The 288,358-nt window shown below is 40.0% G+C and overlaps 1 protein-coding gene across 1 annotated transcript; it reads right to left on the minus strand.

Annotated features, from left to right (window-relative positions):
* Positions 1-44,542: 44,542 nt before the first annotated feature.
* On the minus strand, positions 44,543-199,463 carry LOC126284210 (odorant-binding protein 59a). Its single transcript, XM_049982977.1, has 7 exons — positions 199,385-199,463; positions 156,228-156,453; positions 123,883-124,058; positions 91,374-91,409; positions 82,101-82,227; positions 53,727-53,794; positions 44,543-44,785 (listed from the first exon to the last, which is right to left on the minus strand). The coding sequence occupies exons 1-7, from the start codon at positions 199,445-199,447 to the stop codon at positions 44,663-44,665; spliced, it is 819 nt and encodes a 272-aa protein (XP_049838934.1). The 5' UTR covers positions 199,448-199,463; the 3' UTR covers positions 44,543-44,662.
* Positions 199,464-288,358: the final 88,895 nt, after the last annotated feature.

A 288,358-nucleotide genomic window follows, 5' to 3' on the forward strand; every position in this document is an offset into this window, starting at 1 on the left:
CCACTACAGTGTTCTCGCGCCCAGGTGCATTTGTGACCGTGTGCCACATAAACTGTACAGTGTCCGCGCTCCCGCCAGCTCTAACTTTGTTAATACGAGCGCACATTCATCCCTCTCCTCACTTGGGCAGCTAGCTTCCAAGGCGCAGGCTAATGTTTTTGATTTACTGCCATCAGCTGTTCATTCGCGCCCGCTACCGCCACCAAGCTCGACAGCGGCACCTTCGGTTACTAATAAACAGTGTACAATCTTGTTTCACGTAGCTCACTTGTTTGGCACTCCCAGCCACCCACGAGTTGGCACTTATGCAAACTTTCGCCGTCCGCGCCACAAGCCAGCCTAGCGGCCGCCACGCACGCTATATCACAGACAGTCGCCTCGTGTACCACGTCACGCGTTTCAGTGGGTACAGACGGCACCGCCCACAAACTTCGCTTGCGAGACGGACCGCCTATCTCTTGCTGACCAAGCTGTCTTAAGCCAGAACTCATGAGAGTGGCTTGCGAACAAATAGACAATCTCTTAACAGCCAGCACCATTGAACCAGCTGTCGGATGCTGGGCCTCGCCTATCCACTCGTCACAAAAAGCGACGGCACCTGGTGTATGGTTGGCGACTATACTAAGTTGAACTCTCGTATTATCATAGACAAGTACCCGGTTCCTAACGTCGCAGATTTTAACCGTGCTCTTGCAGGCGCCAAATATTTCTCGGTAGTGGACTGTAAGAGGGCCTATCATCAAATTCCGATGGCACCAGAGGATATCGAAAAGACAGCTGTTACAACACTTTTCGGCCTTTTCTAGTACGGGTTCATGCCCTTTGGCCTCCGAAATTCTGCACAAACTTGGCAGAGATTCATAAACAAGGTGTTGTTTCATCTGATCTTTTGTTTCGTTTTCTTGGACGACATTCTTATTTTCAGTCCTACTTTGCAAAACAACAAGGAACATTTGCAGATTGTTAAATACACTCTTACCGCTGCCAGTGTTGAACTGACTAATAAGAAGCTCCAGTTGCACCAGACTTTGGTAAGATTCTTAGGCTACATCGTGTCAGCTAAGGGCCTCACTCCTCCCGAGGATAAAATCAAACCTGTTTTGGATTTGCCAAGCCCTCACTCGTGTAAGGAGCTGCGCAGGTTCGTCGGAACAGTCAACTATTATAGGAAGCACTTGCCTGCTGCAGCCGAGGTTCAGGCTCCCCTAACAGACGCCCTTCCTGGCAAAATACGACCGGTATCCGCCTGATCCCCTGGACCCGTCCCATGGAACAAGATTTTGACAAACTGAAGCACCTACTAGCAAACGTATTGACTGTTGCCCACCCACATCTGGACGCTACATTTTTTATTACCGCGGATGCCAGTGGTACTGCAGTAGGTGCTCTCCTCAGCCAAACTGTCAGAGATACTACCTCTCCTTTGCATTTCTTTTCTAAGAAGCTCAATGGCGCTCAAAATAAGTACTCAACCTTTGGTAGGGAGCTCTTGGCAGTTTACGAGGCTGTGAAACACTTTCGTGCCAAGGTTGAGGGTAGGGACTTCTACATTTTAACCGACCATAAACCTTCGGTTCTTTAGAACCCCCCCCCCCCCCCCCTGACTGACATTCCACCTAGACGCTTCTGTCATTTGGACTTTATATTGAAATTTACCTCTGACATACGATACATCAAGGGTGCAGATAATATGGTCGCAGACTTTTTGTCTCGTGTTGGCAGTCTCGCAACTCTGACAGACCTCTCTAACTTGCCTCAGCTGCAGTCTGCCGACACGGACACTATGGACCTTATTTCAGATCACAGCTCGTCACTCAAACCTGTGCAATCCACCTTTCCCGGTGTCACAGGCGAGGTTTGGTTTGACGAATCAACTGCTACTCTGCGTCCCTTCACACCCAAACCTCTACACAGACAGGTGTTTGACAAATTACACAACCTAGCTCATCCAGGTGTGAGAGCCTCTACCAGACTTATTTCAGAGTGTTTCGGCTGGCCCAACATGCGTTGTGACTGCCAAGCCTGGGCCTGTGCCTGCATTCCGTGCCAACAAAATAAGGTTTGGCGGCACACATCGCCCCCACTAGGCAGCTTCACCGCTCCTCCCAGTCGCTTCCAGCACGTTCACATCGACTTGGTGGGCCACCTCACTCCCTCCGAGGGTTACAGATACATGCTATCTGTTATAGGCAGAACCTCTTGTTGGGTGGAAGCTGCCGCGCTACCCAATATTACATCCGAATCAGTGGCACGACCCTTCATAGACACTTGGATTTTACGCTTTGGCTGCCCTGTTTACTTGACGACCGACCAAGACCGTCAATTTAACTCTGCCTTGTTTTCTGAACTCTGTAGGCTGTGCAGCATCAAGAAAATTCATTCAACAGCATACCACCTCCAAAGTAATGGCCTCGTGGAATGTTGGCATAGGACGCTTAAGAGGGCCCTATCTTGCCATGGCCTCCTTTGGATGGAAGCCCTGCCATTCGTCTTACTCGGTATGTGTACCACTTTCAAGGAAAACCATAAAGGCTCAGTGGCCGAGTTCATCTACAGCCAGGTCTTACACTGCCAGGCGAACTTGTTGCTCCTACTCCAGTTGCCAAACCAACAAAACTGCCATCCTTGGTAGAACGGGTGAGGTTACACTGTAACAAGCTTCAACCCCCGGCCCCTTCCAGCCACACTCTGCTGCACACATATGTTCCAAAGGCACTCAACACTTGGGTAATTTGTGACGACACTGAAAAAGCCCAGTTACAGCCCTCTTACACAGGCCCGTACAGACTTGTCAAACGAACCAGTAACACAATGCACATCGTAATTAAGGGCTCAGTAACTACTGTCTCCCTCAACAGGGTTAAACCTGCTAGCATTGAGTTTTCCCCTACCGCATCCACCGTTGAAGAGACCACACTTTTGGCCACCCTCAGCCTTTTTCCTCTGCTCATGATTAGAGTAAACTCATGCCTACACTGGCCCTGTCAATGAGCCCACACTCATTACGGGGTTTTCCGCCTCCCATAGCAGAGGCCCCAGCTCCCAGGGCTCCAATATAACAGTTCCATCTTCATACGACAGCACACCGCACTTCTCTTCTAACCAGTGCAGCTTGCAGGTTCCTGCCACGCCCACTCAGACCTCACTGTCTGACACTCACCCCTCTACTCGCAGTACACTGCCCTCACTGTGCTACTGTTTCCCCACCCCAAGAGCTCAGCATGCCTCTCTGTTAGCAGGCACCACTTACAAGCTCATCCTAATGACATTTGTGGTTTATCTGTCATCGTTAGTGGTGATACCGCATTAGTGCTGCTTGCGTGTGATCATTCATGTGACTTGTTAGGTGGTGTGTCACAAGGTGTAGTGAAGCATTTCAAAATCTCTCGAAGTGCTACGTGTGGCAACCTACGTGCTTACGTTAGGCCAAGTGGAAAGGTGATCATTAGGTTCCCTGCCAATGACATCCTTCCACACCAGCACTCCCACACTGGCCAATGACTATGACAGCCGACATCACTTCAAGACTTCAGCATCAGCATTCCAGGGTTTTCTCCACGCTCTCCTCCCACATGGCCCGTGCTGTTAGACACGTAGGAACTTACTGTAACCCACTTAAACTCTCGTCAACCCCCCCCCCCCCACCTTCGGGTACGTATACCATACTGCAGGGGGGGGGGGGGGGGGCTGTGTGGCTTCAACCGATGGATCAATAGTACAGAACATCATGTGTGTATGATGTCTTAGAGTTGATCTTTGTTTTGTATAATTCTGGAACCTCAGTTCTGGCGTAGCCTTTGACCTGTATGTTTGTCGTGTAATAAAACTAATGATGATTAGAAGAGAGAACCGTGGTCATTACCTTACCACCTTGATATCTCCTTCAACTGTTTAAACTTATAATTCGATTTCACATTAGTGATGTGGTATATATATATATATATATATATATATATATATATATATATATATGTGTGTGTGTGTGTGTGTGTGTGAGCATTGTACAGTTGTATATATGATACTGGACAGGTTAAGAGACCATATTTAGAAGTAATTTTTACAAATTGATTTTTATATTAATTTGTGGTGAGGAAATTATCTATCTTAAACAAAACAGTCAATGCAAATCATAGAATTTTACGGTTGTACTTATGCTATTGGACAGGTCAAGAGGACATATTTGCAAGTAATTTTTAATTAATTGATTTTACATTATTTTGCAATGAGGAAATTATTTATCTTTAACAAAACATAAATAAAAATGTTGTATAGTAAAATACAAACAACCAATACAAATGTATTAGTAAAATAATCCAGTATATTTCATATACATGCACAGCATATAATTTTCAGACCTAACTGAACATTTATTATAAAATTGTTTACAATTTTAACCTCTTTCAAAAAATGATCGATCAACTGCATAAAAGCATTGGTCCAAGATATATTTTTTTTTACTTACGTGTGAAGGCTCTTGGGTTCTTGATTTCATTTGGTAAATTAGTATACATTTGTATCCCAACATTTAAAACACTTTTTTTGTAGCAGGTAGCTCTGGACTGAGTCATATGTAGGTCAGATTGCTGCCTTGTTGCATAGTTATGAATATCTCCATTGAATTTTAATGTGCAGTCATTGTTTAACAGGTATAAGTTGACAAATGAGATGCTATTATAAATGTAAGCAGAGGGCAGTGTCATTACGCCATTTGTTTCGAAATGTTGTCTACATGATTCATTATGTCTTAGATTACATATCATGCGTATTGCCTATTTTTGCATTTTGAAAATATATCTACCCCAAGGTGAGATCCCCCAAAATACGATTCCATGTTGTAATGTAGAGTGGAGGTAAGCATAATATACATGTATGAGAACAGATTTTATGACTGATTTCTTGAGTATCCTTAAAATGTAACACACAGTTGATAGCTTTTTTGAGGTATAATTTGTGTGAATCTCCCACTTAAGATTTTGTTCAAGCCATATGCCAACAAACTTGACAGCGTCCACACATGCAAGCTCTTGGTTATTTTGAATCACATTGGGCATTTCTTGTTTTTGGGATGAGAGTCTGTAGTTGATGTACGTTGTTTTCTGTATACTTAAATCAGTTTGTTCTCGTAGAACCATTTGCTGAGTGACGGAATAAGTGGTTTAATTTTTTGGTTGTGATCCTCTGTATCAGTACCTGTTATTAATATACTCACGTCATCGGCAAATAGTGTGGTATGTCCTATCGCAAGCTTCGTGCTTATGTCATCAATGTATAGCAGAAACAGGATGGGTCCCAGAATTCAGCCTTGTGGCCCACCATATCTAATAGGCATTGTGTCAGAGGAGTGGACAGTACATTTATGGGTGGTTGTATTCTTTTCTCAAAATTAATTTCAACTTTTTGTAATCTGTTTGGCAGGTAAGATTCTAACCATTTGTTTGCAATTCCTCTTATACCTTTATTTGCTAGCTTCTTAAGGAGTATGGTATGGTGAAGTACATCAAAGGCTTTGGATAAATCTAAAAAGATACCAGTAGTGATTTCCTTACTATCCAGTGCTTTTACAGTGTTGTTAAGATAATTATAAATAGCTGTGGTAGTCATATTATGTTTTCTAAAAGCATGCTGGTTAATAAGGATAGTTTGTTAGTAAAGTCTTCCAATTTGGTGTAAAATAATTTTTCAAATATTTTTGAGAATGAGATGAGTTGTGCTATGGGCCTGTAATTGGCTACATCATTCTTAGGGCTCTTTTTGTGAAGTGGGGTAGTTTTAGAAGTCTTTAGTAGGTCAAGGATAACTCTATTTGTAAAGGATGCATTTATTATGTGGGTTAGGGGTTATACAACGGATTCTCCACATTTCTTTACAATTAAAACAGGAATGTTTTCACTACCACTGGAGTACTTATTCTTTAGTCCTTTTATAGCTGTATGTACTTCAGTATTAGAGACTTTGTGAAGAAACATTGATGCCTGTACTGGTATGGTTTCAATTAGTGTTTGGTGTTGAGTATTTGGTCTGTGGCAGTTTTTCTTTATCAGGTTTGCTGCTATTGTGCTAAAATAGTCATCAAAAACATTTACTATTTTGCGTGGATCTGATGTGACTACATCATTTAGGTTTAGTTTTAATGTTTTGTTTATAACATGCTGTTTACTGTTTGTTTCATTTTTTACAACTGTCCACAAGCCTTTCATTTTATTGTTAGATTCCTTTATAAATTTATCATTGTATAATTTTTTTGCTTGTTCTACATCTATATTTATATTCCGCAAGCCACCCAACGCTGTGTGGCGGAGGGCACTTTACGTGCCACTGTCATTACCGCCCTTTCCTGTTCCAGTCGCATATGGTTCGCGGGAAGAACGCCTCCGTGCATGCTCGAAACTCTCTAATTTTACATTTGTGATCTCTTTGGGAGGTATAAGTAGGGAGAAGCAATATAGACGATACCTCATCCAGAAATGCATGCTCGAAACCTGGTGAACAAGCTACACCACGATGCAGAGCGCCTCTCTTGCAGAGTCTGCCATTTGAGTTTGCTAAACATCTCCGTAACGCTATCACGGTTACCAAATAACCCTGTGACAAAACTTGCCGCTCTTCTTTGGATCTTCTCTGTCTCCTCCGTCAAACCGATTTGGTATGGATCCCACACTGATGAGCAATACTCAAATATAGGTTGAACGAGTGTTTTGTAAGCCACCTCCTTTGTTGATGGACTACATTTTCTAAGAACTCTCCCAATGAATTTCAACCTGGTACCCGCCTTACCAACAATTAATTTTGTATGATCATTCCACTTCAAATCGTTCCGCATGCATACTCCCAGATATTTTACAGAAGTAACTGCTACCAGTGATTGTTCCGCTATAATATAGTCATACAATAAAGGATCCTTCTTTCTATGTATTCGCAATACATTACATTTGTCTATGTTAAGGGTCAGTTGCCACTCCCTGCACCAAGTGCCTATCCGCTGCAGATCTTCCTGCATTTCGCTACAATTTTCTAATGCTGCAACTTCTCTGTATACTACAGCATAATCTGCGAAAAGCCGTATGGAATGTCCGACACTATCTACTAGGTCATTTATATATATTGTGAAAAGCAATGGTCCCATAATCCTCCCATGTGGCTCGCCAGAGGTGACCTTAACGTCTGTAGACGTCTCTCCATTGATAACAACATGCTGTGTTCTGTTTGCTAAAAACTCTTCAATCCAGCCACACAGCTGGTCTGATATTCTGTAGGCTCTTACTTTGTTTAGCAGGCGACAGTGCAGAACTGTATCGAATGCCTTGGAGAAGTCAATGAATATAGCATCTACCTGGGAGCCTGTATCTAATATTTTCTGGGTGTCATGAACAAATAAAGCGAGTTGGGTCTCACACGGCCGCTGTTTCCGGAATCCATGCTGATTCCTACAGAGTAGATTCTGGGTTTCCAAAAACAACATGATACGCGAGCAAAAAACATGTTCTAAAATTCTACAACAGATCTACGTCAGAGTAGTAGGTCTATAGTTTTGCGCATCTGCTCGACGACCCTTCTGGAAGACTGGGACTACCTGTGCTCTTTTCCAATCATTTGGAACCTTCCGTCCCTCTAGAGATTTGGGGTACCCAGCTGTTAGAAAGGGGGCAAGTTCTTTCGCGTACTCTGTGTAGAATCGAATTGGTATTCCGTCAGGTCCAGTGGACTTTCCTCTGTTGAGTGATTTCAGTTGCTTTTCTATTCCTTGGACACTTATTTCGATGTCAGCCATTTTTTTCTTTTATGCGAGGATTTAGAGAAGGAACTGCAGTGCGGTCTTCCTCTGGAAACAGCTTTGGAAAAAGGTGTTCAGTATTTCAGCTTTATGTGTGTCATCCTCTGTTTCAATGATCACTTTTCTGTAGATTGCAAAATAGGTCTTACAATATGACCTAAACTGATCATTGACTTCATGGTGTTTCATGTGATTTTTTCAGTCACACTTTTTTTGGCTGGAGATCCTTATCCCTTTTGTTACCCATGAGTTTGTGTGTTTCCGATTTTCCTGGATTTCAGTGGAAATGCAGTATTGAAGTGGTGGAGAAATGTTTCATGGAATGAATTAAATATGTAAATTACATTATTTTCTTCATAGACCTCTGCCCAGTTTTCAGCCCTTAACAGATAGTTAAAAAGCCTTGTATTATCATCATTGAATTGCCTTTGCATTTTAGTTTTTGTGGGATATTGTCTTATGCAATTTAAATTCGCCTTTAGTATTTGGACTTCATGGTCCTTGTGCTGATGACTTTGAGTGGTGTAGTTTGTCTGCGTTTATGAAAATCTGATCTAGAGCTGTTTTTGAATTTTTTGTGGTCCTGGTTGGTGTGTTTACAGTTGGGGATAGGTTTAATGAATTTGTAATATTCAACAATTCACCTTTGTTTTTTCCAGGTGTGAGTAAGTCAATATTAAATTCTCCACTTATTAATAGATTTTTGTTTAGTGAGTGAATTTTTGTGAGTATTGCTTTGAGGGAGTGATTGGAGGTTTGGATGTTCCCATCAGGGGCTCTATATACATTCAGTATCAATAGGTTATAGGCTGTTAAGATAGTTAAGGAGAATTAAAAGTCTGTTTCTATTTGCATATTATTGTACTTTGCTAGGCTTATTTAGCTTAAATTTTTTTTGACATAGATTGCTGTACCACCTCGCATACTCTTGTTCTGACAAGAATAACCAGGTAGAGTAAATTCGCCATGTGGCATTTTTCAAATTTTGTCTTCTGTTAACCAGTGTTCAGTAATACAGAGAACATCTAAGTGTAGCTTTGTTTTTTGGAAGAGGTCTATTTCCAGTAACTTATTACACATTGACTGCACATTATGGTGTAATACTTTAAAGGATAATAGTGACTGATTTCCAGTGGAATGATTTTTGACACCACTCACTGGGTTTTATTGCTTATATTGGAAATATGATGTTTCCAACTTAAACAACTGTCAACAGTGATCCCTAAAAATTTAGCACTTTCAACTACTCTTACATCTAGCTCTTGCAAATTTGTAGTTAACTTATTTTTCTTTTGTTGTTCGTAAATAGGATTCCATTACTTTTCTCATAATTGAGAAATTAACCTATTCACTTCAAGCCAGTGGGTGATCATTTCAACTGTTTTATTACTTTTAATGATGGCCTCCTATAAGCTCAGTCTCACAGTTATGCTTTTTGTGTCATCTGCAAAGAGTATCAATTCACTGTCTATGTTGCAAGTTAAATCATCTACGTATATAAGGAAAAGGAGAGGTCCAAGAATACTACCCTGTGGCACTCTATGTTTTGTATCTTGCAGTTCTGACAGCTGCTTCCTTTGATTGTGTAGCACTTCCTCAGCTTGTTTCATGTTCTACATAAATGACTATGATATCAAGAGCAGTTCCTCTAATTCCATAGTGGTGTAGTTTCATTATTAATATCTGGTGATTGATAAGATCAAAAGCTTTAGATAAGTCACAGAAGACACTAACCGGGATTTGGCCTTTGATCTAGGCCTGCAGAGATTGTATTAATAAGTTCAAATGCAGCTGACGCTGTAGATTTTTCCTTCTGGAACCCAAACTGCCTACCATTTATGATAGAGTTTTTATTAAAAAATCCCATTAACCTAACAAATACTATTCCTTCTAGGATCTTTCACAAAATGGGAGGGAGGCAAACTGGTCTGTAATTATCTGGGCACATATGGTCATCTATTTTGGATAGTGGTAGTACTCTGGCAATCTTAATCCTGTCTGGGAAGATTCCTTTTTCAATACATGAGTTGACTAACTGACAGAGGGGTTTAGCAATTTCCCTAGTAGCTAGCTTCAAAATTTTATTTGACAGGCCATTTACGTCTGTGGATGCTTTAATTTTTAGTTTCTCTATTATTTTTCTTATCTCTTGTTCAGTTGCCAGATACAGCTAACATGAGTTACTAGTTGACTTATGTTGATTCTCATTTAGTTTTTGGGCTTTCAGAGAATCACTATTGTTACCCTGTGTAAGTTGTTGCAGATGCTGGTAAAATATTGGTTGAAAGTGTTGCTAATGATCATTGGATCTTCTGTTACAACATTATTGATTTTTAGGCTTAAGCTTTTATTTTTATTTCCTGATATCTTTCCTGTTTCTTTGTTTATTATCATCCAAGTGATTCTGACTTTGTTGGGAGCTTGTGTAGTAACATTTCCATTATACAGTTTTTTTGCAGCTATTAAAGATTTCTTGTAAATTTTTTATAAGCTCTATAATATTCAACAAAATGAACAGGCCTGCCTGGAGCTTTCCAAATTGCATGAAGAAGTTTCAACTTTTTATAGGATACTAATAGACCTTCTGATAACCATAGAGATTTCCTCACTTTTTATTTATTGGTTTAGTTTTGGCTGGCGAACTCTCTTCAATGATTTTTAAATAGATATCTAGGAAACTGTTATATTTATCATTAACACTATTAGATAAGTTCATTTCTGGCCACTTTTAATTTTGTAATTTTATCATTAGGTCTGTTATGTCAGAACTTCTCATATCTCTGTAAGGGCTAAAGCTGAGTGAATCTAATTTCCCTATTTCTTTTATTATTACTGTCTGTGAGCTGTGATCTAATAATTTCACATCTTTTATAAGGCAATTATATCTGCCAAACTGAATATTTGTAACTATGTAACCAACGGCAGTTTGAGTGTACGTACCTATTCTCGTATAGTTTTGAAATGTGTTATGCAAACTATACATTATAAGTAAGCTCTCTAGATCTGTTTTATATTTTGATTCAGATAGGGAGTCAATATTCAAGTCTCCGCATAAAATTAACTTGTTATTCCAAAATTGTGGTAGCAGCCTATCAAGGTTTTTTATGAACACACTTAAATCACCCCTGGGAGCTCTGTATAAAGACATTGTTACATAGGTTACATTTTGCAGTTCAATTCTTATACCACTACACTCAAAATATTTTCAGTTGCATACCTTTCCAATGGAATTGCAGTTACAGTGCATGAGATGCCATCTCTAACAAATATGCAGCTACCACCATTTTTTAAAATTCTTTCTGCAAAAGTATGATACTAACTTATAATTGTCCCAGTTTATACAAGTTATTTCATTGTTTTTTAGCCAATGTTTAGTTACACAGAGAACAGGAGGTCTTATACCACTGATTTCTATAGCTACTTGTAACTTTAAGAGTTTGTTTTTGATTGATTGAATGTTTTGATGTGTAGTTATTAATGTATTGACTGAGGTATTTACTCCTCCTGTACTTAACTTTTTGTCTTTTTTATGGCACCCATTAGAAAAAAATCACTTAAGTGAGCTGGAGTTACTGCGTTCCTCTTCTGTAGCAGAACCATTGTGGGCTCTTTTGATGCTGAGCACTTCACTTCTAGTGAGGCTGTAATCTTCCCTCTCGGCACTAGAACTGTTGTCGTATTCCTCTTCTGTTGCTCATCATTAGATGGTGGTTTTGATGTCTTCTTTTTCTGCTGCAGAGGATTATTTGATGTTTTTGATGTCAGATTCACTTCTTCAGTGGCATTGGATTGGTTTATATTTTTTGTATTGTTTTTCATTTCTTTTGTTTCCTCCAATGGAGAATGACTTTGTACTTTTGATTTAGAGTCCATTGAATTTTTCTGTGTACTTGAATTGAGAGGGTAATGCCAACAAAGAATCAGCTTTTTATCACAGGATTTTTTTCAGTCTTTCTGACACAATATTGGCTATTTGTTTGGCTATCACCTGTTTCCCCAAAACGTTAAGATGTAGGGCATGCACAGTATGAAATCTTCGAACAATATTGGTAATGTCTATAGTCACCATGTGTCTTAAATGCTTACATACTCCTCTGCAATTTCTTTGTTCACACAGGACCATTTTGGTAACTCATATCTATGTGAAATATTGCATTCTACCATTAGTCTTTAACATTAATGAGGAGTAAATGTATAGAAAAGAGAAAGAAACTTTGTGATATCTATAGTAGGAAGATGGTGGCTTCCAAGAAACAGTGTAAAGATAAAGTCAAATTGTCCAGGAAATTTTGTGCTGAAAATAGGGTTAAACTTCAGAACCAAATTGATCAGATTAAAAATGATTTAGAAACTATGTGTGCAGTAGTGGCAGAGGAAAAACTGGTAAAAGTAAATAAAAATGTAGAGTCAAACTTAGATGAAATGGAGAAAAAGGTGACAGAGGTAAAAAATGTAAAGCATAGAGCATGTAGTGCCCCAAACAGTCCTTCATTTGTTAGTTGAAAGAAATTTAATAATTATTTTGAACCATATGTGGAAGTGCATCCACTCGATTTCATTAGGGAATGTAATGATTTGCCTAAAACGTGGATTGAAAAAGAGAAAATGTCATTTCTGAGAGGTGTTTTGAAAGGGGATACTTATGGATGGGCAGCTCAGGTAGCTGATAGATGTACTTCATAGCATAGCTTTAACAAAGCATTCTTAGATGAAACTTGGTCCAAAGCAAAGCAGCAGAGAATTTAGAGTGAATTTTGGGGAGTAGAGAGATTTAACTCTAAGAAGGGTACTGTGAAAGGTTTCTGTCAGTTTTACATAAGCAGACTGAAATATCTGGGAAAGAGCTAGGTAGTGAATCAATAATTATGGTTTTAGAATCTAAGTTGCCTCAGAAAGTTAAAGATTTTCTTGTTGCTACCCCTAGAGGTAATATTAGTGATTTTTTTAATTATGTTGAAAAAGTGGAGAGGGTGAAGCCCTCAGTGGAAGATTGTAGTAGAACTTTGATGATAATAATCAATCAGGGAGAGAGTTTGAGGTAAATAGGATGAATAGAACGAATTCTAGTAGAAATTCAATGAAGCCACCTAAGATGGCGGCAAGTGATGTTGTTCAGTCATGTGAAGTGTGCAAAAAAGTTATTAAAACGACAGATATAGTGCTAGTTTGTGGATTATGGTGTAATAAATCCTTTCACAACGAGTGTGTAGGCGTTAGTTACAGTGAAGCTCGTACAGTAGCGTGTTCTAAAGACCAAATTAAGTTTCACTGTGTATCCTGCGAAAAGATGTTAAGTAGCGAAAATTTACATGAACCTGAAGTGTAGAAACACAAAAGTGATGTTGAAGTGAACGGTGACGTAAAATTATTAGAATATTCTCAAGTTAACAAATAAAATGTCGGAAGATAACCTATTAATTAATAAAAAGCTGGATACAATTATCAGTGCTGATTCTAAGACAATAGAATTGCGGTCTCCAAAATATAACGTAAACATATGTGAAAAACCACTGTAAACGGTGCTGACTCATTTGAAAGTGGTTATAGCAAAGTAAGTGAATTTGTGCAGGAAAACATTGGTACTGCAAACGATAAACAAACAGATTTGGCGGCAGTAAACATAAACACCATGATGCGGGGACGTGTGGCTTCACCGCTTCCGGTCATTAACGTGCGGTGAACCGGCTTTATTGTCGTGCTCACGCACTGTGTTCAAGGGAGAGTCTTGGTGACGGAATGACTACAGCAGTTTTTTATTCCTTGGAAGGCTTACACTACGTTACAAGCGCTTAACGTTCGTCCGTACAGGCGTGTTGCCCTAGCGGTACGGCTCGATCACGGATCCCGGAGGGTGTACACTCCAGTGATGAGCCGTGGCGCGACCGCGTGGACCGAGCGAGTAAAGGCCGTGTCGCCGAATGTCCAGCTCCTGGCGCGAACGGAAGCGCCGCGATGTCCGCGGAAGGGAGGAAGGCACCGCCGAACGGAAGGTGGCACTCAGCGAAATGAGCGGCTGCGTTTCAAACAGCGCGTACGCGTTTGCGGGGGAGACGCGTTGACTCGACGCACGTGGTCCGCGACGGCGAAGGCGGTGGAGCGGAGACGTTTGTCGCGTTTCGTTGACCGGCTCCCACTGTCCACTTGCTTTGTGGTGCGCGACACACCGTTGCCAAAATTCGGCGTAGCGGTATCTCGCGAATGCCGGGCGTTGCTTACTTGTGTCAGCCGTGGCGTAGTTCAGCCCTTCGCGCGTTTGAACGGTGCGGCCGCCACAAGCATATTGTGGTTAATGTGCTGTGCAATTCGACTCACACATCCAAAACAACTGTCGGTGATCGAGAAAACGGCGCTGATGAATGCTGCATTAATGTAAGTAGTGGCAGAAACTGTTCAAATCCCTTTCTACAACAAGGAAAACAGATCATTCCAGACGTAAAACTCCAACCGTAAACTGTAATCAAACTGATATCGTGGAATCAAACGAGTGATTTGATGTAAACAATGTATCGGTCAACAAAACAGGATCTGGCTTTAATAAAGACGAAAACAGTCTCTACAACTCTGCAGATTCCTCATAAAATAATCTCTCACCCAACACAGAGTGGCGTGTAGTAAGTTCTAGGAAAAGAAGTGTTCGCCATAGGGACAAGAAAACCCCAACAACTTCTGCAGAACAACAAACAAATAACACACCGCTAAATACAGCTATACCATGCAAACTGCCACGACAGTGACTATCAGATCAACGCCTTCAACAAATTCCATCTCAGTAGTTGGAAATTCAAGTGTTAGTGACAGGAAAAATAAAATAATAGGCACTGGTGATGACCAAGGAATGCTGTATGGGGAAAAGAGAGCATGGTTTCATTTAGGAAAGGTGAAAAGTGGAACGACAGCAGAAAACATAATTAACTTTTTGAAGAAAATCCTACTAGGTCATAGCAACTTTCACGTAGAAAAATTGGAATCTAAGGGTGTAAATAGTAGTTTTAAGATTGGTGTAGACTTTAATCTAAATGACAAGCTAATGGACACTGCTGTATGGCCCAAAAATGTTGTAATTAAGCGTTTTTTGTTCCGGAGACCAACCATTATGCCAATAAAATAGATTATGAAGTTAAAAACAAGGATCACTGTACAAAAATGTTGCTAGTACTGAAAACCATACGCCTGTAATCATTGCATGTGTTGGCGTCAGTTGCGGAAGTTTTGAATGTAAAAGTTGTCGAAAATAATGTTATACAGTGTCAATCTTGCAAAAAGTGCGTGAAACCTGTTAAAAGTGGCTTCGTGTGTGTCCAGTGTAACTATAAATTTCATTTTCGTTGCGGAAAGGTTGATCCTTCCCTGAGAAGCGACGATAACTGTGCGACTATGTGGAACTGTGCGGATTGTAAACAAAAGGCTGCATCTCTTAATGATCAAGAAACGTGTACTTGTGATGTAGCAAGGAAGACCGACAGTATAAAAAAGGAAAACCTATCATATCTTAAAATCATTGGACTCTTGCAGGATGAATTAAAAAAACTGTACGAGAAATATGAAGTAAATCCACACAAGTCAGAGCAATGGCGTGGTAAAACAACGACCAAAGATGTGAAAATCGGTGCTTCATCTTCCGAAAATGATCTGTTGTTAATTATTGCTGAGCTACGAGAGGAAACAAAAATTCTGAGTGATGAAAACAGAAGACTCAAGCTTAAATTGGAAGAGAGTGATCATCGGCTATGTCTTAATATCTCCAAACCCATGGAAGGATTGCCAGAAAGTGAAGCTACGACTAAAACGGCTCTCAACAGGCCTAGCAGTAAATGGGTTACTGTAAAATCGAAGAGGAGCTCTTACAAACATATTAACAATAAACATAGGCAGGACATTCTGTTACCATTAAATAACAAATATAATTCGTTTCAAAACACAGATGACATAGAAACTGTATCAGCATACTCATCTGATAATGTGGTGCAGGACACTCAAAACTTAGCGAACAGCGAAGTAAGGTACAAGAAAAAACGTAAAATTAAGATTTACGCCAGAGGATTAGCAGCTATGTTAACGGAACGTGGACCTCGTGTGATTAACGAGTTTGAAATACAAGGTGCTGTTAAGTCAGGAGCTGGTCTACGAGACGTTGCAACATCCATCAAGAAAGAAAGCACAGCCCTCACGGACAGAGACTTTGTAGTGGTAATGGCCGGAGCAAACGACGTCAGCAGAAATGAAAGGAAGATAGCTACTTCGACACTGAAGAAGACTCTCGAAGTGTTAACCCACACCAACGTGATTGTTGTTAATGTTCCTCATCGACACGATTTGCCCCAGTGGTCGTGCGTGAATAAGGAAGTGGAGCAGACCAACAAGGAGTACAAAGCTATCTGTAAGCACTTTAAGAATGTTTCCTTAATTAACACCATTAGTTGTAGCAGAGAATGGCATACCAAGCATGGGCAACATTTCAATAAGCTAGGTAAATGTGTTTTAAGTGATACAATTCTCGGAATAGTATTGGATAAGCTAGAGAAGGAAAAAAGACCAGTAATGTGTTTGGATTATGTTTTAACTGAGATGACAAAAAACTTGTATGCATAGACCAGGCTGGGTGTTCTAGTAATGGAAGGACACAACCTCGTCAACTTTCATGCGGTAACACTAGGTCATGTCAACTAAGAGAATATACAGAAGAAGAAATGCCTAAAGTTGGGTTCAAAATATGCTACCTCAATATTCAGGGTATGACAGATAAAAACGTAATAGTCAACGAATTTTCAAATGAAAACGTGGTAGATGTTCTCTGTTTAAGTGAACATTGGTGTAAAGAGGATGAGCTTGGGTACAAAGTATTGGAGGATTACACACTACTAAGTTACTATTGTAGAAAACAGCACTTACGTGGTGGGGTAGCAATATATACAAAAACACCTCTTGCACCAAACTGTGGCAGGATGGATCTCAATGGCCTTTGTGATGAAATGCATTTTGAAATATCAGGTCTAGTAATTGAGAGCCTTAAGCTAATGGTAGTAGTAGTGTACAGGCCACCTAGTGGTGACCCACATATCTTTCTGGAGAAACCAAAATGGAAAAAATACAATATTGTCATTGGAGGGGATATCAACTCAAGTTTTGATGTCCTGCGGGACAGAAAAACTGTGACAGAGCTCCAAAATGTGCTTCGACAATTTAACCTGTACTATGTTAACTGCAAACCCACCAGAGGCTCATCCTGTCTTGACAATATATTTACAAATATTAAGAGAACTTGTATGTCCACTGATGTAATTGGTTTCCCTTTCTCAGACCATGATGCAGTATATCTTAGTCTTAATAATGTAACTTCAGACTGCACTAAACGAGAATCCAAAATTGTGATTACTAGACCAGTGAGCAAAGAGAGGGTGGATAGGTTTAGACATGCCCTCACTTATTTCAGTTGGGACACACGTTTTAATAGGTTTCAACACTGTTCAGGTGATATTGTTTTCACCAAGTTTTTCTCCGTATTCTTAAATATATTTGAAAATAACATCCCTCTGAAAAAATGTACACTGAATATTAGTAGTGATTACAAGAAAAGGAAAACGAAGGAATGGTATACTCCACAGTTAGGGCAACTGAAAAATACTGTCATGCTGTATTCTAGTCTGTACAAATCCAGTAAATCAGAACTGCATAAAGAACTCTATGCTAAAGCTAAATACAAGTATAGGAAGGCAATAAATGAAGCAAAGAAACTGCATAACATAGTAAACATTGAAAAATCTAACAATAAATGCAAAAAGGCGTGGAGTGTAATAAACTCCATTGCACACACTAAATACAAAGAGGAAATCGCCATTACCCCAGAAGAATTTAATAAATATTGCATCCAGTCCATTGAAGAAATTAGTAGTTCAATAAACAAACCCCCTGAAAATGCACTTAGCATTATGGACAGCTGTTTTGAAAAGCTTCCCCCGAGCACCTTCACTTTCACAGAAGTGAGCCCAAATAATATCCTAAAAATTGTAAAAAATTTCAAACCTTCAGTTAGTGTTGATTACTATGATATGTCAGTTAATTTGTTGAAAGATGTTATTGATTGTGTGATTTATCCTTTAACCTTTTGTGTTAACAAATGCCTAGTTGAAAGTAAGTTCCCTGACATACTAAAAATTTCTAGAGTTTTGCCCATATATAAAAAAGGGGAAAAGAACTGTCCCGCTAGTTACAGACCTATATCCATAACCCCAGTTTTTTTCAAAAATTTTAGAAACAATTATGTATGAGCAAGTTAGTGTCTACTTGGGTAAACTAAATATAATTAGTGATAAACAGTTTGGATTTAGAAAAGGTAAATCCACAACGGATGCAATGGACTCCCTCGTAAAATTAGTCCTGGATGTGTTCGAGGCTAGGGACTATGCCCAGGCTACATTTTGTGACCTGAGCAGAGCCTTTGACTGTGTAGACCATGACACTGTGCTGAAAAAGCTAGTTTACTATGGTTTTGATGACAACAGTATAAATATGTAATAATAATAATAATAATAATAATAATAATAATAATATTTATTCAACATCGAATAATCAAATACAATCCCTAGAAATAATACAGTTTCAGGACATCATATAGATTATTCTTCTGAATACGTCAGTTTATAAATTTAAAAACTAATGGTTTGTTTGTATTAATAAATTTTACATTTGATGCATTTTACATTTGGTAGTATACAATCACAATATTACAAATATTGTTGTTATCAACATCGTATTAGTTGCAAGTTACTTTAAACTATGAGCTTGACATACTTATGAAGCACTTTTCATATAGATATAGTACTCGTCTAAGGAATAAAAAGGGTTTTCAATTAGAATTTTTTTTAGCTGATCTTTTAATTTGTTACTAGGAAGGGTTGTGAAACTTTTTGGTAGGGCATTAGCTAGCTTCAGCCCAGCATAAAGTGCATTTTTTTCATATAAAGCTGTTCTGTGGCTATTTACATGGTATCTGAACTTTTGCCTTGTATCGTACTGGTGCAGGTCACAGTTGAAATTTGGATTTATTGTTTTAACGAGCAATATGACTTTCAATATGTATAAACCTATAATGGTAAGCACTCCTAATTTTGGGAACAGATTTCGACATGATTCTCTGGGTTTGGCACCACAAATAATTCTGATAACTTTTTTCTGTAGTATTAATAATGTGCTTAGGTTGGCTTGAGTTGTTGCACCCCATATTTCTACAGCATAGTTTAAATTTGATGAGAATAGTGCATGATAAGCAGTTTTTAGTACACCCATATCCTTACAATATTTGCTCATCATATTTATAGCAAATACATTCTTCGACAGCTTACAGGCTAAGGAATCGATATGCATGTCCCATTTGAGGCTGTCCTGGATTGTAATTCCCAAGAACTTTGTCCATTTTTCATTTTTCACAATGTCATTTCCTATGGATAATTTCATACCAAATTCTATTTGTTTCCTTGTGTTAAATTCCATCATTGCAGTCTTTGAAGCACTTACATTTAGTTGGCTTTCATTAAAATACTTGACTATTTCATTAGTTACACTGTTGCACAGCACCTCCAGACTGTCATAGTCTTCGTGTCTACACACAATTGATGTATCATCTGCATACAATATTTTTTTACAGTTAGGGGAACAATACTGTATGTCATTAACATAAATTAAGAAAAGAAGGGGTCCCAAGACAGAACCTTGAGGCACTCCATATTCGATATCAGTAATTTTAGATTTGAAAGACCCACTTTTTGTTTTGAGCAAGACAAATTGTTTTCTATTGCACATATAGGATTTTATTAGATCATAGCCAGTTCCTCTAATACCCAGGTTCCATAGCTTGTCAAGTAATATGGTGATGTTGACACAATCAAAAGCTTTTTCTAGATCAAGGAACACTCCAGTTACATACTCCTTATTCTCTATGGCAGTTATTATTTTGTCTATTAATTGTGCTGCGGCTACTGAAGTTGACTTGCTTTTCATAAAGCCATTCTGATTTTCAAATATTAAATTGTGTTGACTCAGGAATGTCATTAATCTAGTATAAATAACTTTCTCAACTACCTTAGAAAATGCAGGTAAGATTGAGATGGGACGGTAGTTCTCAATTTTTGATTTATCACCTTTCTTGTAAATCGGGGTTACTTGTGCTATCTTTAGACTATCTGGGAAACAACCTGATGCAATTACATCATTTACTGCTGTGGCCATGGCATCAGATATGTTATCTATGCATCTTTTCAGTGTACTGATAGACAATCCATCATAGCCTGCTGATTTTGTATTTTTTAATGACCTTACTATGGTTTGGATTTCCTTGCTATTGGTTGGGGCCAAGTATATGCTTTGTTTGATTGGAATGCCCTTATATCTATACTGAAGATTCTTAAAATGGTCATTGACAGATTTTCCAACAGAAGAAAAGTACTCATTAAAAACATTTGCAATCTGACATTGAAGTTTCATGATACGCCCTTTATGGTTTATAGTAAAATCACTAGTAGATCTGTCCTTACAATCCCTAAAGCTATTTATTACTTTCCAAACAGCTAGTCCAGTGTTAGTAGAGTTCCTTAACATTGTGGCTACATATTTACTTTTAGTTTCTAGCAGCAGATCTTTATAATAATCATGATAGTTCTTAAATTCTACCTTTAGTCTATTATTATTGTTATTATTTACCATTGCATATTGGAAAAGTCTAAGTTTCTCTCTTGCTGTTTTTACTTCATGATTTATCCAGTTTTTTTTTTGTCTCTTTTTGCAGTCATTTACTGTAAAGGTAATTTCTGGGCATGAAATACTGAAGCAATAATAAAAATCTGATGCAAATTCACTGAAAGTAATGCTGTTTTTTTCACCCCATTGTAAGCTTTTCAGCAAACTGTTGAGATCTTTAACATTGTCATCATTGGTGATTCTTTTTGTTACATATTGTTTCTCTTTTCTATTGACATGAGGATTTTCAGCTTCTATCAATACCTGTATTGCGTGGTGTTCAGAAATGGCAAGCTTCAGAACTGATGCACTGCATGTAAAGTGGGACATGTTAGTTATAATGTTGTCAATGCATGATTTGATACTATTGACCTCTCTAGTGGGCTCATTTATCAGAAATGTTAAGTTAAACTGTGCTAGTATTAGCATTAGTTTTTTAGAGATAGAGTCATTGGACAACAAGTCAATGTTTATATCTCCAGTTAGTATTATGTTAACCCAGCCATTTTTACTGCAGTGTTTGCTGTCAATGTCAACAAGCAGGTCGTTAAGAACATCAAAGAAAATATCTAGGCTACCAGATGGAGGTCTATATAGGCCTATAATAATTAAGTTCTCTTTCCCCCACTTATAATTAATTGCTGCTAGTTCTATTATTCCCTCAATGCTGAAAGCACTTACATCTATTACACTATAATTACTACTGCTGGTAGCAAAGATAGCTACCCCACCACCACGTTTCTCTTTTCTACTGAAGGCAGAGCAAAAGATCATGGAGAGTGGCTTACATACACTGATTAGCTCATCTGTGTACCAGTGTTCACTTATAACTAAAACATCTGGGTTATCAATTGCTGCAATGGTATCCAACTCATTGTGCTTATTGCTAAGACTTTGAAAGTTCTGCTGAATTAATTTGAATGTGAGTTTGGATTGTTGAACACTTGATGGGGGTGTCACCCTACCAGGCTGATTGTTTTTAAGACTACAAGGGTTCCGCTGTATGATATTAGGGCTGAGTTTCTCCTGCTGGACCATACAGGGAGATTTAGAGCTACCAGGCTGTCCAGCAGGGCTTACAAGTTTCCCTGGCTTGTCAGCAGTAGCTGTTTGTGTGGTAGGTCCTGTTTGGGTGGGTTGTGCCATTCCATAGCAATGCACTTATTTACACTGCTTTGTGTATTGTTTCGTCTGATTTCATTAATAATTAATTTACTCACAAACTTTTTACCTCTCTTATTCATGTGCATACCATGAGTTGTGTGCAGGTTTCTTTCTAGTTTACTGATGTTTACCAAAGACACATTGCGAAATTTATTACATATTGTATTAAGCCTAACATTTGTCTTTTGCACTTCCAAGTTCACAATAGATTGGTCCATTAGATCATGTCTATGTGGAACGTTAACAACAATTACTTTCGTGCCAGTCAACTTACCGAGTGTTATTTTCATGTGCCTGATAGCGTCATTTGCTTGGTTTTTAGCCACATCATTTGTACCACCGATGATAACGACATAATCATTTGCTGAGAAAGATTCACTATCTTGCACACACGGCTTCACCACAGCAGAAAGAGGTGCACCAGGTTGAATGTGAGCCACAGTTGTAAAATCGTCTTGGATATTCACGATGTTTTGAGCTATTTCGCGACCATGACTGTCCCCATATATAAGAATTCGGCCCTTCTTGTACTTCTGGTTCTTCTCGCTTCTACTGCCGTTTTGGAATAGTTTCTTGCATACATTTTCATGGATTACACTGTCATTTCTTTCACGGACTTCACTGTCGTTACATTGAACTATTTGCTTATGTTCACTCACTAGGTTAGCATTAATACATGAGTTTGGGACTTGGCGTTTTTTGAAATTATCACTGGCAATTTTTTTACAGTTTGAACGGTTGTTTTTAGTTTGCACGGATTTTAATGCTGCAACTTCCGCCATCGGTATTTCGTCAAGAATCTGATACCTGTTTTGAGTTACAATAGTCAGAAAGCATTCCTTTGTTTTTGATTTAGGCCTACTACCGTTCAACAGGCACTTCCGATCAATTTCGTTCACCTTTTTATTTAGTGATGTAACCTCAGCTTTTAAACACTGAATTTCACGTATTAAATCTTCAACTAATGCTGAGAATTCGCACTTACAGTCACAACTTTTTGCATTTGTAATTTTACCTGAGTTTTTAAGGCAGCACTGAATGCAGTTCCAGCTTGTCGTAAATTCGTTGTTTTCTTTCACTGATGAGTCAATTTTAGCACATCGAAAATGAAACGAATTGTTGCATTCCCTGCATGTGATTCCAGTTTTCAACATTTTTGCGCACTTTCTACACTTTTTATCGTCTAAAGAAGTGTTTTTACACGAGCTAAGAACCGTTTCACTACTACTTGCCGGTCTTTTCTAGAGAATCGTCAACAAGTTGTGTGCATTGGTAGGGAGAAATCAAATTTGGTTAATGTTAGGTACGGAGTGCCTCAAGGGTCGGTGCTTGGACCTTTACTGTTTATACTAATGATTAATGACCTGCCCTTATTCATAAATTCTCACTCAATATTGTATGCTGATGACACAACTTTTCTACATAAAAGCTCTGATCTAGGTACACTAAAAACACTGACTGAAAATACCCTTGCTCAGTCCTCATTATGGTTCAAAGCTAACGGCTTCCTACTAAATGAAAACAAAACCCAGACACTTTACTTTAGCCTCAAAGAGATTCCCAATTACCAAGAATTAGAAACTGTTAAATTTTTAGGTGATACTATTGACAATAAATTAACATGGGAACCACACATTAAAAATATATTGGCTAAGCTTTCAAGAGTCATTTATCTAATTAGAAATTTAAAAAGACATGTCCCCAATGACTATGTGAGATCAGCACATTTTGCCTTCTTCCAAAGCATCATCTCTTATGGAATCTTACTGTGGGGAAGTAGCTGTCATGTAAATGACATTTTACTTTTACAGAAGAAAGTGATCAGAATAATAACGGATTCTGATAAAACAGAACATTGTAAACCTCTGTTTATTAAATAGCAGTGTCTTACAGTAATAAACTTATTCATCTACAATGTTTTATTGTGCATTAGAAACAATGTCTCTAATTTTGTGTTGAAAAATGATATTCATAGCCATAATACTAGAAAAAGAACATCTGTAGACGTACCATATCGTAGATTATCAAAATCGCAGAACTCCTACCTAGTTCTCGGACTAAGGATGTTTAATAGACTAAGTGCTGACTTTAAAGAACTGCCTGTAAATATTTTTAAAGCTAAGTTATACAAGTTACTAGTGAACAATCCGTTTTACACCATTGATGAATTTTTTAAAGATGAAAATACTGTATTCTAATGTGTACCTATTTTATGTTTAAACCAATTTACATCGATATAGTAGTTTATGTAGAAATATAAGCTCTTGACTTTGTCTATTGCTGTAACCAGCTGAATGACAATAAAATTATTATTATTATTATTATTATTATGTGCAGTGCATAAGAACCAATATGGATCTCCTATCATTTTTTATAGAAGAAATTAAACCAGATGTTTTATGTATTTGTGAACACTGGCTAGCTGAAGCAGAAAGTGATTTCTATAAATCTGTTGAATATTTAGACATGGCCAGTGCTTGGTTTCGAAGAACTGCAACCCACGGTTTTGTCTCTGTGTATGCCAACAGAGATCATAGCATCAAGGAAATTGATTTAAGCAGTTTTTGTGTGGATTTTGATCTTGAATTAGGTGCACTGTTATTAACAAATATTGATTTTGTTGTTGTTGCTGTGTACCATTCACCAGATGGTAACTTTGAGAATTTTATTGGACATATGGAGAACTGTTTGTGTTACCTAACACGCCTGAAGTCAAAAATCGCACTGTGTGGAGATTTTAACATACACATATTGGTGATGGAGATGCCAGAGAGATAGGGTCTTTGAGATTAATTACCAGTTGAGGGTTGTTTATTGCAAATAAGCTCCCAACAATGGGTGGTGCATGCCTGGACACCATAATCACCAACCTCAACATCTGGGATTATAAACTCAGTGTAGTTGAACCTATGATAGCAGATCACTGTGTGCTAGTAATGGAAACCAGTATGAGCAAACTGCAGATAAGCACATGACATTGAAACTACACATTCAAAAGATGATTTGTTAAAGAAGAGAGACTAAATGATCTCAAAGGAGCTCTGTCTTGTGTAAACTGGCAGTAGAAAATTGCAGAGTTAGTAGGCAGCGATTCTTTCCTATGTCTGTTCCAAACCTTAAAAGCAATATTTGATGACATGTTTTCGGAAACACCAGTGAAGAATCCTGTGGTCAAATCACAAGGCACGCAGAAAGTTATCAATGTGAAACAATGGTACACTCCCGAGCTCAATAAATTGAAGTGTATTGTAACAACGTGCAAGGACTGACTGAAATCAGCTTTAGACATTCCAGCTAAAGAATTACATCACCACAGCTACCAAAAAGCCAAAAAAGCTTATAGGATGGCAGTAGAGGAAGCAAAAAAGAAATATAATGATACATACATTAAAGAGGCCGAAAATCCTTGTAAAGCTGCCTGGAACCTTGTAAATGAGAACAGAAAGAAGACTACCTCCTGCTTAAATTCATGTAGCCCTGATGACTTCAATGAATATTTTGTCAGAATAGTGGTAAAGACAGTGAGTGAAATTCCACACTCTGACCTAGATCCGACTGCAAACATAAGAAATGCAGACAGTTGTAGTGTTGAAAACTGGAAGGAAGTACACCCTGAAGACATGATAAAAATTGTGAACTACAAACACTCAGAAAGTGTAGACATCTATGGCATGGTCTGCACACTGCTAAAGAAAATTATTGCAGAATTAGCTCAGCCACTAGCCATAGCAATAAACGAATGTCTATCTTCTGGTGTCTTCCCAGACTTTCGTAAACTGGCGCGCAGAGTACCAATATATACAAAGGGGGATCCATGAGAGGGGTCCAGCTTCAGACCAATCTCAGTGGTACCAATAGTAGCCAAAGTTACTGAGTCTGTGATGCACTGCAAGGTTCTGAATTACTTTGAAGAAAACAACTTATTCCAAAACACACAGCACAGATTCCACAGAGGGAGATCAACAGTGTCAGACACAGTGGACTTACTAAAAACGATTTGACAGAGTTTCAAAGAGAGAGAGGGAGAGAGAGTGTGACACTGACACTCTATGATCTCAGCAAAGCCTTTGACTGCATCTCACACACAACACTAATAGCCAAGTTAAGATTGTATGGTGTTGGAGGTGTTGTTCTATCGACACTCCAATCTTATTTGGAAAACTGAAAGCAGGTAGTATCAGTACACGGAGCAACTTCTCTTGAACAAAAAGTGGAACATGGAGTGCCCCAAGGATCAGTCTTAGGACCTCTCCTATTCCTCATATATGTCAATTATATGAGCTGTAATAGTCAAATGTTGCAGTTTGCAGATGACACTAACCTTATTGCCAAAGGACATACAGTCTCAGAAGCTCTTGGTGCATCAAATTTGATGTTTGAATAAATGAAAGAATGGTTCATCATAAACAAAATGAAGATCAACGAAGAAAAAATCCAACATTTGATATGCAGTCCAACCAACATTGAAGACCAAGAAAACATGGAGACTGTCAGGCTACTGGGCTTCGAGATTGACAGCAAACTCTCCATGAATGATCACACTGCATTTGTATGCACCAAACTTTCTCGTATGCTATACCTCATGAGGAAGCTGAAGAGGGTAATAACTGACCAGTTTCTCACAATAGTCTACCATGCACTCTTCCACAGCCACATTAGCTATGGACTGTTGTTGTGGGGACACTCCTCAGGCAGCAAAGATGTGTTGCTATTACAAAAAAAAAAAAAAAAAAAAAGCCATCAGGATCATATCCTCTAGCAAAAGACTGGACCACTGTAAGCCTATTTTCACCAAGCTAGGCATAATGACTGTTTTTAGCCAGTATGTGTTTTTCTGCCTCACTTATATAAAATAAAATCAAAGGAATTTTAGCATAAGACAAGAAATACATAATCATGACGTTCGCTGTAAGAGGAACATTGAAGTGCCAAGGTGTCGCCTATCAAGTACACAAAACATCTTTCCAACAGTTGCTCTATAAATGTACGATCAACTGCCTCCAGCAGTGAAATCCGTGCCACCTGAATTATCTCGGAAAAAAATTGATCAGGATTTGAAACAACATGTACTATATTCCTTGGAATGGACAAAATAATAAATATTGTTATGTTTTATATATAATTTTGGCTAAATTTAATCTTCTTTTTATGTTCTCAGTTAACTACACATTTAATTTTGTGTTTTACGGAAAGTACATATTTTGCCAAAATGAAACTTTATGTGTGTGATTTACATGGTCTTGTAAACATTTTGCTTTATGGTATTTTCATTTGCTGCTGTCAAGTTTTACTTTCCTGTTCAGTTATATTTCATTTTCTCTATGTTCTATGTGTTTTTGTGCACTGCATAAATATTTTCTTTTATTTGTAATATAAATTTTGTATATGGTGTTGTATAAATGTCAGTTGATAAACATTGTATTTGTGATGCAGTCTGTCCAGCCATGGCTGGTAAACGACGAGGATATGGTAATATAGTAATAATATAGTAATATGGTAATGATTGGGTGGAATGGGAGCAGAAATGGTAGGAGAAATTAAAGGAACAGAAATGGAGGAGGAGATACTAATTCTGGATCAAACCATTTAAACTAGATAAGCAGGTAGGGGAATCAACATTCTGTGTTGGATTCAATTATTTGGAGATAATACTTACCTCAGCTATCGGTCTCATTTTTCATGTTTCCTGAGGCAGTCAAAATCTTCTCCTATCCTATTTTTAATTTATAAGTGAATCAGAAAATTCTGTCTTTGACTTTAATGTGATGTTGTACATCAGGATACTTTAGTATAAGAATATTTAGAAAGGGTTTCTCCATTGTTATCTATATATACTATGTTGTGTTAGTGATAAGTAATGGAATCATAAGGGGATGGAAAAAAAACCAGCAGTGGTATTTGGTAAAAATCTATGTGTTTTTGTGTTTATTCTGGTTTTATGAAATATGATGAAAGTAAATTGGTGTCTTGGTTAAATAAATTCTATTAAACAAAGACGTATGGAAAACAGAAAATGAAAGGTATCAGCACATCTGGAGGAGAAGGTGCAGATTATCTGAAAACTATAATGAACATCTGAAGTAGTGAGCTCATGCATGAAATTAGTATAATTTAGTGCAGCAGCAGAGGAAATATGCAGCAAAAACCATCTCAAACAGTAGGCTTTAATATTAATTGCAATATAATAGAAGTGTTTGTGTTCAGTGCAGTCAGTATGTGGAGATAACTATCTACTTATAGAAGTGTGTCATGGTACAGCCTCTTCTAAAATTAAGGACAAAACTTTAAACATAATTGCCTGGAGCAATGTGTGAGGAAAGAATCAGGTCAGCATGTTATGGATTTCAAAGGATCTTAATAATATAATAATAATAATAATAGCTTTATTCAACATCGAATGGTACACTGCACATGTACATAGAAACAGTAATGATTAAACTTATTTGTACAATATGCAAGACACGTTCTTCTGAATACGTCATTAATTTACAACAAAATTACAATAAGATGTTTACTGATTTCTATTCACATAATTTCACAAAGCATTTGTTGTTCTTCATATAAGTATGGTACTCTTCTAATGAGTAGAAAGAGTGTTTTGATCTTCAGTTTTGTGGACCTAATGACAAGACAATTTTGCATATTTTCATTTCCTGTTGTTATATGGAATTTCTTTCTGTGAAAATGCACATAAAATACATGAAGTCTTTACTCAGTGAAATTTAGCAGCAATAATTTTGTGTAAAGTAGATGGCCATACATCTTGGAGTTCTTACACTCACTTCTCAATACCAATGCCCCTTACTGGTTTTTGATGTGGATAGTCAGGATTGCTTCTACCACTAGGCAAGACTAGGTGGCCATCTAGGGTGCTGAAATTTTAGGGGTGACAAAGGGTGCAAAAAGTTAATTACAAATCAAAAGAACTGAGGACAACACATGAAAACTGAGGACTGTCCTCAGAAAATGAGGGCTTCTGGTCACCTTAACTTAATGTGTAAAAGCTTAATAGGAGATCTGCATTGTTGTGCCATAGGTTGTTGGTGGTGTGATGGAGAGGCACTGATGGTAGTAAAAAAAAACAGGCAGTGTCAGTTTTCAGTTCTCACATAGTGGCAAAACACCTAGCAATGACCCTGCTGAAAATAAGTCATTTTTAGATTGAAAGTGATTTACACAGTCACAATACAAGACCCAAAAATAATTTTTTCAGGCCCTTGTTTAGGACTCAGAGTGGAAATATGCACTCTGGTGGGGGAGAAATGAACAAATTCAAATCCAACATAAAGGAAGAAATCAGGAACCCCAATTAACTCAAAATAAATCAAAGAAACTTACCTTATTGCTCATTAGCCACTCTTTCCACAAACTATCTAAATATCTAGATTCAGGGATTGAAATGTTATATGCCAGGCAGCAGTGATTGTTGTAAAGCTGCTTGACAAGCAGCAATGAAGTGTAAGTAGCACTCAGTATTTACAGAAGTAGATAAATATTGTCTTCAAAACTGTCATTGTAGTAAAGTAATCTACCAACATCTAATAGTAAACAGCTCTGTAGTATGAGGGGGCAGCAGCTTTCCTTCTAAGTTATGTGGTCAAATTTAGCTGTCATAATCAAGAATAATGTTAAGCAACATAGTAATAGTTCAGTGTTAGTTGAAATGTAACAGTCCATAAAAACCCACTTAAAATGTACCTTCTCCAGTCTAACTCAGGATCACACATGTAAACAAAAAGTCATAATATGTAATATGCCTGAAAAAAATTATAGCAACAAAACTAACTATTACATTGCAATTACATTAAAGTACAGAAGCACCGTAAATGATAGAAATAGTTTCTATGATGGGAGCCTCTAGTAATTAATAAAATATGTAAGTACATTATTTTAATTACATATTTGAGAATTTATACTCCAATAAAATCATGGAGACAAACTAATACAGTACTGTACTTGCTGTACAGGTGCAATCATACATTTATATATTTATTAGCAGTTTTTAAATCCTTATTTTAATTGTTATTTAATGAAAAAAGCATTTTAAACAATGCTGAGGATTGTTTGGAATTGTTTAAAAGGTATATGTAGTGTCAACCATGTTGGCAGAGGCAGGCAGTCTCGATTTGGTGTTTGAGTAGTAAGCACGTAGCTACTTCATGTATATTGTAAGTAGGTTGTGAATTATTGTAATATTTTTCAAGATGTTAATAAATAGCTTACTGAAATCAACTTCAATTTTGACATTAATTTAACTTAAGATTTGAATTTCACAGTTTATACAGAGAAACCAAGGACAATAGCGAAGACAGATCTGCACATTTGTACGATGAGTATGCGAAACCCCATTCTATAAAAATTTATGTAATTGCAGAGTATTAGATAGATACTTTACATTTAAGTGGTTGCAGACTATTAGATAGATACTTTACATGTGGTGGTTAGGAGCTGGGATGTAACTGTAATGCTGTGAACTAATCTCGTATTTGATTTCAGAAAATATTGTGGAACTCTGGAGAATTGGAAATACAACAGAACGTGAAGAGAACTACAAGGAAAAACAAAAGGACACTAGAGCATGACAAACTAAAAAGGGGAAAAGTCTGTGAGTACAAAATTTGCTTAATATTTGACTTCTTGGAAACTTCGGAATTATATTATTAGCATGGAGGGTAACAGGGAAGGCGATGATAATGGGGAGGTTAATGTAAACATGCAAAATAGTGTAGATGTTATTGATAACAATACAATTATTAGTGGAATGATCCAGGAAATGAATAACATGGGAGACAATAGTGATTACGATAACAGTAGTTTATCCTCTCCAATTCATGGATTTGAGTCAAATAGATCCCTTTGATAGATTAGTTCAGTTAATGGAAGAACAAAAAAGATCAATGGATGAACTAAAAAGATCAATTGGTGGACAGAAAACTTTTCTTGATTCTATAGATAAAAAATTGCACAAAAGAGAGCTTAGAAAGATGATGGGAGAAAGTAGACAAGAATAGCAGAAATGTGTCAACTATAGAAGGGGAAATTGTTACCTTGAAACAGGAACACAAAAAATTTGAAGATAGGTTAAATTCCATGGATAGTTTCGAAAAATCTGCAACTGCAGAAGTGCAACAATTAAAAAGAAATTTTCAGAAACCAAGAATAGTATACAGAATTTCACCAAAATTGTGAATGACGATTTTGCAGAGTTAAAAGAAGATGTAGGTACTTCTTTAGGCCAGATTTCAAACTTCCAAGAAATCTAAGATTCCATTTTTACTAGTTCTTTCAGTAATTACAACATGTTGTGGAACAATGTCAATATTAAAACAATTTCAGGGGAAGGGAATATAAATCCAGTTGATTTCATGTTTCAAATAGAAGATAATTTTGACAGTAAAATGAGCGATAAACTGAAAATCAAATTTTTTTAAAACTTTTAGATGGGGAGACTTTGTCATGGGTGAACCAAGCAATCAAATCTGAAATGTCATTTAATGAGTTAGAATGTACTTTCATCAACAAATTTTGGTCAGAAATTGGACAATCCAGAATTAAATCAGAATTTTTGAATGAGCCAAATTACAAACAGGGTAGTGGTCATATGAAAACCTTTTGTGAACAACAGTTAAGAACTTTAGTACATCTTGATAAACCACTTGATGAAATGATCCAAATAGATGCCTTAAAACGTAGATTGTCACACAGGGTACAGTGGTGTCTTGTCCATGGACCTGATGACATTATTGAACAGTTTCTTAGATATGTAGATAAATTGGACTTAGCCTGCAAAGAAATGTCAGGTATAATGACAGACCAGATGATAGCAGGAACAACAATAACAGAGTTCTCAGTAATCATTTTAACAGTGTTCCAGAAATGATGACAGGAGAAATAGGGAGAAAATGGTAATCAGAGACCAGACAACAGGACTTTTGAACCAAGAAATAGGTAGTGGGGACAAAATCAGGGAAATAATGGTAACAATTTTGAAAATAGAAGAAGTGGTCTGGTAAATTAAGACCTGCCTCTTTTGGAGCCTGGCGGAATGGGGCAAATAGACTTGGGGATTACAATCAGGCACATTGTGATAAATTCAGAAGGGGAAGGGGTAGATCAAATAGGACATACCAAAATTTTGTACCCAGAACGCAACCTGAAGTGAATAGAACGAAGTTTGATAAAGCATTTTGAGATTTTTTTTATCTAAAAACAAAGATGAATAAAAAACTAGAAGAAAATCTGAATTTAAATTCGAAGAAAACTATTTGACAAATTTCTTTGGCAGTAGTAATGCAGTAGTAGCTACTGATAGTGTTGAAAAGAGATTTGATGAAAATGTTGAGTGATTGTGGAATGAGTGAAAAAGCTGATACTGATATTGTATGTTTGGAAGTGGATGATCACGTACTTGGCAATGAAAGTGAGAATGACAGTGTAATTCCAGATGAAATTGCAGTATACAATAGACAGAAAAATGGGGATGTGGTATAAACAGAATGGTCACAGTGTTGAGGTTGTTGAAGAAATGTGTGAAGAGGGAAATGAGTTTGGTGCTGAAAATGATACTAATTGTGATGGTGGTGTTTATGATGATGATGATATGTTGCTTACAGAATTAGATGGTTTGGTATATGTGGGAGTTACAGTTGATGATTTTATGCTGAATGATTCTGCAATTCTGATGTATGTTCGAGTGATGAATAAGAAACCAGTGGAGAAGTGCCTGATAGTTTAAAGTTGCCAGTTGATGTTATTGATGTTCTGTATGAATGAGATGCTGAAAATGGGAAAGAAGATCTGATCAGTGATAAAGTATTAAGAGTAGTTGGTGACTATAGTAGCAAATGTCACTATGGTGATCAAAAGTGTAATGTCTTAAGTTAAATTTGTCAAAATGTGCATTCAGATAATGAAGTTGCTATGAAAAATTTGGGGCAGTCTCCTGGTAGAAATATGATTAGTGAATGTGTAGAAACTGTAGTAGAAAGTAGTGATTGTGATAAAGGGGTGAATTTCTGGGACACAAAAGAGGATTTGGTATTTGAAAATGAGGTCAATGAAATGGGCAAAGAAGTTGAACATCCATATATTGTAGTACAGATTAAAGACTGGTAAGGAAACTGTCTTCTAGATACAGGTAGCCCAATTACAGGAATATCAAAAAAGCTAAGAGACAGGATCAGAAATAATAAAAATTTCACAGAATTTCCAGTAACAGGGGTAACGATAAAAAGGGCAACAGGAAAAAGTAGTAAGTTGATTATCAGACAAGTCTTACTTCAATTTAAAAGTAATGATGTGCAGTTTATACAGGGATACTTAATAATTGATGATTTGAAAAGACGATATTAGGTATGAACTGGATTGTTAAGGAGAAAGTAAATTTTATCTGGGGTGAGATGAAAATAACATTTATTGAATCAAAAAGTGGAATTCATGGGGAAACTAGTGTTGTAATGGAAGATCATGATCTAAGTAGTCTGATTAGAGGAATGCAAGAGACTAACGGTGACGTTTATTGTGAGTAAGAGGAAGAATTTGGTATTAATGATGACAGTGTGGAATATAACAGTGAGCTGGTAGCTAAGAAAATGTCTGAAACTGAAAGCCTTAATGCAGAGAACAGGAGAGGGCTTGAAGATTTTCAGTGGGATTATAATGACATATTTGATGTAAAACTTGGAAGAGTAAAAGGGTATCAATGTAGGCTAAAATTGAAAGTTCATGACCCATTCTTCATAAAACTGTATGCTATCTCCACTTATAAAAGAAAGGAGGTAGGAAGAGAAATTCAGAAAATGGAAAGGTGGAAAATAATATAAAGAAGTTATAGTTCATACAATAACCCATTAGTGGTAGTTTCAAAATGAGATGGAGGTATTTGTTTAGTGCTTGACTCTAGACATCTGAATAAATGTTTGGATCATCCTGAAAGTATAGATGAACTGCTAAATAAGTTTGAAAATGTAAAACATATGACTAGCATTGACTTAACTTCTGGATTTCATCAGATTGAACTAGAAAGAAATTCTAGAAAGTACAGTGCATTCTTGTTTAATGGGAAATGTTTTCAAAACTGTATTGTTCCATTCGGTTTAAATGTATCTGTGGCAAAATTTATTAGGGAATTGGACTTTGTTTCGGGTAAAGAACTCTTAGAAAAGTTAATTATTTATGTGGATGACATTTCGGTGTCAAGTAAGATCTGGGAGTAACATATTCGAATTTGAAAGGAAATTGGAGAGAAAATGAGATGGGGGGGGGGGGGGGGGGGTGTACGACTTTGAAATTAGAAAAATGTAAATTTGCAATGAAACAATTAAAATTTCTTGGCCATTGCATAAATGAAAAAGGGATTTTTGCCAAATGGAGAAAAGATAGAGGCCATACCAAAGTCCCTAAGACCTAGAAATAAAAAAGATTTAAAGTCTTATTTTGGATTAATAAACTTCCATTGAAAATATGTGAAAATACAGGCACTTAATGCACCTAGCTTGAACAACCTGTTAAGAAGAAATGCAGTGTGAGATTGGTCTGATGAATGCCAATTACCCTTTGACAAAATTAAGAAAGAGTTGGTAGAAAGTGAAATCCTATATAGACCTGATTTATCTTTACCATTTTGTTTGATGACAGACATTTATGATTATGGGCCGAGGGTACATTTATTCCAAGAAAAGGAAGTTAATGAGGAAATAGAACATCATTCTACAGCATTTGCAAGTAGAACCTTACAAAAACATGAGAGAAATTACATGATAACTGAAAAGGAACTTTTGGCAATTGTATGGGGATACAAAAAATTTAAAAAATATTCGTTTGGGCAAGAAGTCGAAGTTTATACTGAACATAAAGCATTAACTTACTTACAAGAGTGGGAACTATCATGGGAGAATTACCAGGTGTTCAATGTTCTTACAGCAGTTAAAATGTACAGTTCATTTTATAAAGGGAAAGGAAAATGTAATTGCTGATGCCCTGTCAAGAGTGCCAGTGGGGAACGGAAATGATAGTGAAAACAATGGTCAAGGGAGAAAATTTAAAATAATGTATTTTAAAGATGTCAAAGAGGGAAGTGAAATTAGAAAAATCTGTAATTAATTGAGAAGATATCAAATTGGCGATGATCATGGGAAGCTTGTTAAAAGTTATCTAGGGAAAAAAGGCCATGAGAAAGTACAAGTGTACTAACAGGTCTTCAAAGGTATTCTATTTCATAGACACAACCCAGACAGTGATGCTTGGAAAGTCTGCTAGCCAGATTCTCACATAAATACTTTGATGAAATACACACATGAAAGCTTTGGACACTGTGGTGCATTGAAATGTACTCAAAAGATACAAGAATGTATATATTTTCATAGCATGTCTAGGAAAGTTAGGACCTTACTTTCCTGCTGTGATAGATGTCAGAGAACAAAAGTTAGTAACAGAACCAACAAGGGACTTTTACAAAATGTGGTACCACATAAAAAGTTGGATTTGGTAGGGATATATTTGTATGATCAACTTTCAAGAGCTAAGGAGGATTTCACCATATTTTTGTTATTTTGTATTTATTTTCTAAATATGTGAAATTTTATCCTTCAAAGAAAGCAACTAGCAAGAAAATAGCTGCTAAATTTGTGAAAGATTACATTATTAGAATAGGTATACCAAAAGCAATTTTATCTGACAATGGAAGTCAGTTTACTTCAAAATTTTGGGAGGAATTTGTAGAGGAATATAACATCAGACATATCTTAATATCATCCTATTCACCTAAATGTAACCCAACTGAATGGTGTATGAGGGAAATTGGAAGACTATGTAAAACTTACTGTCAGAAAGATCATAGCAATTGGTTAAATTATATCAATCATTTTGAAACTACTACGAACAGCTTACAATATACTTCCACTGGATTCTCTCCTTACTAGATAATGTTTGAGAACAGGCCATCTTACTTAAAGAACTTGTAGAGTTTCTAACTTGTAAAAGCATAATAGCAGCTAAAAGAGAGGAAGTAGTTAAAAGGACCATGGAAGATTATTATGGAAAAAGATAGAAATGGCATGACAAACAAATAAAAAACACAGAATTCAAAGTTTGAGATCTAGTTTTGACAAAACGTTACACCAAATCTAAAGCACTAAACAGAGAAATAATGAAATTTTTTGTTATTTATATAGGACCATTTGAAATCATTGAAAACTCAGGAATGTTACACACCTGAAATTATGTAGACAAACTTGATCATTCACATAACATCACAAGAATTGTTTTTCCTCAGGAGGTTGCAAGCTCTTTTTTGCAATTTGGGGGTGACAAACCCAAGGCTCAAAGCTGGTGGGACTATTTACTATTTTCTTTTTTATGTCACATTTTCTCTTACTTTTCTGTACAAACTGATTATCTTCCACTATCCATGCCATCCAAGAAATTGATAAGTCACTGCTTTATTAATATGTGGATAATCTCATTGTGCTGGTAATTTTATACTCTCATTATGCTGATAACCTTGTAAAGTATGTTGTAAACAAGCATCTGTATTTAGATTGTGGCAATCAGTGGAGATTGTCTGCTCAGACATTAGCCAGTAACGTGATGAGGGTTTGCATGCTGGCTGCTACCTCATGTGCATATTCCTTGCTGTGAGAGCAGAGTTCTCTTTGAACTGGGAACTTGCTGTATGTTATAGTTGAAAATTATTCTCCTCTTGTTGCTTGTCTTATATTCAAGATATTCATAACAATTGAGACTCAATAAATGTTACTCTCATTTACATTCCTTTCTATGGTAACTTGGAGAGAGTACAGCAGTGATAATGAGAAAATAGTTGTAGATTACAAGTTCATTACCTGTAGACCATACATAATAAACACAAGCAAATGGTGGTCTAGTAGTCCTACAAGACTCAGCTTCAAGATGTACATAACTATATACTTAGAAAATTACCACCATATTCACATAAATATTACACTTGTAGTGGGATATAAACAAAAACTTTGTAATATAAGTGAAGAAGAGTAGCTTTTCTCCGGTTGTGCATACATGATATGTGGTGATGGTATACAGCTTTTGATAGAAGATATCTTCTCACAGCTCTAAGATGACAGTCAATGACCTGCACATCATGTCAAGACTGGCTGTGCAATTTCCATTGTTTTGCCAAACAATCCATTGCTCTGGTCTGTACGAGTAGAGACAAGTTTCTTGTGATTAGGAATAACAATGAACTCATCAAAATTTGCGCTTCTGGTCAGCCAACTTGATCACTAACTCATGGCAGAGGTGCAGGACATTATAATGACTCTGCTGGCAACAGATGCGTACTTGAAGTTGAAGTCAGAACTGGTATGCCAAGTGTCTGCCTCTAAAGAGGAGAGAGTGCAGCAAGTACTAACACAGGAAGACATAGGTGGATACAAACCATGGCAGCACCTATACCACTTACGGAGCAAGGTTGATGCACACAAGGTGCCAGACATGTTGTTACACACATTATGGAACAGCAGGCTACTGGCACAAGTTAAAGTCATAATCATGTCTCCTGAAATGCCTTTAGATGACTGGGCACCCTGGGTGATCACATTCAAGAATGCTATTGTACCCACTTCCAGTTCTGACTCAGCAGTTATGTGTAACAACATTTTGGTGGAGACAAAACCTGATTATGACAGATTGTCAAGAAAGGTGACAGCACTTGAGCAATATCTGAATGAATGATGACTTGTTAAACAAGATTGATGTCCCAAGTAAACAACTGAATGAACTTCTCACTGATCATTATGCTAAAGGTGGTACCAACAGCACTCACACAGCCATTCGACATCCATAGTTCTCATTGTGATGACTCAACCTGCCATGTGAGTAAGTGAAAGTCACGCATCAATCAGAAGTTGTGCTCATGCATGTGCCTCTACCCACCTATTTCTGACAGATCACAAGTCACGGAGGAAGTTTTTAACTGATATGGGCTCTGACTTAAGTATTCTGCCACATGACAGGATGCATAAGTACCGACCGTCCACTACCTTCAGGTTGTCAGCAGCCAATGACTCCATCACTCAAACACATGGCGCGCAACAAGTGGACCTGGATCTGGGATTGCAGCATGCAATAAAGTGGAATTTCTTTGGCAATGGTGTGGTGGAACTCATAATGCGAGCAGATCTCCTGGTCCGCTACCACCTGCTACTGGATGTCACCAACGCCCACTTACAGGATGCCATCACCAGGCTGATGATGGCCCCGTACCAATGCCATACTACCAGCTGTGACATCCAGCTTATCCAGGCAGCAGAAGACCGGTTCACCAGTCTGCTAAGCTAGTTTCTTATGCTCACAAGGACTCTGTGGGCCCCCCAGCAGGTATGTCACATACTACCTATTACACTAACACCGCTGCAGGTCCCCCAGTTTTGTGTAGGTCTCTGTGGCTGGCCCCTGACAGATACATTATAACAAAAGCTGAGTTTGATACTATATTGGCTGAGGGTGCTATAGGCCCATCTGGCAGTGCATGGTCATCAGCTCTGAACCTGGTACCCAAAAAGAATCGTATGTGGTGGCTATGCAGGACTACCTTGCTTTGAATGCTAGAACCATTCCAAATTGTTAATCGGTACCACACTTGAAGGATTACAATTGTGCCTTAAGCAGGAAACAGGAGTTAAGTGCACTTGACTGAACTAAGGCATACATGAAAATCCCTGTGGCTGAAAAAGAAATTCCAAAAACAACAATAATCACACCTATCAGATTATTTGAGAGGTTATTCATGCCTTTGTCCTCAGAAACACTGCCCTGATGTGGCAGCAATTAATAAATTCAGTGCTATGAGGTTTACCACACTGCATTGCTTATGTTGATGAAATTCTCATTATTTTGAAGGCTGTAGAAGCCCATCAACAGCCTCTCACTCAAGTTTTTGAACACTTTGCTGCTCACAGTATCGTACTGAACATGTCAAGGTTTGCATTTGGCAGACCAGAGATAACCATCTTGGAACATTGAATTTTGTCAGACGGATCACACCCCTTACCTGGGAAAGTCAAGGTAGTATTTAACATTCCATGCCCGGTTACAATTTTTAACATTGCCACCTGCCATGAGCCACTGAATTGCAAGAACTTCTAACAGCTGTGTTGGTCGGTCCCAGGGCAAAAGGCAAGGCACTGTCGCAACAGCCACATCCAACAATCTACAAGTACAAGGCAGCCAAGAAGACTCTAGCCGAAGGTGTTCTTCCCGCATATCCTGTGAAAGATGTGTGGTGGTTGATGCTAGTCAGGTCACACTTGGCACAGCACTTCAACAGTATACCCATGAGATATGGCAGCTACTCGCCTTCTTTTTGTGCAAACTAATACTGTTGTTGTTGTTGTCTTCAGTCCTGAGACTGGTTTGATGCAGCTCTCCATGCTACTCTATCCTGTGCAAGCTGCTTCATCTCCCAGTACCTACTGCAAACTACATCCTTCTGAATCTGCTTAGTGTACTCATCTCTCGGTCTCCCTCTACGATTTTTACCCTCCACGCTGGCCTCCAATGCTAAATTTGTGATCCCTTGATGCCTCAAAACATGTCCTACCAACCGATCCCTTCTTCTAGTCAAGTTGTGCCACAAACTTCTCTTCTCCCCAATCCTATTCAATACCTCCTCATTAGTTACGTGATCTATCCACCTTATCTTCAGTATTCTTCTGTAACACCACATTTCGAAAGCTTCTATTCTCTTCTTGTCCAAACTAGTTATCGTCCATGTTTCACTTCCATACATGGCTACACTCCAAACAAATACTTTCAGAAACGACTTCCTGATACATAAATCTATATTCGATGTTAACAAATTTCTCTTCTTCAGAAACGCTTTCCTTGCCATTGCCAGTCTATATTTTATATCCTCTCTACTTCGACCATCATCAGTTATTTTACTTCCTAAATAGCAAAACTCCTTTACTACTTTAAGTGTCTCATTTCCTAATCTAATTCCCTCAGCATCACCCGATTTAATTTGACTACATTCCATTATCCTCGTTTTGCTTTTGTTAATGTTATCTTATATCCTCCTTTCAAGACACTACCCTTTCTGTTCAACTGCTCTTCCAAGTCCTTTGCCGTCTCTGACAGAATTACAATGTCATCGGCGAACCTCAAAGTTTTTACTTCGTCTCCATGAATTTTAATACCTACTCCAAATTTTTCTTTTGTTTCCTTTACTGCTTGCTCAATATACAGATTGAATAACATCGGGGAGAGGCTACAACCCTGTCTCACTCATTTCCCAACCACTGCTTCCCTTTCATGCCCCTCGACTCTTATGACTGCCATCTGGTTTCTGTACAAATTATAAATAGCCTTTTGCTCCCTGTATTTTACCCCTGCCACCTTTAGAATTTGAAAAAGAGTATTCCAGTCAACATTGTCAAAAGCTTTCTCTAAGTCTACAAATGCTAGAAACGTAGGTTTGCCTTTTCTTAATCTTTCCTCTAAGATAAGTCGTAAGGTCAGTATTGCCTTACATGTTCCAACATTTCGATGGAATCCAAACTGATCCTCACTGAGATCTGCATCTACCAGTTTTTCCATTCGTCTGTAAAGAATTCGCGTTAGTATTTTGCAGCCGTGGCTTATTAAACTGATAGTTCGGTAATTTTCACATCTGTCAGCACCTGCTTTCTTTGGGATTGGAATTATTATATTCTTCTTGAAGTCTGAGGGTATTTCACCTGTCTCATACATCTTGCTCACCAGCTAGTAGAGTTTTGACAGGACTGGTTGTCCCAAGGCCGTCAGTAGTTCTAATGGAATGTTGTCTACCCCGGGGGCCTTGTTTCGACTCAGGTCTTTCAGTGCTCTGTCAAACTCTTCGCGCAGTATCATATCTCCCATTTCATCTTAATCTACATCTTCTTCCATTTCCATAATATTGTCCTCAAGTACCTCGCCCTTGTATAAATCTTCTATATACTCCTTCCACCTTTCTGCCTTCCCTTCTTTGCTTAGAACTGGGCTGCCATCTGAGCTCTTGATATTCATACACGTGGTTCTCTTCTCTCCAAAGGTCTCTCTAATTTTCCTGTAGGCAGTATGTATCTTACCCCTAGTGAGATAAGCTTCTACATCCTTACATTTGCCCTCTAGCCATCCCTGCTTAGCCGTTTTGCACTTTCTGTCGATCTCGTTTTTGAGACGTTTGTATTCCTTTTTGCCTGCTTCCTTTACTGCGTTTTTATATTTTCTCCTTTCATCAATTAAATTCAATATTTCTTCTGTTACCCAAGGATTTCTAGCAGCCCTCGTCTTTGTACCTACTTTATCCTCTGCTGCCCTCACTACTACATCCCTCAGAGCTACCCATTCTTCTTCTACTGTATTTCTTTCCCCTATTCCTGTCAATTGTTCCCTTATGCTCTCCCTGAAACTCTGTACAACCTCTGGTTCTTTCAGTTTATCCAGGTCCCATCTCCTTAATTTCCCACATTTTTGCAGTTTCTTCAGTTTTAATCTACAGGTCATAACCAATAGATTGTGGTCAGAGTCCACATCTGCACCTGGAAATGTCTTACAATTTAAAACCTGGTTCCTAAATCTCTGTCTTACCATTATATAATCTATCTGATACCTTTTAGTATCTCCAGGGTTCTTCCACGTATACAACCTTCTTTCATGATTCTTAAACCAAGTGTTAGCTATGATTAAGTTGTGCTCTGTGCAAAATTCTACTAGGCGGCTTCCTCTTTCATTTCTTAGCCCCAATCCTTATTCACCTACTATGTTTCCTTCACTCCCTTTTCCTACACTTGAATTCCAGTCACCCATTACTATTAAATTTTCGTCTCCCTTCACTATCTGAATAATTTCTTTTATTTCATCGTACATTTCTTCAATTTCTTCATCATCTGCAGAGCTAGTTGGCATATAAACTTGTACTACTGTAGTAGGTGTGGGCTTCGTATCTATCTTGGCCACAATAATGCGTTCACTATGCTGTTTGTAGTAGCTTACCCGCATTCCTATTTTCCTATTCATTATTAAACCTACTCCTGCATTACCCCTATTTGATTTTGTGTTTATAACCCTGTGTTCACCTGACCAGAAGTCTTGTTCCTCCTGCCACCGAACTTCACTAATTCCCACTATACCTAACTTTAACCTATCCATTTCCCTTTTTAAATTTTCTAACCTACCGCCCGATTAAGGGATCTGACATTCCACGCTCCGATCCGTAGAACGCCAGTTTTCTTTCTCCCGATAACGACATCCTCCTGAGTAGTCCCCGCCCGGAGATCCGAATGGGGGACTATTTTAATTCCGGAATACTTTACCCAAGAGGATGCCATCATCATTTAATCATACAGTAAAGCTGCATGTCCTCGGGAAAAATTACGGCTGTAGTTTCCCCTTGCTTTCAGCCGTTCGCAGTACCAGCACAGCAAGGCCGTTTTGGTTAATGTTGCAAGGCCAGATCAGTCAATCATCCAGACTGTTGCCCCTGCAACTACTGAAAAGGCTGCTGTCCCTCTTCAGGAACCACACGTTTGTCTGGCCTCTCAACAGATACCCCTCCATTGTGGTTGCACCTACGGTACGGCCATCTGTATTGCTGAGGCACGCAAGCCTCCCCATCAACGGCAAGGTCCATGGTTCATGGGGGGGGGGGAAATACTAGTGCAACAAAAGTGGACTGCATATGATCAAGAATGTTGGCCATTTCTACAGCAATGAAATACTTCTGCACATAGCTAGAAGCACAGGTCTTCATAATATACACTGACCCCAAGCCTCTCTCATAAGCCTTCCATCAAAACAATAAGTGCTTCCTACAACACATTAACCATCTCGAGTAGAAAGCTCAATTCACCACAGATATACAAGAAATCTCAGTGTAAATAACATTGTGGCTGACTGTTTATCTTGGATTAGTGTTGTCACAAACACCATTGATTTGTTGCACCTGTGTGACATACAGCAGTCCGATTAAGAGTTACTTAATCTTCTTCAAGAGACAGAAACTGGACAACAACTTGAACTCATGAATGTGCCTAGAGCAGATGCTCATCTATGCTGTGACACTTCAGCTGGGAAAATATGCCCATATGTCTCAACAGGTCTACACAAGAATGTCTTCCATAGCCTACGTAACCACTGCTGCCCAGGCACCAGAGCATCAACAAATAGATTTTTTGCAGTGGGCCCACGCATGCACCACTCATCAACAAAGTAAGATTGCTTACCATCTACATGCACTCATCGGAAACTTCCCACATACAATTAAGAGATTCATCCACGTTTTTGTAGATGTTCTGGGACCTCTGCTATCATCAGATGGACAAAACTATTTATTGATGGTTATAGATTCACAAGATGGCTCGAAGTGGTTCTGGTTGACAACATCTCCACTGAGACGTAGGCAGTGGCATTCATGTCACAGTGGGTCACGCAATTTGGCTGCCCATTACATATCACTACCAACAGGGGATACCAGTTAGAATCAGAGTTATTTACACATATGAGCAAATTTTACGGCACTGTCCATCCCATCACTACGAGCTACCATTCAGCTAACAATGGGATGGTGAAGCATTGACACCAGTCGCTTAAGGCAGTGCTCATGTGCTATGGCAATAACTGGACTACAGCCTTACACCTTGTTTTACTCGGCCTGCGAGTGGTTCATGAAGCAGACTTGTAAGTGACACCAACAGAACTAGGGAGAATTTACTGACTGTATTGCTTCGTCGAAGGAAACTACACCAACCAGAATTTATGGTGCAGCTTAGAAAGCATATCACACAGGTCTGACCCCAGCCAGCAGTACGGCATGGACAACGTCCCTCATTCATGCCTAAGATATTATTGAATAGTGCTCAAGTCATGCTATGTCATGATGGAATTAAATGAGCCTTTTCACCACCATATACTGGTCCCCACCATGTATTCACTGGCAATGACAGAAACTGGACATTCTAGTTAGTAGTAAACACAGCACTGTCTCACTGACCACATTAAACCTGCCTTTGTGTACCCCGTCGATAGATCCCTGCCTAGTCAACCACCTCCACCACCTTATATGGCAATCAGCCAACTCCTGCCTCACTGATGTCACAGCTGCTGTGCCATATCTGACCTGGTCAGCACATCCACTTTCCTGCAAGATTCCTCAACAGCGTCAAGTCTCACGGATACCGACAATGCTCTGCTTCTCCACGGGGGGCTGATGTGGCGACCAGTGGAGATTGCATGCTCAGTGGGCCGGAGCAGCTGATCGCCAGTAACATCGTGGAGGTTAGCATGCTGGCCACTTACAGTGCCGCCTCTCACACTTTTCCTTGATGTGAGAGCAGGGTGTTCTTTAAACTTGCTGTATTTTGTAGCTGAAAATTATTCTTCTCTTGTTGTGTGTTTTTGAGTCAAGATGTTGATTACAACTGAGACTTGATAAATGTAACTCTCTTTTCATTTATGTTTATTTCTATGGTAATTTGGAGAGAGTACAGCAGTGATAATCAGGAGATAGTTGTAGATTACAAGTTCATTAACTGTAGACACCATGTAATATACACAAGCAAGTTGCAGTCTTTTAGCCCTACAAGACTCAGCTTCAAGGTGTACATAACTATCTTCTTAGAAAATTACAATCACATTCATACAATTACTAAGCTTGTACTGGAATATAAACAGAAGCTATGTAAGATAAATGAAGAAGCAGTAGCTTTTTTCTAAGAAACACCTTTCCTGCTCATTTACTAGGTTACACTTAGCTGGCACAAATTGCATCAAGTTATTGTTTCTCTTTTGTTTAATATACCGTGAGTCACTCCACATTACTGAAAGTGCTCCTTCTTAATGGGATGTGTGTGGGGAAAAAAGCAGAGAATAACAACTTGAAAAGACAATTTAATAATATATTTTATTTTGCTTATCATAATTTTTAAAGTAAAAGTTTGAACATGTGGTCTTGTACACTGAAGATGTGTGCCATCTTTCTTTCATACATGCAAGTATTAGTACTTAATTCCACTTCTTGTTCCCATACTGGTTATTACTGTTATTGCTGTTATTTCCATTGTTGTTTCCATTTTTATTCTGGTTGCTTTGTTGGTCGTCTTCTTGCTCACCCCAATCTTCACAGTTCTGTGCAGCAGAAAAAAATATCTTGGTTCATAGAAACAAAACAAACTGAAATTGATTCTCTCTCCCTTCCTCCCCTGCCCCCTCTCCCTCTGGTGAATAATTTTATTTGAAACAAAGTAATAAGTAATACTTTTCTTGACTAGGAATGCCCATATTCCAACAACACTGAATCCAAGACAGGAAGCATTTCTGGAAGGCTTCTTTTGCAAGGACATACAGCTGCTCTGCCAGTGTCAGGAATAGTGTCAAAACATTTTTGTTTAAGCATAGTTTTAATTTTTGGGAAGAGCTGAAAGTTTCATGGTGCTAAATTTGTTAAATAAGGCAGATGTGGACGAACAAGAACACTTTCTCTGGACCAAAATGTCATCAGTCAAAAGAGAGGTGTGACATGGCATGTTCTCACAATGGAGAAGGAAGTCATTTGCTCATTTTTTTGGTCTTCCTTCGTAAATTGTTTTGCAGACACTGCAGTACACCTCTGTAAAATTTGCCATTTAAGTTGTTCCCCTGGGGACAAACACTGATGGTAATATACCCTCAATATTGAAAAAAACAGTGACCACAACTTGGACATTCAATTTTCACTAACATGCCTTTTTAGGGTGAGGGGATTCTGGTTTTTCTAAGGGAGCTCTGAATTTTACTCTCACAGTCATAGTCGCAGACACAAGTTTAATCTCTAGTCACAATTTTCAACATGAAATCCAGATCATGATGAAAATCATTCTTCAACTCCACGCAGACTGGCACATAATTTTCATTCTGTTCATTACTCAAAAGTCTGGGAACAAATTTTGCACTCACTCATCTCATTTGCAAATTATCAGTTAAAATGCTTTGCAAGGACCTGTATGAGACATTAAGTTCTTTGGTAAGCTCTTGAATAGTTATTCACCTGTTTGAACAAATAATTTGTGGCGCTTTTTGCATGTTTTCTTCTGTTTTTGAGGTTCATGGATATCCTGATTGTTGCTTGTTTCTACCCATTCTTCTCATTTATGATTTTAAATCACTCATACCACTTGCAGAAGGTCTAACAGTCTTCAGAGTTACAGCATTATTGCCATAAACCAATTTCAGAATTTCATGCATTCCTTTGCACGTTTTTGCAGCTTGAAACAAAGGCTGATGTTCACATATTGTCCAAAATCCATGACCTGTGTGATAGATGTGGTAAATACAACCTCACCATAGCATCTCCCAACACCAGCTGACACGTCAGAATGTTTTACAGCTTGATGCTGCCTGTCTTAGTGGATCAGGTGGTTGGAAAAATTACCTCAAATCATTGTAGTGTCAGCAGTTGCTGTTAAAAAATTCATTAATTTATGGTGAAAATGTATTAGGTCCTCAAGTATGATACAAGATAGAAAGTGTTGTAAAAGAGGGGGCGCAAGAAGGAGGGCAGAGAAATTATGCAGGTAGACACTGAATGGAAGGTGCACAAGACCTTAGTTCTACTGATATTATAGACCCCTAGTTTAATGCAAATCAGACACAATATGACAGAATACATTGCTGAAATGAAACCTCTGTGCTGTGTAAAAAAATATGAAAAATGTAGTTTGATGTTTTGAATTACATAGGATAAACAACAAACAATGGAAAAACCAGGATGGAATAATGACAATGAGGTATATCCTACCCACTATCCTTCCCACACCTTGAACCTACAAAATATCTATGTCCATCCCTACACCACTGTTCCTCCCAACCCCCTTGCCTTGTGGCTCATATCCCTGTGTTAGAGCTAGTTGCAAGGCATGTCCCATACATCCTCTACCACCACCTACTCCACCCTGGTCACAGGCATCAACTGTCTCGTCAAAGGCAGGGCTATCTATGAAAGCAATCATGTGATCTACAAACTAAGCTGCAACCACTGTACTGCTTTCTGTGTGAGCTTGATAACCAACAAGCTGTTGGTCCGCATAAATGGACACTGACAAACTGTGGCCAAGAGACAACTGGGCTATCCAGTTGTAGAACATGTGACCCAACACAACATGTTTCACTTCAATGCCTGCTTCACAGCCCATGTCATCTGGATCCTTCCTACCAACACCAGTTTTTCTGAATTTCGCAGGTGGGAACTTTCCTGGGAATATATTCTACAGTCCCAAAACTCCCTAGCCTCAGTCCTCACTAGTCCCTGTCCTTCTTCACCCACCCATCTCCTTCATCACTACCCTGCCTTCTGCACTAATCTCTCTCTTTTCCGCCCCTCCTCTACTTCTCTGCCTTCCTGCTCTCCTCCCCCCCCCCCTCCCCTTCCAGGCCCACCCATCCACCCTTTCTTCAAATGTCCTGACTGCACCTAGGAGCCCTATACCGTCCCTGCATGACCCCATAAGCACCACTACACCATCCCCCACCCCTACCCTGCTATTCATCTCCATCCCAGAATCTTCCTTTCCTGCACCACCCAGGATCTTCTCCCATCACATGCAGTTGCTCATAATCCAGCCTCAGTGACCAGAGACAGTGGTCATGTGTGTGTGAGTTGTGCTTGAGACAATGCGTAATGTTTTCTATGTTAGTAGGCCTTTTGGCTGAAAGCTCACATGTAAAGCAGTCTTTTGGCTGTGCCTCTCTGCAGCTCAACATTTCCTCAATAGAGTGAGTTTCATAACAGGATCAATAATGCTGCATGTAAAGTGTCATTAGCAAGACCTCCATTTCTAGAGAAAAGCAGAAAGTGAGGGCAAGATATACATTCCTATCAAGGGCTTTAAAGAAGCACAAAGCCATAGGGATTTTGAGGGTGCACATTATCAGTATGGACTGTAATAGAGAGTTAACTGCATCATATTACATCAGTGTTTCACTATGCTTATTGTGCATCCATTCCAAAGTGTACCTGCAAACACTGCTTATCCCTGGTGGAGTGAGGTATGCAGCCCCACAATCAAATGCAGACATGTGCATATGCAGATGTTCAAATGCCAACCATTTGCAGAGAGCCTCACAACCAGTGAAATAGCAGGGCTGAAATGCTGCCATGTTATAAAGGAGACAAGAAGAAATTGTGCAGTGAATTACTTAACACTGTCATTCTGCCATAGTATGGAAGGTAACCAGAGGGATTTCAGAAAAGGTTCAGAGGAGCATTTTCAATGTTGTAATGTGAATGTCTCCAGAAAATCATAATACTGTTGACAGAAAGTGGCTGAACATTTTTTTCACATCTGGTAGCCAGGATACAGTCCTACAGATGTAATTGATTTTCAAATTTATTTTGTCTATTCCTAATTAGTATCTTTCATTATAGGGTGAAATCAGTAATTGTTTAGTAACTTAAATTCTGTTGTTGACATATAAACCAATGTAAATTCTGTAATAATTGTAAACATTTCGAAAGCAAAATGCTAGTAATATTAACGTATTTATTTGACTATATTTGAAAGCATGTTAGGAAAAGCCAGCCCTTGATTAATTCCAAAGTAATTAACAGTTTTGTCAAAAGTATTGTTTGCATATATTTGTTAATTTCTTGATTTAAACAAATAATTTGGCCTAAACCTTGCAGTAGAAAAAAAAACAGCTAAAAAGAAACAATTTTTGATGTTTTCAGTTAATTTTATGAGTTAAGTTTTAATTGTAATTTCTGTAAATTTAACTTCAAACAAAGTGTAGTTTCAATAACGATAATTCTGATGATATATAAGGACCCAATTTTAGGTCGTAAGACAGTCAGCCCATGGCCAAGTTTCTGACAAGTAACCTGTGCTAATTAGAACAATAATGCTTCAAATTAACTGTGGAACAAGTGTTAAACAATTAGGCCTTGTGTAAAAACTGTGGCAGTGTCTGCTCTATATGCACCTGATTATTCTTTCAAGAACTGTGATCTTTGTGGTTAGTTTTTACTGCTCATAGATGTTCAACAGGAAACTGTTGTAGCAGTATGTGGAGCTTCACCTACTAACTAATAATGAGGCTTATCAAAGCTCACATAATAGTGCACTGGCCATATAACTGTGTATTATTGGGGGGTTGTGAACAGTGAAATTAAAATACTATGAAACACAACTGTGCACCTGTCGGCTGAATAATTTGCAGTAGTCAGAGTCGAAATGCATAACCCATTTTTTCAGCCAGTGCATCTATGCAGTATGATGACAATGAGAACAACAAACAACCAACAAATAATTAAAAGCAGGTGGGACTCTCACAAGTGCTTCCAAGCTTAGGTGCTGCAGAACACTGACAAATCATGGGATACAATGGTACTAGTTGGGTAGTGTCAAATCAAATGAACTGCATGACAGAGCACTTCTTAGCAGAGGATGGGGCAAGTGCCATCACTCAGAAGGCAAGAAGCCCCAGTCTCTTTAAAATAGATCAGTGCATAACTTTATTACCAGGAAATCTACTGATGACTCACAGGTTCGATGGCTGATGCACTCTTAAAAGTGAAAATGTTATGAGATAAAAATACAGTCTCTGTTGTGGAGGTTTTTATTGTCAAATTTCTATGATGCATTTCATCTGTGATAGTCATCTTCAGACTACCTATAATGGAAAATATGACAAAATGGGTATAAGGAAATGTCTTGATCCCTTCTTGTGCAAGAACATAGTGTATGGGAAATTTTTTTATGCACACTTAAAGAAACTGGTCTCAGTGCACTTTCTGATAGCCTAATCATATTTTGCCAATGTATTAGCAATGTGTAATTATTTTTATGTACACTGTGTGCTGCAAATATTTTCTTTAAGCTTGCATAAAAACTTTACCAGTACAGTACATTCTTGCACTAGGTGGTTGCTGTATCAGCTTATCAGCTGCATAAATGGAATAGAAGGAACTTTAGTAAAAAGTTACTTTGAACTGAAGAAATAATGCCTTACTAGAGAAAAATAGACCAAGAAATTAAATGGAACAAATGCAGTTTAACTAAATTAATCATCAATAAAATTCAGCAATATAAGGAAAAGGAAAGATTGCTACTCATGGTAAAGATGACATGTTGATTTGCACACAGGCACAACAAAGAGACTGTTACACATTTAGCTTTCAGTCAAAGCCTTCCTCAGAAAAAAAACACATACACACATTCATTAACACAAGCAATCACACACACACACATGACTAACATTACCAGCAGCTCTGGCTGGAATGACATTCCAGTCCAATATTCTGAAGATGGTGGTATGTATTTGATGGGTGTGCTTGCTTGTGTGAATGAATGTTTTCTTTTCTAAAGAAGGCTTTGGCTGAAAGTTAAATGTGTAACAGCCTTTGTTGTGCCTGTCTACAACTCAACGTGTCGTCTTCATGGTGAGTAGCACTCTTTCCTTTTCTTTATATTATTGATATTCCAACCTGAGCTTTCCATTGATCAATAAAATTCATTTTTTAAGAAAGTAAATATAACAATGAAGATGAAAGTAAATATTTATCTCCTTCCAGTGCTTTAAGTTAAGAGTTTCTGAGCTGCTGAATTCATCCCTCTGGTGTTTTGTAATGACATCATAAACCAACAAAAAAAAAAGACCATTGATTTATTTGTACTTTTCCTCAATACATTAGCAACAGTTTCTGATCTTTTCCATGATGAAATTTCTTCTGTCTTTAAATGTTCCTATCTCAGAAATCACCACTTAATTTCTGAGTAAACATTTATTAGGAAAACCATCAGAAATGAACTGCATCTACATGTACATTTTCATTCTTGGAAAGGCCCACAATACCACTTAGTTATAGTTGATCCTCAGACAGCTCAAGCAGTGAGGCTTCTGAAACATCTTTTCATTATTACATGGCACTTCCTTTGACATCACTATTTCAGATATGGGAGTTAGGTCTGTCCTACTTGACATATTTGAGCAAGAGAACCATTTGCCTCAGAGGAGTATGCTACAAGTTACCACATTCATTTTGCTATTAACAGCATAATGTCAATAATGGAAGAGCCTATACAGGCATGGAGAATTTTGTGATTTTCTTTTTTCTTCCTGTAACTCTGCTACTGCTACATGGCAATCACAGGTGGCAATTCAAGAAGTCGGAAGAAGGAATGGCGTGCAGTAGTTTCAAAGAGAAACTTGTGCATGTTGTTGTGTCTAAGAATGGTGTGTTAGTTAGGTTAGTGCACCTTGGTCAACATATTAAGTGAAATAAGAATAAGGAACTAGATTCTAAAACTGGTCTGTGTATCAATGAAAATTGTTACAAAACCATTGATAACAGATTATTGATGAGAAAATCAAATTTGACATTAAGCAAATTGGCAGCAGACTATTTGCATGCTTAAGTCCCACTTTGCAGTCATTTTTCAAGACTTACTGTGACTAATACCAAGTTCAAAAACTGTGAAAACATGAAATGACTGACCTGCCAGAACCTATAGATTTTTCAGAGCTACATTATGTGAATAATCTGAATGGCAGAATGATACAAAATATAATTGAGAGTTTCATGTAGAAGATACATAGGAGAAATTGATGTCAATGTCTAGGATGGAGGCTAAGTTGCCCAAGTGGTCCACCCAGTGGCAGCTTTTGCTGCTGAGCACAATTTCTCAGCTTCAGTGGCTACTTCACAACCTGTTCTGTGTGACCACTCCCCCCCCCCCCCCCACTCCCCCTCCCCCCACCCCCTCCCCTGGCAGACATATGTAGTTGATAATTGCTCTTACAACACATCTTTTATCTTGCAATCTTCCTTGCACAATCTCAGCTAGTGCCTGCACCACAGTCACAGCCACCACTGCCCCTATCATACTCACTTCACCCTGTCAGTCTATACTCAAGGCATTCCTCTCTGCACTAGGTCTCTTCCACTGTTGTATCTCTCCAATCACTCTTGTAATCCCCTTATCTTTTGCATCACCCACCACACAAGTCCACCTTCCTGCCTCAGGGAGGGTAATTTCAGCTGTACCTCTGGAGTAATGTGGTTGTGTTTGGGTATGTCTATCTTGTATTAATTTACCCTGGAGAAAGTTATGGTCCAAAACTTCAGCAATGCTTCCAGTCTTGTTATGTGCGTGCTGACTGCTCAACTCTTCAGCTAATCCCAAAAGTAAGGTCTCCAATTTTATTATAAGTACAGAACTCTGTTTGTGTGGCAGTTTTGTCACACTGTTATGAAGAGTGCTTCATGCGCTGTGTGTAAACATGTGCACGCCATGCTGAGGGGCTCAGTCTTGAGTCAGAGGTCATTGAGAATGAAGCTTCCATTGGATGTTACTGCCAAGTGCGAACTGCACACATTTGTTATTCAGTTTTTTAACACACAGGGTACTGCGCTGCTTGAAATAAATTGCCAATTGACGGAAGTGTATGGTGAAAATAAAACAGAAAGAAACTTCCACATGGGAAAAATATATTAAAAACAAAGATTCCAAGACTTACCAAGCGGGAAAGCGCCGGCAGACAGGCACATGAACAAAACACACAAACACACACACAGAATTACGAGCTTTCGCAACTTTCCTGACGAAGCAACTGCCAGTTGCGAAAGCTCGTAATTCTGTGTGTGTGTTTGTGTGTTTTGTTCATGTGCCTGTCTGCCGGCGCTTTCCCGCTTGGTAAGTCTTGGAATCTTTGTTTTTAATATATTTTTCCCATGATGAAGTGTATGGTGAGTTATGCATGGATGTCAAAAATGTTCGTAAGTGGTGTAGAGAGTTTGCAGCTGGTTGGACTGAAATTCACGATGAACAAAGGAGTGGGAGACACTCAATTACTGAGGAGACAGTGTTAAAGGTTGAGCAATACATGCATGAAGATTGGTGGATCACCCTGGATGATCTCTGCAAGTTGGTTCCTAAGGTTTCCTGAAGCACCACTCACAGAATTTTAATGGAAGCATTGAACTACCAGAAGGTGTGTGCAAGATGGGTGGCACGCATGCTGACTGAGGACCACATGCAGTGACGAGTTGATGCTCCCCGTGCATTTCTTCAGCCAAACAAGACAACTTTCTGGACTCAACTGTAATGGGTGACGAAACCTCAGCATACCACTTTACATCTGAGACAAAGCAACAATCACTTCAGAGGCGGCATCCTTCTTCGCAACATGGCGGCCAGCTGGTATGAGATGGGCATACAAAAATTGCCACAGCATCCACAAAAATGCATCAACAGAAATAGTGATTATGTCAAAAAATAGCTAAATGTTTAAGTTGTAAACTGATGAAAACATTGTAGAAATAAATATGTCTATGTACTTATAAAAAATAGGAGACCTTACTTTTGGGATAACCCTCATATATAGCAAGTGGTTACCTTTACTCCTTCCATTATATGTATTCCACCTAGGATGTGACCATATCGTATTATATTATTAAAGATACAAGGATTAATGGTCATTAACAGCAGCAGAAAATCAAATGCAAAGGACAACCTAAAATGTCACTGATGTGTGTACTATCCATTGACAGATGTCAGTACATCATGTTGTGGTTGACTTTCAAAGGATTATAAATTCCAAATTTATCATAATAACAACATTAAAACCCTGATAAAAGTTGCTTTCATCCTTCAACACAAACTGGTATGTGGACAAAAAGTCAATATTAATGGCAATAAACTATTAAGTTATCACAATTTTTTGGTTCAGGAACAATAGAATCAGCCCTACTTTACAAAATACCAATTGAACAATAGCAGTTTAGCCTTTTATTCCACATAACAATATCTGAAATATTAAAACGAAAAATAGGTATAGAGAGGAAAAAATCATTTTTGTTCCTTCAACATTCTTTGTTACATTGCAAAAAGAGAAGTTCAGTGCTCAATAATGAGCTTCTTTGTATAAATAAATTATTTCATGTCTATCCATAACTCTCCATATATCTCAAATGAAGAACATTTCTCTGAAATCTTCATATTTCTCTATATTTTAGTAGTTAATTGTGCTTTTGGGTAGTATAGGTAATGAATATGTAAAAATATTGTGTGGAAAATTGATATGTTGACCATACCTCTCGTCCTTTTTGCCGAAGACACAATGCTACATTCTTTGAAAGATCACATTTGCTCCCTTTTCGATCTGCAAAAGAGAAAATTGCACAGGACATGTAACACAAATTTTATTTTCATTACGAAAATCATATTCAACAAAATTTTATGTTGATTTGTTTTGAAAACCAACTTGTCATTGTTCTCAAGGCAGTTGTATACTATTGCAATAGTGTGTGAGCTGGCAATTACTGTACAAACATTATACAAAAGTGTTCCCATAACACCATGAACATGGAAAAGTGTGAAAACTTAATTTCTCTCTCATTTTGAATTTCTACTATTTGGATTTACATGAAAGGTAGAACAAGGAAAAACATAAAGACGGTCTTAGTTTAAATTGGAATAGATGCTTTTTTCATCCATTGTGAGATCAGTGATGTAGAACGCAACAGAAAATAAGAATATACAATACATATTTACAAATAAAAAAATATATGCTAATGTACCTCCCCTAGAACTCAACTGAAGTGGTCCTAATGGATATGGAATTAATCGGAAAATCCCAAGCTTATTTTCATTTGTAAGATAATAACAAACTTGCCACAAAACATGTAAATGTTCAGTAAATTAAAGTGTGTATGAGAAATCTTGGGCTATTATAGCCACACATAATGAAAGATAAAAATCAGTTTACATAATACATACACATCAGTCACAGACCTTCTAAGAAATTCATCAATGAAGTAAAAGGAGTTGGTCACCAACAAATCCTTCAGGCTCTTCCTGAACTTTTATTAGTAATTAAACTTTTTGTGGCTGATGTTAAGTTACCGAAAATTGTGTTCCTGAATAATGGACATCTTTCTGGAGCAAAGTAAGTGACTTTAAATCTCTGTGAAGATTATTCTTATTTTTAGTATTGACGTCATGAACTGAGAGTTGGTTTGAAAATCAGATATATTTTTTAATTACAAATTTTGACAAACAATAAATAAAGGTTTTGTATGTCCTTCCTTTTGACAGGAGGTCTTTGGGACAATGGTGTTTACTATTGTGAGAAAATGAAACATGTACAGCTGCCCCTATGATTTTATTTATTTTGTTGCAACCAGTTTCAGCACTTCAGTGTACCATCTTCAGGTTGTAGTTGATGTGAAAGTGGTTGACATGATCCCTATATACATTGCATTAGTGGCCCGCATAACTTTGGTGTCAGCACTCTGACCATCAACTGCCGACTGGTGCAACAAAATAAATAAAATCATAAAGATGGCTGTAGGCATTTCATTTTCTCACAAACAATAAATATGTTGGGAAGCATTAGTTAGTATCCCTAGTTCCATAAACAGGGCTCTGCAGGACAACAAATAATAATTATTAAAAGTTTTTGGACCTGGAAAAGCTTAGCCTGGCTTGATGCATTATCCCAAAAAAACAATCCTCTAGGACATTATAGAGGGAAAGAATGTGAAGATTGCTACCTTTTCTATTCTTACATCAACTATATCTGACAACATCTGCATTACAAATGAGAGTCTCTTTAGGCACTTCAGCAGTTCTGTGATATGTTCTTACCAATTGAATTTATTATCAAGCTCTACTACCAAGAATTTAACAGAGTCAACCTCTTCTATCTCCTTGTCATCATATTTCAGGCATATAAAGGCAAGTAAACCTCATATGATTTCTGAACTACAGACAGTATTATGAAAAGGATAGTTGCTACTCACCACATAGTGGAGATATTGAGTTGCAGAGATGCCTTCATAGACCATAATTATCCTCCCAAACTTGTACAAAAATAAATCTGCTGTGCCTTATCTTTCCACTCACCACCATCTCCCAAAGTCTCTCTGTCAAGCCACAGAGCAGCATTCCCCTCATAATTCAGTACCACCCAGGACTGGAGCAACTGAATTACATTCTCTGTCAGGGTTTCGACTACCTCTCATCGTGCCTTGAAATGAGATGTGTCCTGACCATTATCTTTCCCACTCCTCCCACAGAGGTATTCCAATGTCCACCGAATCTACACAATATACTCACCCATTCCTACACAAACCCAGTTCCCAGCCATTTACCTCACGGCTCATAGCCCTGTAACAGACCTAGGTGCAAGACCTGTCTCGTACATCCTCCCACCTCCTACTCCAGTCCGGTCACAAAAATCACCTATCCCATCAAAGGTAGGGCTACATGTGAAACCAGTCTTGTAATCTACAAGATAAGTTGCAACCACTGTGCTGCATTTTATGTGGGCATGGCAACCAGTAAGCTGTCTGTCGGCATAAATGGCCACCAACAAACTGTTGCCAAGAAAACAATGGACCACCCTGCTTCTGAGCACACCTCCCAACATCTCATCCTTATTTCAGTGACTGCTTTGAAGCCAGTGCCATATGGATCCTTCCGACCAACACCAGTTTTTCTGAACTGCGTGGGTGTGAAATTTTTCTGAAATATTTTCTATGTTCCCGTAGCCGTCCTGGCCTCAACCTTTGTTAGTCATTGTCCTCACCCATCTAGCCCCTTCTCTGTTCCCAATCCAGCAGTACACTGCCATCTATTCCAAAAATGCACCCAGCCATTTTACTTCTATCTTGTCCTGTGACCCTCCTCCCTCCCTCTCTCCTCCTGCCCACCCCCTAACCTCCCAACTGCACCTAGCTGCCATACCCTCCACCTCATCCCTGCATGCTCCCCACCAGCACCTCACCACCCCCACCATTATCCTACTGTTCCTCCCCCTCCCCACTACTAATAGCCTGGCTTCAGTTGTCAGAGACTGTGGTAATGTGTGTGTGAGTTGCATTTGTGTGAGTTTTTGTGTGTGTGTCTGTCATCTATTTTCAACAAAAGCCTTGCTGGCTGAAAACTTATTTTGTGACAGTCTTTTTGTTGTTCCCATATGTGACTCAGCTTCTCCACTATATGGTGAGTAGCAACTATCCTTTTTATAATATTGTCACATTCTATCCTGGGTTTTTCCATTGTTTGAACCACATACAATGTGGTTTCAAAGTTTAGAGTTTAGTGCCAAACAATTTGTTATTAACCATGTATTAACTCCCATGAAAATTTCATTAACCAACATTTCTAAAACTGTATCTGATTTGCTATTTGTTGTGAAGTTCTATCATTTGCAAATGAAACAAACTTGGCTTCTGGTAATGCTACTAATGAAAAGAACCTTGAAGGATACTGCTCCAGTCATGTCGTAAATTCTCCACAATATCCTGGCAGACTTATTACCTCTCTTCCAATGGTTCCTTACTGGTGCTCTGCCTGAGTTGGAATCCTAAGTATGTTGGCCACTAACAGGTGGTGGTGGCAGTGCTGTGGGTGATGAATCCTGACTGTGAAGTGTGGCCCTCAGACTACACACAATCACTGCCTGGTGCTGAACACACTGTGTGGGTACACTTTCCTTTTTTTTGGTTCAGTTCAGGGTTCCACACCTAACTCAGTTGTACACCACTGTCTTTGTTAATTACCCGTGTTGGATCCAAATTTCAATGACCTCTTTAATCATGCAATTCTGGATGGTGGAAGACTGCCTAAGTAATTTGGTTTTGTTGTAATCTATAGCAAGCCTGTTCAGGAGGCAGTTAGGAAAGCACAAGAGCTGACACTTACTCACTGCCCTTATTAGTGAGCAATAATTGTAAAATGTAGCTTTCATAAATCATAATAATAATAATAATAATAATAATAATTTTATTGTCGTTCAGCTGATTACAGCAGTAGACAAAGTCAAGAGCATATATTCCTACATAAACTACTATATTGATGTAAATTGGTTTACATAAAATAGGTACACATTAGAATACAGTATTTTCATCTTCAAAGATTTCATCAACGATATAAAATGGATTGTTCACTAGTAGCTTGTATAATTTAGCTTTAAAGACATTTACAGGCAGTTCTTTAAAGTCAGCACTTAGTCTATTAAACATCCTTAGTCCAAGAACTAGGTAAGAGTTATGCGATTTTGATAATGTATGATATGGTACGTCTACAGATGTTCTGTTTCTAGTATTATGGCTATGAATATCACTTCTCAACACAAAATTAGACACATTGTTTCTAATGTACATTAAAAATTTGTAGATGAATAAGTTTACTACTGTAAGACATTGCAATGTTCTGTTTTATCAGAATCTGTTATTATTCTTATTACTTTCTTCTGTAAAGGTAAAATGTCATTAACATGACAGCTACTACCTCACAGTAAAATTCCATAAGAGATGATGCTTTGGAAGAAGGCAAAATATGCTGATCTCACATAGTCATTGGGAACATGTCTCTTTAAATTTCTAATTAGATAAATAACTCTTGAAAGCCTAGCCAATATATTTTTAATGTGTGGTTCCTCCGTCAATTTATTGTGAATAGTAACACCTAAAAATTTAACAGTTTATAATTCCTGGTAGTTAGGAATCTCTTTGAAATTAAAGGAAAGTGTCTGGGTTTTGTTTTCATTTAGCAAGAAGCCATTAGCTTTGAACCATAATGAGGACTGAGCAAGGGTATTTTCGGTCAGTGTCTCCAGTGTACCTGGACCAGAGCTTTTAGGTATAAAAGTTGTGTCATCAGCATACAATATTGTGTGAGAATTTATGAATAAGGGCAGGTCATTAATCATTAGTATAAACAGTAAAGGTCCAAGCACTGACCCTTGAGATGCTCCGTACCTAACATTAACCAAATTTGATTTCTCCCTACCAATGCAAACAACTTGTTGACGGTTATCTAGAAAAGACCTGAACATATTTATTTGTTGTCATCGAAACCATAGTAAACTGGCTTATTCAGCACAGTGTCATCCTCTACACAGTCAAAGATTCTGCTCAGGTCACAAAATGTAGCCTGGGCATAGTCCCTAGCCTCGAACACACCTAGGACTAATTTTACGAGGGAGTCCATTGCATCCGTTGTTGATTTACCTTTCTTAAATCCAAACTGTTTATCACTAATTATATTTAGTTTACCCAAGTAGGCACTAACTTGCTCATACATAATCGTGTCTAAGATTTTTGAAAAAACTGGGGTTATGGATATAGGTCTGTAACTAACTGGACAGTTCTTTTCCCCTTTTTTGTATATGGGCACAACTCTAGAAATTTTGCGTATGTCGAGGAACTTACTTTCAACTAGGCATTTGTTAACACAAAAAGTTAAAGGATAAATCACACAATCAATAACATCTTTCAACAAATTACATGACATATCATAGTAATCAACAATAACTGAAAGTTTGAAATTGTTCACTATTTTTAGGATATTATTTGGGCTCACTTCTGTGAAAGTGAAGGTGCTTGGGGGAAGCTTTTCAAAGAAGCTGTCCATAATACTAAGTGCATTTTCAGTTGGTTTGATTATTGAACTACTAATTTCTTCAATGGACTGAATGCAGCACAGGGGAAGTGCAAGCTGTACACTGTCTCCAGAGGAATGACATTAAGTTAAGTTCAAGTTGACAATATAAGTTCACAGTATTTTTAAATGTTTCCATATATACTTAACAATATAGTGCTTAAAGTGAAGAGTAGATCATTTAAAACTGATGAAAAGTAGCATTATGATGAGGTCAGGAACTTCAAAGCAAAGGTCAGACACAGGAGTATCAATTTATAACATGCCATTGCAGGATACATAGCTATAGTCAAAACTTACAGACCTACATTGTGGCAGGCAGTTGTGTGATGTTTTAGAATAAAATAATTCTTGTAGACTCATATGAAAGTGTCATTAACATAAATTTCCACAACTCTGTAAGTTTGCAACTATTATTAAGTTGACATTTGGACCTATGTGTTTGTGTGAACACCTTTTCTCGTAATGAAGAGAATGAAACCTGTCCCTGAAGTTCACTGATAGACTGCAGTTTAAAAGTTATATTCTAATTAGCAGCGCTCAGATACTAGTACCAGACACTGATGCCATAGTGAAAAGGAAAATGAGTTGTACTTATCTGTTTCCATGTGTAATAAGTGAACAAAACAGTTACAAAATGTAAGTTTAAACTTTGTCCAAAAACAACATTCATCAAAGGCAGTAACAGTTGTAACAAGTGTCATATTTCATACTTAGCTACCCCAAGTTCTTCACCTTAGCAATTAAAAGAATTGTATGTTTTGTTTCATTGTCATTTTCATTAGTGCAGTATCTGGCATGTCACATGGCATACCTCAGGTGTTGCTTGTATTGCCCATGAGCTCTGCTCTGTACTTCATGTGGCTGATCTGGCCTCACAGCAAGATGAGTGGCAGGTGGTAATACATTCAGATCACTCAAAGTGCAGGGCCCCTATTGAGACTGGGTGTCTGGCCTTGACCGTTCACCATGTGGGTGAGCAGATGACCATTCTCTCAGCAGGAAATAAGCAGGCTCTCCTGTGCATGGGTGTGCTAGTTATTGGGTGCTCCAAAGTTAGGCATTTTATGGAGCCCTTTAGGGAGATATCATTGTGGGCCAGAAAGAAAGTCAATGTCCACTAGGTATGTCTACATGGGGAGGGGGAGGTCGGGAGGCCTTACCCAAGATGTGGAGGAGGCCTTGCCTGCAGCTATTTAGTGTGCAGGGTGCAGTCATCTGGTTGCTGTGGCTCATGTTGGCGCCAATGACACCTGTTGCGTGGGTTGAGGCCATCCTCAGTTCATACAGGTGGAGGTGGTGAAGGCTGCTGGTCTCATGCACACGGTGTAAGTAGAGCTTTCTACTTGAGCCTTGTTGCCAGAGTTGACCGTGGTCCTTTAGTTTGGAACCAAGTGGAGGGTCTCAACAAAGGCTTTGTTGACACGGAAATGTAGTGATGGGACAATCAACTGTTTTTAACAATTGATTGATCAGTTGATTGTTTTTTTGTTCAGTTGGCTTTTCAGTCAAATGAAACAACCAAATGAAATTAGTCTCTGTGCCGATACTTTTACTCGTTCACCACATTTTAGTGGTTTTATTCAGTGAGGGACAACTCTCAATGCAAGACAACTGACTGATAAAAGTTTCCATCAGTTGCGGCTGTTATATGAATGTTTTCACTCTCTCACTGTATTTGAGTGATTTTACTTACATCTTTTTCAAGCCTTTTTGGTTATCTACATCTACATTCATACTCCACATGCCAACTGACTGTGTGTGGCGGAGGGTACTTTGAGGGGCTCTATCGGTTCTCCCTTCTATTCCAGTCTCGTATTGTTCGTCGAAAGAAAGATTCTCGGTATGCCTCTGTGTGGGCTCTAATCTCTCTGATTTTATCCTCATGGTGTCTTTGCAAGATATATGTAGGAGGGAGTAATACACTGCTTGACTCCTCAGTGAAGGTATGTTCTCGAAACTTCGACAAAAGCCCGTACTGATCTACTGAGTGTCTCTCTTGCAGTGTCTTCCACTGGAGTTTATTTATCATCTCCGTAACACTTTCATGATTACTAAATGATCCTGTAATGAAGCATGCTGCTCTGCATTGGATCTTCTCTATCTCTTATAACAACCCTATCTGGTACGGATCCCACACCGGTGAGCAATATTCAAGCAGTGGATGAACAAGTGTACTGTAACCTACTTCCTTTGTTTCAGACTACATTTCCTTATGATTCTTCCAATGAATCTCAGTCTGGCATCTGCTTTACTGACGATTTATTTTATATGGTCATTCCATTTTGAACCATGACTAAGGCTGACAGCTGCTTTGGAGACAAACTATCTTATTTCAAGGAGACGTGAATGAAAAATATATTTCTAAAAATAAAGTATATTCAGAATGTGTGTATTTACTTTCAAAAAAAATTTTTGTCCTTTCTTCATCAAAGATTAATTTTCTGTTGGATTTAAGTGTTTGGGTTGCCTCTGGTGTAAAGCCAGGACTATGTCATCTTTGATTTATCTTTGTCTATGTTCACTCGGTGCGCTACATTTGTACACCATGTTGTATTCGCTTTCTTATGTGTTTAAATAAATGTATATTCAACATATAAAGTGTGTTATTACCGCTGTACAACATGTAATATCCACAGTGGTGACCCTGACATTGTCGTCGTGTGTTCGCAAATTAATTTTTGCTTCTTTTCATCATTAATGGACTTCGTGTGCTGGCCCACATTGTCTTCAGAACAATGGATCTACCAGTGTCTTTCTGTGCTATTGCCTCACATCCTATTAACTATGAGTGCGTACTTACAAGTGTACCTAATATGTGTTTGGTTAAAAGCAAACAATTACCTACGCCCAGCCATTCCAGCCGCCACATAACCATAACTGGCCCAACATGGCCACTGTCAAGTGCAACTACGCAGCAATGGCTGTTGCACGGACAGTACATGCTGCTTGGTGACATTGTGAACAGTAATCCAGTGAATTATGTTGTGGTTCACCCCTCAGCTATGCAGTGTCTTTCAGTTTGGTTTGATGTGCTTATGAAGTTCTAGAACTGTAATTTGAATGTTCAAGTGCACGGGATTGCGCATTCTTATCTGCCTGACATCATAATCCCCCCCTGCATTCCATCTTGGTGAAGCCGGCTACCTCAGCCATGCCAGTCTCCGCTACTGTAGCCCCTTGGTCACACAACAATCACCTTCCGCCCACTTTCGTAATGGCACCGACCATTCCACGCACGCAGGCTACCGGATCAGCCCCCCTGTGGCTCCAGCATGAGTGCCTTCTGCCTGCTGTTACAACGGCACCAGCCATTACACCTGTGCCACACCTGCCATCGGGCCTGCACTTGAGACAGATCACCCCTCAGCTATGCAGTGTCTTTCAGTTTGGTTTGATGTGCTTATGAAGTTCTAGAACTGTAATTTGAATGTTCAAGTGCACGGGATTGCGCATTCTTATCTGCCTGACATCATAATCCCCCCCTGCATTCCATCTTGGTGATGCCGGCTACCTCAGCCATGCCGGTCTCCGCTACTGTAGCCCCTTGGTCACACAACAATCACCTTCCGCCCACTTTCGTAATGGCACCGACCATTCCACGCACGCAGGCTACCGGATCAGCCCCCCTGTGGCTCCACCATGAGTGCCTTCTGCCTGCTGTTACAACGGCACCAGCCATTACACCTGTGCCACACCTGCCATCGGGCCTGCACTTGAGACAGATCATGCCGTTGGTTGCACCAGCTCACTCCACATCATGTGCTGCTTGCGGTTACCCCCCCCCCCCCCATGCAGACCTCGAGCAACACACCATCCACCGCTACTGCACTGCTGGTGTTGGGGGCTTCCTACCCCTCCGACACCGATCTTCACCTCCCAGTGCTGCATCAAAATGTTATCCGGCAGGTTTCCTAAGCTGCCTGCTTTTTCAAAAGGACAACCATAAGACTTGGTTCACATCGTTGGATCACCTACTGGATATCCATGGGATTTTGGATGATGACACACATTTCGTTTGCGTGGTGAGCCACCTCCATGCTCACCCAGACTGTATTAGTGATCTCCTGCTCTCACTGCCTGCCTTGCCCAACCATTTAACGGTGAAAACATTGCTCATCGAATGCCTTTCTTGCCCACCGGTGGAGGCTACCCACCACATCATCCATGACAAGCACCTCAATGACCGCACACCTTTGTAGCTTTGGTGGTGCCTTTGTGCATTAATTTATGATCAAGCTCTACCAGATGCTGTGCTTCGGACTTTGTGAATGGACCTACAACTTCACCTGCTATCTCACATCACTGACCCTATCAAGGTTCATCTACACATGTTCGATCGGGCCTATGCAATCATTCGTCACTGACGCTGTCTGTCAAGGATTACATCCCCGTCACCACCAGCTGGCATGCCTGCATGTTCGGTGCTGCACTCTGCTGGCAGAGGCCAGTATACTCACCTCAGTACCTCAGCGGCGTGTCAGGAGCTGCCACCAAGTGGCCTACAGGAGTTACTGCTTGCGGCCTCTCGACACCACCCGACCCCGACCGAGCAGCAGCCCAATCACTCTCAGGCACTGACACAGTCAGCTGCGTTCCCCTCCCATTTCACACCGCCCTGCCTCCAAGCTTACGCGCTATGCTGGTACCGTACCACTTAAGGGCAAACCAGCCACAACTGCTGTGTGCCTTGTGCATACCCAAATGATTCTGGCTGGCTCATTTAGGCGCCACATCTCACCACGATCATCCACAGTGCCTACCGTCCGATACTGCACCACTTGCTCCAGTGGCACAATGTCTCTACGACACGGGCACGTCATCGGGCAATCGCTTTCTCGTCAACACCGGTGCTGATGTCAGCGATGTCCCAGCAAATCACTCTCCTATCACAGTCCTTGGTGCCATCAAGATGTCACTTCGCCTATCACCAGTTGCCATCTTCCCTTGGATTTTCCACGTCACCAGTGTGATGAACCTGTTATCGGGTTGGACTTCCTACACCGTCGTGAAGTTTCGCCAGACCTGCAGGCCGCCACAGTCTGCCACACATTTGGTTCTGCTGTTCTGTGCTCGAATGATTTCAGCATGACTCCACTCTCCACCTACTGAGCTACGCTTTCCACATGTGCATCTCTGCTTGAGCATATTACTGCACGACTCTCTGATTTATCAGACGTGCACACACAAATCAACGAGCTCCACACATATAATGAGGCAGTACGCACCTGCGTTGTCAGTGACTCTGCTGAATTATCACAAGCACAAGCACAGAGTATGATTTGCAGGCTGTCCACAGAGCCACAACACATGGACTCATCGCTCACATCTGCTGCACCTTTGCACTACATCGCTCCTGTGGCGAGCTTCCCTCTGCCTGCTGCCGTGTCCCTGACATCGCAGGTGAATCTGCAGGATGCCCGTATTCTTGCTTCGTGGGATCCCTCGTATCATGTGGCTGCCGTGCCGTGCCCTCTATCATTGTCTACTAACAATGTTCCATCCACCCTGTCTGCCTCAGCGGGTCAGTGAACCGCCATCGCACCTGCCACCCTCTGCCCCCCCCCCCCCCCCACCCTCGACCTGTCTCCCTTACTAGGTATCGGCAATCAGCAACAGTACTTGTCATAGAACTCACACCTGTATGTTATAAAGCTAGGTGTCTTAACACTTCCAAATTCTGCACGTGAAAGATATCGTTCAGGATTTACTGGCTTCTGGCGTGCTCCAACCATCAGATAGTAATTGGTCTTCACTTATCCACCTTGTTCCTGAAGAAGGATGGCTCCTTACACATGTGCAGGAACTACAGATCCCTCAATGCTCAAACAATTATCAATAACTATCCCATTCCTCATATCCTGGATTTCATCCAAATTACTGCATGTGTCAAAGCTCTTCTCTGTCATAGGTTGTTCGAAGGCATATCCCCAAATTCCCATGCACCTGCCGGATATTCTGAAGATGGCCATCATCACACTCTTTGGCCTATTTGAATACTGTTCCATGCCTTACGGCTTGAAAAATGCTGCACAGATGTGGCAATGGTTCATTGATTTCCTTTTGCTATCTCTGCCTTTGCTTTTGCTTATTTGGATGACATCCTGATTTTTTCCTCATCTGTCAGTCTCACCTCAATACAGTTCATTCAGCTCTCATGGCCAATGGTGTGGTGATCAACCACAATAAATCTCAACTCAGTTTTACATCAAATACATTCCTAGGCCACACTGTCTTTGCCAACAGCCTCCAACCAACGGATTCTCGTGTCAAAACCATTCTCTCACTGCCTATTTCTGAAGGTTATGCTCAACTTCATAATTTTTTGGGTATGGTTAACTTTTATTGACACACTATCCCTTGGACTGTTTCCATCCAATCAGCCCTTACCAATGCCCTCTCCGGTAATAATACCATGGGGAAACGAAAGTTGGACTGGGCTAAACACATGTTTGATTCATTTGATAATCTGAAAACTGCCATCACAAAAGCTATCACACTCACCCACCCAGATCCTGAGGCCCATGAGCTCTGTTTAGTTAGTTTAGTTATATTACTTGTTCCATGGATCATGAACACAATTCTTTCGTAATGATGTGGAACGTGTCAAAGTACACAAGATTGATTTATCCCAAATAATCATTGTTAGTCTTATATATGGTACAATTGTTAATGCTTACTGTATTTCTTTGGCCTATGTCTAAAAATTCATCTATGGAGTAGAAGGAGTGCCACATTAATTGAAAACAGGCTATAATAAACCTTAGTTAAAATTCATCAAAAGAGGACTGGACCATAGATAGTTTCTTTGTTTTAATTTTTTTTTTAAACATAGGGGCAAGCACCGTTAGATACTCTAATATACCAATGACATTAGTAATGATAGTGTTCTAGTTTACATTAATACCATGAGTATACAATACTCCAGTTGATGTCTTTTTGGTGTTTCCTAAAATAAATAAGTTTTGGTTTACCAACTAACCTCCTGAACTTAGAGTTATTAAATTTTATATCCTGTTCACTATTAATCTTTAACTAAAGAAACTGTATGTCAAGGTCTGATAAGCGATTACATATTGGTTTTGTAAGGTAATTTTGTTCATCATATGTTTCTGTAGATATATTATCAATGAATGTTTCTGAGCAACTCAAGTGGAATATTATAATTTAAAATTACCAAATATAATATAGCAGTAATAAATCACTGAATTTCTCACTTCCAGCCTTGCCTCTCAATCTTTCTTGAAAAACCTTAATCCTACTCCCAACATCACCACAGCCGAAGCCCAGGCTCCCCCTGATCTGAAAGCTGACCGATCCATCATCATTCTTCCGGCTGCCAAGGGTTCCACGACCGTGGTACTTGATCGTTGGGAGTATGTGGCTGAGGGACTGCGTCAGCTTTCAGACAATTCTACATACCAAGTTTCCCAATGTAATCCCATTCCTGATGTCCAGGCGGAGCTTCAAGGAATCCTCAGAACCTTAGGCCTCCTAAAAAACCTTTCACCTGACTCCATCAAACTCCTGACCCCACCGACACCTCGCACTCCTACCTTTTACCTACTTTCTAAAATTCACAATCCCAAACATCCCGGCCGCCCCATTGTAGCTGGTTACCAAGCCCCCACAGAACGTATCTTTGCCTATGTAGATCAACACCTTCAACCCATTACATGCAGTCTCCCATCCTTCATCAAAGAAACCAACCACTTTCATGAACGCCTGGAATCCTTACCCAGTCTGTTACCCTCGGAAACCATCCTTGTAACCATTGATGCCACTTCCCTATACACAAATATCCCACACGTCCAAGGCCTCGCTGCAATGGAGCACTTCCTTTCACACCGATCACCTGCCATCCTACCTAAAACCTCTTTCCTCATCACCTTAGCCAGCTTCATCCTGACCCACAACTTCTTCACTTTTGAAGGCTAGACATACCAACAATTATAGGGAACAGCCATGGGTACCAGGATGGCCCCCTCATATGCCAACCTATTTATGGGTCGCTTAGAGGAAGCCTTCTTGGTTACCCAAGCCTGCCAACCCAAAGTTTGGTACAGATTTATTGATGACATCTTCATGATCTGGACTCACAGTGAAGAAGAACTCCAGAATTTCCTCTCCAACCTCAACTCCTATGGTTCCATCAGATTCACCTGGTCCTACTCCAAATCCCATGCCACTTTCCTTGTTGTTGACCTCCATCTGTCCAATGGCCAGCTTCACACATCTGTCCATATCAAACCCACCAACAAGCAACAGTACCTCCATTATGACAGCTGCCACCCATTCCATATCAAACGGTCCCTTCCCTACAGCATAGGCCTTCGTAGCAAACGAATCTGCTCCAGTCCTGAATCCCTCAACCATTACACCAACAACCTGAAAACAGTTTTCACATCCCGCAACTACCCTTCCGACCTGGTACAGAAGCAAAAAACCAGAGCTACTTCCTCATCCCCTCAAACCCAGAACCTCCCACAGAAGAACCACAAAAGTGCCCCACTTGTGACAGAATACTTTCTGGGACTGGATCAGACTCTGAATGTGGCTCTCCATCAGGGATATGACTTTCTAAAATCTTGCCCTAAATTGAGATCCATCCTTCATGAAATCCTTCCCACTCCACCAAGAGTGTCTTTCCGCCGTCCACTTAACCTTCGGAACCTCTTGGTTCATCCCTATGAAATCCCCAAACCACCTTCCCTACCCTCTGGCTCCTACCTTTGCAACCGCCCCCGGTGTAAAACCTGTCCTATGCACCCTCCCACCACCACCTACTCCAGTCCTGTAACCCGGAAGGTGTACACGATCAAAGGGAGAGCCACGTGTGAAAGCACCCGCGTGATTTACCAACTGACCTGCCTGCACTGTGACGCTTTCTATGTGGGAATGACCAGCAACAAACTGTCCATTCGCATGAATGGACACAGGCAGACAGTGTTTGTTGGTAATGACGATCACCCTGTGGCTAAACATGCCTTGATGCACGGCCAGCACATCTTGGCACAGTGTTATTCCGTCCGAGTTATCTGAATACTTCCCACCAACACCAACCTATCCGAACTCCGGAGATGGGGACTCGCCCTTCAGTATATCCTCTCTTCTCGATTTCCGCCAGGCCTCAACCTCCGCTAATTTCAAGTTGCCGCCGCTCATACCTCACCTGTCTTTCAACAACTTCTTTGCCTCTGCACTTCCGCCTCGACTGACATCTCTGCCCTTACTCTTTGCCTTTAAATATGTCTGCTTGTGTCTGTGTATGTGCGGATGGATATATGTGTGTGTGTGTGTGTGTGTGTGTGTGTGTGTGTGCGAGTGTACACCTGTCCTTTTTTTCCCTAAGGGAAGTCTTTCCGCTCCCGGGATTGGAATGACTCCTTACCCTCTCCCTTAAAACCCACATCCTTTCATTTTTCCCTCTCCTTCCCTCTTTCCTGATGAAGCAACTGCCAGTTGCGAAAGCTCGTAATTCTGTAGTTGGTAAATCACATGGGTGCTTTCACTCGTGGCTCTGCCTTTGATTGTGTACACCTTCTGGGTTACAGGACTGGAGTAGGGGGTGGTGGGAGGGTGCATAGGACAGGTTTTACACCGGGGGCGGTTGCAAATGTAGGAGCCAGAGGGTAGGGAAGGTGGTTTGGGGAACCTCTTGGTTCATCCCTATGAAATCCTCAAACCACCTTCCCTATCCTCTGGCTCCTACCATTGCAACCGCACCCAGTGTAAAACCTGTCCTATGCACCCTCCCACCACCACCTACTCCAGTCCTGTAACCTGGAAGGTGTACACGATCAAAGGCAGAGCCATGTGTGAAAGCACCCACATGATTTACCAACTGACCTGCCTACACTGTGACACTTTCTATGTGGGAATGACCAACAACAAACTGTCCATTCGCATGAATGGACACAGGCATGGAGCAGCATCACATAATGCAGTCTTCTTAATTGTTGTTCTTGGATTGCACCTGCAAGATGTCTCAGTTGTTCACAATAAACGTCAGCAATGATGGTTACACCTCAAGGAAGCAGTTCACAGTATATTACACTATCGCCATTCCACCACATGCATAACATTTTCTTTTGTGGATGTGTTGCAAGTCTTTGTACAGTGGTTCCTTTATTTTCCTTTTGTTAGCATAAAGACACCATTTCTTGTCACCAGCAATGATACAGAACAGGAATGGTGAGTGTAATTTCCTGGCAGACTAAAACTGTGTGTCGGACCAAGACTCGAACTCGGGACCTTTGCCTTTCGCAGGCAAGTGCTCTACTGGTACTGGCAGAAGTGAAGCTGTGAAAACAGGGCCTTGAGTTGTGCTTGGATAGCTCAGTTGGTAGATCACTTGCCCACATAAGGCAAAGGTCCCAAGCTCGAGTCTCAGTCCGGCACACAGTTTTAATCTTCCAGGAAGTTTCATATCAGTGCACACTCCGCTGCAGTGAAAATCTCATTCAGGAATGGTGAATGTTGTTCACAGTTCAGTTGATGATGAGCAACCAGAGATGCCCACATGGCCACCCAGAGCATGTGCTACCCTTATACCCAATTTTTGAACCTTCCCCATTGCATGCAAATGTCATATGATGGTGGAATGATGACAGTTCATCACTTTACCAGTTATCGAGTATGCTGACGTCGATCATTGTGGGTTACTGTGTTTAAATGATCTTCATCAACCTGAAAAGGTTTCCCTGAATGTGAAGAGCCACTAATATCACAGTGATCCTCCATAAAATGAGGAAACCATTTTCTTGCCGTGCTCTGTCCTGTGGCAACTGCTTCTGTCACTTCCACATATTGCAGCAGTTGATAGGTTGCACAGACTAAAAACCAATGATCAGTGAAGTGCCTGCAAGCCAAGGTGCTACTTCAACCCCGAACTCCCTTGCTGGTTACTTCTGCCAGAGGTAGAACTTAGATGGTCACACTTTCCGGATGTAGTGCATGCCAACCCATCACTCGAACAGTCTCTTCTTCCACTTTGATGTGGCACCTCTCAGCTGTGACCTCAGCAGCTCATCTGCCACACTTTGCTGAAATATGCACAAACAGCAGGATTCTTACCCCACATCCAGTGTCAGTGTTTTGGTAGACTTTGTTTAACAAGAGGAGTGTTAAAATTTTTTTCACATCACCTGCCCAAGCCGCATTCCCTTGAGGGCTAACATTGACTGTGGCTGTATGAATCCTGTTGTTAGACCATTATGAACTTTTGCAGCAGTATAGAGCTAAAATGAGTTACATTGCTCCAGATCCATAATTCACACCTGCAACTAAAGTTGTGTGCCAGTTGCCACAATGTTTTCAGGCATATGAGAATGATTTGGATATCCCAAACCTGATCCAATGGATAAGAAAAGATTTAAATGAAGTAACTTCATAAAGAACAAATCTGATTTCCTATAATCAATATCCAATAATAATGATACACTGCAGTTCCAAGTTACACTTCACCAAGACGAAGAAAATTAAGGCAGTTGTAGGGATAACTCCTGGTAATTTAGAGAGTGCATGTTATCATGAGCATTTGTGATTGACATTACTACACAAAACGAAATTAATCAAATCTAATGTGAACATAAACAAGAAGTGGCCTCCATTGTGATCTAAAGAATCTAACTCATATAAAAATGCATAAGCTATGGAAGTATTACTATCTACAACTCACTGAGAGGGCAAATTTAAAGCATGTAGTAATTGTTTTCATGCATCTTCTTTGTTTGTCCATTTCATTTTTTTATTAAATTTGTTTGTTCCTTACAGGCCTTGAAAAGATGTGTTGAAGTAAGTTTCAACTCTACAAAAGCACAATTTTTTCTTATTTCACATCCTTACACTACTCAAGTACTACTATACTAACAAAATATATTATATCAAAGGGAAAATTTGCTTGATAAATCTATAAAATTGCCAAGAGATAGGACGGCTGGCCAGTACTCATACCCAGGAGACAAAATTTTGAGTATTGTTGGTAAACATATATAAAAGTAGAAAAAAGACAGATAGGATGAGAGAAGGAACCAGACAGAGTGTGGTCTACAGTGGCCTATTGGTCCCTTTCTCCTTCTGTAAACCTGTTTTTATCATGTCATTTTTACTTGTCATCTCCAGTTATAAGTGAAGCATAGGTGGTATTCTTAAGCAAAAGGAAGACAACTTCCCTAGGAAAGGGAAACAGGCAGGTTGGAAGACCACAGAATGACAGACCCACTATACAACTGTAGATGCACAGCCCTCATAAGCTGGCCCTGTGGGTTTTCTTGATTAGTACTAGTACCCAAGAGAGCCTTGGCTCAAGGGCAGATACATAAATGATGAACTGGCAATGTGAAAGGTTAAGAGTAAGTGGATAGCTAATACACTTAAAGTAGCAATATGGAATATCAGAGGTTTATCAAAGAAAAAAGTAGAGTTGGCAAAAATTTAAAGTGAGTCAAGGTACACATAGCTTTCACATCAGAAAGAAAGTAGAAACTCCAAGAACAAGTATGTAGGAGAATATTTGATGCCATATAGCAGAACAGATAAAACAGCCAAGAGTAAACAAAGGGATTTTGATTTACATATATAAGAGGTGGGGAAAGAAGATTGTAGGGTATAGGTATGTAAATCAAAGAATTATAGCTTGTAACTATCAAAGATAAGAGACAAAAGACAAAAGCTGACTTTCATTGCAGTTTATCCACCTGGAGAGGGGGTGAAGGGGGGGGGGGGTAGGAGGAGGAGGAGGAGGGGGAGGAGGAAGAGGAGGAGGAGTAGGAGCAAAAGTCTATGCATTTCTATGACAAACTGCAATCAATTTTGGACAAGTGTGTGGCCATTATGACTAAGTCATATATCAACATATTTGGTTTTCAAGCTCTTGGTAAGCAGTCTGTGATCGTGTGCAAATCAGTCAAATATGTGTACATGGAGAATCAGCAAGATGTGTATATCCATATAAATGTGCTTCAGACCAATAAAATAGTGCTTATTACATGTGGTATAGTGTACATCATTGGATCCGGCAATCCTAAAACACTAAACCCATACTGGTGACCCCGAATTTATTCACACATGCTACAACGAACTCTCATTCCATTGTGCAGTACACAATGGATCACTGGCTGCCTGCTACACTGCACAAGACCAACTACGTTTTCCAGCAGACGCTCCGGCATCAATTTCCAATTATCCACCTTGTGTTGACAATAGTTTGATACAGTTTCCGAACACACTGACTAGCTGTGCTCAATATGATAGTGCTTCTACATTCCCAAAGCCATGTGTGCTGGTATGAACAATAACTTTTAGTTATCCTACATGAATCAGCCATTGTGTGGCAGTGTCCTGTACCAACAGAATGTTTTTCATGCACAGCACTTCACATGCAAACGTTTTACATCCAATGTGAACTTTCCATGTGTTTCAAGTGCTCAGTAATGGCTGATACCATGTGCTCAAACCCCAGTGACTATGTTTAAAAATTTCCCAAGTGCCAGTGTGAACTTTCCACCCAGGTCAGTGGTGGTACAAATTGAGCCAGATGCTCAGGAAGGAAATTTCATGTTTATCCAGATTTTGTAACAGACCCCATATCCCCCACACTACCAGCATCTGCTTTATGAGTGTTTCTGATGGCATGCACCGTTCCTGCTGTATCTGTCACATGTGTTCTGCAAACATTAGGTGATTTTAACAATTTTAATGCACCTACAGGGAAGGAGCCCAGAAACTGTACTCTGTCATTTTCTGCCTATCAGTTAACTACAGTCGACTCTTCCATGCTGGTCCATTCTACTCCTGTTAGCATTACTCCCTCAAACATCTGACTCATTGATTTCTCAACCACAGCCAAGCTAGCCACATCTACCATGCTGTGTGCCACTGACAGTGTCGTGAACTGGTACACCGCTACTGCACCCAAGCCAGTTACACTGTAGAGCTACGGACAGAAAGCGACAGTTTCCGACAAACCATTATGCCAGGACTTCCCTATCTGTTGGCCTAAACTACCACCCCTTCACAAGGACCACCCACACACATGGTTTGCCATGGTCAGCCACATATTGCAGCTACATGCGTTGTTGACAACAACTCTAAATTTCTTTGCTTACTGTGTCACCTCCATGATGAACCAGACCTGATCTGTGATATTGTGGCTTCACCTCCTGCTATGGACAAATATGCATTTGCCTGATGCACCATCCTCGAGTGCCTATCCAGATCTACAGAAGGTGGTGGTGGTGCCTCCTCGCATCCACTGTCGATGCCACGTGCCTTTTCTACTACTGTACAGAAGCTGTGTTTGTGACACCATCAAGTACCCCAATAAACTCCATGACAAGGACTACCAGTGGATCACTGCCACTGCTGCTGATCTGCCAGCCTGGGACACACAAACATGTGGATTATAGGTCAGTCATACTTCATCAGGTGTGGGTCCATCACCTCGTCGGTGTTTGCAATCAAAAATGGTACTGTCCATAGAATCAATAGCATGGAATGTCCACTGATGTGTGCAAAGGCTAGGCGTTTAAACCTGGATAAACTTAAACACACCAAAGTGATTATTCAGGAACTTATAGACAGTAAGACTATTCACCCTTCTTCTAGTAGTTGGTCATCACCCATTCATTTGGTGCATAAGTAAAATGGCCCTTTCCACCTCTGCAGTGACCATTGAGTACTTAGCACCAGAACAATTTTAGATAATTATCCCATCCCAAATATTCAAGATTTTGCTTCCCAACTGCACTGGGCACAAATTTTCAGTGTAATCAACTTTCACAAGGCGCACCACCAACTGCCTTGAGTATCTGTTTATACTGTTTTGCCTTAAGAACACAGCACAGACATGGCAACGGTTCATTGACTTGTTGGTTGGAAAACCAGACTTCATGTATGCATACCTGGACAACTTGTTAATTTTTTCTTTCTCACTCAAGGAATGTGAACTCCACTTACATACAGTGTTACAACTATTACAAGCAAACGGTGTCACAGGGAACAACACTTAGTCACAACTCTGACACACTAGTGTCACTTTTCTGAGCCACGTGATTTCTGTCGACGGCATCCACCCCCTTTCGGAATGGGTCAAGGCCATTAGTATGGTGCCTCTGCTCAAAGACTTTCAGGGCCTCCGCTGCTTCCTAGGAGCTGTAAATTACTACCGCAAAGACATTCCCCATGCCACTGACATAGAAGCCCCACTGGCAGATGCTCTTGCAGGCAACACTTGAGGGTCTTGGGTGGTCACATGGACTCCAGACATGTGACATGCATTTGATAAACTCAAGTGAGCCTTACAGACAGCCATTGCACTCGCTCATACCATCCCTGATGCTCCCATTTCGCTTACTACAGATGCTAGTGATACAGCAGTGGGGCAGTACTTTAGCAATCTGTGGGTGTTGTACGGCCACTCAGATTTTTCTCCCACATACTGTTCACTTCCCAATACAAAAGGTCAACCTTTGACTGGAAACTATTTGATATTTACACCGCTATCAAATATTTCCAAGATGATACTGAAGTCTGCCATCTTGTGGTATTTACCAACCACGAACTGCTCGTATATGCTTTCTGCAACCCAGGAAAGGACTCATCCCCGAGACATTTCCATCACAGGGACTTCATATGCCAGTTTGCAAACCACATATGTTACACCAGAGGGTCAGACAACATCGTTGCCAATTTTTCATCTCATGTGTCGGTATTATCTTCACAACTGCACCTCAGCAAACTACATAGATTGCAAACAGATGATACTGAATTTGCCGCATTGCGCTTGATACTAAAACAGGATTCAATCTTGAGTTACAGGTACTTCCTGGGTTCTCGTCACCCATCTGGTGAAACATTTCAACAGGACACATACATCCGGTGACTCTCACCCCTCTCTACCAGGACATTTATAATAGTATTCATGACTTGGCACACCCTGGCAAACACACCACCATACATCTCATATCTGAACATTTCATTTGGCTGGGGTGATAAAATAATATCGCAGCTGTGTGCGAGTGTGTGTGGCTTGTCAGTGCACAATAGTAGGACATCATGCACAACCCCCATGGGTACATTCGACGTGGCAAAACAAAGATTTCAACACATACAGATTGATATATTGATATCATTAGCCCCTCCCTCCCCCCCTACCCCCCCTTCCCCTCAGGGCCCCTTTCATTACATAATGTCTGCCATTGACAGGTTTATCCACTGGGTAGAGGTAATTCCCCTCACTACTATCACAGCCAATGCAGTGGCCCGAGCCCTTTTATTAATGTGGATCTCACACTTTGGCTGCGCAGCTTCTATCACCACCAACCAGGGCCACCAGTTGGAGTCCACCCTCTTCTGGTAGCTTTGTGAATTGTGCAGGATGAAACAATTTAGGACAACAGCATACCATCCCCAGAGCAACGGGCTTGTCGAATGCTGGTACCAAATGCTTAAAGCTTCACTAATGTGCCATGGAGGTGAGTGGGCTGACACCCTACTGTGGGTAATGTTAGGTGCTTAGGCTACATTCAAAGAGGACCTTGGCACATCTCTGGCAGAAGTACTATACGGAGAACCCCTCACACTTCCAGCAGAGCTAATCAAGCCTTCACTCTCTCGGGATCAAACCTGTGACTCGACATCCATCAGGCATGTTAAGCAGTTAACAACTAACATTCACATGCACCCTCCTGGGCTGCACTTACATCCACCCGCATTCCTGTATAAGGACTTGGCATCGTGCACTCACATCATGTTGCAAGGTGACACCATCTGACTGGCACTCAGGCCCACACAGAGTCATCTCACGGCATAACAATACATTAGAAGTGCTCATTAATGGAACACCTCAAACTCTATCTGTCTCCTGCCTTAAACCTGCATGGTCTCTAGGAGAAGTGCTTGATTGATACTCCACCCAGTCGGTTCCCACCTCCTGCTACACCCGGCTCGTATGAGGTATCTATCGATGGTCTGTGGGTGACTGACGACCATTCCCGCACACGTGACATTACCTACACCCAGTTGTGTGATAGTGCTACAGGTGCATGTGACATCACCCTACAGAGTGATGCATGTGGTCACTCCCCCTTTTACTGGCAGCCCCCCCCCCGCCTCTCCCCTGTTAGAATTTAGTGACGTATCAGGGGCAGCCTCAGAACGTGTGATGTCACCGATGATGATTCGTGTGGAGATTCTGTCACCCCTCTCCAGAAGTGGTAGTTAATGTCAATACTGATTTCATTTGCAGTTCTAAAGTGTTTTCTGTTGATAATGTGTTTGTATTCTACAAATGAGCCAGCTTCCCTAATGACAACTTGACTCACATTCTCCTTCTCCAGTCTGTCCCCTTGCTTGTTGGTACTGACCTGTCAACAGTAAAAGTCCTTTGTACCACAACAGGCATTCAGGTTCACTACCCCAGCTCCTCATAATTCACCATCCCCACCCCAGATTCCTCCAGTTCTGTACAAGGATTCGACCAGACGGGCAGCAAAATAGCACTTATTACATGTGGCGTAGTGTACATCATTGGATCCGACAATCCTATAACACTAAACCCATAAGTGTAACAAAAATAATCATACAATAATATTGACACAACATTTAAATACAAATGTAGAGAACAAACCTGTAGGATTGTAGGAATAATGGGAGAAAACATCATAAATAACAATGGGAGATTGCTTAGAGATTTTGTTTCTACAAACAAACTAAAGATAACAATTTCTTTCTTCTGAAAAAAATATATTCATAAATACACATGGTCAGTTCAAGCATTTACATCTGTTAATCAGTTAATTATCATTAACAAAAAACTGTAAGGCAAGGCAAGAGACATGAAAGTGTACAGGAAATATGAGTAAGTTAAGTTCATTTTTTTGTGATATCTCAAATAGATATATGCACCAAATGGAAAAAGAATGAAAAGTTGTCAGAAGAAAAGACGAAAGAAGAAATCTTCAAAGGGTGTCTACTAAATGAACATAGCATATGAGATCTGTACCAGATCTTAATCAAAAATTAGTACAGAAAGAAGAAGAAGAAGAAGAAGAAGAAGAAGAAATAGAGAAGGTATGGAAAAATATATGGAAAACAGTTGAAGAATCCTTTGGAAAATAGAGAAATATAAAAAGGAAGAAATGGTTAAAAGTTGGACACCAAGTTAGATAAAGCTGTAAAGAATAAAAACATTACACTTCTCTTAAGTATGTCAATGAACCAACTGCCTTTTTTAACTTGCTGTTATATCAGTCAAAGAAGTCAGTATTATTAATTTAGTAATTTTCACAATTTAAAAATGTGCATACAATTTGAGCCAAAAAGTAAAACTAGAGTATATGTAAATACTTAACTAGATATGCATGTAAAATTAAACTTTATGTACCTGTCAATGTTTTCTGTTGTTTCTATATGATAAATAAAAAATAAAATAAAAACAAGATGAATCAAATACACGAACAAGAGAGAAATGCAGTAAATCAAGATGGATATTAAGGAAAAACTGAATATATTTAATATCCCTAACAAAATACAAGAAAAGTAGGAGAAACTGCAATGAACATCTGGAAAGACTGAATGGAGAAAGATTACATCTCCAAATAATAAGGTTTAAGCCAATTGAGAGAAGAAGCCAAGGAAGACAGGAGAAGTGACGAGTACTGTAACAGATAAAAACAAAAGTTATCCTAGTTTTTGAAGAAACACTGAATTCCTTCCTTGGTTATGAAAGAGGGAAAGGTTGTGGAAGATTTAAAAGGAGGTGCAGGTAACTCAAATCCCAGATTGATAGAGGCCTGCCTTTAAGGATGAGGGGAGAGAAAGGTGAAGGGGCTAGGCATCTTTGGCCTTCAGTTGTCCTTCTGAGATGTGTAACATTCTAGTGAAACTGTATGACAAAATCTGACCATTATCTCCCAGCTAATTTTCCTACCTCTGAAATGATTTCTGTCATGAAACCCATTCCGTTCAACTACTCACACTCACTCACTCCTGCTCCATCTTCATAAATCCTACAACAGGAAAGAAACAGCAGCATATGTAACCAATAGCTAAGGTGGCACAGTACAAGAAGCTGGACTCATATTTAAGAGGATGGCAGTTAAAATTCCCATCCAGCCATCCAGATTTATGTTTTCCATGATTCCTCTAAATTGCTCAAGGCAAATAGTTGGATGGTTTCTTTGAAATAATATGGTTGATTTCCTTCACCATCCTTTCTCAATCCAAGCTTATACTCTGTCTTTAATGACCTTTCTGTGGATTAGACTTAAAAGCAAATTCTTCCTTCCTTTATAATGTGTCTACCTCTAATGTTGTTGCTGAAGTAATACATGTTCACTTCACAGCTTTTTATGTAAGAATGAACACCACTAAACCGGATGAGTGCATGAATGGACACAGAATAACTGTCTGCCTTAGGGACACCCAGTACCCTGTTGCTGTGCATGCTCTACAGAATGTATCAAGAGAATTGAATGCTAGCTACACTGCATAAGCCATTTGAATCCTCACATCTAGTACTAATCTCTCTGTACACTGGGTGTGTGAACATGCTCTACAACATACCTTAGTATCCCATTGACAAACAACCTTTTCTTTAGTATTAATTTACAAGATTTGTTATTCTATTACATTTTTAATTTTTCTATTTATTGTTCCATCTCTCTTTTTGGTTTCTGTTGGCACCTTTTCCACTTCCCACTCAGTTCTTAAGTCCACTACACATTTAACATCTCATTTATCTTCCTCATCATACTTGTTTACTTTTCCTTCTGTTCTTTCATCTCTCAACTGAAGATGACACAGTGCTTATTTATAACATTTTTTACATCCTATTCTATAGATGCCTATCCCTCTTCATATGCATCTTGCCTTGTCTTTACAACAAGTGGGTCCCTCTCAGTTTGGGATCTGAGAGATCTGTATCTCCTTTGCAACCTGTTCCACTTTTCTCTCTGACAAAGGAGGTAACAGTTTATAAAGCTAGGATAATTTGGAACATAAATTACCTATTATTACTTACTTACACTAGCTAGGTCATTGTTAAATGTCTGTCATTTTGCTGTAAGCTCATGTTATATCATGATTTTAAATAATGGACACAACACAGTATTTAGTTAATGTGACTACCTTTTGCATTTGTAATCACTTATGAACACTCAATGACCACTTTAAGACCCCTCATGCAATGTCAATCACCTGTAGACACTTCCTATAAAGTAAAAACATTCTGACAGTGACAACAGTTTTACAGTGTGCTTTCATAATTGAGTTCTAACAGATGAATATCGTAACATTGCTTTTTCATCATACAGTCAGTGAGCACACTAGATTTTCATATACCTGAAATAAATATGTAGATTTCCATGTTTTTGACATGAAAATGTGATCATAAGGAAAATTACTAACAGTTTAATGTAAAAAAATAAATAAAAGTTAACACAAATTACTACAACATGTTAACACAATGAGTGCTGGGTGCAGACTTCCATGGCAATGGTGACAATATTTTAGCTCATCCTGAACTGTTACAAAGATAGATGCTAATACTTGGAACTGACATAGAGAAGCTGACTCATTGGTTGGTAGCCTTGAACTTTCACAGTGATGGTGATTATGAACTTGTACGATTCCAAGTGAGGATTAGTGTTGGGGTTAGAATATATAAAGATGGTGCAATGATATTTTGTGATTTTTTATTTGAATATTAGTTTGTAAAACTATAAGTTGAGAATAAGTATTAGAGTTGATCTGTTGACTCTAGCAATAATTTGGTTTAACTAAATGCTAGCTGGTTACAATAGAGTTAAAGTGTAATGTACTTTTTGAATGATACCCTGCATACCTATGTGGTAAAAAACCAACTTTCATGCAAAGTTTCATTGTTCATAATTTTGTTAACCTAATCAAATTATTAATTAGAAGCTTCATTAAATAATCAAAGGCACTTTCCAATTTAGAAAAATTAGGGAAACAGAAGTGTAAAGCCAGATCATGGAATCAAAGAAATTTAAGGGCTCAGACAGTGGATGTACAGGCTTCTATAAATGATTTATTTGTTTTCAAATCTCTATATTTTCCAAAGTATTACAAGTAAAAATATGACTGATGCATGAATAGAACCATAAATTCATCAAGTTTGTGTTTTATGCTCTATAAATGATGTATATGTGCCCATCTATTCACATGACCTATGTCTAAGAAGTAGTCAAATTTTTTCCACACCTTATGTAGCAACGCAGTCAAAGAACATCACAGTGGCACAGTTGAGGTCTCTGAGCTTTTCCATCGTTCATTGCTGATGGGCTACATAAACACAGTCTTGAAGGTAGCCCAAAAGGAAAAAGTCACAAGGTGTTGGGTCAGACATTGTGGGAGGCCTAGGGAACAGAGCCACATTGCCTTCATCACTACAGCCAGTCCAGCAATCTAGAAGTTCATAGTTTAAGTAGTGACAAACATCAGTGTTCTGATGATGGGGTACAGCATCTTGTTGGAATATGAAATTCCTGGCATCAGTAGTCAGTTGTGGTAGCAACCACAACTGCAACATATCACTGTAAGAGGTATCCATCACAGTCTTCTCACAGAAGAAAAATGGCCTGTACAGCTTTGTAATATTGCACAGAAAACATTCATCTTTGGTGAACCTTCTTCATACACCACAATTTCATGATGATTTTCAGTCCCCACACTCTCACCATGTGATGATTAACCTTTCCAGATGAACAGAAGGTTACTTCATTATCAGGTTGGAGGTGAAATGTTCACCCTCTAGTACTCCCTGCAGTATGATGCAAAATTTAATAAACACATCATAATCTTCCATTTTTAATTGTTGCTTGAGCTGCAGATGGCACAGTTTGAAATGTACCTGGTTGACCTGTACTTTTCTGTTTATGGAGACATCCAGTGTTCTTAAATTCTTGATACTTTTCACAATTCTCTGTTACTTGGCAGTTCTTTTCCATAATTCCTTTAGAATGTATTCTGCACTATTGTAACGGATAAACATCTTGGATATTTGAATAAACAATTTTTTTTGTTTTGCTTTGTCATTATGTTGTTAAAGCACTGCACTCATAATACCAAGAGGTGGGCAAAATGCAAACACTGTGAATTGACAGTTCAGTTCATGCATCATTCATACTTTTACATGTAACTTTGGAACATAAAGAACTTAAAATGCAGTAGCCCTGAATTTTTGGGTGTGGCCAAACTCTATTGCACATAATTTCTAAATGAACAAGTTTCTAGAAAAATGAAACTGGTTTCTGAAAAATGAAAAACTATGGCTGCATACTGAATTAGGTCTTTTTGTGCAGAACCTGTTACTAGCTCTAACTGTTCTGACAGTTACTTGCTAATGATGTCCCTTCAATTACTAATTTATCTCTAAGAAAAATGTTTAACAGAAAACTAGTAATGCTTTCTCAATCAGCGGTTTGAATATTGTGACATAAATGATGTTACATAAATAAGAGCTTACCAATTTTAAGTACACATGTATATGCTATACAATAGGTGTCTAAGTAGAATCAGCTGAAAGACAAGAAAAAAATTAAGTTATTTAAAAGGTATAGAATAAAAACAAACAGAACAAGTCCAACTTGTTATGTTCCAAGTTGTTTCTACTTTTAACTGTGTCTATGAGCATCAGTTGGAATTTGTCTGCTGAAGGCTGATCCTGGCCCACTGTTCCTTCTCCTTGTAATTCCAAAATATGCACATGCTGTTAAAACAAAAGCTCTTGTGCAGTACTTTGTGAATGAAATTTCTGACATTTGGCCATATGTTTTATTATTCAGTTGTTTCACACTATAGGAATTTCAGCTTTATAGCCATTATGAAGTACAAAGCTGAAGTGAAAAAGCAATAAAATGTATGGATCATGTTGTACTGGGCATAATGTGAAGAACATAAAAGTCATTACATATTTAAGGAGCACTACTTACAGATTGCAAAATTAAATGACTAACAATATTTGTGGTTATACAAGCAAAACATAACAACCTTACCAGACTCAACTTGATCAAAGCAGTCTTCTACAGCTTCCTGAACAAAGTCCTTGACTTCTGTATCTTTGACACCACGAAGCATGACTTTTGCAACAGCAGATCTATCTGGAAGAGCATCATCTCCCAGCTGCAAAAGATAGTGTTTAATTTATTTTGTTAGTAAACAAACTATAACAATTAATATACAGGGTGAGGCAGTCAAATGGAAAGATTTAAAAGAATTGCACAAAATGTATATTTAAACACATTTTATTTATTTTTTGACACAAATCTAGTGTTCTTAAGTGGAAATTAATAGTTTATTTTTGAATGTAGTATCATTCATATGGTGACCTCGATTTTGCACACATCGTTGGAGACTGAGGGTGAATCTGCCCATGATGACATGTAGCTTCTCCATCAGAATGTTTATTTCTTGGTGAAATTTCTTATTCAAATCATCTCTGGTTCTTGAATGATTTTCCAGAAAAACTTTGAACATGAAGTAATCCCAAGAGAAAAGTCTGGAGCTGATAACTATAGTGAATGGATAGGCCACAGAACATTGCCATTTTGGCTGATGAGATGACAAGTAAATGACATCTCATCAGCCAAAATGGCAATATTCTGCACTATATGTTAATTGTGACTCTTTATAGTTTTATTTCAGATTAATCTGATGATGTATAAATCAAAATGAGTAAGCAGGACCTCCAATATGGGTCTGCCAAAAACTCAAATTGTCTCCATGCAATCTCTTTCCACTCAGAAAAATTAACAGTTTGGTGTGCAGTATCGTCTTGAGCAAAAATTGGCCCTTATTTCTTTTTTAAGACAAACATTCTAACACAGTATGGTGAACTCTACACATTATGCTGATATGTTGGCAATATTTTCTCTGCCTGAATTCAGTCCCTATGATCCAGATAAAGAAACATTCTTCCAGCAGGATGGTGCAACTAGCCATACTGTTGCAGTGTCAATGGGTTTGCTTAGACACACATTTACTTGTTAGACACACATTTATTTGTGTGTCTAAGCAAACCCATTGACACTGCAGCAGTATGGCTAGTTGCACCGTCCTGCTGGAAGAATATTTCTTTATCTGGATCATAGGGACTGAGTTCAGGTAGAGAAAATATTGCCAACATATCAGCCACCCCAGCCGGCGTACTTTTATACCTTAGACTTCTTAGACAACACTGGCCATTAGTGTTAAACAGTATCATTGAATGGTAAGAATCATAGCACACAAAAGCAATGACATAAGGTAAATGTACACTCATACATCATTTAAGACAATCAGGTGTGGGAAACTGATGCTGCAGAGAGGGCAAAGAGGGGGACTGTGGGATCTGTCAGAAAGGAATCTGACAAATAAAACAAACATAATAACATATGCTCATTAATCTAAACTAACAACTATAGTGCTGCATACAGTATCAGTCACATAAAGTGAATATAAAATTGTATCCAGATGAGGGAAACTGAAGCTGAGAAGGGGACAGCAGGAGGGTGCAGTAGGAGGGGTAAAGGTAGGGGGGGGGGGGGGGGGAGGTAGGCAGTGGGGTCTTTTGGGATGGAAGTTGGCAAATGACAGATACATGAAAGAAAAATAATTACATATGCAGGCAGGGTTGGAGGATCACGTCCATACCTCCATGTACAGAAAGCAACTCCCTGAGTTAAAATCATTGGGCTGAACAATTAAATAGAAATTGTAGAACATAGGTTTCATAGGCAACTCTGGTCAATGTAAACTAACTACATTAAAATGGGATGGGGTATGGCATACATCTCATTAATGAGCAGTGTTGTCTATGAAACATACACTGAACTATTTCTATGTAATTATTTAGTCCAATGGTCTTTATCCCATCGGTTTACTTTCTGTACATAAAAGTGTGACCATGTTTCTACAATTCTGCCTACATATGTTATTATGCTTATTATATTTATATCTTTCATTCATCAAATTCCTGTTGTCCCCCTCTCTGCTCTACAGCATTGACTCTCCTCACCTTATTGTCTCATCTGGTTTACAATTGTATGTGTACTTATGTTATTGCTATTGTAATTGCTGTAATTCTTTACCATTCAATGATCTCATTTTACACTCTGACCAGTGTTGCCTAGCAGCCGTTGATGTAAAAGTATATAAAAATTATGAATGTGATTTCTGGGCCTGATGCTATGTACAAATCATCAGTCTATGTGTATCTGCTGTTGTAGTCCTATTTGTAAGTGTGCATAATCAAACAGTGTGCATTACAAGTGCCTCCATGCCCAGCCTAGAGAGATCACCTTGCATCCTGAACAAACAATGCAGCAAGCATTGTGCCATGTGCATAACAGACCAACATAAGCCTGGCCTTGGCCTCATTTACGTTTACTTACTTTTTGTATACTCGCTATGAGTATGTATGTTGTGGAGTTCTGTTGTTATGAGACTTTTTACTGTTCTATACTTCATTCAGCATTATTGTGGATCTCTTCATGTGAAAGCAGAATGAAACTTGGTTACTTCTGACATTGTGTTTGTACACTGTTATAACACATTTGGCAATTAATGCAGTATTCTACTCCACATGTTTCATTTCTTTGGTTCAATATATAGCCAACACGTCAGTGGAAGTACTTCTTCAGTTACTTGCTGAACAACAGTGAGCTCTCACTGACCAGCAGCAGACTCTCTCAATGGCACTAAACAATTTGGCAGCCTCATTGACTCATCAGCCTCCACCACCATTGACGCAGCGTCCACCATTTCCTCCATGTGATGATTCCACAGAAGATTGGGATGCATATGAAAAATACCTTCTGCAACATTTTGAAGCTTTTGGAGTCACTGACTACAATTTGTGCAATGCTTTATCTTTATCTTGGATTTCTTCTCATGTTTGTCACCTTTTGTATAAACTAGCTCCTCTTTGGGAACCTGCCAGTCTCTGCTTTGATGAAATATGTCAGTTGATCTCTAATTATCAATGCAAACATGCCCACGTTATTACTGCTCACACTGGGTTCTACTTTTGTTAGAAGCAGCCACAACTGTCTCACAGAGCTTGTACAGTGGAATTTCATGGGCTTAGTCATCATTGACAGTTTGTTACTGAAGCCCACTGGGACTAATTAGCTGATTTGATGATTTGTGATGCTATAATAACCTGGCCCCTAATAGGAAAGTTCATGAACAAGCCAAGCTTTACAGTGTGAAAATCTCTCCCTCATGGATTTTCTTAACAATGCTCAGTCTTTTGAAGCATTCAGGGGAACAGGAAATGAAGTGAAGCATGGTGTGAAATAGCTACTAATGCTTCCTTCCTACTTCAGCAAGAGTTGGTTGAATCATGCAGGGAAGATGACATCATGACCATGCAACCATGGCCTCCATGCCACATGGAGAAGTGCCATGCTAAGTAGCACCAGTAGTCAGTGTCACAACAGTGGCCACATGCTCCTCTTATGGCATGCCCTTATTGTTTTGTTCAACATGTCTGGGCCGCATGCCCCAAGTGTTGAGCAACGTGCAACCATGGTTAAAAAAAAGAAAGAAAGGGACATATTGCTTCTGTGTGCAGCTCTTGACCTCCTTCACTAGACATGAAAATGCATGTGAATAGCGTTTCCCAAGTGACTGTAGCCCCAATCAATCTCTACATTGAAGTATGTGTGGCGTACAGTGTGTTAAAAATGCAAGTGGACACATTTACAACAGTGAATTTGTTAAATTCACAAACAATTGTGGATCTTGGATCACTGGCATTGTCCTCTATATATATCTTGCTGATGAGTTGAAACAAGCAACAAGTATCTCTAATGGGACCGTTTTCTATTTCCATAGTGTACAAAGCAGTTTTTTAACCTTTCACCTTTCTACTAGTGGATGATACCAACACTGAAAACATAATTGTATCATACGCTTTTAGAATTTTTGAGCTCTCTATTTGTGACAAAGTGCATTTGGTATTGGATCAAGTTCTCTATCAACAACTGGATGTGCTCTGCTTGGAATATTCCTCCCTGTTTTCAGAAGGTTTAGGGTGTGTTGCCGGTTTCAGGGTTCTCATCACAATGAAACCAATGGGACACCCTCATTGCCCACCCAGTCCCATTACAGGAGCAAGACAACATAGAACAAAACCAACTTTTATCTTTGGATGTTATCACACATGTCTCCTGTAGTGAATGGTCTACTCTGATGGTAATGATCAAAAATACCTAATGGAAATCTTTAGTTATGTGGTGGTTTTAATGTGTCTGTAAATTCACAGTCTATTATTGATACCTGTCCCTTATCCCATCCAGATGAACTCTTAGCAAGGTTTCCCAGGGACCAATATTTTTCCAAAATAGAAATTTCAGCATCTTACTTACAGCTGCCTCTGGATAATGATTCCAAACATGTCCTCATAATGAATACCCTCTTTGGATTATACAAATACCAACACCTGCCATTTTGCAATGATTTTTGGAGCAACTCATGGCTTCTGTGCTAGGGTGCATTAACTACCTGAATGATATCATGGTCTTAGGTTCCTCAACAGATGAAATTTGCAGAACCTTCGTGCCTTGTTCATAGCACTACAGACCACTTGTGTGAAATATAAATTGTAGAAATCACAATTCTTCAACAGTCTACCATCTATCTCAGTTTTAAAGACACACATAGGGATGTCAAGCCCTTATGACACTATGTCAATGCCATTACAGCTTTGCCACATCCTACCAATGCCAAAGAGTTGCAAGCTTTTCTTGGAAAGATTGCATGCTACTACAAATTTCATCCTGGTGCAGCAATGTTGGCCCAGCTGGTTCATGCTGCCTTATATAAAGATGTTCTTTTTACCAGTTGATGACCTATGAGCATGTGTTTACCCTATTAAGGTCAAAATTACACTCAACACCTTGCTTGGTTACGTTACAACCAGACCAACATCTTGGTTTGGTCACAGACACCTCCCAGTGTGGCCTTGGGGCCATTCTCGTGCAAAAATACATGGACAGTTCTGGTCACCCTGTTGTTTACATTTCCAAACCTCTGAATCAGGGATACAGAATTACTCACAGATAGAGAAAGAAGCTCTTGCTATCATGTACCCACTACAAAAATTTCATGTTTTCCTATGTAGTTCTAAGTTTCATTTGATTACTGATCATAAACCTCTGGCTTCTCTTTTCAATCTTTCAGCGTCTTTACTGGACAAAGTAGCCCATTGTCTGCAGTAATGGGCTCTGTTTTTGTTGTGCTTTAACTATGAGATTTATTTCTGACTGACAGCACAACACACTAATGCAGATGCTCTTTCTCAGTTGCTGATTGGCCTAGATCCAGCATTTGATCAGGATGAATTGTTGTGTTTCCATTTATACACTGAAGCCCAAAACAAGGTGGATTGTTTCCCCATTACCAGTTCTCAGATTTTGGTGGCTGTCATGGCTGATCCTGTCTTATTTAGGTTTTCAATTTATTCACTACAGCTGGCCAAATAAATCACTTGGCTGGGTATCAGATCCTTTGTGTAATTATTATGGTCTTCACCATCACACATCAGTTCTCGATGGTGTGCTACTGTTGGCTACTGAAGAGTTGGTGCCCAGGATTGTGATCCAGTTCACATTGCATTGGAACATCATGTGTCTGCCTCCATCACACCTTGACCACTGGGGTGTTTCTCTTAAAAGACTGCTGGCCTGCTGCCACACCTTTTATTGACAATGAGATCATTGTGTTGTGACAGCCTGCCTACAGTGTACCACCTATCAAGTGGCACCACTGGCCTCTCTTTCCCTGTGGCCAGCCACCCAGCACCCATGGGAGTGAATTCATGCTGGTTTCATGGGTCCAGTCCTTAACTCCTTTTGGCTTGTAATAGCTGATGCTTTCTCAAAACCTCCTTATGTGGTTCACTACCCGTCCATGTCCTACCCGTCCATGTCCACAGTGGCTATAGTTATGGCCATCTCAAAGTTCTTTCCTTAGAAGGATTTCCATATACACTTGTGATGGAAATGGTCCACAGTTTGGGTCTCAAAAGTTTGTAGATTATTGTACAAACAATGGCATCTTGCATGTTACAGTCCATCCCCCTTATCCACAGTGCAATGGAGAGGCAGAGCAACTGGTCTGTACAGTCAAGCACCAGATGAAAAAAATTTGTCACTCAGGCTTCTCCCAATGAAGCCCTCAAGAGGTTCTTGAATTTATATAGGTTCACTCCAGGTGTTGACCATAGGTTGACAAAACAACATCACAGCCACCAGTCCTGTATACTGCTTCATCTGCTCCAGCCAGTGCCCTGCCACCTGCCTTCCAGTAATTCCATCTGGGCTCCATTGTCTGGGACTGAGGGTTTGGCCAGCACCATAAGTGGATAACAGCCATTGTTCATCACTGGCAAAGCTGCCAGGGCCACTGTATCTGTGTCATATGCAGCTGTAATGATTTGGCGTCATGACACTATGACCAGATCAATCCATGTGCGACCAACCAGTGAGCCCTCTGCCCCTGCAGCTGCTGTCACCATCTGTGTGCTGGACCCCATAGTGTTGTTCACATCTCCTCTGGCTCTGGTACCCCCGTCAGTATGGGTACTGTTGCCACTGGGTGGAGTTTGCACTGCTGGGCTACCTCCATCTCTACAGCTCGTGTTGCCACCACTGCTGACTTCCCTGCTGCCTCCATCACTGAGATCCTGCCTGGACGTGGACGTGTATACAACACCATCATCATCAGTACTGCATTACAGCCTCTCATGGGGGAGTGAGCACCTTGCCTGTCCATGCCTGTATTCTCCTGTCACAGCATTTGCAACTGATCCAACAATTGCCACTTACTGATGAAGACATGGACATCTCTGCAATGAACACTTTTCTCCAAGGGTGGAGGAAATGTAACCCTATTGGACAGATGCTGCAGCAAGTGCTGTGTTGTGTGTAAAGCAGCCCAATATAAGCCCAGCACGCCGGGCCCTTGGCCTCGATTACGTTTTCTTGCTTCTCATATGCTCTCCTACAAAGACTGTATAGTCGTGCTTGGGTGGCTCAGTTGGTAGAACGCTTGTCCATGAAAGGCAAAGGTCCTGAGTTCAAATCTCAGTCTGGCACACAGTTTTAATCTGCCAGGAAGTTTCATATCAGCGCACACTCTGCTGCAGCGTGAAAATATCATTCTGAAGACTGTATAGTGATGCGTTCTTGTAGACAAAACTTGGCTTGTGTTACTTCTTATATTGTCTCTTTACAACATTACTACATCTACTTTAATCTTAAGTGTCTTATAAGAAAAAGTTTGTTCATCATGCTGACCCACATATTTGCCCCCCCCCCCCCCCTCCCCCTCCCCGTTACATCATTTACCTGGTGATTTCCTATTGACTCCTTTTATGTTGTCTCATTGTCATTGTAGGCTTATACCATGGGAAGCAAGGAGAGGATGTTAGTTGGTGGCCAATATCCTCTTTCTATAAAACAAACTGCACGCATATATTAACTGGGTTTTATATTCTTAAGCACAGAAAATTACTTAAATCAAGGTAGTTCAGATGTTGTGGTACAAGATCTCTGTAATAGACCACATTAGCCTCACTGCTGATGAAGTAAAAGTCTTCTATGTACATTACTCTGGTCCCTATGTTCTGTCCGTCTCTGAGCTAGAGGCTGAACTAACTGCTACTGTGGCTCCCGCTGGGCTGTGACTGACAATTCAACTCATTGACTCACTCAGTGACAAACTGGAACTGACTGGCCCTCCAATTCATGGCAGTGATCTAAATACTGATGGCCAACAGGGTGTTGGCAGCACATTTCTTGTGAGTCTGTCTTTGGCCTCTATCACTCTTCTCGCAACATCTTTGCTGCCTGAAGTGCTGGCACCATCTTATACCAGGACAGCTCCCTTCACCTTCAACATGAGATTTGTTTTTGTATTTAACACATTTGTTATTTTATGGTTTTTGATTGAATGTTCATTTGTTTTGCAACTATACACAGCCTCCAGGTCATGCCTTTATCATCCTTCATGGGACTATAATAATACTGCTCACCAGTATTGACACCTGGTAGCTCAGTCGTCTTCCTGAATGGCACAATCACCATAATGATTCAGCTTCACACAGTCTGATGGATAAGATATTTAATTCAATACATATATATGATGTGTTTTCTTTAACCTTGGTATGTTTTCACATTTTACTTTGGTTATTTACTGTTCTTTCTTGGTGGTCAGTTAACTACTGTTATGCACTATGTGTTAATTTAGGCTCTTTGCAGATTCTTTTGATTAATCTGATGATGTATGAATGAAAATGTGTCATTAAGGAAAGTAGTCACTCTCAACCTGTGACTTCCATATATTTTTGTACCGTAGTGTTCATTATAGCTCTGATTCAATATTTGGATTAAATAAAAATGGGAGCATACCTCTTCAGTGACTTCTTGTCACACCTTTTCTTAAAAGAGTGCTTTGTCACTCATCCATAAATTGTGGATTCTGTCTTCATTTCATCCAATAACATTTAATACCACTTGGCAAAAGTGTATGTGGTTATTGTGTTCTTGAAGTTGAAGGACTTACATAATCTGCACCTTGTATGGATGGCACCAGAGATCATTATTCAAAGTCCTTGCTGATCACAGTGGCCAAGCAGTTCTAGGTGCTTCAGTCTGGAATCGTGCAGCTGCTACGGTCACAGGTTGAAATCCTGCCTCGGGCACAGATGTGTGTGATGTCCTTAGGTTAGTTAAATTTAAGTAGTTCTAAGTTCTAGGGGACTGATGACCTCAGATGTTAAGTCCCATAGTGCTCAGAGCCATTTGAACCATTTTTCAAAATCCTTCTCACTGATTGATTGCCTGAGACTAAGTTTTGCGCTGTGCTTTCTAGTTGATTCTAATGGATTTCTTCATAAAGGTTCATGCAAACCCTCAGTACTCTTTTGGTTTGGCTTGTTTTTATACAATAACTTCTTCTTTTGGTAGTGCTACCAGGGTCTTGAAATATTCTCACCCAAGGTTTGATAGTATTGGAAGATGAGACGGGAAACGATGGGGATAAATAAAAATCTTAACAGAAAGTGTGCTGAGCTACAAACCTATCTGATTGTTTGTAATATGTCTTTATATCAAACTCATGTTGTGCACTTGACCAACACTCCATGGCTGCTAAAACTTCCACCTATCTATGTGCACAAGATGAAGTCCCTCAGTCCCATAAACCACATAACATAGAAGCCAGTCAGTCCTCAGTCCATTAGATTGCCTCACCCTGTACCTTGTTAATTGTTCTGTACTCACCATTCCCATCTGCCTGAAGATACAGTGAACTGCACACTGAAACACAAATTAATCATAACATTAACTTCCAGTCTGAATTATATCTCTTACAAATTGTCACATTATGAATGTTATATGAATCAGACCTCCAAGGAAAATATATATATGTATTGAGGTAATTAAAGTAATTTTATTTGATTTTAATGTGTACCCTAAGATCTATAGGCCAAATACTATGCATCGTCAAATAATTTTTCAAACTATATGTATGGATTCTTGACACCAACAGAAGAAAAAATCGTCTTTATAAACATATATGCCAATATACTTCATTTGAGAGTTTTTTTTAATGAAAGAACAATATGTAAAGTTCTCAAAACAAATATTCAAAGTATCTTCTGCTTCATTCTACACTCACATGTGCTTATCAGATCATTGACTGTCACCCATTTAGAACACTGGTATATTCTTGAATGTTTCTGCAAGCTCCCATCCTAAATGTAGTCTCAGCATACCAAAAACAGTCAGTTGGCTGCACAGTATTAGTTTTCTTTGATTAGTGCCCATCCTAATTTCTTTCTCTTGGACAACAAACTGTTAGATGGACCCAAACTAAAATTTTGACTAGTGTGGAAGTGTCATACACTTCTTAGTAAGCAGAGTCAGTGAGAAAAGAGGAGCAGAAGAATGGGTTTGTAGCAGAATATTAGGCTAAAAACACTGTAGTTTATTGTTAATGACATTCAGTTCTTGTAAAAGCCTTTTGAAATTTTGTGTTATGCATCTTGCAAACCATTTCACTAGTGGATGTGACTGTACCTCATATATAACAATCATATCTTTGTGGCACATGCATATAATGAACAGAGCTGTTCTTTTTAGACAAGTGTTATGAAAGAGTAAATGTATAGAAATGACAGTGGAAAAATTCATATTCATTTATTCAACCACCCACCTATATCTGACTGATGTGTGGCTCATAGAAACATACAACAAAAAACAATATTCACTCTGGTCTTCAAGCTCTTGCTCTTTCTTTAGAAAAACTTTACACATGCACATGTAAAACCACACAGCCACTCAAATGCACACACTTGAAGCCGCAGTGAGACTGACTGTTGATTACTAGTTATTGGGAACGATTACCTGGGTAGATGCTGGAGGGGACAGAGGGGAGAAACATGCACAAGGTGAGGAGTGGGTAGTAGGATAGTGTGAGGCAGGTCTTTCAACAGATAACTCATGACTGCACAAGAAGGTGAAAGGAGTTCAGAGGGCTGTGCATATAAATACAGAAAGGGAGAAGGGGAGGAGAAGGGGAGCGAGCAAAGGAAAACACCGTGTAATGAAAGAGGAGACAGGGAGGAAAGAGAGAAAGGAAGAGGGGACGAAAAGAGTGAGAGAGAAGAGAAGAGGTAAGGTGATGATGCAGTGAGAAACAAGTTAGCAGAGTTTAGGCCAGGAGGATTGTGAGAGACCAAATTTCCACCAGTGAAGTTCAGAGAAACTAGTACTGGAAGGGAATATCCAAATGGCTTGTGCAGTGAAGCAGTTGCTTTTGCTATGGTCCGCAACATCTTTGACAACAAGATAGTCAAGTTTGCAGTTTGCTGCAGTTTGGTGGTGGCCATTCAGGTGAGTAGACAGTTTGTTACTTGTCATGCCCATACAGAAGGCTGCACAGTACTTGTTATTGCAGCATAGCTGACATGTAATATGACTGCTTTCACACATGGCTCCGTCTTTTACACGGTAGGAATTACCTGTGACTGAACTGTGGGAGGAGATGGTGAGTGGGTGTGTCAGTCAGTTCTTGCATCTGGGTCAACTGCAAGAGAATGGCTCTTGGGGTCCCAGATTGGGAGCAGGATTGGAGTAGGGGCACAGTTTTACTAGGTGGCCAGAGGAGTGTTGGTTGATGGCTGGCTCACATTGGAAGGAATACACTGCTCAATCTGACTGGTGAACATTATTCAAAGGAGATTATAATTCATGACTTTTAATGTACTTTGATGGTTTATAATTTCTGTACAATATAAACATCTACTACGAAAACTGAATGAATTTTAAAAGTTTTTATCTTAAAGGACTGCAGCTGGTCATTTTTGCCTGTGTGGCATTTTTCAGGTTTGAGGTTTCTAAAGGGGAAATAATGGAGTTTTACTTCAACTTGGCTGATTTTATTTCATTGTTGTGATCTCATTTCCTCTTTCCCTTTCCATTTTACTTTGTTTAGTGGAACAGTGGACATACATTAGTTTAGTGCTTGATTTGTGATGGTGTGCAATGGTACACCACAACAGTACTACTATTCAGTATTTGGCTAATGTTTTTTTTACTTTTTCTATTTTAGGACCTCCTATGGTATTGGTGTTAACACTCCCACCCTTGTATCTAGGAAGTTTAGAGGGTTCTGCATTGTAACAATAGTATGAAAAAATAAAATTAAAAATGTTTGGGTAAATAGTAATCTCACTGAAGAGAGGGAAAAATTAAAACTACTCCACAGTGTAATGCTGAATAATAGAGAGATTCCTGAGCTAAAGGAATCCTTCAATATATATCAAGCACACTATAAGGACTTACTCTCATAGATCAGGAGCAACTATGTTGCAAATAAGCTTCAAAACTCACACAACGTAACTGCTGGCATCTGGGCAGTCATAAACAGTTTTAGAACCAGCAATGACAAATCCTGTATGGAATTTACTGTTAACCACAATGGCATGCTCATGAAAGACCAACTGGAAATTGCAAATATTTTTAATGAATATTTTTCTTCTGTAGGGGAAGCCATAAATGACAAACATAAAAACATGCATTACAGTTTTAAAGGTAATATATGTGGCCATAGTATATATATAGCCCCCACAAACCGTGCAGAAATAATGGGCATCATTAGGTCTATAAAACCCTCTAATTCACCTGGGCATGATGGCCTAAATATTAATGTTTTAAAAGCATGTAGCCAATATGTCTCTGTACCTCTGTCTGTAGCAGTCAACAATATAATAGAATCGGGCACCTTTCCAGGCAGACTAAAATAGCACAGGTAACACCCATTTTTAAGAAAGGTGACAACAACAAAATAGAAAACTTCTGTTCTTGATCTATGTAAATGATATTAAATAGTGTACTATAAATTCCGGAATTGTTCTGTATGCCGATGATACATTCATTGTATGTAAAAAGGAATCATGTAATGAACTAGAGGCCAAGTGTAATAATGTCACAAAAGAAATTGTTCAGTTTTTTAATGAAAGCCACTTAAATGTAAGCACCAGTAAAACATGTTTGATGGAGTTTAACAAAAGTAGTTTGAATACTGAAATTAAATTATACATGGGCAACGAATTGGTAAAGAAAGAGTCTAGTTTAAAATTCCTTGGCATAACAATCCAAAGCAACCTGAAATGGGACACACATATTGACTCCCTAGCAACTAAATTGTCAAAAAATATATTTGCAAGCGGTACTATTAGCAAGTTTTGTAGAGACACTGTAGTCCTAAAGACTGCATACCATGCTCTCCTCTCACTTGAACTAAGGTATTTAACTTTGGGGGGCAACAACCAAAGCTAATCTAGATAAGCTACTCATTCTTCAAAAAAGGGGTGTGAGAATAAACTGTGGAGCAAAATATAGGGAATCTTGTCGCACCTTATTTCCAAAAACAGAGGTGTTAACTGTTATAAACACATACATTCTAAAAGCCATACTGCTTGTGAAAAGACTACACCCAAACACTTATTCATGTTTCCACCAGTACAATACTAGAAATAAAGAAAGGTTTTACATTAGCAGCTACAGAACAGCCCTTTATGAAAAGGGGCCTCAGTACGCAGGTATAAAATTAGCTAATGCACTGCCTAGTGCAGTCATGGCTCTTTGTACAGTAAAACTGAAACATCCGCTTAAGAAATTTTTAGTAAAACACCCTTTCTACTCATTAAAAGAGTACCATACTTATATGAAGAACAACAAATGCTTTGTGAAATTATGTGAATAGAAATCAGTAAACATTTTATTGTAATTTTGTTGTAAATTAATGACGTATTCAGAAAAATGTGTCTTGTGTATTGTACAAATAACTTTAATCATGACTGTTTCTTTGTACATGTGCAGTATGCTATTCGATGTTGAATAAAGCTATTATTATTATTATTGTTATTAGTTGGCTACTCACCATATAGCAGACACCCTGAGTCGCAGATAAGCACAACAAAAACAGCTATCACAAGCTTTCGGCCAACAAGGCATTTGTCAAAAACACACACACACATGCTTTACTTGTGACTGTCTTTTTGTTCTCTGACTCAGTATCTCTGCTATATGGTGAGTAGCAATTATCGTTTTTGTAATATTGTTCCATTCCATCCTGGATTTTGCATTATTTGTTAGATTCTGCATTGGGAATACCATGTCTCATATTTCCTTCATTCCCTATTATCTGCAGCTTTCCTTCCAAGAATGGATTAACCAAAATCTGCACTGTATATTTTCTGTGTTCACTCTCAAACAAAGTGGTATAAGTCTATAGCTTGGCTGAATCTGTGTGTTCCTCACTGAACATCTAGCAGTCATTGTGCTGCAGCTGCAGCATTAAAATAACTGCTTATGATGTCTAATTTTTTTTTTGCATTAGTTGCTGCACAGTTCCTGCTTTACCTGCTTTGTGGAAGCTCAATGCTCCTCATTACTATGGTGTGTCAGTGTTTTTAGTTTTAACTCAGACTGAACTTCTACAATTCCCCAAAATTTGGAGTTGATATTCTGGACCACTGTTGTGTTTGGTTTGGCTGCCACAGATGGCCTATGCACATTTTCTTCAACCTACCAGGCCTTTCTAGAATCAATGACTAGATGATCTACAGAGAGACAACAAGAGAGAAAGTTAAGTGGCAAATGTTTCTTTTCAGGTAAGCAGAAGACTTCCCTTATGTGTATGTACAATCAAGGAAAGGGCCTGTCCATAAATTCAGTGTGACCACTGAAATATGTAAGGTACTGGTATGGAAGACCTGCCATACAGGAGGATGTAGGAGTTCAAACAAAACTAAGAACTTATGTGTGTAGTGCAAGAAAGTTGTATGTGGTCCATGTGCAGGAAGTGTTCAGTATGTGCGTGCAAAGTGTTTTGATAAAGATGGTGGCTTTGATTGTAAACATGTGATAGGGAGAACAACACTATTTTCTCATAAATTCCAGAGCATTTTATGTCCATTTTTCTTTTTATTTCCTTACAAGTATATATTTATGGTCTGTTTGGAGTTTTGACTGAGAATAAATCATAGAGATAAAAATGTTATTTTATAATCATACATTTATTTGTATTTGTAACTTTAGTATCAAAGTTTACTTTCAATGAATATCATATTTATGGTGCATTCTTTAGATCAGATTAGATTAGATCCCATTTTCATTCCACAGATCCAAAAAATGATATGATTCTCATGGGTGTGTTCCTTTTATTAAATATGGAGATTAAAATGCTATTTTCTAATTATACTTTATTTGTATTTGTCAGTTAGCATCAAAGTTTACTTTTAATGACAATTCTATTTATGATGTATTCTTTATGTCAATTGTTTTTTGTTTTATTAAATACAGTTTCTTTAGAGAAATTGATACTCAACACATTGATAGCATAAGTATAACACACTAGTGACATTTAAAGACACAATACTGAATTAATTTAAGAAATAAAATGGAAAACAAAGAAGGTGAACATCAATGGTCAAAATGGCTGATAGTGGTCCTCCCAGGTGGTTTTCTAGTGTGGGTGTTCCTAGTGTTAACAGGTTTAATGGTGTCAGAGGGGGAGATAGCATGGAAGATCTATTTATGGGTGAGCTAGATAGCATACTGCCTGTCAATTAAGGCAGTAAACTGCGTTGGTTATCAGGAATTTCAAAAACTCCTGCTTTTCACTGCAGTAGGCAGTAAACTGTGTTGGTTACCAGCAATTTCAAAAACTTCTGCTTTTCACTGCAGAAACGGCATCTATGAGTGGCAAGGCTGTTAAGGAAGAGACTTTTTGACATGGAATAGGCAACTGCAGTTAAATTATAGATACTGTTGGTGGTTGGTGTGTATAATATTAACAGATACATGCATGTAGCCATCTATGAGGTGGAGAACAACATCTAACAACGCAGTTTACTGAGTTGAGATGGGCCAGGTGAAGCTGATATGGGAATAGGTGTTGAAGTTATAGAGGAAAGAGCTAATGTTGTCCCTATCATGAGTCCAGATCATGAAAATGTTGTCAATGAATCTGGACCAGACAGGAGGTTCTAGGCATTGACTGGATAGAAATGACCCATCAAGATGGCCTATAAGTTGGCACAAGACGGTGCCATGTAAGCACCCATGGCATCATCATCGATCTGTTTATAGATTTGATCTTTGAAAGTTAAGTAACTATGGGCCAGGTGGGTTAGGAAAGTGGTGGTGGGTTCGGTATCAGGAGGACTTTGTGGAATGTAATGTTCCATTGCTGCATGGGCATGGGGGATGTTGGTGTCTAGATACGTTACATGAACAGTGAACAACAAGGAATCCAGAAGTAATGAGGCAGGAACTATGGAAAGGTGGTGAAGGAAGAGAAGAGTGTCTTAAATGTAAGATTCAAGGTGATGGACTATAGGTAGGATGTGTTTGTCAACAAAGGCAGAGGTTCATTCTGTGGGAGCATTGTATGTAGCCACAAGGGGACTACCAGTAAGGTGACCTGTGGGGTTGGGTATGCAGAATTTTGGCAATAGGCAAAAGATAGGATTGCTGGTATGAAGAAGGAGATAGATTCAGGTGTCAGGTATGAGGATGGACATAGGCGCTGAGGAGTTACTGGAGATTCTTTTGGACTTCTGGGATGGAACCATGGATATAAGTTTTGTATGCAGAAGTGTCAGAAAGTTGTCAGAGACCAACAACCACACAGTCATGACCACTGTGATGGAGCCTTTGTCTGCAGGAAGGATGATAAGGTCTGGATTGGTTTTCAGATTACAAATAGTTGTGTGTTTCATAGGAGTGATGTTGCACTCATTGGGAAGGGAGTTAGGAAGAGATGGTGAGACCAAGTTAAAAGTGAGCAATTCCTGAAAGATTGCCAGTAGATAAAGGGGTGTAGGATCATGGTGAGAAGATGTTGAAACTGTTTTAAACAAGGTTCTGTGTGGGGCTTTGGCAGACTGTTGTCAGTAGAGTGTGTGGCAAAGAAATGTTTCCACAGTAGAGAATGAGTAAAGGAAAGAAGGCTCTTTACAAGTCCAACAGGGTTAATCTTAGGTTAGGGGTTAAAGGTGAAGCCTTTGGGAAGTACTGAGACTTTTGCAGAGGTCAAAAGTTTGACAGAAAGATTGGCAACAGTGTTCAGGGATGGCTGTTCAGAAACAGTTTGCTTCATGGAAGATGGGGGAAGTTGTAGATGATGTGGCAGGAAGAATAAGTCAGCAAGGTGTGATCAGGGACCTATGAGGTGTTGACAGTGGTGCTGGATCAGTGTGTGAGGGTCTCTCTTGGATGTAGGTAATCCAATGTGAGTGCAGAATAAGATTAGCTGGGATAGCTTCCCCAAGTGGTGGTGGAATCGCTGTTGAAGGATGACAGAAACTATAATAGAAACTCTTGCCCTTCTGCAGTTGGAACAGCATTTACAGCAACTCTTGCCTCATGGCTCATATCCCTGCAATAGACCTAGATGCAAGACCTGTCCATTGCATTCTCCCACTGCCAAATATCCCAGTCCTGTCACAGGCATCTCCTATCCCATCAAAGGTAGGGCTACTTGTAAAAGCAGCCAGGGAATCTACAAACTAAGTTGCAAGCACTGTGCTGTTTTCTACATGAGCACAATAGCTAATGACATGTTTGGCTGCATGAATGGCCACCTCCAGACTGTAGCCAAGATGAAGCTTGACCACCCAGTTGCTCAACATGCTGCCCAACATGATGTGTTAATTTCAATGACTGCTTCACAGCCTGTACCATCTGGATTCTTCTTACCAACATTAGATTTTCTGCACTGCACAGGTGGGAACTATTCCTGCAACACATCCTTTGATCCTCTCTGTGTTGTAAATGTAGTAAAAAGTTGCACAGTACTGTTTCTACACAGTTGCATCATATTAACTAAAGATGGGTGTAGCCACATGTGTCATACTGTTGCTACAAAACTGCACCACATTAAATGAAGATGGGTATGGATAGCATAAGTTGCCATGGTGTTCTGGGATGCAGCTGATTATTAATAGCTACGTGAGAGGTGAGATATGAGTGGCAGCTAGTACGCCATCAAAGGCTATAAATATGAGCAACAGAGTGCCTAGGGGATCTTCCTAAGTGATCAGCTTCCAACACAGTCTCTGTGACACTCAGCTGCAGGGTAATGACTTAGAATTTGGGGGGGGGGGGGGGTGGAGTCTTGTCTGATGGAACAGCTATAGATGGTTGTGCACCTCTCAGATAGATCTCAGTTGAACTTTCATTACATCTCAAGATATTCAGGCATTTGAGTCTTTGTTTAATGTTCCTATATTTCTGCCTTATCAACGAATTTCCTAGCTTGCAAAAATATCCAACTGTTCAGCTCCAAGGTTCATGAGAGAACTCTGAGTGACATGCTGAACAAATCCCATGATCACCTGCTCATTCAGGTTTGTTGTCAATTTACAGTCATCCATAACTCTGTGTGAGTCTGGCATCAATTACTACTAAATGTTCACCATTCAGATGTCTGGGCTTAGCCTCCATGTAATGATAACATCATGGCCAATACAGCTAGGGGCTAGGAGAACAGGCAGAGGTGGAGATTTCTGTAGCATTCAGCCTGATTGATGGCTTTGAAAGAGAAATAAATGATATGACACCTGGAAGCAAGTAGACCAAGAACAATAGTGAGTATCAGTGTGGAGTGGCATGGAACAGCCCATAAGTACCAAATATGAGTAGTAGCATGAAGCAGTGTGGGACAGCCCAAAGCAGTTCAGGAAAATGTGGACAATGCAGAGTGGAGCTAGTTCGACTTAGCAAGAAGCCAATGACATATGAATACACAGTCCATTAGCGTGTGGGAGACAAACAGTGGTACGAGAGGTGATAGTGTGGAAACATGCCATGGCACAAAAGAAGACATCACAGGACAATGTGAAAAAAAGATTTAGCATATAAACTGAAAGGTTAGTAAATAGCAAAAATGACAATTGGACAGAATATTGCTAATGTATTGCAGTTTTCACAAAGCAGGCAGTATATTAGTTTGAGTTTTTAAGGAAAGAAAGATCAGTTAAACGAATTATTGCAACAGTATTTTTGAGTTGGTAGAACCTACACAACTAGCACTATTACTAAAATTCATTAAAGTTAGAATCGTAGGTCCACCTAGACATAAAATCCGTATAAGAAACCTGTCAGACTCCTATCCTACTGATTGTGCTATTGTGGTTGAGAATTAGGAATGCACATGCACCATTGACTTCTACAATTGCAAAATGTTTGCTAGTAGACAAGAATGTAGGGAAACCATAGTCCATTGGGGATCCCAAGTGCATATGCTGCAATACCATTTCAGAGAAGCAGGAGTCATGGAGGTCTATGAGATTTCTGGCAGTAATGCTCTGATAGGCAAATTGGTTAAAGGATCTTCATACGGGGGTTGTATGATGATGAAATTAAAACAGTAATTTGATCAAGAGGAGAAACTATAATACTCAATGAAGCCATTGATATAGCAGCTGCAGAAGAAAGTGTCATATGTTCTGTTAAAGAAAATCCTATGGGTAATAGGGCAAGTAATTATGGGACTATAAAGAAGACCACATTGAAATGTTACAATTACAGAAAAAGAGGGTATAAAGCGAAAGACTGCCAAATAGAAAAGCATGCAAGGGTGATTCAGGCAGTGCCAAAACAAAAACCTTTTAAAGAATTGCTGGATAAGGGAAACAGGTCAAGAGCAGACAGGATGAAACTGGTATGGTGCACACAATGCAATACACCTAGGCATCAAGCAACATGTAAAAAACTTTCACACCTTGTAAAAATGTAAAATCAAGATAGTCCTTTACCTGTAATCGATGAAGACATTATGCTATGGTTAGATAAAAAGCCTTGAGATTAGGGAAACTAAAGGCAGTTGTAATGATACAGTCATGTTATGCCTCACCAGGTATCATATTAATGGTAGACTGTGCAAATGAAAATGAATATGTCAGATTAAAAATAATCTACAAAATTCTCATAACAACAAAAACAATCAATTAGTAACAAAATTATTTAATAGGATGGATAAAAAATCTACTCTTCAAGCAGCAGCAGAACACACACATAAAGGATGGTTATAATTGGAACCTTTCGGAGTCAGTGGCTCCTTCTTCAGGCAGAGGGGTTGAAGGGAAAGGAAGAGGGGTGAAGGAAAAGGAATAGAGAGGTCTAGGAAATGGGGTAGATTTCAGGAACATCACTCAGAACCACAGGTCAAGGGAGACATGCCATAGATGATGAGAAGGAAAGAATGATTGTTGGGGACTGCGTCAGTTGAGATTTGAAAACCTGAGAGCTTAAAAGTGGAAGACAGGGTAATATTCAAGTAGAGATTACGGCTTAACATCAAGCATGAGTTAATAAGAGTGAAAAGCTAATTGAATTGTACATAACGGATGTGGGAGGGGGGCAGTGAAAAATAGATCCCACCAGAGGTTTGAGTCCTCCCTCTGCCACTGGTGTGTGTGTTGTCCTTAGCGTTAAGTTAGTATAAGTAGTGTGTAAGTTAGGGACCGATGACCTCAGCAGTTTTGTCCCTTCAGAATTTGCACACATTTGAACATTTTTTGAAAAATAGACGGGAAAGACAATAGAAGATATAGGAAACTAAAATGTAGTGGAACAAAGAGTAATTACAGTGAAGAAATGCTGAGGTGAAGAAATTAAAGTAAATTAAGGTGAGCTGGGTGGTGAGAACCAAGGACATGTAGTGCTAGTTCCCACCTGTGGAGTTGTGAGAAACTGGTGTCTGGGGGAAGAGTTCAGATGGTGTGTCAGGTGAAACAGGTGCCGAGGTGATAAATGTCATGTAGTAGAGCATGCTCTTCAACAGGACATTTCAGGTTGGAGTATAAACCCTCTGCCTATGTCCATTCACCCTAATTGATAATTTGGTGGTAGTCATGTGAAGAAGGCCAAATAGAGTTTACATAGCAGATAGTATAAGACATGTGTTGTTTTTCAGGTGGCTCACCTTTTGATAGTGTATGTTTTGCCAGTTACAGGGCTGTTATAGGTGGTGGTATGAAGGTGCATAGGCCGGCCGGTGTGGCCGAGCGGTTCTAGGCGCTTCAGTCTGGAAGTGCGTGACCGCTACGGTCGCAGGTTCGAATCCTGCTTTGGGCATGGATGTCTGTGATGTCCTTAGTTTAGTTAGGTTTAAGTAGTTCTAAGTTCTAGGGGACTGATGACCTCAGATGTTATGTCCCATAGTGCTCAGGGCCATTTGACCCATTTTGAGGGTGCATAGGGCAAGTCTTGCACTGAGGATGGTCACAGGGGTAGAAGCCATAGGGTAGGGAGACGGGTGTAGAAGGAACATAGTGTCTGTAAAGAATATTGTGGAGATTGGGAGGGTGACAGGAAGTTATTATAGGTGTGGTGGGCAGAATTTTAGACAGAATGGATCTCATTTCAGTAAGTATAGAAGTAAGTGATAAACACATTGCAGACCAGGGTAATACTGACCCACCAAAGGTGTGCTCCGAAATTGTTTTTGGAAGGGATCAGCTGTACCAGCATTGAATGTGATGACCAAGGAAATCTGCATTTTAATTAGGCCGGTGGGGTAAAAACATGCAGTGAAGGCTGACGTGAGAGTGATGGTGTATTGCTGTAAAGAGTCTGCATCAGAACAAATATGTTTGCTTTGGATGTCAAGGCTGTATGGAAGGGAATGTTTGACATGGAAAGGATAGCAGCTGTCAAAATGTAAGTACAATTAAATAATCCTGTTAAATGCTTGATAGATAGTGGTGCTCAAGTCAGCCTAATAAAGAAAGATATTTGTTGGGAAATAGTTAAGTGTGATCCATGAGAAAATATTAAGTTATGCAGTATAGTTAATACAATAAGTAAGACAGAGGGCAAAATAAACCTGGAACTACATGTGGGTAAGAGTTTAACGATGTTACATGAGTTTCAAGTAATTGGGAAAGAGGTGGGTTTGTCATTTACTGCCCTCTTATATTTGATTTTATGATTCAAAACAAAGTTGTAGATCAGGCAATGAAAAGTGTGTGGATATATGGAACTTGTATTACCATGAGAACAGCAAAAGAAACACCATTCCAGCAGAGCAGCACACAGCAGAATGACAGTGCTTTACTTTAGATGTGTCTGAAGTTACTGCAGAAGGAACCACAGAAAAGAAGAGGGCTATGGTGTGGTCTGTAAGCCCAGAAATTTTAAGATCCAACACACTGAAGGCTGGTTCAAAAGTTGATGATAGATTGAACTTGATAGAATCTGGTTTGAGTGCTGCAAGACAGTAAGACCTTCAGTTGGCCACAGAAAAAGCCACAGGGTCAAAAGACAGATACTATAACAAGGCAGAGATCTGTTCAAGGGCAGTAAGTGCCATGAGAAGAAACAATCAAAGAATGAATATGGAGAGTAACTTTTCAAGTGCTCTTCTCTCAGCCAAACAGAGTAAGAAACAGTTCAACAGAAACAGAGATCATGATGAAGAAAGATAAGAAGAAAAATATAATAGAGAAAAATTGGCTCCAGTGAAGAAAGAAATTTGCAGATCAAGATAAATGTTATGGTAGAGTCAGAAACCATCATCCCAGACCTAGAAATACAGTCAAGTGTCCATGTATCTGAAGCAATAGTTGAAGTAACCAGTAGTAAGTGTTTTATAAGTGTGTTAGTTAAAAATGAAAGTGAGGAAGTTATTGATTGTCCAATACTGAAAGCATAAATGGTACCACCAGTAGATGAAATGCCTGTAAGACACAATTGTATAGTGAGAAAAGAAGGCCATTCTGAACTGGTAGATTAAGGGACAATATTAGAGCAAGTCATCAAAATGACGAGGAAACAAAGGCCATTGTTGAACTATGTAGTGGATATAATGATGTACTTTACTTGGAAGTTAATAAGTTGACACACAGATGTGTTGAAATTTGATTGTTGCCAGAAGCAGAGGGATGTATAATTAATCAAAGGCCATGTAACATGCCACAAACACAAAAGGAATCACTGCAAAAGGAAACTGATAAAATGTAAAAAGATGACATTGTTGTGCATAGTAATAGTGCAAGGAACTTGTCCCTACCCCTAATCCTGAAGACAACATATGTGAGTGTGAAGCAAAAGAGGAGAATAGTAGCAGATTGCAGAAAAGTAAATGAGACTTTGGTCAATTTTGTAAAATCTCTACCATGCATAGATGTATTCTTAGACCGATAAGGCAAAACAAAGTACTTTTTGACACTCAACATAATAATGATAATAATAATAGTAATAATAATAATAATAATAATAAAATTTTATTGTCATTCGGCTGATTACAGTGTGGCGTTGATGAGGTTGACACCGGCATCAATCTGAGTATCGTCTTTGAACTAAACTAAGATTATCTTTGGGTGAAACCACCATGTTAGTTCTTTGTAAGCCTTGCTTGTGTAAAGAATGAATAAATGAACTATTGCAAAATGGGAGTGCTATTTGGTATAACCGACCCGAAATTCTCCCTCACTGGTGACCCCGAGTTGTAACGTCTTCCGTTTTCACCGTTTTACTGTGTTTGCAGCCTCCGAATTGGATATTTTTGCTTGTATTACTTCGACACAGCATTTGAACAATGACTTCAGCCCAATGCCTAACGCCAGATTTTGTGATTAACATGCATCATGTTGCGGGCAATGTGCACCCACCAGGATTGCAACACGATGCCTCTCACACGCCGATTACGCTGATTTCACCAGACGTTTTTGAGCCTGCAACAATAAGTGAGGTTCCGGCTCTGGACATTCGTCAAGCTTTCCATGGACTAACACGCATTTTCAAACTTTGAACTTTTTCTCACCTGTTGCCTCTGCACCGGCTCCAGTCGAGCTTTCGCTTCTGTTCCTGGCACATCTCGGTGCCTCATCCGCATCGGTTTTCTGTGATGCATCAGTCCAAACGCACCCGCAACGTGTTGAGCTTTCGCAACTGCAATCGACACATTACGGTCTCTCACCCACGTCGGCCTCCCGCATCGTGATGGGTCGCGCTCAATCACAACGTGTCACCTTCACGCTGCCGCCTGACCAGCCTTCAACAGCACACCCCCTGGAGGCATACTCTCCTGGAATACTACAGCAACAACAGCTTGTTTCTGGCAGTGTCCCGACGAATTCAACTCAACATGTTCTTCCAAACATTCTACAACTTTCCAACGCTGCCGCAGTTTAATCTCGACAAAGCAACAACCTGGTTCAAATTGTGGACGAAGTGTTCGACCATTACAAACTCAACGAGTCAGCCAGGTTTCTGTTCCTCATCACCCACCTGCACGACCAGGAGGACTTGATTCCTGACCTGGTAGACGCCCATGACTCAGCTACCCGGTACACTCTAGCCAAAGAGACAGTTCTACGTCGGCTTGCACACTCAACTGAGGCAGCAATATGGCAAGTCCTCCATGTCGAGCAACTAGGCAATGACAAACCTTCCCAACTCTGGAGACAGCTACGGGCCCTGGTCAGCGCCGATCTATTTTCTGACACAGCTCTCCTCGCCATCTGGTAAGATAAACTATCTCCTCACATCTGCTTTGCACTGGCTCAAAGGCCTCCTGAACCTGTCAAGCAAAGAATGACAATTGCTAAAAAGCTACACTCTGCACTACTGCTCCATTTCGCCAGCCACTGCCTACCTGACAAGTCTTAGGTTCGGGCTCATCACCCTGCGACCAGACGCAGCCGGGCAAGTACTGTGCCGACTGTTCCGCTCGCCCCAGAAAGCAGTAAAGAAGCAACTTGGACGTCACTGGCTCACGGCCCCTCCTGCAACCGAACCTGCTGCGGCCACTGAACTTCGGCCACCACCACTGGCAACGAACTTTCTGCAGGAAATGCAACTGCAATACCTGTACTGTTACTTCCTCACATGGTTTGGTAAGGCAGCACGGAACTGCAGACCACCCTACTACTTCCAAATACCAAACGCAGGTAGGTTCGGGTGCTGCCTCCTGCGCACCGCACAACGTGAACATGACAGGCTTCCCCCAGTGCTCCATTCTGTCTGGGAACGACTGGATAATTGTGGATGACTTTACATTAAAGACATTTCGTCGGGATATCTTTTCCTAGAGGGCACAGGCGCCAATGTTTCACTGCTGCCCACGTCTTTAGCATCGTTGAACATCCACCCTCATCATATTTCCCTGCAAGCCATGAATTCAACTAAACTACAATGCTCGGGTTCAACCTCACACGTCGTCTCACTCTCCGCAAACTGCAAACTCGAGTGGACTTTTTTAGTGTGCGAAATAGACGAACCTATACTAGGCATTGACTTCTTGCAACACCACAAATTTTCACCGGATCAAGTGCGAAACACTGTTTCATCATCCGTCCAAGATTCACTTCTCCTGTGCTCCATCGAGCAACACATCGGCCCGGGCTCATCTCATCCGTTTGCATAAGTGCCTTGTCGAGCTTGAACACGTCGCTCGCCTATGCAAGGAAAACTTTGAGCTCTCCATCCAGCTCCACAAGACACAGCTCCAGCTCTTTGATGCAGCATAGAAATTACAGACACTACAGCAAGGACAAAGCAAGGTCAGTAAGTGCGCCGAATCTGCTTGCAATCCCAGCGACCACCAGTGACAACACAAACAGTGCACTCGTGCCAAGCGTTTCGCCCGCGACTTTGCTGCCACAGGCCGTGCCCTCGGACAATGGACCCACTAACGCTTCGCGAGCTCTACCGAGCTCACCCTACCATGGTGCCACTGCTTCGTGCCGGTGGCCATCTTGTCACGTTGACTCCTGGGACACTTCGCCGCTTCGGCTCCCGTCGCATCCACCAAGTGGTTCCGAACACCACGATCACGCCTCACCAGCCCTGCCCACCACACATTGTAAACAAACCACCTCCTTGGCCGCCGGAAACATTTCTGTCATCACCAATGGCATGGTTCACAATCTTCGCCTCTCGCCAGGTCCTCTGATCTCCAGTAAACCACATTGACTTTGTCCCGAGTGCCTCTCCGACCTTAAAAAACAGAATTCTGAACTACTACGCTCCAGAGTCATTGAACCCTCTGTCAGTAGTTGGTCTACGCCCATACACATGACACCCGAGAAAGACGAGTTGTGGCGCACGTGCGGAGACTACTGTCGACTAAACGCACAAAAAATTATGGACACCTACCCCATACCCAACACTGCCGACTTTACCAGTTCCTCGCAGGTGCGACCACCTTCTCTGTCACTGATTGCAAATGGGACTACCACCAGATCCCCATGGCACCTGAAGACAGCAATCACAACCCTGGTCGGGTTATTTCAGTTTCGATTCATGCCCTTTGGTCTGAAAAACGCAACCCAGACCTGGCAATGCGTCATCAATGAAGTGCTGTTCGAACTAAAATTCTGCTTTGCATATATTGATGACAATCTTGTGTTCAGCTCCTCCGTCGAGGACAACATTTGACATGTGCAAGCTGTTATGAACACTTTCGCGGCAGCAGACATCGAGACCAACCAGGACAAATTGCAGCAACCTGCTGTCACTTTTCTTGGTTTTCGGGTCTCTGCATTTCATCACCCCCTGAGAAAGTACAAACAATACTAAACCTACCCAGACCTTCGTCATTCAAAGAACTCTGGTGCTTTCTGAGGACGTTTAGTTATTATCACCCACAACTATCTCGGGCCTCGGAGATTCAGGTTCCACTGATGGACGCCTTGGCAGGCACCAACACTTCTGGATCTTCAGGTTCCACTGATGGACGCCTTGGCAGGCACCAACACTTCTGGATCTTTGCCCATTCCATGGACTCCTGCTATGACTGCTTCTTTCACGGCCCTCAAAAATCTTCTTGCTGAGACCTGCACCATCTTGCATCCTCATCCCAATGCTCAGCTTTTCATCACCACAGATGCGAGCGATACTGCCATTGGCACTGTCCTTAGCCAGACAGTCGATGGCCAAACTTCACCTCTGCAGTTCTTCTCATGCAAGCTCACCAATCCACAACGGAAATATTCCACGTTTGACAGGGAGTCGCTCACATTCTATGAAGTGATCAAGCACTTTAAGACTGATGTTGAGAGACGCCCTTTCTATGTTTTATCAGACCACAAACCCCGGTGTTAGTGCATCCACCCGCCTCATTGTGGAGCACTTTGCATGGAGAAATGTCAACAAGGGCTGCCAGCAATGGGCACACTCCTGCATCGCGTGCCAATGCTGCAAAGTACACAAGCACACTCCACCCACCCTCGGCGCCTTTTCGATCCCTCCTGGGCATTTTCAGCATATTCATATTGATATTGTCGGCCCTCTCCCCCCTCTAACGGCTTTTGTTATGTTCTCTCGTCTATCGACTGAACAACTCACTGCGTCGAGGCTGTCCCCCTCCCCAATATTATGGCAGAAACTGTTGCTCCATCTTTCGTTGGGTCATGGGTATTGCATTTCGGATGTCCAGCTATCATCACGACTGACCAGGGCAGACAATTTGAGTCAGCCCTGTTCAATGAAATTTGTAAGATTTGTGGCATCTGGCGCATCCATACCACAGCATATCACCCTCAAAGTGACAGGCTAGTCAAGCGCTGGCACTGCACTTTGAAGGTGGCTCTTCGTGGGACTCTGTTTGGACGGAGCCCCTTCCCCTTGTGCTACTCGGCATTTGTGCAATCTATAAGGAAGGCACAATAGCCGAGTTCGTGTACGGCTAGAACATTGTTCTCCCTGGCGAACTTGTGAGCCCTTCTGCTTCTCTCCCTCAGTCTGACTTACCTTCCTTCATGGACCACGTCAGACGTCACTTCACCAACCTCCAAATCCCTCTGCCTGCCAACCACTCCCACCCTAAGGTTCACATCCCGAAATCTCTGGACAACTGCGAATTCACCATGCTCCGAGATGAAGCTGCCCGTCCTCCTTTCCAACCCTCACATACCGGCCTGCACCGAGTTCTCCGGCGCTCATCCAACCCCTATCACATCCAGAGATAAAATATTCAACTGTTAGAGGTCTCTCTCAACAGACTTAAGCCTGCTCATGTCGAGTCCACTTCTGTCTCCCTTCATGCCACGACCACACCACTCACTGTCATGGCTCACTAAGTTCTGACCACTCCTTCCATGTTGGACTTACACACTCGGTCGAGTGACTTCCAGCTCCAATCGTCAAGCTCTTCTCCAACCTCACCCTCTACTCCGGTCTCACGCACACCATCGAATGATCACACGCTCCGCACATCGAGCTTACCTACGATCACACACTCGCCAGTGTGCCCTTCACCGGTCCCTCCAACCTCTCCCCCATCGCCTGCCTCACCCTGTTGAGGTTTCTCACGCCCCCCCCCCCCCCCCCCCTATCTTGAATGTGTCCTCGCTCGAGGTGTTTGTGCCTGTCCCCCTGGACATAATCCATAACATCTCTATAATACTACGTGAGGACACACTGTTCGTCGTGTGTTTCCCTTCATCCAGTGCCCATGACACAACCTCCGCCATTCCGTGCCACCTGGTGAAATGTATTCCCCTCTCCCCCGACATCGACCTGGACATGCTTCCTCGCGGTTCTAGGCGCGTAGTCCAGAACCGTGTGACTGCTATTGTTGCAGGTTCGAATCCTGCCTCGGGCATGGATGTGTGTGATGTCCTTAGGTTAGTTAGGTTTAAGTACTTCTAAGTTCTAGGGGACTGATGACCACAGCAGTTGAGTCCCATAGTGCTCAGAGCCATGTGAACCATTTTTTTGGACATGCTTCGTGTGTTCGCCACACTCACCGGAGACATCGTCGTCGTCGCTCCGCTCCACCCGCAAGTTGCTGGCATACCTGTTGATGCACGACCAGCATGCCCAGTACGATGCCCGGCTCGCTTCAATGACTTCCAGACTCGGTGGCCGGACCTTCCTTCATGACATGTATTGACACAGCTCCCCGATGATGCTGTCAAGCTGACCGTGGTCCGGCTCCTGCGGACCACCCCTGCCAATGCCATAGTCACCCATCCCCCCCCCCCCTCCCGAGCCTCTCAAAAGTACTCCGTATTGCGGGGTGAGGTGGGGGGCTGAGGGGGGGGGGGGGAGGGGGGGTGGGGGGGAAACTACGTGGTGCTGATGAGGTCGACACCAGCATCAATCTGAGTATTGTCTTTCAACTAAACTAAGATTATCTTTGTGTAAAGAGGTGAATAAATGAACTATTGCAAAATGGGAGCGCTGTTTGGTGTAACAGACTTGAACTTCTCCCTCAACAGCAATAGACAAAGTTGAGAGCATATATTTCTACATAAACTACTATATTGATGTAAACTGGTTTACATAAAATAGGTACACATTAGAATAACTAACCGCCATCTGCTTCACGTCTGCTGTGCAGCGAGCTACCTTAATTTAAGTATTAACTGTATTTTTCTTACTTGTCACTTCTTCTTCTGCGTGTTTTTGCTTTTAGGAAGCTTTAATAGTAGAGTGCTATTAAGTGTTCCATAGATCTCGTGTTTGTTTTGAATACAGTCAGAGAGAGTCCCTTTAGTCAGCCATAGTGCTAGTAGTGCTAGTGTTTGTTTTCAATACCGTCCAGAGACAGGTAGTGCTATTTTCCTTGTTTTCTACAAGAAGTGGTTAGCAATCACAGTTTAGTCAATAATCAACCGCCTTTAGTGAATTAGCAGTCTAGTTAAAATTTGATTAACACTCTATAGTAAATTGATTTCTTAGGATGGATAGGACGTGTGGCTGCTGTGTACGGACACAGGAGGAGCTGGCCACTCTTCGCGAACAGCTGAGCGTGTTGATGGCCGTGGTCAGCCGTCTTCAGGCTGCTGCATCGGAGTGTAGCGGCAGTGGGGAGTCTGGTGCGTCGCAAGGTACACCCCAGGTGTTACATGCTTCACCCACTGTCCCTGCTGTCGAGACATCTTCGCGGGCACCGGGCGCGGTTGGGCCACCCTCTCCCCAAGGGGAGTGGTGGGTTCAGCGGCATTCGCGGCGCACGAGGTGGAGGGTCAATGTGGAGGCTGGCCGTGTGGCATCGCCCTCTCTGCCTGTGAGTGGACTTCTGGGCGCTCCTTCAGCAAGGTCCGAGCAGGCACACGGGGGGAGGGGTTTATTAGTTATTGGGAGCTCCAACGTTAGGCGGGTGATGGAGCCCCTTAGGGAAATAGCGGAAAGGTCGGGGAAGGAGGCCAGTGGTCTCATCTGAGATGTGGAGGAGGCCCTACCGGCGGCGATAGAGAGCACTGGGTGCACCCGACTGCAAATTGTTGCTCATGTCAGCACCAATGACTCCTGCCGTCTGGGTTCAGAGGTCATCCTCAGTTCGTACAGGTGGTTGGCGGAGTTGGTGAAGGCAGAAAGCCTCGCTCACGGGGTGGAATCCGAACTAACTATTTGTAGTATCGTTCCCAGAACCGATCGCGGTCCTCTGGTTTGGAGCCGAGTGGAAGGCTTAAACCAGAGGCTCAGACGATTCTGCGGACAGCTGGGGTGCAAATTTCTCGACCTCCGCTATCGGGTGGAGAAATGTAGGGTCCCCCTGAATAGGTCAGGCATGCACTACACGCCAGAAGCGGCTACGAGGGTAGCGGAGTACGTGTGGAGTGCACATGAGGTTTTTTTGGGTTAGAGAATTCCCTCCCTAGGCCCGACAAGATGCCTCCTGAGACGCGGCAAGGCAGGAGTAGGCAAAATGCAACAAGGAATAACAATATTAATGTGCTAATAGTAAACTGCAGGAGCGTCTATAGAGAGGTCCCAGAACTGCTCTTATTAATAAACGGTCACAACGCCCATATAGTACTAGGAACAGAAAGTTGGCTGAAACCAGACGTAAACAGTAATGAAATCCTAAACTCGGATTGGAATGTATACCGCAGAGATAGGCTGGACAGTGAAGGGGGAGGCGTGTTTATAGCGATAAGAAGTGCAATAGTATCGAAGGAAATTGACGGAGATTCGAATTGTGAAATGATTTGGGTGAAGGTCACAATTAAAGCAGGCTCAGACATGGTAATTGGATGTCTCTATAGACCCCCGGGCTCAGCAGCTGTTGTGGCTCAGCACCTGAAGAATAATTTGGAAAATATTTCGAGTAGATTTCCCCACCATGTTATAGTTCTGGGTGGAGATTTTAATTTGCCGGGTATAGACTGGGAGACTCAAACGTTCATAACGGGTGGCAGGGACAAAGAATCCAGTGAAACTACCTTGAACAGTTAAACAGAAAACCGACTCGTGGCGATAACATATTAGACCTTCTGGTGACAAACAGACCCGAACTATTTGAATCAGTTAATGCAGAACAGGGAATCAGCGATCATAAAGCGGTTACTGCATCGATGATTTCAGCCGTAAATAGAAATATTAAAAAAGGTAGGAAGATTTTTCTGTTTAGCAAAAGTGACAAAAAGCAGATTACAGAGTACCTGACGGCTCAACACAAAAGTTTTGTCTCAAGTGCAGATAGTGTTGAGGATCAGTGGACAAAGTTCAAAACCATGGTACAATATGCATTAGATGAGTATGTGCCAAGTAAGATCGTAAGAGATGGGAAAGAGCCACCGTGGTACAACAACCGAGTTAGAAAACTGCTGCGGAAGCCAAGGCAACTTCACAGCAAACATAAACATAGCCAAAGCCTTGCAGACAAACAAAAATTACGCAAAGCGAAATGCAGTGTGAGGAGGGCTATGCGAGAGGCTTTCAATGAATTCGAAAGTAAAGTTCTATGTACTGACTTGGCAGAAAATCCTAAGAAATTTTGGTCCTATGTCAAAGCGGTAAGTGGATCAAAACAAAATGTCCAGACACTCTGTGACCAAAATGGTACTGAAACAGAGGATGACAGACTAAAGGCCGAATTACTAAATGTCTTCTTCCAAAGCTGTTTCACAGAGGAAGACTGCACTGTGCTTCCTTCTCTAGATTGTTGCACAGTTGACAAAATGGTAGATATCGAAGTAGACGACAGAGGGATAGAGAAACAATTAAAATCGCTCAAAAGAGGAAAGGCCGCTGGTCCTGATGGAATACCAGTTCGATTTTACACAGAGTACGCGAAGGAACTTGCCCCCCTTCTTGCAGCGGTGTACCGTAGGTCTCTAGAAGAGCGAAGTGTTCCAAAGGATTGAAAAAGGGCACAGGTCATCCCCGTTTTCAAGAAGGGACGTCGAACAGATGTGCAGAACTATAGACCTATATCTCTAACGTCGATCAGTTGTAGAATTTTGGAACACGTATTATGTTCGAGTATAATGTCTTTTCTGGAGACTAGAAATCTACTCTGTAGGAATCAGCATGGCTTTCGAAAAAGACGGTCGTGTGAAACCCAGCTCGCGCTATTCGTCCACGAGACTCAGAGGGCCTTAGATACAGGTTCTAAGGTAGATGCCGTGTTTCTTGACTTCCACAAGACGTTTGACACAGTTCCCCACAGTCGTTTAATGAACAAAGTAAGAGCATACGGACTATCAGATCAATTGTGTGATTGGATTGAGGAGTTCCTAGATAACAGAACGCAGCATGTCATTCTCAATGGAGAGAAGTCTTCCGAAGTAAGAGTGATTTCAGGTGTGCCGCAGGGGAGTGTCATAGGACCGTTGCTATTCACAATATACATAAATGACCTGGTGGATGACATCGGAAGTTCACTGAGGCTTTTTGCAGATGATGATGTGGTTTATCGAGAGTTTGCAACAATGGAAAATTGTACTGAAATGCAGGAGGATCTGCAGCGAATTGACGCATGGTGCACGGAATGGCAATTGAATCTCAATGTAGACAAGTGTAATGTGATGCGAATACATAGAAAGATAGGTCCCTTATCATTTAGCTACAAAATAGCAGGTCAGCAACTGGAAGCAGTTAATTCCATAAATTATCTGGGAGTACTCATTAGGAGTGATTTAAAATGGAATGATCATATAAAGTTGATCGTCGGTAAAGCAGATGCCAGACTGAGATTCATTGGAAGAATCCTAAGGAAATGCAATCCGACAACAAAGGAAGTAGGTTACAGTACGCTTTTTTGCCCAATGCTTGAATACTGCTCAGCAGTGTGGGATCCGCACCAGGTAGGGTTGATAGAAGAGATAGAGAAGATCCAACGGAGAGCAGCGAGCTTCGTTACAGGATCATTTAGTAATTGCGAAAGCGTTACAGAGATGATAGTTAAACTCCAGTGGAAGACTCTGCAGGAGAGACGCTCAGTAGCTCGGTACGGGCTTTTGTTAAAGTTTCGAGAACATACCTTCACCGAAGAGTCAAGCAGTATATTGCTCCCTCCTACGTATACCTCGCGAAGAGACCATGAGGATAAAATCAGAGAGATTAGAGCCCACACAGAAGCATACCGACAATCCTTCTTTCCGCGTAGAATACGAGACTGGAATAGAAGGGAGAACCGATAGAGGTACTCAGGGTACCGTCTGCCACACACCGTCAGGTGGCTTGCGGAGTATGGATGTAGATGTAGATGTAGATTTTCATTTTCAAAGAATTCTTCAATGGTGTAAAACAGATTGTTTGCTAGTAGCTTGTATAATTTAGCTTTAAAAATATTTACAGGCAGTTATTTGAAGTCAGCACTTAGTCTATTAAACATCCTTAGTTCATGAACTAGGTAGGAGTTCTGCAATTTTGATAATCTATGATATGGCACATCTACAGATGTTCTGTTTATAGTGTTATGGCTATGAATATTACTTCTCAACACAGAATTAGAGACATTGTTTCTAATGTACAATAAAACATTGTAGATGAATAAGTTTACTACTGTAAGACACTGCAATTCAATAAGCAGATGTTTACAATGTTCTGTTTTATCAGAATCCATTATTATTTTATTACTTTCTTCTGTAAAATTAAAATGTCATTAACATGACAGCTAGTACCCCACATTAATATTCCATAAGAGATGATGCTTTGGAAGATGGCAAAGTATGCTGATCTCACATAGTCATTGGGAATATGTCTCTTTAAATTTCTAATTAGATAAATAACTCTTGAAAGCCTAGCCAATATATTTTTAATGTGTGGTTCCCATGTCAATGTATTGTCAATAGTAACACCTAAAAATTTGACAGTTTCTAGTTCCTGGTAGTTAGGAACCTCTTTGAAGTTAAAGGAAAGTGTCTGGGTTTTGTTTTCATTTAACAAGAAGCCATTAGCTTTGAACCATAATGAGGACTGAGCAAGGGTATTTTTGGTCAGTGTCTCCACTGTACCTGGACCAGAGCTTTTAGGTATAAAAGTTGTGTCATCAGCATACAATATTGTGTGAGAATTTATGAATAAGGGCAGGTCATTAATCATTAGTATGAACAGTAAAGGTCCAAGCACCGACCCTTGAGATGCTCCGTACCTAACATTAACCAAATTTGATTTCTCCCTACCAATGCAAACAACTTGTTGACGGTTCTCTAGAAAAGACCTGAAGATAGTTATACTGTTGTTACCAAACCATAGTAAACTGGCTCATTCAGCACAGTGTCATTCTCTACACAGTCAAAGGCGCTGCCCAGGTCACAAAATGTAACCTGGGCATAGTCCCTAGCCTCGAACACATCTAGGACTAATTTTACGAGGGAGTCCATAGCATCCATTGCGGATTTACATTTTCCTAAATCCAAACTGTTTATCACTAACTATATTTAGTTTACCCAAGTAGGCACTAACTTACCAATACATAATTGCTTCTAAAATTTTTGAAAAAACTGGGGTTATGGATATAGGTCTGTAACTAACTGGACAGTTCCTTTCCACTTTTTTTATGTATGGGCACAACTCTAGAAATTTTGGGTATGTGGGGAACTTACTTTCAACTAGGCATTTCTTAATACAAAAAGTTAAGGGATAAATCACACAATCAATAACATCTTTCAACAAATTACATGACATATCATAGTAATCAACACTAACTGATGGTTTGAAATTTTTCACTATTTTTAGGATATTATTTGGGCTCACTTCTGTGAAAGTGAAGGTGCTTGGGGGAAGCTTTTCAAAGCGGCTGTCCATAATACTAAGTGCATTTTCAGGGGGTTTGTTTATTCAGCTACTAATTTCTTCTATGTACTGAATGCAATATTTATTAAATTCTTCTGGGGTAATGGTGATTTCCTCTTTGTGTTTAGTGTGAGCAATGTAGTTTATTACACTCCAGGCTTTTTTGCATTTATTGTTAGATTTTTCAATGTTTACTATGTTTCACAGTTTCTTTGATTCATTTATTGCCTTCCTATACTTGTATTTGGCTCTAGCATACAGTTCTTTATACAGTTCTGATTTACTGGTTTTGTACAGACTGAAATACTGCCAAACAGTATTTTTCAGTTGCCCTAACTGTGGAGTATACCATTCTTTCATTTTCCTTTTCTTGTAATTACTACTAATATTCACTGTACATTTTTTCAGAGGGATGTTGGTTTAAAATATATTTAAAAATATGAAGAAAAACTTGGTGATAACAATATCAGCTGAACAGTGTTGAAGCCTAAAAAATGTGTGTCCCAACTGAAGGGATACTATCAGGTATTCCTAGATAGAAAAAAAAAGATTAAAAAAAAAAAAAAACAGCGTTAAATATGCCATATGGCTACTTCAAATACAAATGAATGCCAATGGTATTAAAAGCAACTCCTAGTATGTTCAGAAATTAATGAACTCTATATTAACAGGGCTTAAGGAGAAAAGGCCATTATACATTTAGAGGACATAATAGTATTTGGATCAGCTTTTGAAGAACACAACAGCTTATTGGAAGAAGTGTTCAGATGCCTTTGTTGCCATAATCTAAAATTAGGAGTGAACAAATGTGAATTTTTAAGGAAAAAAGTTACCTTTTTAGATCATTCATTGACAGCATGAGTATTGAAGCCTGATCCAAAGAAAGTGAAAGCATTACATGAATAGCCTCAACCAAAGTCTATCACCCAATTAAAAGCTTTCGTAGGCATAACAGCATACTACTGGAAATTTATCAGTAATTTCAGCAAACGGCTAAGCCCCTATGTGAATTATTGAAGAACAGGGTGCCTTACAGCTGGAATATTGAGCAGGAAAATGCATTTCATTGATTAAAAGAGAAACTGTTAAACCTTCAATCCTACATTACCCAGATTTTTAAAAAGAGTCCATTGTAATGACAGATGCTAGTTGGAGATCCACTGTCAAGGTGTGATAGGCACGGACTTAGCAGTGGCTTATGAACCTAGAACTTTGAGTAAAGGCGAACAATCATATAGAACAACTGAATGAGAGATGTTAGCTATATGTTGGGTGATAAAATATTATACAATAACGAATGTGCAAATAACTGAATTTATGTACAGGTACACAGGAAGCGGCCAGTTCTGGGGACACTAAGGCAATGCATGATAGTATGAATGGCTCCTCTGGAGTTGATGAAAGCAAGAAAATGGAATGCTGTGTTGAACACTGCCTTGAACTGTATGCAGCTGATAATGAGGTTAGCAAGGATTCATTTGACATCATTAAACAAATGCCATTTATGGAAGAGTTACTACGAAAGAACTCAATAGAGCACTAGATTCCCTTGCTAATGGGAAGACTCCAGGAACAGACAGAATCCCTGCACATGTTATTAAGCATAATGATTCTGTCCTTCTCAGGCACCTATAGTCACTTCTCACAACCAGATGGGAACTAGGGTATGTCCCACTGAATATACATAAACAGAAAGGGGACAGAAGTGACTGCAATTACTGAGACATTTCAGTGCCAAGTGTAGCTAGGAAGGCATATGAAAGAGTCAACCTAATGTAATTACAAATCCTAGCTTCCAGTATCTACTCAGAATCGTAATGCGGCTTCAGATCTGGCTGATCAACTGTGGATATGATGATCTTTCTATGACAACTGCAAGAGAAGTGCCATGAGCAGCAGAGGTCACTTTATATTGCTTTCTATTGATTTTATTAAACCATCTGATTTCGTGAGCAGAAATGGGTTCTTCAGGTTGCTGCAGAAGAGTGTATGCCCACATAAATCAGGACAAATAACTGTCTCTCTCCATGAGAAAATGCAAGAAACAGTCTGCTTCCACAGTAAAACATTGAAGCTCTCCCTGTTAATAATGAAGTAAAGCAGGGGTGTGTGTTAACTCCTACTCTATACAACTCCCTTCTGCTGAGCTTTGCCTTTGAAGACTGTGAGGAGGGAGTCTATTTATGTACTAGGTCTGATGGAAATCTTTTCAGCATTGCCAGCCTCAAGGAAAGACCAAAGAAAATAAAGTTGTTATTCATGATTTGTTATATGCAGTCAAACAAGCAAACAAGGAAGAGCTGCAGTATCCAATTAACAAATTATCACTAGGATGTCAAAAATTCACTCTTACCATCAGCCTCAAAAGATTAAGATCATGGCACAGGGCACCACCAACCTTCCACCTATCAGCATTGATGGCAGTTCTCCACAAGTAGTTGATGACTTTACTTGCTTGATATCTACAATACGTAGCAACGTGTCTATGGAAACTGAAGTTATTAACATAATTGCAAAAGCATCATCTGTCAAGGCTGGACTGGAAAACAGGGTATGGAACAATGGACTGTTCACAATAAAAATGAACTTACATGTATACAGCTCATGTGTTACCAGCACACTTCTCTGTAGCTGTGAAACATGGACAATTGTTACTAAGTATAAGTCAGAAATGAACAGCTTTAATCTCTGCTGGCTCCGGAGGATCCTTCAGATCTCTTGGAGGGATAGAGTACCCAGCACCAATGTCCCACAAGCACAACCAGCATTCTTGCATTATTGAACCACCAGCGCCTAAAGAGGCTGGAACACGTCGGGCACATGAATCCTGAGCAAATACTGAAAAAAAATAAAAAAGTAAAAAAATGCTGTATTGAGTACTGTATCAATGGTGTTAGGCCAGTAGGAAGGCCACACCTTCACTTCAAGAATGTCTGCAGAAGAGGTCTGACCAAGGCCAGTATTAATCCAAGTAGCTGGGAAAGTACTGCTAATAACCATGTCAGGTAGCAGCTAACTGTGCAAAATGTGGTCAAGCTTGCAGGGAATGAACACACACAAGAACAAATCAGGTAGAGGACAAGACAGAAAGAGAGTGTGGCTTCAAACATGTACAGATTATAAACCATAACCAGTAGCATATCTGACCATTCATCAGGATTTATGAAGTATCATCTAAAACTAAAGGAATACAATTACCAGATCTTGTATAAGAATGGGAAATGAAATCAAGTGGCAGATAATCTGTCAGGGATACAGGACATTTGTACAGTCAAAATGATAAACACAGAAGAGAAGGATGCAATCAAGGCACCTGAGAATGATGACCTTCATCCATTAATGACAAACATGGGTAACAGCTCTTCTGGTAATCTAGTTAGGGTGGATGACATGGGTGAAACAAGTCTGTTTATCAGAGAGGAGACATGGTGAGACACAGCTGAGTGTAACTCAGCAGCTAATCTGGACTAAACTGGATACTGAGGACATGTTAGCAATATTAAAACTTTACCATAATTCACCAACAGAGGGGAATCAAAGGATATTACATGTAGGAAGGTATGAAAGCTGACATTGCAGATTACATACATTGTTGTGAAAGTTGCCAGAAAAATAAGCTGTGAGAACCCACATAAACATGCCCTGACCAATAATCACCACACCACAACATGTTTTTGAGAGATGTGTTATAGATACTGTTGGCCTATTGAATCAGTTACAACAAGGCAATAAATACTTTTTAACTTTCCAAGAAGCATAATGAAATTTGTTGTTACTGAACTTATTGAGAAGAATGATGTGGATACAGTAGCAAGGTTATTCATAGAAAAGATAGTATTAAAATTTGGAATACCCCAAATATAGCTAAGTGGTGTGTGGAGTAACTTTCTTAGTGACACAATGAATAGTCACAAAGGAATTGAAAATGTTAGCTGCCAGTGGGCATTGATTAATACCAATGGGGCAAGTTGAGAATTTGTGCACGAACAGAACTCAGATCTGGGTCTCCACTTACTAGGCAGTTGTGCTGACCACTATGCCATCCAAACACAGTAGTCATCACGTCCACACAGACTACACTGACACACCTTGCCTCTCAGAACCAAATTCTCAACTTATGCCACACATTACTGATGTCATGCCCCTGCTCATTGGCCCCATTACTTGTGGCACCTCACCAATTCCTGTAAGAGTTTGGACTTGGTGTGCATCTGCACTGAAGGGATCATTGGCTGTCATTGCCATAATTATGTATATGTGGCATCTGTCTTTCAGACAAGTAAGCAGGAGACTTTGGTTCAAATCCAGCTCCAACACAAATTTTCAGATGGGCCCATTGGTATAAACCAATTCCCACTGGCAGCTAAAGTTTTCATTTCCTTTATGTCTTCATTCATAGTGGCTGCAGGATCAGATTTTTGTCTTTTTTTTGACATGTCTGAAAGAACAGACTCAACATGTATTCAAATTATTGCATGTCGATAAAATTCAGAATACAGCATACCCTCCTCAGATGACTGGATCACTTGAGAGAAATCACTGTGACATTATGTAAATCATGCACAGGAGATTGGGATACCTGGATCCCATATGCTGTATTCATATCAACATAACTACTCATTCCAGAATGAATTATTATTTGGGAGACAATGCAATGTTCCTAGCAGTTTTCAAATAGATCCTGCAGAAGTCTTAAACAGTTATGATGATTATGTTACAGAGATGAAACAACCAATGCACTGATGTGATTCTTGAGTTTCTCCCGGCGTATTTGATAATCAAAATATCCACGGGTGTACTGCTGGTCTATAGTGTCCAACGGGCACAATATTTTGGCGATCAAACATGTCGCCATCATCAGGTGGACTGACGGACTGAGCTCCTGTGAACGTGCCAGCACGGAGATCCATATGCTATGGCTGCTCAGGGGGATTGGGTTCGGTTGCGACGGCGGCCGATTTAAATACCCTCCGCACGCGGCGCGCTCCCTCTGCTGTCCGCGCCCCATGCCACGGTAGCGTGGTGGAACAGATTGCGACGGCGTCTGAGATGACATCAGTGTGATGGCTCTGTCCGCCGTGGTCGTCACAACTCTGCGTTTGCTCGATTTACTCTTGATTAACCCAATCGCTGGTTCCCAAGCCTTGCTAAGATTATAGCCACAGTCACGGTTTATGAGGTCATTATTGGTGCGAATTTCGATGGCCTCTCTAACAATGCTGTCCCAGTATCTCGACGTCTGTACCAGAATACTCATGCGGACATACTCCATAGCGTGATTTCCCGACAATGTTCAGCGACCGCCGACTTGCTCGGATACATCAGTCGAGTGTGCCTCTGGTGTTCACGGCATCGATCCTCGACAGTACGCATCGTCTGACGAATATACGACTTGCCACATTGACACGGAATCTGGTACACACCGGCCTTCCTCAAACCGAGGTCATCTTTGGCGCTCCCCACCAGTGCACGAGTTTTATTCGGAGGACAAAACACAGTTCCGACCCAGTGTTTCTTCAGAATGCGGGCATTATTTAAAACAACTTTTCGTCCTTTGTGGCCAATGTAATTGAACAATACTCATAAGACTCAAAATATGTATTAATGTAGAGAAGAGGCAGTGAAAATAAAACATTATTTACATAAAGAACTATCCACTAAAATGACTAAATGTAAAAGATATCTTACCAAAGGTGTTATCCTGTTACAACTTGTTAATTGATGCAATCAGTATTTACATCATTACATGGCAGAGATCATCAGATGCTGTGACGTGACACATATGAGTAGTACGGCGGATGAAGTCCATTACAAAGTACAAGAAACACAATGTTCAGTGTATTCATATTATACTCATCTGTTGACAAGAATTGTGGCCTCTTCTCTATATTAATGTATATTTTCAGTTTTATGACATTGTTCAATTACACTGGCCACTAGCAATGAAAAGCTGTTTTTAATTATGTTGTGAATGGATGTTGTCATTTTAGGAAAGATTTTAATGTTGTATGAAGTTGTAATGGCACTAACAATAATCAAGAATGCTTTATGTTGTGTATTCTGTAACTAATTTTGTATATGCTCATGAATTCTGCTACAATATTATGTGCAGTTCTGTAAGCCATTGTATGTTGCTGACATGAGAAAAAATCTGTTTTATGTATTAGATCTGAAAATGGCCAAATTGATAGCCTAAATTAATAATAAATCCAATTAAAAAATAGTTCATGTGCGATCTTGACTCCAAGTGTTTTCAATCCCTAACATAAATAAACAACACAATGTTCTGTTTACTCGAAAGTTCTTTTCCAAAATTCCTTTAGAATGCATGCTGCTCTGTTGTAACAGATATTCAAACACACAAGAAGTCTTTTGTTGTTCTGTCACAAGTTTTCCAATAGTCACAACACAAACTCGGTCAGTTTTCAGTTCTAACCACACATCAGTCATATTTTTAAATGTAATACATTGGAAAATACAGAACTTTAAAAACAGATGAATCATTTATAATAGCCCAGTATTGTGCTTGTTGGACATGGGCTGTACAGTCTCATCACTATAATTTGAGTTTGACACTGATTGTGTTAAATCTACTCATTTACTCTCCAACCCAGCTACCACAGTAATTTCACCAGAAGTGACAGTGAACCACTTCTGCCATTCCCCCCACCCCCCTCACCATATTTACATTCATATATACTCTCACTAACATTGTAGCCTTCCACACCAAGTAGATTATTCTTCATATGGTGTCAACTCCACAGCATTTAGCTGCCATGTTGCAAATGTTAGCCTCGTCCAAAGTGAACTACCAACTCTGTGGTTGCCAATAGGGGTATCATCCTCTTTTCCTGTTTAGTCACAAATAGTCACAACAAAAAGACTGTCACATATAAAGCTGTTGGCTGTTAAGGTCTTTGTCAGGAATAGATGTAGACACACACACACACTCACACACACACACACACACACACACACACACACACACACACACACACGTGTGCACACAAACACAACTCACACACATGACTGTAGTCTCAGGCCTATCTGTAACTCAGAATCTCTGCTATATGGTGAGTAGCAACTTTCTTTTTCATAATATTGTTACAACCCATCCTGGATATTCCATTGTTTCATTTTTGTCTTTCGATGTTTAAATTTCTTGATATTTTTTCACCACACTCGTACATCTGATAATACTCCTATATAAGACTACAGTATATCTGTTTTGAACTTTGTAGTGGACGAAATGCCCAAGAGGATGAAGAGGTGTATCAAATAATAAAGTCATACTTACAGGTTCAATATCTTCCAAATCAACATTTGCTGCTTCAGACTGCTGGCCAGATCTTCGATTACGATTTCGTGGCTTCTGCCTCATGCCATTCATGTTATTTTGATTCATGTTGTTTCTGTTATTGTTGTATCCATCATTATTGGCAGTGCATCTACCACTGCCATGCAAACCATAGCCTAGACAAAATAAATGCAAAAGGTTTTTAAAAAATATGTATATAAACTGCTGAGAAATATATCAGGAACATAAACTGTCAAATATTTCTATGATTTTAATCAGAGAAGAGGAAATAAAAGGCAGTTTATTGGAAAAAACACATATACTCTGACAGCTGCTTTATCTGCGATTGAACCTATGTGATCATCAGGCATCTTGACCTCTCAGGTTTGCTTGGTGTGTTTGAATATTTGTGCACTTTTGAGCGTTCAACTGAGCTGTGCATAAAAATGGAAACAGTGTTTGGCTGAAAACCTAAAAGCACACCATCAATCATATTTACTGCCCCTACAAGGAACGTAACTTCAAAGAATCATGGGTAACTGAAGAAATTCTTCATTTTATCGATGAAAGCATCAGCAGATCTTTTCTGAAAGTATTTCTATGGAGTGTAGCCATATATGGAAATGAAATATGGAGAATAAACAGTTAAGACAAGAAGAGAATAGAAGCTTTTGAAATGTGGTGCTACAGAAGGATGCTGAAAGTTAGATGGGTGGATCACATAACTAATTACTAAGGAGGTACTGACCAGAACTGAGGAGAAAAGGAATTTGTGGCACAACTTCACTAGGAAATCAGTTGGTAGGCCACGTTTTGAGACATCAATGGATCACCAATTTAGTATTGGAGGGAAGTGTGGAGGGTGAAACTCATAGAGGGAGACCAAGAGATAAATATATCAAGCAGATTCAGAAGGATGTAAGTTGCAGTAGTTATGAGTAGTAAGAGGTGAAGGAAGTGGCACAGTATAGAGTAGTGCAGAGAGCTGCATGAAACCATTCTTTGGACTGAAGACAAAAACAGCAACAACATCAGTAAAATTTATTTATTTATTTATTCTTGCCCATGGACTCCAGCTGAAAATCCAGCTGAGAGTATTGGGTGTGTCATACAATAGGCTATTAACATCAAACTTGATTTCATTATACATAAATGAAACAAATAATTAAACAGAAATAGTCCCTAATCATTACATGCTTCACATCATATGTACACACAAATCCAAATAACAAACAGGTATGAAAACTATAGTATGATTTTTATGTGGGGGGTTTAATAATTTACTTACTTCATTTGTTTTATTTTGTCTTATTAATTCGTCTGCTACAGTAATATAATATCTGTTAAAAGTATTGGCTATTTCTAGAGGGTTTGCTTTGCTTTTCCCACTCATCAGTGGGCAGATGTCCTGTGCCCAATTTATTACTTTTCCTCTCTCTTCATTAATGAACGACCATAAACGTTTTGAGTAGTTCTTTCCCTTATCTATATACATCTTGATGAATGATGCTTTAGTTTCTCTGATAAAACTACAGTACTCTTTCTTTTTTATTTTATACAGTGTGGTGTAGGCCTCAGTATTTTTTTTTTTGGGGGAGGTCATAATACACTCTCAGATTATTTCTGGCATGGATTACTTCTCCAGTCACCCAGCTTTTGTTTTTTTGTTGCTGTTTGACAAGCCTTTTACTAACAGGGTATGTAACATCAAAATAATAATTGAATAAAGAAAAAAACTGGTTCCATTTGGTGTTTGCATCTTTAGCTGCATATATTGTTTTCTGGTCTTCTGCCTCTAACATCATTTTTAGCAGATTTATGTCATGTGGGTAGTTCTGTCTTCTCATCTCCCATATCTTCTGCACTGAATCACTAGTCTTTATATTTATGTCTATCATGATTGCAAAATGGTCTGCTAATGTGGAGTTTATTACCTGTGTGTCACAATAGCATGTAGGAATATTTGTTATTACATGATCAATTATAGTTTCACTATGCTTTGTTACTCTGGTTGGTTTATCTGTTTTTATTTTTAGATTGTATATGCACAATAAGTCCAGTCGGGTCTTAGAATTGTCTGTATTTTTACTCATGTCTATGTTCAGATCTCCTATAATGATCAAATAAGCATATGTTTTTGAGAGGTGTTGGATCATATCTTCCAGCTGTTCAAAGAAGGTTTTAATTACACCATTTGGTGATTGATACAAACCTAATACACAACATAAATTCCTAGCCATTTTAGTTTCTAGTGCTGTAGCTTCAAAGCTCAATTCTATAGAATATTTTGTTATATTTATGGCTTTAGTTGATTTATAGTTAGAAAAAATGTTCAGGGAAATTCAGAATACAGAAATACAAGTCACTTAGGAATGAAATAAATAGGAAGTGGAGAGAAGCTAAGATGAAATGGCTGAATGAAAAATGTGAAGAAATAAAAAAAAGAGGTGATTGTCAGGATGGCTGCCATAGCGTGCAGAAAAGTCAAAACAGCATATGGTGAAATAGAAAGCAAGGGCAGTAACATTAAGACTGCAACGGGAATTCCACTGTTAAATGCAGAGCAGAGAGTGGATAGGTGGAAAGAGTGCATTGAAGACCTCTATGAGTGAGAGGACTTGTCTGATGATGTGATATATGAAGAAACAGGAGTCCATAGAGAAGAGATAGATGGCCCAGTGGATTAAAAGGGCTTTGGGGGACTTATGATCATATAGGGCACAAGTGGTACATAATATTCCATCAGGATTTCTAAACTTTTGAGTGAAGTGGCAACAAAATGACTGTTCACGTTGGTGTGTAGAATGTATGAGTCTGGTATTGTACCATCTGAAAACATTACCCACACAATTCCAAAGACTGCAAGAATTAGTGCATAGCCAGCTTAACAACTCATGTATCCAAGTTTCTGACAAGAATAATATACAGAAGAATGGAGGAAGAAACTTGAGGATAAGTTAGATCATGATACGTTTGGTCTTAAGAAAGGTAAAGACACCAGAGAGGCTATGCTGACATTGCAGCTGATAATGGACACAAGACTAAAGAAAAACAAGACACATTCACAGTATTTGTTGACGTAGAAAAGCATTTGACAATGTCAAGTGGTACAAGGTAATCTAAAATTTGAGAAAAATAAGGGTAAGCTATAGGGAAAGACAAATAATATGGAATATGTACAATAGCCAAGAGGGAACAATAGGACTGGAAGACCAAGAACCAACTGCTTGGATTAAAAAGGGTTTAAGATAGGGATGTAGTTTTTCTCCCCCACCATTCAATCTATACAATGAAGAAGCAGTGATTGATATAAAAGAAAGATTCAAGAGTGGGATTGAAATTCGGGGTGGAAGAATATCAATGATAAGATTCATTGATGACATTGGTATCATCACAGAAAGGAACAAAGATCATGGGATCTGTCAATTGAATGGTATAATGAGTAAAAGATGTGTGTTGAGAGTAAACTGTATAAAGACTAAAGTAATGAGAAGTAGTAGAAATGAGAACAGATTAATATCAGAATTGGTGATCATGAAGTAGATGATGTTAAAGAATTCTGTTACCTAGGAAGCAAAACAACCCATGGTATATAGTACAAGGAGGACATAAAAAACAGACTAGCTATAACAAAAAAAGGCATTCTTGGCCAAGTGAACTCTACTAGTATTAAGCACAGGCCTTACTTTGAGGAAAATTTTTTTGAGAATGTATGTTTGAGCACAGTTAGTGAAACATGGTCTATGGATAAACCTGAAGAGATGAGAATCAAATCATATGAGATGTGTGCAACAAAATAATGCTGAAAATTAGGTGGAGTGATTAGATAAGAGATCCTCCATAGAATTGCTGAGGAAAAGAATGACACTGATAAGAAGAAGGGACAGGATGATAGGACATTTATTAAGACATTAAGGAATAACCTCTATGGAAACGGGATACAATTATCAGTCGAATGCAATAACTGTCCCCATTAAATTCCACCTAGAGATATATTTCGTAGTTAGTCATAAACGTGTACACAGCTTGAGATACAGAACAGAACTAAAAACTAACATGGAGGCTTGCCAGGGCAATAAGAGTCCAAAGATGGTGTTAATCATGGTTGATACAACCTATCGATGCCACACAGATCCCCCCTCCCCCCCCCCCCTTCATCCCCAACCCCCACCCCCAGCAGTACGGAGTACCACCTGTGAGTGGAGGTCATGTGGGCATTGGTGTCAGTAGTAGTCATGCGAGATGGCAGGTGCACGAGCAGGATTTCCATCTCGGTCAAGATGGAGTGCGGAGGTGGAGTGCTTGGTGAAAGGTCCAGTTCGTAGTCAGTCAACCAGCGGGGCGGACGATGCATCGGCCGGCCAAAGAGCAGGCATGTGGAATGGCCTGCAGTGTGGTGCAGGTGCGCCCACCCCAAATGCAGATCGAGCCACCCGAGGAGATGAACACATGAATTTCTGATGGGTCGCACTTGTGCGGGAGGGACAGGCTATGCACTACACTGACATTTAACTGCCCTTTGATGAGAGAGCCCATGGTGTCTGTTAGGAGCTTGAGCACATGGACATCGGAGGTGACAATCAACACATCATCCATATGGTGTGGTGGCATGTTGCAGCACAGGTTGAATGTGGGAGAGGGAATCTCTGCAATCGGTGAAGTGGCGTCAAAACCTGCATATGGGTTTGGATGGCAACCTGCCTGGAAAACCTGCGAATGGCAATGACAAATCATGGGTTGGAGAAAACTGCACCATGGTATGGGACAATGTATTTTCAGTCTCCATGGTGAAAAAGTTATCAGAAGGATCCAACTGAGACAGCAGAGGAGCATCGAAGTCCACGAAAGCAGGTTTGAGCCTGTGCAATGAAACAGTTTGAGGACGATCTTTAACTATAATGTCGAACATTGTCTAGCCCCACCATAGTGCTTTAAAGGGGCCAAGGTAGAGTGTTTGGAGGGGTTGTCTAATGGTATCATCCCTGAGCATAATGTGGAAGAAAGTGTTGAGTGCAATTGGCATGTAAGTGTCCAGTGGGGAATGGCTGACAGGTGAGTCTAGCTGTGCATGTTTGAAGTGAGTGCGCAGGTGACTAATGAAATCTGGGGAGGGGAGAAAATCCTCAGTTGCTTGAGGAAGGATAAGTTTCCCTTGTAAGACTGGGTCCTCCCCAAAAACGAATTCAGAGATGGTTCTCTGTAAGTCTGGTTTAAAGGTTGACCGAGTAACACCCATGGAAGCCCCTCGTACCAGAGGCAGTCATGGTACCTGAGGACAGTTTTGAGGGTGCGGTGCCACCGTTCAACTAAGCCATTGCTTTGTGGGTGGAAGGCTGTTGGCCACAGTTTCAATGGTGATGTGAGATAAAGGAACAGCTTCCACCCAGTGAGACACGCACTCGATTGTGGAGAGACTATAGCTGTGGCCCTCTGGACTGATAAAGTCGATATGTACATGATGAAATCTTCCTTGCGGAATGTCAAACTTGCCTAGTGAAGGGGAGATGTGGTGGCTATATTTGTTGCGTTGACAGGAAACGCAGCTGCTTGCCCAGGTCTGACAGTCCTGTTTAACATTTTTCCAAATGAAACGCTCAGATACGAGCCATGTGTTGGTGCAGATGCCAGGATGAGTGAGGTTATGCAAGTCGTTAAAGGTTTGCTGGCACAATGTGGGCAGGAGCAATGGCCGCAGGGTGCAAGTAGAAGAATCACCCCACACCTCATCCATAACGACAGGGAACTTGGCTTTGGTAAACATAAGAGATTTTTCAGGATCTGTGAGGAGAGCTTGAGATTCCTTGTCAGAGGTCTGGAGCGTGGCCAGGATGGATAAATCAGTGGTGCATGAGACAGTATAGATCTGTGAGGAAAAATCAGTGGGGATGTTTCCTGTGCAGTTGATGTAGAAAATGTCTGTTGTGAATTGAGAGACTAAATCAAAGTGGCAGAAATGCCTAGGGGATGGGCCCTCGGAAGGGTTACAGAAAGCGTCCACTAGTGGTTTATGATCAGTATGGATGAAGAAATAAGGGCCCTTGATGTCGCGGCCAAAGTGTTTGATGGCTTCATGGACTACCAGAATCTCCATATCAAAAAAGGAATATTTCTTCTGAGCTGTAGACAACTTTTTAGAGAAGAAAGGAAGAGGAGAAACCATGGCGCCTTTGCGTTGCTATAGTACTGCCCCCACTGCTAGGTCCCTGGCGTCCGTAGTGATGGACAACAACAACGACAGGTCAGGATGGACGAGTGTCATGGCGTGAGCTAAGGAAGTTTTTAGAGCCTTGAAGACCTCCAGTATAGGTTTAGTCCAGCAAACTGGTTTAAGGCCTGAAGAGTTCGCCTGACAGCGAGTCTGTCAGCGGGGCCTGCACAGTGGTGGCAGAAAGCAGATGCTGATGGTAGTAATTTATTGTACCCAAGAAATGTTGGAGTTTTTTGTAAGTAGGCAGAGGCAGCAGTGATGTTAGGGCCTGCACGCGAGATTTGGGAGGCTGTATTCTGTCTGTGGAGACAGTGTAACCCAAAAACGTGACAGAAGCCTGGCGCAATTGGACTTTGTCCTTGTTGACCTCAACGCCATTGGAGTTCAGGGTCTGGAGGATCTTGGATAAATGATTATCGTGTCCCTCAGCCGAGTTGCTGAAAATGAGTATGTCATCCAGGTATGCAAAGCAAAACTCGAACTGTCGTAAGATTGAGTTGATGAAACGTTGCCATGTTGGTGCCACATTTTTCAGGCTGAATGGCATGAAGTTGTATTGTAACAAACTGAGCAGCGTGATAATAGCTGTCTTTGGAATGTCTTCTGGTGCTACAGGAATCTGGCGATAGGCACGTTTACAGTCAAACAGTCAATAACACTGAAGATTGTGGTGCCCGATAACATATGAGTAAAATTGTTTATGTTTGGCACTGGGTAGTTGTCCATGACAGTATGAGCGATTAAGCATCTGTAGTCGCTGTGCATTTGGAAAGAACCGTCTTGTTTGGTGACGAGGTGAATCGGTGAAGACCAGTTGCTGCCCAACGGTTGCAGGATACCTGCCTCCAAAAGTTCGTTAATTTGCTGATGGGCTGCGCGTAACTTAATGGGGTTGAGGTGTCTAACCATGTGTGTAATAGGAGGGCTGGCAGTGGTAACTATCTTGTGTGCTGTTCCGCCAGTGATGGAAGAAACTGAGAACTGCACATGAGACTGAGCAACATCCTGATGTGAAGTTTTTGGATGAGTGGGGTGCAATGAGGTGTAACCATTAGCACGAGTGGGAAAAAGCAGCAGGAAATCACATGCCTATTACGTGAGCACAGCGTGTGCTTGTTTGAAGAGGTCAGCTGCACGCGCAGTGCCGAGAGGGTCAGGACGCTCAGCAACTGTCTGTTGTCAGCCTTGCCTTGGGTAACTGGTGCAGGTGAGAGAGGCACTGGCATCATGTGGGGAACAGTGATGGCAGCTAAGTCAGGCAGCTGGTGTATGAGAGAGGGGGAATGTTTATAAACACGCGGAGCAGCTGCCTGCACTGTGGGCGTGGTCATATTGCACATGCGACTGTCATTAGTAGCTCTGTTTGAGACACATGGCACTGAATACAGTGAGCTTGTTGTGGGCGTGGTGTCTACCGGACGTGAATCGTCACATGCAGTTAATGTTTTGAGACTAACTTGCTGAGTGTCTGAGCTGGTGTCTGCTGGAGAAACACAATTATGTGGCAGCACTGTGGATTGCAGTTTCAGCAGAGAGGTATGAGCTGCGAGAAGCTCATTGTAAGTGTGTGCTATTCATCATTTTGGCTCATCATTTTCGCAGTGGAGTTGTGCCACCAAGTTGTACTCTGACAGAAGGTTAGTGACGCAGGTCACAGTGTTGCCTCCGATGGTGGAGCACTCGCGTACTAACTCACAGGTCGCAAGAGAAGCAGAATGTGGAACATAAGTGCAGGAGCACAGTATCTGACTGTTAGTGGGATGGTGTAGCACTGAACTCTGAACCACGTTCGGAAAGAGTTTGTTATGTGACAAAAAATCCATACCGAGAATTGGTTCATTGATGTCAACAATGTAGAAAGTCCATGGAACACACAGAGAAAGAGATGGGTGCACCGTAACTTTGACAGAGCCTGAGGTTGTCACATTGTAGTGTTTACAGCCCGTAGAAGTGACCTCATTGGTGAAAAGGCTGTAGGAACCGATGATGTGGGTATGATAGACACATCAGTGCCTGTGTCAACTAGGAAGATGAGCCGTGACGAAATGTCGGTCGAGTATAAACGACTGCTTGGCCAGGTGGACGAGTAGATGGAGTGCAAGGTGTGAGGATGCCTGTGACATTCCCACCAGGACTCGGTGCCTTCCAGATCCTGCGGTCGGCGTTTGGGTGCTGGCAAGGTAATCGACACTTCTTGGCATCATCAGCAAAAATCTTGTGGTACCAACAACACAGATGAGCCGGTTGTGGCGATGGCGGAGACTGCGGCAACGGAGGAGGCTTATCCTCATTGATTTGTTTTGGGATGTATACTGACACATAATAGTGCATGGGCAATTCTTGAGTGCTCAGACAGAGGAGAGAGCAAGAGGACACTGCCAAGCGGTGTAGATGGCACGGAGGTGGAATGAGCTCAGCCTCTGCCCGCAGACGGCCGGTAAGCAGGAGCAGTTGTGCCAACCAGTGGTGAGTGGTGTGCTGGCTGGTGTTGTCACAGCAGTGCATACAGCTGGTCTGCGATGCCAAGACAAGAGCCGATTGACTTGAACGAGTGTGGTAGCAAGCCGATCTGTAGGTCGATAGGTAACTTGGCGGACCATACCACCCACAGAGTATCGTCCAGCATTGTATGTTCACTTACAAGTAATCAAAGGTGTCACTAGAGCTGTGATAGATTTTAGTCCCCCAAGTGCTCCTTGTACAAGACCTCGATGATTAATTCTTGTGGTGAACAGGCGAATTGGACCAATATTGTTTTCTTCGTGAACTCATACTTTGGTGGAGATGGTGGCGAGAGGAGTACATCACAAATTAAGTCCGAGTGATCATGGAGGTTGTAACATTACAGGACATATTGGGATATGTGACGAGACATAGGAATTTAGAGTTAACATCAAACACGTGATGTAACTTGAACAGATGGTCTACAAGTGCAAACCATGATATGGGATTGTCCCCATATAAAGGGGGCATCTTCGGCAGACAGTCATGGGGGAGAGAGGGGGGGGGGAGGGGAGGGGAGGGGGATGAAAGCAGCTTTGCTGTATCTTGGAAGGCCTGCTGGTCCATGGTAGGAGGGGCTGTACTGCAGCCTGGCACCATAGGCATAGGTGTGGTATTGGCAAGCACATCCGTAACAACGGTGGGTTCCATTGTCTCAAAAATACAATAAAGGGGGTGGGGTTAGTGGGAGGACATTGGTAATTCGTGTGACAACAGTGTGAGAGTGTGAGCTTTGTGTGCACATCAAGAACACACTCCATGTGGTAGGACTATAAATTAACTGTGAATCTTGCTGAAGATCACATTGTTGCAGTAAAACGTTCCTAGAAGGTGAAGCACCGTAAGACGTGCTCAAACCCACATGGCAAAAAAACTGAGCAACAGGTCTTTTGGGTGAGCGAGGTGAATTTGGTGCATGTAAATGTTGCTCATTAGTTTGCAAGTGAGGCAAAACCAGAATAGGTTGATAGCGTGTACATTTTGCAAAAAGGGCGGCGTTGCACACAGTATGACAGTAACCAACATTACGGCCCATTGACAGTCAAAGTACATGTGCGAATGTAGATCATGTTGAACATTACATAATCGATCGGTAGTTACACAATTCTGAAGATTATCCACTTCTCATTTCATATGTTCGCGAGCACAGTCCGGTGACACAAAACTTGTGTGCATTGTTTGAGTTAATGGTGTAGCACTTGAGCATTGTAGAACAACAAAGTTTGAGGTTAACTTGGTTGGAGATCATGAATCACTGTCAACTAGTGGAGAGCCGGCCGCTGGCGAAGGATTGGAGTGGCCTGGTTGTCGTAGTTGGGCCTCCAAATCTTCAAACAAAGCGTTGGGTGAGGTAGCCATGGCACGATTCACATAACCTGTTGATTTATAACACCTTCCATGGAAGTCATGGAAGATGTAGAAACTTCGGGGCCATCAGTATGGGATCGGGATATGATTATCGGTTGAATGCAATAACTATCTCCATTAAATTCCTCATAGAGATATATTTCATAGTTAGTCATAAATGTGTACACATCTTGAGATATAGAACAGAATTAAAAACTAACATAGAAGCTCGGCAGAGCAATAAGAGTCCAAACATGATGTTTATTGTGGTTGATACGACCTATAGATGCTACACCTCTATTGTACTAGAGGGAGCTGTAGATATTAAAACTGTAAAGGAAGTCAGAGTTTGGAATATATCCAGCAAATAACTGAGGATATAGGTTGCAACTACTACTCTGAGATGAAAAGGATGGCACAGGAGAGGAATTTGTGATGAGCAGCAGCAAACCAGTCAGAAGACTTGTGACTAAGAGAAAATTATTAACTCCACAAATTGTTAAAAACCATGTATTTCCATGAGTTGTTTGTTTCCAACTGCGATCTACTGATATTGTGGTCACAGGTTACTACTTTTCTTTGTTTTGTCAAGTACACAGTCTGTATTACTGGACATGTAAAATGTGTTACCAGTATCTGCTCCAGTTTGAAATGTTACCAAGACCTGACTATATTTGTGCAACTTTTTTCATAGAGTGTTTCATTATAAATAACTGCATTTTTTCCAAGGAGTTTAAGGTCACTGCCATGTCATTAATTTATAAGATGAACAGCAAGGTCATAACAATCTTCTATGGGGCATTTATGAAGACTATGTTGTGCTGTAATATTATAATTATTAGCAGTTAAATACTGTAATGTATGTTAGCACAAAATTAAGTAATTTTTTGTATTGCACTAAAATGAAAAGTTAATCCTATACTACTTTTGAAATAAATTGTGGATTGTTTTTAGACTTATCAAAGGCCTTTGATGTCATCGACCATAAGTTACTGCTTAGGAAATTATATGCCTGTGGGATAAATGGAGTTGCCCACAAATGCCTTAAATCATATCTGTCGGACAGGTATCAGAAAGTGGAGATGAGCCATGCGGATAGGACATATTCATCAAGATTTGAGGGAGTTTTGTACGGAGTACCCCAGGGCCATTACTGTTTTTAATATTTATCAATCACCTACCAAGTTAACTATCTGAAGCAGAGGCAGTACTGTTTGCTGATGATACAAGTTTGTTTGTTAAAGCAAATAGTGAAGCTGACTTACAGGAAAAAGTCACATTAGCAACAGACAAAGCAGACAGATGGTTTAATGAAAACAGACTCATTGTGAATTCCAAAAAAACAATGTGGATCAATTTCAAACGTATTACAAATAAAATAAAAATTAACCTTACAATAGAACTGGGTAAGTGTAAGGTTGAACAAGCATCATACACTAAATTCTTGGGAGTATGGTTTGATGAACACTTCAGATGGGAAAAGCATGTAATATCATTGAACAAAAAATTGTCAAACATGTTATATAATACGAATGCTTAAAACCTCATGCAATGCTAAAACAGTGTTTTGTGTTTATTTCTCATTCATGCACAGTTTATTAAGATACGGTGTACAGTTTTGGGGGAACAACAGTCTAACAAAACATTCATTTCGACTACAAAAGAAGGCAGTCAGAATAATAAAAGGTATAGGATATAGAGACTCTTGTAGGCATGCTTTCAAAGAATTAAAAATCATGACAGTACCATCCTTATACATATATGAAAGCATATGTTTCTTAAAAGAACGCGGGGAATTTTCTACATTAAACAGAGAATCTCACAACTACGAAACAAGGAATAGGAATGATTTCCACAGTGTACTATACCAACCCAAAATCCTCTACAGTGCTCTCCCCAAAGAACTAAAAATAATACCATAACTGCACATATTTAAAAGAGAATTAAAAAACATGTTATTGAGCAATAGTTTTTACAGTATTGAAGAGTTTATGAATCGTTGACAATAAAAGCGCAGTTAAGATTTCCCTGACATAATAAATATGTGTAATTCCTCACATGTAAATACTTGCTGTTTCTATGAAAGTGTGAAACAGTGTTAATGTAAGAATGGAAAGAATCTTTGATGTGAGAATCAGTAGCTTTTTTTTGTATGTTGTTATCCTACTTGTATATTTTTATGTTAATATTCTTATAGTTCTATTAAAATTGTAATGTCCAAGTGACAAGTAAATTCAATTATAAATTTTCATGCACATGTATTTTAAATTGTAATGTTTAGTGTCGCCCTAACCGCCGTCTGCTTCACGTCTGCTGTGCAGCGAGCTACCTTAATTTAAGTATTATCTGTATTTTTCTTACTTGTCACTTCTTCTTCTGCGTGTTTTTGCTTTTAGGAAGTTTTTTAGTAGAGTGCTATTAAGTGTTCCATAGATCTCGTTTTTGTTTTGAATACAGTCAGAGAGTCCCTTTAGTCAGCCATAGTGCTAGTAGTGCTAGTGTTTGTTTTCAATACCGTCCAGAGACAGGTAGTGCTATTTTCCTTGTTTCTACAAGAAGTGGTTAGCAATCACAGTTTAGTCAATAATCAACCGCCTTTAGTGAATTAGCAGTCTAGTTAAAAGCTGATTAACAGTCTATAGTAAATTGATTTCTTAGGATGGCTAGGATGTGTGGCTGCTGTGTACGGATGCAGGAGGAGCTGGCCACTCTTCGCGAACAGCTGAGCGTGTTGATGTCCGCGGTCAGCCGTCTTCAGGCTGCTGCCTCGGAGTGTAGCGGAAGTGGGGAGTCTGGTGCATCGCAAGGTACACCCCAGGTGTTACATTCTTCACCCACTGTCCCTGCTGTCGAGACATCTTCGCGGGTACCGGGGGCCACCCTCTCCCCAAGGGGAGTGACGGGTTCAGCGGCGTTCGCGGCGCACGAGGCGGAGGGTCAATGTGGAGGCTGGCCGTGTGGCATCGCCCGCTCTGCCTGTGAGTGGACATGTGGCTGCTCCTTCAGCAAGGTCTGAGCAGGCACACGGGGGGAGGGGTTTATTAGTTATTGGGAGCTCCAACGTTAGGCGGGTGATGGAGCCCCTTAGGGAAATAGTGGAAAGGTCGGGGAAGAAGGCCAGTGTTCACTCTGTCTGCTTGCCGGGGGGTCTCATCCAAGATGTGGAGGAGGCCCTACTGGCGGCGATAGAGAGCACTGGGTGCACCCGACTGCAGATTGTTGCTCATGTCGGCACCAATGACTCCTGCCGTCTGGGTTCAGAGGTCATCCTCAGTTCGTACAGGCGGTTGGCGGAGTTGGTGAAGGCGGAAAGCCTCGCTCGCGGGGTGGAATCAGAGCTAACTATTTGTAGTATCGTTCCGAAAACCGATCGCGGTCCTCTGGTTTGGAGCCGAGTGGAAGGCTTAAACCAGAGGCTCAGACGATTCTGCGGACAGCTGGGGTGCAAATTTCTCGACCTCCGCTATCGGGTGGAGAAATGTAGGGTTCCCCTGAATAGGTCAGGCGTGCACTACATGCCGGAAATGGCTACGTGGGTAGCGGAGTACGTGTGGAGTGCACATGGGGTTTTTTTAGGTTAGAGAATTCCCTCCCTAGGCCCGACAAGACGCCTCCTGAGACGCGGCAAGGCAGGAGTAGGCAAAATGCAACAAGGAATAACAATATTAATGTGCTAATAGTAAACTGCAGGAGCATCTATAGAAAGGTCCCAGAACTGCTCTCATTAATAAACGGTCACAACGCCCATATAGTACTAGGAACAGAAAGTTGGCTGAAACCAGACGTAAACAGTAATGAAATCCTAAACTCGGATTGGAATGTATACCGCAGAGATAGGCTGGACAGTGAAGGGGGAGGCGTGTTTATAGTGATAAGAAGTGCAATAGTATCGAAGGAAATTGAGGGAGATTCGAATTGTGAAATGATTTGGGTGAAGGTCACGGTTAAAGCAGGCTCAGACATGGTAATTGGATGTCTCTATAGGCCCCCGGGCTCAGCAGCTGTTGTGGCTCAGCACCTGAAGAATAATTTGGAAAATATTTCGAGTAGATTTCCCCACCATGTTATAGTTCTGGGTGGAGATTTTAATTTGCCGGGTATAGACTGGGAGACTCAAACGTTCATAACGGGTGGCAGGGACAAAGAATCCAGTGAAATATTTTTAAGTGCTTTATCTGAAAACTACCTTGAGCAGTTAAACAGAAAACCGACTCGTGGCGATAACATATTAGACCTTCTGGTGACAAACAGACCCGAACTATTTGAATCAGTTAATGCAGAACAGGGAATCAGCGATCATAAAGCGGTTACTGCATCGATGATTTCAGCCGTAAATAGAAATATTAAAAAAGGTAGGAAGATTTTTCTGTTTAGCAAAAGTGACAAAAAGCAGATTACAGAGTACCTGACGGCTCAACACAAAAGTTTTGTCTCAAGTGCAGATAGTGTTGAGGATCAGTGGACAAAGTTCAAAACCATGGTACAATATGCGTTAGATGAGTATGTGCCAAGCAAGATCGTAAGAGATGGAAAAGAGCCACCGTGGTACAACAACCGAGTTAGAAAACTGCTGCGGAAGCAAAGGGATAGAGAAACAATTAAAATCGCTCAAAAGAGGAAAGGCCGCTGGTCCTGATGGGATACCAGTTCGATTTTACACAGAGTACGCGAAGGAACTTTGCCCCCCTTCTTGCAGCGGTGCACCGTAGGTCTCTAGAAGAGCGATGCGTTCCAAAGGATTGGAAAAGGGCACAGGTCATCCCCGTTCTCAAGAAGGGACGTTGAACAGATGTGCAGAACTATAGACCTATATCTCTAACGTCGATCAGTTGTAGAATTTTGGAACACGTATTATGTTCGAGTATAATGTCTTTTCTGGAGACTAGAAATCTACTCTGTAGGAATCAGCATGGCTTTCGAAAAAGACGATCGTGTGAAACCCAGCTCGCGCTATTCGTCCACGAGACTCAGAGGGCCTTAGACACGGGTTCACAGGTGGATGCCGTGTTTCTTGACTTCCGCAAGGCGTTTGACACAGTTCCCCACAGTCATTTAATGAACAAAGTAAGAGCATACGGACTATCAGATCAATTGTGTGATTGGATTGAGGAGTTCCTAGATAACAGAATGCAGCACGTCATTCTCAATGGAGAGAAGTCTTCCGAAGTAAGAGTGATTTCAGGTGTGCCGCAGGGGAGTGTCATAGGACCGTTGCTATTCACAATATACATAAATGACCTGGTGGATGACATCGGAAGTTCACTGAGGCTTTTTGCAGATGATGCTGTGGTGTATCGAGAGGTTGCAACAATGGAAAATTGTACTGAAATGCAGGAGGATCTGCAGCGAATTGACGCATGGTACACGGAATGGCAATTGAATCTCAATGTAGTGAAGTGTAATGTGATGCGAATACATAGAAAGATGGGTCCCTTATCATTTAGCTACATAATAGCAGGTCAGCAACTGGAAGCAGTTAATTCCATAAATTATCTGGGAGTACGCATTAGGAGTGATTTAAAATGGAATGATCATATAAAGTTGATCGTCGGTAAAGCAGATGCCAGACTGAGATTCATTGGAAGAATCCTAAGGAAATGCAATCCGACAACAAAGGAAGTAGGTTACAGTACGCTTGTTCACCCAATGCTTGAATACTGCTCAGCAGTGTGGGATCCGCACCAGGTAGGGTTGATAGAAGAGATAGAGAAGATCCAACGGAGAGCAGTGCGCTTCGTTACAGGATCATTTAGTAATTGCGAAAGCGTTACGGAGATGATAGATAAACTCCAGTGGAAGACTCTGCAGGAGAGACGCTCAGTAGCTCGGTACGGGCTTTTGTTAAAGTGTCGAGAACATACCTTCACCGAAGAGTCAAGCAGTATATTGCTCCCTCCTACGTATATCTCTCGAAGAGACCATGAGGATAAAATCAGAGAGATTAGAGCCCACACAGAAGCATACCGACAATCCTTCTTTCCATGTACAATATGAGACTGGAATAGAAAGGAGAACCGATAGAGGTACTCAGGGTACCCTCCGCCACACACCGTCAGGTGACTTGCGGAGTACGGATGTAGATGTAGATGTAGATAAGTCCTATGTCATTTTGATGATGTACTACAAGGATGCTAATAAATTGAATTGAATTTAATTGACACTTCAGAGGTAACTATGAGATATGACACATGTAATGCTAAAATTTGAAATTTCCATGGTCTTCTAAATCATGCCAAATGAATATCAGGATGGTTTGTACCAACATGTCATGGTCTGTACATTCCCCTCTCCTTCCCCATTACTAAGATACCAGTGAAGTAAATTTAAAAACCTGTAAGTGGGTCCTTCTGTTGACTATTAAAATAACCTGCAGATACAGCCAAAAACTTGAGAGAAAACCCCATTTCACTAACACACACATTATGAGACATTTATAGCGTCATGGCAATTTTTCTCTGAAACAAAGGGGGAAATTAAAATGTTTTCATACAAAATTTGCAGTATTCATAAGGGGACATAAGAGAGTGACAATAACTTGTCCTTAAAATGCCATTCTCAGTGTTCTTTCAGGATCAAATTACTTTTTTAAAAAAATGAGACAGCATATTTTCTTCTACATAAATAGAAAGGGCATTCAAGTTTGAGTACAAGACTTTTCGTACAGTTATCCACTAGGAGTGAAATGATGTGATATAGGACAAATAATCGAGCAAACCATTTTTACACACAGTGAATTCTCTCTGTATTTTTATTTTGTTATTGTTATTCAGTGATGGAAATTCTTTTGTTTTTATAAGCTGGTTTTTTGATCTTTTATTTTTATTCCTGTAATGATACTCATTTGTTTAAAGATTTGTTGACATTGGTATGAATTCATCCAGTGCCAATTTAAATATGCTAAGAACATTACCTACTATTCTCATGGAGCTCCACTTCATTTTGTAATCATGGATGTTTGATACATGATTAATGAGAGAATTGATATGATTTACATTTATTGTAAAGCTCATAAGAATGCTAGAGCAGCTTGAAACATATAAGGAGAATGGTGTCCAGAAAGGAGACAGCCATGTGTAAGAAATTTTCAGTGACTTGCAAACATATTCTCTGAATTGGGAGGTGTCACGCCAAGAAAACATAATCGAAGAAGAACTGCTACTGGTGAAAATTCAGAAATCACTGTATTAGCTGCAGCTGCCACTAATATCCATGTAAGTTCTGTCGATTGTAATGTGATTTGAGAATTGCCCAAATTTGAATACTTAAGTGTAATTAAGTCCATCTACATCATGTTAGTCTAAATTAAGGCCTTCATGGGGATGATTTCCAGAAGTGAGTAGAATTTTGCCAATGGGCTCTAGTACAAATTGGAGATGGTATGTTTTCAAATATTTTATTTTCTCGTGAGACAACATTCACCAATCATGCCCAAGTGAACTGCCATAATATACATTACTGGTCAGTGAGAAATCCAAGATTGTCATGGGAAGTTCAGCATCAAAGGCAGTGGGGCATGAAAATTTGGTGTGGAATTCAGGTGCTGGACCATACTTCATTCAAGATAAATTGAATGGCTGGAAATATGAGAAGTTTTTTTACGAAGAACTTCCAGCACTGCTTGAAGATGTGCCCTTTATGGAAGGGGGTGCTATGTGGTATCAACAATGATGGTTGCCTGTCTCATTACTGAGCTATTGCTCGAGAAATACTAAACGGAGATTGTCCTGATCGATGGGTTGGATGTAGAGGGCTTGTTCATTGGACTGCTCATTTCCTGGATCTCACGTTCCAGACTTTTTCATGTGGGAATACATTAAGGACAAAGTTTATCAAGAAATGCCAACCACACTCAAAAATCTACATCAGTAAATTAGGAATGTCTGTGCAGGAATCAGCAAAGAAATGCTGAGGCATCTTCAACTGTCTTTTGAAGCATGTTTTCAGAAATGCATCAAAGTTATTGGTCACAACTTTGAGCGTTTACTAAACTGAAATTGTCCATAGTGTGAACATGCATTATGGTTATGTGGGTACAAGCACTATAATTATTGACATAAATGGATACCAGTAAATACAAAGTGTGTGAAAATCATTTCCTGTTTTATTTTTACAATATCACTTCATGTATCATCCCTACTGGATAAAAGTACTGCAACTTGTATACTGAAAATTGAATGCCCTTTCTATTTCCATAGAAGAAAATACACCATTCCATATAAAAAATGATTTTGTGATGAAGCAAGTTGGGATATTTTTAATTCCCATCTTGTTTTTCCAACTGCCTCCTTAAATTTGTTTTTTCATTCTACATTCTAATTAATGACCATTAATATATTTGAATATAATCTGCATTTTCATATAAGAGAAAGGCTGGCCCTAGTTTTAAAGTATTTAACACCAGATCTAATTTTGTGCTTAGTTGTAGGTATGTAATTGATTTTCTAATTTATTTTGACTATTAATAGTTAGTGTCTTTTGTTACAGGGTGAAATCAGTAATTGTCTTGCAATTTAAATTCTATTGTTGACATACAAACAAATATGAATTCTGTACTAGTTATAAACATCTGGAGGAACAGCTAAAAGTATTCTAAAAGTATTTATTTCGCTTTATTTGAAAAGACATTTGCAAAGATGGACCTTAATTAGTTCCAAAGTAATTAACAGTTTTGTTAAACGTATTGTTTGCGTAACAATATTTGTTAATTTCATCATTTAAACAAATAATTCAGCTTAACCCTTGTAGTATAAAAAACTGTTACAAAGAACCAATTTTTCAATGTGTTCAGTTAATTGTATGAAGTAAGTTTCAATTGTAATTTCTGTAAATTTAACTTCAAACAATGTGTAGTTTCAGCACCTATTATTGTGATGATATATATGAGGCCTAATTTTTGTCACGAGACAGTCAGTCAGTCCACAGCTGAGTTTCAGATGATGAACCTGTGTTGCTTAGAGTGACAACAATGTATCAGATTAACAGTGACATAAGTGTTACACCAATAGGCCATGTGTTAAAGCAATGACAGTGACTGTTCAATTTATTTTAAGGACTGTGAACTATGTGGTTATGTTTTTACTGTTCACAGATGTTCAACAGAAAACTATTGTAGTAGTGTGTGGAGGTTCATCTGCTAACTATTAATGAGGTTTATGGGAAGTTTAAACAATTGTGCACTGGCCATACATATATAACTATGATGTTGGGGGGGGGGGGGAGGGGGTGCAAAGTGAAAGTAAAAGACTGTGTGCCACAACTGTGCATCTGTTGGCTACATTATTTACTAAACTCAGTGTTCAAATTACAAACTCCATGTTTCAGCCAGTGTAGCAACGCAGTATGTCAACACCGAGGACAACAAATGAAATAAATAAAGCAGGCAGGACTGCTCCAATTTGAACCTGAGTTATAGTCATCCTTTTATGTTCCTTTATGAATATTGCTAATTTTATATGAAAATATTCTTCATTTTCCCCTTCATTTTGGAGCAATGTGGCCATGACACTGTAAATGCCTCACACTACATATTACCCAATCATATTATCACTACTGGATAAGACTATAACCATCCAACAATCAACTGGAGTTTTATAAGCAATGGCTGTGAAAAGATTCTCTGTGAAACATTGGTAAGCATCTTCTCTGAGACTCCCTATAACAGATCTTTTGAAGCCCACTCATGATGGAAATATGTGGAATCTAATAGCAATAAATAGACCTGAGCTCTTTGAGGATGTCCACATTGAAGCTTGTATCACTGACCATGAGGTAGTTCTACCAAAAAATGGTTACTAATTTACAAATGACTACTAAAGCGGGCAGAAAGATTTACATTTTCAGTAAATGAAATAAAGAGGTAGCAGTGACATAGCTCAAGGGGCATCTCGAAACATTTAGATGTGAGCACAAGAACTGTGGATTGAGACTATACAAGTACTTTGGGTAAGCACTCAAACAACAGAACAGTTCATGAAGAGAGGGACCATCCACAGCATACAGTCTCTGTAAGGAAACTATTACCCTATAGGTGTGAAATAAGGCACAGAAGTATAGATAGAAAGATACTAAATTAAACATGTTTAGCTAGCAAAAGGGCAATTTGTGGAGCCATTAATGACTACTGTAGCAGAATGTTATTGAAATACCTCACACAAAACCCAAAGCAATTATGGCTTTTAGGCTGTCTGGCTGAAATTGCTAAAGTTGAACAAAGCTGATGAAATCCTTGTCAGATTCTATTCAGTATTTGTAGCTGAGCTAGCATTCTATTAACCATAGAATACTGCAGATGCTTGAAACAAAATACCATGCCACGTAGCTCGAAGAAAGCACGGATCACACCCATCTACAAGGAAGGTTGCACAAGTAATCTACCAAAATGCTGTACAATATCACTGACATCTATTTCTTGTCTGGTCTTGGAACATATTCTTAACTCAGATATAATGAATTACCTCAAACAGAAAAGCCTGTTTCATGTCAGACAGATTTGGTTGCTGAAGTATTTAACTTGTGAAACCAAACTCTTGCTTTTTTTTACAAATTTCCTGGAAGTTTCTTGATTTATATCAATGTACCACATTTCTACATCTACATCTACATCTACATCCGTACTCCGCAAGCCACCTGACGGTGTGTGGCGGAGGGTACCCTGAGTACCTCTATCGGTTCTCCCTTCTATTCCAGTCTCATATTGTACGTGGAAAGAAGGATTGTCGGTATGCTTCTGTGTGGGCTCTAATCTCTCTGATTTTATCCTCATGGTCTCTTCGCGAGATATACGTAGGAGGGAGCAATATACTGCTTGACTCTTCGGTGAAGGTATGTTCTCGAAACTTTAACAAAAGCCCGTACCGAGCTACTGAGCGTCTCTCCTGCAGAGTCTTCCACTGGAGTTTATCTATCATCTCCGTAACGCTTTCGCAATTACTAAATGATCCTATAACGAAGCGCGCTGCTCTCCGTTGGATCTTCTCTATCTCTTCTATCAACCCCACCTGGTGCGGATCCCACACTGCTGAGCAGTATTCAAGCATTGGGCGAACAAGTGTACTGTAACCTACTTCCTTTGTTGTCGGATTGCATTTCCTTAGGATTCTTCCAATGAATCTCAGTCTGGCATCTGCTTTACCGACGATCAACTTTATATGATCATTCCATTTTAAATCACTCCTAATGCGTACTCCCAGATAATTTATGGAATTAACTGCTTCCAGTTGCTGACCTGCTATTTTGTAGCTAAATGATAAGGGACCTATCTTTCTATGTATTCGCATCACATTACACTTCGCTACATTGAGATTCAATTGCCATTCCGTGCACCATGCGTCAATTCGCTGCAGATCCTCCTGCATTTCAGTACAATTTTCCATTGTTGCAACCTCTCGATACACCACAGCATCATCTGCAAAAAGCCTCAGTGAACTTCCGATGTCATCCACCAGGTCATTTATGTATATTGTGAACAGCAACGGTCCTATGACACTCCCCTGCGGCACACCTGAAATCACTCTTACTTCGGAAGACTTCTCTCCATTGAGAATGACGTGCTGCGTTCTGTTATCTAGGAACTCCTCAATCCAATCACACAATTGATCTGATAGTCCGTATGCTCTTACTTTGTTCATTAAACGACTGTGGGGAACTGTGTCAAACGCCTTGCGGAAGTCAAGAAACACGGCATCCACCTGTGAACCCGTGTCTAAGGCCCTCTGAGTCTCGTGGACGAATAGCGCGAGCTGGGTTTCACACGATCGTCTTTTTCGAAAGCCATGCTGATTCCTACAGAGTAGATTTCTAGTCTCCAGAAAAGACATTATACTCGAACATAATACGTGTTCCAAAATTCTACAACTGATCGACGTTAGAGATATAGGTCTATAGTTCTGCACATCTGTTCGACGTCCCTTCTTGAGAACGAGGATGACCTGTGCCCTTTTCCAATCCTTTGGAATGCTTCGCTCTTCTAGAGACCTACGGTACACCGCTGCAAGAAGGGGGGCAAGTTCCTTCGCGTACTCTGTGTAAAATCGAACTGGTATCCCATCAGGACCAGCGGCCTTTCCTCTTTTGAGCGATTTTAATTGTTTCTCTATCCCTCTGTCGTCTACTTCGATATCTACCATTTTGTCAACTGTGCGACAATCTAGAGAAGGAAGCACAGTGCAGTCTTCCTCTGTGAAACAGCTTTGGAAGAAGACATTTAGTAATTCGGCCTTTAGTCTGTCATCCTCTGTTTCAGTACCATTTTGGTCACAGAGTGTCTGGACATTGTGTTTTGATCCACCTACCTCTTTGACATAGGACCAAAATTTCTTAGGATTTTCTGCCAAGTCAGTACATAGAACTTTACTTTCGAATTCATTGAAAGCCTCTCGCATAGCCCTCCTCACACTACATTTCGCTTCGTGTAATTTTTGTTTGTCTGCAAGGCTTTGGCTATGTTTATGTTTGCTGTGAAGTTCCCTTTGCTTCCGCAGCAGTTTTCTAACTCGGTTGTTGTACCACGGTGGCTCTTTTCCATCTCTTATGATCTTGCTTGGCACATACTCATCTAACGCATATTGTACCATGGTTTTGAACTTTGTCCACTGATCCTCAACACTATCTGCACTTGAGACAAAACTTTTGTGTTGAGCCGTCAGGTACTCTGTAATCTGCTTTTTGTCAATTTTGCTAAACAGAAAAATCTTCCTACCTTTTTTAATATTTCTATTTACGGCTGAAATCATCGACGCAGTAACTGCTTTATGATCGCTGATTCCCTGTTCTGCATTAACTGATTCAAATAGTTCGGGTCTGTTTGTCACCAGAAGGTCTAATATATTATCACCACGAGTCGGTTTTCTGTTTAACTGCTCAAGGTAGTTTTCAGATAAAGCACTTAAAAATATTTCACTGGATTCTTTGTCCCTGCCACCCGTTATGAACATTTGAGTCTCCCAGTCTATATCCGGCAAATTAAAATCTCCACCCAGAACTATAACATGGTGGGGAAATCTACTCGAAATATTTTCCAAATTATTCTTCAGGTGCTGAGCCACAACAGCTGCTGAGCCCGGGGGCCTATAGAGACATCCAATTACCATGTCTGAGCCTGCTTTAACCGTGACCTTCACCCAAATCATTTCACAATTCGAATCTCCCTCAATTTCCTTCGATACTATTGCACTTCTTATCGCTATAAACACGCCTCCCCCTTCACTGTCCAGCCTATCTCTGCGGTATACATTCCAATCAGAGTTTAGGATTTCATTACTGTTTACGTCTGGTTTCAGCCAACTTTCTGTTCCTAGTACTATATGGGCGTTGTGACCGTTTATTAATGAGAGCAGTTCTGGGACCTTTCTATAGACGCTCCTGCAGTTTACTATTAGCACATTAATATTGTTATTCCTTGTTGCATTTTGCCTACTCCTGCCTTGCCGCGTCTCAGGAGGCGTCTTGTCGGGCCTAGGGAGGGAATTCTCTAACCTAAAAAAACCCCATGTGCACTCCACACGTACTCCGCTACCCTCGTAGCCGCTTCCAGCGTGTAGTGCACGCCTGACCTATTCAGGGGGACCCTACATTTCTCCACCCGATAGCGGAGGTCGAGAAATTTGCACCCCAGCTCTCCGCAGAATCGTCTGAGCCTCTGGTTTAAGCCTTCCACTCGGCTCCAAACCAGAGGACCGCGATCGGTTCTCGGAACGATACTACAAATAGTTAGCTCTGATTCCACCCCGCGAGCGAGGCTTTCCACCTTCACCAACTCCGCCAACCGCCTGTACGAACTGAGGATTACCTCTGAACCCAGACGGCAAGAGTCATTGGTGCCGACATGAGCAACAATTTGCAGTCGGGTGCACCCAGTGCTCTCTATCGCCGCCGGTAGAGCCTCCTCCACATCTCGGATGAGACCCCCCGGCAAGCAGACAGAGTGAACACTGGCCTTCTTCCCCGACCTTTCCGCTATTTCCCTAAGGGGCTCCATCACCCGCCTAACGTTGGAGCTCCCAATAACTAATAAACCCCTCCCCCCGTGTGCCTGCTCGGACCTTGCTGAAGGAGCAGCCACATGTCCACTCACAGGCAGAGCGGGCGATGCCACACGGCCAGCCTCCACATTGACCCTCCGCCTCGTGCGCCGCGAACGCCGCTGAACCCGTCACTCCCCTTGGGGAGAGGGTGGCCCCCGGTACCCGCGAAGATGTCTCGACAGCAGGGACAGTGGGTGAAGAATGTAACACCTGGGGTGTACCTTGCGATGCACCAGACTCCCCACTTCCGCTACACTCCGAGGCAGCAGCCTGAAGACGGCTGACCGCGGACATCAACACGCTCAGCTGTTCGCGAAGAGTGGCCAGCTCCTCCTGCATCCGTACACAGCAGCCACACATCCTAGCCATCCTAAGAAATCAATTTACTATAGACTGTTAATCAGCTTTTAACTAGACTGCTAATTCACTAAAGGCGGTTGATTATTGACTAAACTGTGATTGCTAACCACTTCTTGTAGAAACAAGGAAAATAGCACTACCTGTCTCTGGACGGTATTGAAAACAAACACTAGCACTACTAGCACTATGGCTGACTAAAGGGACTCTCTGACTGTATTCAAAACAAACACGAGATCTATGGAACACTTAATAGCACTCTACTATTAAAGCTTCCTAAAAGCAAAAACACGCAGAAGAAGAAGTGACAAGTAAGAAAAATACAGATAATACTTAAATTAAGGTAGCTCGCTGCACAGAAGACGTGAAGCAGACGGCGGTTAGGGCGACACTGACACTACTGGCACTATGGCTGACTAAAGGGACTCTCTCTGACTGTATTCAAAACAAACACGAGATCTATGGAACACTTAATAGCACTCGACTATTAAAGCTTCCTAAAAGCAAAAACACGCAGAAGAAGATGTGACAAGTAAGAAAAATACAGATAATACTTAAATTAAGGTAGCTCGCTGCACAGCAGACGTGAAGCAGATGGCGGTTATGGCGACACTGTTATTGTTAGGATTAAACAATCCTTTATTTTATATTGTTCACTGCTATGTAGTTTTGGCTGCATAGCCACCATCAAGCATCAATTACAACCCATTAATACACATAGTTGTGTCACAGTGAACGTTTTTGTCTATGTCACATAATTATAGAAGCAGAGTGTTGTTAGTTGCTCTTTAGAACTATAGGCATGACACCAAGTGTTACATAAACAGTAGTTACATGGTATCATGACGCAAAATTCTGTGAAATAAACAATTATTATTTTGACTATAGTCCAAGGACGATCATTTAATGAGTTATATATACATTACACTAGTGAATGGCTGCACAGCCAAAAGTATATTGTTGTGAACAATACAAAATAAAATTATGACTTAATCCCAACAACAAGAGACAGTGTGGCAAACTCATATCATTCAAGAAATTTGTGATGAATGTGGACACACTGCAACTACAACATCCTGAAAGTGGAGTATTTCTTGACTTTTGGAAAGCATTTGACCTAGTATCACACTAATACTAACTGATGATCACAGAGGGTATAAAATGAAATATTTGACTGGATTGAGGATTTCTTGGTAGGGAAGGTGCAGCACATAGATGGTCAGTAATCAATCAATATAATGCAACTTAAGACATACACCATGGCAATATGTTGAGACCGTTTGCAGTTTGTGTTTTGTATTAATGAATAGACAGACTAAATTAATAGTAGCTTCAGACTTTTTAATGATGACGTATCTTTATATGTGGAGTACTGTCTGAAAAAGAAAGCTACACAAATACTCACATGTAGATACAATTTCAAAATGGTGCTAAGTTTGGCAGCTTGCTTTAAATGTTCAGAAATGGATGAGTCCTGTTCACAACATGCAGAAACATAATATTCTATGATTCTAGTATCAGTTAATCATAATAAAGTGGACTATCTCATACAGATACATATATGTAACAATTTGTAGGGATATGAAATGGAATGATAATATTGGCCCTCCCTTACGTAAAGTAGGTGATAGACTTCAGTTCATTTGTAGGATACTGGAAAATTCTAGGAGTATACACAGGAAATTGTTTTTGGTGGAACCCCATACAAAGATGACCAATAGAGGTATTAAATGTATGCTAATAAGTATGGCACAGGAGAACATTAAGGAGTTACTGATAACCCTGAGTTGTGAATCTTTGAGGATAGATGTCAACCTTTCGATAAAGGACTAGATACAAAGTCAGGAACCAGTACTAAGTGAGGGATGTTGGAATATGCTACAGCACCCTACCCGTCACTCCTGTAGTGGCCTCAATGACAAGAGTCCATTAATTACATTGTGCACAGTGGTACTGAAGCAGGCACACTGCTCTCACTCCATACACAAAGAGAATCAGAATGTGAGGATACAGTGAAGCACCCTCTGCTATAGACATCAAACTTATTTGCAAATAGGGATATAGATGTAGATAAAGTTACAAATTTATGTTTATTGTCATTACATGTATTATTGTTATTTTCATTGTAACAGTCACTTTGGCATTTCATAGCTCCTTTCATTGTTATTCTGTTTCATCATCTTTCAGTAAGTAATATGTATATAGTGTTAATGGAAAAACGTGGTAAAATTTATATAATGTAGTGGTATGAGTATGAGTAATGGCTCACCAAATAGTAGGTGAACTGACTGACCAAAAAACACAAAAAAAACAAGACTGAAAGCAAATGATGCACATGGCCACACACCTATATGGCTACACTATACTGACTGAAGACACTGGCCATGACAGTTATTCTGCACCTTGACAGGGGCAAAGGGTTGTTTAATGAGAAGTGGGCAAGGACAGAAAGGCAGCAGAGGGCAAGAGGAAGGGTTGGAGAAGGGTGGGTGATGGCTCTGAGGAAGACAACAGGTACAAGGGTTAGGAATGCAGGAGGGTGAGGCTACATGCGTGTGGGACAAGTATGCAACATGGACACCAGAACCAGTCAGTATGTGCAGTGCATGATGACAATGACATGGAGGAGTGGAGTGTCGGGGGTTGTCAGAACAGAGGGAGGAGAGACTGCAGGAATAAGTGTGGGTGCAGGATGACTGAAATTAGGGTCCTGGGGCAGAGTGGAGGTGGATGTGGGACAGAGACAAGGAGAAATTGATACCAGATGGGTAAATGAATGAAGGATGATCTAGTGTTTGGGGGATGGATCTAGGTGGAACAGGTTCTGAAGCAGACATTGAAATTTAGTGAGTTGTAATCACAGTGTGTTCTGCCACTGGGTAGTCATCTCTGCTCTGGGTCACAGATGGGCAGTGGCTATGCATTACATCCTGGTCAGGCAGAGATTCCAAAATCAGATACTGGACTCTAAGGTGTACCCAGGAGCACATATAGACTCAGATCATAATTTAGCAAGATGAAGAGTATGCTGAAATTTAAGAGACTAGTCAGGAAGAACCAATTCACAAATAAGAGGGATACCACAGAACTAAGACATGAAGAGGTACACTTGGAGTTCTATGAGGCTATAGATACAATGGTGATGAAAAGCTCAGTAGATAGTTCAGTTGAAGAGGAATGGAAATCTCTAAAAAGGGCAGTCACAGAAGCTGGAAAGAAAAACATAGGTACAAAGAAGGTAACAGCAAAGACATCACTTGTAACAGGTGAAACCCTGAGTTCACTTTTGAAAACAGGGAGTACAAAAATGTTAAAGAAAATTCAGGAATACAGATATACAAGTCACTTAGGAATGAAATAAACAGAAAGTGCAGGGAAACTAAGGAGAAAGGGCTGCTTGAAAAATGTGAAGAGATAAAAAAAGAAATGATGGTGAAAAGGATTGAGTCAACATATAAATAAGTCAAAACAACTTTCGGTGAAATTAGAAGCAAGGGTGGTAATATCAAGAGTGTAATGAGAAGTCCATTGTTAAATCTGGAGAAGAGAGTGTGTAAGTAGAAAGTGTACATTGAAGGCCTCCATGTGAGGAAAAACTTGTCTGATGTCATGATAGATGAAGGAACAGGAGTCAATATAGAACAGATAGGGGCTCCAGTATCAGACTCAGAATTTAAAAGGGCTTTGGAAGACTTAAGATTGAGTAACCCATAAGAGATCGATAACATTCCATAATTTCTAAAATCATGGGAGAAAGTGCGTAAAGGGACACCCTCCTCTAACATCATCTTTCTTCAACAGAAGTTATCAATACCAAAAATATATTTTATCTTTTAAACTGCTTAATATTATCTCAGATGTTTCACTAAAATAATTTCATGTCATTTTGTATATTATGTATTGTATTGCAGGCTAAAATGTATAAAAAGAAATTATTTTATTTTCCTTGTCACAATCAATATGTACTATCTCTATAAGTAGCATTAAAATTACTCTTATTTTAGAAACATTTGAAATTACAAAATATCTGGCACACTTAAAATTCCTGTTATTAATTGCATGATCTGACACTAATTATTAAATTTATTTCTGGATTTGTTTATAAAATAAGAATAGAAATTAATAAGATTCATTTGTCAACAAAATTTGAAGCTCTTCGGAAAACTGTTAATACTGCAGAATGGAGTAGTAGTGGGCATGCGTCTGAAGTGATCGGATGTGTTTTTAATTTTGGCAATAACAAGGTATTTTTGGTAATGAAGTGGAAATGTCAAAGAGAGTGTGAGATAGAAAAATGTGAAAAAATAAAAAAACAAGATAAAAGACAGGCAATACTTTGGTAGTTATTACGCCAATTGGAACCATGAAAAACTATAAAGTCAAAAATTTCAGCCTTAAGAATCAGCCCCTAGTCATGGAGCCAACTATGAGAAAAGACGATAAGTAAAAAGTTTCTTGTAAATCTTACTCCTCTTGAAGCTTATTAAATGAAGTGAGTGACTATCAACAAATGATGTGAGTGAGGGTTAGATTACAAGTGGCAACAAAATGACTAATCACGTTGGTGTGTAGGTTGAGTCTAATGATATGCCATCTCACTTTTGGAAAAATATCAACCACACTATTCCAAAGATTGCAAGAGCCGAAAGTGAGAGAATTATTGTACAATCAGATTAACAACTCATGCATCTAAGCTACTGACAAGAATAATATGCAGCAGAATATAAAAGAAAATTGAGAATGTGTTAGATGACAAGCAGTTTGGCTTTAGGAAAGGTAAAGACACCAGAAGGCAATTCTGACATTTCCGCTGATAATAGAAGCAAAACTAAATAAAAACAAAACATGTTCACAGGATATGTCAACTTACAAAAAGCAATTTACAGTGTCAAATGGTGCCAGATGTGAGAAATTCCAAGAGAAGTAGGCATAAGTTACAGGGAAAGACAAATATTGTACAATATGTACAAGCACCGAGTGGGAACAATAAGTGCACAAATGAAAAGGATGTAAGGCAGGGATTTAGTCTTTCACCATACTGTTCAATCTATACATTGAAGAAGTAATTATGGGAATAAAAGAAAGGTGAAAGAATATCAATAATAAGATTTACTGATGACATTGCTATCCTCAGTGAGAAAGAAAACATAGCACAGGACATGTTGAATGGAATGAAAAAGCTAAGGAGTACTGAACACAGACTGAGAGTAAATCAAAGAAAGACAAAAGTGTTGAGAAGTAGCTAAAATCAGAACAGCAAGTAACTTTGAGTAATGACTGTTGATCATAAAGCAGATGAATTTAAGGAATTCTGTTACCTAGGAAGCAAACATAGGGAGCAGATTAGCACTGGCAAAGAGAAGTCTTCTAGCATCAAACATAGGTCTTAATCTGAGGAAGAAATTTCTAAGAATATACATTTGGAGCACAACATTGTGTGACAGTGAAACATGGACTGTGGGAAAACTGCAACAGAAGAGAACTGAAGCATTTCAGATGTGGTGCTACAAAAGAATGTTGACAATTAGGTGGAGTAATAAGGTAAGAAATGGGAAGGTTCTCCACAGAGTCAGTGAGGAAAGGAATATATGGTAAACATCAACAAGAAGAAGAGATGGAATGATAGGACATATTGTAAAACATCCCAAAATAACTTCCATGATACTTAGAGGAAGCTGTAGAGGATAGAAATTGCAGAGGAAGACAGAAACTGGAATACATCCAGCAAAAAATTGAGGAAGTAAGTTGCAAGTGCTACTCTGAGATGAAAAGGTTGGCACAGGAGAAAAATTTTTGGTGGGCTGCATCAAATCAGTCAGAAAAAAGACTGAGGGGAAAGGGGGGGGGGGGGGACACAAAGCATTTAGGTTGACAACTGGGCATATCCTATCAAAGGCAGAGCAACCTGTGAAAGCAGTCATGTCATGTAACAGCTCTTCTGCAATTTCTAAACAGCATTTTACATGAGTGTGACCATCAGTCAGCAGTCCACCTGAATGAATGACCACTGTCAAACTGTGGCTATGAGCTGAGTTGACTGCCAAGTTGCAGGACACACTGCTGGTATGATTTCAATGGCTGCTTCACAACCTCTTCCATCTGGACCTTTTCCCCAACATCAGTTCCTCTGAATTATGAAGATGGAAGTTGTCCTTAGGACACACCCTTCATTCTTATAATCCATCTGTCCTAATTCATCTAGTTCATTCCCCTCATTTATCTCCACTCAGCACCAGGACTCCAGTTTCACTCATTCTGTGCCCACACTGTCTTCCTTCCAGTCTCCCATTTATCTGTTACATCACTACCTTCCAGTCCACCCCCACCCCTCCCCCTCCCATCCCACGCCCATGTCATTGTCATCATGTATTGCATGAGCTCACCAGTGGCAATGTCGATGTCACATTTTTATCCTGTGCACATGCTACCTTCTATCCAAACATAGCCATCTTTTCCTGATTCCCCCCAGTGGCCTTTCTCCCCTCACATACTCTGCCAGACGGAACCCTTCATCCCAGTCAAGGTACAAAACTGCGGTCCTGACACAGTGCATTCAGCTGGCACAACATAGCCATGCAGGAGTATGCATTTGTGTGCACATGTGTGTGTGTGTGTGTGTGTGTGTGTGTGTGTGTGTGTGTGTGTGTGTGTGTGTGTGTATTCTTTACCTGTCCCTGCAATACACCCTACATTCATGTAACCCTTCTAGCCTCAATCTTCATTAGTCACTGTTCTCACCCATCCAAATCCTTTTCTGTTCCCATCCAGCACTACACAGCCATCATATCACCACACCTCTCCTTTTCTGCTCCCCTCCTCCCCACCTCTACCCTGTCCTCTGCCTAACCTGCAAAATTTCACTGTCCATCACCCCCACCAAACTATCCCTCCCCCTCCCCATCCCAGCCTCCTCCTTATCCCCACCCAGTTGCCACTCCCATAATGCACTGGTGCAGATGCTCGCAGTGTGGTTTCAGTTGCCTGAGACTACAGTCATATGTATGAGTTGTATTTGTGTGAATGTGTGTGTGCACGTGTGTGTGTGTCTATTGTTGATGAAGGACCATGGCTGAAGGCTTTAATTGTGAGAGTCTTTTTGTTGTGCATACCTGCGACTCAGCATCTCCACTATATGCTGAGTAGCAGAGAGGGAGATAGAGCCATACAACAAATTTTTGCAAGCATCTCAGACTTGTGGAGGTGGTGAGCCAATATTGCTGTCACTATCATGGTGCCGCTGTTTGGACCCAATTTGCAAAAATATTACTTTAAATATTCAGTGTACTTCAGTCACAATGCAATTAAATCCTGTACCGTGTATAATGGTTAGCTCTTAAACAGTGTTATTGTAAAGAAGGTTCCACTAAAAGAACCTGCAGAATTTTCCAGTTCTGTCTTTGCTGATGATGTCTACTGGCTGTTCCATTACTGTATGACTAACTACCTGTATATCATTTTGAATGGTGAATTCTATAAGAAAGAAAAGGTGGCAATGAAAGATCATTTCCCCTGGTGGTTTAAAAATATGAACTTGTACACTTTTTGATTCATGCAATATTATGTGTCTGGTTTTCTTATTGTGTAGTTGAAGCACTTGTGTTAAATGTAATTTATCCTCTATCCACTTGCCTTAAGATACTAATGTTAATAACTGTGTGGATTTTCTCATTGCATTGTTGAACCACTTTGTTAGATATAGTTTACTTTACATCCACTTACTCTAAGATGCTAATGCTGATCACTGTGTGTGGCACATACACAACATTATTGTTCTTCCCACACTTTTACAGTATTATTTTTATGATATACAAGTGAAGATTAGTACTGAATGTATATTTTTGTATGTTGGCGATAAAGTTAGTGACAATATATTTTGCGTAATATAAATCATTTATGAGAAGTCCATTTACCTTCATTTTCACTATTATAACCAGGGAAGGTCTGCCCCATACCACCACTGCTCCAGTTGTCATTGGTGTTTCCAAAATTATTTTTGTGATAATTGTTTCCATTCCTTTTATTTTCTCTGTCACTTCTGTTAAGCTCAGATCCTGATGTATTCTTCATACATATGGCAGCAACCTCTTGAAATTCATCTGGGTTTTGTGAATCTTCATCAGTATGACATTTTAGCCCCTTGATGATAGTACAAAAGAAATAATATTACCAAATTACATTTTAGAATATTCGCTAAAAGGTTTGCATTAAAGTTAATATAGTACTTTTTATTTATACTTCTTTTTGAGTGTAGTCATATGTCATATTGTAACAATATTGAACAATGGCATATTGTTATATGTCATATCTCCATATATAAAAGGAACCATCTTGACTGACTGACTCATTGCCTGGTCTAAACTGCTATGAACAGAAACTTGAAATTTGGGGAAGGTGTGGATGTTATACTTTAGGTGTCATTTAAGAATGATTTTTTTTTAAATTCTAGCCCTGAGGAGGAGAAATAGGGAGTGAATTTTTTTATTTTTTATTTAATTATTTATTTATTTATTTTGAGAAAGAGTATATTAAGGCAGTACTGAAGCTAGACCTATGAAAATTGGTATTTGGTTTCTCAGTCTAAAATAAAGAACTATGTGTTTTAGCATTTTTGGAAATTTAACCCTAAAGGTGTAAAATACGGGTGAAATCTTTTCTTTAAAAAAATAGATCATTATTAAAGAACTTCTAAATTATTTTTAAGGATACACCTGTGAACATTGGTATTTGACTTCTCAGTTGCCAATAAAAACATACATGTTTCAGTGTTTTTGGAAATTGAACCTCTAAGTGGATGGAATAAGAGGTGAGACTTTTTTATGAAAATATTTTATTATGAAACCATTTTTACAGCTGAATCTACTAAAATTTAAATTTGGCTTCTCAGTTAGAAATAAAAATAATATCTATTTCACTGTTTTTGGAAATTCAACCCCTATGTGAGTAAAACTGGGGATGAAAGTTTATATGGAAATATTTCATTAGACGAGCATTTTTGAAGCTACACCTTTCAAAATTGGTGTTTTGCTTCAAAGTTGAAAAAATATGTATTTCACTGTTTTTGAAAATTTAGCCCCTAAAGGGGTGAGATAGAGTCAGACTGATTCACTGATGGTCGAGTGGTTCTAGGCGCTACAGTCTGGAACCACCCTACCGCTATGGTCGCAGGTTCGAATCCTGCCTCGGGTATAGGTGTGTGTGATGTCCTTAGGTTAGTTACGTTTAAGTAGTTCTAAGTTCTAGGGGACTTTTTTTTTCACTGACTCTTCACTGTCCAGCCCAGACTGCTAAGCACAGAAATGTGAACTTCAGCACTAGTTCATGCTGCAGCCACTCAGTGGCTTGTGTGTACTGGTGTGTCTGCTTGTGCTCCACATGGCAGCCATGGGTCATGTTGGGTGTACTTGACTTGTGGCTGCTGGAGCACTTATATTGTATGTTATATTTTGCAGTTTTGTTATTGGCATTTTGGTTGTTTGTAACAGCATTTTTGCCCATATATTGTCCCTCTCATTTCTATGGTGCATATCTGGCATTCATAGTAGGTTGTCAGGGTATATTTTCGATTTATGCACGTGTATTTATAAATTTAGTCTTGTTTTTTTCAGTCTGGCTATGTTTACCTCAAGTTTTACTGGTCAGTCCCTCATTTCTCATGTCTCACCTACAAATGCTCTCTCATACTAATGAATAAACTTGTTAGGTGTTCTACATAACTTGTATGGTTTAGTTGTACTTAATTATGTTATACTTATGGTTTACAACATTAATGTCTCTTCCAATATTAAACAATATTAAATCATTTTCATGACTAATGATGGAAGCTGAAGAAATGAATTAAAATGATAAAAATGAAACTCAAATGTCTTAAGGAAAATTTAATTATAAGTTAAATAATTTGGTATAGTGTCCTAATTAATCTTTGTTGTTTCAGTAGCACCTGAAGGTGGGATTTGTGTCCTGAGATCCAGCTGGCATACAAGCCTTTATCCAGATATAGGACCTTTGAAATTACAGCTGCAGTGGATTGTATTCACTATGAACAATTATATGGGAATTTGAAGGATGTATAATACGATCTACATACTGGTACATAAGAAAAAATAAATGTGTAAGGTACGGGTCGAGTTGTGGGGCACTAAAAATATTCTAAGTTCAGAGTTGCCGTGGCTGCGCTGGGGCCTCTCAGTGGATCACAGCCTGGCAAAACCCATGTGCTGCCAAAAGTTAGCTTAGCAAGAGGGATAGCGCCAGAGCATGGTCCAGCTGTGTAACTGGGAATTTCATGTGACACTGAGTCGATGAAGGAGATATGCCAGGAATGCCAAAGTTGGCGAACTTTGTGAAACATTAATGGCAAATATTTCACAGTTTGTATAGAAATTAACAGAAGCCAGATGAATCATGATACCTCAAAAAGAAGCATGTACTTTACCATTATTCGCACAATGATTCTGATGGTGTCATCAGATTTTCAATATCTTTATTAGTTTAAAGTTTAGTATTTGACGATAAATTATACAAGTAACACCCAGCAACAAATTTCCAAAATCTAACCGGCTCAACGATTTTGTCAATCAACATGTCTTTAGAAAGCTATTAGTGCAGACCTAAATTGGTATGAATTACAGGCATGTAACTCAAATAGTACATCAATTATTGGAGGTCAAAGTGGCCGATTACTATTGGTCGTGCCAGGCCATAAATACTCCACAGTTACATGAAAAAACGGTAGCAGCACGCTTATAAATATATTTATTCGTCTATGTCTTTGTTTATGTTGGACATATACTATTCATGAAGAAATTGGTACATATTTACTGTGTTTTAGAAAGCACAGAGACATTAGGCTACTGGCCAACCTTCTGTTCTAGCCCTTTCATATATGTTTATTTAATTTGTTTATGTATTTAATAATGTGAGTTATAGCGTGTTTATGGTCCAGCCATAGGTATATTTATTTAATTTAAAGTTATTTAAATGTAAATCCAGTATTTTGAATGTGTTTTAAAATGTTTGTGAGTGTACGTTGGCTTGGAGCCATGACAGAAGCCCTATCACCAATCACAGCGCTTGTTACTAAGGGAGGCTACTACTAAAGTGAATGGAGGGGGAGTCTGAAGACTGCAGCATGAGAGGACACAGAAAAAGTACAGCACAGGACATGGGAATTGCTGCACATGACAGCGCGATGGACCCACGGTCACAAAAGAGACTTGGAGTGTGGAGCAGTTTGCACATAGTCGCGGGTGATAGAAATACTTCGGAGTGCTAACGTGGTAGAGTTCCATGGTTTCTACAGTGAAGACATAGTATGCATTTAGAAGTAAATATCTTGTGAGCTGCGCTGTTGTTCATAATTAATTATGTGCAGTAGAAATCTATTGTTTCCCTGTTATTCAACTTATATTTTATTTAACTGCTGAACCATCGACACCAATAAGTGTTTTGCAGAAATATACCACATTCGCAAAAGTATTTCTACTATCATACTCATCATTTAAAGTCACTAATATAGTACCTGCAGATTTTATTTAACTGCAATCTTTCATCTATAAATTTCTATGCTACATTCGCAATTGCCTAGTGATAGGAACCTTCAACTGTTTGATTCATGTGTATGTTCATATTTATACTGTACACTCAGCAGTATTTGGCTTGTAATGAAAAACAACATACCCCATCCCCTAGACAATGAAATCTGCCAAAACTTTTAATAAATTTTGGAATAAGGCATAACAGATGTGGATCCAAAATGAATTTTTAAATGGGCCAAGTTACAGGTACGGGGATGGGATGATGAGAGATTTTTGCAAGTGCAAACTTGGCAAGCTTATGCATGTGAAAAATCCATTCTGGGTTTTAATGGAAATCAGCACATTAAAAATGTGACTCCCCAAAGATTTGCTGTGGGATCTTGTCCATAGTTCATGTGATTCCATGGATGAATTTCTAGAATTTGCATAAAAATTATGGACTTACAGTAAACAGAAGATTTCTCTCTTGGGACAATTTGATGCTGAGGTATCTTTCAAATCTGTCATTCACACTGCTCCCATATTTGTGGTCAACCATAGTAACGTGGAGAATCATTTTGGTTTTGATGCCTTTCGTGTTTTTGGGTTCTCCATAGATGACTCTGTCAATATCATCTCTGATGCTATTCCTTATGCTCAATTGGATTCCTTTTTGATGACATTTTTGTCCCTTTTTCTCCTGGGTTAGGCTGTGCAAACGACTTTGAAGTGCATATCTCGCTCAAACCCACTGCTCGGCCTAAGTTTTTTCGGGCTCCACCCATTTCTGTGGCCCTTTGTGATCAGGTCAAACGGGAGTTGGATTGTCTCACTGCTTCAGGGGTCTTTCTTCCTGTTACTTCCAGTGAGTGGTCCTCTCCTGTAATTGTCGTTGCTAAGCCAAATGGTGATATTTGTCTCTGTGGCAATTTCAAAGCCACTGTAAATGCTCAATGCCTTATCGACACTTCCCCTTTGCCTCGACCTGAAGAATTGTTCACTAAATGTGCTGGAGGCCAGTTTTTTCTATACTTGACCTGTCAGAAGCTTATCATCAACTTCCTCTCGACGCTGCTTCCCAGCAGTTTCTGGTCCTTAACACACCTTTCGGCCTCTATCAGTACCAATGATTGCCATTTGGGGTTGCCAGCGCCCCTGCTCTCTTTCAGTGATTCTTGGAACAATTATTGCTCACTGTCCCTGCGTGTATAAATTACCAGGACGACATTGTTGTCACTGGCTCCACCACTGACAAACATCTTCAAAATCTCTGCACACTTTTTCATGTCTTACAGACTGCTGGTCTTAAGTGTAATGTTCAGAAATCAAAATTTTTACAGGCATCTATCACGTACTTGGGGTTTCAACTCTCTCGGGATGGTATTTGTCCATTTCAGCAAACTGTCGCTGCGATCATGCCCTTCCTTGCCCTACATCTGTTAAGGAACTGCAGGCCTTCTTGGGGAAAATAGCATACTACCACAAGTTTTTATCATCTGCTGCTTTGGTGGCTCAGCCGTTGCATCGCCTGCTGCATAAAAACGTGCCTTTTCACTGGTCAGCATCATGCACTGCGGCTTTCCAGAAATTGAAGACTATGCTGAAACAGGCCCCGTGCCTAGCTACTTATTGACCTGGCCAACATCTTGTTCTTGCCATGGACGCCTCTCAATACATGGTCAGTGCAGTACTTGCACACCGTTTTTCTGACTGTTCTGAACAACCCAACTCCTGACTTCTTCTGCTGCTGATGATGCGCTTCTCCAGTTTATGGCTTCTTACCATTTCACCCCCATGGGTGACCACAGCCCATCTGAGCTCTTACATGGCCAACAGCCCCGCATGCTACTTCATCTTCTGTGGCCTTCCACCTCATGGCTGCGGGTGCCTTCACTTGGCCAGTTCACCGCCGACGACCTTGTATCAGTACGGGAATATGGCAAACATCCAAAACGGACTCCTGGCCACATCTTACGATACCATGGCCAACACCTGTATGAAATCCAGATGGACACGGGTACTGCAGTGCGTCATTTGGACCAGCTTTGGCCTCGTGAGCCGGCAATACCTGCTCCGGATGCCGCTACACCACCTTTGGCTCTACCTGATGCTCGGGATACTGGAAGCTCTCATTACTCACAATGCAATCCTCTCACCATCATATCAGTGCCAGCACAAGAACTGATGCCACCAGGAGACGTGCCCATGCATCATCTGTCGGAGCAACTCTGCTCACCTCCTTCTCCTACAGACGTGGATACATCGCACCTGGCCTCCTGTTATAATAACCGGACTTGCCGCAGTGGGCAAATTAGTGCTCTGGGCCCCAGCAGATTCGACCCCACATCTCCTGTCATCTCAACCCGTTATCATCGGGGACACTTCCGTCCGTATGGGAAGCGTCCTCCTCGAGACCTTAAGGCCAGTCAAACAACACCTATGTACGTTAGTTATCTACAGGCCACCTCCATCAAGACCTGTGCCAAAACTCCAAAGGAGGGAAAAGTGTTGTAACTCACAGATCTTTCAAAGTGCCGCCGCGCAGTCACGCGTATACTCTGCATGCGGCACTGTCTGCCAGCCACGCAGCAGCAGGGCCAACTAAGCGGCCAGCCAGCCATCGGCCATTAGACTTGCTCTGTTATAATTTTACTGTTAAAGTGTAGACATGTCTTACTCTGTTTACTTGATGTGTGACTTTCATGTAGTGCATCTTCCTTGAAATATATTTGTTCAACTTGAAGTTATAACAGATATGAGTTATGAATGTGTAATGAATGATTGTGTGAATGGTAATAAATGGAAAGATTCAGTGGCTGAAAAGAAGTTAAAGAGGAGATGAATGTTATGAAAGCAAATAGTATGGAGAGTTCTGAAGAGGTATTAGGAAATAGTAGCAATTGCAGTAAGGAAGGTGTCATAGTAACAAGTACTTGTGAGTCAGTGAAAAGCACTGATGTTAGTGAAGCTGGTCTCACCAGCTGCAAGTAAGGGTGATTGTGTTTCGATGGAAAGCATCAATGTTAATAAGGGAGGCTTAGCATTGGTCTTGTCAATGGTTGAAGTTAAAAATGTAACAGTAGAGGTAGATGATTTCTGTTTAAAAGAACATAGTAACGGTACTTTATGTAATGATGTAAAAGCTACTGATATTTATCTTTCAGGAGAAGGAATTTACGCATTTCTAATCATGAATGAAGTAAAAAGGAAACTTGTTGATGTAAGTGTGGTTCTAAAATGTTTCTCAGAGTATGAATGTGAGAATGTATTTAAAGTTAGATCAGAAGTTAATCTTGATGAGAAGGGTGTAGAAATTGCAGTGTGTACTGATTTTTGTCTGATCACAGTGGAAAGTAGCAAGGCTGGAAGTCCCTTGTACCACAAGGTAGCAGCAATTTATGTAATGAAGTGGCGGAGGATAAAGTTGAGTAGTATTCACATAAAGTTAATTTGTCGACAGAGGAAAGTAAGGTTTCTGATGTGAATTTTAAATTATGTATTAATAGATAATGTTGCTGAGATGAATATTTGTGGTGATGATGGCTTAGGCATAGATGTATTATGTCAAGAAGATAAAGTGTTTAACAGTGAATTGATGTGTAACTTTGTTGAAGCTGCAAGTGTTGATATTTTGGAGGGGAAAAACAGTAAAGTTGTGCATGCTGTGGGTAATGAATCAGTGAAATGTGTGGAAGAACTAACAGAAAATTTAGAGAGGGCTGAATTAAATTGTGTAGATGGGGATAGTTTGTGTAATGAAGTTCGTACAAATTGGTATATGAAGGAGGAGTGTGTCTAGTGAGTCTGATTGGCGTTGGTATGGTAGAACATTACAGTCATTACTGCTGCATATGTGGAAATGACAGAAGTTTAAAATTGCTAAGGGTGTATAGAGAAAGGGCAGAAGCAAAAAGCTGTTCTGTAATTAGTGGTAGTAAATTTAGAGGGATAATTTATATGTTTATTTGGGGATTCATTAGTAATTTGTTAGTTTATTGTGGCACTCCACTCAGGCATAACTGAAATTCAGGCATTTATTTAATACGCCATTTCATTCATAATTTGTGTTAGTTTAAGTTATTTCAAAATTCATGCAGCTCCACACCACTACAAAAATCTTGCATACACTATTTCCCTGGCATTTTAATCACTTAATTCTGTTCTTTGAAATTTGTTTTATATATACTTGTATCAACTGAAGGCTGCTAATTCTGAACATTCTGGCAAGCCAGAATGTTAATAAGTGGAGGTGTGCGAGGTAATGGACGAGTTGAAGTGCCCTGAAAATATTATAAATTCAGAGTTGGCGTGGATGCGCTGGGGCCACTTGGCTGGTTGTGGCCTGGCAGCAACCACATGCTGCCAAAAGTTAGCTTAGCAAGAGGGATAGCGCCAGAGCATGGTCCAGCTGCATGACTGGGAATTCCGTGGTGACACTGTCTCGATGAAGGAGACATGCCAGGAACGCCAAAGGTGGCGGACTTTGTGAAACATTAACGGCAGACATTTCACAGTTCATATAGAAATTAATAGTAACCAGAATAATCATGATACCTCAAAAAGAACACGTGCATTACCATTATTTGCACAATGATTCTGATGACGTAATCAGAGTTTCAATATCTTTATTAGTATAAAGTTTAGTATCTGATGATAAATTATACTAGTGACACCCAGCAATGAATTTCCACAATCTAAACAGCTCAACTGATTTTGTCGATCAACATGTCTTTAGAAAGTTAATGGTGTAGACCTAAATTGGTATGAATTACAGGCATGTAAGCTGAATAGTACATGAATTATTGGAGTTCAAAGTGGCTGATTACTATTGGTCACATCAGGCCATAATTACTCCACAGTTACAAAAAGAAATGGTAGCAGCTTGCTTATAAATATATTTATTCATCTATGTCTTTGTTTGTACTGGATATATACTTTTCATGAAGAAATTGGTTACATATTTACTGTGTTTTAGAAAGAACAGAGATATTAGGCTACTGGCCTATTTTTGCTTCCTATTCTTTTGATATATGTTTATTTAATTTGCTTATGTATTTAATAAAGTATGTTAGAGCACATTTTCTGTCCAGCTGTAGGAATATTTATTTAATCTAGTATTTTGAATGTGTTTCATTATGTTTGTGTGTGCACATTGGCTTGGAGACAGGGCTGGATTCCTCTAGCCAATCACAGTGATTGTTCCAAACAGGGCACATGGCGAGACTATATGGAAGTGTGGGAGGAGAATCGTTTTGGGGGTGGACAGCGCAGTTCTGAGGAGTACAGGAGAGGACACGGGAGTGAGTGCTGGGCATGGAATGGCGGGGGGATGCGAAGGCGTGACGTACGGTCACAGGAGAGACTAGGAAATTGTGGGGATCGATTTGCACATGGATAGAAATATTTCAGAGTGCTCTTGTGTGATTTCCATGGGTTCTGTAGTGAAGACATAGTATGCATTCAGAAGTGAATATCTCATGACTATGTTGTTGTTCACAACTAATTACTTGAAGTAGGAATCTATTGCTTCCCTGTTATTCAAGTTATATTTTATCTAATTGCTGGACCATTGACACCAATAAGTGTTTTGCAGAAATATACCGCATTCTCAAATGTACTTCTACTATCAAACTCATCATTTAAAGTCATTAAGATAGTACCTGCAGATTTTATTTAATTGCAATCTTTCACTTATAAATTTCTACATTACATTCACAATTGCCGAGTGATAAGAACCTTCGACCATTTTATTCATGTATATATTCATATTGTATACTGTAGACTCAGCAGTATTTAGCTTATAATGCAGCAACTATATATCCCAGCCCCTAGACAACAAAATCAGCCAAAACATTTAATATTTCAACTCTGAGTCGGAGCCTACATAGTTGAGGGTCTCACCACCATTTCATTTTAATGTTTTTGAAAGCCCACAAATGGTCCCAATATTGACCCTTTTAGCACATCTGGCATTACTGTTTGTCATAAACTGAATGTCAATTTTTTTTCATCCCATTTTGAAAATTGATATTTATGTATTCTTTATGGTTTTTTTAGATAAGTAGGTAGGAAGTGAAGAGATGTGTGTGTGATATTGCATGCCTTCTCTTTCTGAAGAGAACTGCATGGTTTACCAGATTGAGAGCTTTTTCAGATCTAAAAATATGTCTACCATATGCTTTCCTTCATATACTTAGCTATAGACTTAGTTCAAAAACTCTGTGACAGCTGTTGTGTTACTGTGGACTTCTCAAAATCCATGTTGGGTTTATACAAGTAGATATGAAAATCTTGTCCACCCCGATAGCTGAATGGTCAGCATGATGGACTGCCGTCCTCAGGGGCCTGGGTTTGATTACCGGTTGGGTCGGGGATTTTCTTCGCTCAGGGACTGGGTATGGTGTTGTCTTCATCATCATTTCATCTCCATCCGGCATGCAGGTCACCCATTGTGGTGTCGAATGCACCAAGGCAGCCAGACCTGCCCCGTATGGGGCCACCTGGCCAATGGCACAAAACACTCATCTCCATATGAAAATCTTAATAAATGCAGGAATCAGTGATACTGGTCTGTCGTTTGATGCTTCGTCCTTTGGTCCTTTTTCATGTATTGGCCTGGCAATGCTTCTTTTCAGTGTGTTGGGAAACACACCTTCTTTGATTGGTTTAAACACAAATTTACACATTTTTAATTACTGTGCTGGAAAGACTGTTCCAGCCACTTGAGTGTTTTTCTTTTATTTTTTAAAAAGTTTTTTAGCTGTAGAGTTAATTTGCTTATGTTTTGTTAATTTACTTTCTCAAATTCAAAGCCATTATCTGTTGCATAGCAGTGTTTATTTAATTCTGTCATATTATTGTAAAAACTAAGTTAATGAGCTATTGAATGTCAAAGTTGGCAAGCTATGGTGAGCTGTATTTGAAAATCTTGGTTTACATTTCCCAAAAGCTACTGGTTATCAGTCCAAGGTGGTTACTTCAGTAATGCCATGATTGATTATACCCTTATAATTCTTCATCTTGGCTACTGCTCAATACCCAAATAATAAAATGTTTCCCTGATGTTTATGACAAATCATTTAGCTATTCGAAGATTTCTATGCTCATTGCAGCTCTGGAACTGTTGGATCCTGGGGCTGCCTAGGACAGGGTTTCACTACTTCATGGCACAAGGAGCCTAGCCACATTGATAACCTGAAAAAGCATCAGCCAATAGTCACAACATCCTTTGAAAGTTGTTGCTATGTCTTTCATATAGTCTATTAAAAATAAAGGCACTCTCTATCACTCACCAAGGAATACACAAAATGTTTAGGAGTGTTTTCAAGGTAGCACTTGACCAGAGCCAAATCACATGATGCAAAGACAGATTCCTGAAAGATGGGAAGACAGTGAACCAATAATGCAACTGTGTTCCAGTGGTTGCATGATCCAGAAACAGAACAGACAAGAGATGTTTGGGGTCTTGTATTATACTCCCATGTACAGTAAGTATCCATAGCAGTGATGATCCACAGGTACTGCATGATGCCGGTCAGAAAGTCACATGTCTGGCTGTAAGAGGCATAAACAACATCTCACATGGGTGGCACTGTTAATGCAGATTTAAGCCAGTCCACCAACCGCATTGGCACTTGTTCCACATATTTTCACCAAAGAAATTTAGATATCAGATGTATTTGGTCACCAATGTGTGCAGCATCTAGCTCATGATTCAGTTTCATCATCTTTTCTTGATACCTCTAAGTCTTATCAAAGTTTATGGTCATCTTTGTCACAAGTATCTCATGAGAAACTTAAGTATATCAATCACAATGATTTTTTCACAGAACTGAAACCCATTTTTAATAAGAAATGGGTATGACAAAAAAATCTTCTTACATTGATTTTGAAGCATGTGCCAACAATGTAATGCCCAGAGTGTGGCCAGTATCATATAAGAACAGGTTCCCTTCACTGTGCTGCTCACTGTGGGGCCTGCAACAAATATGGAAATCTGGCAGTTGTGTGTCAATGAGCCATGCAATGCCACGATGTAACAACATAGCCCAGTGAAGCACATCTCTTCATGTGGTCATGTCAGTTGGGCAGACAGTCTAGCAAGCACCGCCAAAGCTGACATTAGCTCTTACCATTTGTAACAATCAGCAGAATTCTGGCTGCATGTCTTTAAGAAATGAACACACCTACACTATGTGGTCAAAAGTACCCAGGCACCCCCAAAAACATATATTTTTCATATTAGTAGCATTGTGCTGCTACCTAGTGTCAGGTACTCCATATCAGCAACCTCAGTAGTCATTAGACATCGTGAGAGAGAAGAATGGCCCACCAAATGGAACTCATGGACCTCAAACGTGGTCAGGTGATTGGGTGTCACTTGTGGCATATATCTGTAAGCGATATTTACACACTCCTAAACACCACTAGGTCCACTGTTTCTGATGTGCTAGTGAAGTGAAAATGTGAAGGGACACATACAGCACAGAAACGTGCAGGCCAACCTCGTCTGTTGACTGACAGAGACCACCAACAGTTGAAGAGGCTCATATTGTGTAATATGCAGACATCTATGCAGACCATCACACAGGAATTCCAAGCTGCATCAGGATCCACTGCAAGTAATATAACAGTTAGGCAGGAGGTGAGAAAACTTGGATTTCATGGTGAAGTAGCTGCTCATAAGCCACACATCATGCTGGTAAATGCCTACTGATGCCTCACTTGGTGTAAGGAGCATAAACATTGTGTTGAGTGACTAATAATGGTACACAATGCGGTGATCCGATGGCATGGTGTAGGTATGACAAATGCCTGGTGAACGTTATCTGCCAGCACATGTAGTGCCAACAGTAAAATCTGGAGGCAGTGGTGTTATGGTGTGGTCAGGTTTTTCATGGAGGGGGCTTGCACCCCTTGTTGTTTTGCATGCCACTATCACAGCACAGGCCTACACTGATGTTTTAAGCACCTTCTTGCTTCCATCAGTTGAAGAGCAATTGGGGGATGGTGATAGCATCTTTCAGCATGATTGAGCACCTGTTGATAATGCACAGTCTGTGGCAGAGGGATTATATGACAAAACACCCCTGTAATGGACCGGCCTGCACAGAGCCCTGTCCTGAATGCTATAGAACACCTGTGGAATGTTTCTGAAAGCTGACTTCATGTCAGGCCCCACTGACCAACATGAACACCTCTCCTCAGTGCAGCACTCCACCAAGAATGGGCTGCCGTTCTCCAAGAAACCTTCCAGCACTATGTTGAACAACATATGCCTGCAGGAGTGGAAGCTGTCATCAAGGCTAAAGGGGGAGGACAACACCATATTAGATTCTAGCATTACCGGTGGAGGGTGCCACTATCTTGAAAGTCATTTTCAGTCAGGTGTCTGGATATTTTGGAGCACATACTGTATCAGAATCTCATCTCACCTCTGCTAAAAAGGGCAAAGTGACCATTGATGTATTACTGCCAAACAACAATTCCTTTCCTTGCACTATTGTCACTGCCAGCAGAAAAATAATGTTGAAAACTGTTGTGACAGTGCCACAACATTTAACAGTGCCGCCACGACAGTACATGTATCACATTGGAACAACCAAAATAAAATGTTCAAACGTACCTATGTTCTGTATTTTATTTTAAAAAACCTACCTGTTATCAACTGTCCATCTAAAATTGTGAGCCATATGTTTGTGACTATTAGAGCGCCATGTATCACAAAGTGATAAAAGTGGCCCTTTCTACATGAATATGTAATAAAAAATGGAGGTTTCTATTTTTAAAAAAACGCAGTAGATATCCATTTGACCTATGGAAGTGCCATCTAGAGGGCCAACCATAGCACCATCTAGTTTCCCCCTTCAAGCTAGACAAGTTATGTTCTTTGTAATTTATTTGCAGTGTCATTAATGTAAAATGTGAGAAGAAAACAACAAAAATATTTCTGCATAGGGTCTGGCCCCCAAAACCCACAGGTTACAATTCTGTGCTCTCTACGCTGCGCCAGACATTGTGTGGAAACTGTTGTTGTTGTTGTCTTCAGTCCTGAGACTGGTTTGATGCAGCTCTCCATGCTACTCTATCCTGTGCAAGCTGCTTCATCTCCCAGTACCTACTACAACCTACATCCTTCTGAATCTGCTTAGTGTACTCATCTCTCGGTCTCCCTCTACGATTTTTACCCTCCACACTGCCCTCCAATGCTAAATTTGTGATCCCTTGATGCCTCAAAACATGTCATACCAACCGATCCCTTCTTCTAGTCAAGTTGTGCCACAAACTTCTCTTCTCCCCAATCCTATTCAATACCTCCTCATTAGTTACGTGATCTATCCACCTTATCTTCAGTATTCTTCTGTAGCACCACATTTCGAAAGCTTCTATTCTCTTCTTGTCCAAACTAGTTATCGTCCATGTTTCACTTCAATACATGGCTACACTCCAAACAAATATTTTCAGAAATGACTTCCTGACACATAAATCTATATTCGATGTTAACAAATTTCTCTTCTTTAGAAACGCTTTCCTTGCCATTGCCAGTCTACATTTTATATCCTCTCTACTTTGACCATCATCAGTTATTTTACTTCCTAAATAGCAAAACTCCTTTACTACTTTAAGTGTCTCATTTCCTAATCTAATTCCCTCAGCATCACCCGATTTAATTTGACTACATTCCGTTATTCTCGTTTTGCTTTTGTTAATGTTCATCTTATATCCTCCTTTCAAGACACTGTCCATTCCGTTCAACTGCTCTTCCAAGTCCTTTGCCGTCTCTGACAGAATTACAATGTCATCGGCGAACCTCAAAGATTTACTTCGTCTCCATGAATTTTAATACCTACTCCAAATTTTTCTTTTGTTTCCTTTACTGCTTGCTCAATATACAGATTGAATAACATTGGGGAGAGGCTACAACCCTGTCTCACTCCTTTCCCAACCACTGCTTCCCTTTCATGCCCCTCGACTCTTATGACTGCCATCTGGTTTCTGTACAAATTGTAAATAGCCTTTCGCTCCCTGTATTTTACCCCTGCCACCTTTAGAATTTGAAAAAGAGTATTCCAGTCCACATTGTCAAAAGCTTTCTCTAAGTCTACAAATGCTAGAAACGTAGGTTTGCCTTTTCTTAATCTTTCTTCTAAGATAAGTCGTAAGGTTAGTATTGCCACACGTGTTCCAACATTTCGACGGATCCAAACTGATCCTCCCCAAGGTCCGCATCTACCAGTTTTTCCATTCGCCTGTAAAGAATTCGCGTTAGTATTTTGCAGCTGTGACTTATTAAACTGATAGTTCGGTAATTTTCACATCTGTCAGCACCTGCTTTCTTTGGGATTGGAATTATTATATTCTTCTTGAAGTCTGAGGGTATTTCGCCTGTCTCATACATCTTGCTCACCAGCTGGTAGAGTTTTGTCATGACTGGCTCTCCCAAGGCCGTCAGTAGTTCTAATGGAATGTTGTCTACTCCGGGGGCCTTGTTTCGACTCAGGTCTTTCAGTGCTCTGTCAAACTCTTCACACAGTATCATATCTCCCATTTCGTCTTCATCTACATCCTCTTCCATTTCCATAATATTGTCCTCAAGTACATCACCCTTGTATAAACCTTCTATATACTCCTTCCACCTTTCTGCCTTCCCTTCTTTGCTTAGAACTGGGTTGCCATCTGAGCTCTTGATATTCATACACGTGGTTCTCTTCTCTCCAAAGGTCTCTTTAATTTTCTTGTAGGCAGTATCTATCTTACCCCTAGTGAGAGAAGCTTCTACATCCTTACATTTGTCCTCTAGCCATCCCTGTTTAGCCATTTTGCACTTCCTGTCGATCTCATTTTTGAGACGTTTGTATTCCTTTTTTCCTGCTTCATTTACTACATTTTTATATTTTCTCCTTTCATCAATTAAATTCAATATTTCTTCTGTTACCCAAGGATTTCTAGCAGCCCTCATCTTTTTACCTACTTTATCCTCTGCTGCCCTCACTACTTCATCCCTCAGAGCTACCCATTCTTCTTCTACTGTATTTCTTTCCCCTATTCCTGTCAATTGTTCCCTTATGCTCTCCCTGAAACTCTGTACAACTTCTGGTTCTTTCAGTTTATCCAGGTCCCATCTCCTTAATTTCCCACATTTTTGCAGTTTCTTCAGTTTTAATCTACAGGTCATAACCAATAGATTGTGGTCAGAGTCCACATCTGCCCCTGGAAATGTCTTACAATTTAAAACCTGGTTCCTAAATCTCTGTCTTACCATTATATAATCTATCTGATACCTTTTAGTATCTCCAGGGTTCTTCCACGTATACAACCTTCTTTCATGATTCTTAAACCAAGTGTTACCTATGATTAAGTTGTGCTCTGTACAAAATTCTACTAGGCGGCTTCCTCTTTCATTTCTTAGCCCCAATCCATATTCCCCTACTATGTTTCCTTCTCTCCCTTTTCCTACACTTGAATTCCAGTCACCCATTACTATTAAATTTTCGTCTCCCTTCACTATCTGAATAATTTCTTTTATTTCATCGTACATTTCTTCAATTTCTTCGTCATCTGCAGAGCTAGTTGGCATATAAACTTGTACTACTGCAGTAGGTGTGGGCTTCGTACCTATCTTGGCCACAATAATGCATTCACTATGCTGTTTGTAGTAGCTTACCCGCATTCCTATTTTCCTATTCATTATTAAACATACTCCTGCATTACCCCTATTTGATTTTGTGTTTATAACCCTGTAGTCACCTGACCAGAAGTCTTGTTCCTCCTGCCACCGAACTTCACTAATTCCCACTATATCTAACTTTAACCTATCCATTTCCCTTTTTAAATTTTCTAACCTACCTGCCCGATTAAGGGATCTGACATTCCACGCTCCGATCCGTAGAACGCCAGTTTTCTTTCTCCTGATAACGACATCCTCCTGAGTAGTCCCCGCCCGGAGATCCGAATGGGGGACTATTTTACCTCCAGAATATTTTACCCAAGAGGATGTCATCATCATTTAATCATTCAGTAAAGCTGCATGTCCTCGGGAAAAATTACGGCTGTAGTTTCCCTTTGCTTTCAGCCGTTCGCAGTACCAGCACAGCAAGGCCGTTTTGGTTAATGTTGCAAGGCCAGATCAGTCAATCATCCAGACTGTTGCCCCTGCAACTACTGAAAAGGCTGCTGCCCCTCTTCAGGAACCACATGTTTGTCTGGCCTCTCAACAGATACCCCTCCGTTGTGGTTGCACCTACGGTACGGCCATCTGTATCGCTGAGGCACGCAAGCCTCCCCACCAACGGCAAGGTCCATGGTTCATGGGGGGGGGGGGGGGGGGGGAACTATGCTGACATAAATGGCTCATGCATTCCCCATCCCATGCCATAGATGCTATTTTTTTCTACACACTTGGCTGTCTGTAGCTCCCATTTCTGTTGCTTTCATTTCTGGCCAAGCCCTGCATATACCATAAATATGACAGAAATTGCTGATGGTGAGTAGGCCAGGTCCTCTTGTAAGTGAAATGTACGAAAAACGTGTCAATTTTGTATGTTTGGTGTCAAATCAGTAAGATTTTTGATGCCTTAAGAAATCCCTAAAAGCAGCACAATTCTTGATGCCATATACACTGGTTGGTGGTTGCTGCTTGCAACAGATGTGTCAATGTATTTGATTGTGATGGTTCTGTCTCATAAGATGTCAGATTAATCTCAAAAACTAACTTGCTACTCCTCAAAAATGTTAATGACAATGCAACTAATCTATTCTCAAATTGAAAATGAATGCTTGGTGACAATTTTGGGTGAAAGAAATTTCATTTACAGCGTGTCCCAGGGGGGAAGTTCAATATCCAGGGACATGACAGGAATACTCATTTGAAGCAAAAATCTTAATATGAACAAATACCTTATTCCAAATGGTTTGTGAGACAGAAGATATTTAATGTGCTTTCTTTTGTGGAGAGAGGGGGGTTAGTGGCACACACTTATATGCAGGGACTGGAAAATGTAGCATCTATTTGTGCAAAATTCACATTTACTTTTTTTGTAAAATTCACATCAATTTTTGTCAAAATTTGCATCTATTTTCTTTGTTTGTATATGACTTGACACACAAATTTAAAAGGTTATCATGTTACATATGTGAAGACAAATTATTAGGTCTTTGAAATTGACTGTTAAAAAAAGTGCTGTTTAGGAACTTTGTGACTGGAATGTTTGCTTTTGCAGAAACTTCAACACATTTTTACAGTGGCAGCTGCTGTGTAAGAGCACAGAACATGTGAACATCCAAACTTTCAACACCTTCTGGATTTATTGAGTACTTTTCTTTGAGTGCTGTTAAACATTCCATAATGGCTTGGTTGGTAGAGTACTTGCCTGCAAAAGGCAAGGTCCCAATTTTGAGCCTCAGTTTGGTACACAGCTTTAATTTGCCAGGAAGTTTCATATCAGTACATACTCTGCTGCAGAGTGAAAATCTCATTTTGGGAACAGAAAAGTAAATTAGCAGGAAAAATTAGCCACAAAGGAACTAGGGCCTCCTAGAACACATGCTTTGACTGAGACAGTGATGAAATCAAATAACCATGACTACAAGAGAACATTTACCAAGAAACTGTGCAGTTAGCACAAGTTTTTTTGTGGGTGCAGCATAAGAATACCTGATTTTTAGCCCAGAAGTAAATTCGTGAACTAATACATCTGTTAGGGAGATCTTGTTTTAAAAAAAAATAGAGAGAGCTGCAAAAGCTTACACATTATTTTGTTATTGACCTAAACTGCACTTAATTATGCACAAAACAACAAAAATCCACAAAAATATTTCTTTCTTTTGTCACATAAGTTATGCATATTGTTATTATTTCTTTCCTTTCTCAGATGTTATGTCTGGTTAAAAATGGAAAGTGACATAAACCTTGATCAAGTGTGTTTTCCTTTTAACTGTATGGTATATGTTACATTGCATTTAGGAACTTTTGGGTAATTGAACATGTATCAATAATTACAGATTTCTGTAGTTGTATATATACGTTTGGGTGTAGCTGTATTGCGTTGATGTACTGGTGGATATTGTGTGGTATGACTCCTGTAGTTGATAGTATAATTGGTATAATGTCAACTTTATCCTGATGCCACATGTCCTTGGCTTCCTCAGCCAGTTGGATGTATTTTTCAATTTTTTCTCCTGTTTTCTTCTGTATATTATTTGTATTGGGTATGGATATTTCAATTAGTTGTGTTAATTTCTTTTTTTTATTGGGGTGTATGACGTCTGGTTTGTTATGTGGTGTTGTTTTATCTGTTATAATGGTTCTGTTCCAGTATAATTTGTATTCATCATTCTAGAGTACATTTTGTGGTGCATACTTGTATGGTGGAATGTGTTGTTTTATTAGTTTATGTTCTATCAGAAGTTGTTGATATATTATTTTTGCTACATTGTCATGTCTTCTGGTGTATTCTGTATTTGCTAGTATTGTACATCTCCCTGTGATGTGATCTACTGATTCTATTTGTTGTTTGCAAAGTCTGCATTTATCTGTTGTGGTACTGGGATCTTTAATAATATGCTTGCTGTAATATCTGGTGTTTATTGTTTCATCCTGTATTGCAGTCATAAATCCTTCCATCTCACTGTATATATTGCCTTTTCTTAGCCATGTGTTGGATGCGTGTTGATCGATGTGTGGTTGTGTTAGATGATACTGGTGCTTGCCATGTAGTGTTTTCTTTTTCCAATTTACTTTCTTCATGTCTGTTGATATTATGTGATCTAAAGGGTTGTAGAAGTGGTTATGAAATTGCAATGGTGTAGCTGATATATTTATATGAGTGATTGCTTTGTGTGTTTTGCTAGTTTCTGCTCATTCTAATTTCTTAAATTGTCTACCTGTCCATAATGAAGGTTTCTTATGTCAATAAATCCCATTCCTCTTTCCTTTCTGCTTAATGTGAATCTTTCTGTTGCTAAATGTATGTGATGTATTCTATATTTGTGGCATTGTGATTGTGTAAGTGTATCGAGTGCTTCTAGTTCTGTGTTACTTCATTTCACTTTTCCAAATGAGTAGGTCAATATTGGTATAGCATAAGTATTTATAGCTTTTGTCTTGCTTCTTGCTGTCAGTTCTGTTTTCAGTATTTTTGTTACTCTTTGTCTATATTTTTCTATATTTGTATTATCTGTTCCTAGTTTTTGTCTGTATCCTAGATATTTATAGGCATCTGTTTTTTCCATTGCTTCTATGCAGTCGCTGTGGTTATCCAATATGTAATAATCTTGTTTAGTGTGTTTTCCCTTGACTATGCTATTTTTCTTACATTGGTCTGTTCCAAAAGCCATATTTATATTATTGCTGAATACTTCTGTTATCTTTAGTAATTGCTTGAGTTGTTGATTTGTTGCTGCCAGTAGTTTTAGATCGTCCATGTATAGCAAATGTGTGATTTTGTGTTGATATGTTCCTGTAATATTGTACCCATAATTTATATTATTTAGCATGTTGGATAGTGGTTCAGAGCAAGGAAGAACCAGAAAGGACTTAATGAGTCTCCTTGGTATATTCCACACTTAATCTGCATTGGCTGTGATGTGATATTTTTTGAATTTGTTTGGATATTAAGTGAGGTTTTCCAATTTTTCATTACTATGTTTAGGAATTGTATCAATTTAGGATCTACTTTGTATATTTTCAATATTTGTAGTAACCATGAGTGGGGTACACTATCAAAAGCTTTTTGGTAGTCAATGTATGCGCAGTGTAGCGACCTTTGTTTAGTTTTAGCTTGATATGTTACCTCTGCATCTATTATCAGTTGCTCTTTACATCCTCATGCTCCTTTGCAGCAGCCTTTTTGTTCTTAATTTATAATTTTGTTCTGTGTTGTATGTGTCATTAATTTCTGTGTAATGACTGAAGTTAATATTTTGTATATTGTTGGTAGGCATCTTGTGAAGTGATATTTTGCTGGGGTTTCTGTGTCTGCTTGATCTTTAGGTTTCAGATAAGTTATTCCTTATGTAAGTGTATCAGGGACTGTGTATGGGTCTGCAATGTAACTGTTAAATAATTTAGTTGGGTGTGAATGTGTTGAGGTGAACTTATTTAGGTAGAAATTTGCTATTTTATCTTTGGGTCTGCAATGTAACTGTTAAATAATTTAGTTGGGTGTGAATGTGTTGAGGTGAACTTATTTAGGTAGAAATTTGCTATTTTATCTTTTCCAGGGGCTTTACAATTGTGCTCGGTTGACTTCATGTTGCAAAATTATCACTTCAGGCATTTGTGGTATCATCTTGTATGTGTCTGTTTCTGCTTGTATTCACTGTGCATGTCTGTTATGTTGTACCGGGTTTGACCATTTGTTGCTCCAGATGTGTTCCATGTCTGTTATGTTTGGTGGATTGTCTATTTTAATGTGTGTGTTATCTATTGTCTGGTAACATTTCTTTTGGTTTGTGTTGAATGTTTTGTTTTGTTTCCTTCTATTTTCACCTTTTTTTTGTATCTTCTAAGTCGTTTGGACAATGCTTGTAATTTCTGCTTCTTTTCATCTAATTGCTCTATCACTTCTTGTTGTGAGATTTTACCTAACTTTTTTCGTTTTTTGTCTTATATTTCATTTCTTATAAATTGTGTTAGCTGTCCCATGTCTTTTCTCAGTTTTTCTATTCTGATCTGTAGCCTGTGTTGCCATGCTGGTTTTGTGGCTTTCTTCTGTGTGTTGGTTGGTTCTGATCTCTGCCTAGTGTGTATATTTAGTGTAGTGAGTGCTCCTATATAAACCAGTAGTTGTAACTCTTCCATAGTTGTGTTTTCATTTATTTTGTTGTGTATGATTGTGTTGATAGTTGTTATTGTTGTTTCGACGTGTGGGTTATTTGGTGGTCTATGCAAGAATGGTCTAATGTCTGTATTTGTGTCTTTGTATTCTATATATGTCAGCTGAAATTTTTCTTCTGTATCTAACATGTGTGTCACTTCACGTTCTATTTGTGCTTGTTCTGGTGGCTGTTTTAAGATTTCATTTTCCTCTGATTGTTTAATTGATGCTTGTTGTTCTTTTTTGTTTGTTCTGGGATGTTTGAGTCCATTACTGTATTTTCTTCTTCGTCTGATTGCACATTATTTTGTTCCAGTGTTTGTTGTACTTGTTGTTTGATGTTTTCTAATTCTGACTGTGGTATACTGTTATTTTTTATTATTACATGGATCTGATCAGCTAGTTGTTGTTCTGTTAAAAATTTTAATTCTGGGTATCTGGTAATAAATGTTGTGTATACTTGTGATCTGTATCCAGTTGTGTTGGTTCCTAAGTTTGTTGCTTGGTAATAACAGAACATGAGGTGTTGGTTATCTTCATCTGACCATCTCATCCTCTGTCTTTGTTTTGCTTGTAGAGTGGTTGCAGGAAGCATATCCTGCAAAACACCTCTATTTGGATTTAATCATTTTCCAGTGTCGTTACCATTGTGGATGGGCATAGGGTTCAAGCGTCCAAGGCTTCATTAGTTCTGTCCTGAACCAACTAATCACACTAAAAGGGGGGTTAGCCCTATTACTGGTTTGTTCTTTTCGTCGCCTTTTATGACTCGCAGAACATACCAGAGGCCTATTGGCAGTGGCTGTAGTTGTATAAACTTATTGATAAATGTAACTGCTATACAGCATACGTTATTAATTTCACACTCTCAAATTTATCTCAATCTAAAAATTTCAGAACATGCAGAATGGATACTCATGAGCTGCCACTATTTTTTTCTTCTGAAATGGCCTGTGTTTTCTTTGTTTGGGTGCATTTAAGTTTTCAAATATGATTGTTTTGTTTAAAAGCAGTAGTATTTTCTCGCCAGTTAAGTGACTGCATCTCCAATAAGAGGTCTTTTACCACACAATTTTAAGATTAAAAAATTTACAGACAGCTAATTTTGACCTTTCATGGGCACTCATAGCCCTATGAAGAGCAAAACCAATGCTTGGCAATGCTACAGATACAGGTGTTGTGACTCGCCGATCTTTCAAAGTGCCGCAGCTCAGTTACATGCAGCGCTGTCTGCCTGCCATGCAGCAGCAGCAGCGCCACCTGCGCGGCCAGCCAGCCAGCGGCCGCTAGACTCGGACTCAGTTATGATTTGACTGTTAAAGTCTTGTTTACTTGATCTGTAAGTTTCATGTACTGTGTCTTCTTTGAAATATATTTGTTCAACTTTAAGTTATAACAATTGGTGATGAGGATGGGATTTTTCTTTTCCATCGTTAACCCACATGTTTCCATGGCTGCTTTAGAGAAACTATCGCAAGTTCTCATAGAACATAAACACTTCTCACAAATGTGATTTGTGATTTCGTCATGGCATCAAATGCAAGGCATCCCTTGTCGTTGTCTCTACCTCCTTACGACGAGACGGCGGAAGACTGGTCTGATTAAGAAAAACGTCTCTGACAGCACTTCTTGGCATTTCATGTCGCAGAAGAACAAACATGTAAGTCTGTTCTTTTCATAGATTTCACCTCAAATGTATTGGTTGTTGTCATAATTGGCTCCTTTCAAAGACCCTGCATCTTTGTCCTTTGCTGAAATGTGCTCACTTCTGTCCATCTATTTTGAAAAGCAAATGCAAGTGGTAGCCTCTTGTGTTGCCTTTTATCATTGTCAAAAACAACTGAATCAATCCTATCGCACTTGGGCTGCTGAAGTTCATGGCCTCAGTAGAAAGTGTCAATTTGTTACTGAAGTTCATAAAGAATTCTACGCTGATTCCATGGAATGGATGCTATTATCCAATCGGCGCCCAAAAAAGAAGTTAGGCAACATACCCTTCAGTTGGCAATTCCGACTCTAGATGAAGTCCTGTCCATTGCTCAGTCTTTTGAAATTTCTCGCGTCACTGGAGCGCAAATGGAGGCATGGGGCAACATTAGGAGAACACAAGCTCTGTCCAATGTTGATGAAGCCTGTGGCGTGTCTCTGCCGGCTGATGTGGCTGCAGTACGCTCCCAAGTGCAGCCTGAGCCTAATTGTAAACAAACCTCTAAGAAACTGCAGCAAAACCCATGGCAACGTCCTTCATGTCCCCGGTGTTTTGCGAAACATTCATGAGAAGATTGTCCACAATGTTAGGCTGTGCAAATGACTTTGAAGCTCATATCACGCTCAAACCCACTGCTCGGCCTAAGTTTTTTCGGGCTTGACCCATTCCTGTGGCCCTTTGTGATCAGATCAAATGGGAGCTGGATCGTCCCACTGCTTCAGGGGTCTTGCTTCCTGTCACTTCCAGTGAGTGGTCCTCTCCTGTCATTGTTGTTGCTAAGCCAAATGGTGATATTCAGGTCTGTGGCGATTTCAAAGCCACTGTAAATGCTCAATGCCTTATCGACACATACCCTATGCCTCATCCTGAAGAATTGTTCACGAAACCAGTATTTTTTTAAACTTGACCTGTCAGAAGCTTATCATCAACTTCCTCTCGATGCTGCTTCCTGACTTTTTCTGGTCCTTAACATGCCTTTCAGCCTCTATCAATACCAATGATTGCCATTTGGGGTTGCCAGCGCCCCTGCTCTCTTTCAGCGATTCTTGGAACAATTATTGCTCACTGTCCTTGGATGTATAAATTACCAGGACAACTTTGTTGTCACTGGCTCCACTACTGATGAACATCTTAAGTGTAGTCTTCGGAAATCAAAATTTTTTCAGGCATCTATCACGTACTTGAGGTTTCAACTCTTTCGGGATGGTATTTTTCCATTTCAGCAAACTGTCGCTGAAAGCATGCCCTTCCTTGCCCTACATCTGTTAAGGAACTGCAGGCCTTCTTGGGGAAAATAGCATACTACCACAAGTTTTTATCATCTGCTGCTTTGGTGGCTCAGCCGTTGCATCACCTGTTGCGTAAAAACGTGCCTTTTCACTGGTCAGCATCATGCAATGCGGCTTTCCAGAAATTGAAGACTATGCTGAAACAGGCCCCGTGCCTGGCTACTTATCGACCTGGCCAACATCTTGTTCTTGCCACGGACGCCTCTCAAAATGTGGTCGGTGCAGTCCTTGCACACTGTTTTTCTGACAGTTCTGAACAACCCATTGCTTATGCCTCCAAAATGCTCATGGATGTCCAACAAAAGTATTCTCAAATTGAAAAAGGAGCTTTGGCCATTACTTATGCTCTTCATAAGTTTGGTGTTTTTCCCTATGGATCCAAATTTGATCTTGTTATGGATCACAAGCCACTTGTTTCCTTGTTCCATCCATCAACATCACTTCCCAACAAGTCTGCACACTAACACCAGTGTTGGGTTCTTTACTTGTCTCATTTCAATTATGAGATTCATTTCCAGTTGACAGCTCAACATGCAAATGCTGATGCACTGTCTCACCTTCCCATGGGTCCTGATCTGGCAATCAATAGTGATGAACTTTTGTGTTTCCACCTGGATGTTGCTGTGTAGTGGGTTGTGGACGGGTTCCCCATCACCAGGGACCAGAAGGTGGCTGCTACAGGTTTTGACCCTACCCTCTCCCAGAAGGTTATTCAGAAGGGTTGGCCAGATCGTCTGTCCACTAAGACTTCTGATCCATTGTGGAACTACTATGCTTTGCGTTTCCGCCTCACGGCTAGGGATGGAGTTATCGTCCTTTCCACCGAAAATGCTTCGCCGTGTGTTGTGGTACTTGCGTCTTTGAGTGCTTCGATCTTGTGCCTCCTTCACCAAGGGCACTGAGGTGCCTCTCGCACAAAATCTCTGGTGCACCGTCATGTGTACTGGTGCAGCATTGACTCTTAAATCGCACACATGGTCACTACCTGCGGCCCTTGTGTGTCACAGGCTGGCCCGAAGTTATCTTTGTCACGTAGCCTTCTCCTGAGAAGCTCTGGGAGTGTATTCATGCCAACTTCTTGGGACCTTTTTTAGGTACTTATTGGCTTCTCATTATTTACGCCTACTCTAAATTTCCTTTCATTGTCCATTGCATGTCGCCTACCACCGCAGCAATCACCAATACTCTAGCTAGCATTTTCTCTTTGGACGGCCTTTCCTCTAATCTTGTTACTGATAATGGTCCGCAATTTGCCTCTTCCGATTTTGCAGGTTTTTGTGCCCATCATGGCGTCATGCATGTCACGGCTCCTCCGTTCCATCCACAGTCAAACGGTGAGGCTGGACGACTGGTCCACACATTTAAGGCTCAGATGTGGAAACTCCTGACTTCTTCTGCTGTTGATGATGCGCTTCTCCAGTTTCTGGCTTCTTACCGTTTCACCCCCATGGGTGACCACAGCTCGGCTGAGCTCTTACATGGCCGACAGCCCCGCATGCTACTTCATCTTCTGTGGCCTTCCACCTCACGACCGCAGTTGCCTTCGCTTGGCTGGTTCACCGCTGACGACCTTGTATGGGTATGGGGATATGGCAGGCAGCTGAAATGGTGTCCTAGCCACATCTTACGATACTGTGGCCAACGCCTGTATGAAATCCAGATGGACACGGGTGTTGCAGTGCGTCATTCGGACCAGCTTCGGCCTCGTGTGCCGGCAATGCCCTGTTCCGGATGCCGCTACAACGCCTTCCACTCTACCTGACACTCGGGATACTGGAATCTCTCATTACTCACAATGCAGTCCTCTCATCATCATATCAGTGCCAGCACGAGAACTGACGCCACCAGGAGACATGCCCATGCAGGAACCAGATGACCATCATCTGTTGGAGCAACTCTACTCGCCTCCTTCTCCTACGGACACGGACACATCGCCCATGTCTCCTGTTATAATAACCGGACTTGCCACAATGGGCAGTTTGGTACAGAGGGCCACAGCAGATTCGACCCCCATGTCTCCTGTCGTCTCAACCCGTTATCATCGGGGACACTTCTGTCTGTACGGAAAGCCTTCTCCTTCAGACTTTATGGCCAGTCAAACATCACCTATGGATGTTAGCAATCTACAGGCCACCTCCATCAAAACCTGTGCAAAAACTTCAAAGGGGGGAAAAGTGTAGTGACTCGCCGATCTTTCAAAGCGCCGCCGCACAGTCACGCGCGTCCTCTACATGCCATGCAGCAGCAGCGCCACTTAAGCGGCCAGCCAGCCAGTGGCTGCTAGATTCAGATTCAGTTATGATTTGACTGTTAAAGTGTACACATGTCTTTCTCTGTTTACTTGATCTGTGACTTTCATGGATTGCATCTTCCTTGAAATATATTTGTTCAGCTTGAAGTTACAGCTACAGGGTGACAATTATTATACTGCAGGAAAAAAAGAACAACAGAAATTAGTTACAGACTATGTCATGCACACACTTTATTCAACATGTAAACATGACTAAAGATATTAAGATGTAGTTTATGACATGTTCAATATGCCTGCCATCATTGGCGATGATGTGGCACAGATGAATAGCAAAATTCTGTGTGACCTGCTGAAGTGTCGATGACCTGAATGGCTGTTTTCAGCTCAGCTCAGCTTTAATATAGCCCCCCAAAATGGAGTCACATGTGTTCAGATCTGGAGAATATGGTGGCAAATCGAGGCCCATGCCAAAGGCCTCTGGATATTCCAGAGCCATAATGCAGTCCCCAAAGTGCTTTTTTAGGACATCAAACATTCTTCTGCTTTGATGGGGTTGAGCTCCATCTTGCATGAACCACATATTGTCAAAATCAGGATTACTTTGGATAATGGGATGAAATCATCTTCCAAAACCTTCACGTACTATTTGCTAGACACTGTGCCATCAAGAAATATTGCACCAATTATTCCGTGACTGGACATTGCACACCACACAGTCACCAGTTGAGGGTGAAGAGACTTCTCGATAATAAAATGCAGATTCTCAGATCTACAGATGTGCCAATTTTGCTTATTGAGAAACCCATCCTAATGAAAGTGGGTTTTGTCGCTAAACCAAACCATGCATGCTCGTACTAATCCCCATTGTGCCCCATGGCCAACCATGCAGTTTGAATATTCTAAAACAAACCATTCAGAAGTTATGATGATATTATGTCATACAGTTCAATAATATTCACCCTGTATAGCCAACAAGACACTTAGTGCAGAAATAGAATCGAACATATGTTAGGAGAAGAATTCTGGCACCATTGAAAAGATTTGCAGATTGTGTTGTCCAGTTGCTATAGTGCACTATAGTCTATAGCTGTTGATGGCTGTAAGCATAAACAGACTAGAATTTTGATCACCACAGGGAAAGGAATGGTGCGGGGAAACAAGCCTCACCTCCTTTTTGCTGGGTAACAGCCTACAACAGAACTGACACATTGTCACGGGTATTGCTGATCCATTCTGGTGTTACAAGGCTCATAATTGAAATCTGTAATGGACCAGGATCAGTTACTTCACTTATTTCAAAAGAAGAAAAGAAAACAATGAGCAATGCACAACACAAATCATTCTGGGACAGCCACTGTGCAATTCTTGTTGAAGTTATCAGAATACTGTTAATGATGTAGTTCAGGCCCAACCTATAGTGGTATTCGATGCATGTACAGATCAAAACACTCGGCACCAAATTTGCCATGTTAAATAGCTCATCTGGATACAATAAGTAATGAAACAGCGTCTGCTAAGTAGTTTCGCATTTTGAGGCAAAACTCTCATCTATTTCACATTTATCAGTCACTATGTATATGTCTTACCCACCTTACCTCTTTGACATTTTATTCTTGCGCAGCCTACCTCATTGCTTTTAACCTATTTGCTTGGAATGTCTTTCTGCCCCTGAACTAGCTCACTGAATATACAGTCATCCATGGTGTGTTGTGAGTGAAATAGTGCAAGGAACAGAGAGTGCAGCAGTGAGAAACATCAGTTAGCTATGTTTGTACCCATGCTGGATAAAATGCCACACACTCCTACACTAATAAAGACTATGCAGATGTGGCGTGTTATTATGGCTTCTGTGATGGTATTGCTCCTGCTGCCATCAAAATGTACTGTTGGTGCTTTCCAACACATTGAATTTTTGATCATAGAGGATTTACCAGAGCCTTCAGCACATGGTGTGAAATAGGTATTCTTCCAAGTCCCTTGTTTTCTTCTGTAAGTGTAGTTCAACAACCTGTACAGGAACAGCAAAACATTGTCGAAATGGTGCTGCATAGCCCTATGTCCAGCACAAAGTAGCTTTCAGCATGTACCAGGGTCCCATTAACACCTCCATGGTGAAAATCATATGCGGAAAACTTGTACCATTTCACTTACAGCATGTCCACTAACTTCACATTGATGACAATTCCACACAATTTTGTCACTGATTAAATGACAATTGTCATTTTCTTTCATTAATACTATTCAGTGATGAAGCCACATTTACATGGAATGAGACCAACAACGCATATAATAATCATTGATAGTCACAGGAAAATGTGCATGCTACAGTGAAAACCAATTTCCAAGTTCATTTTTCAATCAGCATTTAGTGTGGCATGATTGGTAACATGTTAAGCCCAGTTATTCCAGAAGAGCAAAAGATGGGACAGAATTACTTGCATGTTTTGAAAAATTTGTTTGTTGAACCACTTGAGGAAATTTCTTTGGCCATACAGACTGAAATGTACTTCCAACATGTATGGAGCCTTTTCTCATTTCACCAGATGTATGACGGAACATCTTAACCACACTTACCCTAATTTCTGGATAGGTTGCAGTAGTAAAATCACCTGACTACCAAGATTGCCAGACTTTACACCATTAGATTTTTGTTTTAGTGTTGGGTGAAGTTTGAGGTGTACAAAGGCAAGGTGAATATGTGATCTCAACTGCTTTACCACATCATGGATGGTGCTTCTTACACCAGAAAATGTACAGAGGCACCCAGACAAGCAACACATGTCATCTTAAGAGTGCACAAATGCACTGAAGCTCATGGTAGAATATTTGAAAATTTATTGTGAACTGTATATCAGGTGTAATGTGATGTGTACAATAATGCTTAGAGGCGACTGTGCAAAAATATGTATTTCTCAATTGATACATTGTATAATGCATGTTGTAATGTTTACTAACCATTGTACATACGTAAACCTTATAATGTTTTGATACTTCTGGAATAATCTTGAATACTTAACTTTTGTGTCTGCTTTTTGTTGACTGAGCAGTGTAAGTCTCCAGCAAATAAACAGTCTTTCCTGTATGGAGCAACCCTGGTATCCACATTCAGTCTATCAAGACAGTTTTTGCGATACATTAATATGAAAATAATGTACATGACATGCTAGAATTAATCTATCAACTATACATCAAAATCTCATCCAAGACTGACATAAAACAATACTGTCTTCAAGACTGACTCAATAATAACTTGGTGTAATACTGGGCTAAAACTGATCTGACTGTCCTCCCATGGCTACTGCCACTGGTGCTTGTACAACTTCCAACAATTTCTAAATATTCCTACATATTGTTTAAACAGAATATAATTTTACTTACAACTGAAATTTACATGCTTTCAAAAAATTGATTTCAGGATTTAACTTAACAAATGTTGACAACTGGCCTGATACCATCAGTAAGTTGAAAGAAGTTCAGTTTTGCATAAAAAGTTCATGAAATACTCACTGATAACAATTAACTGATTGCCTCCATTAATTACTTCATAATTATGGTATGACTTTTGATGCTAACACAAATTTGATGTCTTCACAATGAGTTCTATCATTATTACCACTGCTCCTTTGTATATTGTTCTTATAAAGAATTTTCACAGTGTATATTTACATTTGGTTTAACATACTTTGAGTTTGCAGTACAATCCTTGCATAAATTTATCAGGATTATTTGGTATGCACTTAATTTCTTTAGAAATTAATTAGGTTTCATTGATACAATAAGTGAATGATAATACAGTCAAAGATTTGCATGTACTGGTTGACCCCATTATATGTGGATTCGTTGCCTGTGTTTTTGCTTTTATGTGATTTTTGTTTTAATGCCAGTGTTGCCATCTGTTAACAGTACACAAAAGCAGTAATGTTTTAGTGCATCTCAATGCACATCTTCAGTCCTGTTTATCAAGACGTGAATCATTAGTTCAGGACATTAGAGCTGTGAAGTTACCCTTGACAGGAAATGTGCCTTTTGTGGGAAAGGAGTATGCATGAAGTTTTTATTAATTGGAAACAGAGTGAGAAGTTTGTATCACTATGAGAACGGTGTGCATATTGTTGACTTTCTGCTGTGAGAGCTGTTTGTGAAAATTTAGAATCATTTTGAAGAACTGTTTACTGTTCACCTGACTTAAGTACAACTAGAGCGATCAGATCTTGAGATCTTGCGTGTAGGCAATGAAAAGAATGAGAAAGAATGCTGAACTGTTGGATTGAGCACCACAACCAACAGCATGTGCCCCTCTCTGGAGCTACTATTCAAGGTAAAGCCAAGAGCTTAAAGGAGTTTTAATGAAAGCAGAGGACAATCCAGCACCTTTCTCGCCAGCTCAGGTTGATTTGATCACTTTAGGCATCATTTTAGTTTTCACAACATTAAAATGTCAGGAGAGGCAGCTGCAGCAAATGAAGTTGGAGCTAAGGAATGGATGAAAGACGACTGAAGGAACTGTGACAGAAAAATGCTATGTTGCAAAGCCAGTTTTCAATCTTTATGACATGGGATTATTTTAGAAATGAATGCCTAGCTGTAAATTTATTTCTGTTGAAGAAAAAATAGCATGTGGATCTAAGGTTTACAAGGACCAATACATCCTTCTTTATGCAGGAGAAGCTGAAATGGATTATGAATTAAAACCCTTTATTATCTACCCCTCTCAGAACCTTAGGGCACTAAAGGGTTGTGATAAGAGCAGGATGCGAGTTCATTGGTAATGAAATAATAATTTCAGTGAGTTATTGTGTGTTTCAGTGTTACATTTTTAAGTTTATAAATTTTGCATTAAAATGCATTTCACTAAAAAGACAATATCTCCACCTCCATCTACATAGATACTCTGCAAGCCACCAGGCTGTGAACGGTGGAGTGTACCCTGCAGCACCACTAGTCATTTCCTTTCCTGTTCCACTCACATATAGAGCGAGGGAAAAATTACTGTGTGTGTGCCACCATAAAAACCCTGATTTCTTGTATCGTATCTTTGTGGTTTCACATGCACAATGTATGTTGGCAGCTAGCAGAATCATTTGGCCATCAGCTTGAAATACTTGTCCTCTAAACTTTCTCGATAGTGTTTCTTGAAATGAGTGTTGACTTCCCTCCAGGTGTTCCCATTTGAATTTCTGAAACATTTCCATGACACTTAGGATTTGTTTGAACCAACTGATAACAAATTTAGCAGTCTGCCTCTGAATTGCTTTTATGTTGTCCTTCAATATACCCTGGTATGGCTCCAAAACACTCGAGCAGTGCTCAAAAATAGGTCGCACTGGCATCATGTATGTGGTCTCCTTCATAGGTGAACCACTGTTTCCTAAAATCCTCCCAATAAACCAAAGTTAACCATACCCCCTTCCCTGCCACAGTTCTCAGTGCTCCTTCCATTTCATATTGCTTTGCAATGATATGCCCAGATATTTAAATGACTTGATGGTGTCAAGCACAACACTAGTAATACTGCAACCAAACATTGCAGGTTTGTTCTTCCTACTCATCTGCATTAACTTACACTTTTCCACATTTAGAGATAGCTGACATTCATTACACTAATTAGAAATTTTGTCCAAGTAGTCTTGTATCTTTGGACAGTCACTCAACTTTGACACCTTACCACACACCACAGCATCATCAGCAAACAACTGCAGATGGCTGCTCATCCTCCCTGCCAAATCATTTCCATATATAGTGAACACCAGCTGTCCTATCACACTTTGCTGGGGCACTCCTGATGGTCCTGTTGTCTCTGAGGAAGATTTGCTGTCAGGGACCATACCAGGGGTGTTTGAAAAGTCTGTACAAAAATAAAAACTACTTACGTGTTTGGGGTAAGCATTTTTTTTTATTTTTTGACATAGTCTCCTTTTAGACTTATACACTTTGTCCAATGCTTTTCTAATTTCTTGATCCCTTCCAAATAACAGGAATTGTCCAAGTCTGCAAAATAGTTATTAGTTGCTGCAATCACCTCCTCATTTGAATAAAATCTTTGCCCCGCCAGCCATTTCTTCAAATTGAGGAACAAATAGTAGTCCAAGGGAGCCAAGTCTGGAGAATAAGGGGGATGTGAAATGAGTTGGAAACCTATTTCCATTAAATTTGCGACCACAACTGCTGAGATGTGTGGTGGAGCATTGTCTTGATGGAAAAGGACATTTTTGCAGTCCAATCGCTGGTGTTTTTCTTGCAACTCGGTTTTCAGATGGTCCAGTAACAATGAATAATATGCACCTGTAATAGTTTTACCCTTTTCCAGATAGTCGATAAGGATTACCCCTTGTGAATCCCAAAAGACAGTCACCATAACCTTTCTGGCCAAAGGAATGGTCTTTGCCTGTTTTGGTGCAGAATCTCCCTTGGTAACCCATTGTTTAGACTAATCTTTGATCTCAGGAGTATAGTAATGTATCCATGTTTCATCCACAGTGACGGAACAATGCTAAAAGCCCTGCTGATTCTTCCTGAACATCTGAAAACCATCCTTGCAACACTTCACACAATTCCATTTTTGGTGAAGTGTGAGCAATCACGGAACCCATCTTGCGGATAGCTTTCTCATGTCCAAATGTTTTGGCAAAATATTATGTACCCATTCATTCAAGATGCCCACATCACTAGCAACCTCACACACCTTAACTCTTCTCTCATCCATCACCATGTCATGGATCTTATCAATGATTTCTGGAGTCGTAGCCTCCACAGCCCCCCCATGAACCATGGACCTTGCCGTTGGTGGGGAGGCTTGCGTGCCTCAGTGATACAGATAGCCGTACCATACGTACAACCACAACGGAGGGGTATCTGTTGAGAGGCCAGACAAACGTATGGTTCCTGAAGAGGGGCAGCAGCCTTTTCAGTAGTTGCAAGGGCAACAGTCTGGATGATTGACTGATCTGGCCTTGTAACACTAACCAAAACGGCCTTGCTGTTGTGGTACTGCGAACTGCTGAAAGCAAGGGGAAACTACAGCTTTAATTTTTCCCAAGGGCATGCAGCTTTATTGTATGGTTAATGATGATGGCATCCTCTTGGGTAAAATACTCCGGAGGTAAAATAGTTTCCAATTCGGATCTCCGGGCGGGGACTACTCAAGAGGATGTCGTTATCAGGAGAAAGAAAACTGATGTTCTATGGATCGGAGTGTGGAATGTCAGATCCCTTCATCAGGCATGTAGGTTAGAAATTTTAAAAAGGGAAATGGATAGTTTAAAGTTAGATATAGTCGGAATTAGTGAAGTTTGGTGGCAGGAGGAACAAGACTTCTGGTTAGGTGATTACAGGGTTATAAACACAAAATCAAATAGGGGTAATGCAGGAGTAGGTTTAATAATGAATAGGAAAATAGGAATGCGGGTAGGCTACTACAAACAGCATAGTGAACGCATTATTGTGGCCAAGATAGATACGAAGTCCACGCCTACTACAGTAGTACAAGTTTATATGCCAACTAGGTCTGCAGATGATGAAGAAATTGAAGAAATGTATGATGAAATAAAAGAAATCTTTCAGATTGTGAAGGGAGATGAAAATTTAATAGTCATGGGTGACTGGAATTCGAGTGTAGGAAAAGGGAGAGAAGGAAACGTAGTTGGTGAATATGGATTGGGGCTAAGGAATGAAAGAGGAAGCCGCCTGGTAGAATTTTGCACAGAGCACAACTTAATCATAGCTAACACTTGGTTTAAGAATCATGAAAGAAGGTTGTATACATGGAAGAACCCCGGAGATACTAAAAGATATCAGATAGATTATATAATGGTAAGACAGAGAATTAGGAACCAGGTTTTAAATTATAAGACATTTCCAGGGGCAGATGTGGACTCTGACCACAATCTATTGGTTATGACCTGTATATTAAAACTGAAGAAATTGCAAAAAGGTGGGAATTTAAAGAGATGGGACCTGGATAAACTGAAAGAACCAGAGGTTGTACAGAGTTTCAGTGAGAGCATAAGGTAACAATTGACAGGAATGGGGGAAAGAAATACAGTAGAAGAGGAATGGGTAGCTTCGAGGGATGAAATAGTGAAGGCAGCAGAGGATCAAGTAGGTAAAAAAATTAGGGCTAGTAGAAATCCTTGGGTAACAGAAGAAATATTGAATTTAATGGATGAAAGGAGAAAATATAAAAATGCAGTAAATGAAGCAGGCAAAAAGGAATACAAACGTCTCAAAAATGAGATCAACAGGATGTGCAAAATGGCTAAGCAGGGATGGCTAGCGGACAAATGTAAGGAAGTAGAGGCTTATCTCACTAGGGGTAAGATAGATATTGCCTACAGGAAAATTAAAGAGACCTTTGGAGGTAAGAGAACCACTTGTATGAACAAGAGGTCAGATGGAAACACAGTTCTAAGCAAAGAAGGAAAAGCAGAAATGTGGAAGGAGTATATACAGGGTCTATAAAAGGGCGATGTACTTGAGGACAATATTATGGAAATGGAAGAGGATGTAGATGAAGATGAAATGGGAGATATGATACTGCATGAAGAGTTTAACAGAGCACTGAAAGACCTGAGACGAAACAAGGAAACAAGGCCACCGGAGTAGATAACATTCCATTGGAACTACTGACAGCCTTGGGAGAGCCAGTCCTGACAAAACTCTACCATCTGGTGAGCAAGATGTATGAAACAGGCGAAATAACCTCAGACTTCAAGAAGAATATAATAATTCCAATCCCAAAGAAAGCAGGTATTGCAGATGTGAAAATTACTGAACAATCAGTTTAATAAGCCACAGCTGCAAAATACTAACACGAATTCTCTACAGATTAATGCAAAAACTAGTAGAACTCGACCTTGGGGAAGATCAGTTTGGATTCCGTAGAAATACTGGAACACGTGAGGCAATACTGACCTTACAACTTATCTTAGAAGAAAGATTAAGGGAAGGCAAACCTACATTTCTAGCATTTGTAGACTTAGAGAAAGCCTTCGATGCTAATGCATCTGTATTCAGGTGTTTACTGACAGGTATAATTTTTTCTGCAGCTGTGAGGAAATAATGAGTGAAATTGGTGCCCAGTTACCTCAGTTTGTCAGCATTTCTGTCAGAGTTGTTACAAGGGGACTTAATTTCATCCAATGACTATACTAATGTATTTCTTGTTTAGTAATGGTTCAGATTGTTTTTCTCTTCCCAATGTTATTCAAATAAATAATCTCTAAGATTGGCTCATTTGTTACATTCTAAACTTGGTGAAGGTTACAAAGGGATTGCCTCTCCAAAAGGATGGTTAGATTCACTGGCCACATTTCTCAGCTGCAACTGTAGATTAATAACTTTAAATGTTCACTTGCTATAATTTTATACTATTTTGTTAATACTTTCACATTTGTGTTTGATATTTTGTCTTTCTGTTTTATACGTGCCACATTTTGCTTAATTCAGCAACTTGATACTTAAATAAATATATAAGAACCCTACCATAAAAATGTGATATGTTTTGTTATCAGAGTTATGTTTACTACCCCGATATAATTCAATCTTTATATTGAGCAAGCAGTGAAAGAAACAAAAGAAAAATTCGGTGTAGGTATTAAAATCCATGGGGAAGTAATAAAAATTTTGAGGTTTGCCTATGACATTGTAATTCTGTCAGAGACAGCAAAGGACTTGGAAGAGCAGTTGAATGGAATGGACAGTGTCTTGAAAGGAGGATATAAGCAAAACGAGGATAAGGGAATGTAGTCGAATTAAGTCAGGTGATGCTGAGGGAATTAGATTAGGAAATGAGACACTTAAAGTAGTAAAGAAGTTTTGCTATTTGGAGAGCAAAATAATTGATGATGGTTGAAGTAGAGAGGATATAAAATGTAGACTGGCAATGGCAAGGAAAGCGTTTCTGAAGAAGAGAAATTTGTTAACATCAAGTAAAGATTTAAGTGTCAGGAATTCATTTCTGAAAGTATTTGTATTGAGTGTAGCCATGTATGGAAGTGAAACATGGACGATAAATAGTTTGGACAAGAAGAGAATATAAGCTTTTGAAATGTGGTGCTACAGAAGAATGCTGAAGATTAGATGGGTAGATCACATAGCTAATGAGGAAGTACTGAATAGGATTGGGGAGTAGAGAAGTTTGTGGCACAACTCGGCCAGAAGAAGGGATCGGTTGGTAGGACATGTTCTGAGGCATCAAGGGATCACCAATTTAGTATTTGAGTGCAACGTGGAGGGTAAAAATCATAGAGGGAGACCAAGAGATGAATACACTACTCAGATTCAGAAGGATGTAGGTTGCAGTTGGTACTGGGAGATGAAGAAGCTCTCAGGACTGAAGACCACAACAACAACAACAACAACATCCACAGGGTGTCCAGAACATTCAGCATCAGTTGTGCCTATATGGCCACTCTGAAAATTTTGAAAGCACTTATAAACTGTTCTAATTGAAGGTGCAGAGTTACCGTAATGTTTATCAAGCTGCTCTTTACTCTTCTGAGGCGTTTTGCCTTTCATAAAGTAATGTCTAATCAGCATACAAAATCCTTTTTTCGTCCAGTTTTTGACAATCACTCAACTTCCTTGATTCACACGAATGCCAAACAAAAAGAAATAAACCAATATCGCTGAAACTTGGTGTGTGTTCTTTCCAAAGATGCTACTAACTAAACATGACCTGGATACGCACTGGTGATGCCAACTCTTGGATTTTGCATGGACTTTTCAAACACCCCTCGTATTCTGGATTCTATTACTTAAGAAGTTTTCAAGCATTCATATATCTGTGAACTTATTCCTTGTGCTCACATCTTCATTATCAGCATGCAGTGGGGCACCACATCAAATGCTTTCCAGAAATCTAGAAATGTGAATCTGCCTGTTGCTCTTTATCCATAATTCATGGTGTATCAAGTGAGAAAAGGGCAAGCTGAGTTTTGCACAAGTGATGCTTTCTAAAACCAAGCTGATTCATGGACATAAGCTTCTGAGTATCAAGAAAGTTTGTTATATTTGAACTGAGAGCATGTTCAGGAATTCTGCAGTGAGCTGAAGTTAGGGATATTGGTCCATAATGTTGTGGATCCATTCTCTTTCCCTTCTTATACACTCCTGGAAATGGAAAAAAGAACACATTGACACCGGTGTGTCAGACCCACCATACTTGCTCCGGACACTGCGAGAGGGCTGTACAAGCAATGATCACACGCACGGCACAGCGGACACACCAGGAACTGTGGTGTTGGCCGTCGAATGGCGCTAGATGCACCGCATTTGTGCACCGCCGCCGTCAGTGTCAGCCAGTTTGCCGTGGCATACGGAGCTCCATCGCAGTCTTTAACACTGGTAACATGCCGCGACAGCATGGACGTGAACCATATGTGCAGTTGACGGACTTTGAGCGAGGGCGTATAGTGGGCATGCAGGAGGCCGGGTGGACGTACCACCGAATTGCTCAACACGTGGGGCGTGAGGTCTCCACAGTACATCGATGTTGTCGCCAGTGGTCGGTGGGAGGTGCACGTGCCCGTCGAGCTGGGACCGGACCGCAGCGACACACGGATGCATGCCAAGACCGTAGGATCCTACGCAGTGCCCTAGGGGACCGCACCGCCACTTCCCAGCAAATTAGGGACACTGTTGCTCCTGGGGTATCGGCGAGGACCATTCGCAACCGTCTCCATGAAGCTGGGCTACGGTCCTGCACACTGTTAGGCCGTCTTCCGCTCACGCCCCAACATCGTGCAGCCCGCCTCCAGTGGTGTCGCGACAGGCGTGAATGGAGGGACAAATGGAGACGTGTCGTCTTCAGCGATGAGAGTCGCTTCTGCCTTGGTGCCAATGATGGTCATATGCATGTTTGGCGCCATGCAGGTGAGCGCCACAATCAGGACTGCATATGACCGAGGCACACAGGGCCAACACCTGGCATCATGGTGTGGGGAGCGATCTCCTACACTGGCCGTACACCTCTGGTGATCGTCGAGGGGACAATGAATAGTGCACGGTACATCCAAACCGTCATCGAACCCATCATTCTACCATTTCTAGACCAGCAAGGGAACTTGCTGTTCCAACAGGACAATGCACATCCGCATGTATCCCGTGCCACCCCACGTGTTCTAGAAGGTGTAAGTCAACTACCCTGGCCAACAAGATCTCCGGATCTGTCCCCCATTGAGCATGTTTGGGACTGGATGAAGCGTCGTCTCACGCGGTCTGCACGTCCAGCACGAACGCTGGTCCAACTGAGGCGCCAGGTGGAAATGGCATGGCAAGCCGTTCCACAGGACTACATCCAGCATCTCTACGATCGTCTCCATGGGAGAAATGCAGCCTGCATTGCTGCGAAAGGTGGATATACACTTTACTAGTGCCGACGTTGTGCATGCTCTGTTGCCTGTGTCTATGTGCCTGTGGTTCTGTCAGTGTGATTATGTGATGTATCTGACCCCAGGAATGTGTCAATAAAGTTTCCCCTTCCTGGGAAAATGAATTCATGGTGTTCTTATTTCAATTTCCAGGAGTGTATATTGGAGTTATCTGCACTTTTTTTCCAGTCATTTGGGACTTTCTGCTAGATGAGACATTCATGATAAATGCAGGATATGTAAGGGTCCAATGCTACAGACTACTCTTTGTGTTACAGAATTGAGATTCTATCTGGACCTGGTGATTTATTTACTTGCATATCTTTCAGTAGCTTCTCTGTGCCAGAGACGCTTATTACTATGTCATCCTCATGGGAGTCTGCACTACGGTCAAAAGACATAATATTTGTATATGATTATTTTGCATGAATGATTTATTGAATGTGAAATTTTAAACTTCAGCTTTCATTTTGCTGTCTTCAATGGTCACCTCAGAGTGGTCAACGAGGGACTAAATGGAAGCCTTAGATCTGATTAGTGATTTTACATAGGACTAGAATTTTCTTGGGTTCTCTGCCAGATCTTTTAATAAGGTGTGACAGTGAGAGTTGTTGTATAATTCACATTTAGATCTTTTCACAGGTACATGAATCTCTACTAACTTTTGTGTGTTGTCATTTGTGCATTTTCTTTTCAATCGAAAGCGTGACAGCCTCTACTTCCTCAGCATCTTCCAGATTTCATTATTAAACCATGGAGGGTCATTTCCATCCTTTATACCCATATTAGGTGCTACGTATTGAGGCCACAGTTGCCTGAGACTGCAGTTATGAGTGTGAGAGTTGCATTTGCATGAGCGTGTATATGTGTGTGTGTGTGTGTGTGTGTGTGTGTGTGTGTGTGTGTGTGACCTAATTTTGATGAAGGCCTTACTGGCCAAAAGCTATATTTGTGACAGTCTTTTTGCTGTTCCTGTCTGTGACTCAGCATCTCCACAACAGGGTGAGTAGGAATCTTCCTTTTCACAATATTCTTACATTCCATCCTGGATTTTCCTTTGTCTGATTTTTACAAAGAAACATTATTATTTTAAATGAGAGTAAACAAGAACTTAATTCCATATTTTACACTTAAAATGGCTCTTGTTTTACGCAAATTCAGTATGCATAGTGCTTCCATGGAATCCTGTATGTGACTTCGTGTAAAACCTGATATAGCATCATTATCTCCAAAATATACAGTATTGTTTCCTACATTTTATATTGTCTCATTCTGTTACACTACAACTTGAAAATGTATTGAATATACAGAAAATAAATAACATTATACATTAAATGCATTCTGTCTCAGAAAACTTTCAGTATAGGATTACTTCCATATGAAGGTTTTTGCTTCAAATGATTGTTCCTGTCGTATCCCTGATTGCTGTTCATTCTATCAGTTTTTGGGCATAGGTTCAAGCCAGTGCAAAAAACAGTGCAGTGTATGCAGTGGTGGGGTGCTCATAACTACAAAGTCCAATTCTGCCCAACCAGCCAACATGCTAATGCAGGCACCCAGTTCTACCTTCCCATTGGCCCAGATGTTGAGTTCAGAAGTGAGGAAACTGTTTGTTTTGCTCTTGACAATCAACTGCAACAAATCCTGAGTGAATTCCTGCTGACAGTGTGTGTTGTAGCCACAGTATCAGCCCACAATCTTTTTCAGCACAAATTTTTACTAGTAGAGCAGTCAGAGTGGCTCAAGTGGTTACCAGAATATGCAGCACGGCATTTTGTAATTCCTTTGATATGTTCCACCTACTGAATGCAATAGTGAATGCAACAGATAGCATCTTAAGATTGGCCTCAGATGACTAGGAACGTGAGGTTGTCATTTTGCCTTTGGTTTGGCCTTGCAACATCCAGCTATTTCATGCCACGCATTGGGGGATAATATTGATGACAGCATTAGCTCAGTGGCACTTATGCTGGCTCACTACTGAAAGTGCAATTGAACTTGTGTGATGCTCCTGTTGTTCTTACTTCCTCCAAGGCATGCCTGGTCAACACCTGGGAGAGAAGCATGTTAATTTTGTCATGCTGTTTCAGGGAGTTGTGTCATTTCTTTTGGTAGACAATCTTTCCCTTTGTGCCAGTCATTGGCAACCAATGCTACCATCCTTGCCCTCTCTGTGGTATTTGCAATTGATTCAGGACCCTAAGCACTGGTGTGTGGCAATGGATCTAAGTTTACACTGACAGAATTCAAGGTCTTCTGTTGCTTTAATGGCACTGAATACCTGACAACCACCTTTTCCACCTGGCCTCAATCTCAGAGGCAAAGCATATGGTCAGGATGTTCAAAACTCTAATGTGTGAGGACTTGTACACAAGATCAGCTGAGAAAGCTCTACACAGCTTCTTCAGCACGTATAGGTGCTTCCTTTTGATAGGACCAGCCCTGCAGTGTATTATGTGGGCACAGATATTGAACCCTGCCAGATCTCCTGCGTCCCATTCAGTGTTCGTGGTACAAGTACAGATTTACATGTGCACAGCGTGCCTTTGTCTGGAAGAAGACTTTCAGCCAACACCAAGGTTGGATCCAAGGGTTAGTCATAGGCCAAACAAGCATCATGGATGGTTGTGAGCTCATAATTATTAGAAAAATCATTTAATGTACTTCATAACAGCTGTAGTCACTGCAGTGCCTGTTTCTTTGGACATGCATGCATGTCCAGTCTGACCTGTATGGGAATATACATCATGGATGTATGAGTACAGGTCATAGACACATGGTTGACAACATATTGAAGTTTGGGTCTAGCCATGAGTCATGCATGGATAGCCAAATGCTAAGGCGACTGCTCATGACAAGGGGGGAATCTGGGTTCAAGACCCGGTATTGGGCATATTTTCATTGTCGTCGCTCCATTCCACAGCAGAGGGTTATCCCTATTTGCAACTGTGAATACATTTAATGTATTTCATAATGGCAGTAGTTGTCACAGTACCTGTTCCTTTGGATATGCATGCATGTCTAAAGGAACTTTGCATCATAATCAGTATAACACAGGTAATGCAATATTGTATATGGCATGGATGATTGTGAGCCCATAACCAGCAGCAAAATCAGCTATGATGATGAATGTATACATAAACAGTGTCTTGTTGTCACAGCCTTCCACACAGGGACCTGACGTCCAATAAACCACCCACTGAGTTACCAGCCATAGCCCGGTGCAACCTCCATTGCCAGATCACTACTTTAGCATGTTTTGCTGCTAACTCACTCATCAGCATGCATATATGCCATAAATGAGCAGTTGTTTTTGCCCTATGTGCTGACTGAAAGCTTTGTATTCACATCTACAGTTGATATAAATAGCAAAAATGATGCAAAGATGCTGTAAGTGATAACAGTCTTATTGTGTTAAACCTGTAACATAAGACTGGACTTCTTAATGAGTAATTTATGATAGCTTTTCAAATTCTTAAAGTTGGTCAATAATCATATGAAATATTAAAAAACAAATTTTTGCTACTCTTGGAAGCAATTGGACAGGCAACCTGCAACTGGAACCATGAACCATAAACAATGGCTCCATGAGCCATGAACTGGGATAGCTGTGTAGTGATATAGATTAGCATTGGCACTATTTAAGCAACAATTTAAAATATTCTTTTCTTCTGTCTCATGATATCCATCCATCTCTGATGACGTTATCACCATCAAGACCCTTAGTTTACTTTTAATACATCTTTGAATCACAGAAACATAATCCACTGAATTTAATTAGCTTTAAGTGTCAAATGATTAAAATCTCAAGCCCTTTACACTGTTTCCTGCAAAGAAGAGAATGTAAGAAGGAGATTGCTAACATATTCAAGGCTTAACCTCATTTTATGTCTACTTTGGTGATAAATGCTTTCAGGAACTAAGTAAAATGTATACAAATCAAGGATTATATTAAATGCACCTGCTGAGATATGTACTCTTATGTTAGCAGTCAGTAAAGCTGTTATGTTGCGGCAAAGATATAAAATAAGCATTCTGAGAGATTTTAGTAGCAGATCAACTAGTAATAATAAAATATAAATGCAAAAATTAATATAAGACCATACCATAAATAATACATACTTCACTTATTGACAGCTGCAGCACAAGAGCTATAGTAGCAGTTAACCACAGACTCCACTTCATGGCTGCAAGAGTTGTGTGTGAGGGCAGCCACATCTATTTATGGTTTCAACTGTGATATGTGGAAAGTTCTGCATCAGTTGCTACCTTGTGCTGTCTGTCAGTCACCGCACAATGCACAGATTCAGTGCCTCAGTCTGACATGCAGGTTCATGTTACAGTTCAGTACACATGTCAGATTCAGTTCCCTCAATTTGACATGCAGGTTAATTTTACAGTTCAGGAACCATGTTACTGCCTACTTCAGAAGCTTAAATAGAATAACATCCAGTCTTCCAGGAAAATTGAAATGTAGTAGAAACAGCAGATTAAATTTTATGTTTGGGAAACTAAAGAGCACAAACACAATTTTGAAGGTCTTCTGTTCTGTCTTATCTGTCTTCAATATCTGTTTTGAGGTGGCAGAATAAATGAATATTGTTAAAAGAAATTAAAGTGGAAGTGGACAACTGGAATTTTAGAAAGTGTGTTACACCCATCAAAATGTCTGGAAGTCACTGAAATGGAACATATAAATGGATACATAGATTAGATTAGATTAATACTTGTTCCATAGATAATGAATACGACACTTTGTAATGATGTAGAACGTGTCAGGTTAATAAAAGCTGTCTGTACAGGATATTGTATTACACAAAATATAAAATATTGCATGACACTAATGTTTAAGTTTGTTGGTTTTTCCCTTAATTTATATCTAAAAATTCAACCAATGAGTAGAAGGAGTTGTCATCTAGAAATTCTTTTAATTTATTTTTAAATGTTAGTTGGCTATCTGTCAGGCTTTTGATGCTGTTTGGTAGGTGACCAAAGACTTTTGTGGCAGCATAATTTACGACTTTCTGTGCCAAAGTCAGATTTAACCCTGCATAGTGAAGATCATCCTTCCTCCTGGTGTTATAGCTATGCACACTACTATTACTTTTGAACTGGGTTGGGTTATTAACAACAAATTTCATAAGTGAATATATATACTGTGAGGATCCCTAGATCCTTAAATAGATGTCTGCAGGATGACCGTGGGTGGGCTCCAGCAATTATTCTGATTACACGTTTTTGAGCAATGAATACTTTTCTACTCAACGATGAATTACCCCAGAATATGATACCATACGAAAGCAGTGAATGAAAGTAGGCATAGTAAGCTAATTTACTGAGATTCTTACCACCAAAATTTGCAATAACTCTAACAGCATACGTAGCCAAACTCAGATGTTTCAGCAGACCATCAATGTGTTGCTTCCAGTTTAACCTTTCATCAATGGACACACCTAAAAATTTTGAAAATTCTACCTTAGCTACAGACTTCTGTTCAAAGTTTATATTTATTACTGGAGTTGTGCCATTTACTGTACGGAACTGTATATACTGTGTTTTATCAAAATTTAAAGAGAGTCCGTTTGCTGAGAACCACTTAATAATTTAGTGAAAAACATAATTTACAATTACATCACTTAGTTTTTGGTTTTTGGATGTTATTACTATACTTGTATCATCAGCAAAAAGAACTTACTTTGCATCTTCATCAATATGGAATCGTAAGTCATTAATGTATATCAAGAACAGTAAAGGACCTAAGACCGAACCCTGTGGGACCCCGTACTTGATAGCCCCACCCCCAGTTTGAGGAATCAGCTGTTGTATTAACATTACATGAACCACTTATTTCAACTTTCTGCATTCTTCCAGTTAAGTATGAATTAAACCATTTGTGCACTGCCCCCCTCAAACCATAATGTTTTAACTTATCTAAAAGAATTCCATGATTTACACAGTCAAAGGCCTTTGAGAGATCACAAAAAATACCAATGGGTGATGTCCGGTTATTCAGAGCATTTAATATTTGATGAGTGAAAGCATATATAGCCTGTTCTGTTGAAAAGCCTTTCTGAAAAACAAATTGACATTTTGTTAGTACTTTATTTTACATATATGCATTACACTGCCTGTCAAAAGCCTGAATAACCACCTTTTTGCAGTGCAGACCACTATGAGATGTACAGTAAGAGTACCTGAGATTTTAGATTTTAAGTCTGTGCTGGAAATATCGTAATGACCAGAAGAATTGTCACCTATTATGGACATAACCTCATTGTACAAGGGATAGTCATAGTTTCAATGATCATCTCAAGAGAAAAAGAAGTTATACATTTAATATGTTGTTTGTTTGCAGGTGCATGCCTGCAGCCCTGGTATACAATGAAATTCCTGTACCACAGCATACTGGGTGATGTTGTGTGGTGGTTAGCACACAGGGCCCACATTTCAAGTGGACAAGTGTTCAAATCCATATCCAGTCATCCTGGTTTAGGTTTACTGTGGCTTCCCTAAATTGCTCCTGGTAAATTCCAGGATGGTTCCTTTAAAGAAGTGTGACTGGTTGCCTTCCTCATCCTTGAAACAGTTAGAGCTTGTGTTCTATCTCTAATGACCTTGATTATGTTGGGACACCAACCCTTACTCTTCCTTCCCTTTACTGTATCACAATACAGTACCACACTTCTACAGGAAGCAAAACAAAATGACACAGCCTATCTGCACTTCATCAGACAGCAACACCTTACTGTCATGTTGCCTCTAGCAGCATGCTATAACTGAATACCACTACTAAGTTGTATTTTTTAAACTGATGTACATGGGTAGTGCTAGTAATGTTTTTGAAGTGACGCTATTGCATCTGTATTCAGGTGTTTACTGACAGGTATAATTTTTTCTGCAACTGTGAGGAAATAATGAGTGAAATTGTTGCCCAGTTACCTCAGTATGTCAGCATTTCTGTCAGATTTGTTACAAGGGGACTTAATTTCATCCAATGACTACACTAATGTGTTTCTTGTTTAGTAATGGTTCAGACTGTTTTTCTCTTCCCAATGTTATTCAAATAAATAATCTCTAAGATTGGCTCATTTGTTACATTCTAAACTTGGTAAAGGTTACAAAGGGATTGCCTCTCCAAAAGGATGGTTAGATTCACTGGCCACATTTCTCAGCTGCAACTGTAAATTAATAATTTTAAATGTTCACTTTTATAATTTTATACTATTTTGTTAATGCTTTCACATTTGTGTTTGATATTTTGTCTTTCTGTTTTATACGTGCCACATTTTGCTTAATTCAGCAACTTGATACTTAAATAAATATATAAGAATCCTAACATAAAAATGTGATATGTTTTGTTATCAGAGTTATGTTTATTACCCTGATATAATTCAATCTTTATATTGAGCTAGCAGTGAAAGAAACAAAACAAAAATTTAGTGTAGGTATTAAAATCCATGGAGAAGTAATAAAAACTTTGAGGTTTGCCGATGACATTGTAATTCTGTCAGAGACAGCAAAGGACTTGGAAGAGCAGTTGAATGGAATGGACAGTGTCTTGAAAGGATGATATAAGATGAACATCAACAGAAGCAAAACAAGGATAATGGAATGTAGTCGAATTAAGTCGGGTGATGCTGAGGGAATTAGATTAGGAAATGAGTCACTTAAAGTAGTAAAGAAGTTTTGCTATTTGGAGAGCAAAATAATTGATGATGGTTGAAGTAGAGAGGATATAAAATGTAGGCTGACAATGGCAAGGAAAGCGTTTCTGAAGAAGAGAAATTAGTTAACATTGAAAATAGATTTAAGTGTCAGGAAGCCATTTCTGAAAGTATTTGTATTGAGTGTAGCCATGTATGGAAGTGAAACATGGACGATAAATAGTTTGGACAAGAAGAGAATAGAAGCTTTTGAATTTGGTGGTACAGAAGAATGCTGAAGATTAGATGGGTAGATCACATAACTAATGAGGAGGTACTGAATAGGATTGGGGAGAAGAGAAGTTTGTGACACAACTTGACTAGAAGAAGGGATCGGTTGGTAGGACATGTCCTGAGGCATCAAGGGACCACCAAATTAGTATTGGAAGGCAGTGTGGAGGGTAAAAATCGTAGAGGGAGACAAAGAGATGAATACACTAAGCAGATTCAGAAGGATGTAGGTTGCTGTAGGTACTGAGAGGTGAAGAAGCTTGCACAGGATAGAGTAGCATGGAGAGCTTCATCAAACCACTCTCAGGACTGAAGACCACAACAGCAACAACAACCACCCTTACATCTAAATCACTGATGCTGTTTGTATCTAAGAACAACTCAACTTATCAACAGGTGTTTCAGTGTTCCACTATGACCTTCAGACAATATTGTATGCTTCCTCAATAGAAATAAGCTAAAGCCAGGCCACCAACTACTCTGTCTGACAGTTTATCAATATGAAAAGTGTCAAAACAACAAGTCTTCAGTCTACTAAATATCATAATCTTTCTATCTACCTGATGAAACTTACAATATTTTCTGTCAGTGCCTTGTAAATTTTCTGTACTATCTACTTGTGTGTTTCTAGATTCACTGTTTGGCAAAGCATTCAAAGGACTGGCCTATGTAATATTCACTAACCCATTTCTTCTGGAAGTTATTCTGGGGCTTGTATATATAACCACGCCTATATTTATTTTACTTGTGATACAATATCATGATATTAATATTCAATGTTCTGAATAACTGGACATCACCCATTGGTATTTTTTGTGATCTCCCAAAGACCTATGATTGTGTAAATCATGGAATTCTTTTAGATAAGCTAAATCATTATGGTTTGAGGGGGCAATGCACAAATGGTTTAATTCATACTTAACTGGAAGAATGCAGAAAGTTGAAATAAGTGGTTCATGTAATGTTAATACAACAGCTGATTCCTCAAACTGGGGGTGGGGCTATCAAGTACGGGGTCCCACAGGGTTCGGTCTTAGGTCCTTTACTGTTCTTGATATACATTAATGACTTACCATTCCATATTGATGAAGATGCAAAATTAGTTCTTTTTGCTGATGATACAAGTATAGTAATAACATCCAAAAACCAAGAACTAAGTAATGTAATTGTAAATTATGTTTTTCACAAAATTATTAAGTGGTTCTCAGCAAACGGACTCTCTTTAAATTTTGATAAAACACAGTATATACAGTTCCGTACAGTAAATGGCACAACTCCAGGAATAAATATAGACTTTGAACAGAAGTCTGTAGCTAAGGTAGAATTTTCAAAATTTTTAGGTGTGTCCATAGATGAAAGGTTAAACAGGAAGCAACACATTGATGGTCTGCTGAAACGTCTGAGTTTGGCTACGTATGCTGTTAGGGTTATTGCAAATTTTGGTGATAAGAATCTCAGTAAATTAGCTTACTATGCCTACTTTCATTCACTGCTTTCGTATGGTATCAAATTTCTGGGGTAATTCTTCGTTGAGTAGAAAAGTATTCATTGCTCAAAAACGTGTAATCAGAATAATTGCTGGAGCCCACCCACGGTCATCCTGCAGACATCTATTTAAGGATCTAGGGATCCTCACAGTAACCTCATGGTATATACAGGGTGTTTCAATAATGACCGGTATATTTGAAACAGCAATACAAACTAAACGCGCAGCTATAGAAATACACCGTTTGTTGCAATATGCTTGGGACAACAGTACATTTTCAGGCAGACAAACTTTCGAAATTACAGTAGTTACAATTGTCTACAACAGATGGTGCTGCGGTCTGGGGAACTCTATAGTATGATATTTTCCACATATCCACCATGCGTATCAATAATATGGCGTAGTCTCTGAATGAAATTACCCGAAATCTTTGACAACGTGTCTGGTGGAATGGCTTCACATGCAGATGAGATGTACTGCTTCAGCTGTTCAATTGTTTCTGGATTCTGGCGGTACAACTGGTCTTTCAAGTGTCCCCACAGAAAGAAGTCACAGGGGTTCATGTCTGGAGAATAGGGAGGCCAATCCACGCCGCCTCCTGTATGTTTCGGATAGCCCAAAGCAATCACACGATCATCAAAATATTCATTCAGGAAATTAAAGACGTCTGCCATGCGATGTGGCTGGTCACCATCTTGCATAAACCACGAGGTGCTCGCAGTGTCGTCTAAGGCAGTTTGTACCACCACAAATTCACGAAGAATGTCCAGATAGTGTGATGCAGTAATCGTTTTGGATCTGAAAAATGGGCCAATGATTCCTTTGGAAGAAATGGCGGCCCAGACCAGTACTTTTTGAGAATGCAGGGACGATGGGACTGCAACATGGGGCTTTTCGGTTCCCCATATGCGCCAGTTCTGTTAATTGATGAAGCCATCCAGGTAAAAATAAGCTTCGTCAGTAAACCAAATGCTGCCCACATGCATATCGATCTCATCAATCCTGTGCAGTACATCATTAGCGAATGTCTCTCGTGCAGCAATGGTAGCGCCGCTGAGGGGTTGCCGCGTTTGAATTTTGTATGGATAGACGTGTAAACTCTGGCGCACGAGACGATACGTGGACGTTGGTGTCATTTGGACCGGAGCTGCAACACGGCGAACGGAAACCCGAGGCCGTTGTTGGATCACCTGCTGCACTAGCTGCGCGTTGCCCTCTGTGGTTGCTGTACGCGGTCGCCCTACCTTTCCAGCATGTTCATCCGTCATGTTCCCAGTCCGTTGAAATTTTTCAAACAGATCCTTTATTGTATTGCTTTTCGGTCCTTTGGTTACATTAAACCTCCATTGAAAACTTCGTCTTGTTGCAACAACACTGTGTTCTAGGCGGTGGAATTCCAACACCAGAAACATCCTCTGTTCTAAGGAATAAACCATGTTGTCCACAGCACACTTGCACGTTGTGAACAGCACACGCTTACAGCAGAAAGACGACGTACAGAATGGCGCACCCACAGACTGCGTTGTCTTCTATATCTTTCACATCACTTGCAGCGCCACATGTTGTTGAAAATTGTAACTACTGTAATTTCGAAAGTTTGTCCGCCTGAAAATGTACTGTTGTCCCAAGCATATTGCAACAAACGGTGTATTTCTATCGCTGCTCGTTTAGTTTTTATTGCCGTTTCAAATATATTGGTCATTTTTGAAACACCCTGTATATTCACTTATGAAATTTGTTGTCAATAATCCAACACAGTTCAAAAGTAATAACAGTGTGCATAGGTATAACACCAGGAGAAAGGATGATCTTCACTATGCAGGGTTAAATCTGACTTTGGCACAGAAAGGGGTAAATTATGCTGCCACAAAAGTCTTTGGTCACCTACCAAACAGCATCAAAAGCCTGACAGATAGTCAACCAACATTTAAAAACAAATTAAAAGAATTTCTAGATGACAACTCCTTCTACTCACTGGCTGAATTTTTAGATATAAATTAAGGGAGGCAAAAAAAAACTAACTTAAGCATTAGTGTCATGCAATATTTTGTGTAATGTAATATCTTTTACAGACATCTTTCATTAACCTGACACGTTCCACATTATTATGAAGTGTCGTATTCATGATCTATGGAACAAGTATTAATCTAATCTAATCTAATCTAATCTAATCTGCGACTGGACAGTATATTCACCTATTTACTCATGACTGGAAATTCATATGGTTGTCATTCCAGCTATAAAAATTATTTCAGTATGTTACCTACATTTCATACACAGCAATGTATGACCTAAAATTCACCATATGTAAAGTGGTCAGCAACTATATTTTTCCCTGTAAACGTTTCAAAACATGTGCAACTATGAGGAATGGTGAAAAGACAGCCTGTTCGTTATCAGGCTTCAATGTAAGATTATAATAAATAAAAGAATTAGATTTTCTGTACCAAATATTTCCTCAAAATTAAATGAGAAATGCTGTGTAGTAGGCAACACACAGGAATCTCAAAACAGTTGAGTAGTTTTTAATTAATTAATTAATTAATTTTTTACACGAAACGTGAAGCTTTTATTGAGAAACTGACCACAAAGATTGCTGTACCTTTGCTTTGTTTACATGAAACGATTATCTAAGAGGCACAGCAGATTACTTGATATTTGGCTTGTGTAGTCCCATGCTTAACTGTTGCTACACAGTAGGATAATCCATATGTTGTGTGTAGCATACAGTGCTGTAGTGACAGTGGAATCCAGTTACTGCAGTGAGAGGTCACAATACAGTTATCGCCTGGTTGGTATCACTATCCCCGGATACCGGGCAGTACAGTGGCAGTACTGGAAATAGCAACACCACTGGTGATCTCTGTCAGCAGTCTGCTATTAATGTATTTGCTGGCAGACCACTGCCTGCCTAATAAGATGCATATTGTAACTTCAGCTGTGTAATGGCAAGTGCTTGGACTTGCAGTGCAGTGCACCAGCTCTGTCCTCTCCATTTCCAGCATTTCACTGCATTTTACAGCATGATGGAAGGGCAATATGACTATATTACTTTACATCCACAGGATGGCCATTGCTCATCTGTCTGTCGCCATGTACGTTGTGTGGAAGTATGCCCAGGAGTGGTCAGACCACCTAGTTCGGACCATCAGTTACATGAGTGTAAAAATATTCCAATTCAATTTCAGTGTCTACATTTAGATCCCTCCTGTTGGGAATTTCCTCATTATTCTCTATTTGTACACATTGACATCCACAAGCACAATGAAAAGAGGAGAAATCAAACAATGGAAAATCCAGGATGGGTGTAACAATATACACACACACACACATGTGACTGCAGTCTCTGGCAGCTGAACCCACTCTGCGAGCAGCAGCAGCAGTGCATGATGGGAGTGGCAACTGGATAGGGTTAAGGAGCAGGCTGGGGTGGGGAGGGGCAGGGATGACAGGGTAAGGATGAGGGACAGTGAAGAGTGAAGTACTGTTGGGGACTGCTCAGGGATGAGATGGAGAGAGGGTAGGGCAGCTAGGTGCTGTCACGAGGTTACATGGAGGGTAGGGAGAGGTGGAAGGGGGATGGGGGATGGAAACAGAGAGAAGTAAAAAGACTGGGTGCATTGGGGGAATGAAGGCTGTATAATGCTGGAATGGCAACAGGGAAGGGGCTGGAAGGGTGAGGACAATGACTAACAAAGGTTGAGGCCAGGGGGGTTACAGGAACATAGGGTATATTGCACTGTGCACTGTGCACTGTGCACAGCAACAAGTTGGTCCACATGTTTCTTGGCCACAGCTTGTTGGTGGCCATTCATGTGAACAGAGAACTTGTTGCTTGTCACGCTCACATAGAATGCAGCACAGTTGTTGCAGGTTAACTTGTAGATCACATGTTGTGTGGTCACAGGTAGCCCTGCCTTTGATGGAATAGGTGATGTTAGTGACCAGACTGGGGGGTGGGTTTGGGGGGGGGGGCGGAGGGGGGGGGGGAAGCATTTCTCACTTCAAGGCATGATGAGAGGCATTCGAAATCCTGGTGGGAATGTAATTCAGTTGCTTCAGTCCTGGGTGGTACTGAGTTAATTGGGAATGCTCCTCTGTGACTGGATGGTGAGACTCTGAGAGATGGTGGGAGACTGAAAAGATAAGGCATGGGAGATTTATTTTGTACAAGGTTGGGAGAATAACTACGCATGGTGAAGGCCTCAGTGAGACACTCAGTATATCATTGAAGAGGGACCGCTCATCACTGCAGATGTGATGATCATAGGTGGCTAGGCTCTATGGAAGGGACTTCTTGGTATCAAATGGAAGGCAGCTGTCAAAGTGGAGGTATTGCTGGTGATTAGTAGGTTTGATATGGGTGGAGGTGGCTTGTTGGGTTGGGTAGGACCAGGTGAAACAAATGGGAGAAATGCTGTTGAGGTTCTGGAGGAATGTGGATAGGATGTACTCATCCATGATCCAGATCAAAAACATATCATCAATTAACCTGAACCAGGTGACAGATTTAAGATTCTGGGTGTTTAGGAAGGATTCTGGTAGGTTGGCATAGGATGGTGCCAAGTGGGTGCCCATAGCTGTGACCTGCATTTGTTTGTAGGTAATACCTTCAAAGGAGAAGTAATTATGGCTGAGGATATATACACATCAAAAAAGTGTTGTATCATCCCAGTCCCCAGAACTCCTGAAGATAGACATTGACTGTGGATATTGTATCACAGACACAGTCCCTTTGACTGTTCAGAGATGTCACTAAACCCACCCAAAGATGTAAACAACCAGGCATGAGCAGCACTTATTAAATGGAGGAGGTCCGACAGCGAATCAATTCCAGTCAATCCACCAGGAAGCAGATACACAGCTCATGTTGTGTGTAGTTCAACTATGCTTAGGTGGTCAATACCACAGGTCAATCATATCTGCATTGTTACTTTGTGCCAGGAAGGGCTCTCAACAAGAGAAGTGTCTAGGTGTCTCAGAGTGAACCAAAGTGATGTTGTTCAGACATGGAGGAGATACAGAAAGACAGAAACTGTCAATGACATGCCTCGCTGAGGCTGCCCGAGAACTACTACTGCATTGTATGACTGCTATCTATGGTCTTATGGCTTGGAGGAACCCTGACAGCAACACCACCATGTTGAATAATGCTTTTCTTGTAGCAACAGGATGTTTTTTTATGACTCAAACTCTGCGCAGTAGCTGCATGGTGTGCAACATCACTCCATATGTCCATGGTAAGGTCCATCTTTGCAACCACGACACCACGCAGGGCAGTACAGATGGGCCCAACAAAATGCCGAATGGACCACTCATGATTGGCACCATGTTCTCTTCAGCGAAGAGTATCACATATGCCTTCAACTGGACAATCGTTAGAGATGTTTTGGAAGACAACCTGGTCAGGGTGAACGCCTTAGATACACTGTCCAGTGAGTGCAGCAAGGTGGAGGTTCCCTGCTGTTTTGGGTAGCATTCTGTGGGGTCATCGTACACTGCTGGTGGTCATGGAAGGCACCATAATGGCTGTACGATACATGAATGCCATCCTCCTACCCACCAACCAATAGTGCAACCATATCGACAGCATATTGGCAAGGCATTCATCTTCATGGATGACAATTCGTGACCCCATTGTGCACGTCTTGTGAATGACTTCCTTCAGGATAACTACATTGCTTGACTATAGTGGCCAGCATGTTCTCCAGATATGAACCCTATCAAATATGCCTGGGAAAGATTGAAAAGGGCTGTGTATGGAAGACATGATGCACCAACCACCCTGAGGGATGTATGCCAAATCACCATTGAGGTATGGGACAGTTTGGACCAACAGTGCCTTGATAAAATAGTGAATAGTATGACATGATAAATACAGGCATGCATCAATGCAAGAGGACATGCTACTGGGTATTAGATGTACCGGTGTGTACTGCAATCTGGACTACCACCTCTGCAGTTTTCACTTATGGTGGTACAACATGCACTGTGTGTTTTTCATGACCAATAAAAGGGTGTAAATGATGTTTATGTTGATCTCTATTTCAACTTTCTGTACAGGTTCCAGAAAACTCATGGAACCAAGGTGATGCAAAACTTTTTTTGATGTGTGTAGTTGGTCAAGGCGATTAGGAAGGAGATTATCGGTTTAGGATCCATTGGGCATTGGGAAAGGTAGTGTTCAATAGCATTAAGGTGTGGTCATTAAGAATGTTAGTGTAAAGTAAAGTGACATCAACAGTGTCGAGAAGAGCATTGTGCGGTAAAGGGACAGGAACTGTGGAGTGTTGGTGGAGGGAATGATTGGTATCTTTTGTACAGGGGAGTAGGTTCCAGGTAATAGGTTAAAAGTGTTAGTCTATGAGAGCACAGATTCTCTCAGTGGGGGCACAGTAGCCAGCCACAATGGGGCATCCTGGTTGGTTGGGTTTATTGAATTTAGGAAGTGAGTGGAAGGTAGGAGTGTGGGGAGTGGTATGGGTGAGCAGAGATGGTCCCTAGGGAGAGGTTCTGGGATGGGACAGAGGATTTGAGGAGTGACTGGAGATCCTGCTGGATTTCTGGAAAGGGGTCAATGTCGCAAGGTTAGTAGTTGGATGTATTGACAGTTGGTGGAGTCCTCCTACCAGGTAATCTTTGCAGTTCAAAACGACAGTGGTATAGCCTTTGTCTGCAGGTAGGATTATTAGGTCAGGATCATTTTTTAGATGGTGGACTGTGGTTCTTTCAGGGTATGTAAGAGTAGTTTGCATGTTGAGGGATTTGAGGGGTGATGGCGAGGCAACGTCTGAGGTTAAGAAATCCTGGAAATTTAACAGGAAGTGATTTAGGGGCAGTGGGGGTAGATCACGATTGAATGGAGGAGTAAACTGAGGCAGGCAGGGTTCAACCGTGGTCTCTGGTTGAGTGCAATTGTTAGGGTTCATGGTGAATGGGAGAATGAGAGAGAGTCTTTAAGAAGTCCTGCATGATTGAATTTGGGAGCGGGGCAAAAGGTGAGGCCTTTGGAAAGGACTGATATTTCTGTGGGGCTAAAGCTTCTGGAGGAAATGTTCATGATTTTGTTTTGGGTATCCTTAGGTCCTGAATTCTCTGTGTTGGTGGGAGGGAGTTTTGGAGGATGGGATAAATGTAGTATGACTGCGAGATATGGTTTGTCAACTACTAGGGGACATGGGGGAGGTTTAGAGATTGTTGTAGAGGTGGTGGACAGTGGTACTCAGAAGTGGGAGTAGGAAGTGAGCAGGGTGGAAAGTTTTTTGAGATGACGTTGTGCATGTTGCTCTAGTTCCTGGAGGGGAAGAGTTTCAGTGTGTGTTATGTGTTCCACGAATTTGGGATTGCATAGCAGGGGAATTTTGTGGATTGAGAGAAGGTACTGTAAGGAGGTTTGGGGTGGTTGATATGGTTTTGTAGAACTATGCTGGTGAGGGCTAAGGATTAGCGGAATCTGAACAGATAGAGGTCATGTAGCAAGGAGCAGTGGCAACAGAGATGGTTAATTTGATGGCAAGGCCATTTGGGGGATTCCAAGAGCCAAGTAACAATGCAGGAACAGTATTTGGGACTGGGTTCTGACAAGGCATAAGGAAACTTTTCCGTGGGAAAAAATGGGAAAAATTATGTAAATAATGTAGAATTATGTACGAAAAAATCGCAAAAATACACCCAAATACATGGTACAAATCTCAATAGGGATGAAACAGATGAACAAGGGGGGTAAAATACGAAATCTGAGGGAGTCATTGATAGAGAAAAGTGAAAACTCATTAAAATTGGCATGAAGGTACAATGTGACCAAAGAAAAGACATAAATAATAAAAAAATATATTACTGTGGTTATCAGGTCTGTAGATGGATATGTGTGAAGAAGGAGATGGCAGAATGGATTGGATGAGATGGAAATAGTCAGTGTGAACTGGGATAGAATAGAGAATGAGTAGGGCGTGGGGACAGGTTCGTAGGCTGAGATGCAAGATCATGTCGAACCAGAATGGTGCAAAAAATGATGGGAAAACATGGCAGGGTATGCATATGGATCCTTTCAACCAGCACTGGCTTTTCTGAATGCATTTGTGGGAACTTCACGATCCCCCACCCTTACCCTACTATCCCTGCCCCTTCCTGCCTCATCCTCCTCCTTACCTCCACCCAGTTGCCTCTCCCATCCTGCACTGCTGCTGCTGCTCGCAGTGTAGCTTCAGCTGCCAGAAACTGCAGTCAAGTGTGTGTAAGTTACATTTAGACACACATATGTGTGTGTCTGTTGTCTATTTTGACAAAGGCCTGCTGAAAGCTTAATTGTGACAGTCTTTTGATTGTGCCTATCTGCTACGTAGTATCTCCGCTATTTCATGAGTAACAAATTTTTGTTTTCTTAGTATTGTTACATTCCACCCTGGATTTTCCATTGTTTGATTTTTGCCTGATGACATTTCTTCAATAGTAAACCAGTGCTGTTTTCCTTTGCGACTATATTCTAATGCATTACTATACCCCATGTCCGTCCTTCTTTCTCTTCTTTCCTGCGTTTCTCTTCTTGGCTTACAAACCAGACTGCACACTCTACTTATGTGACATATTGTATCAACTGTCTTGGCCTCTCACAACAGATTGATACAAGACCATGCAGATTTTTGGTGCAGCATCTTATGTCTCACATTACTCCCACCAACATCATTAATCCTTTGCCTTAAAACTAATCACCCTCCCTGCATTACTCTCCCGTATTTCTGCATGTTACTTCCCACACCTTTCTGGTGTCACACAATCTTTTATCTCATCCTATGAACCCCTGTCCACCCCACATATTTTCTCTGCTCTATCCCAGTTCGCACCCACTAATTACACCTCATCCAGTCCATTCTGCCCCCCCTCCTTCACACATCCATCCACAGGCCAGCCACCAACAGTAACATATTTTTTTAAATTATATATATCTTTTGTTTGATATCACTCTGACTCCACACCACTTTTAATCGTCAACTCTCTCAGATTTCATTTTGTTTCCCCCTTTTTCATCTGTTTCATACGTCTTGTGATTTTTCCCATGAATTTGTGTGAAGATGGTTCAATGAACCCTCTGCCAGGCACTTAAGTGTGATTTTCAGAGTATTCATGTAGATGTAGATGTAGAAGTAGATGCAGATGCAGGGCAGACCTTGAGGTGTGTATGTAATAAGTCTATGACACCAGGTATATTTATTGTCCTGTATTCATTCAACTTGTTCTGCAGATTCTGAAAAGAAAAGAATCTTCAAGGAACTGGAGTAAGTCACGGTATACAGTAACGGAAATGAACTATCTCTTAGAAATTTAATTCGTTCACTGTGTTTACAAGAAACTCTCATATACTACATTATACTATTTGCACTTACATCAGCAAAATCTAACCAGGAACTGCTATTCTGAGAAAAGGTACTATCTCCTTCAGCTATCTTAATTATTTTTAATTAGTTTTATCTCCAGGTAGTAGCTTAGTACACACATGAATACCTTATTATTTTTCAAAGAAAATATTTAGCTACAAGTATATTAACCATGGGCATCTGGAGATTCTCTCTCTCTCTCTTTTCCCCACACCTCTCTGTCACCTCCCCCCTCCTGCCCCCCCCCCCCCCCCCCCCCCCCCGGCCCTTTCAGACACTTATCATAACAGTAGTGGCCTGTTTAGAATAATCTTCGGTTTGTTGTACTGCTCTACAATGAAAACAGTTACTTTCCTTTCAGATAATAGGAGTTTTGGCCATTATTTTCCACAGAGATATGATACAAAATAAGTCCTCACTGGAGAGAAAATTAAAAACCATTTGCAGGTGAATTTTGTGAACTTGACAAGACTTGTCATTTTCTTATTCATTCAAGGCATTTCACAGATCTCTTTTAAAGAATACCCCTCAGGGACATGAAAAAAAGAAAACCTGAATGGAAAAGTTAAATGTTTGGCATTAATTGCATCATTGCATGGATGGAGTTGTATTTTCATAATAGGAAGCAGAGCGTGTAATTGGCAATCCACCTTGCAAGAAAAATACTAAGCTTAAAATGGGGGAACATAAAAAGTGGCTTCATGTAAGTTGCGTATATAATCTTGATAATAAATATTGTTCATGTTTTGCAACTGAACATTTACTGTTGTTTTTAACCAAAAAAGTTTTGCATATTCATAATAGGCACCATCAGTTGTCTACAAAAAAAATAAAAGAGATAACTGTGTAACTGTACATACTTTATTGTGAGAAATGTAGTGTATCCTAGCAGCAAATTTAATTTACCTTACTATTTATTTATTACTACCATTTAATGCACTAGCTACACTGTTTGCTAGTCATGACTGGATAGAGTGCATCAGTGTTACAAGGTTAAGATTCTACAAGAATTATAATACAATAATGTATTGGTTTAACACTTAATGACATGTAGAGCAAGAATTTTTTAACAACTACATCTTCACTAAAAAGTATTGTATTTTATAGGCAGTTCAGTTTGCTGTTTCACTTTCAAAGAATTTGTAGTAACACAGTTCATGTTTTCCGTCGCACTTCACATAGCATAGACTTGGAACTGTCTCCTAGGCATGCCCAATGTGACCTGACTGGGCACGGCCCGTGCTGCGTGAGTTGTTGTTGTTGTTGTTGTTCCACTGGCAGAGGTCGTGGCTGAATTCTCGCGTGCCCTCTGGTCGACGGGACTCTACTTGCGGCAACTACCGTCCGTGACGCGCCGTGCCGATGTGCACCTTCCGCGATCTTTCTGGTGGCTACTGCAGAATTCATTCGAACTGTACAGTGGTTTTTGGTGCAGATTGTACAACATTTTTGTCCAAAATTCCCCCAAACCTAAGGACTGAATTTCAGTATTTAGGTGACTGAATATTTTGGTAGCTGCTGCTGCAAAATGGTGTCATGTCACAGAAAGTTGATAGCTTAGCTTGTCTATGTTTTCCTTATTGCTTATGTTGTAACTGTGCAAATCACTACTGTTGCTGAATGCTACAGGATTTTCTTCCACATACTTAAGACAGTTTAACCTTCTGTAGGGCCCGGTGTTTGTCGCAGTGAGATCAGGCGCGGTGTATCAAATTGATCACACCGTTTATTCACGTGATAATTTATTAAATTCTGTTCGGAAAACATATTATAAGTGCCAAATATATTTAAGGAAAGACAAAGATGACATACAAGCACAACTGCAGTAGAAATATTCATCATTCAGATTTCTTATTGTCAATGTTGGGCTTTAGTAACAAATGATAAAAACGTCACTTTTTCATTTGCTTCTTTATTACATTTCACTAATAAAACACGTTACAAATGACAATTATGTTTACAGAAAGACTATTATGACAGTGGAGCAGAACAACAATGATATTACAACTCATTCATTTATTTCATCGTCACTTTTTGACCGTGGTAACAAATGCGGAATTTTTCTGCATTCAGAACAAAAAGGTTCAATGTGTATCAAACAGATAGGCTTCTGACACATTTTGCAACAATATTTTGTCAGTCTTTTTTCTGTGTAGGTATTACACCTCTTCCTCTTAATCCCAGTCCCTTGTTCTTCGTTTCTGCTTGTGTCTTCTTCTTCGTCTTCTTCACATGTTCGCCTATATTGTTGAAGCAGCAGATGAAGGTCTTGGTGAATTCCTGGTGTGTCCAAGCATCTATGAACCAAGTGAGGTAGAACTAACGCATTCCCGTTGTTGCCATAGTAAATTACTTGTGAATTGATTCCACTCATATTGATCGTTGCAAAAAATATGACCATCGGCCAACGGCAAACATTTCTTGCTACATTGTATGAAGCGGTCAACTCATCGGTAGTGTCGACTCCACCTTTGGTGCTTTTGTAAAATGTTACAATAGGTGACTTCTGTTTATCTCCAGTGTCAGCATCTACTGAATTATCTTCGTGCAAACTTGATGCCAAGATCACACACTTCCCCTTTTCAGGAATGTGGGAAACTAGAGTACAGCCTTTCTTGAAGCCAAAAAGTGAACTATGGACAGCCCTGCCTTTACTGGTAGCAAACTCCAAAGGAATCTCACACTTGTTTTTCTTCATCGTCCCAACAAAAGAAAGATTTTTTCTTCTTAGCTCTTCTATCAAACCAATACTAGTAAACCAATTGTCTGCTGTCACATTTCAACCTGACTGATAAATTGATTCACATAGTCACACAACAACATCTGAAGGTTGATTGCTAATGTGGGACAATCCTTCTGGCTGCAGCCCAGCATATATTTCCAGATTATAGAGATAAAATGCTTGGAAATCCACAAGAGCATCTATGTTAATTCCATATTTGTTTGCTTTGCTAGGTATGTATTGGCAAAAACTGCACCTTCCATGGAATCCTTCAAGTTTCTCATCTACTGTAACATTTTCTCCAAGGGTGTAGGATTTCTGGCAATTCTGTACAAACAGAGAAATTATTTCCCAAATTGCTGTTATCTTGTCTAATTTTCTCCTTTCATTGCGAGCCACACGATTGTCAAATCTGAGGCACTGCATGATGAATTTGAAATGTTTTATGTTCATTATGAGACGAAATTTTTCAATTTCATCCCCATCATTTCCCCACAGATCTTCTAAGCTTTGTCTGTTACTTTTGTTAACAAAAACAGAAGACCAATGAAAGCTTTTAATTCAATAATATCTATAGGTTTTACGTCTCTCTCTCGCTGAAAAGAAGCTTTGATGCTCTCAATATACTGATTGATATACAGAACTATAATCGATAAAATGTCGTCACCTATGAGGCAATTCCAACAAAGGCATTCTCAATGCTTTTGCCGCACCTATAGGACCTGGTAACTTTTGAATAATATTGTGAGCCCTGAAACATACTCACTGCGATGGTGGAACTTTATTCCATTTTATCTCTTTGTCCCTTCCAGTATAATAATGCTGACTTTCTTCAAGTACTTCCTCGTCATTTTCACTGTCGTTTTCCTCTGTTTCTGAATCTTCCTCCTGAAATGCAACTGTATCATTACAATCTGTGTCTACTTCATCATTATCCTCTTTGAACAACACTTTTTGTATTTCTGCAATATGATGTGGGTCAAGGAGGTTGTACGCCTTACTGTAGCCTGCCATTATCAAGTGTCTCACACCTAAAATGATAAAATTCCTATAAAATAATGCAGTCAGGCACAGTGTATCAATTTGATACCTGATACTCAAACATTCTTAACTGACAATTAAACAGTCCAAAAAGAAAATAAGTGCATTACACATTGTATATTAACATTGTACTACTTACTAAGTTATGTTGATAACCAAAGAAATGAATTGTTGAAATGCTACACCAACGGGCACAGTGTATCAAACTGATCAATCAGCACTTATATCAACAACAGAGCAGTTGTATCGACACTGAAATACACAACAATGACAAGCGTTCGGTAAAAGCTAGCTACTAGCGAGTAGGTGTCAGTGCTGCCTATTGTTGACAAATAATTTACAGTAAACTTCAAGGTGCATCAATTTGAACAGCCGCACGCAGCTGAAGGTTAAGACATACTGACTGAAAATAATTATCACTCCTAGACTTATGAAGATGAGATTACAGTGGTCCAGTTTTCTGCTTCTGTTATTTCATTATCTCTCTTTCTTTTCCTTCTGATATGACTGTGAAAGTCTGAATAATATGCCACTAGGCAGTACTGATCTGCTTTGATATGTTTCATCTTTCACAGGAGGTTTGTGACTTCTGCCAGTTTATGACACACTTCTGAAGGGTATCCTTTCCCAAGTGGGAGTGTTGTCCACTATGAACCCCAGAACTGTCGCAGCCCATAAGTAGTTTAGGTATCCTTTGTCACTGACACTACATACTAAATTTTGTGTTTTTCCTTCATTAACTTCCATTCTGTTTGTAATGAAGCATTCCTTTGTCACATCAAACAAAGCATGCGCTTCATCTTGAGTATTTCTGGCATTGATACCTTTCAAGTACAAACTTGTGTCTCCTACAAATTGCAAGAATTGTCCACAAGCTCTTAAATCATTAAGAAAAATGAACTGGATAGGGCTACATTACTGATCCCCATGGCATACTATATTCCAACTTACAGTCACTTGATACAATACACTTTCTACCTAATTTTGCAAATGAGATTTCATGGCTGCCAGAACAATGCTTCCAAATCTATATTGACTGAATTTGTCTAGAAGGATCATATGAGGAATGCAGTCAAATGCCTTACTAAGATCATGAAATGTCAGAGCTAAAGATTCTATTTCTTCAAAAGTATTAGAGGTCTAGTCTTTCATTCCAGTCTCTGTGACTTTAAGGGAGACTGCAATTACTGTGATTGGTCTGAAGCTTACTACCACAATCTGGGTCACCCTTTTCATGAACTGATGCTGCCTGTGCAAGTTTAAGAAAGTCTGGAAATAAACCAACAGAGAAACACTCACTAATTACTGTACATAATGGTTCCACTATTTCATACACAATTTTCTTGAGGACCCTAGTGGACATCCCATTTACACCCTGACTATCAGAAGACTTACAAGATCTTACAATCTTTATTATTTCATTTTTGTAATTTCCTCCAGCATGATGCACTTTTTGCCATTTATTACAGCAGCGGCAAGGTCTGCATTCAAGTCTGGAGTTACACTTACAGCATTTTCCACAACGCAAGTAAAATAATTTTTAATGTCATTTGGACTGGACAAGCTTAAGGGAGAGGTAATATTTACTTTATTTAAATTGTTGTGATTTAATGCTTGAATAGTGTAAACTTACATTTGGTGCAAAGAAATATTACAGATCTCAAAAGAATATGTACAATTAAGCAGTCACCTTCTTTATTTTTTATAGATACTGATGATGCTTAATACAAATAGGTAACATGTATTTGGTTAGTAACATTAATGTACATTCAGTTGTAAAATACAAAAATGATTTACTGTTATCAACATGATAAACATGGTCAAAACGCAAACTGAGGCAGAGTGGTTGCAAATATTATCAATACAAGAATCTGTATTTTGTCTGCTCTTATTCCTTTTAAACAGTTTTCAGGAACTGTAATGTTTTTAATGACACCTTTGTATGAATGTAGACAGAGTGGTTGCAAATATTATCAATACAAATTCTTTATTTTGTCTTCTCTTCTTCCTTTTAAACATTTTGCAGGAACTGTAATGTTTTTAATGACACATCTGTATGAATGTAGGAACAAACGTAACCATAAGAGACATTATTATGAAATGCGTAGACTGCTTCTCAAGAGACAGAGGGGAAGTTGAGTGATAGGCACAGCAAAAAGACTACTGTACACTTAAGCTTTTGGCCAAAAGGCAATCTTCTAAAGTAGAAAACACACACTCATTCAAGCACAACTCACACACACACACATGTACACTGTCTCTGGCTTCAGCAGATGAGCATGCAGTTGACATGGATTATGTGACCATTGTCGCAAATGGACAAATAATAATGTTGTCAGTACAAGGATCACATGAAAGTAATGTCAGTGCACAGTGGAAGATGGGAGCAAGTCCACATTTATGTACATGTGTCTGGTTTGGTGACACTTGAAAAGGTGAAGACATGTCCTGTTTGACTTGGAAGAACATGTGTCTTGTATGCTGTTCCCACAAAGATGGCTCCAACCCAGAGAGATTAGGGTTCCCATTTGTGGTTGGAAGCAAGTTGGTAGGCAGAAATGAGCTTGGTACTTGTATTAGTTGAACAGTAGACAGTAGTAGTGTCATGATGAAAAAACACTGTATGTGCACCCGTGGTGGAGTGCAAGTCACAACATTGTTGCTGGTCCATTGTGCATGCTTTGCCATGAAAATGTAAATGCATCACATGGAAACACAGTGAAACAGAAGACATCAGGGGTCACAGATGCAGCAGTTCATATTCCCATGGTAAATTTATGAAGAAAGGAGTTCACCAACACAAAAGTGAATGCATGGAGAAAGCACTTTTATTGAAGTTATCATGATACAATTAAATGAGTAACACATGGTTGAAACCAGATGGGGTTAAAGGTAATCATGAGGTCCATCACAATCTATTTTTACACGTTCAGTGTAGGTGGTTAACACAAAAGACATAACAATTCTCCTGGCCCAAAAGTAATTTGTAGGTCTAAGGTTTAAGATGTACGATCAACTAATCAAGCATGAATGTTTATACATTAAAAACAACCAGTGACAACCTTTGTCACTACAATAATTTTAGTAGACTAGAGAACACATTGCATATTTGAAGAAGGTAGATATAGAAGATGGATACATTAATGCAATAAAGACATGTACAGAGGACACAATTGTAGAATTAGAGCACCATTGGGGAACACTGAATACTTCGAAATAAGACAAGGACTTAAGCAAGGAAGTATTCTACCTCCTGCACTTTTTAATGTGTTTAGGAAGGAATGTACTGGGCAGTTAAAGATATAGGTAAAGGTGATACAAGACGGTGGCAAATAGTAATGGTAAAGTTCTTAGCTTACGTAAAAACTCGTGTTTTGACAGGGAAAAGTGTAAAAAAATGCGGAAAAGTACTGAAAACCGGAATCATGTGCAAGGAATATAATAAATCGTATCATTTTCGATGTGCAAAAGTGGACTCATGTGTGAAAGAAAATAATGAATTTATAACATGCTGGAAATGTAGTCAGTGCCGCGTTCAGAATTCACATAACTATCATAAAGCAAAAATTTGTGAGTGTAGGTGTGAATTATCTGTACTAGTCGGCGATATGGTAAGTGAAATACAGAGCCTAAAGGCTGAAGTTACTCTCCTAAATAAGAAGTTGTGCGAATTTGAACAACAGTGCCTGATGAATGAATGTAGGCCTAAACTAAAAACCAAGGAAAGCTTTCCTGCTGTCACTACTCAAAACAGGTTTCAAATTCTCAATGAAATAGTGGAACAAGAACAAGTTCAGTCTGTGCAAACTAGAAGTAATCCTTCAAGCAGCAAAACAACTGTCAGTGATAAGTTCAGAAAACACCAAGTCCCAAACTCGAGTGCAAAACGTGAAACTGAACGTAAACAAACCATCCAAAGAAATGGAATCTGTTAAATTACACGCAAGAAATCGTCCCTAGAGAAAAACAGAAGAAACGACTACAATCAGAAACACAAGCAGGGCTGGATTCTATTATATGGAGACAGCCATGGACGTGAAATAGGGCAAAACATCGCAAATATGCAAGACAATTTTGCAGCGGTAGGCCACATCCAGCCTGGAGCCCCTCTTTCTGCTGTAGTGAAGCCATGCCTGCAGGATTGTGACTCCTTCTCATCCAATGACTGTGTCATTATTATGGGAGGTTCATATGATGTAGCAAGAAATCAAGCAAATGATGCAATTAGACATATGAAAATGGTACTGGGTAAGTTAAATGACACTAAAACAATTGTTGTCAACATTCCACAGAGGCATGATCTTATGAAACAGTCTATTGTGAACCGGGAAGTTCAGAAAACAAATAACAGGATTAAAGCTCTATGTAGTAAATTTCAGAATGTGTCTCTAGTAGATGTCAGCTATCTAGAGAGGGAGCTGCACACATCTCATGGTCTGCACATGAACAGAAGAGGCAAAAAGATTGTTAGTAGCAAAATTATTGAGGCAGTCAGGAGACATTGTTCACAAAGTGGTGAAAAGAAGTCCATTGCCATGGGGTGGTACAACCCACCTCAACAAAATCTGCCGCAACACCAGCAACAGCTTGGAAGCCAGGGAAACTTGTAAAGCCTGTTGGCCTCATTGCTTGTCCAAAATTATCCTCTAAGGTCCAGCAGGTAAAACTCAGCCTTAAAATCATACACCAAAATCATGGTAGTCTTAGAAATAAGCATAATGATCTAGATGTAATGTCACGGATTGACAAACCCAATATATTAGTTGTAACTGAACATTGGTACAATGAATCTCTGATTAGCATTAGTCAACCATTGTGTATGAAATTCTGCACAGCCTTCAGTAGAAAAAACAAGAATGGGGGAGGTGTAGCAATTTTCACTGTAAATGAAAGTAATTTTAATGTTATTGATGTGAGTGCCTTCTGCTTGGAAGGAGTCTCAGAATTTGCTACAATTAACCTAAAATGCGGTAGAGATAACATAACAGTTATCGGTGTTTACAGGCCACCTGCAGCAAATACAGATACCTTTTTTGTAAATCTTTCTGACTTGCTTGTGTATATAGACAAAACATTTTCTGGGCCCAATAGTCATGTAAATATTATAGTTACAGGGGATATAAATATAGATTTATTAACAAATGATGTCAGCACAAAAAAGTTATGTTGCCTGTGTGATGAATTTAACCTGACCCCACTCATTCAAAATTTAGATCCTCAATACAGTTAAACCACATCTGTTTGTATACAGTTATCTTTTTCATTAATCATGTCTGTCAGCACCATTATTTTACCTATCTTTCTTAACTCATTAGCTAGTGGAGAGTATTCTCAAAAAAAAAATAAAAATAAACCTACTGTAGAGGCAGCCTCCCTAACCATTAAGACCCTAACTTTATTCATTATTTTATTGTTTCAATACTGCATCAGTAACTAATAAATAAACAACTGCTCTGCTTATCAAATGTAAAACTGATTCTGCGAAAAAAACACTCCACAGTAACAGATCCTTATGATAGGGCAAACTAAACTCTCACTACTTATCAGACAAAATTATTGCTTAGAAAAACTATTATTTCACTGTATTCCATTAAAGTTCTTGAGACCCTAACCTGAAGGGTGATATACATACAAATCTTGCTTATTCTTTCCACACATATTACTCCAGACAACTATGTTTAAAGTTGTAATTCCTTAATGTTAGAAGAGGCTGTACCATGACACTTCTATGGGTAGATAGTTATCTCCACATACTGACTACACTGAACAGAAACACTTCTATTATACAACAATTAATATCAAGATGTAATATTCAAGATGGTTTTTACTACGAATTGCCTCTGCTGCTGCACTCATGAGCTGATTACTTCAGATGTTAATTGTCCTCCACATCTGCTGACACTTTTCATTTTCTGTTTATCTTACCTCTTTGTTTGACAGAAGTTCTTTAACCATGGTATCACTTTACTTTCTTCCATCCTCCTACTCTCTTACTTATCACTAACACAATATATTAAAAACAAAGATTCCAAGACCTACCAAGCGGGAAAGCGCCGGTAGATAGACACAATGAATAAAACACACAAACACACACACAGAATTTTGAGCTTTCGCAACTGGCAGCTGCTTCGTCATGAAAGAGGGAAGGAAAAGGAAAGATGAAAGGATGTGGGTTTTAATGGAGAGGGTAAGGAGTCATTCCAATCCCGGGAGCGGAAAGACTTACCTTAGGGGGAAAGAAGGATAGGTAAATACTCGCGAGCGCGCGGGCGCGCGCACACACACACACACACACACACACACACACACACACACACACACACACACACACACATATATATATCCATCCATACATACACAGACACAAGCAGACATATTTAAAGGCAAAGAGTAAGGGCAAAGATGTAAGTTGAGGCAGAAGTGTGGAGGCAAAGATGTTGTTGAAAGACAGGTGAGGTATGAGTGGCGGCAACTTGAAATTAGCTGAGATTGAGGCCTGGTGGATAACGAGAAGAGAGGATATATTAAAGGGCGACTTCCCATCTCCGGAGTTCGGATAGGTTGGTGTTGGTGGGAAGTATCCAGATAACTCGGACGGTGTTACACTGTGCCAAGATGTGCTGGCTGTGCACCAAGGCATGTTTAGCCACAGGGTGATCCTCATTACCAACAAACACTGTCTGTCTGTGTCCATTCATGCAAATGGACAGTTTGTTTCTGGTCATTCCCACATAGAAAGCGTCACAGTGTAGGCAGGTCAGTTGGTAAATCACGTGGGTGCTTTCACACGTGGCTCTTCCTTTGATTTTGTACACCTTTCGGGGCTACAGGACTGGAGTAGGTGGTGGTGGGAGGGTTCATAGGACAGGTTTTACACCGGGGGCAGTTACAAGGGTAGGAGCCAGAGGGTAGGGAAGGTGGTTTGGGGATCTCATAGGGATGAACCAAGAGGTTACAAAGTTTAGGTGGACGGCGGAAAGACACTCTTGGTGTAGTGGGGAGGATTTCATGAAGGATGGATCTCATTTCGGGGCAGGATTTTAGGAAGTTGTATCCCTGCTGGAGAGCCACATTCAGAGTCTGATCCAGTCCTGGGAAGTATCTTGTCACAAGTGGGGCACTGGGTTTGAAGGGATGAGGAAGTGTCTCTGGTTATTTGCTTCTGTACCAGGTCAGGAGGGTAGTTGCGGTATGCGAAAGCTATTTTCAGGTTGTTGGTATAATGGTTCAGGGATTTAGGAGTGGAGCAGATTCGTTTGCCACGAAGGCTTAGGCTGTAGGGAAGGGACCGTTTGATATGGAATGGGTGGCAGCTGTCATAATGGAGGTACTGTTGCTTGGTTGGTGGGTTTGATGTGGATGGATGTGTGAAGCTGGCCATTGGACAGATGGAGGTCAACGTCAAGGAAAGTGGCATGGGATTTTGAGTAGGACCAGGTGAATCTGACGGAACCAAAGGAGTTGAGGTTGAAGAGGAAAGGGAAAGAGGAGAGAGAAGAAGCCATTCATGCATCTTTTCATCCTACATCTTTATACTATACACCTCTTTACTTCTGTATTCATCCTCTTTGGTTCGAAGCTGGCACAGTACCTACGGTAGAATATCTTTGGCTTCCCTATGACAACCATGCCTCCATCCTTGCCACCCTCCCTGTTTTCCTTTCCCTGTTGCTTCATAACCTGGGTTGTGAGTAACTAAATCCACTTTCCCTTCTTCCCTTTCTTTCCCCTCTCTCCTCCCTGATGAAGGAACTTTTATTCTGAAAGCTAAGAACTTAAATTTTCGGTTGTTTTTTGTGTTTCTATCGGCTGTACTGAGCTGAGGTAAGTACTGGCAAGCCCCTCTATCTCTTTGTTAGTAATTGTTTCACATCTTTATATGAGATTTTCCATTAATTATATAAAACAGAAAGAAACTTCCACATGGGAAAAATATATTAAAAACAAAGATTCCAAGACTTACCAAGCGGGAAAGCGCCGGCAGACAGGCACATGAACAAAACACACAAAAACACACACAGAATTACGAGCTTTTGCAACTGGCAGTTGCTTCGTCAGGAAGGAAGGAAGGAGAGGGAAAAATGAAAGGATGTGGGTTTTAAGGGAGAGGGTAAGGAGTCATTCCAATCCCGGGAGCGGAAAGTCTTCCCTTAGAGGAAAAAAAGGACAGATGTACACTCGCACACACACACACACACATATCCATCAGCACATACACATGTCCCTCACTCACAAAATATTGCATTATTAATTCTGAAGAATTTCAAAGTTACAATTAAAATGTACAAAATGTTTGCGAACAGACATTACATCCGAATAAGGAAAAATTAACAATATTAATTGACGTAATTTTTGTAGTGTCATCACTAGGTTTAAATATTAAAAATCGATATGGTTCTAATTACAATAATGTCTTTTGTGAATTTTGAGTTATTTAATTAATTACAGTTCGGTTTCAGATACTAACATTTAATGACATCACAAATTCTGCTTTCTATCAGACTGTATACAAGGAAGTTACAAATACGCCCTGAAATACGAAAAATCTGAACATTGTGTGATGCAAACAATTGGAGAGTTAATCAAAATGTGTTTACAAAGTACATTAATTTCAAAATAGGATATAAAATGAATAACAAGTACGAATACATTGCTTGGTAATCACTTAAAAAGCTGTTTCTCAAGATAATGAAGCTTTTTCTATACTAATACATTTCTTGTTCCAAATGATCGTAATTAGTGGCTCTGACCACTTATACCAATACTTCTACAGTATCTTATTATCCGTTACTTTACATTTCTTAGCTCACCCTGCTGATGAATCATTTAATTTGGCATTTATTATGTAATTCCGTTAATGACAACAATGACGACAATAAAAGTCTTTTCACAACGAATACAGAATATTACTAGTAAATGCGACAGACTAATATATAAATACACATAGGTACACATACAAATCCCTAGGGCACTGAATTGTCCAATAACTACACAGTTACATATAAAAAAACAGTTGGTATCAGTCATTTCAGTTAACCCACGGGTCGGGCTGTATTGTTATACACCCCCCCAGCCACTTTTACAAGTGTAACTTGTATGAATGGCTGCTAAATACCCTCCAAAATAGAATTTCTTTTTTCTTAACTGTTACTCCAGTCACTGGTGCATGTTGCATATCTTAATGAATTGGCAGCTCACAATCATCCGTCCCAATGCGCTGTCCATCTTGTGTCTGCAGCCCCTCTGCTTCTGGCAGTCTCTACACTGCAATAGTACAGTCCACTATTAGTTTTTCAGTTTCTTATTTTTTTTTTTTTTTCAGGTCAGGTAAGGATCTTTGATACAGTTCTCTAGGTAGGAACAGGGATGAACTCATTTCGCAAGGTACTCGTGCAGGTTACAATTAAGGTCACATCAGGTATAAATGCATCAAAATCATTAACATACTATCCTACACTATTAGTATATTTATAGACAAAATCACACAAAATTAAGCATCTCTAAACTGTAAGGATTTAGCTATATACAACTTAAAGTTAATGAACAAAAATGAATTATTTATGTATCCTTTCTTTTTGATTAATATTTCAGCATAATACACTATACAGCATATTAAATGTCCCAGATATCCTTTAGCTCTTTATCATATCAAACACAAACTCACTGATTGTTCATTAGCACACCACCTTGTAATGACAAACTTACTCATTTTTCACAGTACAACTTGTCCATTTAGTAACACGTGTACATCCTTAACATTGTCCATTTGTATATCTCATTGGCAAACTAATAAAATCATGACCAAGCCTATAATCTTCAAAGAACCACCCACAAATCAAATACATACTCTACAGACCATAACCACAATGACCTCCATTATCTTATATCCCCTTGGATTCTATTCTGTAATGAAAATGCTAACAGTAATTTATTTACAATATTACATAACATAGAGTACACACACATATGGATCTGGAAAAGTTTTACACCACATATTAATCAGGAATTATAGTAATAACTATTGCCTGAAATGCTTAAAGAATTATTAGTCATTAGTCAAGGGAGGATTCAAATTTTTATACACAGTTAAATTTATTTATTTATTTTCAAACAATGTCACTCAATAATCATATGACATACAAAAAAAACTTATACTAAAAGAATGGCTAGTATTTTCAGTGAGAGATAACTTCGTTATAGGTTTATAGATGAGTAAAAGATGTAGCATCCGAAAACGAAAAGAAGAAAATAGAATGCTACATAGCTCGGAGACCTAGTGCTCGGCACGCACTTGATACAGGATGTATCCTCCTGAGGGCTTTTACATTATCTTATTTTTTCTTGGTATTTGACACTTGTTTATAAGGTTTCAGTTCAGTTATGTTACGTAAACCAAATAGTCTTCCTGACTTTGGGTACACTAATCTATATGCATTTGGGTGTGGCATAGACTGAATTTTGAATGGGCCAATATAGATGTCAAAGAATTTCTTTAATTCATTGCTTATCGCTTTGGATTTTTCATGTGTTTTCAACAGGACCAGATCATCAATTTTAAAATTTGTAGGTTTCAACTTCTTGTCATGTTTGTTTTTTCTTAGTTTCCCCTGTTGTTCCATTACTTTCTTGACTATTTCTTCTCTTTCCTGTGGACTCATAGCTTTACATGCTGGGAATTCAATTAATTCGTTGATCAGATTTGGCGGTTTCTTATGATACAGTATTTCATATGGGCAGAACCCAGTAGACGAATGTTGTAAGCTGTTCAGTATATCTTCAAAGCTGTCTACGTACTCTATCCAACTCACATGATTTTTGTTGCAATAAGTTCTAAATAATCTCCCTATTTCTCTCATGTAACGTTCAGCCGGATTGCTGGACGGGTGATACGCAGAGATCAGAATATGGTTTATGTTCTCATCCTCCACAAATGTTTTCCAAATTTTAGAAGTAAATTGTGCTACATTGTCAGAGAGCATGCTCTTTGGTTTTCCCACCTTTGTGAAATAGTCTCTTCTAATTTTCAAAATGATGTTCTTACTTGTTGCTTTCTTCAATGGATATAGTTTAATGAATTTTGAAAAAAGATCCACCATGACAAATATGTAACAAAATCCTCCTTTAGCCTTAGGCAATGATCCATAAAGGTCAACTGCTACAAGTTGTAGTTGTTCCTTTGGCAAAATGTTTTGCATATATCCTCTGCAAGTTTGATTGCTAACTTTTACTCTCTGACACCTGTCACATGTAGATATTTGCTTTCTCACTCTCCTAGCAATGTTGTAGAAGTACACATTTTCTTGAACCTTTTGGATACATTTCAGTGTCCCACAATGCCCGAAACTTTCATGTACATACTTTATCAACACTTCAATATACTGTTCTGGCCAACACAATCTCCAAGTGTCACTGTCTGCACTGTATCTTCTGAATAGTATACCCTTATGCACTTTGTAATACTGCTCTACTTTCTCATATCCTCTTTTACCTAGATAACTTTTAACTAACTTCCAGTTGGAATCATGGTTTTGATATCTACGGATGTCATTACAAATTTTCCTGATTTCATTCTCATCTTTCACCCCTTTTAGATACATAATCCGAAACTCCCTTTCACACTCATCACTGTTATTTTCACCTTCTCCTCCCATTGGCAACCTTGATAGAGCATCTGTGATTTGATTTTCTTCACCTTTTATATATTTTACTGTATAGTCGAACTGCTGGAGGAATAGTGCCCATCTGGTTATCCTGCTGTGATGCAAAGTACACTCTTGTACGTAGAACAAAGCCTTATGGTCTGTGTATACTACCACTTGATGTCCTAATAGGTAATTCTTGAACTTGATGAAAGCCCAATAGACTGCTAACAATTCTTTTTCGGTGACAGTGTATGACTTCTCATGTTTCTGTAAAGTTCTACTGGCAAAAGCTATTGACCTGTGCTCCGTCACACCATCTACAATCTTTTCTTGGAACAAATGAGCTCCCAGTCCATAGTCACTGCTGTCGGTCATGATACAAAATGGTTCTGTAAGGTCAGGTCTGTATAACATTTTACTGTTGCACATCTGTTTCTTGATGTTGTCGAATGCTTCCTGACAATCCTTGTCCCATACCCAAATGGTGTTCTTCTTCTTCAACAAGTTGTTCAAACACGGTACATTTAAAGCTTGATTGCTGACAAACTTCCGGTAGTAGCCACAAATTCCATAGAATGATTTAAGTTGTTTCTTAGTCTTGGGTGCAGGAAATTTTGCAATGGCTTCAAGTTTTTCTTCATCAGGTAAGATTCCTTCTTCTGATATGGTATGGCCTAAAAATTTGAGCTGTTTAACTCCGAATTTGCACTTCTCTAGTTTTAATGACATGCCTCCCTGTCTTAATTCGTAACACACTTCACCCAACAAATGTATATGTTCTTCCCAACTTTTTCCTGTTACAAGTATGTCATCAACATAAAGGATTAGTTTTCTTAACAGTTCTTTTCCTAGAACAAAATCCAATGCTCGAATAAATTCTGCAATTGATACATTAAGGCCAAATGGTACAACACAATAGCAATAACATCTTCCTCTATATAAAAACGCAGTATATTTTCTAGACTGAATCTCTAATGGTATCTGATGGAAACCAGCTGTTAAGTCTAAGCTAGACATGTACTTCATATGTTCAAACTTATGTAATAACTCATCTATATTTTCAGGGTGATCAGTTTCCCTCTCAAGGTATTTGTTTAAATGTCTTGAATCGAGCACAAGTCTTACTCCACCATCACGTTTGGAAACCACCACCAACGGGTTATTGTATGCACTATTACATCTTTCAATTACTCTCCACTCTTCCATCTTTTGTAGTTCTTCCTCCACAGCTTTTCTTTTTGAAATGGGTACTCCATAGGGTTTGATGAAAAATGGTTCGTGAGGTTTTAGTTTAAGTCTACATTCATAGTTCTTCACTTTCCCAGGTTTCTCACTAAACACATCTTTGTATTCCCACAACAAACTGCCTAGTTGATCTGTCTGTTCTTCATTTAAATTACCAGCTTCTTTTAGTTTGGTGGCCACTAATTCAGCATACTTGTCTTCACTGCAGTCTTCTTCATTGTCTTCCTTGTTAATGTCGATCTTCTCATCTGTACAAATCACTCTTCTAATCTGAAAATTATTCTCTAGGCAATTTTGGATAATTAGTTCAGTCACATGTGTTCCATCTGCCTTTGGCTTGGTGAGCTTTAACTTTTTGTTATTCCAGTCAAAATCTGCATTTACTCCTTGTATCCAATTCATTCCAAACAAAATATTCTCATTGAGATCAGGTACTACAAAGCATCCTTGGTTATACTGTACATCATTAATAGTGAAAGATATTAAGGCTTGCCTGTTTACAACTTTGCTGTGCCTACCAGTTGCTCCCTTAATTTTGATTCCAATAACAGGATATTCTTCAAAGTCATCACTATGTCTTATCTGGTCTCTAAATTTTTCAGAAATAGCACAGACAGGACTACCCGTGTCTAAGAGGCAAAGTCCTTCATAATTTGCAACTTTTATACGTATATACGGGCAACCTAAAACTTTTTCCTTCTTACTGTCCTCATTTTCATCCAACAGATCTTCTTCAATATCTCTAAAGTTCAAGTAATTTGTACCATTTTTGCCTGTACAATTTCTCTTACTTGTCTGAATTTTACTTAATGCTATATCAGATGATTGCTTGATGTCACGTCTGTCCTTAACACACTGTCTGTTTTTCCCGGAACTGATCCCACTGTAAGCCTGTTGATTGGTTCTACCTTGCCAGTTGGAATGCAATTCTTCACAAATAATCTTGATGACCCTTTTTATTCTGTCACTGTCACTATAATCCTTGTAAGTATCCCGTAACATTTCTAGCATCTCATCTACATTATGATGGCTCTCTGCATGTTCCTTATCTGATGATACCTTCCCAGTTTTCATTGGCACAATCTGATCTTCATATTCTTCACAAATACTACTGATATCATCTTCTTCACTACTAATTAAATCTTCTTTAACCTCCAAATACACCATGTCATCTAATTCTTCCTCACATTCATCATTACTTCCAACACTTTCACTATCAATATTACTACATATGCTATCATCTCCAACACTGAACACTTCTACTACAACATCTTTACTATGACCATCAGAATTGTTGACATGTACACTAGTACAGGTATCATCACTTAAGTGCTTAACAGGGATAGGTTCTTCTTTCATTAATTTACTTAATCCAAACTCATCAAGATTACTATCAGAACCAACATTTTCCTTGCAAACTTCATTACCACACTGATTATATAGACTTGAAATAGTTTCTTCCTCTAACGGAACTTCCTCAACATTCTTACAGATGCTATTACTTCTATCTACAACACTTTCATTCATACATTTCCAGAGTTTACTGTTAAACTGCAATTTGCCAATTTGATGCACTCGTCTTACATTAGTACTGTCACTTCCACTCCAACATCTTCGATTATTCTGTCTTCTGTAATTATTTTCGGTGTGTCTAGACCAGTGGTGTTTAGCCTGATTTCGGTACACATTTCTTGCCCCAAACTGACAGGCTCCCAATGAGGCATCTGTCAGTTTAAATTGCCTTGTCCTGATTGGTGATTATCAAATTGTCTGTTATTATTTTCCCAAGGTCTCTCCCTGCTATTGTGCCCTCTGTTTCCATCCCCATTACTATGGTTGATCCATCTGTTATCACTATTATTACTCCTGCCTTGATTCCTGCTTTGGTTCCACCCCCCAGTTGGTTGATTGCCAAATCTGCCATTGTTTAACCTCTCATTTCTCTCAAAAGCTCTATCCAACTTATCTACATACCTCAAGAACTGATCTACAGAATCATCTGGTCCATAAATCAACTCCCACTGTACTCTTTTTGGTAGTCTTCTTTTTAATGCATCTATTTGTATTAGTTCATCAAAAGGTTTGTCGAGGTGTACTAATTTCCTCAACTGACTTTCACAAAAACACTTCAAGCTACCATCACTTTCCCTATACATTCGACCATTCAAAAACTCACTTTTAATCCTAGCTTGCTCAGAATCTGACCAGAACTTATTTAAAAACTTTCTTTCAAATTCATTATATGACATGGTAGAATTAACATTCTGATTTGCCCACGAGATTGCTTCTCCATCCAAAAATCGTTTAACAAATTTAATTTTTACATTATCTGTCATGTCATTACTAAAATTATCCTGACAATGCTGTAAAAAATCAACTGGATGCAATTTCCCATCTCCTGGAAAGCATTTTAAAGGTATGCCACCCCATACACAATTAAAATTGCTAACAAAATTTCTTTGAGCTACACCTTCTTGTAACTCTACAACTTTCTTACTTAAACCTACAACATTATTTTTACACAAATCTATTTTTTCATCACACTTTAGATCTACATTACTTATTTGATTGGAAATTTCTGCAAATTTTAACTCTGAATTCTTTTTATTGGATTCAAGCTTTTCTTCTAAGATTCTCCTAGTCTGAACAACCTCTACTTTCAGTTTTGAATTTTCTACTTCTACATGCTTATCTAGTTTTTTGAACCTTTCCTCAAATTGATTCACCGCCTACACACTTTTCATCAGCCATAGTAAAATCTTTTCCTCACAAAAACAAAAAAAAACACAAATTAATTAAAAAAACTGTTACTCATCTGAATTCCAGCGGTGCAGTCCGAGAATTTGGTCCATTATCATCAGATCAGTTGTTATGATTTACGATCTCCCCATGCAGGTGATGATTTTCTTTGTATTTCTTATCCACACCAACTCTTCTCATGCAGCAACATCCACTCGTTCTGTGCGTCCATAAACACAAAAATTTCTTCACAATTTATGTTTAGTATTCGTCTTGCGGTCACCTGAAACAATTACTTTTTAAAAACAGTTCCGATTTCAATCATCAAATCCCAGCTCCTCCACCACTTATAAAGCTACTTGTTCGTCGAGCAGCTTTATATTTATAAACTTAACTTTTGGGGGTTCATTTTTAGATGAAGAAATCGGAGAATTCTTCACACTTCACATTATTTATTTACAGGCGTCACTTGTACAGACTCTCCAGCCGAAATCATCACAAACAACTGACTGACTCTGACCTCGCATCATCTCTGCTTATATAGAATTTTAACAATCACTCACAAAATATTGCATTATTAATTCTGAAGAATTTCAAAGTTACAATTAAAATGTACAAAATGTTTGCGAACAGACATTACATCCGAATAAGGAAAAATTAACAATATTAATTGACGTAATTTTTGTAGTGTCATCACTAGGTTTAAATATTAAAAATCGATATGGTTCTAATTACAATAATGTCTTTTGTGAATTTTGAGTTATTTAATTAATTACAGTTCGGTTTCAGATACTAACATTTAATGACATCACAAATTCTGCTTTCTATCAGACTGTATACAAGGAAGTTACAAATACGCCCTGAAATACGAAAAATCTGAACATTGTGTGATGCAAACAATTGGAGAGTTAATCAAAATGTGTTTACAAAGTACATTAATTTCAAAATAGGATATAAAATGAATAACAAGTACGAATACATTGCTTGGTAATCACTTAAAAAGCTGTTTCTCAAGATAATGAAGCTTTTTCTATACTAATACATTTCTTGTTCCAAATGATCGTAATTAGTGGCTCTGACCACTTATACCAATACTTCTACAGTATCTTATTATCCGTTACTTTACATTTCTTAGCTCACCCTGCTGATGAATCATTTAATTTGGCATTTATTATGTAATTCCGTTAATGACAACAATGACGACAATAAAAGTCTTTTCACAACGAATACAGAATATTACTAGTAAATGCGACAGACTAATATATAAATACACATAGGTACACATACAAATCCCTAGGGCACTGAATTGTCCAATAACTACACAGTTACATATCAAAAAACAGTTGGTATCAGTCATTTCAGTTAACCCACAGGTCGGGCTGTATTGTTATAAGGTGTCATGTTAATCCCAGTCAGCTGTGCTGATTGGCTGCTCCTCTACCTCAATGTCTGCTTCCATAGAACTCACTTACTGATTGGTCATGAAACCCAAGCACTGATTGACTGTGGCACCACTGCTCTGTAAAATGCTCTTGAGTTCACTGTTAAGAGTTTGTGAGTCCTAGTTTATTGTGCTCACATTCAATATTCCTCACATGGGGCACCATATGTGGTGTCTGCCTGCTTTATTCCCTCATTGATTATCATCAGTGTCGATGTATTGCTTGGCTATGTTGGCTGAAAAATGTTGAATGTTAAATTATGTAGCTGACAGGTGCACATTTATGTATCACAGTTCTTTATTTTCACTGTTCACAACCCCCACCCCAAATATACACAGTTAACATGGCCACTGCACTATTGTTTAACTTTTGATAAGCCTCATTAATAGTTTGCAAGCATACATCGACATACTGCTACAATAATTTCCCATTGAACATCTATGAGCAGTAAAAACCTAACCACACAGTTCTTGTGGTATAATACAGTATGATTTGAACAGGCACTGTCATTTTTTTTAAACATGGCCTTTTCATCTTACATTTGTTTCATGGTTAAGTTGGTGCATTGTTGTTGATCTAACCAATATGAGTTTCTCATCTGAAAATCAGCCATGTACTGACTGTCTCGGGGCCAAAAATAGCACCTTTATATACCATGACAATAATAGGCACAGAAACCATACATTGTTCAATGTTTAAATTACAGAAATTACAACTGAAACATACCTCATTCAATTACCTGAACACATAGAAAAATACTTTTTTTTTTTTTTTTGCAAGTTTCTTCAACTACAGTGTTTAAGCCGAATTATTTGTTTAAATCATGAAATTAACAGATATAGTAACACTAACAACACTTTTGATAAAGCTGGACATTACTTTAGAATGAATTATGAACATATATAAAGGACTAGCTTTGCTAACATGTTTTGGAATAGAGCCAAATAAATACTTCAATAATGCCAGTGTTTCATCTTCCAAATTTTTATAAGTAGTACAGAATTTATATATGTTCATAATTCAACACTAGAATTTAAGTTAAGAAAAAATTACTGATTTCACTCTATAACAAAAGATACTAACTAGTAACAGCCAAAATAAATTAGAAAATCAATTACATACACAAACCTAAGCACAAAATTAGATCTGGTACTATATTCTTTAAAACTGAGGGCCAACCTTTCTCTTTTATGAAAATTCAGATTACACTCACATATGTTAATGATAAATTAGTCACAAATGAGGAAATGAATTTTAAGGAGGCAGATGGCAAAAGAAGAGGGGAAGTGAAAACATCCCAGCTAGCTTCATCACAAAATGAGAGTGAGATTTTCCTTAAGACAATTATAACTGGTAATGAGACATGGGTCTATGCCTATGATGTAGAGAACAAGGCTCTATCTTCACAATGGGTTGGGAATGCTTGTCCAAGACAGAAAAAAGCTTGTCAGGTGAGGTCAAATGTCAAACCCATGCTGATAGTTTTCTTTGACTTTGTACGGCTAGTTCGTCATGAATTTGTGCCACAGGGACAAACTGGCAAACTGTTAATCAAAGTTTCTATAGGGACATGTCGTTACACCTGTGAGAAGGAAATGGTCTGAAACATGGAACACAATCATGGCTTTTACATCATGATAACCCATTCGTGCATTCATACCTGCTGGCGTAGGACTATTGCAAAAATTATATTCTCCAGACCTGGCCCCTACTGACTTTTTTTAATTTCCAAAGTTGAACACCCTGTTGAAAGGTCAAAGACTTGCAACAGTAGATGAATTAAAAGAAAATTCACAAATGGCACTTCATGCAATCCAGCAAGGGACATGGCAAGATTACCTCTGGAAGGGGAAATGGTGTTGGGAGTGCTGTATGAAGGAGATAATTTCAAAAGAGACCAAGCACAATAAATAAAAGGTAACAGTAGAAAAATTTTGTGGGCATGGCTCCAGAATTTTTTAGCTGATACCAAATGCAAACACACCTCATGCACACATGACCACCAACTCCCATAACCCTACCCAGATGCATTCTGGTCTGAGCTTCTAGGGTTGCAGTCATATCTGCATGAAATGTGCTTTCTTGTGTGAACGAATGTGTGTGTGTGTGTGTGTGTGTGTGTGTGTGTGTGTTTCTCTTTCTTTTTCTGACAATGGCTGTGGCCAGAAACTAGTATGTAAGTGTAATTTGTTGTGCCTGTCTGCAACTTAACATGTCATCCTTACAGTAAGCAACAATCTATCTTTTCCTTACCTTGTTCAATATATACTTCTGTTGTTATTGTATGACCTTGTTTGTTTGCTGGATATTTAACCACAGTGGTATGAAGCTTTTGATGTGATTACACAGTTATATACGTTGCTCTGTTGTGATTGTATACGAACAGTGCTGACAACATAACACTGCAAGTATAAAATACTTTTGTGAGCCACTGTACGCATTTACACAAAGAATATTTGCATTGAATTAATTAAGTCTTCTTACAAACAGCCAAAAACATTGGCAGCAGTAATAGACAAACAGATATTATAATATGTAAGTGTAAACCCGAAATTTATTTGAATTTAACGAGTATTTACTGGAGCTCACTTATGTGATAATTTCACAGGGTATAGTGAATGTCAAATTTTTATGATGTTGATGACAAGTATTTAAATACCTTCTTTGCAACTAAAGAATGTGTACAACATATAAAATTATATGAGAACAGACCTATAGCCCAAGAAACTAAATACAAACAGGAAAACATTGAGAGAGTTACATAATTACCAAACTTTTCCATAATACAAGGTCACAAAAATGAGATCCTGACATATTACAAAGTACAGAAGGTAAAAAATTAAATAGAAAACGACACATACATTAGAAAATCAAATATAAGCATGACAACACTGAAAGATTGATGTATGTGACTTGAATACACAACTTGAGGCTCAGTTTATATGATAATATATCTTACCATTTTTTTAAGTTTTAAGGCTGTTCCTCACTGTGTTTCATAAACTACTCCAAACTATAAAATGACATGGCTAAAAGAAATTGCCTCAGAAGCTCTTTAAATGTAGTTTTGTTGTGTATTTCGGATTTAATTTCTGAAGGGAGAGCATGAAATACCTTTATACCAGAATATTGTACACCCTTCTGCTCTACTTTCAAATTTCTCCATTTACTGTGGAAATCATGCTTCCTCCTTGTATTGCAGAGGTGGTATTCACAGTTACTTTTGTATAAATCAGTGTCTTTACTTATGAAATGTATATGTACATATAAGTAGTTGCAAGAATTTCCAGTTTCCAGAATAAGCTTCTGCAACTGCATTTAGATGCCACTCATCATACTTACAATACACTTCTTCTTAGCTTGAGGTTGATTTTCCCAGAAAATGATTCCATATGACATCAGAAAATAGAAATAACCATACCATGCTGTATTTTTAGTGCTTTAAGTTTCCAGTGTAAAAGAGATAATATGCAGTGCAAAGACTGATGAGCTGAGTCTCATGTAAGGACCTAAAATAAGATGACCCAGTTTTCTCTACAATTAATCTTAACAACCAGAAACTTCATTACTGCAACTCTTTCTGTTACCTGTGTGGCATATTTAACAGATATTTCTTCCTCGGTTTTGGCAATTGAGGTGATTGAATGTAATTAGTCTTATTAGAGTTTAGTGAAAGACAATAGGCAGTAAACCATTGTATCAAATGTATAAGAATATTGTTAATAGAGTCCTGAACATTTTCACATTTACAACCATTAACTATTATCTTTTTGTCACCTGCAAAGATGGTAAAATTACACTGCATCATTGTAGAACAAGGTAAATCATTTACAAACATCAGGGACAGTAAAGGACCAAACATAGATCCCTGCAGCACTCCACAATTAATGCTTGTTCGTTCTCATGGTGCCACTACACAAATTTCCTGATATACCTAAGATGATTGTTTGTGTTGTATCTTTCAAGTATAGCTTTAGCCAGGTATTTGCTACAACACTTATTCCTCAATAGTCTGCCTTCAGCTGTAGTATTTGGTGGTTCATAGGGTCAAAGGCATTAGATAAATCACAAAATAAGTCTGTTACCACCATTTTCTAATTTAGTGATTCCAAAACCTTAACTCTAAAAACATAGATTGATTGTTCAGTTGACAGATCTTTTCACAAACTAAACTGATTTTTCCTAAGAATATTGAATTTGTGTAGGTTTCTGAAATCCTAGAAAACATATGCTTTTCAAGTATCTTTGAAAATATAATCAGGAGAGATACTGGCCTGAAATTTGTAACACTGGTTTTCTCACATTTCTTGAAGAGAGACTTCATCAGAGCATACTAGTCCTTCAGGAATGATTCCTTGATGCAATGAAACAGTGGAGATGTGACACAGTATACCACTTACAGAAGCATAACACAGTTTTAACAATTTACTAGAAACATTATCTGATCCACAGGCATTTTTATTTTTCATGAAGGCAATTGTTCTTTCAATTTCTGGTACTGTAACAGGTCCAATATGCATTTGACTAATTTTGTTAAAGACAGTATTTCACAAAAAAGTTAAGGCAACTTTCACAGGACCCTTCGGCCAATTTGTTCAGACACTGACAGGTAGTGTTTATAGCAGATATTAACTATGATTTCAGGGTTTTGTACAGGATACCCTTCCTGTTTGATTTTGAAGTTTTCTACAGGTCTTTTTTTTTTATTCCTCACTGTCTCCCCATACACTGTATTATTTAAGTTCTTAATTTCTTGCTCATAATATAGTGCTTATACAATGCTAATCAATGATGTATTCAGAAGAAAAAGCTGTTATGAGCTTTGGAACAAGCAGTGTGGATCAGTGGTTGTTGTTCCTGATGGGCATGCTACGGGTAGCCAGTTCCAATCCAAACAACTGCAAATGTATGATATTTAGTTAGTATTTACCATTTCTGGAAGTATCTAAAAATTTATTGAGTTCATTGTCTCTGCATATATTGGAATATTCAGTGTTCATACGATAAGCATCAATCTGCTTCCAGGAAGCAGTTGTGTTCTGACTGTATGTTGGTGTCTGTAGCAAACACACTTTCAGTGCTTAGCAGTACATGTAGTACTTCATCATTCACATTTATTTCGAATCTGAACTTAATTGTCATTACATGAAAATATTATTGTGATGTGTATCAAGAATTATAAACTTTGCTGGTTTTGTAATGCAATGAATCATTTGATGTTTAATAAAATGTCATGAATGTCATAACTGAGCTCTATTTCTCACATGTAATTTCAGTTGTGACATGTAACAGTGCAGTAATGAAGGAAACTAATTTAAGAATTACAAATTGATTCATGAATCAACTTGGTGATTAATAGACAAGTGACATAATTTTTCAGACATTTTTATTTTATTTATTACTTCAAGTTCTGTAGTTCCATATAAGAATATATCTCTGGATAGAGAATAAGTCAAATTGTCACAAATTATTGTTTAACTAATTAATGGAAAATCTCATATAAAGATGTGAAACAATTACCAACAAAGAGATAGAGGGGCTGGCCAGTACTTACCTCAGCTCAGTACAGCCGATAGAAACACAAAAAACACTTACCAACTTCATCCTCACCCATAATTATTTCACTTTTGAAGGCCAGACCTACAAACAAATCAGGGGAACTGCCATGGGAACCAGGATGGCTCCATCCTATGCCAACCTCTTCATGGGCTGCATGGATGAGGCTTTCCTGAAGACCCAACAGCTGCTTCCCCTGGCCTGGTATAGGTTTATAGATGACATCTTTGTGGTCTGGACTCATGGTGAAGAAACACTCCTTAATTTCCTCCATAACCTCAACTCCTTTTCGAATCTGAATTTCACCTGGTCCTTCTCCAAAACCCAAGCCACCTTCCTGTATGTTGACCTTCATCTTGTTGAAGCTCACATCCACACCTCTGTCCATATCAAACCCACCAACAAACAACAGTACCTTCACTTTGATAGCTGCCATCCATTCCATATCAAACGCTGCCTTCCCTACAGCCTAGGTATTCGTGGCAAACGTATCTGCTCCAGTGATGAATCCCTCAACAATTACACCAATAACCTGACCAGTGCTTTCCTCTCCCGCAACTATCCTGCAGACCTTGTCCACAAACAGATCTCCCGAGCAATACATTCCTCCCCATCCAACAACAATATTCCTACCCTCACACCACACAGAAGCATCCCCCTCGTCACCCAATATTATCCTGGCCTTGAATACATTAATAAATTACTCTGCCAGGGATATGACTTTCTCAAGTCAACCCCTGAAATGAGATCATCCCTTGACAAAATTCTCCCCACACCACCCAGAGTTGCCTTTCGTCATCCCCCTAACCTCCGAAACATCCTTGTTAAACCCTACAATATTCCCAGAGTACCTTCTCTACCCAGCGGTTCCTACCCCGGTAGCCGGCCGCGGTGGTCTCGCGGTTCTAGGCGTGCAGTCCGGAACCGTGCGACTGCTACGGTCGCAGGTTCGAATCCTGCCTCGGGCATGGATGTGTGTGATGTTCTTAGGTTAGTTAGGTTTAAGTAGTTCTAAGTTCTAGGGGACTGATGACCACAGCAGTTGAGTCCCATAGTGCTCAGAGCCATTTGAACCATTTGAACCTACCCCTGTAACCGACCCCGCTGCAAAACCTGCTCCATGCACCCCCCAGAACCACCTACTCCAGCCCCGTTACTGGTAAAACATACACAATTCAAGGCAGGGCCACGTGTGTAACTACACATGTCATTTATCAGCTGACATGCCTGCACTGAACAGCCTTTTACATTGGTATGACAACAACTAAACTGGCTGAGCGCATGAACGGACACAGACAAACTGTCTGCCTAGGAGATGTCCAATACCCAGTAGCGGAGCATGCCCTCCAGCATAATTCTAGGGACCTAGGAACCTGCTACACCGTATGTGCCATTTGGATTCTCCCACCCAACACCAGTCCCTCTGAACTGCGGAGATGGGAACTTGCACTCCAGCACATCCTTTCATCCCGCCATCTCCCTGGACTGAAACTACGTTAAACAACCTCACTCCAATTTACTTTTCAGTCTTCTCCTCTTTCCCTTTCCTCTTTAGCCATTCATGCATCTTTTCATCCTACATCTTTATACTATACATTCTTTACTTCTGTATGCATCCTCTTTGGTTTGAAGCTGGCACAGTACCTACAGTTGAATATCTTTGGCTTCCCTCTGACAACCATGCCTCCATCCTTGCTACCCTCCCTGTTTTCCTTTCCCTGTTGCTTCATAACCTGGGTTGTGAGTAACTAAATCCACTTTCCCTTCTTCCCTTTCTTTCCCCTCCTTCCTCCCTGATGAAGGTACATTTATTCCGAAAGCAGGAACTTAAATTTTCGGTTGTTTTTTTGTGTTTCTATCAGCTGTACTGAGCTGAGGTAAGTACTGGCCAGACCCTCTATCTCTTTGCTAGTAATTGTTTCACAAATTATTGTTTAGTGCACAAGTACATTGTTCATATCATACAAATAACAGGAACAGATTAGCTAACACATAACTTTATGAATGAGTTATCATACTTGACTTCTGAATGAATATACAGTTATACATACATTTCAATTTTTAAATTACGCTGTAGATTGACAAAGAATGATGATTAAGGTCATAAAGGTCACAGAAATAGATTTAAGCATACTCAGTAGTATGCTGTTACATTAATCATTTTCCATGGATGCCTCTCTCTCTCTCTTTTTTTCTTCTTCTTCTTCTTCTTTTTTTTTTACTCAAGCATGTTGATATTGTACAATTCTAATGCAGACAGAATTATGAGCTATAATCCTTGTGAAAATATTCACCGATGGAGTAGAAGGTGTTGGCCAACAGGAAATTCTTTAAAGTACTCTGAAACCGATCTTTATCACTCACAGGACCTATGTACGTATGATTTGCTCTAGTAAGTTATTGAATATATGAGTACCCACGTATTTGACTCCTTTTTGTACTAATGTTAAGCTGTTGTAGTCCTTATACAGAACATTTTGGTTCTGGTACTATAATCATGTTTTGCATTATTTTTGTAATTTTGGAAATGACAAAGGACATCAATGAGTGTATGTACTGAGAAGTAGTAGTTAGAATACCAAGTTTCTTAAAGAGGTCTCTGCATGGTGATCTAGGACTGACACCAGATGTAATTCTAATGACACGTTGCTCAATTTTGAAAATGTTCTCTTTGTGGGAGGAGTTTCCCCAAAAGATCCTTCCATAACTCATTAGTGAATGGAAGTGGCTGAATGGACTAACTTCTTCATTTTTAAATCACCTATTTCTCCTACTGCAAACATAGCTGAATTAAGGCATTTCATTAAGTCTAGAGTGTGAGTTTTCCAATTTAGGTTGTGGCCAATTCGTAGCCCTAAAAATTTGAAACTGTCTACAGCTTTAATTTCATTGTTTGAATACATTATACATATAGCGTCAGATATTCTTTCTGAGGTACTAAAGAGTGTGTACTGGGCCTTGTCAAAATTTAGTGACAATCCATTTGTTGTGAACAACCAACCTTACAAATATTTCATTAGCTGATTGCTCAGTGAGATCACGGGTAGTGTTTTTTATACCAATACTTGTATCATCTGCAAATAAGACAAAATTTGCAGTTTGTGACACTGCATATGGATGGTTGTTAATATACAGGGTGGTCCATTGATTGTGACCACCCCAAATATCTCACGAAATAAGCGTCAAATGAAAAAAAAAAAAAACCTACAAAGAACCAAACTTTTCTAGCTTGAAGGGGGAAACCAGATGGCACTATGGTTGACCCACTAGAAGGTGCTGACATAGGTCAAACGGATATCAACTGTGTTTTTTAAATAGGAACCCCCATTTTTATTACATATTTGTGTAGTACGTAAAGAAATATGAGTGTTTTAGTTGGATCACTTTTTACGCTTTGTGATAGATGGCGCTGTAATAGCCACAAACGTATGGGTCACAATTTTAGATGAACTGTTGGTAACAGGTAGGTTTTTAAATTAAAATACAGAATGTAGGTACGTTTGAACATTTTATTTTTGTTGTTCCAATGTCATACATCTACCTTTGCAAACTTATCATTTCTGAGAATGCATGCTGTTGCAGATTGATTACCTGTAAATACCACATTAATGCAATAAATGCTCAAAATTATGTCCGTCAGCCTCAACACATTTGGCAATACGTGTAACGACATTCCTCTCAACAGCGAGTAGTTTGCCTTCCGCAATGTTCGCACATGAATTGACAATGCGCTGATGCATGTTGTCAGGCATTGTCAGTGGATCACAATAGCAAATGTCCTTCAACTTTCCCTCACAGGAAGGAATCCAGGGACGTCAGATCCGGTGAACGTGCGGGCCATGGTACGATGCTTCGATGACCAATCCACCTGTCATGAAATATGCTATTCAATACCACTTCAACTGCATGTGAGCTATGGAACGTGTCTGCAATTTTGGAGGTATGTCTAATCAACTCATTATTTACATTTAACATAATCATTGTATTAACTCTGAAAGAAAGAATTTGCAGCAGTAACTGAAAATTACTTGACAGAACATAAAACCAAAGGTAACAATGTTGTAAGTAAAATGTTTCAGTCATTACCTTTGTGGTGTTGATAGGTCATATCGACCATGAATAACATGATCTTGGACTGAGATCAAACATTCGAGCCACCACGTTATTCTAGCAGTCTGCATTTATGTCTCTTGCTGTGTACATGTTTATGACTACTGTGGAAATATATATTTATGAGCAGATATGTGTGGGACAGTTTGTTCAGTATACCTCTACATGGATCATGTTCCCATACTGGTGACTCCAAAGTTTGCACGTCTTCTGCGACTACTGTGCCGTGTGTTGTAGCATCAACAGATTATGTGCATGCCACCGTGATCGGCTCACCCAACACTTTGTTCGAAGATTTGGAAGCTCATGAAAGATCACTGGATCTCTTCATTCCTTTGTCAATGACTGGTTCTATATTAATTCACAGCAATTCATGATATCTAGCCACGTTAAACTAACTTTGTCACTCTACAATGGTCGAGTGCTACACCGCTAACACAAACAATGGACTCGAGTTTCATGTCACTGGACTGTGCTCGCCAATGTGTGAAGTTTGAAGTGAACAGTATTCAGAACTGTGTACCTACTGATTGATCATATAATGCTCGAGGTGATCTACATTCGCACACTTACTTTGACTCTCAACGAGGTGCAACGACAGTTATTGTGGTGCTGTGTGCAGTGCCGCCATTACCATAAAATGCACCTGGGCACTATCAACCATGACCTGGTCCAGTTTTACCTCATTGGCAAACTAATATAGGACATTTTAGTGCACACCGTTCTCCATACTCACCCCTGAGACTGGTCTCTCAAGTTTTCGACCACGTCGGTTTGAGTGCATCATTCGGTGTTTCGCCTTCCAATGGCATCTTAACAAACTGAAGTGACTATCTGCAAATTCCACCAGTCATTTATAGCCCGATCTCACGGGGCGTGTCCACAACGTGCACGCAGAACTCGAACTTTTTTCGTACGAGTCACCAACCCCCGCCCAACCCTCCCGCCCAGCACTCGCAGGGGGCCCTGGTTCCGTCCACTCAGCTGCTTGGCTCTCCCACAGCACTGCCTGTGTCTGCCTTCCACGTTATTTCCAAGGTGTGTCAATTCAAATCAGTGCCTGTAGCCTATGGTCCAGTTTACAGGACCCCAACACCTAGTGCACAACCTCCCATTCCCGTGGTACTGACCGTGTCTGCCGCGTGATGTTTTCACGACACATCGAGGACAATGCAGCCTGTGATTGCTATGGACGTTTTTGCCAGAAACACACACACACCTACCACACCGGCCTGCTGTATAGCCTCTTCCGTAACAGACCAGATGGTTTTTTAGAGAGACCAAAGCAGCCTTCGTCCCCACCTCCAAGTCATCTGCTGAAGCTGCCACCTTTATATGAAGACAACCCAGTGTCACAGTTTGCGCTTGTCAAGCATCTTTTCGAGTTGTATCATGTGTCTGATGACAACTCTAAATTCCTGTGTCAGAGTTACAGTGCAGCTGTCTCATTCTCTGCATTTCCGTGAGACTTTCTACATTGCCAACATTGATGAACCAATTATCGGTATGGACGTTTTGTCCCATTGCAAACTCACTCTGAACATACTTCTGGGTTCAGTGCTACAAAATCCCACTAACACTCAGATTCTGTGCTCCCACATTTATGTTCCCTGCTCTCCTTCTCTCACAACATGTGAGTTAGTAAGCAAGTGCCCCACTCTTGCAGGTGACATTGTGACCTGTGTAACTAATCTACTGTCAGAATACGACTTGGTGGCACAACTCCGCTGTGACAACAACGAGCTGAAACAAAGCATCGTACACACCTACAATGAGCATGCTGCGGCTCATAACTCACTGCTGAAACTGCAGTCCACAGTTCCGCCGCCTAATCGAGCTTCTCCAGCTGATACCAGCTTGAACACTTATCGGGTTAGTCCAAACACATTAATCGCGTTTGACAATTTGCGCCTGGTAGTCTCCGCACCCCGACGCGCTTGCCACGTTCAGTGCTTTGTGTTGCAAACAGTGCTTTTAATAACGGTTGCAAGTGTGACGCAACCATGCACACCATGCAAGCAGCTGTCTTGCATGTTGATAAACATTCCCCCTCTCTCATGCTCCAGCCACATGACTCGGCAGCCATCGCTGTTCCACGCGTGATGCCAATGCTGCTCTCGCCCTTGCCGGTTATCAAGTGCAAGGTTGACAGCAGACATTCACCACACATTCCGACCCACTCTGCATTGCACACACAGCTGCCCCTTCCACTGGTGCACACCCAATGCTCATGTACCAGGCGTGCGACTTTCTGTCTGCCCTTTCCCACTCGCACTAACGGCTAAGCCTCGTCGCCCCCCACTAATCCAAAAACTTCACGTCAGGACAATGATCAGTCTTGTGTGCAGTTCACAGTTTCTTCTGTCACTGACGGAATGATGCACAAGATTTTTACCACTGCTGGCCCTCCTATTAGGCAAAATGTTAGATGCCTCAACCCTATTAAGTTGCGCATGGCCTGGCAGCAAATTAACGAACTTTTGGAGGCAGGTATCCTGCAACCGTCAGACAGCAACTGGATTTCACCAATTCACCTCGCCCTCAAACATGGCAGTTCTTTCCGAATGTACAGTGATTACAGATGTCTAAACACTTGTACCGTCATGAACAATTACCCCATGCCTAACACACATGATTTCACTCATATGTTATTGGGTGCTACAATCTTCAGTGTTATTGACTGTAAATGTGCCTACCACCAGATTCCTGTAGAACCAGAAGACATTGCTAAAACAGCTATTATCATGCTGCTTGGTTTGGTCCCATACAACTTCATGCTATTCAGCCTGAAAGACGTGGCACAATCATGGCAGCAATTCATTGGCTCCATCTTACGACAGTTCAAGTTTCGCTTTGCATATCTGGATGACATATTCATTTTCAGCAAATCGGCTGAGGAGCATAAAAATCATTTATCCACAGTCCTCCAGACCTCGAACTCCAACGGCATCGAGGTCAACAAAGACAAATTCCAATTATGCCAGCCTTCCGTCACTTTCTTGGGTTACACCGTTTCCGCCAACAGAATACAGCCTCCCAAATCTTGTATGCAGGCCATCACGTCAATGCCACCCCCAGCTACTTACAAAGAACTCCTACATTTCCTGGGCACAATAAATTACTACTGCTGTCACCTGCCCTCTTCCGATGCTGTGCAAGCCCTGCTGACAGACCTGCTGTCTGGTAAACAGACTTAAGGACTCAAACTCGTTCACTGGACTGCACCTATGCTGGAGGCCTTCAATGCACCAGAGATTTCTTTAGCTCACGCCAAGACGCTCACCCACCTCGACCCCTCAGCTGAGTTGTTCATCACTCCACATGCCAGTGACATCACGGTGGGAGTGGTACTACAGCAACACAAGGCAGACACGGTTTCCCCTCTTCATTTCTTCTCTAAAAAACTTTCAACGGCTCAGAAGAAATACTCCACTTTCGATAGAGAACTCCTTGCGGTCTACGAGGCCATCAAACACTTCCACCCCGACTTGGAGGGTCACTCGTTCTTCATCCTCGCTGATCACAAGCCATTTGCAGATGCTTTCTTTAACCCCCCCCCCCCCCCCCCCCCCCCTCCCACGACCCAGGACCCACCCCCTTGGCGTTTTTGCCAACTTGATCTAGTTTCAAAATTCACAACTGACGTACGCTACATCAAAGGTGTGGACAATGTTGCCACAGATTTTTTCTCGCGGTTCAATACCATCATAGACTTATCCGACCTAGCCACCCTACAAGCCTCTGCCAAGGAATCTCAAGCTCTCCATGCGGACCCTCAAACATCTTTTGTGTTCACCGAAGCTAAATTCCCTGGTGTTGTGGATGAGGTGTGGTGCAATTCTTCTACCAGTACCTTAAGCCCTTTGCTTTCACCAACCCTGCGTTGGCAGGCCTTCAACATGCTGCATAACCTCATTCACCCTAGCATCCCTGCCACTACATCGCTCATCTCCATGTGTTTTGTTTGGAAAAATATAAAACGGGACTGTCAGACCTGGGCACGTAGCTGCATCCCCTGTCAAAGCAACAAAATCGGCCGCCACAACACCCCACCATTCGGCAGGTTCAACATTCCCCCAGGACAATTTCACCATGTACATATTCATCTTATCGGTCCTCTTCCACCGTCAGAAGGCCACAGATACATTCTGTCCACAATCGACCACAAGTCCCACTGGGTAGAAGCACTTCCTTTACCTAACATCACAGCTGAGACCGTGGTCAAGCGTTTCATCTACTCACGGATTGCTATGTTCTGTTGTCTGACTACCATCACCACTGACCAGGGTTGGTAGTTTGAGTCATCCCTGTTCAGCATTTTATGTAACATCTGTGGCATAAGGAAAATTCATACCACAGCCTACCACCACAAAGCAATGGGTAGGTAGAACAATGGCACCACAGTCTAAAAATGTGCCTCATGTGCCACGACTTCCTCTGGTACGAAGCCCTTCCATGAGTGCTCCTTGGCCTCTGCTCAACTTTCAAGCCCCACTTACGGGAAACTGTTTCAGAATTCACTTTCAGGGAGGACCCCGTCCTAGCAGGGCAACACATTCAGCCTCAGGTAGCTGAAGATTCTTCCCCCCCCCCCCCCCCCCCCCCCCCCCACTCCCTTTCCAGATTTCATTTGCAGCTTGCACACTAATTCAAACATGCGTGCCTGGTGTTCTCATTGTTAACTTACTCATTTCTTAGATAACTGAAAAATTGTTTGTGGAATCTTACGCGGTATCTTGTGGTAGGACCACAGTCTCACTACATGCTTTTGAACAGGAATAATACTACCAGTTCCAGCACAATTTCAGCAAGAATTAGTTTTTTAGTAGCTGCTTACAGGTTACACACTGCAGATCTCGATGGGTCTAGTGGTTTTTCGTAGTTTTGTCTGCAAATTAATCTTTCCAACGACAAGCATGGCCTGGGTTTTCTTCTGTTTGAAATAAACTCCACTGGATCTGAAATACTTTCACCTAAATATATATTTATTCATACTTTTTGCTAGGAACTACGCCATTTTCACTATCAACATTGATAATCTAAATCCAGTATACTACACTTGTCACATAAGCACGTCTGTCTTCCTCCAATACTGACAAACAAGTGGTGGGCAAGCCAACATGAGCCCGGAAAATTCAGATATTCCTGCTTCCTAGGTTCTTTGGTCTACTAAACTTATAAACTCCAACATTTAAGATCTTAAACAAGTCCATTATTTATCATAAAAGAACATATTCATAATTAAATAAATTAAACACGTTTTCTGGAAACATAATGAAATTACCTTAACTCTTTACTGTGGGCATCATACTTTTCACTTCAGATAAACTTTATCTCTGATGGTCGAATACATTACAATAGCCCACCAGGACTTGCAAGTGTACCCTTGTCCACTTGTCAGTCCAATACACAAATTGCATCACTGTCTTGGCTTGTATAAAACTTTTTATCACAACTCTAGTACATTTTTCATTCTTACATCACCCATTGACTCCCTCCTTTGTATCAGAACAGTAATTACATAAACACATATGTCAGTTTGTTGCCCAGAAACTTACAATAAAATAATACCAAAGATAAAACATATATTGCAGTTCATTAAATACTGTACAATTACTTAAACAAGCATGTTGGAATCATGAACCCTAATGTTTTAACAGAATTAAGGGACAACCAGTCTAGATACAACATTTTGCATGAGATATGTTACTTGGCTTAGTATAGTGATTGCAATTTGTTCCTGTGACTGTATCTCACAGCATTTCGTTTTTGCAATAAAATTCTTTCCAGATGAAGGCATGTTTGTAGGCTCAATTAATCCTTTTCTCAATATATGGCTTCAAAGAAACAACATTCCTAAGACCAAACAGCTTTCTTTACTTGGGATATACTAACTGGTATGCATTTGTGTGAGTGTTCTCAATGAAAATATCAAAAAACTTCTTAAGTTCTGTTAGTAACTTTGACCATTCATGGGATTTCACTAAGACATGGTTGACTACTCTGAATGTAGTAGCCTTTATTTTACTATCATGTCTGTTTTTCCTAGCTTCACCTGGTTTCTTCATGGTTTTCTTCACAATCTCTTGATGTTCTTTCATTAATATTAAGGCACGTTGTGGAAAGTCTGTTAATTCAGAAATAAGATTCGCTGGTCTGAGATGAAACATAATTTTATATGGTGAAAATCCAGTACAGCTATGCTACAAGCTGTTCATGATGTCCTCAAAGTTGTTTACATGGTTGGACCAACTAGGGTGTTTGTGACTACAATATGCCCTGCAAAGTCTCACTTTTTCTCTCATGTACCTTTTCCACTGGGTTTGAAGGTGGGTTGTACACAGATATCAAGATGTATTTTGTGTTAGTTTTTCCCATGAATGCTTTCCAGTTTTTGAAACAAATTGTGAACCATTATCAGATAGTATGGCATTAGGTTCTCCTACACTCTTGAAGTAATCTCTCTCAAACTTTGTAATGATCTCTTTACTCATAGCTTTTCAAATAGGATAAAGTTTGATTAATTTGGAAAATACAACATCCATGACAAATATAAAACAATAGCCACCTTTGCTTTTAGGTAAAGGACCATAAAATCTAGTAAATCTAATGGCTTGTCTGGAATAACGTTTTGCATTTCTTCCTGACATGTTCTGTTACTTACTTTTACTCTTTGACATTTGTCGCATGTTGATATTTCATTCCTCAGCTTCTTTACCGTGTTATAAAAGTAGATGTTTTCTTGTAACTTTTTTACACATTTCTGTATTTCACAGTGAGCGTAACTTTCATGGGTGTACTTTATTAACTTGTCTGCCTCACACTCTGGCCAACATAGCTTCCAGTTGTCAGAGTTCACATCTGTTCTTCTAAAGAGTGTTCTCTTAAAGACCTTATAATATTTGTCAAGTTTACCATACCCTCTTTTTCCTAAACAGTCCTTAACCAATTTCCAATTAGTATAGTTGTTTTTTCCCCATTTGATGTTATTGCAAAGTGGCCTTATGAGCTTTTCATATTGGATTCTCTTCATGTATCTTATTTTAAATTCTTTTTAATCCTCTTGATCAAAGAATTCCTCATTTCCTCCTATTGGTAACCTGGATAAAGCATCAGCTACTAGATTTTCTGACCACTTAATATACTCAATTTCATAGTGAAACTGTTGCATGAACATTGTCCATTATGATATAGTCTACACTCCTGTAAATAACTTAAAGCTTTGTGGTCTAAATACACTTTTATCTTGTGTCCTAACAGGTATGTTTTAAATTTTGTACAGTTTGTAAAGAAAGGTTCATGTGGCTTCAACTCTGAAGTACATTGGTATCCAATGACTTTACCTGGTATGTTGCTGAATACATCACTATATTCACACAAAAATAACTTCAACTCTTGTTTCTGGTTCTCAGTTAGTCTCTAGCTTTGGCTACTTTTTCATTTACCAACTTTTCAAACTCTATCTCATCTGCATCAAAATCTGTGACACAGCTTTCAATGTACTTACCTTATTTTGTAAATTCAATACTGTTCACAGTCTTATTCATACACGACACATTTGATATAAGAAGTTTCGTAGCAATGACTTCACCACTTGGTAGAGCCATCATTAATTTCTGTCCTACCCAATCAAATGTTGCACTTACTTTTATTATCCAAGATATGCATAGGATAAAATCCTCTGTGAGATCAGGAATAATGAGACACCCATGTGACCATGATATTCCTTCAAATCGAAAGTAATAAAAGCCTGACTTCTTACTGGTTTACTGTGCCTTCCAGTAGCACCTCTTATTTTAATTTCTATTATAGGTAACTCAACATAATCCTTATTAGTTTTCAGTTTTTTACTTAATGATACTGATATTACCAGATACTTGACTTCCTGTGTCCACTAAACACTTTCCTTTCCATGATCCTATGTGTACATCAATAAACAGACTGGTTACATGAAGGTCAAATTTTCTATTAATATTCTCATGCAATACGTCATCTTCAGTTTCACTAAATCCATATCCCTTTCTAATGTCCTTACCTGTATCGTTACTACCAGAGTTATATGCTGTTATTACCCTAATTGCCTTTCTTTGGCCTGATTACTATTCCTGAATATTTCATAATCCAACTACATTCATTTGTGCTATTGTGTGTCTCTCCTTCGTATTTATCTCTTAACACTTTTGCAATGTGGTACTTAATTCTATGCCACCATTCTGGATACAAAGTTTCACATATAACAAGTGTTACCTTTCTGAAATTTTTATCATTCTTAAAGGCACTACTGTTAATCCATAAGTTAAACAAAAATTGCTCACTATCTGACATTTCATCATCTACTCCCCTAATACTGTTAAGATTACCCATTGTCAATTCCCTCTCATTGTTTTTCTTGCATGTATTAATATCAAATATTTCATTGACTAAAATTCTGGCAACCTTATCAAATTGTCAACTATCTTCATGTGTACCTCACTAACTTCATTACTATCCTCTTTTATATTAGTAATGCGTAAAGCTTCCAACTCCTTACTTACACCAATAAAACATATTTCTTCACTACTATCCTCAATCTCCTTTTCTTCCCAATCAACATCACAAAACACAAAAATTATCCTCTTGATCCTCTGCCCCCATACCTTCAGTATGCAGATACACATTTAAATCATCTTTACTAGGTGCAATTTTCATTCCTAGCCCACCAGACTCTTCCAGAAGTTCTCTAATTCCTAACACACTTTCATCATTTAAACAACTATTTTCCAGCAAGGTGTCCCTCTCAGCCCACTCATAGAATAACTCTAAGTTTAATTCTTCTTTACAGTTCTCTGAGCAATTAGTGTCTTTAAATAACTTACCTTTTTTTCTGGTTTATTTGTATGACATATATTATTTGTAACAGATACCACATTGATGGGATAACATTTCTCTTTAAAATAATTACTCATTATGTCACTGGTATTTTTATGTTTAGTTTGACAGTTTGGGTTGGCCCTTTTCATTTGTGTATAAGTAGCTCCTACCTTGTGGACTGCCAATGGAGCCCTATTCAGTTTTTTAACTCCTGTATAGTTTCCTGTTCAGTTCTCTCCATACCATTATGACTATGCCACTCCTTTGGTTTATTTCCAAAGTGTCTGTTACCAAATTGATTATGATTATTTCTATATTGACCCTTGTAATGGAAACCGTTTCCTTGTGAGCTCTTGAAGTTGTACTGGTGATTTCTCTGATGAGAATCATTAGTTCCAAAATTATGTGGTTGCTTTTTATCATGCTGTGTGTTTCCCCAATTTATATATCTTGTCTTTTGAAAATTGTTTTGACTATGGTGTGGTGGTTTACCCATTTTCTCAATAAGTCTGTCTAGTTTGTCTACATGATTCAAAAACTGATCTATTGTGTCTGTAGTTCATAAGGTAGCCTTCTTTTTAGTGCATCAGTTTGAGTGAGTTCATCAAAAGGTTTGCTTAGGTGAGTGAGTTTCCTTAACTGATTTTTGCAAAGCTGCTTCACGCTACCAAATTCGTGTTTATAAACAGGTCCATTCAAAAATTCGCTTTTTATTCTAGCTTGTTCTGTCTCTGACCAGGATTTACTTAAGAACCTCCCTTCAAACTCTGCAAAAGCCATTCCCACAGTACAATAATGATTAGTCCAAGACAATGCCTCACCTTCTAGAAATCTTTTCACAAATTTTTATTTTCAAATTATCATTAATAATTGGAGAAACGTTATCCTTGCAATGCTGCAGGAAATCTACCAGATGCATAGTGCTCTCATCTGAAAAGTTTTTTACTGGAATGTTGCACCAGATAGTGACAATATTGTTCACCAAACTATTGGTGGCCATATTGTTACTACCACTTTCATGTTTTTTAGTGATGTCATTAATACTATTTTCCAAACTGTTGACTTCATCTTTGCTTATTTGCTTATTTACATCTATTTTTTCAGTAATGATTCCTATCTTTTGTTCAAATTTGCCTTCTACTTGAACAATTTTATCGTCTACAATAGAAATATGATCAGACACTGTACCTTCTACATGTTTGATATCTGTATGCAGAACTTTAAACACATTAGAAATTTTTTCTTTACTTGTGATAATTTCAGTTTACAGATTTTTTTACTTTTGCATCTACATTTTTAACCTTTCTCCTGACATAATTGACCTTACCCATAATCTTAAGCATATAATGACTCAAACTGGAAATTTTTGCTTCTACTTTTTGAAAGTGATCATCATTTTTCTTTTCATATTGTTTGAACTGTTTTTCAAATCTATCACTGATGTCCTTAAGATTCTGGTGTAACTGAGCAGTGTTGCTTTGCTCCATTTGATTAAAATGAATCTCATTATTTTTCTCCATTTGTTCAAACGAATCTCATTAGTACTGAGTCTGTGTTTAATATTTTCTAACCAGTTCCCATTTTGTCTGTTAGTGTCGTCAGTTGCCTTAAATTTTCCTTCTATATAATTCATAATTGTTGATAACATGTCTTTAACTTCATCCTGTCTTTCCGTATGAGTTTCAAGTTTCTCTACAGGATCCAGACTATTCCTGTTGCATTCACTTTTGTATGATAAATTTACATCGGTACTAGCATTGGCGATACCATAGTCAATACTTTCCTCTTTTACAATTGTTATGTTTTTACACAGAAATAAATAAACACAAAAAAATTATCTTTGCTAAAGGACACTAAATTATCTTACTCACAGTTTACTGATATTCTTATTTTATAACATCTTCTTTGTTGATTGGTGCCTGATGAAATTCACAACACTGAAACACTACACTCAAATGAATATTGGTTTTTTGTTGTACAACACTTTACACTTTTTTCTTCTTTCTTGACTTATTGTGCCATTATTCTTGCTCCAGTCATTGCAATCTGTTGCCTTGAAGGTATCAACATACAACTTTCTTGAACATTTTCATCCATGATGTACGAATTCTGTCATTGTCTTTGCAATCTTGGTGGTAATTTGTTTTGATAACTTTTCAATAATCCCAGACAATACCACCATATTTTACTGGTTGTTAACTTTCTCGTTTCTTAAATATCTGAAAAATTGTTTGTGGAATGTTATGCAGTATATTGTGGTAGGACCACACTCTCACCACATGTTTTTAAACAGTAATAATATGACCAATTCCAGCACAATTTCAGCAAGAATTATTTTTTGTTTGTAGCTGCTGAAAGATTACACACTGCAGATCTCATTTGTCCAGGGGTTTTTCGTAGTTTTGTCTGCAAAATAATCTTTTCAACATCAAGCATGGCCTGAGTTTTCTTCTGTTTGAAATAAACTCCACCGTCCACCGGATCTGAAATACTTTCACCTATATATATATATATATATATATATATATATATATATATATATATATATATATATATATATATATATATATATATATATATATATATACTAGTCAACACAATCTGGAACCACAACACCCCAATTCAGTAGTTAACCTTTCCTCCAAACCCCTCTCCCAATCCGAAACCTCTGTCCTATCCAAAGGCCTCACCTTCAGCCCCACTCCCAGGTTCAACCAAACTGCCCTTGTAAAGGATTTACTGTCCTACACTCGTAGTCTCTGCTGGAAATATCACTTTGCCACGAAGAAAAACGATCCTGATCCCACTCCTAATGATCCAACTCCCCAAGACTCTATCCAAATTGAACCCTGCCTGCAACAGTTCCGTCCTCCATCACAGTGGGACCCACCTCCTTTTCCTCAAAATCACCCTCTCCAAACCTTCCAGGAATTTCTCACTTCCAGCCTAACCTCTCAATCTTTCTTGAAAAACCTTAATCCTACTCCCAACATCACCACAGCCAAATCCCAGGCTATCCGTGATTTGAAAGCTGACCGATCCATCATCATTCTTCCGGCTGACAAGGGTTCCACGACCGTGGTACTTGATCGTCGGGAGTATGTGGCTGAGGGACTGCGTCAGCTTTCAGACAACTCTACATACAAAGTTTGCCGAGGTAATCCCATTCCTGATGTCCAGGCTGACCTTCAAGGAATCCTCAGAACCTTAGGCCCCCTACAAAACCTTTCACCTGACTCCATCAAACTCCTCACCCCACCGACACCTCGCACTCCTACCTTCTACCTACTTCCTAAAATTCACAAACCCAAACATCCTGGCCGCCCCATTGTAGCTGGTTACCAAGCCCCCACAGAACGTATCTCTGCCTACGTAGATCAACACCTTCAACCCATTACATGCAGTCTCCCATCCTTCATCAAAGACACCAACCACTTTCTCGAACGCCTGGAATCCGTACCCAGTCTGTTATCCCCAGAAACCATCCTTGTAACCATTGATGCCACTTCCCTATACACGAATATCCGGCACATCCAGGGCCTCGCTGCAATGGAGCACTTCCTTTCACGCCGATCACCTGCCACCCTACCTAAAACCTCTTTCCTCGTCACCTTAGCCAGCTTAATCCTGACCCACAACTTCTTCACTTTTGAAGGCCAGACATACCAACAATTAAAGGGAACAGCCATGGGTACCAGGATGGCCCCCTCGTATGCCAACCTATTTATGGGTCGCTTAGAGGAAGCCTTCTTGGTTACCCAAGCCTGCCAACCCAAAGTTTGGTACAGATTTATTGATGACATCTTCATGATCTGGACTCACAGTGAAGAACAACTCCAGAATTTCCTCTCCAACCTCAACTCCTATGGTTCCATCAGATTCACCTGGTCCTACTCCAAATCCCATGCCACTTTCCTAGACGTTGACCTCCATCTGTCCAATGGCCAGCTGCACACATCCGTCCACATCAAACCCACCAACAAGCAACAGTACCTCCATTATGACAGCTGCCACCCATTCCATATCAAACGGTCCCTTCCCTACAGCCTAGGCCTTCGTGGCAAACGAATCTGCTCCAGTCCTGAATCCCTCGACCATTACACCAACAACCTGAAAACAGCTTTTGCATCCCGCAACTACCCTCCCAACCTGGTACAGAAGCAGATAACCAGAGCCACTTCCTCATCCCCTCAAACCCAGAACCTCTCACAGAAGAACCCAAAAAGTGCCCCACTTGTGACAGAATACTTCCCGGGACTGGATCAGACCTTGAATGTGGCTCTCCAGCAGGGATACGACTTCCTAAAATCCTGCCCCGAAATGAGATCCATCCTTCATGAAATCCTCCCCACTCCACCAAGAGTGTCTTTCCGCCATCCACCTAACCTTCGTAACCTCTTGGTTCATCCCTATGAAATCCCCAAACCACCTTCCCTACCCTCTGGCTCCTACCCTTGCAACCGCCCCCCGGTGTAAAACCTGTCCTATGCACCCTCCCACCACCACCTACTCCAGTCCTGTAACCCGGAAGGTGTACACGATGAAAGGGAGAGCCACATGTGAAAGCACCCGCATGATTTACCAACTGACCTGCCTGCACTGTGACGTTTTCTATGTGGGAATGACCAGCAACAAACTGTCCATTCGCATGAATGGACACAGGCAGACAGTGTTTGTTGGTAATGAGGATCACCCTGTGGCTAAACATGCCTTGATGCACGGCCAGCACATCTTGGCGCAGTGTTACACCATCCGAGTTATCTGGATACTTCCCACCAACACCAACCTATCCGAACTCCGGAGATGGGAACTCGCCCTTCAGTATATCCTCTCTTCTCGATATCCGCCAGGCCTCAACCTCCGGTAATTTCAAGTTGCCGCCGCTCATACCTCACCTGTCTTTCAACAACTTCTTTGCCTCTGTACTTCCGCCTTGACTGACATCTCTGCCCTTACTCTTTGCCTTTAAATATGTCTGCTTGTGTCTGTGGATGTGCGGATGGATATGTGTGTGTGTGTGTGTGCGAGTGTACACCTGTCCTTTTTTTCCCCTAAGGGAAGTCTTTCCGCTCCCGGGATTGGAATGACTCCTTACCCTCTCCCTTAAAACCCACATCCTTTCATTTTTCCCTCTCCTTCCCTCTTTCCTGACGAAGCAACTGCCAGTTGCGAAAGCTCGTAATTCTGTGTGTGTGTTTGTGTGTTTTGTTCATGTGCCTGTCTGCCGGCGCTTTCCCGCTTGGTAAGCCTTGGAATCTTTGTTTTTAATATATTTTTCCCATGTGGAAGTTTCTTTCTATTTTATATATATATATATATATATATATATATACTTTTTGCTAGGAACTACGCCATTTTCACTATCAACATTGATAATCTAAATCCAGTATACTACACTTATCACATAAGCATATCTGTCTTCCTCCAATACTGACAAAGAAGTGGTGGGCAATCCAACATGAGCCCGGAAAATTCAGATATTCCCGCTTCCTAGATTCTTTGGTCTACTGAACTTATAAACTCCAACATTTAACATCTTAAACAAGTCCATTATTTATCATAAAAGAACATATTCATAATTAAATAAATGAAACACGTTTTCTGGCAACATAATGAAATTATCTTAACTCTTTACTGTGGGCATCATACTTTTCACTTCAGATAAAATTTATCTCCCATAGTCACCTTGCTCTGCAACATACCCCACACCGCATGGATGACATTTCAATCGTAACTATCAATGACCGAGTTCTCATTCTACTCACAGACACCGTGACCTCGCCACCGAATGACTAGCTAAACTTCATAGTTGTTCATAGCTTCACCCTCCCTTGTGAGTGCGACCCGACGACAATCCGTGCCTTCATCTCACCGGACAGCTCAGTTAGCATCCGGGCTTACCACACTTATACCCCACCATCCGCCATTCTGCCCACCTGCTCACGGGCTGGCCACTGCATCGTCTGCCCTCGCTGGCTCAACAACTTCAAGGTGGACCTGCCTCCCATCGTTCTGCCTCCTCATGGTCAAGGTGGAGGTCCTGGTCATGCACCTACCATCTCGTATGACTACCAACAGCATCAATGCCCACACTGTCTCCAGCCAAGACTCACCTGTGGTACTCCATGCTGCAGGGAGGAAGGGCAGAGGGGTGGGGGGCTGTGTGGCATCAATGGGTCATATCGACCATGAACAACAAGCTCTTTGACTGAGCTCAGACATTCGAGCCACCATGTTATTCTAGCAGTCTGCTTTTATGTCTCTTGCTGTATACATGTGTACGACTACTGTGGAAATATATATGTATGTGCAGATATTTGTGGAGCAGTTCTTCAGTATATCTCTACATGCACCACGGTCCCATATCTTTAATGCTGTTTTTCATAATTCTGTCATACAATAAGTTTAATACAAAGTAAGTTTTTAATTCTTTTCATTACTCTGTGACCCCCTGAAATGAAAATTTCTGATTGAAAGCATGGTTTCTTGACTAAGCAAATAAAAATAATCAATCAAGTCACACTAATGCAGTAGCTCCAGACCCTCCTGAATAGTTTGTCATTTATGGTAGTTATTTTCTACAGTATATCAATGGTGTTTCATTCTAGAAGATCTTAAATACAATTATAATTCTATTTAAAATGAATCTTCTGCCAGCAAAATCTTATTATCAGCACTTTAAAATATTATAGTCTGTTTCTCATGAGAATACTGATAATACAGTAAGTTGTGAAGGTAATTCCACTAAGAATTTTTTCAAGTTTCGTTTGTTACTAATCCATGTATATGACTCCATAATATTTATTTTTGTAGTTGATTACTAGATATGTAAACACCATCAGTATACAAGTTGTGATACCCTATTCATTAGCACACAGCTCTAGTTATAAAAAAGACTTCCTTTCATGCATATTCATGCTGACTGACTTCACACAATGAAACCTGGGCGTAGTGTATCCTGTTTTGTCACCACACTGACAAGTGATGATCCACTTCCTGCTGGCAACTCATGTGGAAAGTTTACCAATCTGCTGGCTAGATGCTTACACCACCATTACTGGTTATGCTCAATAGTGTATGTACTGATTTTAAGTTGAGATATGTAGCTCTGTTCCTCCAACTGAGATTTCCTCATGTTCAAGACTAATCTGCTGTAGGTACTACTACCATTATATAGTTTATCCTATTTTTTCCATGATAAATGAAACGATCTGTTTACAAAATTTATTCATTCAATTTGCCATACTTTAACTAAATTTCTTTAATTGCATCAAGGGTGTGATTAGCGGGTAGGAGCATCCACTGCAGAATTCTCCTGTAAAGTACATAACCAATTACAACTAACACTAGTCTACTCACATTGTTGGAATTGTGTCTAAAATTTCTTTTTTAATTGGTTATAAATTAGGATACTAAGTAAATTAGAAGCAAAGTACCTCAGAAAAACAATCCACTGCTATTACATTTAAGCTTTCCCTCTAGAATCACAGCAGACTCCCAAACTGTGATAGATAATATATTTGTGAATGTAGGTAGATATCAAAACATTAATGTAAGCCAGGTTATAAATGCACTCACAGATCAAGATGTTCAAATCATCACTCTTTACATTGTAAATCTTCTTGTTAAACTATCTCTCCAATGGAAATTCATAAGAATAATGAACAAAGAGGCATAAGAATATTTCAACTCAAGTTACAGAAAATGGACAGGGCCTTTATTTACAACATTGACAATGGCTGGTTAGTTTATGGGAGTTGAAGGGACCAAACTACAAAGGCCATTGGTTGCTATTGACAATGTTAATGAGAAATTTAACTCTTTTACAAGCAATTTTTCACTCTTTTTGAAGAATATTCTCCAAGAAAATGGGTCAAAAATACTCATTCCAATTCTGTAAGTATTTTTGGAAAAAACAACATTTTGTCTATGGAGTGCATGATTGATTTTTTTGTAAATTTTTTTTCTTTCTTTGTTTATTTGTAGACACAATCACATATTTATGATGCAACCATAATCGGTTTCAACCATACAATGAGCATCTTCAGATGCTAAAACAATACAAAAGAAAATTTTTATTAAAACCTAAAAATAAGAGCAGTATTTAACCACACTTGTTAGTGATCTAACTGAATGTATGCAAAATACATATAGTTCATACCTAAAGGCGGCATACACTGAACACAGGTTCATGCATTGTCAAACTAGCTATAAAATGTAAAACAATGGTCTTATATAGATATAAAAACTTGTTAGTTCACCCTCTTTCCACTAGATAAGATAGTCTTAGCTAGATAAGATAGTCTTAATTTTTCAAAGACCTAAAATATACTAATTTACTATTAATACTTAGGTCACATGTACATAAAATTTAAAATTACAGAACAGATTGTTAAATCAGTAGAATAATACTTCAGAACAAGTAGAAAACATTGCTATACATGAAAATAGCAGTAGCACTAGTAAAGTGTATTTCTCACGCCCGATGGCGCTGTATTTCCTGCTATTGCCTGTTTATGCCATTGTCCATTGGTACGACATAGACAACACCAGCAGGACAACGAGTGTAGTTCTCTGCTGCAGGTGGATGGCACGCTCCTGTGCCTTAGCAGTTGTTGACATCTCCTGCAACCCGCACTAGACTGTGCAATTCTCGACTGCCGGAAGGCTCCATCCTCAGCGAAGCATGTATGTAGTAAAAATGATTTGCTCAGATGAACAGATCATAGTAAATGTTGAAGTATGCATCTGTTGCAAATTCATTCTGTTCATTGAGGAGTTTGTCAGGTTCTCTGCGTCTCTCCTTGTACTGAAATGTTATTTTACTAATTTAATGATCTGTTCTGTAATCTTTAATTTTATGTACATTCGACCTAAATATTAACAGTAAATTAGTATATTTTAGGCTTTTGAAAAATTAAGACAATCTTATAGAGGACATGTGCATCTAGCATAAAGAGGGTGAACGAAATCTAACAAATTTTTATGTCTGTATAAGGCCGGTTTTTTACATTTTATAGCTAGTTTAACAACACATGAACCTGTGTTCAGTGTATGCTGCCTTTAGGTATGAACTATATGTATTTCACATATAAGTTTTAATATAAATTTTCTTTTGTATTGTTTTAGCATCTGAAGATGGTCGTTGTATGGCCGAAATCGGTTATAATTGTGTCATAAACATGTGATTGTGTCTATAAATAAACAAAAAAAATTTCTATATGTTTAAAATATCTATTCTTTATTTTTGTAAATATTTGCTCTATATATTGTAACTCAATGATCATTTAATGTAGAAATAATGCAATTAACGCAAATTTCATATTATATTTTGTTATACATTGACTTCTCCTACATCAGAATGTACTATTTGTGTACTACATGGTTACCAGGACCAATAAAACTCTGCTCTACTCTGCCATTGTGAAACTCATGTACAAGAAGGGTGATAACACTGAGCTCACTAACTATATCACCCTATTTCACTATTAGCAACATTCTCTACAATTATACTGAAATTAGTGCATAATAGAATTTCTGAACACCTCATGATGAACAGAGTTACCAGCAAGAGTCAGTTTATTTATTTATTTATTGAGTCCTTTGATCATATATAGTACAGTGTACAGGATGATATTGGACTTATTACTAAGTTCAAAATGATACATATTTAAATAATCATTTTTCAACATGCTACCAATTTCAATAGTTGTAGTTCTTACAATGATACAAAGTTACAAATTACAGTAGCTTTAGTTCTTAACAGTTATTCTGGTACAAGTATTCCTTTACTGAGTAGAAACAGTGGTACTGTAGATATTCTATAACAGAACTTTCAAAAGCACTAATATTTTGTAAGCATTTTATACTATTCTATAATCTATTATAGAGTTTAATACCCAGATAGCATGTACCTTTATGATACAAACTGGTACTGGCTGGGGGTACATGCAAGTTATATTTGATTCGAGTATTATAATCATGTATATCTTTGTTTTTTAAAGTATTATCATCATTTTCAATCATATACTTTTTTACGTACATTAGTGTGTCAACAATAAACATACATGGTAGTATATTCAGTGCTTTAAATATTGGTTTGCAGGACTGTTGAGCACCACTCTCTGTCATAATCGTAAAGGCTCTTTTTTGTACTCTAAAAGTCCCTTGACTTGCTGGGGAAATTCACCAGAATATGAGTCTATATTTGAGATGGGCATTGAAGTACGCATAATAGGCACACAATAGTGCCTGTTCATTTATGCATCGTTTGAGAACCCTAAGAAGATAACAGCCCATGCTCACCTTGGCATTAATTTGTTCTATGAGTTTGTCCCAGTCCAATTTTAAGTCTCTTTGTATCCAGATCCCAAGAAATTTTGTAGCCTCATCATTTGCAATAGGGTGTTGATTGATTTTTATTTTTGGATACATCAATGTTGTGTTTTGGTGGTGATGGAAATTTAAGGCTACTGTTTTGTTGTAGTTTATTATCAACTGACTTTCTGCTGTCCAATTACTTAGATGTTTTTTAACTGTGTTTACTTCTTCTTGTATATCTTCATTTTTTGCTGCTTTTACCAGTATTGTTGTTTCGCCAGAAAACAGTATTACTTTGTAGGAATCAATATGTAAATCCAAATCATTGATATATAACAAGAAAGGTAGTTGTCCCATTACCAACCCTTGCAGTACCCCATAATTGATTGGGCTTTCTGATAATACATATTCTGTGATTATTCATGCATTATCATCTATATGTCTGATGGATACTTTTTGTTGAGAAATGAATGAATCCAATCATTTGCCAACCCCCTAATTCCATAGTGCTCTAGCTTCTTCAATAGGGTTATGTGATTTACCAAATCAAAGGCTTTGGTTAGGTCCAAAAATATACCTGTTGTTTGTTGTTCTTCATCTATTGTTTTTAATACAGTAGATATGCATTCACAGATTGCTGTCACCGTTGATTTCTTGCTGCTAAAGCCATGTTGAGTATTAGATAGCACACTATTTTTGTTTATAAACTTTAACAACTTGCTACTCATAAATTTTTCTATTACTTTTGAGAAACAGGATGTTAATGTAATAGGACGATAGTTTATTACTTCATATTTGTCACCAGCTTTGAAAATAGGGATGACTTTTGATGTTTTTAGTTGATCTGGAAAGATGCCTGACTCTAGGGAACAGTTGCATAAGTGAGTAAGGAGGTGAATTATATTTTGGATACAGAGTTCTAGGATTCTGTTTGGTATACCATCAATTCCTACTGAGTATGTTGTCTTTAGTTCTCTGACAGTTTTCAATGTCTCCTCCCTGCTTACTTGGTCCACAAACATTGAAAATTTATTACTGTTGCACTTGTTTACCACTTGATGTTGAGTTGAACTATAATTAGTTTTTATTAAATTTTCAGCTATCTCAGTGAAGTATTTGTTGAATATGTCTGCTGTTTCTCTAGGCTGTAAAATCTTTTTATTGTTGTGTATCAAGACAATGTTCTCCTCAGTTCTCTTATTTTTGCCAGTGTACTTTTTAATGATGTCTCACATAGCTTTCACTTTATTTGTAGAATTATTTATGTAGTAATCATTGTACATTCTTTTTGCCTATTTAATGACCTCTTGTAAGAGTTTAGTGTATGTTTTGTAGTGAGTATGCATTTCCTCAGTGGCATTATTTTCTTTGCAGGTTCTGTGGAGCTCCCTTTTTTTCTGGCAAGAAGTTCTGATTCCCTTAGTAATCCAACCCTTTCCTCTTGTCTTCTCTCTTATATTTACCATTTTTTGAGGGAAGGCTGTATCAAAATGTTTTACCATTTTTTCTAGAAAAATATTTAATTTCGAATTCAGATTTTGCTTTTCATAGACATCAGACCAGTCTTCAGTATGCAATAGTGAGTTAAAGTGGTCAGTGCTTTTCTGCCTGTAGATCCTTCTCTTGACCTTTAGTAAGTTATTGTTAACCAGTCTTCCTTCCTTTGTGGTGGTAAGTATTTGAGCTTTGTGGTCACTATATCCTGTGTTAAACACTTTTACTGACCACTCCAATTTCTCTTTATCAATCAGGATTTGATCTAAACCTGTCTGACTGGTTGGTGTTATTCTTTAACTGTGGCTGTAAGGTTATGTGTTTTAATGAGATTGCCAAGGGTGGTTTTCTGTTTACATTTACTAAGAAAATCTATGTTAAAGTCACCACATAGTACAACATCACACCTTGTTTTATGCAGCTTATTGAAGAAAATTTCCATTTCTTCTAAAAATACCTCCAACTTTCCCGTTGGAGAGCGGTACACTGTAACTATTATCAAACCTAATTTTGGAATTTTTATCACTGACCTTGAGAATGGTTGTTAAGCTGAAGATTCAGTATATTCACATACAAATGAAGTCCTTGAATCTTTCAATGAAAAAAATGACAGGAATTGGTGTCTTCTGTGACTTATCAAAAGCCTTCGATTGTTTAATCACCACATTATTTTGCAGAAAGCCTAATTAGTTGGAATAAGGGGTGTTGTAGGTAAATTGCTACAATCTTTCTTTCAGTACAGAAAACAAAAAGTAGTTTTAAACTGCTCAGTTGGGTTAAGGAAAGTCTCTGCACAGTCTGAATGGACTCCAATTACTTGGGGTGCACTTCAAGGCACAGTTTCGAGGCTCAGTTTTAGGGCTATTGTTGTTTTTGATATTTATAAATGATTTATCATTGTGTGCAAGCCTGCCTTGTAAACTGATTTTATTTCTTGAAGATATTACCATCTTCTCCAAAAACAACATACTCTCTGAAATAGTTAATTGGTTCAATGCTAATTCTTTCTCACTAAACAAGTAAGCCCAGTTTTACCCAATTCTATGTTGTTGTTGTTGTTGTGGTCTTCAGTCCTGAGACTGGTTTGATGCAGCTCTCCATGCTACTCTATCCTGTGCAAGCTTCTTCATCTCCCAGTACTTAATGCAACCTACATCCTTCTGAATCTGCTTAGCGTATTCATCTCTTCGTCGCCCTCTACGTTTTTTATCCTCCACGCTGACCTCCAATGCTAAATTTGTGATCCCTTGATGCCTCAGAACATGCCCCACCAACTGGTCCCTTCTTAATACCAAAAAAACAAGAGGGAAATAAACATAACACGTGGAAATCAATCAACAGAAAGAATGGATGTATCTATTTTTGATTTGAATTTGCTATGGGTCTGTTTATTGAAATAAATTTTGCTTCTCTAATTAATTGCCTGTACTTCTAGTGATATTGTTTAAATGTCTCCATATTCCCTGCTTGTCTGAGTTCCTTCATGCTAGTCCTGGGTTGAGTTATTTCTTTCATAACCCACTTGTTACTGTGACCTTGCTTTTTCTGATTGGCTACTTTGAGGAAGACTACATGAAAGTGATGCATTCGTGTGTTAAGAAATGCATCATGCTTCTCATTTGCACCTTGTGCTTGCATTGTTTTGGCCCATTGTTATTTCCTCTGTGCTGTTTTGAAAATGTGCATGTTTTGTACATCGATAATCCTGACTTCTTTCTTATCTTACATTTCTTCTGTTTTTGAGCTCCTATTTATGTGGCTGTGAATTATTAACCCATGATGGCCAGTGATTGCTGTCTGCAGGACTTTTGCTTCACATTTACTATTTTCAATATTTGTGATTATGTTGTCAATGATGGTGTGACTATGATCAGTCACTCTTGTGGGTACATCTACTGTTGTTTTCATGTTACACTGTACTAATGTCTCTTTCAATTTTTGTTTTGGTTTTGATTCTTTACCTATTTCTGTGTTATATTCTCCACATATTACATCTTTCATTTTAATATTCATTAACAATTTTTTCTAGTTTTTTTCAGAAATGTTGTAATATTACCACTTGGGGACCTGTGTACACAGATACTTCTGACCTCTACACTCATTACTCCTGTCTTAGCCATAAACACAGGATTATATATTTCATCATTCTTCACTGAAATATCTGGCTTGTACAACAAGCCAACTTCTTCTTCTGTGTGTTTTTGCTTTTAGGAAGCTTTAATCTTCGAGTACTAGTAATAGTGTTCCATAGATTTTGTGTTTGTTTTGAATAGTCAGAGAGAGTCCCTTTCGTAAGGCATAGTACCAGTAGTGTAAATGTTGTCATAACTGCCATCTGCTTCACATCTGCTGTGCAGCGAGCTACGTTAATTTAAGTATTAACTGCATTTTTCTTACTTGTCACTTCTTCTTCCGTGTGTTTTTGCTTTTAGGAAGCTTTAATCTTCGAGTACTAGTAATAGTGTTCCTTAGATTTCGTGTTTGTTTTGAATACAGTCAGAGAGAGTCCCTTTAGTTAGCTGTAGCGCCAGCAGTGTCAGTGTTTATTTTGAATACAGTCCAGAGACAGGTAGTGCTTATTTTCATTGTTTTCAACAATAAGTGTCTAGTAACCACAGTTTAGTCAACTATCAGCCACCTTTAGTGAATTAGCAGTCTAGTTAAACGTTGATTAACTCTCTACAGTAAATTGATGATTTCTTAGGGTGGATAGGATGTGTGACTGCTGTGTACGGACACAGGAGGAGCTGGCCACTGTTCACGAAGAGTTTGATGGCCTCTGTCAGCCATCTTCAGGCCACTGCCTCAGAGTGTAGCGGCAGTGGGGAGTCTGGTGTGTTGGATGGTACACCTCAGGTGTAACATGCTTCACCCATGGTCCCTACTGTCAAGACATCGTCAGAGGTACCGGGTGCAGTTGGGTCACCCTCTCCCCAAGGGGAGTGGCGGGTTCAGCGGCATTTGCGGCACACGAGGTGGAGAGTAAATGTGGAGGCTGGCCATGTGGCATCTCCCGCTCTGCCTGTGAGTGGACATGTGGCTGCTCCTTCAGCAAGGTCTGAGCAGGCACACGGGGGGAGGAGTTTATTAGTGATTGGGAACTCCAACATTAGGCGGGTGCTGGAGCCCCTTAGGGAAATAGCAGAAAGCTCAGGGAAGAAGGCCAGTGTTCACTCTGTCTGCTTGCCAGAGGGTCTCATATTAGATGTGGAGGAAGCCCTGCCAGCAGCAATAGAGAGCACTGGATGCACCTGACTGCAAATTGTTGATCATGTCGGCACCAATGACTCCTGCCGACTGGGTTCAGAGGTCATCCTTAGTTCATACAGGTGGTTGACACAGTTGGTGAAGGCAGAAAGCCTCGCTCACAGGGTGGAATCTGAGCTATTTGTAGTATTGTTTCCAGAACTGGTCTGGAGATGAATGGAAGGCTTAAACCAGAGGCTCAGATGATTCTGTGGAGATCTGGGGTGCAAATTTCTCGACCTCCGCTATCGGGTGGAGAAATGTAGGCTCCCCCTGAATAGGTCAGGCACTACATGCAGGAAGCAGCTACAAGAGTAGTAGAGTACATGTGGAGTGCACATGTGGGTATTTTAGGTTAGAGAATGCCCTCCCTAGTCCCAACAAGATGCCTCCTGAGATGCGACGAGGTAGTAGTTAGCAAAACACAACAGGAAAAAAACAATATTAATGTGGCAATAGTAAACTACAGGAGCGTCTATAGAAAGGTCCCAGAACTGCTCTCATTAATAAACAGTCACAATGCTTCTTTAGTAGTAGGGGCAGAAAGTTGGCTGAAACCGAATGTAAAAGTAATGAAATTCTAAACTCAGATTGCAATGTATACCGCAGAGACAGGCTGGAAAGTGAAGGGGGAGGTGTGTTTATAATGATAAAAAGTGCAATAGTATCAAAGGAAATTGATGGAGATCTGAAATGTGAAATAATTTGGATGAAGGTCATGGTTAAAGCATGTCATTCTCAATGGAGAGGAGTCTTCCAAAGTATGAGTGATTTAAGGTGTGCCGCAGGGGAGTGTCGTAGAACCGTTGCTAACCACAATATACATAAATCACCTTGTGATATCATCGGAAGTTCACTGAGGCTTTTTGCAGATGATGCTGTAGTATATGGAGAGGTTGTAACAATGGAAAATTGTATTAACAGAATCTTACGTCAGTTCTTGGTAGAACAACATTATAATAAATGCAAAGCACCAGTTTGCTTTTGTTCTACAATATTACTTTTATTGCTAACCAGTTTTCGGCATACAAGGCCATCCTCAGACAAATGTCTGAAGATGGCCTTGTAAGCCGAAACTGGTCAGCAATAAAAGTAATATTGTAGAACAAAAGCAAACTGGTGCTTTTAGTTTATTATGGAAAATTGTACTAAAATGCAGGAGGATCTGCAACAAATTGATGCATGGTGCAGGGAATGGCAATTGAATCTCAATGTAGACAAGTGTAATGTGCTGCCAATACATAGAAAGAAAGATCCTTTATCATTTCACTACAATATAGCAGGTCAGGAACTGGAAGCACTTAATTCCATAAACTATCTGGGAGTAGGCAATAGGAGTGATTTAAAATGGCATGATCATATAAAGTTGATCGTCGGTAAAGTAGATGCCAGACTGAGATTCATTGGAAGAATCCTAAGGAAATGCAATCCGAAAACAAAGGAAGTAGGTTACAGTACACTTATTTGCCCACTGCTTGAACATTGCTCACCAGTGTGGGTTCCGTACCAGATAGGGTTGATAGAAGGGATAGAGAAGATCCAAAAGAGAGCAGCGCACTTCATTACAGGATCATTTAATAATTGCAAAAGCATTACAGAGATGACAGATAAACTCCAGTGGAAGACTCTGCAGGAGAGATGCTCAGTAGCTCGGTACAGGTTTTTGTTGAAGTTTCGAGAACATACCTTCACCGAGGAGTCAAGCAGTATATTGCTCCTTCCTACACGTATCTCACGAAGAGACCATGAGAATAAAATTAGAGAGATTAGAGCTCACACAGAGGCATACTGACAATCTTTCTTTCCACAAACAGTACGAGACTGGAATACAAGGGAGAACTGATAGAGGTACTCAAAGTACCCTCTGCCACACACTGTCACGTGGCTTGCGGAGTATGGATGTAGATGCAGGTGTAGATGCAGAAGTTATCATTTAATTTTATTCAGAAAAACTGTGCCTTGGATCAGCTAGATCAGCAGCAGTATCTTCCTCACTACCTACTTCTTCTATACGCCTTTCTTCATTAATAACCCCATTTTTCAGAATTACTGTCTCCTTCATAGTTAAATTATTGTTTTGATCATAAACAAATCCAACTACTTCTTCCTCATCACTACTTGATGATCCATCATTCACTGCATTTTCACAACTACTACTGGTATAGATATCATTATCATTCAACATTTTGTTAACATTTGATACTTTTCCTCATTATTATTAGACCACAAAGCCAGACTCTTCAATGTTGATGCTCGTTTTATGGACTTACATTCTGGTATGTCCTCTTGATTGCCATTGTTTTCAATATGTAACAGAAGAACAATATTAATGATGTAAATAAAATAGGAATAAACTTCCACATGGGAAATTATACATATATGTATGGATGGATATGTGTGTGTGTCTGCGCGAGTATATACCTTTCCTTTTTTCCCCCTGAGGTAAGTCTTTCTGCTCCCGGGATTGGAATGACTCCTTACCCTCTCCCTTAAAACCCACATCCTTTCATCTTTCCTTCTCCTTCCCTCTTTCCTGACGAAGCAACCGCCGGTTGCGAAAGCTCGTAATTTTGTGTGTGTGTTTGTGTGTTATTTTATTGTGCCTGTCTACCGGCGCTTTCCCACTTGGTAAGTCTTGAAATCTTTGTTTTTAATAGAAGAACAATATTTTCGTTTCCAGTTTCACGTGTTTGTTCAAACAAGTTTCAAATGACTTTTCTATGTTACTGAAACTGGAAATTGTTCTATTTAATTCCAAAAAATAGTTACTAGTTCCTCTTTAATGATGTTTGCTCACATAATTTGGATTTCCCTATATGCTTCCTGGAATACAAGCTGCTTTTTTACCATTTTTTATATTTTTGAGGTTATATATTGTCTTTATCTTTATAAAAATGTTTAATAATACATTTTTGGTACATTACCAGTGTTATATTTGAAACTGTGTGGCTCTTTGCAACCTTTTGCCCTAATTTGAGTCTCAACTGCCACAAATCTTAGTTTCCCTGATCCTGATTTATATGACCATTTCTCTTTCCATTCCAGTTATAATGATAATGTAAAGCTTTTCTGTTACTATTACTTCTTCACTATTCTGTGAAATTATCTGATCTATCAATCCAATTCATTTGTTAATTATACCTAATCTCATTTTCCCTTGCTGAAGTGGGTTCATGCTCCCCGGAATTAGGTTTAACTTGTGGCGTGCAGCGCCGTAAATATCGATATTTGTAATGAGTGTAAGTGTGCTATCTTTGAGATGGAGAGTTTTTGTAGGATGTTTTCCGCTAAGGGGAGTTAGCCTAATGGACTTGTATCGGTGTAGACGTGAAGTGCTAATAAATTGTCATATGAGAGAATACTAGTTGTTTACCTACAACTATCACCCAATTCCCTCACTGGTGACCCCGTTTTGTGTAATACGCATTCAAGTTACGGCACGAAGTGTTATTTACGCACCTACCGCGTCGGTTTTCTTTTCGCGATCGCGAGGGCCGGTGTTTTAGCTTCAGACAATGGCCTTTCAGCACTCACCGCCGCCCGGATCTCAGCAACATCTCTCCAGCATCCCTGCCGTCATAGTGGATATGCCGCGAGATCCTTCAGAATCTTTCAACCCGAACATGCAGTGGAATTCATCGAGTGCAGCCAGTTTCTGCCAACCGCCAACGGTCGCGGACTCTGGCTTTGTTAGCCTAGACTTTTCCACGTGTTCTCCACAGAGTGTTGTTCGGAAGATTCCTACTCCTGTGTCGAATGCACAATTCAATACAGTTCGTGGTGTCGAGCGGAATCTTGCCACTTTGGAAAATCCAGCAGTAAATTCAATCCCGAGCCAGTTCCCGCCACGTGTGTATCCTTCCGCGCTGGTTAGTCAACATGTGCTCAATGCTCGCCAAACAGACAATATCACATCGAGTGTGCATCCTTGTGGACATGTGTGGGATCCTTGTGTTGCTCATAATCAAGTCAACAATTCTGTGCTGGACAGTAATTACCCGGACATTTACAACCACCCCCACCATTCACGGCCGAATGAATACAGAGTGCATAACGGACATTCACCGGCGTACGTAAGTACCAGCGGCTTCTCTCCGAGCTATCTAGTCAATGAGAATGCACATTGTGACTACGATTCTCACACTGTTCGTGCGTCCGTCGCTTCTCAGCCGCCCCCCCCCCCGGCCTCAAGTGAACTTTGCGATACCCGCATTACAGGACGCCAATAATTCGGACACTCTATCCTCTTCGTGCTCTACTTCCATCCGAAGAAATAGGTGCACCTCCACAGTGACTGCTGTGCCGAATCTGCCAAAACTACCAGACTTCAAACCCGCTCACCCGGAATTTTGGTTCAACCTTGTTGAGCAAACATTCAATGTCTGTGCTTTGGACGACGACGCGTGCTTCGTGTGCCTCATGAACCACCTTCACGACCGCGTCGATTTAATTTACGATCTGGTCAAAGCACCGCCCCTAGCAGAGAATTATGCTATGGCGAAACAGACGATACTGGAGCGCGTCTCCAAAACCAGGAGAGAAAACGTGCGACAGCTAATTTACGAAGAGCGTCTCGGCGACAGGTCTCCGTCCCAGCTGTGGCGGTGCATCCGTCTTCTCGTCGACGAGCAAGTTATGCCTGATGACACACTCGCAGAAATCCGGACAGAAAAGCTGCCTCTGCCTGTCCAGACTGCAATCTCTGCGTATGAGGATAGGCCAGTAAATGAACGTTTACGTGCCGCCGATAGAGCTTACTCCGCCATGCAGCGTGAGCTCCATGCACTGCATTCTGGACGTGACCGCACTAAGAAGCTGTCCAACACCACGCCCTTGTCTGGTGCTGCTAATAACAAGTTTGTTAAACTAGCCGCCCTACCTGCACCTCCAGCTCCGCCCAACGACAGCGCACCGGCCTCGGTGGAAGATTCTGGGTCGCATACTCCGTCACCTAGTTACTACCCACAGGAGCACAGGCCCGCTCAATCTTACTGTTTCTTCCACGCGAGATTCGGGGAGCAAGCACGCAAATGCCAGTCGCCGTGGTCTTACCCAAACTCCAACCGCAGGTAGGCAGCGGTGCCACCTCCTGCGACATAAACAACGTGCACCATCCAACGTTGCATTCCGTTTTGGACAACAACAGTAAGTGTGGTCGAGTCTATGTCCGAGATTTACAATCGGGTATACGGTTTCTGGTAGACACTGGCGCAGATGTCTCTTTGCTACCGGCTCGCCTAGTGACCAATAAAGTGCAACCGCACAAAACAGTACTTCGTGCAGTGAACTTGTCTACCTTACAGTGTTCGGGTTCTACACTGTATACAGTGAAACTTTCGCCCAAGTGCAAGCTCAAGTGGACGTTTTTAGAGTCAACAGTTGAAGAACCTATTCTCGGAATTGATTTCCTCAGGCACTATCAGTTGTCACTAGATTTTGTGAAAAATACTGTGTTTTACCCCCCACTGAACAAACATATTCCTTTCGCTCCGCCAAGTGACAGTTCGGCTAACACCAAACATGTGCGCTGGGCTACGAAGTGCCCAAACCTATCTTGGACAAACGAGTGGCTAGCGGAGCGCGCCGAGTCTTCGAACTTGCGGATGGAACTTAGGGAAATGCTGTTGCATCCCCGCGACATACATCACGAGTTGACCTCCACACAACAACGCCTCGCGTCACTACAAGCGGACGACTCGTCGGCTACAGACAAGGTTAGTCCGTGCCAATCTGGTGTTCCCATGCCCGCACACATTAATGACAATGTTGTGAACTCTGCAAACTGTGTCAGCATTCCCCCTTGTAATGACAGTGTATGCCTGTGTGCTCATGTTCCATGCGTTTCGAATGAACAATTAACCTCCCAAGCCCGTGGCAATGAAATACAGCCGTCTGCTGTTAGGCCACACCCACTCGGGCCTACAGCGCGCGTAGCGGCACGGCCCGCTACCAAAAACCAGTGTACCAACCTCGCCCAGGTTAACATGCGTGCGTTCGCTACGCAGCCTTCGAGCGATTGGCACGCCTCAGCGCCACAGCTTTGCTTGCCTGCCACCGCCTGCTCCGCTTCACGGACATCTGACTGTTTTGCCGCGCCACGTATTGCAGTAGTCACTAATGGCACAGTTCACCGGTTACGTCTAACCGCTGGGCCGCCCATATCGCAACGCCCACGCCGCCTCAAGCCGGAATTTATGAAAATTGCAAAAGAAAAACTAGATGATTTATTACAAAAGGGAATAATTGAACCTTCTTCCGGTTGCTGGGCTAGTCCTATCTTGTTTGATCAAAAGAAAGACGGTACTTGGCGTATGGTCGGAGACTATAGGCGTTTAAATGCCCGCACCACCGTTGATAAATACCCGGTCCACACATTGCGGACTTCAATCATGCGCTCGCAGGTGCAGAGTACTTCTCTGTTTTGGACTGCAAGCACGCATTTCATCAGATCCCCATGGCTCCGGAGGATATTGAAAAGACTGCCATAACCACTCCCTTCGGGTTGTTTCAATACAAATTTATGCCGTGTGGGTTGAAAAACGCCCCCCAAACGTGGCAGCGTTTCATCAATCAAACCTTATCCAATTTAGACTTTTGTTTCGTATACATGGACGACATATTTGTTTTTGCTCATACTTTGGAACAGAGTAAGGAGCGTGTTCAAGTCGTGACAGACACGTTAGCAGCTGCTGGTATAGAACTGAACAATAAAAAGACTCAATTGCACCAGTCATCCGTCACATTCCTAAGTTATGTTGTGTCGTCGGACGGTCTGACACCACCGCAGGACAAGATCAAGCCTGTTCTTGAGATGCCACTCCCCCAGACCTATAGGGAATTACGTAGGTTCATCGGAACAGTTAATTATTACCGTAAACATTTGCCAGCTGCTTCTGCGGTGCAGGCACCTCTCACAGATGCACTCGCAGGCTCACAAACTTCCGGCACCCGCCAGGTCCCATGGACACCGGACATGGACAAGGCATTCAACGAACTCAAACAGCTGTTGGCCTCCGCTGTCACTATTGCTCACCCACGTGCGGACGCTACAATGTTTATCACTACTGACGCTAGTGACAGTGCTGTCGGCGCAGTACTGAGTCAGACATACAATGATGTTACGACACCCCTGCAGTTATTCTCAAAAAAGTTAAACACTGCACAGAAGAAATACTCAGCATTCGACAGAGAATTACTTGCAGTGTACAGGGCCATAAAACACTTCAGAACTGATGTTGAGGGACGAGATTTCTATGTGCTCACTGATCACAAGCCGTTGGTTCCTGCGATAAAAAATCCTTCGTCTGATCCGCCCCCACGACGCTTTCGTCACATCGACTACATCTTGCAATTTACAAATGACATTCGCTACATCCGAGGAGCGGACAATGTGGTTGCTGATTTTCTCTCGCGTGTAGGTGCTGTCACAACCTTAATTGACTTAACAGACCTACCTCGGTTGCAATCGGCGGACCCTGATACCATGCAGTTGATTTCGGACCACAGCTCCTCTCTCAAACCGGTACGCTCTACTTTCCCCGGCATACCTGAATTAGTGTGGTGTGATGAATCGACTGGTACGTTGCGGCCGTTCATTCCTAAGCCCCTTCAGCGCCAGGTCTTTGACAAATTACACACATTAGCACACCCCGGTGTCAAAGCTTCCACCCGTCTGGTATCTGAACGGTTTGTTTGGAGAGACATGCGCTGCAACTGTCAGTCTTGGGCCCGGACATGCTTGTTGTGTCAACAGAACAAAGTTTCCAGGCACACTTCCCCATCCCTTGGCTGTTTTGCCCAACCGCCAGGCCGGTTCATCATGTTCATGTGGACCTCGTAGGACCTTTGCCCCCCTCCGAGGGTTTCCGTTACTTGTTTACAGCCATTGACAGGATGACTCGGTGGGCTGAGGCCGTGCCTATTCCAAACATTACCTCTGAGACAATAAGCCGAGCATTCTTAGATTCGTGGATCTCTAGATTTGGCTCACCTGTTTACCTCACTACTGACCAGGGACGGCAATTTGAGTCTTCAGTTTTCTCCGATTTATGTAAAATGTGTGGTATTGTCAAAATTCATACTTCTGCATACCACCCCCAAAGCAATGGGCTTGTCGAGCGATGGCATCGTACCTTAAAGTCTGCCTTGCGTTGTCATGACTCACTGTGGACAGAAGCACTGCCCTTGGTGCTTCTTGGCCTTCGTGCGACTTTCAAGGAAGATCTCAAGGGTTCCGTAGCTGAGTTTGTGTATGGCCAACCGGTGGTTTTGCCTGGAGAATTAGTCGCTCCCACCCCACTTCCTCGGCCCTCCGAACTCCCTTCACTTCTCGAGCGAGTGCGCTTGCACTGCAGCAAACTTCAGCCGCCACTTCCGGCTAGTCACACACCTCCGCGCGTGTACATACCGCGCACTCTAGACTCTTGTGGGTATGTGTTTCTCAGAGATGACTCAATCAAAGCCCCACTTCAGTCACCCTACACAGGTCCTTACAAGGTTGTCAAACGCTCCGGGAATAACATGGACCTCCTCATAAAAGACTCTGTAACCACGGTCTCACTCAACCGAGTGAAACCAGCTTTCATTGAGCCTCAGGTGGACCCCCTCTGATTCGGCCCCTATCTCTTCCAGTCCTACTTCAAGTGGCCACTCATCTTCTCATACCATACATTCGGGTACTGATTCTCCACAGCAGGCTTCTTTGCCGAGCACTGCTTCTTCTCCGCTCTCATCTAATTCGAGTGGCCAAACTTTTCGAGGCTTCACTCCTCCCAGCCCCCGCAGTCGAGCTGCCAACCACTTGGATTCTACCATTGTGTCACCATCTTCGTGTGACAGCTCTTGGTCACGCCGTTCAATCCATGTGGGCTCCTCGTTGCCTTCGGCCACACTCCCTCGGCCGTCAGTTGAACACCCGAGGTTGTCGCCTGCGCAGTCCAGTGCACCTGCCACACCCCTCTCCGCAAATGCTTCTCCCTGCCATGGCTTCCCCACACCTTCCTGCCGCCCCCCCCTGGCTCGTACAGGTGCCACCCAAGAATTCACAACACATGTACATCCTGATGACATACATAAATTATCTGTTGTTGTTGATGGTGATAAGGCGTGTGTGTTACTCTCGTGTGACAAAATTGAGGGAGGAAGTGCAGAAACTCGTGTGGTGCGTCGCTTTAAATTAAGCACAAGTGCTGCGTGTGGCAATTTGCGTGCCTTTGTTAGGCCTTCTGGCAAGGTGATTCTCCGCCTGCCTGCAGACGAAGTGCTACACCTCCACTCCAGGACAGGACGTCGTCTTCGGCCGCCGGCTTCGCTTGCTGATTTTGCCGTCGACGTACCGGGTTTCACCCCCCGGTCTCCTACCAGTCGACCGCTTCCGCCTGACGCTGAAGAACTGTATGTTACCTTCCTAACTTCTCACCCCCCCTCCCCCCATTCACAGGGACGTACTCCATACTGCGCGGGGGGGGGGGGGGGGGGGGGGCTATGTGGCGTGCAGCACTGTAAATATCGATATTTGTAAAGAGTGTAAGTGTGCTATCTTTGAGATGGAGAGTTTTTGGAGGATGTTTTCCGCTAAGGGGAGTTAGCCTCATGGACTTGTATCGGTGTAGACGTGAAGTGCTAATAAATCTCCCAATTCCCTCAAACTCTTTCTACCCTTCCCACGTAAGATAAGCATCAATTAAATTTGCTCTGAGTGCAGATAACAGTAGTTCTTTCACTTTGTTAGGTAATTTGCTTTCTAAACCCATATAATTGTTTCACTACTGGGTGTTTTCATCTCAAATAATGTAGGTCAAGAGTGAATCAGAATAATTGCTGGAGCCCACTCACGGTCATCCTGCACACATCTATTTAAGGATCTAGGGATCCTCACAGTATATATATTCACTTATGAAATTTGTTGTTAATAACCCAACCCAGTTCAAAAGTAATAGTAGTGTGCATAGCTATAACACCAGGAGAAAGGTTGATATTCACTATGCAGGGTTAAATCTGAATTTGGCACAGAAAGGGGTAAATTATGCTGTCACAAAAGTCTTTGGTCACCTACCAAACAGCATCAAAAGCCTGACAGATAGCCAACCAACATTTAAAAATAAATTAAAATAATTTCTAGATGACAACTCCTTCTACTCATTGACTGAATTTTTAGATATAAATTAAGGGAAAAAAACAACTTAAACATTAGTGTCATGCAATATTTTGTGTAATGTAACATCTTGTACAGACATTTATTAACCTGACACGTTCCACATCATTACGAAGTGTCGTATTCATGATGTATGGAGCAAATATTAATCTAATCTAAACTAAACTAATCTAATCTAATCTGTGCAAAATGTGAGAAATTTTTTAGGTAAAACCAGCTGTACCCTCAAGGTTGCTCAGTCATGCACACATAAATATTTAAATTGTTTGTTGATTTTAAGTAAATGTCATGCTAAACTGATTTTTCTAATCAAAATAATTACTGCACAGCATTATAGTTATGTGGGAAAACAATTCATAATTTTGTTCAAAAGCATTTTATAACAAAAATGAGACATAGAATATTTATACCCATTCTTATTTTTATGCTATTATTCCCAAATTACTACTGTCTTCTGTCATGATCTTACTTCATGACTTTCAAAGAATTAAAATTGCCTGCAATGTAACAATCAACACCAAACTGTTGTAAAGAGTTTTTTCATCTGCTTCTCATTGTACTTGTCGCCTTTGGTGTAAAGCACCGTATCTTTGGACTCTAACATCTTTGTACTACTTTTGTTCTATTCTCACTTGGCACGCAACTTTTGTACTGACATGTTGCTCTCACTTACTTCAGTGCTAAATAAATATATAAACAACTTCTAAAGTGTGTTATTACCGCCCTACTGTAACGATCTTATTTTTCTGAGCGTTACTTAACTTTGAGTTTGCCTGGTTCATTGATGATTGAAAAGAACATCATGAAAGTTTCAAACTTTATGAAATTATTTATTGATATTAGTTGACAGCCGAGTTGCACAGATTCCTGAGATAAACAAAACATGCTGATGGACTGACTTCCTTGCAGCCTCGCTGCATCTCTTTAAATACAGTTTTTAACAATTGCTACATTGTTAATTTATTACAAAACATAACTTACAATTAAAAATATTTCATCTAAACTAACTGCTGTTACATTTGTATGGATTATAATATATAATGTAGAATAACATGTTATTTTTATTATCATCTTGGTCTTTCGTATGAAAATTAATTTGCAATCTGATTTCAACAAATATTTTGATTTTACTTTAATTTAGTAATTAGTGGTTGTACAAATTTCGTTTCTAACATTCGTTGGAAGTATACAGATCACGCTTTGCCAGATTACATAAATTGAATACACACTTATTGTCTTGTATGCTGGAGTTTTGTAAATTTGGGTAGTGTGACTAACAAGAGGTAATTATCGGTGTAATTTAAAAGCACCATTAATTGCAGTTAATTATGTAAAACTGAATAATGAATGAATTTGCATCACTGGGTAATAATTGTTATTTTCATTTGAATTGTACTGACTTTTTTTGTGTTGACTAATGTGCGAACTGCAATTATGGTAATTAGAGGCATTAGTTATTTGTGCCAACATTTCCACAGACTCTTAATATTTGTTGCTAAACATTTATTGCTTCAATTTCAAAATCTTTGGCATAGGTACATAATTTTGTTAATGACAACAATCTATTAACAATCACGATAATGTACGTCATTCCAGAATGTTTTATAGGTGTTTACAAGGAAGAATATGTTTTTTGGCAAGCTGAACTGAATGATACCTATTAAGATACACACAAAAGGCCTTAGGGAGCACTGAATCGTACGATAAATACACAGATGCACATAAAGAAAAGGTGGTATCAGACACTTCATAATATTTTTGGGAGAGGCTGTAGTGTTATACACCCTCTGAGCCACTCTTACAAGTATTATTTGTATGAATGGCTGCTAAATATATATACACGATCTGCTCTATCAAATCTGGTAGTATCAATACACTCGCTCCAGCGGCACAATGCCTCTTCGTCACTGACTTGTCATCTGGCACTTGATTTCTCATCAACACTGGTGCCGACGTTAGTGTTATTCCAGTCAAGCATATGGGCAACATGCTTTCCCTGCTAACCTTGCTTAGTTTGCTGCTAATCATTCTCCTATCATGGTCCTCGGCTCCATCAAGAGGTTGTTTTGCTTATCACCAGTCACCACCTTCCCTTGGACTTTCCACATTGCCGACATGGATGAACCTGTGATCAGGTTGGAGTTTCTACACCATTACGAACTTTCACCAGACTAGCAGTTACCATGACCCATCACGCGTCTGGTTCTGCTGTTCGGTGCTCGAATGAGTTCAGCATGACTTCGCTCTCCACCTCCTTGGCTACACTTTCCTCATGTACATCTCTGATCGAGTGTATTACTGGATGGCTCTCCGATTTGTCAGACGTGCACTTACAAATCGACAAGCTCTGCACACAGAAAGGCATTGCACACCCGCATCACTGACACCTCTGCATGCACGGGGTATGTTTCGTGGCCTTCCCACAGAGCCACAACAAGAGGAACCAGCACTCACATCTACTGCATCTTTGCAATACATTGCTCCTGTGTCGAACTTTCCTCTGCCTGCTGTTGTTTCTGCGCTGCTGCAGGCAATTCTGCAGGATGATCATGTTATCACTTGGGGAGATTCCTCACATCATGTGGCTGCTGCGCCATGCCCTCCCTCATCGTCTGCAGTCAATGCCCCGCCCACTCTGTTCTGGCCTGGCACGGTCAGTGAACCGTCATCACACTTGCCCCTCCTCTTGACACCCTGCCTGCCTCCCTTCATAAGTATTGGCCATCAACAGTGGCACTTGCCATAGAATCTTCACCACAGATGGCCCACCTATATGTTATAAAGCTAGCCATCTTAATGCTTCCAGACTTATGCGCACGAAAGAAATCGTTCAGGATTTATTGGCTTCAGGTGTGCTCCAACCATCAGACAGCAACTGGTCTTAACCTATCCACCTTGTCCCTAAAAGGACGGTTCCTGATGCATGTGTGGGAACTACAGGTCCCTTAATAGTTGGACAATTATCAATAACTATTCCTTTCCTCATATCCAGGATTTCACACAATTGCTACATGGCTCCAAGTTCTTCTCCGTCTTAGAGTGTTTGAAGGTGTATCACCAAATCCCTGTGCACCCTCCAGATATTCTGAAGATGGTGATCATCACAGCCTGTTTGAGTACTGTTAGATGCCTTATGGCCTGAAAACTGCTGTGCAGACATGGCAATGGTTCATTGATTTAATTTTGCTACCTCTGCCTTTTGCGTTTGCTTATTTGGACGACATTCTGATTTTTTACTCCTCTGCTGAGGAGCACTAGGTTCCCCTCAATGTTGTCTGTTCGGCCCTCATTGCCAATGGTGTGGTGATCAACCATGATAAATCTCAACTCTTTTCTACACCAGTTACATTCCTAGACCATACTGCCTCAGCTGATGGCCTCCAATGAATGTCAAAACCATTCTCGCCCTGCCTCTTCCTGAAGATTATGCTCAACTCCATTGTTTTCTGGGTATGGTAAACTTTTACTGATGCCATATCCTTCAGGCTGCCTCTGTTCAATCAGCCCTCACCGATGCCCTCTCCATCAAAAATAATATGGTGAAACGGAAGTTGGACTAGACCAAACCCAAGCTCGACACATTTGATAATCTCAAAACTGCCCTCGCCAAAGGCATCACACTCACCCATCCCAATCCTGAGGCCCATGTCTCTATTAAAACTGATGCTAGTGACTCAGGTGTGGCCACTGTTTTACAACAGCACACCGTCAACTTATCCACCTACTCCGCTTCTTTTTGAAGAGACTAACTGAGAGCCAGTGTAAGAGGTCAGTTTCGACTGTGAACTTCTCATGGTTTATGAGGCAATCAAACACTTCCAGAATGACCTTGAGGGGCGACATTTCATGATCTACTAGGATCATAAGCCTTTTGTCGTCGCGGTAGACACCTGGCTAAGGACCTTTCGCCACAATGTTTCCACCATATGGACTATATTTGTCAACATTCCTTAGACACTTGCTACATCCATGACTCAGAGAATGTTATAGCTGACTATCTTGTATCTCACTGATGCACAGCGATTGGTTTCAGACAGAGAGTTGTCACTTGCTATTCAACATGTAGTCTTGCACTTGTTGATGACCCAGGTCCTTTGCGATGTTTCTGTGGGCACTCCTCATTCCTTGGTACTGCCCACTCTTCGCTGCGGGTACTGATACAACCCACAAGGAGTGTTGATGACGAGAAATTCTTTGGAAGAAGCATCCAACGGCAACTGATGGTACGCCTCTGATAAGTCAAGTTTGGAAAAGTTCTGGCTCCCAGCGAGCTTGGTAAATAACTCCTCAGGGAAGAAGATAAGTGTCAATGAGGCTCTGGGCATTGACAGTAGCTATAAAATCACCACACAATCGCAGACTCCCATTTGGTTTAGAAACCACCACGATTGGCAATGCCCATTTGCTGGAGGTCACAGGAAGGAGAATCCCTGAAGCTGTTCACCAGTCTGTCTCAGCCTTGACAGGTGCACGCAACGCCACCAGAATAGGGCGTGCCCGGAAAAACTTAGGGTGAGCTGTATGTTTAAGAGTAATGTGGGCTTCAAAATCCTTGGCACGACCCAGACCAGCAGAGAACACGGACAAAAATTCAGAACACAATCCATCCAGCTGTTGATATGGAATATCCTCAGATATGAGGTGCACATCATCATCAATGGAGAACCCGAACAACTGGAAAGCATCATAACCGAACAGGTTTTCAGTGCCCGCATGACCCACCACATAAAACGTGAGGGGCCTAACAACAGAACTGTAGGCAGTGGAAGCATCAAACTGGCCAATGATAGGAATTTTCTGTTTAATGTAAGTTCTCAGATTTCGTGTAACTGGAGACAAGGGAGGGGAGCCCAACTCCAAATACGTGCGAGAATTAATGAGAGTTACTGCAGAGCCAGTGTCCACTTGCATGCAAATGTCTTTATCCAGAACACGAACAGTAACAAACAACTTATTTGTTTGAGAAAGCACACAGTTAACATCTATGTCCGATGCCTCGCCCTCGTCGACAGGAACTTTAGGGGACTGACACACAGAAGCAATGTGACCTTTTTTCCTATGTGAACTACATGTGGCCCAACGTTTTGAACACATGGCCCTGTCATGCTGTACGAAACAACGTGGACAAGAAGGAACTGTGGAACGGACCTGCTTCTGTGGTTGCTGTTTTCACTGCGAGTGTTGCGGCCCAACATGACATTGTTTATGCGAGTGAACCACCGCCACATCTTCGTTCTCCTGTGAAACAGGCAAAATGTCCACGTCGAAAGTTGACTGTACAGCACCTACATCACACCACGCGTCTAATTGCGCACCAGCAGCATGAGACACTTCAAAGGATTGAGCAATGCTTAGAACTTCCAACAACGACGGTTTGGCAGTTGTAGGGCATGTTGCCGAACTTCTTTATCAGGAGCAAGCCATAGAATAGCATCTCTAACCATCGAATCAGAACAAGACTTATGATGAGTGTCTGTGACAAACTGACATTTCCTACTCAGACCGTGTAGTTCCGCTGCCCAAGCCCGGTAAGATTGATGGGGCTGTTTACGACACTGGTAGAACGCCACGCGGGCGGCAACGATGTGGGTGTTTTTTCGGTAATAGTTAGACAATAAGTCACACATTTCTTGGAAGGACAGAGAGGCAGGTTCCTGCAGAGGGGCTAACTGAGAAGCAGCTGATAGATCCGTGGGGAAATCCAAGGTAGAAATAACGACTTACACATAGGAGTGGGGACAATGCCAAAAGCTAAGAAGTGTTGCCGCAAGCGTTTCTCATAATCCTCCCAGTCTTCAGCGGCCTCGTCGTAAGGAGGGAATGGAGGCAGAGAAGAGGAAGACAGATAATGAGTAAGCGACGTCGACAATGCCTGAATAGCAGCCGTCAGCTGTGCTTGTTGTTCAATGAGTACTTGCATAAGCTGTTCCATGTCTGCCCCGCCACGAATACACGAATCCACAATGCAGTGAAAATGTCCCATCATATGGTATAACCTTTAATCACCAATAATTGAGTGGATATTCAAACACACTCACTTAGAAACAATAGCTGGTTACATGATAACAGCTCAGTATCTCTTATTCGACTGCCATGCCGTGACATGTGGCCGGCGCCGTTCGTAGCTAGGTGGCTCTCCCACGCTCAGCCGAGTTGCGGAGCGCCTCTATCCCTGTTTGTGTGTACTGTTGTGGCGGCACTGTTAAATGTCATGGCACTATCACAACACTGACCTCATGGTAAGGAGAGTTTCAGTAAGTTTCTGAAATATTTTAACTTGTACCATACAACTACAATGTTCACCATAGAATGGGAGAAGGATGTTCAGCTGCCACTTCTGGATATACCTGTCAAAAGAACAGCAGGTGGGTTGCTCAGCTACAGTGTCTACAGCAAACCAACGTACACTGATTTATACCTGCAAGCCGGCAACTGTCATCGACTACTGCAGAAGTAAAAAGCTCTACTGATAATGAGTGACAGGGCTCACACCTTGTGAGACCAAAATATATTGACATCAAAAATAAAACAACTACACCCATTCTTCTGCAGAAATGGGCACGTGATTGTACAGATTCATAAGGGCTTTCAACCAGCCATTCTGCCATATGAAAGAGAAGAAGAGCAAGATGCAGTAAAGACTGATGAAATAATTAGGACAATGGACATCAGATGCTAAGAACAGTGGAGGCACACTGAGCTGGGAAAGGCAACTAAATCAGGCATCATTGAGCATTATCTGAAACTTTTTATTTTATGAACTATACTGGAATAGTGTTATAAGATAATCAGTAGAGGTACAGATGATAGAAAACATCATGAATCATGGCACAGGGTACCAATTTGTAATGGAACACCCTTCTCTAACATTACCTTTTTTTATGGAAATAGCCAATATCAAAAAGTATTTTTGAATCTTGTATGAGTTAAAATTATCTCAGCTGTTTCACTATAAGAATTTCGTATGATTTTGTATATGATGCATTATATTTCAGGCTAAAATATATAAAAAGAAGTTAATTTATTACAATCAATATGTACTATCTATGTATATACAGTTAAAATCACTCTTCTTTTAGAAATATTTGAAATTACGAAATATCTGACATACTTATAATTCCTGTTATTATTATTATTATTATTATTATTATTATTATTATTATTATTATTAATGTTATTATTATTTACACAATCTGATGCTAACTATTAAATTTATTTCTTGATTCATTAACAAAATAATGATATACCTTGGTGATGATTCTTCTTTTGTCAAGAAAGTTTGTAAACTCTATTGCATCGTTAACTCTTTGGAATATTGTTACTATGGCAGAATGAGTTAGTGGTAGTAGTGGGCATGCCTCTGATGGAATTGAACATGTTTTTATGTCAGACAATAACAATGTAATTCATGTTTTTATAGAAGTGGAAACTGTAAAAACGGTTGATACTGAAAAAAGTGGAAAAAATAGATAAAATTCAAGAGTATGGCAAGCAATTTCAAACATTGACATAATAACATATATCTTAAAAAAATAGAGGGAAACATTCCACGTGGGAAAAATATATATAAAAAACAAAGATGTTGTAACTTACCAAACTACTGAAGATCTATTTGGTTTTTTCCTCTACAGCCTTCTGTTGAACGCTGATCTCATTACCATTCTTTGTCTGTCATGCAGATTCATTTACTAGCTTACTTTTCAAAACAATAAATTTACTTTCTAAGACATCAACTTCTTCATTCACACTTTTTAATTCCTCTTACAATCCACATTATTTGCTCCAAAACCTGATTACTAAGTTGGTCTATTTGGTATTGTACACTGTCCATTTTACTATTGTTTCATATGTTCTGTCTTAATTTCCTCTAATTTTGCCAAAATCAATTGAAAAATATCAGTTTTCACTGTTTCTTTGATGATTACTCTTTCACTTACTTCTCATATGTTCTGACTATGTCCTACAGCATCCTCTTCATCACTACTACCCTCGTCTCTATTCATTTCCCTAACAATCACATGAATCCACCAAACATACTAATTTCACAAATAGCTAGCACTCATCTTTTTTACTAAAATGGCTATGGCTCTGAGCACTATGCGACTTAAGTTATGAGGTCATCAGTCACCTAGAACTTAGAACTAATTAAACCTAACTAACCTAAGGCCATCACACACACCCATGCCCGAGGCAGGATTTGAACCTGTGACCATAGCATTCCCTTGGCTCCAGATTGTAGCGCCTAGAACCGCACAGCCACCTGGGCCGGCTTTTTTACTAAAACAAAGATGCTGTAACTTACCAAACGAGAAAGTGTTAACTTTTCTGTAGTGCTTGTCTCCTTTAAATGAGGACGAGGGTAATTATTTGACTAAGAACATAAAGTACACTTGGTCACTGTTTACTCATGTACTAAACCACATGTTCTATTTTATTCCACACAACAGTCTACATAACACAAAAAGCAACAAACTGTCCATTCGCATGAATGGACACAGGCAGACAGTGTTTGTTGGTAATGAGGATCACCCTGTGGCTAAACATGCCTTGGTGCACGGCCAGCACATCTTGGTACAGTGTTACAGCATCCGGGTTATCTGGATACTTTCCACTGACACCAACGTATCAGAACTCCAGAGATGGGAACTTGCCCTTCAATATATCCTCTCTTCCCGTTACCCACTAGGACTCAATTTCGCTAATTTCAAGTTGCCGTCCCTTGTACCTCACCTGTCATTCAACATCTTTGATTCTGTACTTCCACCTCGACTGACATCTCTGCCCAACCTCTTTGCATTTACATATGTCTGCCTGTGTCTGTATATGTGCAGATGGATATGTGTGGGTGTGTGAGTGTATACCTGTCCTTTATTCCCCATAAGGCAAGTCTTTCCGCTCCCAGGATTGGAATGACTCCTTACCCTCACCCTTAAAACCCACATCTTTTTGTCTTTTCCTCGCCTTCCCTCTTTCCTGATGAAGCAACCTTGGGTTGTGAAAGCTTGAATATTTGTGTGTGTGTTTGTACGTTTTTTTATTGTGTCTATCAACATACCAGCACTTTCTGTTGTAATTCATTTTATCTAATTTGGTGAGACATCAGTTTGAATAGAGCACCATTTCCAGAGTGCTTGTACCATGTTTTGTCTTCTTGTACAGGTGCTCTTTGGAGTGGAGTTCACGCCAAGTTGGGGTATTAAGTGGAACAAAAAGTGTGATGGCTTTCTTGTTATGTAGACTGTGTGTTGTGTAGAGTAAAATAGAACATGTGGTTTAATACATGAGTAAACAATGACCATGTGTACTTTATGTTCTTAGTCAAATAATTACCCTCATCCCCATTTAAAGGAGACAAGCGCTACAGAAAAGTTAACACTTTCTCGTTTGGTAAGTTACAGCATCTTTGTTTTAGTAAAAAAGCTGGCCCAGATGGCCGTGCGGTTCTAGGCACTACAGTCTGGAGCCAAGGGAATGCTATGGTAGCAGGTTTGAATCCTGCATCGGGCATGGGTGTTTGTGATGTCCTTAGGTTAGTTAGGTTTAATTAGTTCTAAGTTCTAGGCGACTGATGAACTCATAACTTAAGTCGCATAGTGCTCAGAGCCATAGCCATTTTAGTAAAAATGATAAGTACAGGCTATTTGTGAAATTAATATGTTTGGTGGATTCATGTGATTGTTAGGGAAGTGAATAGAGACGAGGGTAGTAGTGTTGAAGAGGAAGCTGTAGGACATAGTCAGAACAT

Source organism: Schistocerca gregaria, chromosome 8 (assembly GCF_023897955.1).
Source record: "Schistocerca gregaria isolate iqSchGreg1 chromosome 8, iqSchGreg1.2, whole genome shotgun sequence".
Lineage (NCBI taxonomy): Eukaryota > Metazoa > Arthropoda > Insecta > Orthoptera > Acrididae > Schistocerca > Schistocerca gregaria.

Excerpts from the sequence above, each read along its gene's own strand:
- LOC126284210 (XM_049982977.1), bottom strand. The coding sequence starts at position 199,447 with ATGAAGTGGAGTCTGTGGTTAACTGCTACTATAGCTCTTGTGCTGCAG. Across the intron at positions 91,410-123,882 it reads ATTTGGAAGATATTGAACCT|TGTGCAGTTCACTGTATCTT; the intron begins GTAAGTATGACT and ends TTTGTGTTTCAG. Across the intron at positions 53,795-82,100 it reads CTTTGATCAAGTTGAGTCTG|ATCGAAAAGGGAGCAAATGT; the intron begins GTAAGGTTGTTA and ends TCTCTTTTGCAG.